Genomic DNA, 222,334 nt, shown 5'->3' with positions numbered 1-222,334 from the left:
AAGGAGGCTCCGTCTAGGACCCAGGCAGGGGCTTCACCAGCCCGGGCCCGGCAGCACCTAGTCTCTCTGACCCTCCGTCTGGGAGACAGCGGTCCCTTCTGTAGGAGGCCCCAGGCATCAGCCCGAGAGGACCCGGGCAGTACAGACGGACGCCACGCATGAACTATGTGATGAAGATAAAGATTAGCCCTGACCAGTGGGGCGCAGAGGCTGTGGTGTCGTCCTGCAGAACGAAAGGTCGCCGGTTTGATTCCCCGTCAGGGCACAGGCCTGGGTGGCGGGTTTAGTCTCCAGTCGGGGTGCCTGCGAGAGGCAATGGATCGATCTTTCTCTCTCACATCCATGATTCTCTCTCTTCTCCCCCTCCCTTCCCCTCTCTCTAAAATCAAAAGTAAAATAAAAGTTAAACTATTATGACTGTCCAGACATTAAGGGATCAGAACAGAGAGCCCACAAATAAACCCCAATATTTACAGGAATTTTCTTTGGACAAAAGCGGCATGGGAGAGGACAGGGACAGTAGTAACTCAACCGCAGTTTGGTGAGAACCCGGAAGATGGCGAGGAGAGAGTTGAGTTGAATCCGTGTCGTTCTCTGTACAGGTGAATCGAGATTTAAATACAAACGCCGACACTATAAATACGAGAAAAGTGGGGAAAATGTTTTACAGTCTTGGGGCAGAGGCCACCTTTCTGAGCATGACACCAAATGCAGGAACCAGAAAAATGCAAAAGTTGGCATTTTCAACTACACAAAAACGAAAATTCTCTGCATTAAGAAATACATTCCCAAGGCACACGAACTATATTGACAATACCCATCACAAAGGGCTACCCTCAGCACGGAGACACCCAACCTCACTTACAACGAGGACGCTGCAGGCTACACCCACCCACCGACACTATCTTCTACGTGTCAGGCGAGCGAAGCCCCCCCGAGTCTGAGACTGCGGTTTCGGCCGAGGTGTGGGAGTCGGTGGCGGGGGCGGGATGCAGGCTGGCGTGGAGCCCAGCCTGGGAGAACCTAGTCAAATGTTGAAATGCACGTCTCTCCTGTGCAGACGGTTCTGCTTGGATGCGTTCATCAGTGATTGTTTGTCTTGGGGGTTTATGTCTTCTACGTGTATTTTATTGGTCATGCTATTACAGTTGTCCCATTTCCCCCTCTGTTTTCCCCTCTGCCCTGCACCCACCACACCCGCATCTCCCCCCTTAGTTCATGTCCATGGGTCGTACATACGAGTTCTTTGGCTTCTCCATTTCCTATTCTGTTCCTAACCTCCCCATTTTCTACCTACCATCCATGCTACCTACTCTCTGTACCTTCCCCTGCCCTTTCCCTCCCCACTGATAACCCTCCATGTGATCTCCATTTCTGCGATTCTGTTCCCGTTCTAGTTGTTTGCTTAGTTTGTTTTTGTTTTGTTTTATTTTTAAGGAATGGATTTTTTTAAAGACTTTATTTATTTATCTTTAGAGGGTAAGGGGAGAGAGGGAAACATCAATGTGGTTGCCTCTAGTACTTACCCCCCCCCACCCCTGCTGAGAACTGGCCTGCATCCCAGGCATGTGCCCTGACTGGGAATTGAACCACAATCTTTTGGTTCGCAGGCCCCCACTCAATCCACTGAGCCACACCAGCCAGGGCTCTTTTGTTTTGTTTTTTAGGTTTGGTTGTTGATAGTTGTGTTTCTTGTCCTTTTACAGTTTATATTTGTGATCATCTTCTTTCTCTTAGATAAGTCCCTTCAACATTTTGTACAACAGCTTGGTGATGATGAACTCCTTTAACTTGACCTTATCTGGGAAGCACTTTATCTGCCCTTCCATTCTAAATGAAAGCTTTGCTGGATAGAGCAATCTTGGATGTAGGTCCTTGCCTTTCATGACTTGGAATTCTTCTTTCCAGCCCCTTCTTGCCTGCAAGGTTTCTTTTGAGAAATCAGCTGGCAGTCTGATGGGAAGTCCTTTGTGGGTAATTGTCTCCTCTTTTCTCGCTGCTTTTAAGAGTCTCTCCTTTTCCCTGGCTGGTGTAGCTCAGTGGATTGAGCGCAGGCCCGTGAACCACACGATCGTGGTTCGATTCCCAGTCAAGGGCATAAATATTTTTTAAAAATATTTTATTTATGTATCTTTAGAGGGGAGGGGAGAGAAATATCAATGTATGGTTGCCTATCGTGAGTCCCCCACTGGGAACTAGCCTGCAACCCAGGCATGTGCCCTGACTGGGAATCGAACTGCGATCATGTGGTTCGCAGGCCCGCGCTCAATCCACTGAGCTACACCAGCCAGGGCGAATAAATAAAATCTTTAAAAAAAAAAGAGATTCTCTCCTTCTCTTTCATCTTGGGTAATGGAATTATGATGTGCCTTGGTGTCTTCTCCTTGGGTCTAACTTCTTTGGGACTCTCTGAGCTTCCTGGACTTCCTGGAAGTCTGTTTCCTTTGCCAGGATAGGGAAGTTCTTCATTATTTTTTTCAAGTAAGTTTTCAATTTGTTGCTCTTCCTCTTCCCCTTCTGGTACCCCTGTGATTCAGATGTTGGAACATTTAAAGTTGTCCTGGAGGTTCCTAAGCCTTTTTTAAAATTCTTTTTTAAAAAAGATTTTATTGATTTATTTTTAGAGAGGGGAAGGGAGGGAGAAAGAGAGGGAGAGAAACATCAATGTGTGGCCCCCACCGGGGACCCAGCCCAGAACCCAGGCACATGCCCTGACTGGCAATTGAACTGGCAACCCTTTGGTTTACAAGCCAGCACTCAATCCACTGAGCTACACCAGCCAGGGCACTTTTTAAAAAATTTTTGTTTCCTTGTTCTGTTCTGGTTAAATGTGTATTTCTTCCTTCTGTTCCAAATTGTTGATTTGAGTCCTGGTTTTCCTCCCATCACTGTTGGTTCCCTGTACATTTTTCTTTATTTCACTTTTCATAGCCTTCACTTTTTCCTCTATTTTGTGACCACACTCAACCATTTCTGTGAGCATCCTGATTACCAGTGTTTTGAACTCTGCATCTGATAGGTTGGCTATCTGTCACTTAGTTGTATTTTTTCTGGAGCTTTGCTCTGTTCTTTCATTTGGACAAAATTTTTTGTCTTGGCGTGCCTGTTACACAGTAAGGGGAAGAGCCTTAGGTGTTCACCAGGGTGGGGCAACCCAATTCACTGCATTGTAACACTGTCCAAGGGGGGGGGGTTGGGGAGGGGTCAGAGAGGGAACAGTACTGCTTGCTGGGCTCTCTGCCGGCTTCCAGACCCCTCCCCCACTTTCCACAAGCAAACTGAGCCCTTCTGGTACTGATTCCCGAGTGGGTGGGTTTGTGTGCGTTCTAGACCCTGTGAGTCTCCCCAACAAACTCTCCTGTGAGGTTGGGAGTTTCTCCTGCTGCCTCAACCCCCACAGGTTTTTTCAGTCAGAGGTGTTGAGTCTTTATTTTCTGCTGGAACCCTGGGTTACAGGTCTGTCTCTCTCCCCAGGTGTTCCTCCCGGCTTTTCCACAGGCAAATGTGGGACCACCCTGGTCCTCCAGCTGCCACCTTGCCGAGAGTCCTCTCCACCCCAGCTGCCTGTTTCCGCCCCTCCCACTATCTGGATGAATGTTTTAACTCCTTGGTTGTTGGACTTCCACAGTTTGGTTTTCTGGCAGTTCTGGTTGTTTTTTGTTTTTAAATTTGTTGTTGTCCTTCTTTTGGCTGTGCAAGGAGGCACAGTGTGCCTCCCTACACCTCCATCTGGGCCAGAAGTATATTTATCAATGACTTGACCAAATGTTTCAGACCTCTTCACCATCCCTGTGGCTCACCACATTCTCAAAAGGCGAGTCCAGGGACACACATGCTCGGCTGTCCAAGGGCCCAGCCACTGCCCACACCCCACTCCCCACAGCCGCCCCCTCAGATTCCCACCTCCAGCGTCTCCCCAGGAAGCCTGCCCCTCCGGGTCACAACTGCCGCTGCCTCTGTTGTTCCCAATCAGCTCTCTCCCCACCGGCCGCCAGCAGCAGCAGAAGGGACGGTGGCACCTGCTTCGGCGCACCACTGAGTCCAGAGCTGTACGCGCCTCCCATGGTGTTTGCTAGACAGAAGAGAGTCAAGCGAATGTTACTTAGTAAAATCGTTCTATTGCATTGTTGAAACACTTCATACCATCCGGAACAGGGCACTGCACGATGAACCTTAACAGGACGGACATCTCCTCTTTTTATCTATGCTCTTTATTCCTCCTCTTCCTCGGAGGAGGAGGGAGCGAGTTCTCCGCCCAGACACACACTCAGACAGAGCCACCATGTCTGGCTTAACTGCAGAGGTTTCCAAGTTCTATGTCCGTGCTAAGATGCAAACCCAGCATCACCACCATCACCACGAGTGTCCAGTCCTGTGGGATGACGGAGACACACGCAGGCAGGGAGGCCCGGGAGCAGCCTGGCGGGAGAGACCTGTCCTCTCTTCCAGGTCCTGCTCTCCACCTGCCATCCCCAAGTGTGCTCACCAGGGTCTGGCCTCTCCCACTTCAAAGCATCTCTGGCAACTACAATCTCCAGAAATTTATCTTCTCACTATTCAGAAAGCCTGAAGTCCAAGATAGAGGTGTCGGCCCCCCTGAGGGTGGGTGTCAGGGAGTCTGTTCCAAGCCTCCGTCCTCGTGGTCGCCAGTGCTGTCCCTGCGTGGTGTCTGTTCTTACCCAATGTCCCCTTTCGGTAAGAACACTAGTCCCACGCATGAGGGCCCGTCCTAAAGACCTACTTGGAACTTCTGGATCTCTGCCCAGGCCCCATATCTAACTAGGACCTCCTTTCCGGTCCTGCGGGTCAGGACTCGGAAACCGATGTGCACTTAGGGGATCGCGGTTCAGCCCCTGACACTCCCACCGCAGGGAGGCTCCTCACAGCCTATCGGCCGGTGAGTCCTGCAGACAGATCCATTTCCAAGGCCCATCTCAGAAGGAAAACAGGGGTAGCGCTTAAAGGGGGCGACCCAGAGACAGTCACAAAACACGAGGATCGTCTATTGGCACCGCTACTGCACACGACAAATGTTAGGAACAACGAGGGACCACGTTCAAAGTAAAGCTTGTCTTTCAGGAGACAGCACTGTGCTGTTTGAAGACTCATTATGCGCAGTGTCTCCGGCGCGGGGTGGCGGCTGCCTGGGCCGAGGTCGCACCCCCCCCTCCAGGGGCCCGGGCGGCAATGCCCTGGCGCGGAGGGCGCCGGGGCTCGAGGACGGGCAGCCGGGCGGTGCAGCGGGCCTCTCGCGCGCCAGGCCACGTCCCCTGGTCGCGGGGCCGCGCCGGCGCCCGGGAACTTCGCGCCCTGTCCGCGCTCCCGGCCGCCAATAAAGTTGCGTTCCGAGCCCACCGGAAGACGGGCCGTCATCCGCGGCGCGCCGTCGTAAAAGCGCCGGTCTCCCGAGGCGACCGGTAACGCGGCGAAGATGGCGGCTCTGGTGGCGGCGGAGGCCGCGGCGCCCGCAGGCCCGGCCGAGCCGGCCGAGCCGGCCGAAGCGGCGGAGCTGAGCCGCGCCCTGAGCCGCCTGCTGCCCGGACTGGAGGCCGACAGCAAGCTGGGCCGGCGGCGTGCGCTCGAGGGGCTGCAGCGCGCCCTGGAGGCGCCAGCCGCCGATCCCGCCGCCTTCCAGGGCCCCTGGGCGCGCTTGCTGCTGCCGCGGCTGCTGCGCTGCCTGGCGGACCCGGCCGAGGGCTGCCGCGCGCTGGCCGCGCACCTGCTGGCCCTGGGCCTGCGGCGCGCCGCGCGGCCCCGGGACGCCCTGCCGCGCCTGCTGCCCGCGCTCGCCGCGCGCCTGGCCGGCCCCGACCCCGCGCGCCGCCCGCCGCCCGAGGCCTGCGAGGAGTTGCGACTGGCGCTAGTGCAGCTGCTAAGGCTGGCGGTGGACCTGGGCGGCGCCGCGCTCGCGCCCCACCTGGACGACGCGGTGCGCGCGCTGCGCTGCACGCTGCTGGACCCCTTCGCCGCCGTGCGCCGCGAGAGCTGCGAGTGCGCCGCGGTCCTGGCGCGCGCCACGCCAGGTGTCTGCCTTGCGCGGGGGAGAGAGGACAGGACTGCGGGCGGGGGTGGGAGGTGGATCTCGCCCACACACATCCCACCCCACACCTGTCCGGGCCGCCCCTGCTTGGTCCCCAGCTGCGGTCCCCTTTGGGCTCTTTCTTTCCTCCTGATGCTTTCACTTCCTGTGGTTCTCAAAATACGGAGCCCACTACTAAGTTCACGTGGGCCCGCTCCTCAACTGGGGACTAACCCAGATTCTGAAAGGACCACACCTAGACACACACATTGCTCTTCTGGTCGGTCCCTTCTTTTCATCCCCAGTTCTCTCTGGCGCCCACCTGCTCTCTCTGACTGCCTGTTCTCCGGCCTGGGCCGCTCTCCCGGCAAATGGAGGGAGCCTGCTTCTCTCCTGCTTCCCGCCCATCCCTTCTCCGTTATTTTAGAAACGCTAATCTGACCCCGACTTGTCCCTTTCCCAGCATCTGCTTCCCCAGTTAGTTTTGCTCACGGCATCAGGTTGGAGTGGGAAGTGGGAGGGGAGCACCTGCCCAGTCCTGCTGGGAAGGCTTCCAGGAAGAGGGAAGCCTTACGGGGAACCTGGGGGATGGGTGGTCAGGGGAGACCCAGCCTTGAGGAATAAGCTTGGCAGATAAGGAGGGAAGTGGAGGCCAGAGGGAAGAGGGCCAGGCAGTGTGGAATTAAGTGCGGCAGGGAGCCCAGGAGGGTGTGGAGGAGGGGCCTGACCTGCTAGGGTACAGGCAGTGAGAGGTTGCAGGAGCCACTGGGGCCATGACTAGGCCATGACTGCTGGGTTGGCTTGGACTTAGGGCAGTCTGCTAACAGGAAAATGGGCCCCACATTGTGAAGGTAGAGCCGGCAGGATCTCCTGTGGCATTCGGTGAGGGTCGAGGGAGAAGGAGACAAAGGAAGAATGGGGTGTTGGGTGATGTTGTGTCCCATGAGGATTGGAGTGGCTTCCTCCCTGGAGTGGGGATTCCTGGGGATTTCTGGGGAGCCAGGCAGGGACTGGGCTGCAGAAGGCCAGTGAGGGTCACAGCTGTTAACGTGCTTCCCCCCGGCCCTCCACCGCCTGTCCCTGGTTCTGCGTAGCCGGCTGGTGGTGGGGGTGCTACTGCTGGGTGTGCCCCCAGAGTGGACTGGGAGCTCCCGAAGGGAGGGCCGCCCGTGCTGTGCCCCCAGCACGTGCGTGGCACGGTGCCTGCTGGGAGGAGGGGCTCCTTGGGTGCAGAGTGGAGGATGGTTTCTTCTGCTTAAAGCACCACCCCACCCACCACCATCCCCTGGCCTGCCCGCCCCGGGGTGAGGGCCTCTCCTCTGGAGCCCATCACTCGGGGTGGTGGGAGAGCGAGAATGTGCCCAAAGAGTTGCTGAAATAGCCGTCTAGAGATGGGTCTCAGGCCAGGGCAGAGCGGCACAACCGGATGGTCAGCCTGCCAAGGACCTGCCACAGTGCTGGGCATCTGGCTCTGGGCACGGCCGGAGGCTGGGCTGTGGCCCGTGTCCTCCTGGCTGGGCGTCTTTCTTTTGGTGAGCCTCCCCCTTGAGCCCTCCCCTTCCTCACCTTCAGCTGTGGCCATTTGGGTCACGTCCTGCTCCTGTGTCGGTCCCCACACCAAGCGTGCCATAGGGACCTGGGTGGGGAGGAAGGAGGCCCCAGGGGCCATGGCCTGTCCAGGGTGCCCCGGAGTGGGCCGGGCTGAGGGGCTGGGGTGCAGCCCTGCTGACAATGGCCTTCCCTGCCCTGCAGACCACTTCCACATGCAGTCGGAGTCTCTTGTCGGCCCCCTGATGCAGAGCATCTCCCACCAGCACTGGAAGGTCCGTGTGGCCGTCATCGAGGCCACAGGCACGGTGATCCAGTTTGGCAGCGGGAAGTCAGTGGACGACGTGCTTCCTCACTTTGCTCAGCGGCTCTTCGACGACGTCCCCCAGGTACCAGGAGGCCTCCGGCTGGGCTGCGGGGTGCGGGGCTGTGACCCACTTCCCTCTTCTTTGTTAAGGTGTTCCCAGGGCATCAGATGTCCTCGCCTCAGCCCCAGGGGCCCCGGCTCGCTTCTCCGGGAAACTGAGGAGCGATGAGTTGTCGTGACCCATGTGTCATTGGAAAGAAACATCGATGTGTGGTTGCCTCTCACATGCCCCCCACTGGGGACCTGGCCCACAACCCAGGCGTGTGCCCTGACTGGAAATTGAACCCATGACCCTCGGGTTTGCCGGCTGGTGCTCAGTCCACCGAGCCACACCAGCCAGGACCGTGTGCTGTTCTTCATCCCGGCTGTGGAGGAGGACCATTTCCTCCCAGGAGAAAAGTCTCGGCCTACAGTTTGCAGCAGTGTCTTTGATGAGCCCCCGCTGGGCAGATTTAGTGGGGAAGCATCTCAGTCACCGCGGCTGGCAGTCCAGGTCGGGGAGAAGCGGGGGCACTCGTTCCACTAGGCTTGTTGGCCGGCAGACAGGAGTGCTGACTTTCTTGTCGGCAGGAGCCACATGGGAGGACATGTTGGCTTCTCACACATCACAAGAAGCAGGGGGAAGGCTGCCCCCCAGGGAAGGAAACAGGATGGGGACATGGGGGGTGTGCTCGCAGGCAGGGGTCCCCGGGAGGAGGGTGCCCTGTGGCCTCTGGGTGCCGGCGAGGCCCTGCCCGGACAGTGGGGGAACTCTCGAAGTAGCTCTGTGTTGACACACAGACGCACCAGTGACCCCGAGAAGCTCCCTGCACCTGCTGTGACTGCCCGAGCTCCCTGAGTAGCGTCCCTGCTCTGTAAGCGGCCGACTGTGGAAAGTGAGTCATAGGTGTCCCGGCGTCGGGAGGCTCTGCGGCCACCTGAGAGCCAGGGCGCCACCAGACGGCGTGTGCCCTTGAGGTCACCGTTCTGTTTTCCGTGGAGACAGACGTTTCTGCAACTCCAGTGTATGACTCTTGCTACTTACGGTTCCGGAAGGAGCGCTCTCATGGTCGAAACTGTTCTCACTGACTTACAGCTTCTCCGAACTTGGCCTCCTGGGCTGCAGGCCAGGTCGCACTGGTGGGCCTGCCAGGTCACTGGTTCCGTGTGCTCTCCCTGTGCCAGCAGGAACTGGGATGCTGCCGCTCTCACAAACGGGGAGCGTGCTCAGAGCGTGGCCATCCACTCCTGGCACCCCCCTCTGCAGCTTTGTCACCTGGTCTCCGGGACCCGTCCAAGGACGTGGAAGGGGGGGCGCCCTGCTGGCTCTCTGGCCAGAGGGCTGGTTCCCACACAGGAGGCTGCAGACACGTGTTTGCTTTGCAGTGCGAGGTTCTGAGGGTCAGGCCCGAGCCCAGAGGACTCGGGCTGGGCGTCGACTGTGGCCCCAGCCTTTCCTCTCCAGGCCTAGATGGCCTGTGAGCTGAGCGAGCGCCCGGAGTGGCTGTGGGATGGGGGTCTGGGCGGCTGTGCCTGTGCCCACAGGCGCCCCCAGCGCTGTCCTTTGCCGGCTGAGCCTGTGCTTTCTGCCCCTCGCAGGTGCGACAGGCTGTGACGCGCGTGGTAGGGGGCTGGCTGCTGGACCTGCGGGACCGGTACTCCTTCTTCCACAAGCTCTTCCCCCTGCTGCTCAGCAGCCTGGACGACGAGATGCCGCACATCGCGTGAGTGTGACGCGGCGCGTCCTGGTGCCGCTTGTCTGGGGCCTGCCTCTCCTGGGCCGTCACCAACATGGGCTGTGGCCTTTGCCCGGAGCCCCTGGCGGAGCTGCCTCATGCCCCACTTCCCCCAGTCTGCGGGCTGGGAGAGCACAGGCACAAACAGGGCTCGGGGGTTCAGACGTGGCTCCGTCTGGGTGAGTCCTGGGCCCCAAGTGCGCCCAGGCAGCTGTCGGTGAAGCTGTGAGACCCCCAGCAGGGCTCCTGGCCAGTTCTCGGGACGCTCTCAGCACCTGGCCCTCCCTGATGGTGTCTGTCCTGTTGGTCTGTCCTGCAGGCATGAGGCAGCCAGCCTCTGGGAGAAGGCGGGGCTGCAGTGGCAGAAGGAGAATGAGGAGGACCTCAAGGACAAGCTGGACTTCGCCTCTCCCCCTCCCGCCCATCACCCCTCTCCAGGTGCGTGGCCTTCCCCAGGACAGTGACACGGGGCGGGCAGCCAGGGAGAGCCTCTGTCCTCGCAGGAAGCAGTGCCTGGCCCAGGCCGTGGCAGCCGAGGGCTGGGAGGTGCTGCAGGCAGGACAAGCATCCTCAGCCTCCCCAGTGGCCTGTGGTGTTCTCTGTGCCCTGGGCCAGCTCTGTCCTGAAGGGGCCTCTGCAGCGGTGTGAGTGGCCACGACAGATGTGCCCCTGGCTCTCGCGGAGCCCTGCCCGGGTGGGTCCCTAGTGTGAGGACATGGTCAGCTGGGAAGCAGTGGCCGCTTCCCAGTGTGTGGCCAGAGTCAGCCCCTGCACACAGGTTTTGTGCCCTGTGTCTTTCTCCAGGGCAGGTACTGAGCAGTGCAGTGGTGGGCGGGGGGCTGGCCTGGCGCGCGCGCATGTGTGTGTGTGTGTGTGTGTGTGTGTGAGTGTGAGCACACGGACCCACAGGCCGTCCTAGGCAGGCGAGGTGTGTCGCCTCCTTGTGGGTGTGCGGCAGGCCGAGTGGCGGGCATGGCCTGCGACGCCCGGACCTCGCAGGGCGCTGAGTGTCTCTTCGTGGGCTTGCATCACGCGCTGCCTGCAGGCTGCCTTCGGTCCGGGTCTGTGCTCTGTCCCTGTTCCGAGTCAGGCAGCGCGTCTCCTGCCGAGGGCTGTGGAGGCTGCTGTGCACGTGCCGGGCCCAGTCTTCCGTCAGGCTCGCGCGGTGCCGCTCTCCTCTCCTGTCCTCGGCTTATCCCCACCTGGCGGCCCCAGTGGGCCCTGTGCTCCCCCTCCCCCACCTCCCTTCCCTCCAGCGCACACTGTGCTGCTCCTGANCACACGGACCCACAGGCCGTCCTAGGCAGGCGAGGTGTGTCGCCTCCTTGTGGGTGTGCGGCAGGCCGAGTGGCGGGCATGGCCTGCGACGCCCGGACCTCGCAGGGCGCTGAGTGTCTCTTCGTGGGCTTGCATCATGCGCTGCCCACAGGCTGCCTTCGGTCCGGGTCTGTGCTCTGTCCCTGTTCCGAGTCAGGCAGCGCGTCTCCTGCCGAGGGCTGTGGAGGCTGCTGTGCACGTGCCAGGCCCAGTCCTCCGTCAGGCTCGCGCGGTGCCGCTCTCCTCTCCTGTCCTCGGCTTGTCCCCACCTGGCGGCCCCAGTGGGCCCTGTGCTCCCCCTCCCCCACCTCCCTTCCCTCCAGCGCACACTGTGCTGCTGCTGAGCAGAAGCTGGACTCTCCTCGTCTCTCTCCACGAGAGCGGACTTGTCTGTGCCTGCAGCGCAGCACCTGGAGCAGGTGTGCCAGGTGCGGAGTCGGCTCAGCAAGTGCCTGTGAGCTGGATGGTCTCCTTGGGGCTGGAGCACAGACTCGAGCGGCTGAACAGACAGCTCTGACGAGGTGACGACTCACTGCTGAGAGACACTGAGCTCCAGCCTCAGGCCCGCCGAGCAGGGTGCAGCGGAGTCAGGTCCCATCAGGCGGATCTCCCCGTTCCCAAGGGAGTGAGGTGTGAGCTTCCTGTCACAACAGTGGGATGAGTCCCCAGCTCTGAAGCAAAGCCGTGTGCTGGGAAGACGGGCAAGTAGTCACCTGACCAAGTGCCCCCCCACCCCAGGACAGGCCGCACAGCTGTCTGCGGCTGTGCCCGCCCGAGATCGGGGGCGACCGCCTTCCGGGGCTCTTCTGCTTTGAAATCACCCTTCTGTTGAGACGGGTTTCCCTGGCGACGCTCAAGTGGAGGGGAAGCCCCCGTTCACAGTGGCGCGTGGTGTGCCGGACCTCGTGACACAGGGGAACAGTCTCCTCGCGTCAGGCTTTGACTCACGGTAGAAGGGAGCGGCGCCCCAGGGCCACCCATGTGCCCTCCTGTCCGAGGGGCCTGGGCTGGCCTCTCCTGGCTCGCGTGTCACCCGGGCGCCCACAGAGGAGCCATCAGAACCACTGCTCGTAAAAGACGGGGGGGCCAAGGCCAGGTGGCCGGGGAGGCAGGGTCCGAGCCCCGAGGGTGAGGAAGGTGGCGGCTGCCCACTGTGGGCAGCACCGGGCTTGGGCCTCGCCACCCTGCGGCCACCACAGCGCCCACTCCACACTGAGGGGCCCCAGGCCCCATCTTCCCCGGGGGGCAGCTGAGGCCCAGAGGGGAAGGGGCTTGTCCACCAAGGCAAGTCAGGGCCCGCTCCGGATGGGCCAGGTCTCAGGGCCAGGCAGGTGCTCTCTCTGCCATTTCTTTCACCCCCTTCTCAGGCACCCCCTCAGCCCCTGTGCACAGGGAAGGGCACTCACTGGGCCCATCTGGGGGGCCCTGCCTTTGCGCGTGGTGGAACCACCTGCTGGTGGTGCAGGCTTGCAGCTCAGTCCAGGCAGACCTGCCCTTGGACTTGGGTAAACACATTAGGAAATCGAGGGTCTGTTTTTCTGCTTGCAGTTAAATGGCGCTTAGTCTGACTGTGCAAACCATGAGCCGAGTTAATGTTCCATGTGCTTCTGACCTGCCCGTCTGGGTTTCCTGCTGACCCTTCCTTGACCCAAGAGACAGGAGAGACATGCTTAAAAAACGAATTGAGGGGGGGTGGGGCCTCAAGCTCCCCGAGACTGCTCTGCGCACACCGAGCTGGGCCTGGCGCGTGCAGTGTGGCCAGCGGTTCTCCCAGGGAGGCCTGCGCCCTCGCGCAGCAGGGACCGTGCAGAGCACGCTGGGAGCGCAGGGCTAGCCTGTGGCATGCCCACACGGATCTGCAGTGAAGCCCCAAGTCAGCTGCCCAGAAAGCAGCTCCAGAGTTAGGAGACATTACTTGGTAGTGGGAAAACGGGGTGGAAGAACCCCAGCGGCTGTGTCACCGTGAACACTCAGCAGGGTCCTCGGGCTCCTGCTCCAGGGCCGGAGGTGAAAAGCACCGGCAGCACCTCGGCTGTGCTGGGCACTGCAGTGTCGGTGCCCACGAGCGGGGCCGAGGCCGGGAGCCCCCAGTGTGGTTTCCGCACGAAGACGACGGGAAGGAAGAGAGGCCAGCGTGGGCGTGCACGCGTGGACGGCGGACGTGGGAGGAAGGGCCAGAGCCAGGGCGGTGAGCAGGGGCAGGACCCAGTCCACGCGTCAGGCTCAAATGTGACCAGGACCCACCGTGGACCCAGAGGTGAGACCAAAAGCTGTGGATCTTCGAGGACAAGCCGTCGTGGCCTCTCGTCGGGAGCTTCTGTGGGCGTGTCATCAGAAGCCTCTCCACGAGAGAATGACCTGGCGGGTCGAACTTCCTCAGTATGAAAAGTCCCGCCCTGTGAAAGACCTCATTCAGAGAATGAAAGAAGCCACAGACTGAGAACATATTTGCAAACTATGCAGATGGGGACTTGTGTCCAGAATAGAGAGAGAACACTTAAAACCCGACCATCAGAGAACAGTCCAGCCCTGGCCCGTGGGGCTCATGGGTTAGAGCCTTGTCCCGTGACCACAGGGTGTGGGTCCCGGGTCCAGGTGTGTGGGAGGGAACTGAGGGACGCCTCTTTCTGGCATCAGCGTTTCTCTCCCTCTCTCTCACAAAGCAATGAAAAAATGTCCTCTTGTGTGGGTTAGAAAAAAGAAAGTCTGATTTTTTAGTGGCCGAAAAGGGTTTGAAAACACTTTGCTGACGAAGATACGCAGCTGCCAGGTAAGCAGGTGAAAGAGACTCCGTGATTCGTTGTTAGGGAAGCAGGTGGACCACTGGCCACTGCAGGTGGCATCCACCCCAGACCCAGCACGCCACGCACGGGGAGCCTATGGGAGACTCCGAGGAGCCGGAACTGGCACCAGCGGGATGAAACTGCAGCCACTTTGGAAAAGTGTTTGGCGGTCCGTCTAACTCTAAATGCGCACCGGCCACTGGCCTGTGGGTGCCCACCCCAACACGTGAGAGCAGTGTCCACGGACCCGCCGGCGGTCATCACAGCCTCAGCCCTGCCGGCAGCTGAGGAGCCCTGTGCCCTGGAGGGCCACTCAGCCCTCCAAGGTCTCAGGTGACTGCAGAGTGAAAAAGCACATACCGTGCAGTCCATCCGTAGAACATTCTTGACCGGGCCATTTGTGGGGCCAGCAGGTCCGGGGGCTGCGTGGGGCGAGGGCGGGAGTGCAGGGCGTGACGGGCACAGGGGCTGGTCAGGTCAGAGGTGTTGCCGTCTGAATGCAGTGACCGTCCCGTCAGCAGTGCGGCAGCCCCCCCGCACCTCACTGGGAGCGTCCTGGCAGGAGTCGGGGCATCTTGTCTTTGCTGCTGTCTTGCGAGCCAGTTTCGTTTGTAAGACCTCAGAATTGAGCCCGCAGTCCTGCCGTGTGGACCGTGCATCTCTTTCCACACCAGCCACTGAGACGCTGTGAATTTCACGGTTGGTTTTTACCTTTTCCATCCAGAGCAGCGCCCGGGGCTGGGCTGTCGGGAGCTCGTCTTCAGAAACCTCTGCAAGATCCTTCCCGCCATCTGTCACGACATCTCGGACTGGGTGGTGGCCACACGGGTGAAGTCGGCCCAGCTTCTGGCTGTGCTGCTGCTGCACGCAGAGGACCACGCCACACAGCACCTGGAGGTCCTGCTCCGGACCCTGCTGCTGGCCTGCGCGGACGAGGAGCCCGCCGTGGTGCACAGCGTGAGTGGCCTTCTCCTGTTGCACCGACTTGGGCTGGGGGCAGGGTTGCACCCCAGGTGAGGCTCCTGCAGCCGTGGGCTGGCACCACAGCCGGTCCCCGGAGGGCGAGGGCCCTGTTCTCCCACCATGGAGCCGCAGGGCCTGGCTCTGGGGATGGGCCTCCGTGTGTCCTCAGAGCTGCGCTGCGGAGCCTGGGGCCCCCCGCCAGGACGGAGCCCTTCCACTCACTGCCAAGAAGCTAGAGGTGGGGGTCGCCCGCCCTTCTGGGGGCAGCCTGGGCTCTCCCAGCCCCCGCCAAGTCTCAGCAGCGTCTTGGAGTCGCCAGGGTCTCCCTGCCAGACGCCCTGGCCCCTGCCCTCAGCCCGCCCATCCCCACAGTGCACGCGGTCCGCAGAGCTGATCGGGACGTTCGTCAGCCCGGAGGCCATCCTGAAGCTCATCTGGCCGATGCTGAAGAAGTCACCCTCCGCCTCCGGCCTCCTGGTGCTCGCCTCGGTCATCCGGGGCTGCCCGAGGGAAACCCTGCGGCCGCACCTGAGGGCCATCGCCACCGAGCTGGCCGGGACGCACGTCCGGCAGGGGTCCGAGGAGGTGAGTGCGTGGGGACGGGCGCGCAGTGATTCTCGGGTCTTTCACCTCGCAGCCTGTAAACTGCTGAAACTGCGGCCCTGGCTTTATTTGTGGCCACGTATTTTTTGTCAAAAAGTGCCGTGTGACTTCCGCTCGTTCACACGGAGGGCTGTTGCATTGGTGGTTTTTTTTATTTGACGAGCTATGGGGCAGAGGGCAGTGCCCCTGAGTCAGCAGGCAGGTGTCCCCGCTTTACAAGTCACCACGGGGCATGACTGTCGACGACTGTGGGGCGTAGGCAGCGCGACCGACCAGCAGTGATGGCCGGGACGCCTGCTCCTTAAATGTGGATCGGGGGTCATTTCAAAAACTAGATAGAGTCGCCCCCCAGGCCCACCCACCCCAGGCCTAAAGGGACCTGCTGCAGGAAGAGTCAGGCGGATGTCAGCCCCAGCCCAGGGCTCACGGGGGGTCGGGCGGCTGTGGCAGGCAGAGGCCCGGCCCGCGTGGGCCACACCAGGTGGTCCAGGAGGCAGCACGGTGCCACAGAAGTGTGTTTACGTTAGGTAACACAGAGCGTCACGGAAAAGTTTGCAGTGCGTGTGAGTCGCCAGAATGCCCCCGCTCCCAGCCTCTGTGGTGGCCCCTTGGGTCCTCACCTGGCCTGATGTCCTTCAGGGACGTCCTTCCTGGGCCTGTGCAGGGGGTGCTGGGCTGTTCGGAAGCAGACCCTCGGACCGGGTCACCTCACTGGTCACATCCGTGTGACCGCGTAGGGTCATGGACACGTGAGAGCTTTTAAAAGCACTAGTGAAAACCCAGGAAGCTGTTGCCAAGAACAGTGCCGAGTTCGTTAACTCCCAGCCCAGGTTCCGTTGCCCATTGAGTAGACAAGCCCCTGAGGGTCGGTGCGCTGGACCCCAAGGCCCGGCACCGCTGCCTGACCTGAGTGGCCCAGGGCCACGGCTGACAGGTTCCCACTCTGTCTGCAGCTCCGCTACGGCCAGCACCTGCTGCTGTGTGTGCGGGCCCTGGTGTCCGTGAGCCGTGAGGACTGCCGGGGGTGCGGCTTGCCGCTCCGGCAAGTGCTGCTGACCGTGATGGCGCTCCCAGGGGCTGCGAGCCTCGGCGACCAGGTGAGCCTGTGGGACGCTCCAGCACTGCCCCGTGGGTGCTGGCACCCACCTCTGAACACCATTTACGTCTGTTTGGAGCCCTGAAGCCCCCCGGTCATGCCCAGCTCTGCTCCGCGGGAGCATGAGGACGACTTGGGGAGTGGGCTGCCTTTCTCATGGACTGAGCGCTCAGTGACTGCCTGCTGGTCTGCCTCCTGAGCAGGGGTGCAGCCAGCTCTGCCCTCACGTGAGCGGAAATCCAAGCGGAAGCCGGGTCTGCAGTCCCAGGCTGCCGGGACTCACTTCCAAGGGTTTGTGTTCTGTTCCTCCTCGTGGGGACAGGGACACGGCTCACCTGGTCACCCCGACAGGTCGTGGCGGAGTGGAGGCTCTGAGTGTGGGGAAGAGAATGTCCCAACCCATGCCTCACACTTTGCAGGTTCAGGAGACCATGGACGCGCTGGCTGCAGCGGAGGGCAGAGGTGACAGCCAGGACCTCTACTGTGAGCACGCCGGGCCCCTCCTGGAGTGGCTGGCCAGGTCCCAGCAGGGCTGGACCGCACACTCCCCAGAGCTCCTACAGTTCAGTGCACTGGTCTCCCATGCAGGTGAGCCCCCCGCGAACCAGAGTGCCCCCGGCAGGCTGTGCTGCACCAAGGCCACCGTTCCAAAGCCACTCACAGTCACTGCCACCCATGTGGAGCGAGTGTGCGGAAGGCTGAGGAGGCCACCCGGAGCTGGACCGCAGCTCGCAGGTTGGCCCAGCCCAGGCGCCCACGGCTCCTCCGTTGCCTGTGGCCCTCAGGCGGGTCTCGGGCTCGTGCAGTGCCCGGCAGCAGCGGGAGGTGGTCGCCGGCTACGGAAGCCTGGGTCCCCCCCCTTCCCACGGGTCCACTGCCAGTGCCCGGTGAGGCCTCTCCCTGGGGTGAGTGGTGCCACGTTCTGGTTCTCCGGCACAGGCGGCGTGTACGCATCGAAATTCAGGGCCGTTTTCAGCAAAGAAGTTTGAGCGAGTTTCCACATAGGAGGCGGGCAAAGCGGACTTGCAGTTGTGAGGACACAAGACAGGTCACTCTGGGGTTATTCGTGAATGATTGCATTTCTCATGCAAACAAGTGCAGGCCTACTTTCCTGCCCTGCTTGTCCTGTGCCCTTTCCGGTGAGGAAAGGCAGTTTGCCTCCAAGTAAATGTGACAGCCGTTCTGTGTCCCTTAAGCCGCCCAGTGGGGCTCTGAGCCCTCCCCGCCCCCTCCCTCACCTCTGGGTACGGCAGGTGTTGTGGCAGCTCCGGATTAGGAGGGTCCCTGCTGTCACCGTGGCCGGGCAACCTGCCTGTCAGTGGTGGTCCCTGGATGGTGCCCACGGCCTGGCAGCGGTTCCCCCCAGGGCCCGACGAAGAAAGAAACCAGAGGCCTGGGAGAAACCAGAACGGCCCCGGTCGGCCCCCTGCAGAACCTCATCTCTGCGTCTGGAGGCCCAGCGCTGGCCCTCGTGGCCAACACTCCTTCCTGCCGCACAGCCTTGCCCCCCTCTCCTCTGAGAAGCTCGGGGCGGGGGCCGCGGGGCGGAGACATTGCTGAGCGGGGAGCCCCTCCCCCCTCCACCCAGCCTCTTGCTGGGCCTGGTGTGTTCAGTTTTGAGTGTTTACTGAACGTTTCCCAGACAGTTGCACAAGTCAGGTTATTCAGTGCTCACAGCGCAGGTGGGGACGCGGGGTGCACGCACCTGGGAGAGCAGGCCAGCGTCCTTGGCAGGAGAGCTGGGGTTCGAGTTGGCGGCACCTGCGTGGCCTCCTGAAACCTGCTGTTCTGATCTGCAGTCTTAAAAGTGCTTCTCACGGAGGGAGCACGGCTGGTTGACACCTGGGAGAACAAGCCTGTCTGGGCCTGTCGCACGTCTCGTCAGGGAGGTGTTGACAGGGGACGGGAAGCGGCAGGAGCCAGTCTGGAAACCACGGTTTAGTGACGCAGGCCTGTTTCCTCTGATACCGTCCGTGTGTTATGCGTGTGGCGTGTGCTGGGTGTGCATGGCATTCACACATGTGGGGCATGTTGGCATACCTGTGCATGTGGAATCTCAGAGGAAGGTAACCGCCGTGCACTGTGCTCTGGGGGAGTGGGTGATGTCCGCGTTCCTCTCTGTTCTCCGCCTCCCCGTGTTCTTCGAGTTCCCGTGCGGAGCACATGCTACTGCAGTGAACGGGAGTCGGAGCCTTTGCGTGGTTTTCACTCAGCAGGTTCCTTTAGCTCCTTACGTGGGAAAGTTCTGTACAGAGACAGCTCTTTCGGTTTGATTGTGCAGCGTCTCCACGTGGAGAGGGGGGCTGCGCAGGAGAGGCGGAGGCCCAGCACGTCCCACGGCGTGAGGCCTGCGCTCCTGGGCGAGCCCTGTGCAGGTGGGCGCTGTGTCCGCAGCACAGGTGGGAGACACAGCCCACCCGTGATACAGAAGGTGGGTTCGAATGGGAGGCCACGGTCCCTGGGTTGGACTAGGCCCAGAGTCAACGGCACACCCTCGGTGGTGGCGGCAGGAAGCTGCAGTTGGCGTGGCCAGCGGCACCGTGCGCAGCCAGAGCTTATGCCTCCAGAATCACCGCACCTTCCGAGCCTGTTCTCCAGCGGCGTCACTTACGAGGAGGGGCCTGCGGAAATCCTGCTAATGAAGGAGGAAGCCGCGTGTCAGAGCCACTCAGCAGCGGAAGTTGGAAGTGGCCCAGATACCTGGTAGGAAGTCCCCGGCAAGACGACAGCCACCGCAGCCACAGAGGGACAGGACGCCGCGTGAGTCTCGCTGGCAGCAGGGGGCGGCTGCCAATGGCCATCCACGCGTCCTCAGTGGTGGTCACGCCCCAGAGGCACCCAGAGCGTCCAAGGAGCAAGTTCCAGTTTGGGGCGAGTGTTTGTTGAACATCCGGCGTGCCGGCCAGCCTTTCCCGTGGCCCGTCCCCTCCGCCCCACAGTGACTTCGACTTCGGGGTTCAAGCGCCTTTCTGGCAGGTCGCAGCGTGAAGAGAGGTGGACAACAAATCCAAACCGGAGGCTGCAGGGAGGCAGCCCCGGTGGCCAGAGGAGGGTCAGGCCCCAGGTGCTGGGCTGCGGGCGGGTCCCCGAGCCCGCGGGCCTGCGAGCGAGGTGCGTGGGGTGCCTGGGGGCGGTGCTGGCGTGCAGCGCCACGGTCTGCCCTGCGGTTCAGGGAGACCTGCGCGAGGGCAGGCGGGACGGCAGCCACCTGTTCCCACGCCTCCGTGCGCCCACTTCAGTGTCCACCCACACCCTCGCCCGCCCGCGGGGCCTGGCCCAATGCCATCTGTAAAAAAGGCTTCACTGGACCTACTTCATATCAAGAAACAATTCTTTTTAAAAAAGAAAGAAACAGCCAGTTTTCAGATGGGAAGGGCCAGAGTGGGCTGGTGGCAGGGAGGAGCGGCCACAGGGAGCAGCAGCTTCTGGCAAACCCGACTCTCCGACGTGTTTTCATTCGAGGTGACGCTGAGTTGTCACCGCCTCTCATGACGCGTTTGGGCCACGTGCTGCTGGCCTGCCTTCTCCAAGAGTCGTCTGCAGTGGCACCCAAGCAGCTGTCCCCTGCCAGGGATGCGCTGCATCCCCAGGTGGCCATTCGTCACCCCTTCGAGGTTCCCTCCTTCCTCTGACGGGAGTGCCAGGAAGGACGAATGTCCCCGTTTATGTGGGGCCGGCCTGTGGGGGGTCAAGGCAGTGTCCTCGGGGGGCAGTGGCCACCCACTGGGCCCACCCTGCTGCCCCGTCTGCTCTGCAGGAAGCAGGTAGACGGGGGGGTACTTCCTCCTCTGGCGGGGAGCCGCCAGCTTTTGTCTCTGCAAACCGGAGAGGAAACAAGCCCGGATGCCTGAGCGGACGCTCGGCGCTCGCTCGCCCATGCGGATGCGCCCCACTCCATGGCCGCGTTGGTCTCTGGCTCACACGGCTGCAGGTGACCCTGTTCCGAGGGCTTGTCTCCAGGTTGGAGACGTCTGAGGTTGCAGTCACTTCGCCTGCCGCCCTCGCAGTTGTCAGCGTCAGCAGAGCACTGCGCAGGGGCGTTGGGCGGCCTTCGTGGTCTAGACCAGGAGTCGGCAGTGGGCACAGGGCCCGGTGGGGGTGGGGTCCTGTGGCTCGAAGCTCATGTCTGCGCCCAGTCATGGCTCCGTGAGTTTCCTGGCGCCGAGCACCGTGGCCTGTGCTCGAAACCTTGGGTGCTGCCTGGGACTCAGCACTCCTCCATCAGCCAACACGTGACGGAGGAGGGGCCTGTCACGGTCAGGGTCAAAGAGTGAACAGCTCACAGCATTGATTTCAGCTGATACTTAACACGTTGCTGGACTTTATTTTTTGAGGACTTGGAAAACTGTAAGAGCAGGGGTGTCAAGCTCATTGTCGTGGGAGGAGGGAGGCACATCAGCCTCGCAGTTGCCTTCAAAGGGCTGGATGTAATGTTAGGACTGTGTAACTGTAACTGTTCCTTAACTAGGGGCAAGGAGCTCGGTGCTGCCACCGGGTAGAAACAAGGTGCCGGGCGGGATAAAACCAGGTGAAAGGCCGGATTCGGCCCACGGGCCTGTGTGTGCCACCTGTGGGTTAGCAAACTCAGGGTGAAATGTTCTTGGTCACCTCTGTCCGATTCTCCAGAAGGGACCCACCCTCTGCGGCCGGAAGCGCCCCCTGTCTGCGTGCAGGGGCAGAGCAGGTGCTCTGTGTTGCAGGCCCTGCCCTGGGAGAAGTGCTGCCCCAGCTGGTCCCCATCCTCCGGAGCTGCCTGCAGCCTGACAGAGACCCCCAGATGCGCCTAAAGCTCCTCTCCCTCCTGTCCCGGACACTGCTGAGAGCAAAGGAGACCGTGGACTCCCAAGGGTATGTGGCCCCCCACACGCAGCCACCCCTCACTGCCCCCACCCCACACTGTTGGGGGTGGGGTGCCGCCGCCGCCCTGCGTGGTCTCAGGCTGGAGCCTGCAGCTCGCGGCCCCAGGTAGATGGCGAGGTCAGGGCAGGGAGCCACCACACAGGGAGGCACTAAATCAAAGTCACTTTAGTGTGGTCGTTAAAATTCCATTCAGTGAAAAAGTTTCAGGGAACATTAACTATTAATGGTTAATGCATTAGCTGTCCTCAGGTTTAAAAGCCTTTTGGTAGCTTTCAACCCGAACGAAGAGTTGATGGAATCACCATGGACAGGGAAGCTTTTGGAAGAGCTTTCAGGCAGCAGCAGCGGCTGCAGCTGGGTAGCTTTGAAGCAAAGGAATGGGCCGCTCGGGTGGGTGTGGGAGGCCCTGGGGCCACACCCCTGGGGACCCACGGGTGGGGTGGGGTGGCCTGCAAGCCTGTGTCCAGGTCAGGTAGATGCCAGGAGCTGTCTAGGCATCTCTCCCCCGGAGGGAGCAGATGGGGCAGAGCCGTCCTGCTGCACTGCTGGGGTGTGTTGGGGGGCATGGCATTCCCTGCAGACACCTGGGCCGTTCACTGTTCTTCCCCGGACTCGAAGGAGCTCTCTGCTGCTGGGCCTCGAGCCAAACGTCTTATTGCAGGAACTCGACTTCCTGCCTGTCTGCAGAGACTTGGGCTCGGCAGGGACCAAAAAGGCACGCTGAGTGCAGCCCTGGCTGCCGTCCCAGCAGCAGGCAGGCCCGCGCCTGGACCACCTGCGAGGCCGTCCACTGGAGCGGTGCTCAGCCCCGTCCCCAAGGACAGTTAACCTGCCCGGTGTCTGCTGCGTCTGGACGAGGCTCCTGGAAGGAACTGCACTGAGCTTCGGCACTGAGAGAGCTGGGTGCTGGAGGGAGCGGGGAGTTCGGTGCAGTTGTGTGGGTGAGGGTGTCGGCCGTTTTCACAGTCGTTCACAAACACCACCCCCAGGTTTGGGGCTTTAGGGCTATAAAGGGGCAACTGAAAAATGCATCATCAACTCGTTGGAATGGAAACGGTGGAGAGGGGACCATGGCTCCCATTCGTCTGTCAGAGCGTCTGTCCTTCGGCCGGCCCCACGGGCTCTGCTCTGGGGGCGAGCAGGGGCTGCAGCTCACACCTGGCATTTCCACCCAGACGCGAGAGTCAGGGGCAACACCGGGACTCAGTGCTGGCGCTGCTCTCTCCATAGAGCCCTCAGCCCGGGCTCTCCATGACTGCCCTGGGCAGAGCCTGCCCGTCTGGCCCCCCCCGCCCCCGCCCAGGGAACATGTTCTGAAGGAGCCGGCAGGCAAGCTCCAACCTGCACCAGCTTCCTCGTCTTGGTGGGGGAGCACCTGTCCTGCACACAGGCGTGTGTCTTCTGTGCACAAGAGAATTGTTTGTGAGTCGGGTGCCTCACTCCCCAACATGGTATTACCTCCAAGGGCAGTGCAGACATGTGGCTTCTGGCTACGACAGGACACAGGGCCCAGTCTTTCTGAAGAGCACCCCTGTGCATCCCTTCCAGAAAGCCACCGCTCCCCGCCTAAACATTACAGCACATTGGAGACCGTGAGCCATCCGCAGCCAAACACACTTTTCAGGTTTGCAGCCTCCCCTTCGCCGGCAGCTCTGCAGCACCCCCTGCTGGCGGCCACGGCCCTGCACCTGCAGTCTGAGCCCTAGGTGTTCCCAGCAGCTGGGGCCAGAGCATTGAGCTGCCTTCGAAATGGCAAATAATGGGTTTTTTGCTCAGGAAAGTATGGCTTGATCTGTGGGCAGAGGCCCGCGGGTGCAGTGGGGCCTGTCAGCAACATGGAGGCTTGTCTCTGGGTGGTGCTGAGGACTCTGGCCCCTGAAGTTCTGAACCACCAGGTGACAGGCTGGGGCTCTTCATTTTTGTCTTGGTGGCACATCGCAGTGGTTGGTCACCACGGAGACAAAGTCCCCTGTGAATTGGAGAGACAGTTGGGTCTCCCTGTGTCATTGCACTCGGGCCTCACCAAGGTGGAGGCAGTGTGGGCAGGACCTTGGGCTTGTCTCCATAAGATTGTCACACATGGGGGTGATGGATGCCGCCCCTGGTGACGTGTCTCAGGTGTAGCTTGCTATTGTCCTCAGAGCTGGGGGCGTGGCGGCATGGCCCCTGTAGCACAGCAGGCCCCTGGGCCCCAGGTTGTCAGGAGCAGCCGGCTGTGGCGGGGGCCTCCCCAGGGAGCAGCCCTCTGACCCTGACCCTGTCCTTGTGCTCTGTGCTCCCTCCGCAGGCAGTTCCACAGCTACCTTGACACCCTGGTAAAGGACATCATGGCCCCCAACCTGCAGTGGCGAGCAGGGAGGACGGCTGCTGCCATCCGCACAGCCACTGTGTCCTGCCTCTGGACACTTGTCAGCAGCGATGTGCTGTCAGCCACACAGGTCAGGCTTGGGTGTCCTGGGCGCCTGTGGGGGCAGGGGGCTCACCCCATCTCCCTGGCCACAGCAGGGAGGCACCCAGAGCAGTGCTGTGTGTCCCTCAGGGATGTGAAGGGCACCCTGGTGGGCGAGCAATGGGGGGCGCAGTCTGGGGCACATGTTTTGTTTGCTTGGGCCATCTCAGGGTTTTCTGAGGTTGACACATTGAATGTCGCTCCTCACAAGACAGAGATTTTCATCGCAGGAACCTAAGCGAATTGGACAGGCCCTGGGCTGTCTGCATCATGTTGTCCCTCTGTTCAGCTGGCCTGGGGGGCGAGGGAAGCAATAGAAAGGGTGTAAACGTGTGCTCTGCTCTTCCGGTGAAAACACCTCACCAGGTGCTGGCCTGGTGTGGGGCTCCCCCGGTGCACGAATGGCTGGGACTTACATCATTAAACTGCCCCCAGACGATGGCGGTCCTGGCAGGCAGCCACCCTGGTGAGGAGCGGCTACGTAGGGTTCAGGTCTCGGTCAGGCTTGGTGAGTAACAGATTTTTAAGAAATCAACTCACCAAGTTAAACAAAAATTGTTCAAATTACCTAGATTTTAAAACACAGGTTCAGGTCTGCTGGTGTAGAAATTTCAAATAGTGCCCAGACTCTGTGTTACTTGTACGGAAACGCAGTCTGTCGCCACCAGCCAGGTGCGTGCCAGGCGTGTGCCCGGGGCGTGCCTCACGCCGGCGTTTGCACTGACCGCAGGCACAGGACGTGCGGGAGACGCTGGCGCCCCAGGTGCTGACCACCCTGGAGGAAGACTCGCAGACAACTCGACTGACTTCGTGCCGAATCATCGATGCGTTTGTAAGGGCCTCTGGCGATACGATCGATCCAGACAAATTCATCAAGATTTATCCTGGTGGGACATTTTTCTTTTCCTAAGCATGCATATACATTTGACAGGTGTTCCTTGTACAGGAAAATTGGGAGATGCTACTTTGACTTCCTGTCACACTGAGAGTACAGGCAGGGTGATGACATCACACCACTGCACAGCTACCCTGAGGGAGGGGACAGAGGGACCAGAGCTGGGGGCAGGGCCCAGCAGGAGCAGGGTGGGGTCCCCAGCTCCTGGGGTCCCTGAGGCCCCATAGCAGCCAGGGTTCTGCCTCCCGTGGCAGGGGCCCCTCGGCCCACGCCCTGTGCTACCCTCCCTGCAGAGCTGCTCAAGCGTCTGGATGACGTGTCCCAGGAGGTGAGGCTGGCAGCGGCCTCCGCCCTGGCCAGCTGGCTGCGGTGCGTGGGGAGTGGCGCCGGGAAGTCTTACTACCAGAGCCACGTCCAGCACCTGTACCGGGAGCTCCTTGTGTACCTAGACGATCCCGAGAGCGCCGTGCAGGACGCCATCCTGGGTAAGCCCGCCGGTGACCGGCACTGACGGGAAGCCCGTTCCATGCGGACATGAGTAACGTGTGTTTGAAAGACGTGTTTTCCTAGATAAAACGCTGAGTGAGAGGGGTGTCATTGTTTGATGTCTCCTTCGCTGTGCAGACATTGTTAGTTTGAGGTCGTCCCGCTTGGTTTTCTTTCGTTGCCATTGATGGAAGGGAGAGGCCTGAAAAGGCCCTGCCAAGAGCGGTGTCAGGAGTCCGCTGCCTGGGTTTCTTCAAGGAACCTATGACTGCAGGTCTTCCGATCAAGTCTTTAATCCCCTGAGTTTGTTCTTGGTGTAAGAGGGTGGTCTGGTTCCGTGGTTTTTGCACGTATCTGTCTAGTTTTCTAATAGACTCTCCTTTGTCATAAATTAACAGACCTTCCAGGCTGTGTCTGTTCCATTGATCTGTGTGTCTATTTTCACGCCAGGACCAGGCTGTTTTGAGTTCTGCAGCCTTGCATTGGCTTCTGGCATCTCAGGGGTGTCTGCTGTTTTACAGAGGTCCTCAAAGCTGGTGGCAGCCTGTTCCCCGACCTCCTGGTGAGAGAGGCGGAGGCCGTGGTCCACAAGCACCGCTCGCCCACCCGCTGCGAGCAGCTCCTGCGGCACGTGCAGGCCGGGCTGCCCGCCCAGTAACCGCGCTGCAGGGCCGCTGGCAGCACCTCTGCTGCAGGTGGGCTCGAACACCAGACCCTCGTCCCCACCAGGGTGGGCCTGGCGGCCTTTACAGCTCACAGCAGCCAAGGACATGAATGAGAAGACTGTGACAGCCAGGAGAATGTGTTTCCTGAGAAAACTGCCTACCGCTTTTCGAGCCGCCCAGCAGTTTCTAAACTGATACTCAGCGGGCGGCCCTGTTTCTACGGGCTGTCTGTGCAGGCCATCGGCAGGCTGCCAGAAGTCCACACTCACCCAAAATGAAAACTGGACGTCAGCTGTGCACACTGCAGCAAGACCTGGTCTCACCCTCCCTTTTTCGAAGGCGTGTATGCTTCTCTCTCACTTCAGTACCTGCTGCAGAAGTTCTTGACCATTTCAGAAAAGCCGGAGGGATGGAAAGGAGACTCCGTCCTTTGATTCTGTCTGTCTGTCTGCTGGCACCAGACCCCTCAGTGAGCAGACTGAAGGGGATGAGACCCTAAGAACTGTCATCGGTGAGAATCTCCCCACTTGAGACGCACTGGAACTTAGAGTGTGTTGTGGGTCTGTTCGGTCAGGTCCCTTGTTTAGGTCACTAATGCTGACAGTGTTGAAAAGAGGCTATTTAATCAGATTTCAGTTCTCTTATAAACTGTCAGTAAAGTAAAATTGTCTTTTATTCTCTAGCACTCTCTACACCCAAGTGCCTGAAAAATTTCACTGTAATTGGTTTTTATTTCTACAAGCCAAATACATATGTTAACACAAGTTTGGAAATGTACTTTCCAACAATCAAATATTAATGTTTATGCTTTGGTGTTTGAAACTTAATTAAAATATTTATTGTAATTATTTTGTATGCCTATCTTTATGTGTTTTGGTAATTAATAGACATTTTTTCAGAAATCACTTATTTTTTCCCTAGATGTAACCTCACTGAAAAGCCAGCCTTGAGAACTGGGGGGCCTGCAACTCAGCGTGGTGGCCACCACCCATTTACAAGCTCTCTCTGGACACCAGGGGGCAGCAGCTCCCCATGAGAACACAGGGGCTGCAGCCGGAGGCCCTGGGCTCACTTCGGCAGAGGCTGGGGTGCTGGGACTGGGGAACAGTGGCCTGGTGAAGGGGTGGGGTCTGAGTCTGCAGTGCAGACTTGGGTCCCCTGTGAGCCCAGTTCTGATGATTGATGGCTACAGGGATTTGGGAAGTCCTCAGGCCTGGTCTTGCCCAGGAATTAGTCCCCAAATTGCTTTCTGCCTTTGGCATCCTCTGCCTTTTCCTTCCTCAGCATGGCCTGGAAACTTGGTAGAAAGGCCAATTATGCCCTGGCCGGTGCAGCTGGTAGGAGTGGAGTCCCATAAACTGAAAGGTTGTGAGTTCGAGTCCCAATCCGTGAACACGCCTGGGCCAATTGATGTTTCTCTCCCTTCCTCTCTAAAAGGTAAATGAAAAACTGTCCTTGGATGAGGATAAATAAATAAATGCTAATTACCAGGCCTCAGGCCAGACCTGAACCAGATGGGTGGGGCCCAATGGTCAGCCCTCCAGGGACCTCTGATGCCCCTGAGCACAGCAACCCTCCACCCCCACCCCTACCCCCTGAGCACCACACGTCTTCATGTCCCACCAGAAGCCCCACCTTCTTTTTTTTTTAAGATTTATTTTTGTTTATTTATTTAAAGATTTTATTTATTTATCTTTAGAGGAGAAGGGAAAGAGAGAGGGAGAGAAATATCAATGTATGGTTACCACTCATGCGTCCCCTGCTGGGAACTGGCCCGCAACACAGGCATGTGCCCTGACTGGGAATCGAACCACGATCCTGTAGTTCAAAGGCCCACACTTAATCCACTGAGCTACACCAGCCAGGGCCAGAAGCCCCACCTTCTATCTTGGGTCAGCCATTGGTGTCACAGGAACCAAAAACAAGTGGCAGTGAACTTACTTTGCTGAGAGGACAACACACTTAAGTCCTCAGTACCCATTTGGTTGATGGTTTCCTTCACTGTGCAAAGAACTTTTAGTTTGATATAGTTCTGTTTCTATATTTCTTTCCTTTTGTTGCCCTTGACTAAGGAGATGTATCCAAAGAGATCCTGCTAAAAGTGATGTCAAGAGTTTACTGCCGCCCTGGCTGGTGTGGCTCAGTGGACTGAGCACGGGCCTGTGAAGCAAGGGTTCGCTGGTTTGATTCCCAGTCGGGGTGCATGCCTGGGTTGCGGGCCCGGTCCCCAGTAGGGGAAGCATGAGAGGCAGCCACACATTGATGTTTCCCTCTGTTTCTCCTTCCCTTCTCCTCCCTCTAAAAATAAATAAATAAAATATTTTTAAAAAAGTTTACTGCCCATATTTTCTTCTAGGAGTTTTACGTTTTTAACTCTAACATTGAAATATTTAATCCATTTTGAGTCTGTTCTTGTATATGGTGTAAGAAATAGTCCAAGTTTGATTTTTGCTTCCTTTGTTGTAGGTCAACTGACCATATAAGTGAAGAATTCTTTCTGGCCCTGTTCTGTTCCATTGATCTATGTGTCTGTTTTTATGCCAGTACCATGCTGTTTGATTATTGTAGCTTTGTAGTGTACTTTGGTATGAGGAAATGTGATACCTTCAACTTTATTGTTTGTGAATTCATACAAATTTTAGGGTTAGTTCTAATTCTGAGAAGAATGCCTTTGGTATTTTGATAGGGATTGCATTGAATCTGCCTATTGCCTTAGGTAGTAAGGACATTTTAACAACAGTAATCCTTCCAAACCAAGAACCAAGAGTAAGATATAATCTTCCATTTCTTTGTACCTTCAGTTTCTTTCTTCAATGTCTTGTAGTTTTCAGAGAACAGGCCTCTCACCTCTGCTTGTTTTATTACTGATTTTTTTAGAGAGAAAGGAGAGAGAGATCGGTTTTGTTGATAAGTTTGGTGATATGCATCATTGGTCGCCTCTTGCCTGTGTCCTGCCCCGGGATCCGGGATCCAGCCACTACCTTAGCAGGTCCCGGTCGGTCTAACCACCTGAGCAACCCCGCCAGGCTCGCGCTTCTTTTTAATCACCGAACCCCGCCCGCGCCCTCACGCTGCCATGGGTGTTTAGGGGCCTGGTATGCTCTTCTCTTTACTGTGTATTATGTGCACTTTGTGTCAACTTTTTTGTAATTGAAATTACTGAAAGGAAAAGCACTCATCCTCCTGAGCTTGGAAGGCGGTGCCCGCAGTGGCTCCTGCAGGCAGTAGCCTGTGCCCTGACCACTGCCAGCGGCCAGCCTAAGCAGAACTGCTTCCCTCAAATAAATCTTTCTTCCCCACTTTCCTCTTTTTCCAGGATTCGAGAACGTCCAGACAGGGAGGAATCGCCTGCGCGGCTAGGTACTGAGTCCGTGGACCACAGGGCGCGTTTTTTCGTTTGGTTTTGTTTCTTTTGTTTGTGTTTGTTTTTTGCGGCTTCTAGACTTAGATCACGTGCACTTCTAGGAGCAATTGAAGGGGCGCCAGGCCGAGCTGGCAGGGGCGCCCTAGAGCACACAGTCGCGTGGCAGAGCCTGGGCCTGGAACCTGGCACTCGGCCCACGGGTGGTGCGGCGACTGGAGACGGAAGCCTCTGCCAGTAAGTCCCGAGTCCCTCCTTGGCCTCAGTGCCGGCACTCCGACCCCCGAGGGTCCGATGCTCGTTTAATTTCCGTTCTTGGAAACGCTGAGGTTTTGGCTAAGGCAGAGGGTGAGGAGCGGCGGCGAGTAGGGAAGCGCAACCCTCGTGGAGCTGGGCCTTACTAGCATTGTTTCTTCGCCCAGTGCCAGGCCCGGGGCGAAATTTCCATCCTCGGTATCGGCTCTCTGGGTCGCCGCCATGCTGGGGACCCCAGGGGGGTGTCCGCACGCTTGGCGCGGCCGCCCCAGACGTGTGGTCCTCGCGACGGGACCCTGCCCAGCGCCGACAGCTATCACCCGCAATAGTGCCGCTGCCGTTTCCAGTGTTAGACATTAGGGTGACGTTTAATTCCGACACTAGGAACTGCTCCTTCGGGGCAGTCCTGCAGCACGGGCCGCAGTCTCACCTATCTCTGCTCCGCCAGCCCCTAAGTCTCTGGGCCCCAGAGGGTGGGGCATCCTGCCGGAGTCGCGCCCTGCGCACGCGCAGACCTGGCTGTCGTTCCCAGCCACCCTTGCGGCGAGGCGCCGCGCTGTGACGGGGTTCAGCAACCCCACCCCACCCTCCGTGGAGCCCGGGGCATGCGCAGGTGCAGGGGGCATGCGCAGATGCACGGGGTACCGCAGTTCCCTGGCGGTATCTCTTTGGGACCGCATCGCAGCGAGAGGCGTGCCCGAGCCTCTGTGGGGGATCCTTGCGCTGGTGCAGGGCGTGGCCACCCGGGGCCCCGGGGAGCGGTCCTGCCTGTTTCCGCGGGGCGCACCGACCTACCGGCAGCCCCGCACTCCAAGCACCGCTCACAGCGCCCCACGTGGGGGCCGCCCTCGCGCGGCGGGCCGGGGGGTGGGGGGGGCACCGGCCAGTGGCGGGCGTGGTGGACTGTGACGTATGGATGGTGCTCCTTCCCAAAGTAATCGAAGTACTCGGGGACAGGGGCGCTGGAACGAGGGCAGCAGCCAAGGCTTCTCGGCGCAGATCGGAGTTGCAGGCAGATCCGGACAACGCCGTATGCAGACATTGGAGAGCGGAGGTGATTGTGTCTTCTCAGGGTCTCCCCCAAGATACTCACTAGTCACAGAGGGACAGTGGCCTCTTGCAGTGGAGAACCTCAAGCCCACCCCTTGGCCCGCCGCGTCCCCCTCCTTCCCTCCCTCCCTAAGATCATCCTCGGGTGAGGATTAAAAATAAATAACATGCAGAACTAAACATCTGTGTCTTGCCCTGCTGGTGTGGGACAGGGTCCCTCGTCTCCCCACCAGGAAGGGCGGGGACCCCTCTGCTGGCCTCCCAATTCACGTCAGCCTGCGCCGTTTGTAGTTAGAACAAGTTGAAGCGCTGACTTTTCCATGCTTTTTTGTGGGTGGATTCCCAAGGCGAGACCCACCAGCAGAGCTTTCTGTTTCAGGTTGTATGAGTTTTATTTACTGAGCAGCCTGCTGGGGTAGGAGTTTCTCTCTTTGTGCCCAATATCCCTAGAGAAAATGGTTGTACTCTATGAACTGCTCAAAATAATGCCAAGTTTGGTTTGCTTTATGTTTTTTTAAATAATTTTATTTATCTTTAGAGGGGAAGGGAAGGAGGGAGGGAGAAAAACATCAGTGTATGGTTGCCTCTCACGCATCCCCCACCAGGAACTGGCCCACAACCCAGGCATGTGCCCTGACTGGGAACCGAACCGTGATCGTGTGGTTTGCAGGCCCTCGCTCAATCCACTGAGCCACACCAGCCAGGGCAGTTTGCTTTATGTTTGACCACAGCCTTCAGTTACAGCTTTTTATTTCATTTACTGGGTGTCAAATTGCCTTCCTGTTTTCTTTGGGAAAAATAGCACAGTGCCTCCACAACCTCCTCACTGAGACCCCGCCCCTCTCAAAAGCTTGCCCAGGGTGCCCGTTTCCCTGTGTCCTCTGTCCTAGAGCCACCACTCACTGCTGGCTGGACCCTGCTTCCCGAGTCTGGGTGTCCTCGGTGGTCTGCTGGCAAACGCCACACGCACGGCTGAGAAAGGGACGTCTGCACATCTCCAAAAAAGACCTTCGTTTGCCCTCCTCACTGGGCACAGGTTTCTAGAGCCCAGGTCTTCCTCCAGGACTTCAAGGCATAGTTCCGCTCTGTCAGCGTCTGGCTGTTGACAATTTGATGGTCACTCCTTTGCAGGAGTCACAGGTTTTCTCTCCAGGTGCTTTTAAATCTTATCTTTATCCCTAGTATTCTGAAATGCCACAAGAATGAGTCTAGAATGAGGGTCTTTATCACTCACCTTGCTCCGTGTTTGCGGGGCCTTTCGCCTTTTGTGATTTTTGCTTTTGAGGACTGTCTTTGTCCTCTGTCTGGAACTCCTGTGGCCCTCTGCACGTCCTAGACTGGCCCCCTCCCCACTGCTCCTGCCGTTTCTCACGGCCCTCCCCTCTGCTGGCCCTCCCATTTTTCTTTCTCGGGCGTTTTTCTCTATGTCCTGGATAGTTGTTTGGCTTCACTCTTTAGTCTTTCTATAACCCTTTTACATCCACCACTTTTTTTTAAAAAGTTAATTTACTGATTGTAGAGAGAGAAAGGAAAGGAGGAGAGTGGGAAACATGGATTTGTTGCTCCCCCTGCCCATGTTTTCACTGGTTGATTCCTGTCTACGCCCTGACTGGGGATTGAACCTGCAAATCTGGTGCATCAGGATAATGCTCTAAGCATCTGAGCCCCCCGGCTAGGCTCCACCATTCACTTTTTAAAAGTCTCTTTTTCTGTCCTGACTGGTGTGGTTTCGTGGGTTGGGCATTGTCCTGCAAACTGAAAGGTCAATAGTTCAATTCCTGGCCAGGTCCCCCCTCGAGAGGCAACCGGTCCAGTGTTTTTCTCTTGAACATCAGTGTTTCTTTCCTTATTTCACTTCCCTTTTCTCTAAAAGTAAATAAAATATTTAAACATAATAATAACAAAATAAAAGTCTCCAGTGCACTTTATTGAGATTTAATTTATGTCCAGTGAAACGGTCCCTTTCTCAGCGTCAGTTCTCATGAGTCTTGACAATTGCACACACTGGGTCATGGCTGCCACGACTGTTTGCCCCACAGGTTTCTCTGGGCCCCTCCCCGCCATGCCACTCCAGCCGGGGGCAGCTGGCACCCTGCTCCGTCATCACAGGTCACCTGCCTTTCTGGACGGCTGTGCTCAGCAGACGTCTGGGAGACTCACCCTCGTCTGGCGCCTGCTGGTGGCTGGTTCCCTTGGTGCTGCTGAGGACTGACCCACTGGTGGTGGGTACCACCACCCTTCTGCTCCCAGCCAAGGCATGCTGGCTCTCTGGGCCATTTCTGCGCGGTGCCGCATAAACATCCGTGCACGGTCTTCGTGTTTCGCTTGGGCAGGCGCCTACCAGTGGGACAGCTGGGCTGCCTGGGAGCACACGGGTAGCCATGTGACAGGCCGCTGGCCCACTTCTGACATTGTCCCCTCTGTGTCCCCGCCAGAGAAAGGGGGGTGAGAGTCTTGTGTGCCCGGAGCCTTGCCCACCACACCCTGTGTCAGAACATCCCAGATTGTTCCAGAGAACTCAGCTTCTGTGACGCCCCTGTCCTCCATGGTGAGGTCAGGGCTCGGGTGTTGGCTTGGTTTACCAGTGGCGTGAAAGGGGAGGGGTGCTGGAGACCTCCACGTGCCAGGCTGAGGAAGGGTTCACTCAGAAACCCAAGCCTCTTCCAGAAGCCCTAAGTTGGCCACCCATTCTTTGGAGAAGTCCTGTCTGGCTTGGGACAGGGACCCAGGCAGCTGCCAGCTGCTGCGGCCTGGGCGTGGGAGGCAGCGGCTGTTCCCACCTCCCTGCACAGCCCTGCCCCACCTGCAGGGCCTATTCTGGGGCTGCTTCCTCCCTGGGCCTCCTACTACTTTCCTCCTCCCCCACTCAGTTGAAATCTCATCTCCCGATGCCTCTCTTCCCACTCCCCACCTGCCTCCTGTACTTCTCTGCCAATCATTTGCACTAGGCCTGGCGGGGAGGGAAGGAACTGTGCGCCGACTCCCTGCCGACTCCCTCACTGAGGGCGGGAGACTACAAACATTGTATGCGGTGTCCGCTTTTATAAAAGTATATGTAAGTAAACTTGGCAAAGTGACAAAACAGACATAACAATGTTTACAAAGTTGATCTGAGCAAAGGGGTTAAAGCCAAGTGTGGGTTTTTAAGTTTTTAAAAAATACTTTCATGTTTTCTGTAGACTTTGGTTATGAGGGGGGGCGGCTTACACAGCAGCTGAAGCCTCCAACGCAGAAACAGGAGTTTCTTTGTGGGTGCCCCCCACCCCTTTCCCCAGGAGGACAGAGACCCCATGTGGGCAGAAGTCAGGCTGTTCCCTGAGCCTCTGGGTAACTTTCCTTCACTGGCCCCTCCACTCAGCTGGCCCTGCCTCCTGGTCTCTGCTGACATCTGATCCACAGGCACAAAGCCGGAGCTCAGGTTTCCCCCCCGCCAGTCTCTCTCCCCCAAAAGGAGTCTGCTCACAAGGGAAAGGCCCAAGCCACTGCCCAGCTGGAGGGGTGAGTGCACCCAGAGCAAAGGGTGTGGCCTCCAGGGGGCTCCCAGGACGGGTGCTGTCCTGGTCTTCTTGGGCCTGCAGCCTGTGAGCGGAGCTCTGGCCTGCGGGCCTCTGCCCCCAAGCCTCCACTCCAGGCAGGCTGTAGGCATTACTCCTGCCTTAGTTTCCCTGGCTATGAAATGACACTGCTCCAGTCTGCTCAGCAGCAGAGAGAAGAGAGAAACCAAGGGACAGACTCGGGGCACTTGCAGCCCAGCACCCACCCGGCCCAGCTGTCAGAATGCAAGCAAAAGGCCCTGTGTCCACCTTCTCACGAGACACCCAGGCAGGGGCTCTGCGGGCACAGCCGGCACAACCGTCCATCTGAGTCTTTCCAAAAACAGATCAGGAAAGAAGAAATCCGAGCCGTTCTAAGCAGACAGCCTGTTCACAGCGGCGGCCCGGCTCTGACAAAGGCCTGCATGCACTCTGGGGTCTGCTGGGATTGAGGGTGACTTCCAGGTGCTGCTTTTGCATGTTTCCAAATGAAGGACCAGCCGGGCACCCGACTTGCGGGGAACCCGGGCTGGTTCATGCCCAAGCTGTATGGACTCGGCCCAGAACCAGCCCGCCTCACCTGCCCCCAGCTGGCTAGCACCCGGCCCACCCCAGACTCCGGCAGGCTTCGGTCTGGGATGGCGGGCCCTACTCCCAGAGCTGACCCGCCGCCCTCTGACACCTCCCCAAGTTCCCTGGCACAGCTGCAGGCAGGAGTTCATACTATCATCGTTGCCCTTTCGCAATAAAGGGCATCGTCTGCGGGGTGCACCCCCAGGGCCAGGCACTGCAGAGCCGTCATCTCCCAATTCTCACGGGGCCCTTGGACGCAGACAGGTTGTTCCTGTGTAAAGGGCAGTCGTGGGGGCTCAGGGAGGCTCAGACATCAGTCAAGGTCACACAGCTCCAGCTGGCTGCCACCCCCCCTTCTCATTAACTCCTTGGGGCAAATAACACAATGTGTGCTTCTCCATCCGTAACACCCAGTATCTGACTCCACACCCATGGGCGAAGGTGTGAAAGGGAATCTCTTTGTAGAAAAAGTTTGGGTGTGTTTCTTCTCTGCCTTCTGCTGTGTTCTTCCTTAGCTCTTTGTAAATAATTGAGTTGCAGTTCTGTTCGTTCATATGATACATATATGTATATGTGAAGCCCATTTACTTATCTGTGTAGCACACACAGAGATCTATGGGATCTATGAATGTATTATTTGAATATATAATATGTACTTAGTCATGTTTTAATAAAAAGTTTTAAATATAACGATTCTTCATATAATCACATTAAAGCAAACATTTATCATAAAGGTAATCTGTTGATCTAAAATTGATCATAACCTAAGAATCGGACGCATGAGTGTGGAGGCTAAAAAGTCCGAGACAGCAGCCAGCGAGCCGGAGACCCTGGGGAGCCAGCAACGTCAGCTCCACCCCGAGTCCGAAGGCAGGAGGAGACCCATGTCCCAGGTCAGAGACAGACGGGCGGGAGAGTCCCGTCCCACTTGGCCTCCACTCCAGTGTGGCCCCCAGTGGTCTGGGTGAGGCCGACCCACGCTGGGGCCGGACCTCTCCCTGAGTCAATCTATTGAATTGAATGTTCATCTTGTCCAGAAAAACTCCCAAGAATACCCCAGAACAACATCTGAGACATAGCTGGGCAACCCATGGCTCGGCCCAGTGGAATGGTAAAACTAAACAGCCTGCCGTCTGTCTGGGTTTGCCCAGGACCGTCTGCAGTTGTCTGCACTTGGAGGACCAGCCAGGGGTCCCCACGGCCCAGCCGGGGGTGCAGCCTGTCTGTTTACTGCATCGACAGCGTCAGGATGGGCACCGTGGCAGGAAAGCCTGTCGTGTCCCCTTCCCTTGGGTTTTGGACGGGTCTGTGAGGGGCACGAGTCCCTCCATGTGCCCGCCCCATGCAGTGCCGCCTCCTTTCTGACTGCTGGATGGGGTACCGGGGTGTGGAGTGGCTCTAACTGGAGTGTCTCTGATTACTGAAGAGCTTCAGCGTCTCTTTCACTCTGGGTGTGCATCTAGGTGTCTTCTGTGGACTGCCCGTCCACCTCCTTCGCCCCGTTTTCTATTGTTCCTTTTTCTTGTTGAATTGCAGGAGCTTCTTGTTTATTCTACATGGTAGCCCCTTGTCTGTTTTAAACTTTTAAAAAAATATATTGATTTTAAAGAGAGAGGGAGAGAAACACTAATCTGCTGTTCTACATGTTGACACATCACTGGTTGATTCCTGTCTGTTCCCCGACTGGGGCTGAGCCCACGACCTCCGTGTGTCAGGATGACGCTCTCACCCACAGAGCTACCTGGCCAGGGGCCCCGTGTCTGTTTTAAATGTTGCAAAGATCTCCTGCTGGTCACCAGGCTGCTGGCTGGTTCATGGAACCTCTGACTGAACAGACACCTTTCATTGTGATAAAATCAGAGCCTCCGTGTTTTGCCGTGAGGCTGGCTTGTGCCTTTGAAGTCGTAACAAGTCCTCCCGGCCCCGCAAGAGCATCCCTTTCAGTGTCTCCTTATGCGTCATGGTGTCCCTTTTCATTTAGATTTCCATTCACCTGGAATAGAGCTTTATTTCTTTAAAAATATTAGTAGTCAATTCAGGATAGTGAAATCAAGAGACATATTACAACACTTTTCTGTACTTGAACATTTCCAAAATTTTTTAAGGGCTGTATTTACTTATTTTTAGAGAGAGGGGAAGGGAGGGAGAAAAGGAGAGAAACATCGATGTGGGAAACATTGATCAGATTGGTTGCCTCTTGTGCACCCCCAACCAAGGACTTGGCCCCCAAACAGGCATATGCCCTGACAGGTAACTGAACTGGTGACCTTTCGGTTCACTGGCAGGTGTTCAATCCACTGAGCCACACTAGCGAGGGCCATTTCCAAACTTAACGTTTTTAAAAGTATTGAGTTCATTGTGCAAAATACAGATGTTGTCAAGATAAGAAAACCAAATCACAATGTCCCTGTGTGGACAGAACCACTAGCAAGATTTTCCTGTGCCTTGCACACACATGTGCATGTGTGTGCATGCACACATGGAGTCACACGGCACACACGTTTCAGTGAACAGCTCGTCACTTCCTGAGCACGCTTCCTACCCTGGTCTCTGGGATGCTGTAAGGCGTGGTACTCTTCTTGAAGGACACACTTTGCCCTTGGAACTGCCTCTCCCCTCCTGTGTTTAACCTGTGACCTACCAGGTTCCTGGCCAAGATCCCTACAGTGACCAGTTCACGGGGACAAGTGGTCACCTGAAGATTCCTTCCCCTGCCTTGGCCTCCTCCTGAGGGGCTGGACCAGGCACTCTCCAAGTATTTGAGGCTGTGCTCAAGGGCCTAGCGAAGGTAAGGTACCAGGTGGACTCACTGAAACCAAATCACTGGCACAGACCAGTTCCAGCCAGTTCAGTCCAGTTGGTTCCATACTTACCAGTTGGATCCAGATGAAGCCAACACAAACCAATGGAAGCCAGTCAGGTGGACTTGGGACGAGCTCTGGGAGGAGGGGCTATAATAGCCAGTCGAGTGGCCTGGTCTTTGTCCAGCAGCCCAGGTGAGTGGGGGTTTTTCGTAGGACCCTCAGGATTTTGTTGAGTCCCTGTCATTACCTGGCATCTACCAGGGTTCTGGGGCCTCCACCAGAATCTTGTCTCCTCCCCCTACCTTCCATCATGTGGGTTTGCACCTTGCTCATTCATTGTCCCTGAACTTTTTTTAAATTTTTAAATTTTTAAAAATATTTTTATCTATTTTCAGAGAGAGGGGAAGGGAAGGAGAGGGAGAGAAATATCAATGTGTGGTTGCCTCTCATGTGTCCCCCACTGGGAACTGGCCTGCAACCCAGGCATGTTCCCTGACTGGGAATCGAACCGCGATCGTGTGGTTCGCAGGCCCATGCTCAATCCACTGAGCCACAGCCAGGGCAGAACTTTTTTAAAAAAAGTTTTCTTGGGTCATTTGGTAATACGGGGAGATTCATTCCGTGGTATTTCCAGTGCAGAATCCCCACCCAGAAGCTTCCAGCAACACCTGCACCTCCGTTCACTAGAAATAGCATTCCAGCCAGGAAAGAAGTGTTACATTTTCTAGTAGCCTCACTAAAAAAAAAAAAAAAAAAAAAAAAAAAAAGGCGAAATTGACCTGATAATGTATTTTACTTAACCAATATATCCCAAGTATTTTAAATCAACACAAAGTGTTAGAGCACAAGACTTTGCCTTCGTTCTTTTCCAGCCTTACACACCGTGTGGGGATTTCATCCACAGCACTCCCCGGCCGGGGCCGCGGCTCCGCCAACGCTCACCAGTTACCGGCGGCCACGAGACGCAGCCAAGGCCAGCGCTACAGTGGGTCAGGACCGCTCCCCGACCCAACCCCCTCCCCCGCAGCGCCGGAAAAGCGGCACGCCCTCTCCCCGCCTTTCCACTCCAGTTCAACACCTGCCCCGCCCCGCAGGAAAAGGCGCCCTTTTAGCACCCCCGCGAGGAAGACTTCCGTGCGCTCGCTGACAGGGCGCTGGCTACAGACCCCTGTGGGCACAACTGAGTCGCACGACCCACGCCGCTGCCGTGAATAAACGCGTCCTCATCTGAGGGCTGCGCAAACTCCGCTCAGGGGCGGGTGGACTCCGCGGGACTGATCACCTCCCCGACGCCCGGAAGCCCGTTCCCTCCTTCGAAACGTGAGCATAAGAAGTAGTGGCGTCCTGTCTACCCCGCAACACAGTCGTGAAAATCCCAGGGAGGCGTGGGTGTGGACCGGCCAGAACTGCAGGAACAGAGTCCGGAACCCGACTCGGGGCCGTGCGGCCACAGACCCGGGCCGCATCGCGGGGCCGGAGCGCCCGCACCGCTGGGGGCCCGGCTGGGGTTCTGGCAGCTAGGAGGCCAGGCCGGCGGCGAAGCGAGGGCGGCGGTGGGCACCGGACTGGACGTGAATCGGTGTGGCAAGCCGGTGCCCTCGGGAAACCTGGTGCCCTCAGACACACCGCCCTGCCCGACCGCCCTCTCCTTTCCTCACCTCCCACTCCGCACGTTTCCCCGCCCCTGCAAGTCAGCCTCCGCTCGTGATTGGCCGTACTCCTAGTAGTTGCCTCCGCATTGGCCCAGGGCTTCAGGTGGCGTGGTCAGTATTGGTGAACATCGTCATTGCTCCCGCCCCCGACTCTGGGTGCGGCGCGCGATTGGCTGGTACTGGAGCGGTGCTCCTGGGGCCGGGCCTGGGCGGTGCGGACTAGGCCTCTGGTGGCGGCGGTGGCGCGAGGCAGGTAAGGTCCCGGGCGGGGGTGGGGGTCACGGCCTGGCTCGGGTACGGCCGCGGGGATGGGGTGGGCCGGGAGCCCACACGGTCGGTGGGGGAGCTGCAGGGACGCGCCGAGCTGCGGACTCCGCCTGGGCCTCCAACGACAGGCGCCCCCGCCTCAGCGCCCGCGGTGTTCGCGGCCCGCGGCCGCTCAGCCGGGGCGCCCCGCTTCGGTCGGTCTCTCCGCCCGTCCCTCGGTCCCTCCGCTCGCCCCTCAGCCTCCGGGAGCCTGTGGGGTCGGCTGCGTCCTGGCGGCGTTAACGTCCGGCTCTCACCGCCCCCGGTCTCCGCACGGGCGGTGCTCAGGTCTGCGGAGCCGCCCCGAGTTACTGGCTGGAGCAGTTTCCTTCCCTTTATTCCGTGTCCTAAGCTTTCCTCTGCCCCGCGCTCCGCACACGCCGTTATCTCGCCCCGGGCCGGCTCTCCGCGGTCTTATCTCTGCGCCGGGCTTTCCGTCCACTCTCCGGAGGGCTCCGCAGACTGTCTTCTGATAACCTAGTTGCCTTGCCTTCAGCCTCCCAGCGCCCTATCGGTGTCCCCCCCCCAAAAAAAAGTCAGCAGCACGTTCTTGTTGCCCAGCGGCGGGAGCGTCTCGTTCCCCCAGTGCGTCGGCCCCGTTCCTGCGCGAGTGACGCGCGACCCGCGCCGCTCCGGGCTTGGGCGCCGACGCCGTGTGGCTGGGGCCCTGCCCGGTCGTGGCGTGGGTGCGGGTGCGAGGCTGTGCGGGGTTCAGGCAACCTGCCCCTGCCCCCGCCCCGGCCTCCGCCCTCCGCCCTCCGCCCTCCGCCCTGGTCCAGTCCTGGCCCCTGTCTCGGCCTCTGCAGCGGCTGGGCTGCTGCTGCTCTGGGTGCAGGGAGTTCACAACGGACGGACGCGGTGAGCGGCCCCGTTGGCGCATGCGCAGTGCTCTCGGCTGTCAGCGCCCCGCGGGACCCCACTCCCACTTTCCTCGTGTGTGAACGTGAGGGATTCAGACCAGACCACACGTGCCCTTTTGTGTCTGGCCTCTTTCCCTCAGCTAATGCTGTCGTCAAGGTGCTCCCGGGGTCTCCTTCGTCTCCCTTCCTGGCTGAGTGGCGCCAGGCTGTGGGAATGCACCTGCGACCTGCGCGTCTCTGACTTTGTTAGCAGGCGGTCACGTTGTCTCCGCCTTTGCCGGCCAGGAGCCCCTGTTCTTTGGGTTGTCGCTTCGCTCTCTTGATGGTGTCCTTTCAGGCACTGAAGCTCTTTTTGTTTTTTAATCGTTTTAGCTCTTACGATTAGGTCTTTGATCTGTTCTAATTTTGTGTGTGGGGGGTGAGGTAGGGGTCCAACTTCATTCTTTTGCACATGGACGTCCAGTTGTCCCAGCTCCATCGTTGAAGAGACTGGTTTTTTGCTCCATTGAGGGGGCTTGGCCTGCAGGTAGAAAATCAGCCGACGGTGAGTGTAGGGGCTTATTTCTGGATCCTGGTTTGCGCTGTCAGTCGGCCTGTCCGTCCTTATGCCAGCTAACACACCACACCGTTTTGTGGTAAGTTTCGAAACCGAGAATTGAGTCTTCCAGCAGTTTCTCAAGATTGTCTTTGGCTGTTTGGGACCCATTTAGGGTTGCACATGGATTTAAGGATTAGCTTCGCCGTGTCTGCGAGAAAGGCTGTGGGCGTGTGGATGGGCTTCGCTGACTGTGGAGCGCAGCGTGTTACTCTGCTGTGTTTCAGCAAGGCGTCAGTCATCCAGGCAGGGGTGTCCAGCCTCGTGGCATCTCCGGGCCACACTGGAAGGAGAGAGTTGTCTCGGGCCACACGTTCAACGGACAAACATTAACGCAAACCAGTGAGAGAGAACTAGGTCTGAAGTGAACCTGCAGCTTGTGTGGGTGGGGCCTTCGCAGCCCTCCTGGGCTGGGGGTGGGGCGCCCCTGCTGCATGGTTTTCCCAGCCGCAGGCTGGCACCTCTGTGGTTAAATTTATTCTGAGTTTGTTGGTCTTTTTGGTGCTGTTATAAGAGGAACTGTTTTCTTAATTTTATTTTCAGATTGTTCATTGTTAGTGTATAGAAATGCAACTGATTTTTGTGTGTTGACCTTTTATCATGTAGCTTTGCACAGTGTTTCTTAGCTATAATAGTTTTTTGTGAATTCTTTAGGATTTCCTAAAGGTGAGACCATGGCACGTGTGATAAGGGAGTTTTGTTTCTTTCCAGTGTCGGGGCCTTAAGTTTCCTCTTCTGGAGCCCCAGCACAGTGCTAGGGGCAGTGGCGAGCGCAGCATCCTAGGCTTGCTCCTGACCTTTCTTTCTCCTTGGGTTTGGAGGCTGGCCATGGGTTTACAATGTTTTATTTATTTATTTTTAGAGAGGGGGGAAGGGAGGGAGCAAGAGAGAAACGTTAGTGTGTGGTTGCTGCTCACACGCCCTGCGCTGGGGACCTGGCCTGCAACCCAGGCAGCACCCTGACTGGGAATCCAGCCAGTGACCCTTCGGTTCGCAGTCCAGTGCTCACTCCGCCATGGGTTTTAGTAACGGCTCTGGGAGACTGAGAGAGTTCCCCTCTAATTCTAGTTTGTGGAGTGTTTTTATCACAGAAGAAAGTGTTTTTGTCCACCTGAGAAGACCGTGAAGCTCTGCCCGGCCGCATCTCTCACAGACTCCCCTCGTCCCACCCCTCCTGCGTGCAGGTCCATCCCACCCCCTCGCTGGCACCCAGACAGAGGACCGCTCTCTGGTCTCAGGGTGACCGTGGTATCTCTCAGCACTCCTCGCTGCACAGCGGGCGGGGGTCCCAGGTTTCCCGGCCAGTCGGTTTTCAGCCGTCTGTTTGTCCTGTAGCTCCCACATTTCCTACCACTGTCTTCTCTCCCGAGGGTTTTGTTCTTTGGGGTTTGTGTGTATAGACGTGTGTGTGTGTCCTTTAAGAAGCCCCGCTGGAGAGGGTGTCTGGGAGAGAGGGGCAGCCAACAGTGCCTGTGCTCCGTGCACCGACTCCACCCCGGAGCTGCTGTGTGGTCCCTGCTGAGAGCCTCTGGTGTCGACCGGCTGTTGGCTCCTCCCTGTCAGCTCCAGCCCTGAGTTCGTCCAGGGGTCTCCAGATTCTGCAGACGGACGGCTGTTTGGGATCGGCTCGCAGGAAACGCCAGGCCACCCTTTGGGTAGGAGAGGTGGCGCAGGATGAAGCTGTCTGTCTGCCTCTCGGGTGAGGCAGAGCCCTGAGTGCAATGCAGCCCCTCGGCTGCTGCTGCTTCGCACCCAGTGGCCAGTCGCAGGGCAGAGGAGGGGCCACAGCTGGGCTCCTGGGCAGGTGGGAAGCAGGCAGTGATGAGTCTTGTGCTGGCCAGGCCTGGGCTGCGAGTGTGCCTGTGGCACGGCTGTGCTCCTGGCCACCTGCGGGGCAGTGTTGTCCAGTTGATTGGAAACTCTCATTTTCTTCTCCCCTGTTTTCTAAATTTGGGACTCATCGCTGTTTTAATTGCTCACCAGACTCGATTTTCAGACGGAGACTGGGCTAGCCCAGACCCTGTGGGTCTGTGTGTGAAACCGCTGGGCCAGCCAGACCTAGGGGAGCAGAGGAGGACACAGGTGACCAGAACTCACACAGCCATGCGCTGTCACACGCTGCTTCATCCGCGCCTGGCGTGGCTCCTCGCTGGCCTGCAGTTCGAGGTCTGTTTGTGATGAGGCATGCTGGCTGGTTGGCGGCCCTGTCTCCCGTTCAGTTGTGTGGGGACACTCGGCCAGTGGTCACCTCTGGGGACTGCGTTCAGGAGGTGAGAGCCGGGTTGCAGGTGCTTTCTGACAGTGGTGCTGGTCGCCCTGCAGGCCCCAGACTGTGTCATGGGCGAGGAGGCGCAGGTCGGTCTCACTGGGCTCCCAAGGGCTGCGGCCTGAGGACAGAGCTGCCTGCTCTGGCCCTGGACCTTCAGTCTCCTTTGTGCGGTCTCTGTTGAAGTGACTGGAGGATGCAAGCTCTGTCTAGGCAGGAAAAAGATTGATTCGTTGATTTCGTGACTCATTCCTCAGGTTGCAGACCTTTTTAGCCGGGTGCCTTGTCTTTGGGGGGACAAGCACTACAGGGGTGGTGGGGAGATGGCGTTCACTTCACCAGGGCAGACATAGTGCTGCCACTGCGGTCCCCAGTGTCGCCCCGGGAAGCTGGGCAGGGGAGCAGATGGGCTGTTCTGAGGAGACGAGGAAAGAGAAGGGCCGTGCCCACAGCACTGGGAGAAGGACCAGGACAAGGGGGCCCAGATGTGCACGGGCCCTCGCTGCTCCTGCTGTCCGGGCAGCAGTGGGCAGGGTTCTGGGAGTGGATGGGGAGCACGCCCAGCCTCTCGGCCAAGGGCACTGCAGTGGGCCAGAGTGCTCGCTGGCCCCACGGGCAGGGCTCCTGCCCGCCCTCAGGGGGGTCTGGTCCTATGCCAGCGGACAGCAGGGAAGAGGGCGATGCCCCGGAGGGAGCACGCTGCTGGGGGGCGGGCAGTGAGGGGGTGGGACAGGCTGAGTGACCGCTGGTGGAAATGCTCTCTTGAAGGTGAAGAGGTGCCGTGGCCTCATGTTTTCACAGGGATTGCAGACATGGCTACAAGGGTAGAAGTCCGACCAGTAGGGGTGATGGAGTTCGAAGTGGACTGTTTATGTGTCCTTTGGTCAGGGATGGCCTTGGCAGGCCTGATGTGAGAGTCAGGGAAAGACCGTAGCGCAGCCAGCTCAGTAGCTGGTGGGGGTGTCCCTGGCCTGGGTGCTATGTGGGTGATTTGCAGCCTGTACAGCCTCACCTACTGGTGTGGCCCCCGGAGTCGCCAGAGCCCAACACTCCACCGTCAGGAGCAGCACGGTGCCCGAGCTCCTTCCGGTGGGACAACCCTGTGGGTGTTCCCCTGGCGTGGCCAGGGCACTGGCTCCGTGCTCTGCAAGGTCCCTCACAGCCACTGGCTCTAAGTGACCCCCTGACCCTGGCCTTTGTGCAGCAGAAGAGCCCCGCTGTCAGCAAGCTGGGGTCCTGGCTGGGAGTGCTGGGAACCAGGAACACTCTGGGCTCTGGGCAGGGGGTGGGGGAGGCCGTGGGGAGGCCGGTGCTCTGGGAGACTGGGCTGCTGTTATGTAAACAGAGAGCGGGCCCCGCCCCTTCCCGCTGTTCCATCACTTCCAATAAAAGGAAAGAGACATCACATCTTGGCAAGAAGACATCTTTCTGTGTAGAGTTGCTGCCGAAAATAGCTGACTTCTATTTTTTTATTCTGTTCTACATATTTCAAAATGTGTCTTATTGCTGTGTTTGTGACAGCGGTTCTCCCTGTGTGGGCTAAGGTGTGTGAGCACACGCACCCCGGCGGCTGGTGTGGCAGGATGAGGTGCTGTGTCCTCCCAGAGGTGAGGGTGCCTGCCGGAGGGCCACAGCCGAAGGGGCCCAGCGGCCTGGCTGCCCATTCTGCCTCACATTGAACAACTATTTTTTCTTTTTTTAAGATTTTATTTATTTATCTTTAGAGGGGAAGGGAAGGAGAGAGGGAGAGAAACATCAATGTATGGTTGTCTCCCGTGTGCCCCCCGCTGGGAACTGGCCTGCAACCCAGGCATGTGCCCTGACCGGGAATCGAACCACGATCCTCTGCTTCGCAGGCCCGTGCCCAATCCACCAAGCCACACCAGCCAGGGCTATTTTTTCTCTTTTTAAAAGATTTTTAAAATTTATTTTTAGAGAGAGGGGAAGGGAGGGAGAAAGGGGAAAAACATCAGTGGGTGGTTGCCTCTCATGTGGCCCCCACTGGGGGCCTGGCCTGCAACCCATCATGTGCCCTGACTGGGAATCGAACTGGTGACCCTTTGGTTTGCAGCCCACGCTCAGTCCACTGAGCCATACTAGCCACAGCTTATTTTGTCTTTTTGAAAGTAGTATTTATTCAGTTAATTGTCACATAGCCAATACTTACTTTGAGAAAGCTCTGACAGGACCGAGGGGCGTAGGTGGCGTGGAGAAGTCTCACTCTCCACAGTTCACCACTGGGTGTAGCGCGGTGTTGTCCCGGGTGTTTAAAACCACCCTTGGGTGTACATAGCGTCCTGTGAAGCCCTTTCCGACATTTTCAGGCTGTAGCTGCTTATTTCTGATTTGCTGGTTTAGATGATCAGTTCACGTCCAAGGCTCCATCCTGAGTGTGAGTCAGGTGTGTAGGGACACCACTGCGCAGCTCTGAAATGAGCCCGAGCTGTGGGGCCTGTGGGGCCGGTTCCCGTTTGTCACATGGCAGAAGCGATGCCGCGGCGACTTTTTAAATCTACAGGCAGAGATCCTGTTCTTACCAGTCTCTACATTGTTTGGTTGTAACAGGATTAAGATTCTGAGCAGAGATGTTATAATTTAGTACTGCATCTTTTAGTACTGATTTTTAAAGAGGCATCTTGGAGTTGCTTTTAGAAGTTGGTGTCATTCACCAGTACCAGTGATGATGCGCCTGAATGGACGCATGGCCCTTGCAGAGCTGAGCGCTGGACAGTGGAGGCGTGGTGAGGCTGGAGTGGCGTCGGTGGGTGTGTCTATCTGTGCCACTCCCCCCACACCCCTCTTCCCGCTGGACGGTCCTCAGGGACCACGGTTGGCAGAGGCACCAGCTGGCCTGCGCTGTCAGCTCTGACGCCCCTCCCTGCCCCTCCCCAGGGCTCTTGGCAGGTGGCAGTGTCTGGAGCTGTGCCCAGAGCTAGGACATGTCCTGTCTGTCACTGTCCCCTTAGATAGCGCTTCTCTCTGTGCACAGCTTCTGAAGGTGGGTTCAGGGGTTGCGTGCCATTTAAACAGGGTGTGGAGGCAGTTCCTGGGGTTCCTGGTCAGACAGCTATGTTGGTCATCCTGGACAGCTGGGCTCACTCCCATCTCCGTCTCCTTTGTCAGCGATGAAATCAGCTCCTGGGCAGCCCGCCGTGTGACGCACTGACCTCTGCCAACAGCACCCGGTGCACTGCTGAAGAAGCGCCGCCTGCGGGGGCTGCTCTGGGGGGTGTGGCGGTGGAAGGGGGCGCCGCCTGGCGCTCCAGCCTTTCCTGAGAAGATGGGGTTGCGGTCTCACCGCAGACCCTTGCAGTCTCCTCATCCTTTGGCTGCGCCGTTTGCTTGAAGCTCTGTTTTGAACCCTGGGTGACTGGAGGTGTTTGCGATCTGTCAGGTGTGTTTTCTAGATTGTCACTGGTGAGTACGGACACCCTAAGTAGCGCAGAGCTGAGTCCCGTGTGGTGGGAGAGCTCAGCTCCCCGTCGACCGGGGCGTCCAAGGCCACAGTGGAGCTGCGTGTTTCCATCGGTCCCACTCCATGGCCGTGTGACCCAGTGCGCTAGGAAAGGTGGGGGTGTTAAAGGAGAAACCCAGTTTGGCACCACTCTTAAAGCCCTGCTAAGACTCGTGTGTTTGTAAAGATGTTGAATTCCTGAGGTCTGTGACCAGTTTGGTCCTGTCCACTGGCCTGCGCTGCCGGCCTGGGTGGCCTCCACCAGTGAGGACAGGGGAGGGGAACCTCGGGAGGCTGCCCTGTAGGTGCCTTCCCGTCCCTGCGAAGGTGGCTCTTGGCCCACCATCTCCTGGGGTGCGTACTTTTCCATGCTCAGGGTGGCAGCTCAGAATTGGACGTGCCTCTCCTGTAAAGGTGCTCTCATACAGGGACCCTGGTGCTTCGCTGCTGGGCTGAACAGCCAGGGCGTCCTGCCCGCTGTGAGCCCAACTGCTGTTTCTTGTGGGCACTTTAGGGGGGCAGTGACCCTCGGCCTGTCCCTCCTGCAGCCTAGGGCACTCACTGGACCAGGCCTGTGACGAGGCCACACCAGGGCAGGGGTTAGAAAAGGGAGAACAGTGACGCCTGGACAGGGCCCCTGTGTCACTGGGGATGCTCTCCAGGATTTTGCCGTGCTGCTGGAGTGTGTGAGCCTCTCCTTCACCTGAACAGGCGCAGGCTGGCCTCGGCCCTTGGGGCTGCAGTGCCAACAAGGAGGCTCCGGATGCTGCCTGGGGCCTTTGACCAGCAGGGTGTGTGCAGGGAGACCGAACGGCGGGAAAAGGCCTCGCCTGCGGTTCAGATGTGCTTCCGAGCGAGGGCTGGAGCTGGCCTCTGACCTGCGCACTCCGAGTCAGGCCAGCCCAGCGGCCTGGCGGACTGGGCCTTTCCTGAAGGGGGCGGGGGGTGACTTCCATCTCAGGAAGTACTAACTGGGAAGAAAGATCCTGTTCATTTTTCAAATTGAAAGCACAGGCTGTATCTCCTTATTTCGACAAACGAAAGCTAGTATCAGAGGGGGTGTCTGTCCTATGGGAGGCACAGCCGTCCAGGCATTATTTCATTTGCCCCCTTTCGTACTTTATTTTACCCTGTACTTTCATTTAAGAATCACTTCTTAGAGTGGGGACTGACAGCTGACTTTAAACTGTTCCGCCAGCCTTGACCTGGGGCGGGGAGGGGGGGGCAGGGCGGGGTGTGGGGCGGGCGGGGCCTGAGTGTTGAGAACCAGTGAGACAAGTCCCACCAGAAGCCAGGGCCACAGCCACGGCCATGGCATCCACCGCCCCGGAACCCTGCTCCACAGGGGCCCGTCCCCCAGCCCTTCCCTGGGCCGTGCAGCACTGGGGCCCGGCCAGCAGAGAGCCGGCCTTAGGCCTGCTCTGGGCTGGCCGCACCTCCCGGGTGGACGCGAGGTAGATAGAACTCTGTGCGGGCGGGAACAAGGGCGGCAGGCGCCTGGCCATCTGACCATGCCCCCTGGAGCTGTGGTGGCCCGTGCAGTGGCCAGTGGTTGGTGACCATGCTCTCTCCTGGCTTCTTTTCCTCCGGCCCGCTGCCTGGGTCGGACTCGGGCATGTGTCCACCGCTGTTCCATCCGTGGTGTTTCTTTGGGCATTTTATTACATTTATAGCTATTTTACCAAAAACCTACCACTATGTCTGTCACTCAGCTGAGTCTCCCTGCTGTCACCTGTAGGGTTTTTCAGTCTGTCCCTGCGGTAATCCCTCATGGCCAGTAGTGGCCCTTGGCACTTTGGTAGAATTCTGTTTCAGACGAGAAGCTAAGCCTGGCCAGAGCTGGTGTGGCCCAGCGCCGTGTCTCCCTGACCAGAAGGAAGGTGGGAAGTGTGGGTATAGCGGGTCCTGTACCCCCCATGCCTCTTGAAAACACCATTTGCTGTGCACCAGAAACTAAGCAGTATGTTTCTCTTCAGTGGATGTGAATGTGATGACATATTAACATGACTTTTAAAAACAAAAGCTGTAGGTTAATACTCTAGTGTTAACCTACACCAGTCTCCGAGTTGCGGGCAGACCATTTTACCCTGCAGGGCCCTGCTGCCCCTGGGCCGCCGGCTCTCGGGGCGCAGTGCGGCCGTCCTGGTGAGCCGGATGCTCTGATGCCTCCCTGCCACGGTCTCTCACTGAATGCCGTCACCCGTCTGTAACAGCTTTTCTGTAACCCCGTCCAGGCAGCACTCAGCCCACGGAGCACTCACTGTACCCCCAGAGGGGGCCGGGGGGCATCCGTCACCTGGGGCTCCGTGATGGGCAGCAGTGCAGGCCTGGTGATAGTGAAGTGAGGGGCCGCTGCAGGGGGCAGCTGGGAGGTTTGGGTTTCGTTCGTGTGCAGTTAATAGGGAATTTAGAACGTGCGCCACTCGTGGGTCCTTTGTCAGCCAGCCCGCACTGAGAGCAGCCGCCTTGCCTGGAAAAGTTCTTCTGAAAAGGTTTCTAAAAAAGGCTGAAGAACTTCCAGTCAAGATGGAGGCATGCGTAAACACACTTCGCCTCCTTGCACAACTACAGAAAAATTACAATTAGACTGCAAAACAAATACTACCCAGAACTATCAGACAATAGACCTGTATGGAAGTCTGACAACGAAGGATTTAAAGAAACCACATTCGTCCAGATGGGTAGGAAGGGCAGAGACACAGCGTGGCACGGAGAGGCAACGGAACGAGTGGTCCGACGTTCACATGTGGTGGGAAACCGCGAGGGACACCTCAGGAGCAGAGGATCCCAGGCCAGACCACACAGCCCAGGGCTCTGGCCTCAGGAAGATGAATCCCCATAACTCCTGGCTGTAAAAACCCGTGGGGGTTGCGGGGCTGGAGAAACGGCTGGGTTTCCAGGAGACTCCTCTTAAAGGGCCATGTGGACTTAGGACTAACCCACCCCCACCCCCTCTGGGATTCAGCATCAGGGCAACAGCTGGAAGGGCACCAGTGGCATGGGGGTGGAAGGGAGTGAGGGGAGGGACTGGAGACGGGGAGAGTGCGGGAGACAGCTTTCTCCTGGGCAGCCAGGAGAAAAGGGAGCCAGACAGCGGCACTGTCCCCTCTGAGCCCTGCTGTCACACAGAGCCACAGGGCGTGAAGTGGGCCCCGTCCTGCCAATTGCCTAACACTCTGCCCCATACAGTTTACAGGTGATGTTAAAAGAAACGTGTGGAGAGCCATTAATGTGTGATTGCCTCTCATGTAGCCCCCGCTAGGGACCTGGCCAGCAACCCAGGCATGTGCTCCGACTGGGAATCGAACCAGGGACCCTTTTGTTCACAGACCATTCATTGCTCAATTCACTGAGCCACACCAGCCAGGGCTACAGGTGCCTCTTCTCCAACAGGACACACCACTAAAACGGAGTCAAAGCAGGTCCACCCAATACAGAGAAACAAACACAGCAAGGGCGCCAAATTGAGGGGACAAGGAAAATGGCCCAAATGAAAGAACAGAACAAAATCCCAGAAAAAGAACTAAACAAAACTATCAGATGCAGAGTTCAAAACACTGGTTATCAGGATGCCCCAGGAACTGCTTGGGTACTGCAACAGCAAAAAAAAAAAAAAAAAAAAGACCCAGGCAGAAATGAAGGGTGCACTAAGTGAAATAAAGTAAAATTTGCAGGGAACCAACAGTGGAGGGGATGAAGCTGAGATTCAAATCAATGATTTGGAGCAGAAAGAAGGAAAAAGCATTCAATCAGAGCAGGAAGAAAAAAGAATTAAAAACAAGGATAATCTAAGGCACAGGTGGCAAGCACATGGCCCGCAGGCTGAATCCAGCCCTCCACCTTGTTTTATCCAACTCGGCACCTTATTTCTACCCTGCAGCAGCGCCAAGCTCTGACTTAACTGTTAAGGAGTAGCCACATTTATCCAGTCCTAAAGTTACATTTGGCCCTTTGAAGGTAACCTCGAGGCTGATAATGGCCCCCCAGTGAAAATGAGTTTGACACCCCTCGTAAGGAACCTCTGGGATATCTCCAAATGTACCAACACCTGAATCATAGGGGTGCCAGATGGAGAAGCAGAAGAGCAAGCAACTAAAAACTTATTTGAAAAAATAATGAGAGCCCTGGCTGGTGTAGCTCAGTGGATTGAGTGTGGGCCTGTGAACCACACAATCGCGGTTCGATTCCCAGTCAGGGCACATGCCTGGGTTGCAGGCCAGTTCCTAGCAGGGGACACATGAGAGGCAACCATACATTGATATTTCTCTCTCTCTCTTCTTCCCTTCCCCTCTAAAGATAAATAAATAAAATCTAAAAAAAATTAATGAAAGAAAATTTCCCTAATTTGGTGAAGGAAATAGACATACAAGTCCAGGAAGCCTGCAGAGTCCCAGACCAGTTGGATCCAATGCAGACCACACCAAGACACATCATAACTAAAGTGCCAAAGGTTAAAGGCAGATAGTCTTAAAAGCAGCAAAAGAAAAGCAGACAGTCACCTACAAAGGAGTTCCCATCAGACTGCCAGCTGATTTCTCAAAAGAAACCTTGCAGGCAAGTAGGGGCTGGAAAGAAGTATTCAAAGTCATGAAAGGCAAGGACCTACATCCAAGATTGCTCTATCTAGCAAAGCTCTCATTTAGAATGGAAGGGCAGATAAAGAGCTTCCCAGAGAAGGCCAAGTTCAAGGAGTTCATCATCACCAAGCCCTTATTATATGAAATGTTAAAGGGACTTCTTTAAGAAAAAGATGAAAACTGTGAACATTAAAAAGGTAACAAATTCACCACTATCCACAACTGAATCTAAGCAATGAAGCAAACACACAGAACAGGAACAGAATCACAGAAATGGAGATCATATGGAAGGTTATCAGTGGGGAGGGGGAGGGGGAAAGGTACAGGGAAATAAGAAGCATCAGTAGGAGAGACAAAACAGACCCGGAGGTTAGGAACAGTATAGGAAATAGAGAAGCTAAAGAACTCATGTGTACGACCCGCCTGGCTGGTGTAGCTCAGTGGATTGAGTGGGGACCTACGAACCTGAGGATCACGGTTCCATTCCCAGTCAGGGCACATGTTTGGGTTGCAGGCTAGTTCCCAGCAGGGGGCTCACGAGAGGCAACGATACATTGATGTTTCTCTCCCTCTTCCCTTCCCCTCTAAAGATAAATAAAATTAAAAAAAAAACAAAAAACCTCGTGTACTACCCATAGACATGAACAAAGGTGGGGAATGCTGAAGGGAAGGGGGTTGCCAAGAGGGGGACAAAGGGGGAAAAATTGGGACAACTGTAACTGCACGATCAATAAAATACATTTAAAAAAATAAAGAGCCACTCACACACCCCAGAGGATAAACAACGTCAGGGCAGGAGCACCACTGCCTGGGCAGCAGTGGCGGTTGCTTAGCGAGCAGCTGCTAAACACCGTGTGGGCGGGAGCCCTGGGTGTCCTGCGGCTGGGTGTGGTTCCAGCCCCGCCCCAGGGGGGGAGGAGACTGGGCTATTGTGAGGGGAGGAGGCCCAGACTGGGTTGGGGGCGGGGGACCTCCTGGGAATTGTTCAGAGGGCGTGGGGCCAGCCCTGAAGGGTGGTGTAGAGTAGACAAAGGGGAAGCGAGGCCACGGAGCAGGTCCCTGGTGAAGCCGTCAGTCAGTGGGTTCGCAGAGCGAGGGCAGGTGAGGAGGCCTGCGTGCTCTGTGGGGCTGGTGGGCTTGGCCGGGTGGGGCTGCAGACCCAGGAAACGGCTTTCACCACGCAGGAGTGATTGTCGTTCGTGAGGTTAGTAAGCGCAGGAAAGTGTCTATATATAAACTGTGTACTTAATTTTTTAAAGAATGTTTGGACCTAAAAAGAAGAGACGGGTGGCAGCAAACGGGTGGCACCAACGGGTGGCAGCATGGTGGCTATAGGGGTGGGTGGCTAGGGTGGAAGAGCACAGGGGTAATTGGTGCTGGCCCGGGGAAACTCTGGGGCCATTTCAGAGAAAGTGCTGTGGTTTGAAATGCACTTGTCGTAGCTTGTAGAATCAGTGATTAATTTCATTTAAAAATTGGGTTTATTTAAACTGAGAGGAAACAAACCCAGTTTACTCATTTCCCCCCTCCCACCTCTAGCAGCCCCCAGTCTATTCTCAAATATAAATTTTTTTTGCTTATTTATTTTAAAAAGTTTTAAATTTTTTTTATTTAAAAACTTTCTTATTTTTAGAGAGAGGGGAAGGGAGAGAGGAGAGGGAGAGAAACGTCACTGTGTGGTTGCCTCTCACACGCCTCCTACTGGGGACCTGGTGCACAACCCAGGCATGTGCCTTGACTGGGAACTGAACCCAGAAGCCTTCAGTTTTCAGGCCGAAAACCCGGTGCTCAGTCCACGGAGCCACCCCAGCTGGGGCTGAGTGTTTTGGAAACTAGTTTTCTCCGACAGACTGTGTCTGTCTGGCTCCCTTTACTCAGCACGGCACCCTCCCGGTCCACAGTGCCATCCGTGAATGGCCAGGTCTCCCTCCACAGCCAGGGGCTGCCCCCTGTGCGTGCCCCACCTGCGCCAGGCGATGGCACGTGGCTGCTACCCTGTGCTGCAGAGATGGGGGGCGGGGGAGGGGAGCACGTGTCTTTTTGAGTTAGTGTTTTCGTCGTCTTTGGATAAAGTCAGAACTGCAGCTCCAGCTTTAACTGTTGAGTGTGCGTGCTGTGCCCGCCGTGGCTACCCCAGGCATGCCCCACACTGCACACACGTGTTCCCTTGTTCCTTGTCGTTTGGGTGTCAGCTGTGCTGGCGGGTGTGAGGTGAGGCTCCTCACAGTCTGGGTTTGAGCTTCCCTGGTGAGGAGCGATGTTGGGCACCTGCTCGTGTGCCTGCCAGACACCGGTGTGTCCTCCGGGAAGATGTCTGTCCAGTCCCCTGCCTGTTTGTCAGTTGTGTTATTGTTGTTTTGCTGTTGAGTTGTGTGAGTTCTTTGTGTATTTTAGATACTAAGCCATTATCGGGTTTGTAATCTGTGTTTCCTCCTATTTGGTCGGTTGTCTTTTCATCCCATCCATTGGTTCCTTCCTTTGCTGCGTGGAAACCTTCTAGTTCGACATGGTCCCGCTTGTCTGCTGTTGCTTGTGGAGTCACAGCTGAGAAGTGAACGCCAGGACCCCGTCAGGGAGCTCCCCTCCCTGTCCGGGCCCTGGTTCGGGCCCTGCGTCCATGCCAGCGGGCTCCGTGGTCAGTGTCTGAGAGCAGTCTGGTTTCCCTCTTCTGCATGAGACTGTGCAGTCTTTCAACCGTTCAGTGAAGAGGCTGTTTTTCCCTGTTGTATGTTCTTGACCTCTTTGTTGTAAACTGACTGGTTGTGCACGGTGGGGGTCACTCCTGGGCTCTCCTGCATGTTTTGTGCCAGTGCTGTGCTGCGTCAGTGACTAGCACTCTGATCCGGTTGGGATCCTCCCACTCGGCTCCTTCTCAGGATCGCTCGGGCTCCTTGGGCTTCTGTGCTTTCATGCACATTTTAGGATTGTTCTGTTTCTGTAGAAATCAGTCACTTGTACACAAATATTTTTTTTCATGGTGGTCTTTTTTTACCTTTTATCTTTCTTTAGATTATTCAGCAACAGATTAGGGCTCACATTACTACTATGGGCTTTTTAAAAAAATCTGGAATGTGTTGTATGTATTTATGGGAGAGAGAGTTTTCAGCCAGAGGGAAGTTGGAGCCGTTGCAATGGCATCGAGAGGACGGCTGAGGAACAGTGTGCTCGACACTTTAATTTAAAGGTAGTGTTTTCTTTGGGGGAGAAATAGAAGTGTGAGCACTTCTGTTGGCTCACGTGTTGTTCACCCCGTTTTCTGACTCTGAAATGCTTCTCTGGAACAGCACGCGGGCGCCCCTGACGGGGCAACGAGAGTGCTGTTTCCGGCGGCAGCAGTGAAAACCTGTTCCGGAAGAAGGGGGACATTTGACACCTTTGGGAGCTGGAAAATAGTTTGCAGAGGGCTCTCAGTTACTCCCACCATGCTCTTGGAAGTGCGCCCATTTTCATGATCATGAGTCCGTTGATCTGGGGTCCCCCGGGTGCTTTGAGGGGCACATCGCTGCAGGGACCAAGCAGAGCAGCAGTGCCCTGTACCGCCCCCCCCCACTTTGTTTGCAGCCAGAGCTGCTCGGCTGGCTTTGCCCAGCCTCATCTGGGCGAGCACCACCCGTCCCCACCTACCCGTCCGTGTGCTGTGGCCCTAACTCCCTGCCTTGCTCTCTCCCACCCTCTGCAGCATGACCTGAGACCGCAAGCATGGACTTTTCCCGGCTGCACACGTACACGCCGCCTCAGTGTGTGCCCGAGAACACCGGCTACACGTATGCACTCAGGTGAGCGTGGCGGCATCTGGCTGCCCCTTGGGTGCTGATGTCTGAACGTTGTGAGGAGCTCCACCTTCAGGAGACCACCAGACCAACACGGGGGTGTGAGGCTGCTGGGCACACTGTGTGTGTGATGACTCCCTCACTGCAAAGGGGTCCCGTTTCAGACCCCGCCCCGAGGGCCGCGCCCGAGAAGGGTGTGCGGTGGTGGGGAGGGTACTGTGATCGATGCGAGCGGCTGGGCGTTGCGCCGTCCAGGGAGAGAAGCCCCCCACCCCCACCCCTGCCCCGCAGGACCACCTCGGCCTGGGGATCAGGAGTTGGGCTTCCGCCTCCCAGGCCCCGCGTTTGTTCTCGTTCTGCGTGTCGCTGAGGCTCGGGGCCACAGTCTTGCAGTTGCTGACTTGCCCTTTGCATCTCTGGTTCACGAGTAGAGAGGATGATTGAGAGGAAGCTTCGATACCACGAAATCCCAGTTAGTGCCGAAGGCGAGCTCATTGCCACGTTGGCCAGGACGGGGCTGGCGGCTAGAAAGCCTTTGCATCCCAGCAGACGTTGGAGGCCCACAGGACAACGCTGTGGGTTTTCCAGTGGCTTGTCTTTAACGGATAAAAAGGTGGTTGAAGTGTTAAGCATATTGGAGGGTATTTTTTTTGTTCTAAGGAGAGGGAGAGAAACATCGATGGGCTGCGTTAAGAACACTTCTGGCGGCATCAGTCCAACCTCACACTCGAGGACCGTGTGGTTTTACCCATAAGTCCAGTCCCCATCGCCCTGTGCGCAGCGACATACTCTTCGGCTGGAGCTCCCTTGGTGTTTCCGAGCAAACCCAGTGCACCGCGCCAGTGTGCGGTTCCGTGTTCCGCGCTGTGTGGCCTGTCACTCACCTGGTTTCTGAAAGGAGGAGGTGCAGGCGGGCCTGGCTGCGTGGGAGGTGCTGGGGCGTGTGCAGGCCCCGGGGCCCGCGGAGGATTAGGTGGCGTTCTCCCGTCGCTGCCACTGCTCTGGGGGACAGCTCCAAGCCCACAGCCTTCACCTGTGAGGTCTCTGCCCAGTAGCTTGGACACTGTCCACTTCATTGACACGTGTTCCTGCCAGGGAAGCTGGCGAGCAGGGCGACACTTTGGACCCTGGGAACAAGTCCCTGGGCAGCTCCCCTCTCCCCCCTTCCCACTAGGCTGCTTTGAAGCAAATCTCTAAAGACAAAGAGCCCCCAGCAGTTGAAAGTAACTCCTAGGAACTTCCTCCTGCAGCAGACCCTCAGTGTCCAGTTGCCCGGTCACTCGTTTCTTTGAACAGCCACGAAAAGGAAAACCAGCCCGAACGGGACTCCCACATGCTGTCGGGTGCACTGGTCTGACCCTTGAATCTGTACTTCCCGGAAGCTGTAGTGAGATGTGGAGATTTGGTCAGTTGCAGGTTTCCCTTTGTTTGTTGCCATGGCTACAGTGCGGCAGGCACTTCCTGTTGCTGCAGCTTGTTCCTTCTGGTGTGGAGGTTGGTCTGTGTCACCTGCTGGCTCCACACCCTTAAGTCCCACCACTTCTCAGGTGACAGGCGAGGCCACCCTGGGGAACGTGGCCCTGGTAGGGAGGCCCTGTCCCCAGTGCCCCCAAGGCCTCCCGTCGCAGGGTACGCCATGCAGGAGAGGGGGGCTTTGGCTCTCGGTCTCTGGGGAAGTGGGTTTTCAACCGCAGAGAAAGGTGGGGGAAAGGGCTGTGGGTCGCAGAAGAGGCTGGAGGACTTTGAGGAGCCAGGGCTGTGAGCTGCCAGCAGAGGCTGCGGGAGGCCACACTGGATGAGGCCCAGTCCTCGACGAGCTCCGCCCATCGCCTGGCTGTGCAGCACCTGGGCAGGTGGCACGAGGTGGACGGGGAGGGAGCACGGGCACCTCTTCCACACAGGACTGGCAGGGTGGAGAAGGGGCACGCTGCACTCAGTTTGTTCTGTTTCACCAGGGGAGGGTGCGGGTGTGTGCAACACCTGTGGTGAGGAGCCCCGGGAGGGGCTGTCTGAGACGCTGCCTCCTCTCTGCTGGGGAGACAGAAGCAGGGCCAGAAGTGAGTGGGGGTGGCACTCGGGGTGAGGAGAGGCAGACAGTGGTGGCTCTGACCACCAGGCACCAGGTGACCCCATGTTGCCACGCAGGAGTGAGGACCCGTGGGGATGGGGGCAGAAGGGAGGGACCCCGACTTCCTGGTGTCTTGCAGTGGGCTAGAACTGAGCAGAGAGCTGGGGAGCTCCAGCGGGGACCTGGCCAGGCCCAGGGACCGAAGGCCATCGGGGTGGGGCACCACAGCCGGGAGGCCCTGCGGCGGGAGGACGGGAGGCAGGTCCAGAGGGCGATAAAGGAGCAGGGCGATGAGGGAGCAGAGTGTGAGGTTGGCCCAGGGACTTCAGCACATTGCTGTTGGTCCAGACGCTCCGGGGCGCAAACCTCTGCACCTCGGCATGGGGTTGGAGCAGGAGCCGTCAGCACACAGGCCTGCTCGGCCCACCACCCACATGCCAGCTCATGTCCCAGCTCATGTCCCAGCTCATGTCCCAGCTCTGAGCTGCCCAGGGTACGTGGTTCTCTGGCTTTCACCTGCAGGAGGTGTTTCGGTCTTATAGTTGAAGTCCGTCGGAACAGACTTGTAAGAGAGCAGTGGGCTTTGGCACTTGTCATGGGCTCTGGGAGGAAGTGACGGCGGGTACCAAGGTGCCACCGTAACCCTCGGGACGGTTCTCCTGTGAAGTCTAATTATCCACACAGTTTCAGCAGGGAAACGAGGGATGTGCGCCAGTAACCAGGCATAACTGACGGCAGAACCGAACCGAGGCCTTTGGCATGAGGGTGGGGCTGTCGGTGCCTCTGGGGCTTTGTGTTCTCTGAGTTAGGATTCATGTCTGTTTCATGTCCAGTTGTGTCCCTCAGTGCCTGCTCCCCCCCAGCCCCCTCCCCCCGCCCCACAGAAAGGCAGTGAAGTCCTCTGAACACCACCCTTGGCACTTGTGCGGCCTGGTGGGGCCTGGCACCTTGCGGCCCCTTCTGCAGACACTTGGGTCACTCCCTGGGCCCTGGGTGCCTCTCTGCAGCTGCCTGTTTCACAGGGTGGTTGGGACCCCAGCGCAGGGACAGACAGCAGGTCCTGGGGGATGGACCAATTCCCCTCCCCCTCCCCTCCCCTCCCCTGCCCTGTCCCCTGCTGAGAACCCAGCCCCCTTTAGCTCTCAGGGCTGGGCATCTCTGTGACCAGTTTGAAGAGAACCTTACAGGTCTTGCTGTGTTTTCTGTGTGGACAGATGCTCCCTTTAATGTGGACCGGACACGGACCCTGGAGCACTTTTTGTCCTCCTTTGCCGAGTCTTGCAGCCTGCCTATGAGAGCAGATGTAGCCCTCCCAGGTGTCTGGCAGCCTAGGGCTGGGGAAGCCAGGGTGGGTCCTGTTTGTCCCCTCCCCAAAGGTGGGTGGTCTGCTTTGCTGCTGCTGTGATATCCCCCTAGCGACTTCTTCCTGGTGCTCTCTGCAAACTGCAGGCCTGGAGCCCCCGTCTGATGGCGGAGGCTTCAGGGCCCCCTGCCAGGGAGGCAGGGTCCGTGCGCCCAGGGCAGCGCCAGTGTGCCTGGGTGAGCTGGGGGAGGGGGGCAGAGCCCTGCGTTGCTCCTGCTCTGGGGCTTGGACAGAGTGGGGCAGGCCTGAACGTCACTGGTGTGTCCTGATGGCAGGCTCGTTAAGGACTGTCCTGTACACCCAGTGGGGGGGGGGTCCACACCTACAGGATGGACTCCAATCTGAGATAATGTGCTCTTCTTACTCTAGCAGTGTAGTCATGTGAACTGTCCCTGCAAGGAAACCGCGGGTGTTCCAGCGTACACTCGGCTCAGGCCGTCGGCACCCTGCGCTGCTCCGTGCCTGGGCTGCTCCAGCAGCCCCCGAAGGGGAGTGGGGAGGGGACGCCGATTGCGTCACTCACTGTGGCTGCGACCGCACCCGTCTAGTGTCAGATCTAATGAGGTTAGGAGGAGTCTGATTCGGAGACTGCTTGTGTGAACAGACGCGCAGGCACGTCCCTGAGCCCGTTCCCTTCCCTCANCAAGGAAACCGTGGGTGTTCCAGCGTACACTCGGCTCAGGCTGTCGGCACCCTGCGCTGCTCCGTGCCTGGGCTGCTCCAGCAGCCCCCGAAGGGGAGTGGGGAGGGGACGCCGATTGCGTCACTCACTGTGGCTGCGACCGCACCCGTCTAGTGTCAGATCTAATGAGGTTAGGAGGAGTCTGATTCGGAGACTGCTTGTGTGAACAGACGCGCAGGCACGTCCCTGAGCCCGTTCCCTTCCCTCAGGTTTCCAAGTCCGTCCCACGGATGCCTCTGAAGCTGCTTGCTGTCACCAGCAGGTGTGCCTCCCGTGCGTGCCCAACACCCCCCAGGCTCCTTGCCTGCCGGGTGGCCTCACTGTCAGGAAACCCTCCTCCGTGTCCTCTCCCCTCTCCCGGCCCCATCTCCCAGGCCCTGTGCACAAGCCCTCCTCACCGCAGGGTGGGGAGGTCACCTCCTGCAGATGTGACTCCTCGATGGTGGTGACCCTGTCGTTCAGGGATCCCACCCCTGGGGCAGTGGCCTCATGGGGAACAGTGAGGTTTGGGAACTGGCCACACGCCTGCACAGCAGGAGGGGAGCAGAGGGCTCGCTAGCCTGAGCTCCACCTCCTCTCCCTTCATCTACGCGGAAAAGTTGTCTTCCACCAAACTGGTGCCTGGTGCCAAAAAGGTTGGGGACCGCTACTGTAATGTGAGTCCTGAGTGAGCGGGTTCTCTTAGCATGCCTGGGCCACCTGGACCGGCTGGCCAGGAGAGGTGTGGCCCCACCCCAAAGGCAGCCCAGAGTGGGCGCTCAGTGAATGTCTCTTGATCTGGAAAAGCCTGCTGACCGCACAGAGGACACGCCTTTCAGTGACTCCTTTGTCATGGGTGTGTCTCTAGCTGGGGAAAGCTGGGGGCCCAGCAGCTCGGTGGTTCAGTTACTGGCCCTCCTGTCCTGCACTCACGGGCCAGTTGGGTGACTGTGTGTCTGGGGCTCCCTGCCCTGGTGTAGTCACTGTCTCTTCGCTGCATGAGCTGGCGTAGGCTGACATGCTGGCCCTCAGGTGGGGTCCTTGTGAACTTGGCACATTGTGAAGCAAGTCTCAGGGAGGCCCTGGGCTTCCACACTGGGCACCCGGGGCACCAGCCTCACAGGCACTGGTGTGGGTGCCAGCTTATCGTGCTTTGGAAAAGTCATCACACTGTAGTGGCTGTTCTTAAAAGCTCGCCACAGGTCACATGCTGTGGCCACTGTTGCTTCTGTCCATTGCAGAAATGGTGCCATGAGCCTCACTCGTTTCTGACACGTTTTTTCTTCCAGTTCAAGCTACTCTTCGGATGCTCTGGACTTTGAGACAGAGCACAGACTGGACCCCGTGTTTGACTCTCCCAGGATGTCCCGACGCAGTTTGCGTCTGGCCGCCACTGCGCGAGGCACGGAGGGCGGTCTGGCAGGGCACACAGACGCCTGCCCCAGCAGCACAACCTCCCTGAGGGACAGAGCAGCCAGGTGAGCCCCGTTCCTCTGCACTCACGCACATGTAAGCCACGCATGCTGGGCTGTGGGACCACGCACGTTCTTGAGTGGAAGGCCAAGTGCGTGCACAGAGGTCCTCACGGCATCTGGGCTTTGCTGTGGGCGAGGGCGGCACGGCCTCTGCGACGTGGGGGTGCCGGTGCCGGTGTTCTGCAGCCAAGGCTTTCCTGCTCCGAGGTCCCGGAGAGGGCGTGGGCACCCGCCCTGGACCTGTCCCTGGGACATGGCTCACTGGTGCAGAGGGCCCGGCCCTCAGCTGCGCCGCCTCAGGCTGTTCAGAGGTGGGGCTGGTGCAAAAGGCCTGCTTACTTGACTGCTGCACAGACGGTGCGCACAGGGGCAGGCGGTTTGCCTGCTTATCACCCCCAGTGTGCCTGTCGCTGCACTCTCAGGAGCCAGGTGGGGAAGGCCCGTGTGTGAGTGTGACAGCTCTGTGGGCTGCACTCGGGGGAGGGACGAGCCTGTGCCCTGGAAGGATTCTGTCGGGACCAGGGACCAGGGACAGTACACACCCCTGGAGGTCACCTTAGGGTTTATTTAAAGATGGAGGCTCTGCTCCTCCACCTTGGGGTTTACAGAGGGGCTGTGGGCAGACCCCGCGGTGTGCAGTGCGGGAACACCCAGTTGGGCCGGGACCTCCCGAAGCCTCGCCAACACAAGGCTCTGTCCGAGCCACCTGCTCTCACCCAAAAGGTCTGGCCGAGGGGGCACCTGCCCCAGGTCCCGGCAGTCTGCAGTGCCCACAGCGCCCGTTTTTCAGGCCCTGGTCTCTGTTGCCTGTGCTCGAGGGGAGGGTGGACGTGATGTAAGAGCACAGCCTTTGCCTGCTGGGCCGAGTGCAGCGCAGTCTCTGCTGCTGGGAGGTGAGGAGCAGGAACACACACGTGTGTGGGCACTGCTCACAAAGGAAAGGAGGGCTTGAGTCTAGAAATCACGTAGTTTTTATTTTTATACTTAGGCTGTTTAACGTCTTAACTACTTTGGTGTCATACAGCCCGAAATCAATGTGGAAACTGTCTTGTTGAAACAGTTGAAGGAGCTCTTGGACCCCAGCCTAGGATCTCTTTTCCAAATGAACAGAGGTCTCATCACAGTGTGAAGACACCAAAAATGCTGCCTTAAAAATGCTGTATTCTCAGCCCTGGCTGGCGTAGCTCAGTGGATTAAGCTCGGGCTTTCAAACCAAACAACTGCGGTTCGATTCCCAGTCAGGGCACATGCCTGGGTTGCAGGCCAGTTCCCAGTGGGGGACGCACAAGAGGCAACCATACATTGATATTTCTCTCCCTCTCTCCTTCCCTTCCCCTCTAAAGGTAAATAAATAAAATCTTTTTAAAAAATGCTGTATTCTCAAAGGTTTTGTGTTGGTAAATATCATCAGTTTGTATGGACGAGAAAAAGCCTGTGCGTTTGTTTCGTATTCCTTTCTCTTTAGAACAGCAAAGCAGCACAGAGGTGCAAGCAAGCTGGTGTTCAGTGGGAGCCACGCCCCCAGGCAGGCCACTGCTGGCCCAAGCAGCGGGCTACAGGGCTCAGCCAGTCTCCGGCCACCCGTGCTGGACGAGTCTCTGATCCGAGAACAGACCCAAGTGGACCACTTCTGGGGTAAGTCAGCTACCATGTGGTCATTTCCGATTGTCCTGGAAGAAGGGACAATGTGGCCAGCAGAGCCCAGCAAGACTGAGGGTTCCTCTGGGCCCCCAGCTGCAGGTGGGACCATGCTGCCGGCCTATCGTCATCCTCCTCTGGGGGCCGCAGGTGGTGCAGCGTGCCTCCTGTGGGCTGTGGCCTCGTGCTGCAGGTGGCTCTCGGCGGCAGGGCGGGCAAGCACCTCTGAGTCGTTGCACCTGGTGTGGACACAGTGACAGTGGGAATAGCAACAGCAGCGCAGCCCCGTCCTGCTAGAGCGGACACCTCAGGGCCCTGGGGCAGGCCCGGAGGCCCAGATGGGCTCCGGGGTTTGGTGTGTGCTCTCAGGCAGGTTGGGTCCGTGTTGTGTCTTGCTCGGCAGGAGCCGCCAGCAGGCCCCAAGCAGGGGTGGGGGTGCCAGGGATCCTGGGTCTGAGACGCGGGGGCCTGTCCCGTGAGTGCACCCAGCCTGCCACGCCCTTCACACCTGCAGTGTGTGCACACGTAGGTGCACGCATGCGCCTCTGTCAGAGATGCTCTTTCGCCTGAGCTGGACGGCTGTGTGTGTCTCTGGGGAAATTGCCATCCATTTTAGGTGTTTTAGGAAATAAATGTTGACCCGTGCCATAATGCTGATTTATTAACCGTTGTAATTTTTAGGTTTTTGAGCGTCTTGCTGTGTTTTGATAATTTGAGCTTAACTGCAAAAATATGTGTGTTTTAGGTCTTGATGACGATGGAGACCTTAAAGGTAATGCTTTCAGTCCTTCATCCCCCCTTGAGAGAGCGGTTCTCAGTGGGCGTCTGCAGGGTGCGATCAGCAGCCCCTTCTGCTCTCTGAACCTTCAGGTGGAACGAAAGTCTTCACTCAGGGGAACGGCGACTCGGGCGCCAGCGTGGCCCGCAGCAATGGCTACACCTGCAGGGCCTGCAGCCAGCTGTCTGCGCGCCAGGATGCACCTGTGCACGCCCCCCCCCACAGCCTCGCCTCCTGGGTGTACTCACGGGACCATGCTCAGAAACGTAAGTCCCACACGCTTCAAAGTCAGGAGGGACCTCATGTCCCCCAGTTCTTGTCTCGCAGGTGGGTGGCACAGGCCACGGCATCCGTGCCACCTCAGACACTGACTGGAACTCTGCATTACCCTGTAAAAGCTTATGAAGCTCAGCAAGATTGAGCTTTGCTGCTTCTCTCAAGTTCCATGTTGCATTGTTAGGGTTTTGTCCCAGGGGGGTCGGGAACTCTGTGACCTTGTGCTTAGGTGGAACGTGGTGCTATGGGCCTGCACAGGCACCAGAGTTGCAGCTCACGTGGGGTCCCCGCCTCCACAGCCCCCTGGGCCTTCAAGTCAGGGCTGTTTGGCACTGGCCCTGCTGGGTGGCAGCCCTCATTGTAGGCCCTGGTGTGGCCACAGCCCCGGGCGAGCAGAGGCAGATGTCCGAGTCCGGGCTATGGTAAGTGGGGCAGGGGCCCTCACAGGCGCCCTTGAGCCATGTGGCTGTCAGGACTGCAGCAGCTGCTTGGTCCCTGCAGGCCGGCCTGTGGGCTCTTTCCAGGGTTCCTAGCACCTTGGGTCACCTCCAGGTTCCATCAGATGGCTCAGATGCTCCTGCTGGCCCCGGCACTCTGCACCTGTCCCCAACTTCCTGCCCACAGTCACTGCTCCCACACAGCAGGGCCGGGCCAGGCAGCTCTGGACTGGAAACATGCTCACCTTGTCTCCAAGTCCCGGCCCCCGATGGACTCACTCCACGTGCCAGTCTGCCTGGTGCTGTAGGACAACACGGTAGGGGACCTGTTGGGGACGGGAAAGTACCAGGAGAGCAGGGCCGAGTTTGCGCATTTGCTTCGTTCCGGGGCGTGCCTGGCTCACAGGGTGGTCAGTTACCACTTCTCAGATGCTGAGGGCATGGTGTTGCGGCTGCTGGCATTTGTGGCTCTGTCTGTGGTGGCCACTGCATGGTGCCCACCTGTCAGCAGCCACGTAGTGCGGAGGCAGCAGCAAGGGGAGGGCAGGCCACACACCCTTGAGGCAGCCCCACTGTGCAGGTGCTGAATGCTGTCCCAGGGTCCCCACGGGCAGCCCCAGTCAGGGCTCAGCACTCTCAGGGCGCCCTGGAGGCGGGGTGTGTTGGGGTGTGTAGAGGCGTGCCCTCGAGGCGCTGTGCATTGCCCTGGGAGTGAAGGCACTTCCTCCCAGTGAGCTCTGTGGGGGGCGTGCTGTGACCCCACAGCCTCCTCACGAGGGCAGTGGCTATGCTATGTGTGACCGGGAGTAGCCACGTCTTGTCCGTGGGGATGGGTTTCGGGAAGCCTCTGGAGGCTCATTGCTGAAGGACCTTGACCTAAGTTGCTCCTGGCTGGTTTTTTTTTAGGGAGATGGCAAGGAAGGGAAAAAGAGAGGGAGAGAGACATCGGTCGGTTGCCTCTCGCTCGTCTCCAACTGGAGACCTGGCCTGCAACCCAGGCCTATGCCCTGACCAGGGGCCGAACTGGTGACTTTAGTTTGCAGGATAACGCCCAACCCACTGAGCCACACCGGTGTGGCACTCTTGACTGTTCTTGAAGAGAGAACACATTATATATATTTACATTTTACCTCTGTATTATTTTTTATCACAGTGTACATTCAATATTATTTTAGATTAGTTTCAGGTATAACAAGCTACGTTTTTACTTGCTTTGGGCTTCTCGTCACCTTTCGTGCTATTTGAGATTGCAGCAGTGATTTATGGAAGTAACCAGTTTATCTTAAAAAGTCTGCTGTGTTTATGAAGATCCCTGGGAAATCACAGATGTGTGTGAGGAAGAAAGTCAAAGTCACTAAGCCTACTCCGCCCACCACCCAGTGAGAGCCGTCCTCGAGGGCCGCCACCCGGGTTTCCCAGACGTGGGGTCACACACGAGGGCAGATTGGGGCCTCGTCTGCCTGATGTACACGCAGCTCCCCGCCAGCCTGACCGAGCACCCCCGTTTCCTTTCTTCCGGTTGTCACTGGACCCACGTAAAGCCTGTGAGCAACGGCACGGAGAAGTCCCCTCCCCACTCTGTCCTCTCCGGATTCCCTTGCAGGGCGTCGCCCAGCGCGGGTTCTCGTGCTTTCCGAAATGAGGTAAAATGCACACGACCAAAAAATGGGCAGGTCAGTGGCATCCAGTGCATTCACGATGTTCTGACAGCACTGGAGGAATGCGTCGTTTTGTCTGCGACGCTGTCAGTCGCACGTGTGTGACGTTTTGTGTGACAGTCGACATTAACTCTCCTTTCCCGTCCGGCTGCTGCTGCCGCGTGGCTTCATCAAAGCTCACTCCATCAGAGTCTGACGACACTCAGGTTTCCTGCTCGTGCCCCTGAAAAGCCACGTGCACGGAACACTCCGCCTGTGTTCCGGTCCCTCTGGGGCTGCGCGCGCACACGCCCCGCACAGGCAGACGGGCGGGATAGCAAACGAGTAGCTAAAGGCTGTGAACCCAACGGTTCCTTGTCCTGAACCTCGGGAGATTCAGGTTGACAAAATGCAGTGTTTTGCTTCACATCCAAAAGGCTTTAGCAGGCTCCAAAGTCTTTTCCTTGAGACCCGACACAGTCCTCCACAGAGCAGGGTGCTGGTGGGAAGCGCGCGCTCGAAGAGACAGCTCTCCCAGGACAGGGGCGTCCCCTTCAGCAGCAGGGGAGGCTGGAGACGTGGCCACACCCTGACCCCCAGCCCCCCCGGGCCCCCTGCCGCCTCTGTGTGTTACACTGTGTGTCTTGCGTCACACGGAGACCGTGGGAGTCAGAGTCTGAGAACAGGCCTTCCCATGCTTCCCTGCGTAGTAGCACTTAACGCCCCCGATAAAGGTATGAAATAGTCTAGAGGAGAGGGTCGTTTCTGTGGAAAACCGTCAGTTGTCCTGCTGGCATGGAACAGGGTTCTGCTCACTGACGCAGCCTAATTAGAGAAACGAGGACCGGAGTGTCTGTGCCTTGTGCTGGCCAGAACCGGGGAGCCTGCGGCCAGCTGGAGCGGCCGGCCTATCCCGACAGACGTGGTTCGGATGTGGTTCAGAGCCCGTTCAGCCAGCAGCCCCTACCGAGCGGCGCTGCCGACACACACAGCCAGGTTCTCCGCCAGCTTCCTACATACGCACCCCAGCTTCGCTCCCGTGCTGCGCAGGGAGGCCCGGCTCACAGACCAGCCAGTTCATATTTTCCTGCTTTACAAATCTTTCAGTTTGAAGGAAGAAAAATGGGGTGTTGGTGTTCTTTCTGTCATCAGCGAGACTGTCCAGGGCTCGCCCTTAGTGACCAGCTTCTCCCACCCCAGCCTCCGTCCGGTGAGCAGTGCAGCAGAGCAGGAAGGCGCCCGGGGTGCCGGCTCGCCGTGGCCTGCAGCCTCACTCTGCTTTTCCTTCTTTAAAGTCACTTCAACTCGGAGGCCCCACCCCCAGCTGGCTGCATGCTGCCCGCACTGAGTCCCCGAGGCTTCGTGGGGCTGGACAGGAAGCACACGAACTGGGCTCAGGGCACCTCCTGGGTGCACCCCAGGGACAAGCCTGTCCCAGGTGGTCCCGTGCGCCCGCCCGCCCGGAAGCAAGCCCGCTTGACCTACCCGTCAGGGAGGGAGCTTGCCCAGCAGCGAACGCTTCTAGCAGTTGTGACGTGGGGAATGTCGCCCCGCGTGCTTTAGGTTCACAGGAAAGACCATCTGGGATTCCCTTGTGTCTTCTGAAGCACGGGCACTAATGCAGAGTCACAGGGTGCTGACAGGTCCTCTTAGTCCAGCAGCTCCATCGCTGAGTGGGCGCCTCCCGGGGCCACACCGCTCGTGCCTGTTGTCCCATTGCCAGTGCCGCGGCAGGGGCCGGCCTGGAGAACGCCAGGCCCTGCGGGGGTCCTCCAGGCAGGGAGGTGGCACCGAGCGGGGCTCTGTGTGCTGATGCAGCGGTGAGGCGCGCTGACCTCGGTGCTGTGCAGGGTGCTGGAGAGAGGCCTGGTCGGCAACTGCCTGGTGGGACGAGGGACAAGCGTCCCGGCGTTTCCCGAGTGCTGTCTCTGGCGTCGTTGAAAGAGCCAGCTCTGCTGTGCCTGGACAGGGAGGTCGGCTGCCTGACTCGTCTGGGGAGGAAGTGCCGGCTCCGGGCAGGAATTAACTGTGTCCACGGTTTCTCACTAGGCGGCGCGTCCTATGTGGACAGGATTCTGTGGCTGGCCACGTACACTTCGTCATCTGTGTCGTCAGTCTTAGTCCAACTCTTTCGAGTGGTTTTAATGAAGCTCAATTATGAATCAGAAAATTACAAATTGAAAAGCTATGAATCAAAAGATGGTGAATCAGAAACCTATAAGTCAAAAAGCCATGAATCACAAGGTATTTAAATAATTTTTTTCTCTTTCTTCCACCAAATACTGCTTTCAAGGTGGAGAAAACACTACTCTTTCCAGCGGCGCATTCGTGTCTCTGCTCGGCAGCCCATGCGCCGCTCTGGGGCGTGGCCTTGGCTCTCTCTCTAGGGGCTCGCGGAGGGGCTCGCGGGCCCTGCATGTGGTCCAGTCCCCGGCACGTGGTCAGTGTGTGAACGTTACTTTTAAATCACTTTTTAAGTGAAGAATTAACACACTCAGTTTCTGGTTTACTTTTTTAAAGTAACGGCCGTGCATCTGAACAGCATCTGGAGTGCCTTTCCCGAGGTTCTGAGCACCCTGCCTCTGCAGGGCTTCTGCAGGGCTTCAGTGGGCGTGCGGTCTTGGCCGGGTGGGACTGGAAAGTCTCTTCCCCGGCAGAGCCCGGTCAGCTGTCCCTGCCCCCTGTGCGGACCACCGGCCGTGCCGAGGCAGGGCTGCCGGCTCCCCGGGGGTCGAGGGGCCTCACACTTGCTGAGCTTTGTAAGCCTCTCCTGCGTGTGTTGCAGCTCGGTCCGAGCACAGTGGGAAGATGACAGTGACAGAGTCTCCCAGAGAGGACAGTCGCCTCCAAGTAAACGGGGACTCGCTGTGTAAGTATGGCTTCAGCTCCCTCACCACATGGTGCCCTCGGGTCGCGCTGTCCGGCACAGTTGTGTGGGCCTTGCCAAGAGGGCGGGTAGGCCGCCGGTGCGGGTAGGGGGCCGTTGCGTCCCGGACTTCTTCCCAAGAGCGAGTGTAGTAGCAGCGAACGACCACCAGATGGCATGTGCTTTGAGTTTTATTCTCTCTCATAATCGCGCTTCCTAGTTTCTTCACATTCATTGTGCATCGTTTTCAAATGGACAAGGTTCGTGGAGTGATCTGTCACATTAACTGCTTGTCACCATCCCCCGCAGGCCACGGCCGTGAGGGGACGGAGCGCCTGGAGACCCACTTGGCCACCCGCTCGCAGTCTCCGGGGACAGGAGGGGCGGCAGGGACCGCACCGCTCGGCTCTTCCCACACAGGTTGCTCTCACGCTGTCTGCTCTGTCTCTGTCACATTCCCACAGACGCCTGTGCTTTCTCGTCCACACTTGGGGTTCGGGTGCTCGCTAAAGGTGGGCGGCGGCCCCACGGACTGCGGTCTGAAATACAGGGCTCTCTCCCGAACACTTTGTGAGTGTCTGCAGTGTAAGTCAGATGTCTGGGCGGAGAACTCCCTGCGGGGGGATCAGCAGTGCAGAAGAGGCTCTTCCCGCCTGTGCCGCCGCCGTGGGAGCGCGGTGTGCTCAGCACCCCGAGCCTCCGCCCCAGGCGACGCATGCACACCTGGGTGCCCCACCACGTGCACACCTGCACCTGCTTGGGAAGGGGGCACCTTTCCCGGCAGCCTTGTTTGTAAAGCTGAGCTTCACAGATAACTGCCCCCTGACTGTTCATTAACACACAGACTAAAGCAGTGAGTCCGCCCTCTGCACCCTGTGTCTCTGCGTGTCGCCACCAGCAGTCACTGCAGAGTTTCAGGAGTTGGCACACAGACACTGAGACAAGCTCGCCACCCTCAGACAGCAAACGGGAGGGACCCCGGGGTGGTGCTCTGCCTTGCATGGCCTGGGCTGCCTGGCAGAGGCTCCCCCAGTTGCCTCCTACCCAGCAGCACCGTGCATGGCTCCAAAATGCTTGTTCCCTGGGACACATGGGCTGCAGGGTGGTTGCTTTCTGGGCCCTGAGTGGGCCTCACTTCACCGGGAGCATATTGATCAGCACCGGGGTCTGGGCCTGTATTTGCTTCGCAGTGTCTACTTCTGTCTCCACGTAAAGCCTGCCAGCACCAGCTGCAGCCTGCGGCAGCTCGGGCCACCACACTGGGCGCTGTGGGGGCGCTGCAGGCAGGAGGGGTGGAGGCTATTTAGACAGTGTGGTTTTCGTGAGTTAATTTCAGCATCTTCCTTGGACTTGGTTTGCTTTTTGGCTTCCTTGAGGAGGGAGTCGACTTACTGATAGGACAGAATCTGGGGAAGCCCTGTGCGCCGGGGTTCTGGGGTGGTAGCTGCAGAGGGCTGGTGTCCTGGAGCCCGAGTTCGAGTGTGCCCCTCCCGCGTCTCCTCTGTCCAGGGCACGTCGCAAGGCGGACACTGCAGAGGACCGGAGCTGCCGGGCGGGCTGCCGCGCAGGCCGTGCTGTCGGGCCTATGGTCGGCCGCGGTGGCCCCAGGTGGTCACTGGGGCTCTGTGTGCGCTGTCCCTGCGAGGCTGTGGCAGGAATGATCCACCTCATGGGGGGAAACGCCACGTTGGGGCCCCGCACTCTGCTCCCTGTGCGACAGTCCTTGTGTCTTGCACTGTGGGTGCATGAACTCTGTACTCCAGCAGGAGGCTTCTAACAGGGCTGGGACCGAGGTGCATGCGCTGGGTGTCCTCTGCCAAGTCCTGCCCGTGTCCTGACGTGCGTGCTGGGTGCTTTGCGGCTCATCCGTGCTCCCGTGTGGAAGCGTGCGGGCATTCTTGCTGTGCGGGCCGGCACCTCTGAGCGTGCCCCACCTGCCGTTTCATCTCCTCTCCAGAGGCCTGTCTGTAAACCACCTGGTGCTTCCGGCTGAGCCTTGTTTGGGAGCCTGGTTGTCTCAAGGACACATCCCAAGACCACCTATGTTCTCTTCCAGGGAAGGCGGCCACTGGGATGCTTTGGTGGCTGGGTCGCGGGTGGTACCAGTTGGTCACTCTGATGTCCTGGCTGAACGTGTTTCTTCTCACCAGGTGAGGAAGCCAGCGTCCCATCGGCTGGGCGTGCTCTTAACTTGAGTTTCTCAACCAGTCCCAGGCTGCCGCCATCCCTGAGGGAAGAAGTGGCGGCCCGCAGGGGCAGGGGGTGCGTGGGAGGCCACGTGGTGAGGAGGGACCTGGACCCTGGGGCTCCCTGGGGGCCAGCGTCCATGGGGCCTCGGTGCTGTCCCATAGCCTCCAGTGTAGCCCCAGGTTTGCTGGTCGACGTGGGCCCAGGCAACGCCACTGTGCAGGCAGGGCCCCTCCCAGAGGGGCCTGTGGGAGCCTGCCCAGGAGCGTGCACTTCCCTTTTCATCATGGGGGGGGCCACTCTGGGCTGGATTGCCGGGAAGGGGAGGGAAGTGCTAGGCGCTGCCTCCATGGTCCGTGTCTGTGTTTCTACTCCCAGGTGCCTTCGCAACACTTGCAAGTTTCTAATCTTGCTCCTTCCGCTCTTACTTTTACTTGGTAAGTCAACTCTGACCTAGTGCCAGTTGGTGACGTGCATGGCCATACGTGTGTGTGTGTGTGCACGCGCGTGCATCAGTGAGAGGCCTCTGTGGGGGGCCGTGTGCGAGGCTTGCCTACTCAGCGTGGCCTCCTGTCTCTCCTCCAAGGTGCGGGCCTTTCCTCCTGGGGCCAGAGCGGCTTCCTGTCCCTCCTGCCCGCCTTCAACTGGACACGCACGCTCAGAGCACCGAGGGGCGACGAGCTCCAGGGTGTGTTCTCGACGGGGGCTGCTCCCCCGCTCCCATCTCCCGAGGTAATTGCTGGCCGGCTCTCCCGGGGGTCCGTCCTTGTGCTTCTGGGAACAGGGCTGCTCGGTGGGGTGCCCTGTGTTAGGGAACAGTCTCAAATGTCCAGCTCCTTAAATGCTGTGAACTAGTTCAAATGGTACCTTTTTAAGTAATCTCATTGTTCAGTCCACTTTACCTTGAAGAGAAGCGGCATTCATCGCTTTGGAAAATACATCGGGTGTAAAGAAGAGAAGGAAAACCGCCCCTAGCTGCATGTAGGGGAATCTCTAGTAGTGCGGCCCGGCCAGTGTGTTCCTCCTGGGCACCGTGGGCATCGGGCGGTATGTGGCTGAGACACTCGGCTGCCCGGTGCTGAAGGTGCTGGGTGCGGGCTTGACGCCTGGTGTGCACTGCTGTGAGGACTTCTTCCCTCTGTCTCAGGGTGTGGCTGAGGCTTCTCCCTGGCACTGGATGAGAGAGGTGGAGAGGCAGGTGGCCTCTCTGTCAGGACAGTGTCAGAGCCGGGACGGGAAACTGAGCGAGCTGACAGCTTCACTACAGCAGCTACAAGTGCGAGTGGACCAGCTGGACGACGGGGGTGCCGGGGTGTCGTCCCTGGTGAGGAGTATGGTGAGGCAGCACCTGAAGGACCTCGGTGCCGGCAGGCTGCTGGGCTCTCAGGTGAGGCCAGGGGTCCCCACGTGGCTCCTTTCCTTGGAGAGTTGGGACTAGCGGGCACGGCAGTGGGATGAGGCTGTGCCCTCACGGCAGGGACGGTAGGAGCTGCTGTGGGCTGGGCCCCGCCTGAGCGGGGTCCGAGTGCAGGGATGCGCTCAGATGGGGGCACGCAGCAGGGGCTATTCTGTCCGTGCGGGGCCCAGGCCTCTGCACAGACACCTGGTTCATTTGGTGCCGTCAAGGAAAGGACTGTCAGCCCCCACTCCTCAAACCAGTGTTCCCTCTGTTCAGTTCCACGAGAATTTAATTAGGATATTTTGGATTAAAATCTTCAGAATGTGCAGTGCCCCTGGTGTCTCAGTGTCTAGCCCTGTCCTCACCCGCTGTCGCCACCATAGTCTGCTCCCCATGTCCCCAGCCACAGCCCTCACCCTGCTCACCCCGCCCCCCTGGCCTGAGCTCCAGGTGCATGCCCACCAGCCCACTCCGTGCCTGGAAGGTTTATCTCACAGCCTTCCCCACCGCTCAGGGAGCGTTGGGTGGAGGAAGGCGTCTCCTCTCCAAGTGGGCCTGCCTGTGGTGGGGAGGCGGAGGCTGAGAGGGGCAGGTGCCCTTTGATGGTGTGACCGGCAGGGACTCCCCGACTCCGGGGTGTGCACCTACTAGCCTGCTAGGGTTGCTGAGGGCTGCGTGGGGGCCGCCCAGCACTCTGAGGTTCTCCAGCTGGTGCTGAGTGCTCAGTGCCGACCCCGCCCCTCCCAGTCTGGTGACAGGCGGCCACATGGCCCAAGTCCCTTTGATGGCCAAGGGCGGCTGTTCTGAAGGGTGTCACCAGTGTCCTGGGGAGACGGTGGACTGGGTTTGTCCCTGATGAAGGCCAGCACGGCCTGCGGGCACGGATGGCTGAGGAGTGAGGGTGCGAGGTGCATCCAGACCCCTGCCCTGGGGTCACCAGACACCGCGGGTGCTTGTTGGGTGTGGTGGCCAGTCTGCCGTCTCCGCAGAGCACGTTCCAGGGGTTGCGGGGCTTCCGGGCCACACTCTTCTTTGCTGTAGAAGGTTTCAGCCTCTCAGCACAGTCTTAGGTCCCTCTAAGGGCCCCGTCACCGGTAGCCGACCCCTCTGGGACACTCCACCCCATGGTGCCTGGTGCTCTCTGCACACAGTGTGTCTGGGCAGCCCTGACACACCAGGTTTGTGTCTCTGTAGCTTCCCTGTCTCAACCGTCTGTTCACTCCTGTTCCTTTTCAGACTGACCCCGCAGCCTTTTACCACGAACACGAGTCACGCATCTCAAACCTGGAAGACATCCTTGGAAAACTGACGGAAAGATCAGAGGTACTCCTCTGCACAGCAGCCCTGACAAGTGCTCTCCGGCACAGAGCGGCTGTCCAGTGCCTGTGCCACTGTCTTGACAGAACCAGAGGAGTTCCCCTGCCCCCGGGGTTCCGTCTCATGGCTTTTTTTTAAAAAGATTGTATCCATTTATTTTTAGAGAGAGGGGAAGGGAGGGAGAGAGGGAGAGAAACATCACTGTGCGGTTGCTTCTCACACACCCCCTACTGGGGACCTGGTTCACAGGCCAGCACTCAGTCCACTGAGGCACAGGAGCTGCTCACGTTCAGATGCCCACTGCTTCTGTGTGGTCAGTGCCCCTGGCTGGGTCTGCTGGCCGTCTTTTCCAAGTGTGCTTTGAAAGCAAAGCAGCACTGACCTGCCAGCTAACGGTTGGACTTTGGGTTATAGGGGCAAACCCCAGCCAAATGCCTGTGGTTTCACGTACAGTTGAGTGTGTGGTTTTGTTGAGAGTGGTCCTAGTGGTGTGAGACCGCTGTTTCTCATGCTTCCCAGGCCGTCCAGAAGGAGCTGGGACAGACCAAGCTGAGGACAGCAAGGTAGGAGAGCCCACTCAAGCCAGTCCTGGCCTCGCTGCTGCACCTCAGGGACTGGCCTGGGGGGGGATACGCGCCCGAGGGCAGAGGGTCCTAGGGGCTCACCGCCGCACGCTTCTCCCAGAGCAGCATGCCGAGGGCAGCAGCCCCCCTGCTGTCACCCGGGGTGCCCCGAGGGCTGACTTTGGGGTGCACATGAGCTGGGAATACATCTCCGTTGGCGGGATGGGAGGGTCCGTGTGGCGCGCTGGGAGCGCCAAGGGCATTGGAACTCAGCCCTGGCCACGGGGGCCAGCCTCTGAGACGGGCACCTGGTACCAAGGCTGCAGGGTCATGTCACCTTGGGAACAGGGGCTCTGGGCCACTCCTGAGCCATGCCTGTGCCTTCTCAAGGGCCTGGCCCCTGGACAGCTTCCTGGGGTTGGGACACAGCTCCTCACTGGGCCCAGCGCTTTCCTCCAGCACGCCATCCCTTCCCTCAGCCGCTCTGCACCGAGGCATTCCCTTTCCGCGTGGGAGCTGCCTGTCTCTTCGCACTTGAAGTTTACCACATGTCCCCCCAGTCTGCCTGAGTGTGGCACTTTGACCCCTTGTGGCTCAGTGATTCCTGGGGCTTGCCTGGGGGCCAGATGAGGAGCATTAGTGCTCCCCCAAGCCCCTCACCCTGTCCCCTCTTGGCTGCTGCGTGTCCTGTGGGCCTGCTGCCAGGCAGCCTTGTGTCCTCTGGAAGGACCACAGAAGTACCGCCCCCCGCGTCCCTAGAGACACGTTGGCCAGGCTGATCTGTACCCCTCCCGAGATTTCCCCGAGGGTGTGTTCTCTGGGGGGCTACGGGCGTCTGCACGATGGCACCTGTGGTGCACAAGCAGGACTGTCCACACAGCTGTGCGGTGGCTTGTGCCATGCAGTCGCTGCTGTGTATAAGGAGCTGTCAGTGGGTCTGGGGCTGGGCATTGTCATTGCGCTCCCTGCTCCGTGGGCCATGAACAGGCCCCGTTCGGCCCTGGAACGACCAGTGAGCGTGCCTCGCCCCTGCAGCTGTGTTGTCGCTGTGAGGAGAGCATGGGGCCCTGTTAGGACACGTGGGGCAGTGCGTGCTCGGGGCTCGGGAAACCTCGGGGCTCAGGTGTGGAGCGGCATGGGGCCTGTGCACATGCAGGGCCAGTGGCAGCCCCGGTGCCGCTCCCCCACCAGGCGGACTGAGCCTGTCCCCTCTCCCCTCCCCATCGACTCCCAGTACTGCCGAGCAGCAGCAGCACCTGCAGTCTGCAGTGGCGCAGCTGGAGCTCGAGCTGGGCCGCCTGCAGGCGGAGCTGGCGGCCTGGCAGCCGCTGAAGGCCAGCTGCGAGGAGGCCCACGGCATGCAGGAGAAGGTGAGCTTCCCCCGCTGCCGCCTTCCCTGTGGTCGTGGGGAGTCAGAGGCCGGCTGAGTGGGCCTCTCAGTTTTATTCATTTCCTTTAAACAACCTCACTGTATTCGAAGACTTTCAAGATTGAAAATAAAACTTCCACTCTCCCAAATTTTCCTGTCCCGTCACCCACCACATTAACACCGTGACCTTCCCACGCTGGTGTGGCGCATGGTAGGCCGCCACGTCCTCCTGTAGAAGCTGACGTTGAGAGTTGGGCACTGGGTTGGGGACAAGCACGGCCCTGTTGTGCAGGGAGGCTAAGCTGGTGGGAGCGTCTCCATGCTCGGGCGTGGTCGTGAAACCCGTGCATCTGGTCCACGGCCTGTCCTGGAACCCGCGTGGCTGCGTCGGGTGCGCGTGCGCAGAGAGAACGCAGGCGGGCATTTCTGGTACAGGTTAGAGCTAACAGGTTTCACTGCCTGGAAGACGAGAGGCTCCTCCCCTGACATTTGGGGGGGTGGGGCCGCTGGTCAGGCCGCACCTCCCTCTACAGTTCTGTGGGCCTGGGCTCCTCCAGCGCGCTGGAAGGGCCCCTTCCATGCTCTGTGGAGAGGAAGGCGCGTGACGTTTGTAGGACGGATTTGGAGGAGCTGGTGACACTGCCGTGGGGCCAAGTGGTTTATGTTCTGTTCGCTCTCGACTTCCCCAGGTCGACGCGCAGGTCAGAGAGACCGTCAGACTACTGTTCTCGGACGACCAGCAGGGCGGCGCCCTGGACCAGCTGCTGCAGAAGCTGTCCTCTCGGTTTGTCGGCTGGGACGACCTGCAGGCAGTGCTGCGGGAGCTGGAGTTGCGCATCCTGCGGAACGTCACCCACCACGTGTCCGTGACTGGGCGGGCGCCGGCCTCGGACGCCGTCTTGTCCGTCATGCATGAGCAGGGGGCCGTGGGGATCACGGAAGCGGTAGGTGGACGACGGGGAGGCGGAAGCGGGGTGCGGTGACGACCACAGTCCCCAACGGCGGGGGTTGGCGGTGACATTGATGGTGCTTAGCACAGGCAGGGGGCAGAGGTGCAGTGGTGCCAATGTCATAGCTGCTCCTTGGGAGCACTTGAAGCTTTTTATTAATCTTCTTGTCCCAAAGCCTCCCAGTCACGCAGCACCAGGGCACAATCCCTCTGTGCACCTCTAGGCTCTTGTGGCCCAGGGACTAGGGAGGCAGCGTGAGCCTGCAGACAGGCCTGTGCCCTCGCAGCCATCTGGTGGCCTCGCCATGGTGCAGACTGAAGTGTGGGTTTTCCAAAGTGTCCCTTACGCCTGCCAGTCCCAGACAAAGCTGACGGACAGTGTGCCCTCACTGAGACGTCTGGCCCCCACCCCTGGCGCTGACACGCAGCCTCATCTCTCCCCCCCTGGGTTCGGCGTCCTCCCGTCGCGTGCCTCCCCAGCAAGCGCGCGTCATCGTGAGCAACGCGCTGAGGCTGTATTCCCAGGACAAGACCGGCCTGGTGGACTTCGCTCTGGAGTCCGGCGGTAAGTCGGGGGGCTCTGACCACGGAACAGAACGCAGAGACTGGAGAGCACCTTCCCAGTCAGTGGCTCCTGTCAGTGTTGGGGTGTGGTCTGCGCCTGCCTGCAAAGGCTGGGGCTGTGCCGGGTGTGGCTATGTGCCCCCCAGCAAAATCCTGGTTGGGGGCGTCTCAGTGGCCTTCAGTCTCCGGCTGTGTGGCAGGGCCCTACCACAGGCTCCCTCGGCTCCTGCACCCAACAGCTGTCACGTGCTGTACACACTGAAGGTGGTACCGGCAGGAAGTCGATGGCTTGCTCCCCACTTTTGGTGATCCCCACTTCTGGTGGGGTCGCTGAAATGTGCCTGCCTGCCCCAGGGGTCAGCAGCGGGAGTGGCACTGGGCAACTTCTTCCCATGTCCCCCAGGCTCAGTGCTTGTGGGGTGAGCACGGTGCCACCCAGGTACATGGCAAGGGCCCTTCAGATGCCTGCCTCCCTCTGGGGCCACGCCCTCCAGTGGGGACAGGCCAGGACAGCTGTCACAGGGACGAGGCCGGCCCACTGGGCAGACAGTGGGGCTGCTAGTTCGGCTCCTCGAGGGGAGAGAGCAGGAAGCTGTGGTCACTCGAGGGCCGCATGCATCCGACCAGCTGGGGCCGAGCTCCATGAGGTGTGCAGCCCACACCTGAGCCCCGTTGCCCCACACCCGTGACCCTGGGTCCGTCGTGAGAAGCCACTTCTGCGAGGAGATTGCAAGTGCCCACGGGACGTGGAGCAGGACCCTGAAGGATCTCACGGCAGGCGGCTCAGCAAGGGCTCTTCCTCCTTGTCCCAGAAAAGCTCGGTTTTCTGGATTTTTACAATTCAGGGGTTATGGGTGGAGGCTGGCAGACTGACATTTCTTGTAGAAAAGGAGGCCCTTGCCATGGGTCATCGCGCTCGGGGCTGGGCCTGCAGGGAGTGGGGACTGGGAAGCCACATCTCTCTGGCTCGTTGCCCGCCCACAGTTGGGGAGGCGTGGGGAGTGGCGGTCCCTGGTTGGGAACCTGGTCCCCACGGGCGCAGGCTGGTCTCCGCCACACCCCTCCTCACGGGATCTCAGGGGCGTAAGCGCCGCTGTCCCTGGAGAAAACGCCCCAGCCCCCCAGCATCGGATGGAGGGGCACTCTGCTCACCGTGTAGGAGGTTTTGGTCTCAAGTTTTCAAGGTCAGCGATTTCTGAGGAAGTTCTCAGTAGCTTGGCGATGTCAAGTGACACCTCAGCTGTTCCTTGGGGACCGACAGTGACTCCGGCTCTTTACCCTGTCATCGTTCCCTAGAGGCGGCGTCAGTCCATGTGCGTTTGTGTCATGGATCAGAGACCTGGTCATCTGATGGGTGTGGACAGTCAGCATTAACTGCCGAACAGAGCGTTTTCGACTCTGCGCTGAGAAAGTGTCCGTGTGTTGGAGGAGGCTTTCTAAGAACAACACTAGGGTGTTCTGAAAGATAGTTCAGTGGCTCAGAAATGCAGGTGCAGGGTGCTGGTGCTGAGGCTGAGGCCCGCCCCACCCCGCCCGGGAGGAGGTGGCCGCAGGTGCTGGGTGGGTGCTGATGGGGACTTGTGCCTCGTGGGGAATGACTTTTCACAAGTTTTCATTTGTGTGTTTGTCTTGGCCTGCGGTGGCACCAGCCCTTGCCCTGTTTCCTGTTAAGGGACAGATGGCTTCTTCGATGCCTCCCTTCTGTTGGCATGGAGACCGGGTTCGCTGACACGGCTTCAGCATTGTGACCGGTGCAGCCACAGTGGGAGTAGTGCCACCGTGTGTGCCACAGTCACCGCCCTCCAGCCCCAGACTTGCCCATTTCCCCAATGGAAGCTGGGGCCATGCGCAGGCACGTCCTGCCCCTTTCGCCTGTTCGTCAGCCCTGACCCCGCCTGCCTGGCAGCAGCAGGGCCCCGTGGGCTTGGTGCTCTCGGCCAGAGCGGGCCGAAGGGTGTGTGGGCTGCCGTCCCACAGGTGTAGGCAGGCGTGGTGCCAGCGTAGAGGGTCTCTCCGCGTCAGCACACACAAAGTTGCATCCCAAAGCAGTCGTGCGCTCCTGATGTGGGGTTTGGAAAAAGCAAAACTAACACTGGGGCTGCTCCTAAAGTAGAAGCTTCTCTGTAGAAGTCACAAGCCTCAGAGTTTTTAACGCATTTCTAGTAAGTCCCTGGGGTGGGTAAGGGTACAGATTCCCCGAGGCCCCAAGTCAAACACTGAAGCTGGACCCATTTTCAGGCGGAAGCATCCTGAGCACTCGCTGTTCAGAAACGTACGAGACCAAGACGGCGCTGATCAGCCTGTTTGGCATCCCACTGTGGTACTTCTCCCAGTCACCCCGCGTCGTCATCCAGGTGAGTGGCTGCGTCGCGGGCCAGCCCGCTCCGCAGCCGGTGGTTCCGCTGCTTGTTAAGGCACACGGTACGGATGGGAGAGTGTACCAGTTACTGGGCACAGCTCAGTGACAGGTGGGATGAGCGCCACACTGAGACACGGCGGTGCCAGCAGCACCCGCCCCGCCCCTCACCCTGAGGTCCACCCGAAACACCGTGGGGGGAGCTGGCGTCGCCGTCCCACTGTGGGCCCATGGTGCAGCGAGGCTGTGCCTGCTCGGGCATTGGAGCGGACAGGACGGGCCCCCTACGCTCGTGCCCATGCCTGTGCCCTCAGGGCCTCTGGGTCGTGCTGGTCGCGCAGCCTTGAAGGGCTGCAGGGTGGAGAGCACAGACCGTCACATTCAGCTGCTGCCTCGTGGTAGTGCTGTTTTTGAAATAAAATTCAGGGTTTTTATGTGAAACACCACACGATTGCCACCTTTCACTTAAAAACCACAAGTCCTAAGAAGGTTTGCGAATAAGCTGAGTATTAGGTTAGTGTCTGAGAACTTCAGAGTTGGGCTCCTGGGCCCGTCAGAGCTCCTGCCTTGTCCTTGTGCCCAGCTGGTGTCTGACAAGTGACTGCTGGCTTCCCTCAGTCCCCAGCACGGTCAGTCGCTGTGGCCCACAGGCTGCTCTCGCCCCGCACTCACACGTGGGCCCCTCACGGCCTGTTGTCGGCCTGGGTCTGCAGTGTGGCTACCCGGTGGTCAGAAGGCAGCTGTCCTCTGCAAGTGAGGTGTGTGTGGGCAAGACAGAGCCCAGCCACTGACCAAGGAGGAGGAGCATGAGGGGCTGCTGGCTGTGGGCGAGCAGCCAGTGGGGATGCCCAGGAGGGGCCGCTGTGTCAGGGATGAGCTGCTCCCCTGACTGGGCTCGGCCCAGACCACCCAGGAGAGGAGCAGCATACCGAGGGACTGCCAGGAGTCCACGTGCCTCCTGCTGCTTCTGCGGCGTTGACGCAGCGCCGCCCTTGGGGTGGCAACGGGAAGCATCGAAGGCCCAGGTCCCTTCTCCGAGTGTGGGCAGAGCTTCGGGGCCGAGGGACAGGAAGGANCAGTGGGGCTGCCCAGGAGGGGCCGCTGTGTCGGGGATGAGCTGCTCCCCTGACTGGGCTCGGCCCAGACCACCCAGGAGAGGAGCAGCATACCGAGGGACTGCCAGGAGTCCACGTGCCTCCTGCTGCTTCTGCGGCGTTGACGCAGCGCCACCCTTGGGGTGGCAACGGGAAGCATCGAAGGCCCAGGTCCCTTCTCCGAGTGTGGGCAGAGCTTCGGGGCCGAGGGACAGGAAGGATGAATCGTCCGTCCTGTCCTGTCACTCCTGCCAGCCTCGCAGAAGGCTGTTGCTCAGCAGACGGCACTGGGCTCCTGGCTCTGCGGGCCGCGTGCTGCCGCCAGCACCTAGGCGGGGGGATGCGGGTCAAGGGGGCAGGCATGTGGCACTGTACCGGGGCACGCGGACCCACACATGTGAGAGCGCACCTCCCACAGTGCCGGCCTGGGGACAGCTGCCACATACACGGTTTCTCCATTCCCAGGTGAGGCAGCCTCCTCATGTGGCTGGGGGCCACGTGTGCCCACCACGTTTCTTTGGTACATGCCTGTTGCGCGTCTCACCCGCTTTTCTCCGGGGTCCTGGTTATGGCAACCATATAAAACTCGCTCCCACCATGGAGACTGTCGCTCTTCCGAGTTGAAGTTCAAACCCATCTCCTCAGTCTGTCCTTCGATTTTGCTTATGAGGGGTTTTTTGGCCACGCCAAAACTCTTTTATTTCAGTATTGTCAGCCTTTTCCCTTCCTGCTTCTGTGTCCTAAGTGGCTAAGAACTTACTCAGCTCCTGAGTCTCAGGGCTTTGCCTCCTCCGCAGCCTGACATGTACCCAGGCAACTGCTGGGCGTTCAGAGGGTCCCAAGGCTACCTGGTGGTGCGACTGTCCATGGAGATCCGCCCGACCAGCTTTGCACTGGAGCACATCCCCAAGACGCTGTCGCCCACGGGCAACATCAGCAGCGCCCCCAGGGACTTCTCCGTCCACGTGAGTGTGCCCTGCTCTCCCTCCCCAGGCGGGGAGTTTCCTAGGGCTGCACCTGCAAAGAGGGAGACACGCCCGTCCTCGACGTGCGTGCCCGTCCTCATCGCTCGGCCTGAACCTGCTCCGAGCAGGCGGCTCAGGTGTGAGGGACCCCTTCCCCTCATTCCCTGGGAGGGCGCTTCCCCGGGGCGGGGCCCGGAGAGGTTGATGCCCCCTCCGCCTGTCCAGACGCCTTCCTGAGGGGCCCTCGTCGCCGCTGTGGCGGGCCTGGCTCCCAGCTTGTGCTGAGGAGCAGCCGCTCAGTCAGCGTCACCTCCTGGGTCACAGAAGGTCTGGTTTCGGTTTCAGGGGCTAGAAAACGAGTATCAAGAAGAAGGACAGCTGCTGGGACAGTTCGTGTTCGACCAAGATGGAGAGTCACTCCAGACGTTCCCTGTCCCGGTGAGCTCTGGCGCCATCCAGAGGGTCCCCGTCTCCTCATGTCAGCAGGGCCGTTGACTCTAACAGAACTGTCAGAAGGGTGTTGGGGGCTTCTGGGGAGGGGGGCTGAACTCCTAGCCCTGTTCCCGAAGGAGCCTCTTTGGGACGCCCCGTGTCCCTGCATGGCCAGGCCTCTGACGAGCTGTGGGTCTCGCCGAGCTTTGCGTCCTGCTGCTGACTCGGCACAGGGCACTTCCAGCCTGGCCCCTTCCTCTCGGACACCCCTGTCAGGAAAGCGACTGGCCTCGGGGGTGTCTGTACCGAGTAAACGTGCGTCTCTCTCTCTCCCCTTCGGTTTCAGAGAAGACCGGAGAGAGCTTTCCAAGTCGTGGAGCTCCGGGTCTCTTCTAACTGGGGCCACCCAGAGTACACATGCCTCTACCGGTTCCGAGTCCACGGAGAGCCTGTGTAGCAGAGACGCTGCTGGCCGCCGCTGTACATTTTGTATATACTGGGACAGCCCAAGACAGACACAGGGCCCCTCACGACGAGGGTGTGGGGATGGCAGGGGGACGGTGCCAACTGCCAGCGGCAGGCGCAGGAACGGGGGTGGCTGACGCCGTGATGCTGCTTGCGGTCCTGCCTGCGGGACACTGTGTCGAGTGCTTGGGCACAGAGACCTGTTGGTAACAGGCGGTCTGAGATACTCCTTTGAACGTATGGTTCACAGACACACACACTTTGGGGGTTTGTTTTTAAACACAAAGCTGTTAATACTCGTATTTTCCTGGCATCAGGAACGAAGCAAATGAGGTTAAAAGGTTTGACGTGTTCTTGAAGCTTCTACACTTAGCCGTTCACTGGCCCTTTGAAAGGACTTTGGGAGCAGATGGACTTCAGCTTTCCAGTCCAGCACACATTTCTTTCAGGGAAATCAGTGTCAACAAATTTCAGTTCTCAACTCCTCTGCTTTGGGGTGGGGTTTATCCCTCACTCAGCGCGGAGTCCCTTTACGTCACCAGTTGGGGAAGTGACAGAAACGTGCTTTTCTGCTTAGTTGGCTCTGAGTGAGAGCTTCCCAGGCAGAACCCCTGCGCTGACCCTCAGTAATTGAGGGCATCTCCCTTTGCTGAGACCGGGGGAGCTGCAGTCTGAGCAGACACAGAAGTGTAGCCCTCTGCTCTCCCCTGTTGGGTCCTGTTGGGGTCCCTGGGGGGGGTTTACTTCACTGTATGAATAGGAACCAAGAAATCTAGTCTTAGGGGTCTTTCCGGGTTATCTTTTGAATGTTGCTGAAAAACACTAACATTCTCCAAATCAGAGGACTGTTTTTATTCAGATGGTGTCAAGGGAGAAGGTCCAGTGTGGCAAAGACCTCCCACTGCTCTGTCGGGTGGCGTTGCCCAGTGGCATCCTCCACGGGCTCCGGCTGGGATTCGCCTTTTCTTCAGACTGTTGGCCTGAAGAAAAGGCCTCGATTCCTGTGACACTCGTTTTGGTTATAATTAATATTTAATATTGAGAAATTTAACTGAGCAGGCTTTATAAGTGAGATACCCACAAGGCACTTGAGGTGTTACAGACGTTTTACTGGCTTAAGTAGTTTCATGGTGTAACGTACATGCATTTTCAGAAAAAGATGAAATGATGGTGCTGACTGGTTTTCTGGAGTTTTATGTATATTGCACAACAGTCCTGAAATACACATAGGCTACATGGCTCTTTTTGTCACTCAGAATTCGAACCCATGCCTATTCACCTGAGTTGAACAAAATGTATACAGATATTTCATGTATTACAGGATAAGTATATAAATCAGAATTTCCTATATAAAACTAATTTGGGAGTTGGGGTGCAAATATTTTGAATATTAATTTATTTTTAAAGATGCAAGATAGGACTTTGTGCAGTGTATTTTTGTAAATGCTTTTCCAAATATCTGTCTCTGGTAGTGCTCTTGTTGCTGCCACCAAACTAAGATGCTATTGAAATGTTTAAATAAAGAGTTTTAATTTTTAAAAGTGCATGGGATACTTCCAATGAAAAATAAAACAGCCTATTTCTAGTCGGCGTGCGTTGTTTGTGCGGGAGGGTCGGCTCCATGCCTGCGCCGTGTCCCGGCTTGTCGGCACCTGCCCTGCGCTCCCAGCAGCGCTTGCTGCCAGGTCCCTCACCCTCTGCGTTCCCCTTCAGTGCCGACAGACGGCCTACTGTGCGCCAGGCGCCCAGCGACCGAGGCCGAGCCCCGTTCAGCAGGACCGCACGAGGTCCCCCGAAACACAGCTGGCTTCCTCCCGGCAGCAGGTGTGCCCATGGGTGTACGGGGACGCGCCGTCCCTCCGCTCTGTCCTCGCTGTACCCAGGAGGTCGGTACTGTGTGGGGCTCCCGGGTCCCAGCGCGCAGAGCTCCCCGGGATGACGCACACGCGAGCCGCTCGACCTAGGCCGGCCGCCGTCTGCGCAGCCCACTCTCCGGGGCCGGCAGATGCGGGATCTGGTGCTGTTACAGCCCGGCGGCCACCCAACGCACCCTGGAGATTCGGCCACGCGCCGCGGGAACGACTGAAGCACTTCCTGTTACACCCTCTCCACCCGCCCACGACAGCCCAATGGCAGAGGCCCGCGGGACCCGACTCCAGATCCCACGGCGTGGCCAACCACGTCACTGCGCCGCCGCGGTCACGTGGCCGCCCGGGGTCGCGGTCACGTGACCAAGCGCGGCTCCTCGCGGGCCACCGTAGAGAACGTCGGGCGGCCGCCGGGACGGGAGCCGAGAGGCGCTGTCCACCGCGCCTGCGACAGCGTCAGCCCTTCGCGGAGCGCCGGCCCATGGCGGCGGCGGCGGCGATGGCCGACCAGGAGGGCGCCCGCAACGGGGCCCGCAACCGCGGCGGCGTCCAGCGCGTGGAGGGCAAGCTGCGCGCTAGCGTCGAGAAGGGCGACTACTACGAGGCGCACCAGATGTACCGGACCCTGTTCTTCAGGTAGCCGCTGCCGCCTGGGGGGACCCCGTCCGCCCCGCCCGCAGGCGGGCTCCGCTGCGGGGCGCGGAGCGGGTGAGAACGGGCTGCCACGCGGCGGCTGGCGGAGCTCTCCGGCCTCGCCCCCGCCCGCCCGCCCGCCCGTCCTGCGCACCCCCGGGCAGGTTCCTCGGGCGCCGAGGCGTCTGAAGCCCGCGCGCGGAGTCTCACGGTTTTTTCTCCTTTCGGCATCCGGTCCCATTTTTTTACGTTCCGGTGTCCTCCCTCGCCCCTTCGGCGTCGCGACCGGAGCAGCTGTGTTTACCGTCCGGCACGGCGGAGACACCTGCGCTGGCCGTGGGCCACGTGCGTGGGGCTGGGTCGCGGAGCCGTGCCGCAGCGCCCGGGCGTCCGTGGGGTCCGGGTCCCTATAGAGGAGCGGCCCCGGGGCCTGAGTGACCAGCTCCGTCGCTGCACGGCCACCACCCGGGCTCCCTTGGGCACGGTGTCTCGGGGTTCCCACGTCCCGCCACAACTCCTGTCCAGGCATACTATTCGTGTGCTTGTGAGCAGACACCACCTCGTGCGACCCTTTGCGGTTTGCGGCCGCTCATCAGATCTGGACCAGTCCCGAAGGCGACTTGCAGGATTCATTCTGTCCGTGCAGAGCCATGGGGACAGACCATGGGGTCAGCCCTTAGCACCAGGAGCCAGGTTGTGAAGCTACTGCCCCGGGGCAGTTAAATCAGTGTTCCTGGCTCTTGGAGGTGGTGTTTGCTCAGGCCTTAGTTGACCAGTTTCTATTGGGGTTGAAAGCGTTGCCCCCGACTGAGCTCGGGCTGCGTAGCTGGAGGGCTGAGTGGATAGTTCTTCAAGGGACCGACCGCCAGCCAAGACAAGGCCATTGCCACTGCCGCCCTTGCCCCGCCTTCGTCACTGCCGTGGGAGCTACTGTAACCTCAAGGTCGCCTGGTGCTGGCTGGTCCCGGGACTCACGTCACTATCCGCCCCAGTGATTAATCCGCCAAACTGGATCTTCTCAAAACAAATGCTGCCTGCCTCGTTTCCAGTCTGTCCCTCGGAGACGCTGCAGAGGAACGGGATGAGCCCCACAGCGGCGAGTCCCTGGGCCCAGGGGAAGGCATGAATAGGCAGCTGACCCACCAGCCCGGCCTCCCACCCCTGCTCTGCAGCCCGGGACCCCGACACCTTGGTAACCCTCCGAGCCCCGGCTTCGTCGTGGGCCACTGATGGGACCCCTCTGCTCATTTAGGAGTTGAGAAGTAGCGGTCTGCCGAGGGCCTTGTTGGGAACGTGTCAGCGGTGGCTGTAGCGGCATCCATAGGCGCCCCCTGAAACAGGCGGGAGGGTCCCTGTCCCTCCCAGGGCGCACTGTGCAGGCTCTGCGGTATGAGGGTGCCACAGTGTGCAGTCGGGAGCCCTCACATACGCACACCCCAGAAACGGGCGCCGACAGGATACAGAAGTGCTCGCCAGATCTAAGGTCTCGGCCACAGCCTGCGCCCGGTGCCCACAGAACTGGTGCGGTCGGCGGATGTGTCTTGTCTGCAGTTTCACACAAGCGGCATCTGTCCCACGGCCGTGCTGCGTTTGCTTAGCGAGATTGTTTCCAGATGCACGCGCGCATGTGTGTCAGTGCTTTGGTTGTGCGAGTGATGGGCCATTGTGCGAGTGGATCCTGATATGCCCCATCACCCCTGGGCCAGATACTCACATCGGGACGCTCTGATGCACTCACGTCAGTCCTGACGCAGTTTGAGGAGGAGTTGGGCCACTTGGCCAGCTGGGTAGCGTCTCCTGGGGTGTGTCCAAAGGACTGGCTGTGGCCACCGGTGCCCAGGCTGAGCGCAGACATCAGTGTTTGGCTTGGCCCCACCAAGCCCACGGGCTCCTTGTCTCCTTGGACCTTTCTCGCATAAATGTTGCTTTGTGGTTTTTTTTAAGATTTATTTATTTATTTTTTAGAAAGAGGGGACGGGAGGGAGAAAGGGAGAGAAACATCAGCGTGTGGTCACCTCTTGCACACCCCCTACTGGGGACCTGGCCCACAACCCAGGCACCTGCCCTGACTGGGAATTGAACCAGTGACCCTTGGTTCCCAGGCTGCTGCTCAATCCACTGAGCCACACCAGCCAGGTCACTGTTACTTTGCTTTGATGGACTGTCCCTTTCTTCCTGTGAAATGCCCATCTTTGTGTGCTGTTGCCTTTCTTGTCCCGAAACTTGTTTCGTCTGAGGTGGTGGCTGCACCCACGTTCTTCTGGAGACCATGGTCCTGGACTCCGGGTTCCCCCTCCGGGCAGAGGGGTCCCCCACAGGCCAGCACAGTTAGGCCTCAAGTCGTGACCCACTGGCTCTCCGGGGGCTCTGGCAGGCAGTGGATCCGGTGGCGCTGGCCTAGGAGGGGTGGCAGCCGCGGCCATGCAGCCTTTGTGTTCCGGCTGTGCGCCGGCCACTGGTTCTCTCTCCGCGTGCGGCTGGCGGCGGTTGCAGGCCAGCAGTTTCCTCCAACGTTTCCCTCTGTTTTCTCTCCCCACGTTTCCCGTTGGCCTCAGGGTGTCCCCACTGTGGGCGAGTGAGGCCTGTGGAGTGCACCGCCCCCCCACACACACACACCAGAGGAAGCCAGTCTGGGTCTCTGGCTACTGTCTTCACTCCGGTCCGAGGGCCGCTGGCCCCTCCTCACTGTTCCTGTTTGTCCCTGGGAGCTTCTCTCTGAGAGCGTCACTGGTCACCTCTGGGCATGGAGGCAGCGGCAGTTACCTTAATCATCCTTTTCTCTGTGGCTTTGATGCTGCAGCGAAGTGCTTTTCCGCCCTGTTCTGGATTCAAGTTGCAGGGTTTCCCTTCGTCCGTCTGTGCCCCAGCCCCGAGGTCCCGACGGCTGGATGGGACCTTGGCCGGGGGCTTCTCTGTGTGGTGTTCTCTCCAATGTCGCTCTGGCTGCTGCGGGGTTCTGGCTGGGGAGTCTGATGGGGTCTCTGCGGGTCGCCATCTCCTTCCCGGAGGCCTTAGGAGTGCTTTTTTATCTCTTAATGTTTTCTTTTTTAAAAAAATCCTTTTTAAAAGAATTTTATTTACTGATTTTTAGAGGAAGAGAAGGAGAGAAATATCAATGTATGGTTGCCTCTCGTGAGTCCCTTGCTGGGAACTGGCCTGCAACCCAGGCATGTGCCCTGACTGGGAATCAAACTGCGATCGTGTGGTTCGCAGGCCCGAGCTCAATCCACTGAGCTACACCAGCCAGGGCTGTCACTTAACATTTTCAACAGTGCGAGTAGCCTGTGTCCTGGGGAAGGTCTTCTGTGTAGCGGTGATGGCGTCCTGCCAGCACCTGAGAGGCCAGCACCCACCCTGCGTCTGGGGAGTCCTCGGCCCTTCCTCCCAACCTGCCCCCTGCTGTCTGCCCCCCCTTGCTCACCCCGGACTGGGACCCACGGGCAGTGCCCTCCCACTCTCCCGTCTCTCCTGTGGGCCTGGCTTCAAGCTGCTCCTCTTTGGGGCTTGCTGTCCCCCAACATGTCCCCTGCCCCCTGCACCCCCTGCATCCTCTGCCCCCCACATGGAGCTCTGCAGCTCGGTTTGGTTCTCTTTGTGTCCCTTTGGTGACATGCCCCTTCGTTTTACTCCCGAGTGCACGCAGCTGCCACCAGAGAGCCTGCAGCCTGTTGGGTGGCCTCCTGGTGGCTTTTGGGAGTTCTGTGTCCTCAGGTCTCTGCCTCCCGTGGCATTGAGTTTAGTGTCTGGGCATGGGTCATGTTCTTTCCGGATGGCCCTGCTGTCCACCCTCCTGGGGTTGGTTTCCAGGGCGAAGTGTGGTTCCTGGCTCAAGTACCCACGCATTCCTTGTGAATAGTTCCGGCTGGTGGTTAGCGGTCATTCTTCTTTCCAGTAGGTGGTGCTACACTCAAGTTTTTTTGTCCCCTAGACTGCCCCCATCCCGGGGACCAGGGTAGCGGTGTCCCCACAGCATTCATGTCTCCTCAGAGTCACCACTGTGGTAGGGGTGTGGCAGGTGTGGCAGGAGTGGGCTCTCGAGCTGCTGCCGGCTCCTGTGCCCTCTGGCCACTGCCACCAGGCTCTCTGGGAACGGAGCTGGCTTTCAGGTGCTAGCTCTGCTGCTGGTCCCTGTGGGGGCCATCCCTGCCATCCATGTGCCCGTGTGCTACAGTGGGGGGTCTCTCGGGCATCCTGTTGCTTGGGGGGGCAGGGAGCCTTTGTTGGGACACAGCAGGTGGCAAGCTGTCGGTTTTAGGGGAGACATACAGCATCCCTCTCACCACACAGCGCTGCTTTTGACAGCAAGTCAGAAAGTGCCCGTGAGTGATGCCCTCCACCAGCAGCTGGTTGTGGCTGGCACCCCGCACCCCAGTATGGGGACAGTGACCCGGCCACTCTGGGCCCTGCTCAGTCGCCAGGGCCCTCCTGACCCAGTGCTCCGCCCGCACTCACCGGCCTGCTGCCTCTCACCCTCACCTCTTTCTCCGGCTTCTGTGGGTCCCTCTCCGGCGCTGCGGCCTGTGCGCCCTGTGCCGCCGTCTGTCCTCTGCCCCTCGTCCTGGAAAACTGGCTCCACTGTCCCAGCAGCTCTGTGTGCCTGCCTCTCAGGCCTGTCTTTCCCCCGTCTGGTGTCTCAGACATCCGCTCTAGCTGCCTGAGACAGAGGAGCTCAGTGCGTGTCCTCAGCGAGCGGAGAGCGGCTGCAGGCCTGAGGGTCCCTGCAGATGGAGCCCTGTGTGGGTGCTCATCGGGCTCCTGGGGCAGAGCCGGGACTAGGTCACGTGTGTGTGTGTGCGTGCGCGTACGCTTATGTGGGGGTGTGGCAGGAGTGGTGTCGGCTGACCACGGGAGACCACACCTGGTTCTCGTCGTCCTGGCAGGAGGTGCCCATGTCACTGCCAGTGTGTGAGCGTCCCCGTGACTCCCAGGCATCGCCCTCTGGGTGGCTGGGCGTGACTGGCACCCCGCCCCTGGCTCTCTGTCACAGGTACATGTCGCAGAACAAGCACGCGGAGGCCCGGGAGCTCATGTGCTCGGGAGCCCTGCTCTTCTTCAGCCACGGCCAGGTGAGCAGTGGGCGTCGCCGGCGTGTCCCCTGCTTGGGGCACAGGGTGGGAGCAGGGATGGTCTGGGGCCGGGACGCAGGCCTGGCACCATCTGTGGGGCCCTGTGTATGGGGCTGGGAGTCTGGGTGGCCTCACAGTGTCTTCTGGACGCGGGCCCCTCGTTCTGACCAAGGGGGTCTCGTCTGTTTTTCTGTCTTGCAGCAAAACAGCGCTGCAGACTTGTCCATGCTGGTCTTGGAGTCACTGGAGAAGGCCGAGGTGGAGGTAGCTGAGGAGCTGCTGGGTGAGCTTTCTCGTCGGGCGATCCTCTTTCCCACACGCACCGGGGCACCAAACTACCGGCCACCAAGACCTGCCCGGGGCTGCCGGGAGACCCCCGCCACAGCCTGGCTTCTCTGGGCGTGGTCGGGCGCAGCCTGGGCAGCACGGGGCCCCACCCACACGCCTCCAGGGTCTGTGAGCTCTCCCCCTGGGCGAGGTTGCCCTGTCGGCCCCTCAGCCTCACTTTGCGGAGGGCCGGGGCCCTGCCTCCTGCTCCCATGAGGGTCCGTGTGTTGTTTCTAGAAAGCCTGGCGAGACTGTTCAGTCTGATGGACCCCAACTCCCCGGAGCGAGTGGCCTTCGTGTCCAGAGCCCTGAAGTGGTCCGGCGGAGGGTCCGGGAGGCTGGGCCACCCCCGGCTGCACCAGCTGCTGGCCCTCACCCTGTGGCGAGGTGGGTCTGCTCTGGGCGCCGGGCTCCCGCGGCTCCCCTCACTCCTCTGCCAACTGTGGGGCTTCTCAGCCACAGCGGACGAGGGCGCCTGGGCCTCTGCCTCCTCTCGGTCGTGTTGTCCAGCCGGGGATGCCACCCAGCCTGGGGTGGGGCCGTGACCGTGTGACGGGGCCTAGACCTGGGCTAAGTCCTGCCCTCTATGCCGCTCTCAGGCCCCCCTGCTGCCCAGCACTGGTCTTCTCTCAGGGATGTTGCCCCCAGGCCAGCTCCCAGCGGAGCTGCCTGCTTTCCTGTGCTTGTCCTGCTTCTCACTCAGTGCCCTGGGATTCCTGTGTAGGTGCCAAGCTCTAACCTGTGGCTTAGGCCCATTTGTGTGTTCACCTGTGTGCCGGGCACAGCTTCACAAGCACAAGGCCACTGAGCAGAGTGGCCAGCAGCGGGCAGCTTGGGGTCCCAGCACCTGTGGGCAGGGCCAGGGTGCAGCCTCCCAGGCTTCAGAGGGGCAGGCAAGCTCTTGGGGGGTGCCCCTGGCGCCCCCAGGAGACACATGGTCTCACTCCATCAGGCCGGCATGGAATAGGCTCGGCATAGGTCTGGGGCTCCTGACGGACTGTGGCTTACAGTGCAGCCAGTGCACACTGGATGCGGGAAGCCGCCCCGTCGGGTCCGTGCCGTGGGCACACTGCCCTCACAGCAGTTTGCTTGGGGGCGGCGAGGGGCAGCCCAAACCTCTGTGTGGGGGCGGGGGTAGGGAGGGGTACGGCCCGACGGCAGATGAGCTGGGAGTGTGAGAGAGGGCACGTCTTCCATTTTTTTAAGTATTGCGTTTATTTCTCAGAAGGGGAGGGGGACGGGGACAGAAGCGCCAGTCGGCCCCCTCTTGCACACCCCTATCCAGGGGCCAAACCCACAGCCAGGGCTGTGCCCTGACCAGGGAATGCACTAGCAACCTTTCGCTTTGCCAGACGACATCCATCCCACGGGGCCGTGCCAGTCAGGGCTAGGAGGCTGTCCCTGAAGGCTTCTGGGAGCCTTGGACTCGACAGGGCCTTTCTCCCCCCGCAGAGCAGAACTACTGTGAGTCTCGGTACCACTTCCTGCACTCCGCCGACGGCGAGGGCTGCGCCAACATGCTGGTGGAGTACTCCACCGCCCGCGGCTTCCGCAGCGAGGTGGACATGTTCGTGGCCCAGGCCGTCCTGCAGTGAGTAGGGGCGGCTCACGCCTGTCCTCCGCCGGAGACCTCGAGGCTCTTGGCTCCCACAAGCACCCTCCTGTCCCCTGTCCCCTCCCCTGTCCCCTCACGCTGTCTCGAAGGCTGTGTTCATCCCTCCCAGAGGCCCTGCAGGCAGCGGCACATTGCCCCTGTGGGCACTGGCGCCCATGGCCCTTTCTTGGCTGTCTTTGCGACAGCTTTTGTTGTTGTTGTTTTTTGAGTGTCGATGCATGCACAGCAGAGGGGGGAGCTGTGCAGGGGTCCCTGCCCCAGTCACGAGGCCACTGGTGCTGGGGCCCCACCCCTTCCAGCAAGAGTGCTGCTCGTGGGCTGCACTGCCTTCCTGCACAGACTCGCTCAGGTCTGGAGGCCAGGTGTGGGGGCAGGGCGTGCCATGGCGTGAGGGGTGCCTACCGCACCACAGGGCTTCCGAGTGTGGCTGTGACGCTGTGTTTTATGGGCCCCAGCCCGCCAGCCCGGTACACGGCATTCGGCAGAGGCGCTCTCTCAGGGCCGAACCTGGCTCTTCGAAAAGGGTCACCAGCCCCCTTCACCCAGGTCCCTCTCTGGGCCATAACAAGAGGGGTCTCATCATGGGCGCCCACGCCTGTGCCTGCCCCACAGTGGAGACCTCCTCTCCGGGGCCTCAGATACCCGGTCCCCGAGCTGTGCACATGCGGGCCAGGGCCCAGCCTGTGCTGACAGGTGTGTGCAGGTGGCTCTTCCCACCTCTGTCTGCCTGGGACAGGTTGCCCACCTGTCTTCGCACTCTCCAGCTGTGCCTTGTGGAGACCCTGCCCGCCCGGCTCCCCGGTCGGGGCCACAGCACTGCTGGAGGCGAGGGCCTTCCGGCCACACTCAGGAGGACCGTGCCCTTGCCACAGGTTCCTGTGTCTGAAGAACAAGAGCAGCGCGTCAGTGGTGTTTGCGACGTACACCCAGAAGCACCCCTCCATCGAGGACGGCCCTCCCTTCGTGCAGCCGCTGCTCAACTTCATCTGGTTCCTGCTGCTGGCCGTGGACGGGTGAGCGTGTGCGGGAGCGTGCGGGAGTGTGTGGGTGCGGCCCCCCTGTGCGGCCCCTGCGTCCAGGCAGCCACAGAGCGAACCCTGCTGTCTGTTCCAGGGGCAAACTGACGGTGTTCACGGTGCTGTGTGAGCAGTACCAGCCGTCCCTGCGGCGGGACCCCATGTACAATGAGGTGAGGGCGCAGGGCTGGGCCACCGGGGGCCTCCGGGGGCGGCGGGGTCTCTGCACCCCCTCACGGCGTGCCTCCGCCTCCCTCAGTACCTCGACAGGATAGGACAGCTCTTCTTCGGGGTGCCGCCCAAGCAGACGTCTTCCTACGGAGGCTTGCTAGGTAAGGCCTGGCCAGGGGCCCTGCCGGCCGCACCTTCACCCTCCCCGAGGCCTTCTCCCCATTCCAGAGCGGTTGCCTGGGCTGCCCTGGGCTCCCTGTCCACAGCACCAGAGCAGAGGCCGGGTTTCCCTTTTGGCTTTTTTATTGTGGTGAGATGCACGGAACGCAGAACAGGTCGTTTTCACCACTTCTGAGCGTGCAGCTCAGGGGTACTGAGCACACACACAGCTGTACGGCCAGCACCCCGTGCTCCCCAGGACTTCTTCACCTCCTCCCCACACCCGCTCCTCCCCGCACAGCCCCTCCCGGACACCAACCCTCCTTCCTGGGCCCCAGCGCCCCCTCCCATGCGGGCCACCCAGGCCCTCAGGACTTTGCTCTTCCAGGGTGCTTGGGGAGCAGGCCCCTTGCCTGGGGTGCTGCCGCCTGCAGGCTGCCGTGGGTCTGAGTCAGGGGGCGCCCCCTGCTTCCGTCTCAGCCTTTCCCATCTAAGCTCCTCCGTTCTGGCCTCGGGTGCATTTTCAGTCCATTCTCGTGTGCGCGCCGCCTCAGGGTCCAACTTCCTTCTCCCCCTGGGGGTGCCTTGTGTGCTCAGCTGGTTTCCTGCAGGCGGCCTGCCCGTCGCCAGCCTCTGGGCCCCAGCCCTGTGCTGCATGAGCTCGTGGTTTGTTCCTGGGCTGCCTGTCCAGCGTGGGTACCGAGTGTCCATCTCCTGAGGCCGGGACTCTGCCTGACCTTGGGAGATGGCAGCCTCCGGCTTCATTCTTTCTCTTCCAGGCTGTTCTGGGTGCTTGGCCCCCTTGAAATTCCGTAGGGATTTCAGGGCGAGTTTCCCTGTGTCTGCGGAAAGTGTCCCGGGGGGTGGGGGGGTTGAGAGGGAGGGTGGCTGGAGGTGACGCTGACGTGTCCACCATCCGGAGTCTTCTGTTCAGCCCCAGGACATGGGCCTGGTGTCCCTGCATCTCGTCCTCCGCTGCTCCCTGCAGCATCCGTGTGGTTTCCCTGACAATTCTGCTTTTGAGGCTGTCGTAGGTGGGACTGTCCTTGTGATTCCTGGTCCAGGTTATCCGTGCTGCTGTACAAAGCACAGGGAATTTCTGCACGTCGATTTTGTATCCTGCAACTTTGCTGAATTCCTGCGTTAGTTGTAACAGTTTAGAAGTAAAACTGTTAGGATTTTCTGCATGTAAGGTCATGTCCCCTGCAAACAGGTAGTTTTACCTTCTCCCTTCCAGTTTGGATGCGTTTTCTTCCTTCCCTGGCCCGCCTACCCCGGCTGGGACTCCAGGCCGGCGCCCTGGTCTGCACCTGCGCTTAGCGAGGAGCCTCGGCGTCGCCCCTGCACGCGCCCTCCACTGCGGCCGTCGTGCCTGCGCGGCGTGTGGTGGTGGTTCCCACCTGTTCCTCTCATTGAGTGTTTTCACGTATGAGCACTGAGTTTTGTCAAATGCACATCACTGAAGATCACGGTGGGGTTTTCTGCCTTCGCTCTGTGCGTGGGGCGTGTGACCCTGGTGGCCACCATGCTGGCCTGCCCTCGAGTCCCAGGGCAAACCCCATTGGCCGTGGGGCACGAGCCTAAACAGGCAGCAAGTTTCGTTCGCTCATGTTGGAGGGAGGGCTTTGCGTCGCTGTTCACCGGGGACGCTGGTCTGTGGTCTTCTCCTGGGGGCTGCTGGTCGGGCTTCGGTGTCCGGGCCGCGCTGGTCCTGCAAGTGAGCCTGGACGCATTCCCGGGCAGGTGTGACGGGGCTGCTGGCTCCTACTGGAGTGTCCATCCTGGGCCTTGGCTGGGCGGGTTTGCTGACTGGCTCCGCCCCTCAACCCCTCCTCAGGTCTCTCAGAGACGTGTCTCGGCAGGTGTGGGGGCGTGTTGGGGGGGCCTCTTCCTCCACATCTCACCGCACCTCACCTGCTTGGGTCCAGGTGCCCACTGCGCCCTCAGGGCTGGGCTACCAGCATGAGGAGGGTGCTCTGCTCACGGTGGCTGTGTCTTTGGGGCTCGGTCCCAACTGCACACCTCAGTGTCCTCACCTGCCCTAGCCTCCCCACTGGTGTGCAGGTCGGGGAGGGGCCTCCTGCCAGACCTGGGGGCTCGCTCTCCCCACATCCTCGTTCCCTGGTGATTGGTTCACGGGGACGTTCCAGACTCTGCATTTGTGTTGGTCTGACAACTGCTCTTCAGGTGACAGTGACGACTCCCTGGGCCGGCAGCAGGTGGCCCTTTTCTGGGAAGCCCCTGAGACTGGGCGTGTCCGGCCTGCCTCCTGGGGGCTGGGCTGTGCCCCCGAGGGCACGTGGTGCAGCGCACACCCGCGAGTTTCTGCCCCGATGCGTCTCGTGGGGGGGGAGGCTGCTGTGGGTCTGTGGCCCCAGGGAGGGGCCGCAGGCCCTGACCGTGCATCTGCTTCCAGGCAACCTCCTGAGCAGCCTCATGGGCCCCTCGGAGCAGGAGGGCGAGGACGGCCAGGACGACAGCAGCCCCATCGAACTGGACTGACGCCGCCTGCGCGCGCACGAGGCCCTCGGCTGGCAGCTCGGGCCTGCGCAGGAGCTCGCCCCCCCTCTGAGGCCGTGGCAGCTGCGCGGCGGCGCCTGTGGGCGGGCCCTGGCCGAGGGCGGGGCGGCCTCGGCCTGGGTTGCCCCGCAATAAAGCACAGGCCTGCGTGGCAGCCTCTCCCAGTCCTTTGTTTCTGGTTTGCTTCGGGTGCCCGGGGGCTGCGGTCAGCCAACCCCACGTGCACGTCCCCTGGTGGCCTGGGACCACTCCCCGCCGTGTCCCCGGGGGCCATAGCTGCCGCCGGGCACTGGACGTACGTTCGGAGGCTGTGGGGCTCGCGCTTCGTGGAGCCGTGTGTCCCCCAGCGGCGCTGACTGGCGAGCAGCCTGCAGCGAGGGGCCCTGGCCCACAGACGCCCACAGGTGCTCCGGGGCAGCTGGAACAGGACACGCTCGCTCTCTCCTGGGGGCTGTGGATGGACACGCGGCGACCGAGCGCGGAGGGGCGGAGCGCGCGGCTCTGTGCTGTGAAAGCGGGACTCAGAGGAAGGTTGTGTTACCTGTGGAGTCAAATAAACCCTTTCTACCGGCTTCGCACCACTGGCTCTTTCTGAGGGGCTCCTGGGGAAGGACGCCGCCCAGCAGAGGCCTGCAGCCCCAGCCAGCGCACGCAGGGCCGGGGTGGGGGGCGCAGACGGCAGCGCAGGAGAGTCCCCCTGGGTTTTCGTTTGGAGGAACCCAGTCCACAGGTCGGGCAGGGTGCACGGCTGCTGCAGGTGGGCCCCAGGGTGCGCCCTGCGGCGGGGGACCCCAGCCACCTGCTGGGTTCTCTGGGGAGGTCGGGGTGGGGAAGGTGGGGGGTGGGGTCTGAAACCATGAGTCGCACGGGACAGAGTGGCCACACTCAGGGACCGTTGGAGCGGATGCAGGTTTTTATGTGTGATTGTGCCCAGCACGCATTCCAGACAGACTCAGGGCCCGCCGGGCCGCAGCCTCCCCCAGGTCAGGGAAGGCGCAGTCTTTTGCTGGGAGTGCGGCGTCCCTGCATTGCCTCGCCCTTGGAGCACAGCTGGAGGGACTAGGTCAGCGAGCCCTGAACACTCCCTGCGGGGGCCTGCCGGCCCACAGACCAGGGCGGGGGTGGCCCTGTCCACGCAGGGGCCCGTGGCCAGCAGGGTGGCCAGCCCTGTGGGCCAGCCTCACTGTGGTTCTGAGGAGTTCTTCTGGCCAGTCCTGACGCCCTCCCTGCGTTTCTTGTTGACACGCTGAGGGGGTTGGTTTCCCGGCCGGACACAGGCACACACCCGGCAGAGCTCTCAACATCTGCCCCTCGGGTGCGGGGAAGGGGCAAGGCCACCAACCCAGGAGGGCCAGGGGGCTGCTGGCCTGCACATGGGGCCCCTCGGGGTTGCCCCCTGACCCAAGTCTCCCCTTGGTCAGTGAGGGTGGGTGGCAGTGGGGGTGGGGCACCAGCAGACCTAGATTCAGAGGAAGGGGGCAAACCAGCCGCCCCCACTGGGCCGGTCTGGGGGAGGCGCCCCATCTCCTCAACCAAGCACCATGGCCTGGAGAAAGGGCCCCGAGCCACCCCCTTCTCCCAAACACTGTCCCGGGTGGTAGAGTCAGTCAGTGGCTGTAACTGCTGAGGGCACGGCAGCATGCTGGGCCCCTGGGGGGAGCCGGCCTTGGGCCTCCATCGTCTGAGGGTTGGAAGACAGCAAGGTCTGGCCTGGGAAGGGGTGGTGGCGCCTGGACGGCAGTGAGGGGCCCGGAGTAGGCAGCCGGGAGGCCTCTGACCCTCAGGACCCACGTGTCCTCCGAGTCAGCTTGAGATTGAGGGCTGTGCCCTTCCCTCCAGCCCCCAGGACCGAGAGACTGATACCCAGCAGACGCTCAATAAATACTTATTTGGCCGGGGAGGGGGGGGCTCGGGGGTGGGCATGCAGGCCGCCTGTAGGCCCCAGTCCAGCCCCCTGGGTCCGGGGGGCGCCACAAAGGGGCAGGGTGAGTCAGCAAGGGGCTGTGGGGTCCCCGGGGGGTGCTGGGGGTTGGGGCAGTGGGAGTCACCCATGGCCAGGAGGCTCACAGCACGGCTCCAGGGGTGGGTCCTGGTGGCTCAGGTCCCCGCCATGTCCAGGCTGCCTGGGCGCTGGTGGCTGGCTTCCTTGGTCGGCAGGCCCCACCGCCCGGCCCCGTTGCCAAGTCCACATTCCTCAGGCCTCCAGGACCATCCTTGCTAGGGCTTATGCTTGAAGTGGGCTTCCACTGGAAGAGAGACAGGCTGTCAGGCTGTGCCCCAGCCGCACGGGGCCTGCTCGGCTCGGCCCCCCAGCCCCAGCCCTCACCTGCGTACTCCTGGGGTAGCATGGGCCTGTCCACCACCTTCTGGAAGGCCTCCACCCATGCCCGCTGCTCAGCCTCCGTCTCACAGGCCAGCAGGAACCTGCGCTCCGGTGTGACAATGGTGATGCCGTGAGGCCAGTGGTGGCCCTGGGTGGATGGGGGGAGCCTGTCCAGCACCGTGTAGCCACTCTCCCTGCTGCCGATGAAGACCTCTCCCCGGGCGAAGGCATCCTGCAGTGGGCGGGGGGTGGCAAAGGCTGAGTGGCACAGGGACCCTGCCCTCTGTCCTCCCCACCCCAGGGGAACAGGGGCCACCAGGGCTGTTCTCTGAGCAGCTTCCCAGCCTTGCACAGAGCTGGGTAAGGCCAAAGGGGCCAGGGCCCCAGGGCCACCCCTCCTCCCTCCCAGTGGACCTGGCCACCCAGGGTGCACTCGGTCTTGAGCGGCAGGAACAGGCGGCATGCCTGCCTGGCACAGCCACTGAGCTGGACCCTGGCCCCGGCTTACCAACGGGTCCTTGAAGTACATGAGCCTGCGGTCGTCCATGGTGAACCAGCGCCTCCGGAAGCCTTCTGTCTGCTGTGGGTCGGAGAGCCAGGGCCCCGCTGTGGCCTGAGGCCTACCCTCCCCCTCAGCTGACCACAGGGAGGGCAGGACCTTCACCCCGGCCGCCCCCGCCCCCTGCAGGCCCAGGCAGGGTCTGGGCTGTGGGGCCACCTGAGTGCTGGGAGGGAGACCAGCAGGGGCCCAGGTACAGGGTAGAGGGGGCGGGGCCTGACCTGAGTGGGGGGCCCATCAGTGGGGCCCCTGCTCTTACAGAATATTTTGGGGCCATGGCCATCCACCCCAAGATGACCCTGCAAGGGACATGCCATCAAGCTGAGGCCTCACCTTTCCGCCCCCAGGCAACCCCCCCAGGTGACCGGCGCTGACCCCTGCATGAGGCCCGGGGGGCCCAAGGCAGTGGCAGACGCACCTTGGGCCCCGTTTTCTCCATGTAGCCTTCCTTCAGGTAGTTGCGGGTCAGCTTCGGCACCAGCTGGGAAGGAAAGAGGCTTGGCTGCCCCCGCACCCCAGCCACTCCCCCCTCCCCCACGGCTCAGCGCAGTTGCCCCAGAACCCAGGAGGACTGCTGTGGCCCCTTGGGGGGCCACTGGCCTCAGGGGCAGGGTCCACAGGGGCCGAGGTTAGCCCCCAGCCACCCCCCCCGCCGAGGCAGCCACGGCTGCAGCCACTCACGTCGGCGTCACTGGCCCCAGGGAAGGCCACCTGCAGGTAGTGGAAGCGGGCAGCTCGCAGAGCGTTGAACCAGTCCACCGTCTCCTGGGGGCAGAAGCTGCGTGTGGGTGAGGCCTCGAGCTGGCACCGCTCCGTGGGCCCCAGGGGCAGCCGGGGGACAAGCCACACCACCCACTCTGACCACCCCCCAGGGTGCACCTGCAGGGCCTGGGAGGACCCAGTGGAGACCCCAGCTTGGGCAGCACCCATGCCAGCTGCCCAGACCCTGACGCTTTTGGGGCCTTGGGGGCCTTTTCTCCTCCCAGGTGGGGCTGTTCCTGGGGCCTGCTGGGAGGTCCTCAGCTTGACACTCTCCCACAGCTCCACCCTGGGGCCCATCCCGGGTCCCTCCACCCTCTGCCCCCCACTCTCCCTGGGCATAGTGCCCCACGGGGGCTCCTGGCGAAGGTGCCGAGAACACGCTCACAGGCCTGGGGCTGGTGCCGCGGGGGGCAGTCACTCCTGCTCACACTGAGCACGGGAGGTTTTCTAAAGGCCTAAGGGGGAGGAGGGGGCAGGAAGAATGGCCCCAGAGCGCTGGGCGTGGCAGCCAGGGGGCACAGAGAGCCCTGGGGTGGAGGAGAGCCAGGCAGCCCCCAAGAAGCAGGACCCCCAGCCCCCACAGCCGTGGGCGGGGCTCTGAGGAAGGAGACCTGGAGGAAGACTGCCCCGCCCCCCCGCAGGTGCCTGAGGGTCAGGTGTTGGGGGCCACAGGGGCAGCTGCCCAGGAACCGAAGTTACAGTCCCTCCCAGCGGGCCCGTGTGGGCCAAGGGTGCCCGCCCTGGGCAGGAGGGGTTCCCTCCGGGGCCTGTGGAAGATGGAGAAAAGCCCCGGGACCGGACCGGCGCTCGCCAGGGAGAAGGTGCTGAACTGTGGACCCAGGACGCCCTCTGTGGGAAGGGGCCTGGCAAGACCGGGGCTCTGCAACTGGGAACCAGGAGCAGCAGCAAGGGGTCCGAAGACCGACGTGAGGAAGTTTCCCAGGAAGCAGAGGAAAGAGGAAGTGGGACCAGAAGAGGGAGGGGCCAGGTCAGGACAGCAGGGGCTCCGGCAAAGGGGACCGGCACAGGGCACGGGGACGCCGCCTGGTGCTGTGGGCGCGAGGGGCCACCGGGGCCGGAGTGGGTGCCGCAGCGCCTCCCGGCCACGAGGGCGCACCGAGTCCAGCACAGGGGCTCCGGAGACGCCTCCCGGCGTGGGGCTTCAGGAAGCGACGGGGGGGGGGGGGGGGGGGGNCAGGAAGCGAGGGGGGGGGGGGGGGTGTGTGCCCCCAACCCCCTCAGGAGGGAGTAAACCCAGGAGGGAGGCGCCGGGAAAGGAGGCAGGCAGCAGTGCGACGCAGCTCCCAGCGGCTGGGGCTGGGACGTCCCCACTGGGCACCCGGGGCTCAGCCTGTCCGCGGGGGGTCTGGGGAGTCCTGAGCGCGCGGGGAACCAGGTTGTGGGGGGAACGGCTCTCAGCTCCAGGAAAAGGAACCGTTGGCGCTGGAAGGAAAAGTGCCTCCCACTCAGGCCTGACAGCAGAACACAGACGTGGGCAGACCCGCAGCTGGGGTGGCGGCGTGGGGGCGGGTGGAGGGGGCCGTGGAAACGCCTGGGAAGAGGGTTCTGGGGAGCGGGGGAGCAGGAACTGGTCTCCTCAGCGGGACGTCAGCTGCGGGCTGCCCTGCGGCCCCTCTGTGAGAGTACGGGCAGGTTTCCCATCAGACACTTGGGGGCCGGAAGGCACGGCCCGGTTGTTTGAGGGGAACGACCTGTCCCCCGAGAGTCCTGTGTCTTGGAAAACCAGCCTTCCAATGTGAGGAGGGTCCAGACACTCTCAGGGAAATGAAAGCCGGGAGTTTGTGACGGGCAGACCGGCCCCCCAAGAGAAGCTCGAGGGGGTTCTGGGGCTGAGACACAAGGGCCCTCACTGGGCAGCATCGCAGCCACTGAGAGGGACGTGCAGAGCCGAGGACAAAAGCGGCTACTGTGGTGACAATGGCTGTGAGTGCACCTTCTCCCTCTGTGATTTGGGAGACAAAACATTAAAACAGTTGCTGGTGTGAGAGCCAGTACCACGTCCATGCACCTAATGACAGACCATCAAAACACGTGAAGCAGCCCCAGCTGGTGCGGCTCAGCGGATTGAGCGCCAGCCTACAAACCAAAGGGTCGCCGGTTCGATCCCCAGTCGGCACACCCCTGGGTTGCAGGCCAGGTCCCCAGTAGGGGGCGAGTGAGAGGCAACCACACAGTGCTGTTTCTCTCCCTTTTTTTCTCCCTTCCCCTCTCTCTAAAAATAAGTGAATACAAATCTTTGTACAAAGAGTACAAAGTACAAAGTACAAATAGGTAGTTACAGAATAGCCACAAGGATGTAAAGCACATCAGAGAATGGAGCAGCCAAAGAACTTGCAGGCATGACCCGTGCAAATGAGCAACGGTGGGGGGACTGCCTCAGGGAGCGGGGGGTGCTGGGAGGGGGGCAAAGGGCGAGAAATTGGGACAACTATAATGGCATATCAATAAAATGTAATTTTTAAACAAATGGATACTATACAGAGTATGTTCTGTGACCGCAATGCAAAAAAACCGGTAAACGCACACAGTCGTGGAAATTAACCAGCAGCTCAAAGAGGCAAGCACAAGGGAAATGAGATGACACTCAGGGGCGAACGAAAACGAAAGCACCACATCCCAGGATCTGCGGGGTCCGACAGCAGGGCACCGACAGGTGTTTCGCCACCCCTGCCCACGCTGAGCAGTGGGAGGGACTCAGACCAGCAGCCTGGCCCCAACTCCCGGAGCTGGAACAAGACCCAGCTAGACCAGGAGTTGCAGAAGAAAGGAGACCACAGAGAAGAGAGCAGAGAGCAAGGAAAGAGGAGAAGAACAGAGATGTGCCTAGAGCCAGTCCTTCAGAATGGCCCCCGGGATGGACACGCCCTCAGCGGGGAGGACAGAGAGAGGGGACGACAGAAATCCGAAGGGAGAGCCGGATCTCGCCACAGTCCACAAGGGCGCTGAGTGAGCGGCCGGACAAAACTCCGCTTCCCAGACACACAGCCGGCCAGCCGACCTGAGCAGCCCTGTGACTGTCACGAAGACCGAACTGGCCATGGGAAATCTGCCCACAGAGGACGCAGCCCCCAGGCAGGCCCCACAGGCAGAGGCAACCGACCAGCGCTGAGAAGCAGCCCATCACACCTTCCTGGGAGCGCATCCCGGCTCACCTGCGGGACCAGCTCCACCCGCACACGGAAGCCCAACCAGAAGCCCCGGGAGACAAACACAGACCAGCAGCCCCTCGTGAACAGCGACGCAAAGCCCTCCCTCCAACAACACAAGTGAATGGAACTCGCTGCCTGTTTAGGTTCATGCCCCACGGCCACTGGGGTTCGCTCCTGGGACACGAGGGTGGGTCAGCACAGTGGCCACCAGGGTCACATGCCCCACCTTCCCATCCTCGTGGTAGATGAAGATGTTGCGGGTGCTGTTGTCCTTCAGGTAGGTGACCTGCAGGCCGTGCGGGTGGCCGATCTTGGCGGGCTGGAAGGTGGCGTTCAGGTGCTCCACCTTCATGACGGCCTTGGGCTCCTTGGCCTGAGAAGCAAGGCTGGGACTCAGCGTGGGGCCTGGGTTGCTTGGCCAGGGCATCTGTGGTAGCAGCAGTCCCCGCGTTGGGGGACCTAGGGGACTATGGTGGGACTCAACACCAGGGCAGACGCCCTACCCCGCCACAGAGGCTCCTGCTAGGTCGCCCCGCCCGCCCCACCCCGCCCCTCGGGCAGGCTCAGCTTCCTCCTGGTCTGAGCCGGGGGCTGCTGGGGGTGGATGAGGCTGCAGCCATGAGACCACTGGTTCGCCTCATCACAGGCGACGGGCTGACCCCAGCAGGTCTGGGGCAGCTGCACACCTTTTGGACCCTCCCTCCCCTGCCCCCCACGTTTGCCTGGGGGACCCAGGGGTGCCCCAATGTCTGCTTGTTCATTCCACTGATGCCCAGGGGTGCCCTCCCAGGGGCAAGCTCGCTCCTTCTGTGTCCCAGCCAGTGAGTGGGACCCCGGGTGGAGGGGGTTGTCCCAGGGGATGCGTCCCTAAGAGGGAGGTGTGGCTCCCAAGAACTGCAGCTGAGGACAAGGTGCTGCCCGAAAGGGCCAAGGTGCTGCTGCCACAGGCCCCTCAGTGGAGGCAGGATGCTGCCCCGGGATGCCCCCTGCCCCCACCCCGGCCCCGGCTGGCTCACGTCATTTCTGTTGAAATACTTCAGGGCTCCCTCTCGTTCGGTCAGCACAAACTTCCGGCTCAGAAACTGCCCGTTGTCCCGGCCACGCTTCCAGAGAAAACCCTCTCGGTATCCTGGGGACAGAGGGGGCGGGGCAGACACTCACAGGGACAGGGCTGGGGGGCCGCCGCGCGCCAGCGGCGTTCCCACCTGCACGCGCCTGCGGGGCCGGAGAGCGGAGCCCAGGTGTGTCCACTGCCCAGTCCCCAGCACCTGGGGTGGGCAAGGGTCCTGGATGTCCCTGTGTCCTGGGCCAAGGTCACCACAGGGGCCTCGCACGGGGAAGCAGAGGGAGACGCGACCGCAGGAACTGGAGGTGCGGCCGGCCCTGCCCACACCGGGACGTCCCGTCAGCTCAGGCTGCCGGGAGCCGAGGGTCAGGGCAGAACATAGCGCCCTCCGGTGGGCACCCCGCAGAGGTCTCTGCCGGCCCTCCCCAGCTCCCGTCAGGGACGGTGTCAGGGGGAGGGGACCCTTCCTCTGTAATGACGGGCCCTGTGGACACTGGCGTTGACCAGGCCCAGGGGCCCCGGGAGCAGCTCTCATGCCCGGTGTGGCCACGTCGCCTGTGGGCACATCCAGGAGGGATCACAGGGACTGCCAGGCGCCCCCCTCTGCCCCCCACTCCGCCCCTGACCGCTGCCCGGCAGGCTCCCAATACCCAGAGGAGGGGCCACTTAATTTTCTCTGCTCTGGAGACAGTAGCCGTGGGAAAGCAGCAGCCTGGGGGCAGCAGGGGGCCGCCGGCGCCCCTTCCCCAGGACGCGGAGGGGTCTCATCTCTCAGAGCCTGGCGCCGCGGCGCGTCCCGACACCGCACACAGCGCGGCAGGCAGCTCTGCTCCGTCCGCTGCGGGACGGGACCGCCACCGCGTCCCCAAGCCCAGACAGGGCCCCACCCGGGCGTTTGCTGGCCCACCGAGCGAGCTCTGGGCCGGGGCACAGCCCGCCGCGTGGGCGCAGGGAGGCGCCGCCCCGCGCAGTCCTGGGCTGAGGCCCCGCCCAGCACCTGACACCCACGAACCCGTCTAACCCCCAGAACACACCGCGTCCGCGTCCCCACCACGTGGAGGAGGAAACAAGCTCAGAGACCAAGTCCCTGATCCCGCGGCTACCCCGGCTGCGGGAGCCCGGGCTGCCTGCCCTGCCTGTGAGGCCCAGCAGGTGGCAGCAGAGCCCGGGACACGCCGGGTTGCTGCGGGATCAGGGACCAGGCCCAGCGCGACCCCACTCCCGGGCCAATACCGCCCTGGTCCTGAGATGGGCGTGGCGGGGGACGGGCTCGCAGGGCCTTTCTGACTGACCAGCCCTGTGCTTGCCGACAGCCGGCCGCCAGGGCGCCCAATTTCAGGCCCCTCGACAGCAGCACAGCAGCACCTTCGCTTGGGCGCTGGCCAGGGTCACCAACAACCTCTGGGGGGGGGGGGCACCACTCCCAGGCACCCTGTAGACACTGCCCAGCCTGCAGCATCTTGGGCTCGGCCCCCACAGCGGAGGCCTGAGGGGCCTGCCTGGGTCTTGAGGGCAGCGTCGCCCTCCACTCCCCCTCCCAGCTGACCATCATGAACTTGTCCCTCAACTAGAGTCCTTCCGGCGACCCCAGGACGCCACAGGCCCACCCTGTGCCCGTGCTGATGTCATGGAACATTCCCACCACAACCCAAGGCCGGGCACCGTGGCCCCACGACACAGGTGGGGAAACCGAGGCACAGGGCGGGCCTGTCACTCCCCTCAGGAAGCCCCTGGCTCCACCCACCCCATGACGCTGGACAGAGCTGGGGTGGAACGGGGTGGGGTGGGGGCCTGGACCTCCTGCGGGTGTGGGGGAGCTGCCAGGAGGCAGGGAGATGGGGGTGCACTGCCATGGCAGGAAGGGCTGTGTCTGTCGGTGACTGGGGGCGGCCTGGGCGCCTGTCCCCAGGACAACGGGGCACATTGTCCGCCCGTGAAAGCAGCCTTTGAGCCTCCAGCTCCAGGCGGGGGCCATGTCGGGAGGGAGCCAGGAGCAGCTGTTCCTGGGGTCACCCCAGACGGCAGGGGCCGGGGGCCGACACATGCCCATGACCTGGGCCGAGGCTGGCACTTACCCGCCCGAGTCCACCGGAGCCTGTGCCACACCACACTCCCGCTCCCTGAAACTGGGTCCTGCCGGGCCGCCATCTATGCCCAGCCGACAGCTCCTGCCCCACTCACAGAGGGGCCCCAGGTCCCCCGTCTGGCCCGCATCTCATGACCCGATGCCCTCAAAGGCCGCTGTCCCTCGTAATGGCCTCCCCCCGAGGCCACGCATGTCTGGTGCGTGAAGTCGTGTCTCTGGCCGTGACACAGAGCCGGTCACCTGGGGACCTGGGTCTGGTAGGAAGCCTCCCTCTGTGTCCCCGGTGTCTTGGGACCAGGCCCTCGTTGCCAGCGCCCATGGGGGTCTGCCCGGTCCCGAGGACATGCATGTGCTTCTCCCATGCTCACTGGTGGGTTTCTTCTGTCGGACCCCCACACCTCCTGCCGGTTGCTCATCAGTGTTGGCATGGACCACCGAAGCCCACCTCACCCTGGGCTCCAGGCGCAGCCACACCAATACTCGCCTTGCTGGTCGGACTGGCCAGCTCTGCGAGGTCACCCTGGGGACACCACCAGAGCCAAGTGTGCGGGCTCCTCACCCCAGGACTCGGAGGCCTGTGAGCAGGCGGCAAGCCAGGCCTGGACCTCACCTCAACTACGGGCTGGCCTGGCCCAAGCGCTGCATTTCCCCTTTCTCCTCCATGGGGACTTCTGCATTCCACAGTGAGAAAGTGTCCTTGCGGCAAACCCAGGACAAGGCAGGAAGTGCCCACGGGAATCCCCTCGCCCTCCTGGGCGGGAGGAGCCCTCGGAGAAGACCCGTGGGCTGGGGTGCGGTCAGGGCCACCAGCCACCCGTGAAAGCCTCCCCTGTCCCTCTGCCTGCCCAGACTCACCGCAGAGCCACCTCTCACCCTCAGGCACCCACCAGGGACCAACGTGAGGGTCTGCCACCCACGGGCATGCCTGCTTCTGAAGCCCAGCCCTGCTCTCTCACCAGGACCATGAGGACTGCCCCGGTATGGAGTCAGGCAGCACGCATCGGGCAGGCCACGCCCTCCCTGACAGTGGGCGCCACTGCTCGGTCCCGAAGGCCCTCTCCTCCCAGAGCCTGCGTGCGGCAGCACTGGCGCCCAGGCAGGCCCAATGGGAGGTGGAAAGGCTGGTGCGCAGCCTGACACCACGCCTGGATCAAGCCGTGCCTGACAGCAGTGGTTGTATCAGCCAAGCCACATCCTCCACCCCTTACGCCCAAGCTGGACTTGAGTCCTACTGTGAACATGGACGCAGACCCAGTGCCACCACGGTTATGTCGGCCCAGCTGGCCCCGCCCATGAGATGAGGTCACACACTGTCCTCATCAACCTCTGAGATGCTCTGGAGCCTCAGGGAGCCCACCAGGGGTTCCAGATCTCGAACCTGGGGTTCAGGCCTGGACAGAGCCTGCGGGGGATCACTCCGAGGGGCAAGGGCACCTCGCACCTGTGACCCCCTGGGGCCTTCCTGCCGCCGCAGCAGCAGCCTTGGGTCGCCGGCTCAGAGCCCAGGGGCCTCGAGGATGCTGCTCAGACCCGTAAGCCCCGGACAGTTTCTGCAGCCCGGGGAGTGGGGGAGGGGCGGGCACGAAGTCCGGCTGCCGCCTTACCTGCAGAGTAGGGCTCCTGCCGCTCCGGGTCGGTGAACTCCTGGCGCTCGTACTTGGCCCGGATCCACTGCTCCCGCAGGAGGCTGGGGACAGAGGGGAGAGCCAGCCTGAGCCCGGGCTGGGCAAGGGCGGTGGGTTGTGGAGGGTCCCGGGAGGACCGCCGGACAGAGCGGCCCTGGACGTGCGGGGCCATGGGCTGGCAGAAGCCACCTGCTGCTCGGTTTCACCACGAAGCTCTCCCTTCCTCCAGGGTGAGACATATGTCACCTGCCATCCCTGTCACCCTCCTGCCATGCCCCCTTGTGCACAGCCAAGTCCCGAGGTGTGCAGCCACCACCATGACCCTCCTCCAGAACATTCCGCTGCGTCCAAAAGAAACCAGCGCCCATGAGCAGTCCCTGCCAGGCCCCAGCCCATCTGGGCTAGCGGGTTCTGACCCTGACGTCAGTGACGGTGCAGTGTGGTGGCCCCGAGGACCGGCGTCCTCACTGGGTGCCTACGTGCAGACTCCCCCGAGGCCCAGGGCTCTCCCGCTGCCAGTGCCCACGACGCCCATCTCCCTTCAATGTGAGCATCTGGTTGTGAGGGGCTGCACTCGTGCTCCAGGAGAAAGGCCAGGACCCAGCGCCCCAGAGCGAGGCCAGGTGTGTCCCTGCGTGTCCTGGGGCCGCCCACCCCCGGGGCATCTCAGACTGAGTTCAGCTGCCTGGTTGGCCACCGCGCCCGCCACCTCCTCACCTACCTCCTCCCTGCTCGTCCACCTGAGGGACCCATCCCTGCGCCCCATGGGGATGCCTGGCATGGGACTCCAGGCCCCCCCCCCCGCAGGGCCTCCTTGCAGAGCCCTCCCCCCTGCAAGGCCCTGTTTCCCAGAGAGGCCCCTTGGCAGCCAGTGAGGACGCGCCCAGTCCCCACAGGTGTCAGCTCCTCTCTTGTGCCCAGCTTCTCACCTCTTAACATGAGGGGCTCCCCTGGCCTGGCTGGAAGCTTCCAGAAGCAGCTGCAGGAGGAAGGCCCAGAAGCAGGCATGGGGCGGGGGCAGCCCCCCAGGCTCGAAGAGCTGTCCTGAACCTCTGGGTTGTGGTGGGTCTGTGGGGCCCTGCCTTCTGGGGGCCCCCTGGGCCAGTGCTGACGGCACTGTGACACCTCGCGCCGAGTGAGAGGGTTGCCCGAGCCCCCCACGGTGACCCCGACACCTGCCCATGTTCCGGAGCACCAGCCTCACAGCCCCCGGGGCCACCCCAGCAGGCGGGACCCTTGGGGTCAGGGTAGGTCCCCTCCAAGTGTAGTGGGGCGCCTGCAGACAGCCCCCGTGGACCACGCTGGCTCTGGCGTCTGGCCGCCATCACCAAATGCCCCTCCCCACCTGCCCCCACCCCGTCAGGCCCGCTCCAGGCCCTGGGCTTCAGGACCCCTGCCTGCAGGTGGGGGCCCGCCTTTGTCTCCCGCACAGGTGACCCTGGGCATGTGGCTGCATCACAGAGCCTTCTGCACGTGGCCGGGAAGGGCTGAATTGCATCCATGCACCCCCCAATCTCCCGCAGCACCCAGGGCCCTCACATCGGCACCCCCCCTGGAAACAGGGCAGCTGCTGATTAATAAATTAGAGGAGGACCCTGGACACACACATGGAGGGTTGGCCACACGAGGACCCAGGCGTCAGGAGGAAGCCTGACCCCAGCTTTCGGCCAGCTGGCCTCCAGGACTGAAAGACGGAAACCCCGGCCACCAAAGCCACTGGTCCGAGAGCTGGGGGGTCATGGAGCCTGGTCACCGACGCCCCAGGAAGTAGGCACATAGCCGTCTTCAGGGAGCCCAGGGGGAGACTTTGGCTCTAGGACTTCCCAGCCCCAGGAGGGGCACCCCAGGCCCATGGCTGCCAGGAAGTGGGGGCGCTGGTGCGGCCTCCGCCAGCGGCTGCCCACGCCAGCACACAGGAAGCGGCGGGGCCGGCTCTCGCCATCAGAGTGAGACCGAGAGGCGCGGTATGACTGGCGGTGTCGAAACTCGAGGCACAGGCGGTGACACAGGAAGGGAGCTGGGTCCTGGCCGCACTGAGTCACCGGCCTGTCGCTAAAAACAGCCACATCACCGGACCCTCTGGACCCCATTCTTCCTGACTCCAGCTCAGGGGGCTCTGAGCCTCGGACAGGGTGGCGAGACCACTGTGCCCAGAGAGATCCCTCTGGGCCACACTCCGCCACACGCCTCATTTCCCCCGGCTTGTTCCACAACAGCCTGGTGGCAGGCGGCACCAGCCCCCTGCACAGCTGGGGAGGCGGCGGCCGCGGGCCTGTCCTGCCAGGGGGCCTGTGCGGAGCCAGGGTGTGCCCTCACGTAGGAAAGAACTCGGACCACGCCCCGGCCGGCCGCAGTCCCCACAGTGTGCACAGCGTTGGCCCCCTCCCCCACCGCAGCACGGCCCCCCATGGTCAGCGTGGCGGATCGCCCCCCCACCTCCCTGCTGGTGCCAGCCCGGCGAGGGGCTTCTCTGAGACGCAGCCCTCGGAGCGGGGCCTACTATGTGCGCAGACAGTGTCGGGCGTGGCTCCCAAGAACCTTCGCCTAGTGGAGCCTTGCTGACGGCAGGGCCTGCCTGGGCCTCAGGGCTCCCTCCCCGGGACGCCCAGTCCCCTGAGCACACACTTCTGCAAGCGGCCAGGGCGCCCGCAGCGACATCAGCCTGTGGACCAGTCCGTCCCCGGTCACAAGCTCAGACAGGCAGGAGACCAGGGCACAAAGGCAAGTGACCCACCCACAGAGCCGCCCAAGGCTGGGCATCAGCACCACACCCCAGGGGCCGCTGCCCCACCATGCTGTTCACACCAAGACCTGAAGGCCTGGGGCCCAGGCTCCCAGGGGCCCAGCGGTGCTCACGGGGACACGCGGCCCGGCGCCGCTCCAGGCCGCTCGTGCAAAGAGCCAGGAACACACGTGAAGGGAGTGAGCCCAAATGGCCCCAGACACGCCTTCCGGGCCTGCACTGGGGCTGGTTCAATTCAGGGCGCCCGGCCCACGCTCCCCATGGGCAGAGACGGAAAGAGCAACCCCCCGCCAAGGGCCCGCAGGCGCCTGACTTGCAGAGTGAGCCAGGAGCAAACCAGGGACACGGGAGAGGAGGTGCCACCAGGGTTACAGGGAGCCCTGTGCTGTCGGAGGCGGGGCACTGCCCGGCCGACTCCCGCACGGGATCCCAGTCACTCTGGAGGGCTCCCCACCCCGCTGGACCTTGGGACTCCCTGATCAAGTCAGGGGTTTGGGGGTGGTTTTAAGAGCCATTCCAGAACCTACGGGGGCGGGGGTGCCTGTGCTGGGGACTGGGAAGAGAGAGTCTGAGGGCCACCCTCCCCCTGAGGAGCCCCCCACCCACGGAACTTGAGGGGAAAGGGCTCCATGCCCCCCAGCTCCAAGAGGACAGAGGGTCCTCAGGAAAGAGGAGAGCAAAGGGAGCCAGGCCCAAGGGTGCCAGGCATGTGGTTGGAGACAGGTGAGGCCACCAGGTGGGGGCAGCCAGGCAAATGCAGGGGGGACGATCAGACAGCTGGCCAGGGACCCAGGCTGAGCACAGGCGGAGCCCCACGGGGAGGGGTGGGTGATGCAGGCCCTGCACCTCTATACCTCACCCCTACCCCCGCTGCCCGGCCGGGAGCATCGCACACCCAGCAGCCCCTCAGGCCCCGGCCCCCAGGCGCCGAGCTGCCAGCGTCCAACAGCCCTGGGCCCCCAGGCACCCGCCATCCGCCCGGAGCCTCCCAGAGCCCTGGCTGTTTGCCCCGCACCTGACGGGCCCTTGTTACTCACTGACAGTCGGAGGGCGTGGGCCGGTAGTAGAAGGATGGCACCTGGGACTCGTACATGGCCCTGGCAGCGTCGTTCCCGCGGGCGGCCATGAACTGAGAGAGAGAGAGGACAGGGCCCGGTCAGGGCGGCCAGAGGGCCTGGCCGTCGCTGGCCGGGACCCTGGAGCCCTCCCGACCCAGGGACACCACCTGGGATGAGGGGACAGGACCAAACAGACCAGGAAGGGAGTCGTTTAAAGCTGGAAGTGATTCTAAAGTTCATCTGAAAAGTTAGGAGTAAAAATACTCTGGAAGATTCTGACTGTGACGACTCTTTCTAGCAGATGTTGAAACCTGTGGCATCTCGGCACAAACAGCACAGGGTGGAGAAGGGCGTGGAGCTCGTGGGACAAACCCCACGTCTGTCCGGGGGCAGGTCCGGGGGGGCGGGGGGCTGAGGTCCAGCAGGGGCCTGACCGCAGTGGCTGTACGGCGATGGGGACGTGGCCGACGGGGACACCCTTCACTGGTGACAGTGTCAGGACAGGTCGAGCCGCCCTGTGTGGGGTGGGCAAGCCACAGAGCCGGGCAGGGCCCTTGTGGGGCATAGGTGGGGGCCGCTGGCGCCACGGGGGCCCCTCTGAGGGGACAGAGGTGCTTTCAGATCTAGACAGAGGTGGCGGCTGCCCAACATGGAGAATGTGCCGGAGTTGTTCACTTCATTTTTTTCTTTTAAATATATTTATTGGTCATGCTATTACTGTTGTCCCATCCCCCCCCATTTCCTTCCCTCCCTGCACAGCCCGCTCACCCGCATTGCCCCGCCCCCCCACCTTAGTTCGTGTCCACAGGTTGCACACATGAGTTCTTTGGTTCTCCATTTCCTATACTAGCCTCGCCTTCCCCCCTGTCTATTTTCTACCTACCATTTATGCTGCTTGTTCTCTCCACCTTCTCCCTCCCCCTCCCTGCTGACAACCCTCCTTGTGATCTTTATTTCTGTGATTCTGTTCCCATTCTAGTCGTTTGTTTAGTTTGTTTTTGCATTTTTTTAGGTGTGGTTGTTAATAACTGTGAGTTTGCTGTCCTTTCACTGTTCATATTTTTCATCTTCTTTTTCTTATATAAGTCCCTTTAGCATTTCATATAATAAGGGCTTGGTGATGATGAACTCCTTGAACTTGACCTTATCTGAGAAGCACTTTATCTGTCCTTCCATTCTAAATGAAAGTTTTGCTGGATAAAGCAATCTTGGCTGTAGGTCTTTGGATTTCATGACTTGGAATACTTCTTTCCAGCCCCTTCTTGCCTGTAAGGTCTCTTTTGAGAAATCCGCTGACAGTCTGATGGGCACTCCTTTGTAGGTGACTGTCCCCTTATCTCTTGCTACTTCTAGAATTTTCTTCCTCATTTTAATCTTGGCTAATTATGATGTGCCTTGGTGTGTTCCTCTTTGGGCCCACCTTCTCTGAGCTTCCTGGACTTCCTGGAAGTCTATTTCCTTTGCCAGACTGGGGAAGTTCTCCTTTATTGTTTGTTTAAATAAGTTTTCAATTTGTTACTCTTCCTCTTCCCCTTCTGGTATCCCTATAATCCGGATGTTGGAATGTTTAAAGATGTCCTGGAGGTCCCTAAGCCTCTCCTCATTTTCTTGAATTCTTGTTTCTTCATTCTGTTCTGGTTGGATGTTTCTTTCTTCCTTCTGGTCCACACTATTCATCTGAGTCCCGGTTTCCTTCCTGTCACTGTTAGTTCCCTGTACATTTTCCTTTATATCACTTAGCATAACCTTCACTTTTTCCTCTATTTTACAACCACACTCAACCATTTCTGTGAGCATCCTGATGACCAGTGTTTTGAACTCTGCATCTGAGAGGCTGGCTATCTCTTCATCACTTAGTTGTATTTTTTCTGGAGCTTTGCTCTGTTCTTTCATCTGGGCCATTTTTTTTTATGTAGTAAGTGAGGGTCGGAGCCTTAGGTGTTCACCAGGGCGGGGCAACGCACCCACTGCACGTGGTGTGGTCTGAACGAATGTGTCTTCTTTAGCTCCTTGGTCGTCGGACTTCCATTCGGTTCGATTTTCTGGCAGCTCTTCTTGTTTTTTTGGTTTTAAATTGTTGCTGTCCTTCTTTTGGTTGTGCAAGGTGGCCCAGTGTCTGCCTACGCCTCTGTCTTGACCGGAAGTCTCTCTTTTCCAAGTTGTTCGCTTTAAAACGGCGAGTCCTGCACTGGGTCAATTCCACCTCAATTACCTAAAAATTACATGGACAGCTCCTAAAAGAATACAAACTGCATTTTTTGCATCAGAAAAAATTACTGAAAAAGGAAGTTAAGAGTCAACCCACAATAAGAAAAAGTGTTTACAAATTCCACAAGTGACATGGGACTTGAATCTAGAATATAAAAAGAACTGTCCGTAATATAATGAAAACTCCTAACGCCACAATAAAAGGACAAACAGCCCGCTTTTAAAATGGGTAGTGGATTTGAACGAACAAGTCTCCAAAGGCCAAGCAGCAGGTGGAGAGACACTGGGCACCCTCAGGCAGCAGGAGCGCAGGGTCCCGGCTCACGCCCATGGGGACAGCTGGTGTCTCGAGGCAGCTGGGACACTGTGCCCTGCGGCGGGGAGTGGGCGCTGGTCCAGACCGGTGGCCCAGCAGGTCCTCGGTGTCCGACGCAGGGTCACCAGGAGACCCAGCAATGCCCCTCCAGGACGAGGAGAGCAAAGGTGCCGCAAGGACACCACACGGGCGCTGGCGGCAGCAGAGAGAAACCCCCAAGTGGCCGTCAGCTGGGCACAGACACCACGTCCATCACGCCATGGGTGGAGCCACGGACATCTCAACCCTGCGCCAGGCAGTGTGGCCCCAGGGCCCTGACCGGCCCAGCAGGCACCACACCCTGGAGTTAAGGGGCTGCCTGCTCTGGGTAGGGACTCCGAGGCAGGGCTGGGGAGGGGCTGCTGATCGCGCCCGGCCCCTCAGGACAGGAAAACACTGGGGGACGAGATGCCGGTGGGGGCACAGCCCTGAGGACTGTGAGCTCTGGAAGGGTGGGCTGCTCCTCAGTGCAGGTGCAGCGAGTAAGAAGGACCTTGGGGCCGAGTGGGCCCGAGACTGCAATAAACCCTGTAGCCACAGGAGACAAGGCCGGTGGATCTGACTACATCGAAGTGGAAGTTTCGCTGCAAAAGCTTCATGAGCAAAGTCGGAGACAAACCACCTAGAAAAACACCAGCTCCTGCCTGGAAGGGTTGGACTCCCTAAAGTGTAAGACCCAGAGGAACTGGAGCAGGGGCCGTGGCAGGGAGACCCTGACCCACCACGGAAGCAGATGCCTGATCTCGCTCAGAAAAAAGGGAGGCCCCGCGGGGCCCCAGCTTCTCCTCCTCGGCCAAGGACCAGCGCCGGGCAGGGGCTGGGCCCCATGGCCAGGAGACAGGGCCCACCCGTGCTGTGTCCTCCCAGGGGAGCAGACAGGACAGGGCACCGTGCTGCCCCGCCCCTCCCTGCAGACCTGCGGGGCCCGGGAGCGGGTGCCGACAGAGGTCAGAGGTCACAGGTGCCCGGAGCAGCACCCCCTCCGGACGTGGCCTCAGGTCACATTGGGGCGGTTGCCACGGGACCCAGCCCAGGGCGGCCTCCGGACCCGCCTTCCGGAGCCACGTGTGCGTGAGCTCCCAGGGAAGGCCAATGCCCCCAAGTCACAGTGACAGGGGGAACTACTTTCTCCCGGGGAGGAGCACAGGAGCCACGGGCCCCGGACCCGGTCCCCACGGCTGCCCCGGCTGAGCCACCACTGCGCCTCCCAGGGTGAGACGTCCAGCAGTTCCTCCACTCAACCGGTCTCCCCATGGCCGCCACGGCGTCGACCCCCGGCAGCACCCCCACCTTCCTCTGGCCCCTCCTCCCCACCCAGTGGTCTCCCCAGCCAGAGTCTGCTCCCTCTCCTATGTGGGCTGTGGGGGGGACCCTCCTGCTACCACAGCCCAAGTCGCCACCCTGTGCACTGCCTGTGTGTCCCCGCCTGTCCCCTCCTTAAGGCCTCCCCAGGGCCAGCAATCCCCCCGCCCCAGCCCCGCCAGCCCTCCTGCAGCAGGAGCTCACCGGATGTGGATCAGGGAGGGGTCAGGTGGGCCTGTCCCTCTGCACAGGTGAGCCCCAGGGGCTGGGATCGGAGGGTCCTGTGCCCTCTCTCTGCAGCTGCCCCACGGGGGGTGGGAGAGTCGGCCCAGACAGCAGATTCTGCGTGGGCGCAGCTGCACAGCAGGGACCCCGGCCGTGTCGGTCCCTGCCAGGCCAAGCCCCAGGGGGGCCCTGAGGGTCCCCCGCCGCCCAGGCGTACCTCCACTTGGGCCTCCTCCCAGGTGTCCAGGCGGACAGACTTGACCTTGCTGACCTGGGGGATGTTGCGGTGGATGCCAGAGCAGCTGAGGCAGATGAACACGCCCAGGGTGTAGGAGGCCCAATCGGGACCTGGAAGGCAAAGGCCAGAGTCTGGGTCAGAGGGCACTGTGGCACTGGGCTAGGGGTCAGAGCCCAAAGCCCAGCCCTGCAGGGGCCACCTTCCGGCCTTGGTTTCCCCGTCTGTGCCAATGGGCAGCAGGCAAGGAGATGCCCGGGGTCACCAGCCCCGTGGGCTGCAAGCAGGGCGCTGTACCCCGCAGAGGGGCAGCAGCCCTGGGTCAGGAGCAGCCCAGACCCCCGAGTGGACGCCACGTCACATGGGGGACACTGACAACGGCAACCCCAAGGACGGACCACATGCTCAATGCCAACATGTGATTAGCACAGGTGTGTCTGGCATAACGAGGACTGTGGTGTGACCGTACCCACTGACACACCAGGGTGAGGGGACTCTTCGTGCGTGCAGTTTACTTGAGCAGGTGCACATGGGTGACGTGGAGGGGTCCACGGGGCACTGACCGATGACAAAGGAACCATGGAGGGTGACGCTCTGTGTTCGGCACATCACCGAGTGAGGCTGGCTGCCGCCAGGAACCCACAGAACCTTCTGGACGAGGCAGGTTGAGACCAAGACGCCTGCTGAGGCCACAGGCTGCAGCAGGGTTCGTGGGGGGCCCCTGGAAGCCCGGCTGCACCCACCAACCCCCTGGTCCTTCTCAGAGTGCAGCACTGTCCCGCCCCTTGGGGACTTCGCTGGAGGGCCCAGAGAACATGAGAGGTGCTGTGTGGACGTGCCCTGCTCAGAGCACAGGGCTAGGTGGCTGCACCCACAGGCCAGTCACCTCAGGCCACCCCTCACCCTGCCGGACTGGGGATCTGGCCACACCCCACTGCAGGGACCTTCAGAGGACGAAGTTCGCCCGCCCGGTGCCAGGAGGTCAGAGCTACTCCTCAGACAGCACACGGCTGGGCCCCGGGTCTGCGAGGCTCTGCATGGTATGAGCACCTGAGAGTGTGTGAGCATGAGTGTGCATACCTGTGAGTGTGTGGGGCGTGCAAAGGGGGAGCAGAACCTCCGGTGAAGGGCTGTGTCACATACCCATCATGCTGGGCTGGGTCACCTCCCAAAAGGTCGGTGGCCAGTCTTGGGGGGCAGGTGGTGCTCCCTGTGCACCCAGCCCTGCCCACAGAGCCCTGGCCCCCATCCTGAGGGCTGAGCTGGGTCTGAGGGAGCAAGTGGAGACAGGTAGCTGGCCCAAGACACACGGCTCCTGAGTGACACTTGGAACAGACAAGCTTCTGCTGTGTCACCTGCAGACCTCAGTCCCATCGGCCCATCCCAGGGCTGTGGGCTGGGAGCTGCCTCCCTGGGTGGGTGAGTAGGAGGGTAGGCTAGCCAGTGTCTGCAGGGTGGGGACCTAGGTGGCCCGGGGCGGGGGGGGGGGGGGGGAACGGCAAGGGCAGGGACCACCAGAGACCCTGAGGCCTCAGAGCCCTGGTTCCAGGGCCCCTCCCACCAGCACAGCTTCCCCGGCCCTGGTCCCCCCCCCCTACCCAGTGCCTCTGTGTCCCCTTCTGGCTTCCTGTCCCCTCTGGCTTCCTGCCCCAACCCTGCTTGCTCAGCCCGCCGTCCGCTGGCCCCAGAAGCCACAGCTACGCTCTCAGGCTTACAGCACACCCACAGCTGTTTGGGACAGCACGCGAAACTGCCCCCCAGCCCCTCCCCCACCCCCACCTCTGGAGACTGCGTCCCCAGCACTGGAGGTCTTCTCCACCCTGCACACCGAAGCTCAGATGTCACTGCACACAGAAGCCCCCTGACACCAATTAGGGCCCCTCCTTGTGTCCTCAGACACGCCTCTCATTTCTTCACAGCATCTGCCTATTTGGGTGTTTACAGAACACTATCTACATCCCCAGAATGTAAAGAGGGTCAGAGGTCATGGGTCAGAGGTCAGGTTTCCTGCAGTCCCTCCCAGCAGGCCGGACAGAGGCTGCACAGCCCCCGAATGCCCGGTCCCTGACCTCCCTTCTCCCACCGCAGAGTGACGGCCTGGGGATGCCAAGGGCTGGGAAGGCGGGGACCTGCGGAGACACGGTGGGGCCCGCGCTGCGGGGCGACCCTGAGGGGACAGCGGACCTGGGGTGGGGAGAAGTCCATGTCCCCCAGTTCTGAGCCTCCGCCCCAGGCTCTCTGGCTGCTGCTGACAGGGGAGCGAAGGCTTCCCCGCCCCTCGGCCGCGGGGGCTCGGAGTCTCCCCTGGGTCTGCTGTCACTCAGACGGCTTGACCGCTGCAGAGGACCCGCCGACCCCAGCGCGGGGGCCAGGCCCCGCCCCTCAGCCCCCCCCCCCCGACGCCGCCGCCCCGCAGCGGCTCCAGGACACGGCAGGGGGCGCCGGGCGCGGCCGTCCTCCGGGCCCCAGGAGCCAGCTGCCTGTTTGCGAAAACGCTGCCCCGGCAGGAAATGAAGAAATCTAGACCGAAAGGCCGCGGGTCGGGGCGATGGGGAGCAGGGAAGGTGGGCCCACGGGCCACGGACACAGCGACCAGCGGGGCGGGGGGCGGCTCAGGCCTCAGGGGACACCCGGCGGGACACCCAGGGGCGCGCGTGACGCCCGCGCGCAGGCCACTGGGCTGCGGCCACCGCAAGTGGGGGCGGGGCCTCTAGGGGGCGGGGCCGCGGGGCGGGGCCTCTCGGGGCGGGGCCGCCCGGGCAGAGGTGGTGGGGATGGTTTGGGGCGGAAAATCACACGGGGCGGGGCCGTGGGGTTTCTCCCAGAGCTAGAGGAGGAGCTGTGGCTTCTTCACACCTCTCGCGCCCAGGGGCCGACTCTGCGGGACGCAGCAGGGTCCAGCAGTTGTGAGAGACCCCGGGGCCCACGAAGCCTAAAAATATCCCCCGTCCAACCCTGTAAGGGAGCGTTAAGCCAAGCCCAGCATTAGCGGGACACAGGGTGTGGTGGCGCCCAGACTCTCGGTTGTGCTCTCCCCTCCGACAACCACGCGGAGGTCAAAGCCAGGCCACACACCTGCCTGACACCCTGCCGCTGGCTCCAGAACCCGTGAGTGTGCAGCTCAGGGCTGCGGGGCCCACGCCGGCCGCCCATCTGGTGCGCGTGTGTGAGGCTGGGCACACTCGTGTGCAGGCCCACCACCCAACCTGAACAGCTGCTTCTAAAAAGGGTTCAAGTTAAGAAATGGAGACACTAGTCCTTTTATATAATGAAAAGCCTACAAGGCCCCCCCCCAGCAGGTCTGCCCCCCTCTGCTTAAGCCTCTCCCACCATCCGAGCCAGGAGACGGGCAGGGGTGTCCTCGTGTATAGAAAACACAGCCTCCTGAGCTCTGAGGCCCTCCTGGTGGAAGGAGGGCCTGCGGTGGGCATTCCTGGCAGGGCCACCCCAGCACCAGGGCCCCTTTGACTGACCCAGAGCCCCACCCTGTAGTCCCAGGCTCCACTCCCCAGCGCTCCTCCCCCCAGGCCAAACAGAGGCCGCTGTTTCCAGCCTGCTCCTCCTCACTGGTCCCCTGAGGGCACCTCTGACTCAGGAACTCCCTGCCCAGCCCACAGGAGTCAGCCTGCAGGGCCCGGGTGCCCCCAGGGTGGACCACCAAGCCAGGGGTCTTGAGGGCCTGGTTGCAGCAGCTGACCCCCAGCAGTAACAGGAGGGGTGGGACTGGAGGTAGGCTGAGGCTCCAAGCTCACGCCCACCCCAGCCTCAAAAACCAGGTGGGGCCCCCAGGGGTCTCCCACCACTGCCTTTCTCCCAGTCCCGGAGTCATCGCCCGGGGCAGACTGTCTTGGGCCACCGGCTCCCTCCTGGTGGCTGCCTTGCCAGTGGCCCCGGCTGTCAGCACCTGCATCTGCCCCTGCTCCACCGGCCTCTCCAGGGCAACTCTGAGATGACTCAGCTCCCTTCCCTTTCTTGGGAAGTGGCCTAAGACACCTGGACAGGTGAGGCAGGTGGGGCTGAGCCAGGCAGAACAGGTGTGTCCCGACAGCCAAGGCCTAGGGTGGGGGCAGGTAATGAAGACTGTCCATGGGACTATGGGTTGGCCGGGTGAGTCCTGCAGCCAAGTTCCAGGGATCTTTGTCCAGCCCGAGGACAGCCCCAGAAGAGAAGATGGCTAGGGTTCTGGGGTTCGGTGGTGACGGCAGGTCGGCAGGGTGGGGGCCAGCTGAGGCGGGGTGGGGACAGGGTGGTGCCCACCACGTCCCAGTTTCTCACTTAAGTGCCCGCCCTCTGTGGCAGCCCGGGCCCCTCACCCTGCTGCTTTGTCACCTCCGCACAAGAGGCAGCCGGGTATTCACCCTCTTATCCAGTTTCCCTGCTGGCGTCTAAGCCCAGGGGGAGGGCAGAGAGGGGTGACCTCAGAGGGTTCCCAGCAGTGCTGTTTGCGTGAGCAGCAGCGCCGTCCCCAGCAGCTGCACTGCGGGAGCAGCGCGAGTGCCCATCAGTGGGTGAGTGGGTACATGACGTGTGATTTTCCACGCAGTGGAATACTACTCAGCCTTAAAAAGGAAGGAAATGAAAACCAAACTGAAGCTGGGGCAGCCCCACACAGATCAGAGAGAACAGGCTTCAACACAGAACTGCCAAAGAAACAGGAGGTTCCTTAGGTGGTGATGAAGTCAGTCAGATGAGAGGACATAACTTCTGTGACTATGGCTGCACTCAGCACAGGAGCAGCTGAACACATCGTGCAAATATTAACAGACCCCCTGGGAGAAACAGCAATGGAGCCCTGGCTGCTGTGGCTCAGTGGATTGAGTGCCGGCCTGCGACCCAAAGGGTCGAGGGGTCAATCCCCAGTCAGGGCACATGCCTGGGTTGCACAAGGCAACCACACATCAGTGTTTCTCTCCCCCTATTTCTCTCTCCTTTCTTCTTTGTCTAAAAATAAATAAATAAAATCTTTAAAAAAATAGCAATCGATGGAATTATAGTAAGGGTCAGTGGGTCCATCATCCAGGACGAAATCAGTAAGAAACCACCGGCACCAGAGGACACGTCAGGCCAGTGGGCGTGACCGGCGTTCACAGGACACTTCCCACAAAGCAACAAGGACGTGAGTTTTCTCTGGTGCTCATGGAGTAGTTTCCAGGACGGTCCGGGCACATCGGGCCGGGAAACGGGTCTCAGCACACTCGATAAGACGGAAACTGCAGCAGGCATTTTCCCCAATTACAATGGGACGAAACTAAAAATCATTCATAAGATGAAAACTGGGAAATTCACCATTTGTAGATTAAACAGCATGCCACTGAACAACCAATGGACAAAGGAAAAAGAATTTAAACACCCTGAGACAAATGAAAATGTCAGTAAACAAACAAAAATTTAAAACCGCATCTGAAGCAAGTTCCCCGGAGGGTCAGGGTGGAGGATGCAAAGAGAAAGATCTCAAGCAAACTCCCGACTCCGCCCCTCGGCAGCGAGAGAGAGAAGGACAAAAGGAGCCCAAGGTCAGCACAAGAAAGGGAATGGGGAATAGAGTGAAATAAATAAAACAGACACTGATAACACAATGGAAAGATTAATAAAACTCAGCTGTGTTTTGAAAAGACAAAAAAATGAAAACCTTTAGCTAGATCACCAAGAAAGAGATTCAAATAAATGAAAAATAAAAGATGTTACAACTGACAACCACAGAAATACAAAGAATCATAAGAGTCGTCTATGAACAATCATGTGCCAAACTATGCGACCAAAAATAAATGGATAAATTCCTGGAAATGCAAAACCTCTGAAGACCGAACCCTGAAGAAACAGAAAACCCAAACAGCTTGATTACTAACTAGTGAGGAGCCCGAAACTGCGATCAGAACCCCCCAACACACGCAAGTCCAGACGCCTTCACCAGTGAGTTCTATCAAACACGTAAGGAAGAATTAGTTCCAATTCTTCTTCAAATTCTTCCCCAAAATAGAAGAGGCAGGAACACTTCCGATCTCGTTTAACGTGGCCAATGTTGCCCTGGCACCAAAAGCAGACGAGGGACCACGGGAGACTCCGGGTCCACGGCCCTGATGGGCACAGATGCAGAAATCCTCACCAAAATACTGGCAAACTGAATTCAATGACGCGTCAAAGGGATCACACACCGCAGTCAAGTGCAACTTGTGCCAGGGATGCGAGGATGGCTCAACACCCACAAAGCAGAGTGACCGGGCACGTCCACATGCACAGGACGAACACCACGTGATCATCCCAGCAGACGCCGAAAAGGCGTCTCGCGAAACCCAGTGTCCTTGTAGGACCTGTACTCTGGACAAACGGAGCAGGAACCTTTCTCAGCGTCCTGCGACCACACACGACACAGCCCACGGCGGCCACCACACTCACCAGTGAGGCTCCGGAGACCCTCCCTCTGACACCAGGAGCGGGATGGCGATGCCCACGCTCCCTGTGTCCACTCGGCGAGGCCTGCGAGTCCCGGCCAGCATAATTGGGCGTAAAAATAAAGAAAAGGCATCCAAATCATAAAGAATTTACAGTTTCACCACTTGCAGATACTAGATGTAGAAAATCTAAAGACTCTACCAAAAATCTTTTAGAACTAATAAACAAGGTCAGTAAATTGCAGGAAACAAATACATACATATGTAACTCTGTTGTGTTTCTGTTCACTAATAACAAACTCTTAGAAAGCCCAATTGGGAAAATAATCCCATTTACAATAGCATCGAAAAGAATCAAATGCCTAGGAACAAACCTAACCAAGGAGGTGAAAGACCAGTGCACTGAAAATGATGACTTGTTAATGAAATACATTATTTTTTAAATGTTATTTATCTATTTTGAGAGAGAGGGGAAGGGAGGGAGAAAGAGAGGGAGAGAAACATCAATATGTGGTTGCCTCTCACACGCCCCCTACTGGAGACATGGCCTGCAACCCAGGCATGTGCCCTGACTGGGAATTGAACCAGCGACCCTTTGGTTTGCAGGCCGTCACCCAATCCACTGAGCCACACCAGCCAGGGCTGATGAAGGAAATTAAAAACAAGGAAGTGGATAGATACTCTATGGCCAGAATTGAAAGAATTAACATTGTTAAAATGTCCGTGTTACCCAGAGCAATCTACAGACCCAATGCAATCCACATCCAAATTCCAGTGGCATCTCTCACAATAGGCAAAGTATTCTAGAATTGTCTGGAGCCACAACACAGCCCGAGTAGCCACGTCAATCCTGAGGGGACAGGAGAGCAAAGCCAGAGGCATCGCACTGCCTGGTTTCAAACTACACGACAAAGCTACAGTGATCAGAATGGTGTGGTCCTGGCATAGAAACAGACACACAGAGCAGGAGAACAGAATGCAGAGCACAGGTCAGGGTCTCTGCCGGGGCCCCAGTGGGGGGCGTGCGAGAGGCAGCCACGCACTGAGGTTTCCCTCCTCTCTCCCTCCCTTCCCCTCTCTAACAACGAATAAATAAAATCTTTACAAATAATAAGAATAAAAGTAAATAAAGTCTTTAAAAAAGTAAAACAAGAAAACAGGTGGTAAGCTAGTTGGCATTAGTCCTGGCGATGATTTTGCTTGGATTTGATGCCAAAAGCAAAACCAAAAATAAAGTGGAACCTCGTCACATTAAAAAATTCTCCCCAACCAAGGAAACCACCAAAGCAATGCAAAAGCAAGCAATGGAATGAGAGAAAATATGTGCAAATCACATCTGACAAAGGGTTAATATTCAAAATACGTAAGGCCTCAGTTAAGTCAACAGCAAAAAACAAAAACAAAAAAAAAAAAACTGGGCAGAGACTCTGGAGAAGGGATTTTCCCAAACACACCCAAACGGCCCACGGACACCTGAACAGGCCAGGCCACCACACCGTTGTCACCAACCGCAGCAGCAGCGCTGGCGAGGACAGTGTGGAGAAAGGGCCCCACGCGCCTGGCTGGGGTGCCCGTGGATGCAGCGCTTTGGAAAACTGGGTCATGGGAGAACTGCAGGAAGGCCTGGCCATCCCGCTCCGGGGACCCATCCAGAGGAAACGAAGACACCAGCGAGAAGATGCACCGCTGCACTCGCTGCATCACCTGGCACAGCGGCCAAGCGCTCGAGGGCCGAGGGGCAGGTCGGACGTGTGGCGCCCGCACAGAGCGCAGAAGGACTCAGCCACAAGGAGAAGGAAGCCTCCCGTGCAAGGTCGGACAAACCCCAGGGGCGTCATGCTGAGCAAGTGGGAGAAAGACCAACACCGTGCGTGGAATCTAAGAAACACAAAGGAACAGAAACCCCCAACTCACGGAGAGAACAGGTGGGGGTGTCGGAGGGGGGTGCAAAGGCAAACCCTCCGGGAACAAGAGGAGCCGGTCCCAGGCACGTCAGGAACAGCAGCGTGGTGACTAGTAAGGAGCTGAGGGGAAGGGTGTTAACTCCATGCGCCATGTATTCAAACACTGAAACCTTGTACCACGCCCCTCGGACTAATTCAAGGTACCTGTTGTTTATGTGTCAAGGTTTTGTGGGGGGCGGTCAAGGTTTCATTTATTTATTTTTAGAGAGAAGGGAAGGGAGGAAGAAAGAGAGGGAAAGAAACATCTGTGTGTGGTTGCCTCTGGACCTGGCCCGCAGCCCAGGCATGTGCCCTAGGTTGGGAATCGAACGGACGACACTCTGGTTCCCAAGCTGGCGCTCAACCTCTGAGCCACACCAGCCAGGACTCAAGGTTTGTTTTTTAAAAAAGGAAATTCTACAACACGCCACCGCATGGATGAACCTCGAGGACACCGCAGGCTCGGAGGGACACACAGTGCGTGACGCTCCATGCAGGAGGCCCTTGCTGGCAGGCCAGGGGGCTGAGAGGCTGGTGGTTGGGTGGGGAACGGACTTCCAGATTCAGCGGAGGAAGAGTGCAGCCGGGGTGCACTGGATGCCAGGGCGCTGCGCACTGCCAAGCGGCGAAGATGGGACATTGCACATCATGAGCACGCCACACAATAGAAAGGACAAAGCCCCTGACCCGCCCGCTGCGGGCGACACAGAGCAGCAGGCGGGGCAGCTGAGGAGATGCCCAGGCCCCTCCGCTGCCACCCATGGGGCCCGGCACGGCCCCTGCCAGGACTCTCCTTAGGGAGACGGTGTGTGTGGCCGACCCACAGTGTCGGGGTGCGCATGGCGATCCACCTGCCGGCAGGCACCTGGGCAGGGCGGGGCTGCACATGGGTGAGCTTAGGAAGGCCGCGTTCACCAAGGGCACGTTCCTCTCGCTGCCTCTAGACCTCGCTCACAGCGGCGGTTTCCTAGAGTCGTTTCCCGTGTGAAGTGAGACTGCACCACCGCTACCCGACAAACGAGAGTTTGTTCCCTGCAGCAACACCCGGCATCTGAGCCGGGACCCAAAACGCTGCTGCCCTCACACTGCAAGACGACCGTGAGCTTTACAGAGACGCACACTGTTTCCAACCCCCCAGTCCCAGGTCAGGGGCTCAGGCTGGGGCCACCCTGGCCAGGCCAGCCCTCCACGCGGGGCCATCACTCACCCACTCACCCACACTGGGCCAGCTTCAACCCCCCTACCTCCCGACACATGCACAGCCCCCGGACCCCCAAGGAAACCCACCCGGACGGTGGCCTCACCAGGGACAGACCCTTTTCCTCATCAGTGTGATGACAAAGAGACGTTATTCGAGGGCCTGATGTGTGTTTTACCACAATATGAGGAAATGTGATGTTAATCCCCAAATCAGGGGTTCAGGAGGACTGCCCATCCGGCCCACTCCTCGGCAGCCCTGAGAGCCCCCGGCCAGGGCCCTGCCCCCGCCCCCCAGCAGCTGCTAGGACGTCACCTCTGGGGTCAGACACAGGGTCCCCACTCTCAGCTCACGCTCGGGGCCCGGCAGGCTCATGCTCCAGGCCCGGCAGCGCATGGATGGCTCCCAGGGGCACCCCCTGCACCCCGGGGCTTGGCGCAAACACTGCCAGGGCAGCAGGGACTCCACGCAGCACCCCAAACTATCCATCTTACTGGAGACAAAGAGCTCCTGGCAGAGCCCAGGCCCCTCAGACAGGACGGCCCCTCCGGTGCCTGGGCACCACCCACAGCCCGACCCCATGAATGAGCTGAGGCTCCACATCCTTCCAGCGCAAGACCTGACTCCCGCAGCGCGTGGTAACCGCCTCCCCAACCCCAGGCCTCTCGAGCAGTCTGTGAGGCAGGGCCCATGCTCCAGGGCTTGGGGGGGGCCTACCCTGTGTCCTGCTAGAGGGCTGCCCGTCTCCTCCCAGATGCCCCAGGCCCACCCTGCATCCTGCGGTCCAGAACTCAGGCTGATGGACCCTGCCCTTAAAGTGCCTGGCTGTGGTCGGGAAGGGCAAACCCATCTGAAATGCTCTGCCAACGACATGTCCATGCCAGAGGGACCCCCGGTTGCCAGTCTGGGCCCCAGAAGGCTTCCCACCTGGGAGCAGAGAGCTCAGTGGGCATCCCGAGGGGTCACGGGGGAGGCGGCACAGCAGGCCTCAGGCCTGGACACCCTGGAGGTGCGGGGGGAGGTGGGGGGAGGGCACTCGTCAGGAGTCCTGGTGTGCTCTTTGAGGCACCGAGTCCCCTAAGAGTACTCCAGGTTTCAGGACCTCAGTTTCCCCAGCTGTAAAATGGGGTGAGTGCTCACATCTTGCCTGGTTCCAGGCCTTTGGGATGTCGTGGGTGTCTTGGGCCAGCTCTGAACCCTGGAGGCTTGGCCGGACACCTAACAGAGCCAGTCCAATGGATGAGGGCGGGCAGGGTGTGGCAGCGCCAGGCCCACTGACGGAGTAAGACCCGTCCTGCCAGGCGGGGGCCCAGGGGCGGCCACTGCAGAGGGACCGGCCGGCCTCCTCCCGTGCTCCCCACGTAGGCCCAGCCCAAGCACAGCCCAGGATGACTGCGCTTCCTCCCTGACCCCTCCCCACATGCCCAGCTTTCCTGAACCAGCGGAAACGCAGGTCTGGGCTGAGGGCTCCGAGCGAAGGAGCCGGGCCCAGGGCGATGGCGATGCCATCCCCGCCTCACCACCAGGCTGGCCCTGCTCAGCAGGCTGGGCAAAGGCCTCCTTGGCCCGCCCAGCCTCCACAAAGCCCATTGCTGGCACCCCATGGGACCCTCGGCTCCCAGTGTGACCTCACCTGGCCACACTGAGCCGACTAGCCGCTTCCCAGAACCTGGAGCTGCCGGATACCCCTCCCAGCCCACCAGTGGGCAGCAGGGAGAGCTGGGGTCCCGGTCCTACTTGGGTGTGTCTGGAGGCTGCCCAGGGGTCAGGGACAAAGGCAGGGTCTTACCCCCCCTCCACTCCCCAGGGGCTTTGGCTGCTCCCAGTGTGTCAGGTTGCTCTGAGGGGTCCTGGCTGTAGCCCCAGTGGGCTGTCCAGTGTCCCCCTGGACTGCAGGGCCCCAACCGTCCCCCTGCGGCAGGAGCAGAGGGGGCTGTGCCTGCCCCCACCCCCACCCATGGGACAAAGCCAGGGGGCTTGAGGGTAGAGGTAGGGCCCTGCCAATCCCCAGACGCATTCCCCGGGCTCCCAGGAGCAAAGTCCTGTGGGAGGATGGGGAGGATGTGGGTCGCCTGCCCCTCCCCATGCCCCGGCGCTGGAGCCCCAGCTGAATCCGCCACCTGCTCCAGAGCAGCAGGGCACCAGGTCAGGGGGAACGGGCGCCCTTTCCCACTGGGTCCACGTGGCAGCGGCGGGGCGCCCTCCACCTGCTGGGCGCAGTGCAAAGGGCGACTCCCCAGGGGTGCCCATGACGTCAGCTCCAGGTGGCCAGGAGCCAGGTGGACTTACATCCTCACCAGGAGGGCCGCCAGGCTCTCCCAACCTCTCCCTGCGCCGCCCGCGGGCCTCTGTTTCCTCTTTCTCCCGGGAGACCGAGGTTTCGCAACGCGGCGACGGTCCGAGGGTGACAGCGAGACCCGGAGCCCAGGATGGGGGGAGGGGAGGAGGCCATATCGCCGCAGGCCCGGTGCCGCCGGCCCGCAACCTCCGGTCCCTGCAGGTGCACCCGGGGCGGCGCCCCACCCGAGCGCGGACCGGGCTGCGCGCCCGCGCCCCCCGCCACGCCGGCGCCACAGCGCCCTTCCCAGTCCCGGTCCAGCATCCAGGCCGGCGCCCACCCGGGCAGCGCCCACCCGGCCCGCTCCCACCCGGCCGCACCTACCCGGGGCGCCGCAGTCCGCGCAGTGCGCGTTCCCGGGCCGCTGCAGCAGCTCCAGGACGGCCCTCTGCCGCTCCGTGGCCATTGCCGCGCGGCCGCCGCCGCCGCCGCGGGGCCGGGCCGGGTGTGCGCTCCGCCGCGCTAGGGCCCCACGCGGGCCGCCTGCCGCCGCCGCCCCTGCGCCATCCCGGGCCGCCTCAGCCAGCGCACGGGTTCCGCATTCCTGGCGCCCGCCCGTCCTCGCCGCCGCTCCTGTCGCCACCGCGGCCGCCAGGCGTGTGCCGGCGCGGAGCCCGGGGCGCACGGCGCGCGCTGGCCGGCACGGCCCGCGGGCGGCCCCCAGCGGCGCGGGCAGGAGGCCTCCTTCGGCGCCCGCCCGGGGCCCAGCCCTCGAGCCCCAGGGACTCGACCTGGGAGGCCGCCCGATGCCCACCCCCACCCGAGCCCAAAGTCCCACTTGCTGTACACAGAGCCGCCAGCCACACTGCTGGCCTGAGCGGGGTCACCCGCGCAGTCCGCCAGGCAGGGAACAGCAGCTGGACATCTACTGCACGCCTTCCCGGCAGTGCACCTGGTCCAGGCCGCACAGTGGGTGCTTGTGGAAGGGGTGTGTGCCCCCCGCACTGGGAACACAGGGCTCACGCCATTCGTGCCCTGGGAGGGGATAGCCCCTGGATGACAAGGCCTGGAGTTGGTGGGTGCTCAGGGTGACTAAGGCCCCACACCCACCTCGCACAGCAGGGACAGGGTGGGAGGTGGGGCACTGTGCCCTAGACAGAGCCCTCCTGCTCCAGGCACCAGAGCCTGGAGGTGGCAGGGACACAGAAGGCAGTGACAGGTAACAAAGAGGGTGTCCCGTCCCGACCCCCCCCCCATGCCCATGAATTTTTCATTCTCCCTGTTCTTCACGGGGGGAGTGTAGTGCTGCAAACGAAACATCCAGACTGAAAACTCAGCCCGCCACCCGCGGAGGATGTTCTCTCCGCACCCTGCTGTGGGGGCCTCGCCTGCGGGAATAGCCAGGGAGGGAGGCCCTGTTCCCTCCAGTCTCACCTGCTGCCCAGGCAGATCCTTCAGGTCAGGAAAGGGAGACCCCTCCTCAGCGTCAGGGTCTCACCCAGGGACCCGGCAGCTCCCAGCTCCCAGCCCACAGTGTCCTGGTCCCGACACCCCCTCCCCAGAGGAGAAGACAAGAAAAACTGCCCTCCACAGTGGCCTTCCTTTTTACTGACAAGGTGACATCCTACCACCTAGCTTTCCAAGACTTCCACACAAGAGCTGATATGACCACCAAGAAACCTTCCTGGTCCCCAGGCCTCTGCGCGTGCAAGTGGCTTCTTGGCATGAGAACGCTCTTCACTTTGCTTCAGAGACGCTGGGTTAGACGGCCATGGCTGGGGGGGATGGCAGGGTGCTCCAGGTCTGAAACTCAGGTCTCATCACCCGAGTCCCTTAATGGGCCCTGAGGGCACCCTGCTGAGAGCACCCCCTGGCCCTGGTGGAGGCGCACAGGTCCCTCCCCGAAGCACACCCCACCCTCCCCTAACACACATTGCCGAGAGTGGCACCCGGCGAGGCGGGCCTGGCCAGAAGCCTCCAGGGCCTCCCTCCTCCCGTGCCAGCTCCCTGCCAGGCCCAGCAACCACCCCAGAAGTCTCCCAGGAATGGGAGCTGGGGACTGGTGGGTGCCAAACCCTGGAGGCGGCCCTTCCCTGAGCCTCAGGAAGAAGGGGGGAGATGGAGGCTCCAGAAGGCCACTCAGGGGTGGGGGAGCTGTGCGAGTCCCTGGTAAGGGGGGGTGCCCTCAAAGACGGCACGTGGGGGCGAGGTCTCTCTGCAGCAGTGGGGGTGCTCATGTCCCTTTGTTTGGTGAGTTTTACAACATTTAAAAATACGTTTTGCTTGGTTTCCCGAAGTAAAAGGGTTTGTAGCTAGGGAGGGGGGTGGGTCTGCTCTCCTGGGCAGGGGAAGTGGGCGCTGCTGCCCCCGGGGGCACCAGTCGGCCACCTCCCAGGTGGGGACCCGCAGGGAAGGCCGCACACACCCACTCTCAGCCCTTCCTGCACGAGGCTTGGGGAGAAGGGAGTGACCCAGGCCGGGGTACTTGGGGCTGCCCTCTCTCCCTGGGACCCCGGCCCCGGCCTGGCCCCTTCAGCGCGGACCACGGCCGCGCACAGCACACACGCCCACGACACTCCACGAGCCTGGAAGACAGGTGCTCGGGGGCACGGCCTGCCACAGAGGACACACTGGGTCCCCTTCACACCAGTCCTCAGGTCAGCAGTGCCTTCCACCTACCTCACCAGGGACGTAGTGGCTTCCCAGGTTCTCGTGAGCTCTGAACCCGACGTGAGTCCACAGGGCCACCCACTCAGTGAGGCTGGTGTCGGGCCATCTAGTGGACGGGGAGACTGAGGCTGGGGGTTGTGTCCAGGGTCAGACGTCCTGCCTCAGGCCAGAGACCAGCAGAGGGACTGCACGCACCCTGGAGGGACGGGCCAAGAAGCCCTGCAGCCTTCCAGAGCACAGGGAGAGGGTGTGGAAGCTCCCACAGGTCACCGGGCCCCGCACGCAGTGACCGCAGGGCTGCCAGAGCTGGGTCCCCTGTGACCATGTCCGCAAACCGACACAGAGCAACGGGCCCACAGAGGGCCCCCTGACCAGCCCTGCCCCTGTCCCTGTTTGTCCATCCTACCCCCATGCCTTCCCTCCACCGGACCTCCTGTAACAGACAGATGGAGGGGCCTGCGTTCTCGCCTTGAGCCTGGGGGTGGGGGACTCTGGTGGCTCCAGCCAGTGCAGGGTGGGCGGGAGATGCTGCGTGGCTGCCCAGGCTGGGGCCTGCTCTGCCTGCTGTGCAAGCTCTCTGGTCTCCCCCCGTGTCTGTCTGTCTCTGTGTGTACATACATGTGCACCTGTGTCTCCATGTGTGCATGTTTGCATCTCTCTCAGGAACCTGGGCCTGGGCGGCGGGCACAGAGCCCAGGAGCCACGCCCCGAGGCCCCCGTGGAGGGCACCCGAGCCCAGGGTGCCCAGACCGCCCTGTCAGCCCCAGCTGCTGGTGCCCTCCCAGCTGAAGCGGGAGGCCTCAGGTGATGCCACCTCAGCCACCACCACCGCCCCTCCCCCCTTCCCCCCCCCCCCCCCCCCCCCCANCCGCCCCCCCCCCCCCCCCCCCCCCCGGTGAAGACCCCCTGAGTGCGGCAGTCCCACAGCCAGAGACCGGGCGCCAGAAAGCACAGGTGTTGAAGCTGCGTCTGGGGTGGCCCGCAGCCCCGGGAGGGCGTGTAGGGCAGTCACCAGGCGCCTCAGGACAGAGCGCCAGCTTTCCGGGACTGGGAGGCGCCGGCTCTGCAGTGCGGCCTGCTGGGAACCCCACCGTCCTCCGCAGCATGTGCTCTGCAGGTGTGGACGGTGAGCCCCGGACCACCAGGCGCACAGGGCACAGCTCCACGCTGATGTGAAGATGGTGTTGGCCCTCGTTGGGGGAGCAAGGGCAGCCCCACTCAGCTGGGGACCCCCCAGTGTGTCAGTCAGATCTGGGGCCCTAGGGATCACAGTCGGCCCTGGCCCCACCTTCGGTCTTCGAGAGTGGGCCGCCTCACTCCCTTCCAGGTGACCCTCCTCGGGGCTGCGGCACTGCAGCCGTCCAGCAGGGGTCGCTATGCCACCACGTTCTGTCCCCTGAGGGGCCGCTGGCCGCGGGGAGCAGGGGAAGGGATGAGCATCTCCAGGTTAAACTGTCCGCCCCCTCCCTCATGACTGGGCGGCCCAGCCATACCCCAAACGGTGGTCCCCAGCCCAGCGTCTTCCCAAGAATGTGGCCCGGACACATCCCAGGGAATGGGGCCCAAGGATGGAGCTGTCCCTCGTGGGGTCTGGGCACCATCCAGAGACAGTGACCTCCCAGCGCCCACCGGGGACAAGAGCTGCTCCTCCACGCCCTGGGGGCCTGAGGTCCGCGGGTACTTGGGCTCTCTCATCCTTGGTGCCCACAGCCCCGTCTCCAGGGCGTCAGCCCGGCGGAGGGGACAGGGCCAGGACGGGCAAATGCAGGCACGAGAGGGGACACAGCACCCTCGGGCCCGAGAACTGTGCGTGGGACGAGTGTGTGAGCCTGGCTCCTCAGCCTGAGGCTCTTCCTGCTGAGCTCACACCTGCGGCCGGCCAGCCAACTGTGGGGGGCCAGGCCTTGCTGCACACTGACCTGTCCGAGTGCTGGCCCCGTGGCACCAGCTGCTCTGGGCCACACATTCTCGACTCACGCACTCTGGACCAGCCCATGAAGAGGCGCAGGCGCCCCACAATCCCTACACCTCAACACCCAGCACAGCGTGTGTGCCCCCTACGGAAAGGAAGGGGTGGGCGGCACCCTGCCCGGCCTTCGCAGGGTGGCCGACCTCCGGGGGCCCAGGCCCTGGGATCGGCCATCTGTCTGTTCGGGAGGTGCCCCTGATGGCACAGGGCCCTGGGGCGCATTGCAGGCTGCAGGCTCCGGACTCTAGTAGTACAGGCAACGCCTGTGCCTTGGGAGCACCTGGTGGGCTCCTGAAGGCTGGAACAGGGCCAGCAGCGTGGCAGGAACTCACAGAGCTGAGGGACTGCAGGGGACTAGGCCCTGTGCCCCGACGTGACTTGTGCAGGTGAGGCCGTGGGCAGGGGCTGACGACAGCCAGGCCGAGGAGGGCCCAGGCCTGACCATGGCCACCTGACCTCTAGGCTTCTCTCCTGCCACAGGAGACTTGGAAAACGCCCTGGAAGTTTGGGTGCCTCTTACCACCACTGCTGGCTTATCGTGACAGGTATCTGAGAAAGAACATGCACTCGCACGACAAGGGACAGACTGCCACCAGCATCTGGCAGCGGCTTCGACAGGGGTGGGCAGGACGTCTGGCTCTCAAGTGTCACAGTTTTAGCCGCGGAAATTCACTGAACACACTTCGGAACGAGAACTTAACGTCTGTAGAAAGTTCAACAGAGTCTAATATAAATTTTTTTTATTTTGAAATAATTTGACAGTTCCAAAAAGTTGCAGAATTGCCAGTCCACATGCCCAGCCTCTGCAAAGAGCACCTTTCCAGAGCCACTGAAAGAGGATGGGGTTGCCTTGGCAACTGACCTTCGGTCCAGCTCTGGCCCAGCTCTGGCCCAGCTCTGGCCCAGGTCTGGGAGAACCTCTCGTCGGGTGGCCTCTGCGTCTGTCCCTGAGGGAGGACCTGACGCTTCTGAGGACGTAGGTCTTCATTCACTCTGTAGAAGCTCCTTGCCAAGCTGAGGTTGTGTACTTTGGGCAAAGAGGCCACCCTGGTGCTGCCGAGCCCTAGCTGGGCCAGCCTCACTCTGCAGTGACCACGCTGTTGTCTCCACCGAGTGCCTGAGGGCAGGTCGTCCAGACTAGGTTGGTGTCCCAACCACAGAGCACTCCGCCAGGTGACTATTCCTACTGCTGTTGGGCCCCTCCCTCGCTGACGTGCTCACCTCAGTCCTATCAGTGGGGACTCCCAATTTTTTTAAATTAAGATTTTATTTATTTATAGAGAGAGGGGAAGGGAGGGAGGGAGGAAGAGAGGGAGAGAGACATCAATGTGTGGTTGCCTCTCTTGTGTCCTGCACTGGGGACCTGGCCTGCAACCCAGGCATGTGCCCCGACTGGAAATCGAACCAGTGACCCTTTGGTTCACAGGCCAATACTCAATCCACTGAGCCACACCAGCCAGGGCATTGGTTGAATTCTTGTTTCCTCATTCTGTTCTGGTTGAATGTTTATTTCCTCTTCTGCTCCAAACCATAGATTTGAGGCCCAGTTTCCTTCCCGTCACTGTTGGTTCCCTATGCATTTTCCTTTATTACACTTTTCATAGCCTTCACTTTTCCTCTATTTCACAACCACACTCAACCATTTCTGTGAACATCCTGATTACCAGTGTTTTGAACTCAGCATCTGATAGGCTGGCTATCTCTTCATCACTTAGTTGTATTTTTTCTGGAGCTCTGATCTGTTCTTTCATTTGGGCCACTTTTTTTTTTGTCTTGATGGGCCTGTTACGTAGTGAGGGGAGGCGCATTAGGCGTTCACCAGGGCAGGGCAACCCAGGTCGCTGTGTTGTGGCGCTCTCTGTGGGGAGGGGTCCGAGAGGGAACAACACCACTTGCTCAGCTCTTTGCTGGATTTCAGTCACTTTCCCCGCTACCCACAAGCATGTCGGCCCTTCTGGTGCTCATTCCCAGGTGGGTGGGTTTGTGTACGTTCTAGGACCCTGTGGGTCTCTCTGCAACAAACTTTCCTGTGTGGCTGGGAGTTTCTCCCACTGCCTCATTGTGGCAGACCCTATCCAGCAGAGTCCGCCTGTTGTGGCTGCCGAGAACCAGTGCACAGGCGACAACAATCCTGTGTGGAAAAAGGGAACAGGCATGACCACTCTCTCAAGGGGAGAGTGCCTATGGGTGCCTTGGCCACTCCCTCAAGAGGGAAGTGCCCCAACCCTTGCCTAGACAGGCTTTTATTATTTTCTTGGGGTCTTACATCAAAGAAAGATTTATTATCTATCACAGAGAATATTATTGTCTACATTCTAGGTACAATCAAGGAAATAAAAATAACATGCAGAGGGGGGCGGCATGAGCTGATTAGCTCTATCCTTGGGAGAGCTCACACAGGCTTTGGAAATTACTTTGAAGATAGATAATACACATTTGTTGCTTTAGACCAGGGTGAGGAAGTTTTAGCAAGAGCAAGCCATAACAATCTGTAAGCATTTTCTAGGCCTGACTCCCATGGGAAAACTCGGTTTGCAAATCTGGGTTCTGCCCACCACTTCCCGTCTGTAGGTTTTCCGTTCAGAGCTGAGTCACATTTGCCAGGCCAAGACAAACCGGTCCCCTACACCTCAACCCCCACCAGTGTTTTCAGTCAGAGGTTTGAGCCTTTATTTCCCCTCACTGGAACCCTGGGTTGTGGGTCTGTCTCGGCCCCACTGTTCCTCCGGGTTTATCCGCACCCAAATGTGGGACTGCCCGCCCTGGTCCTCCAGCTGCTGCCTTGCCATGAGTCCTCTCTGTCCTGGCTGCCCATCTCTGCCCCTCCTACCAGTCTGGTTGATGTTTCTTCTTTAACTGCTTGGTTGTCAGACTTCCATACAGTTCGATTTTCTGGCAGTTCTGGTTATTTTTTGTTTTTTAATTTGTTGTTGTCCTTCTTTTGGTTGTGCTAGGAAGCATAGTATATCTACCTACGCCTCCATCTTGGCTGGAATCCTGCTTTCTAAATACCATCCTCCACTAGAAAGAAACTGCTGTTGGAGAAATGCTGATTCCAGGGCTGGGGCAGGGAGAGTACAAATTGAGCCTGGGACATCTTGTGCCAGAAGGTAAGGAGGGTCACAAACATAAAGAATGACGGGGACATCCAGCTGAATGGGGCTCTCATGGGCCAAATTGGGAGTTTTAACATCAAAATAATGAGAGCAACAGAATACTACCCATTCAATAAAAGACAAACGCATGAACCTACACTGAAACACACAGATGAGTAAAAAGTAAACAGAGAAGGAACATTTTTTCCTTATACTAGAATGCCAACTAGTAAATGTTGAAGGGATGATGAAAACTTTTTTTAAAATATTTTATTTATTTATTTATTTTTAGAGAGAGGGGAAGGGAAAGAGAAAGAGTGGAAGAGAAACATCAATGTGTGGGTGCCTCTCATGTGTCCCCTACTGGGGACCTGGCCTGCAACCCAGGCATGTGCCCTGGCTGGAAATTGAACCGGCGACGCTTTGCTTCGCAGGCCTGCGCTCAATCCACTGAGCTACACCAGCCAGGGTGAAAACTTTTAAAAGTAGTATTTGGCAATGACCTCGGTGATTCAGGCAGAAGTCAATGGTAAAGGTTAAGAAAGTCAGGCAGAGGTTTAGGAATAATGGTGGGATCTTCAAAGAGGTCCCTACAAAATGCTAATCCACAAACGGGAAGATGGAGAAACCTAGCAGATGTCGGTGTGACTGGCTATCGCCTTGCGATGGTGACCAGCACACGGCTCGTTCGGCGGGCGCAGGCACAACGCACGCGGGCCGCGACCCTGACAGCTCCGGACGTCGCAGAGGCCCGCACACCTGCGCCGGCGAGGCCTACGGCGCACGCCGCCGCCCGGCCGTGACTCAGCGTTCCGGCGCCGCGCACGGGCTCAGCGCGCCAGCGCAAAGCTGTGTCACGGTGACTGCGCCCCTAGAAGCTGCTGGACTGTTGGAGAAGGGAGGCGAACGGACGAGAAGGGGGAGGGCCGACGCGGCGCAGCGGGACGGGATTGGTGGGCCTGCTAGTGACGTTCCGAGGCGCGACGGGAACGCCGGGCCGCGGCGAGACGGGATTGGCCTGTCCGGGAGTGTCGTCACCGGGCGCGCGGGAATAGGGGAGCGTAGGCACCTCTCACCCATGTCGGCTGCGAATAAATGCAAGGGACCCCGGAGCGGCGAGATGCTGCGCTCTTCCGTCGGCTCGGACTGGACGGGGTTGCCGCTCGGGTCCAGTTTTCTTCTTTTCGACCTTGTACCTCAGGGCTGACCACGGAGGGGGTGGCCCAGCTTCCAGTCTGCGCCACCTTCGGCTTGCCTCCGCGTCTGTCCGGGCTTCCCGCGAAAGCCAGGTACGAGGCCGGGCCGGGACGCAGGGGCAGCACCGGGCATCTTGGAGCGTGGCGCCGGGGTCACACGCGGTCGTAAACGTCGCCAGTCGCCTGAGCCCCCGCTGGTGCGGAGAGATGCCGTACCAATGCCCGAGCAGAGGGAACCCCGGTCGGGGCCTCTCACGCCACTGCCATGGTATCCAGGACTGAAGGGTGTCGTCAGTTCCTTCCACAAGGGGCTGGGGCACTTACTCAGCGTCGCGCGCTGTGGCACAGCGACGGGTGAACCCGTTGTGGCCCTTTGCTCCGCAAGGCTGATAGTAAAGGACGGACCTGTCGTGGGGAACCAACGATGCCCAGAAGAATGACCGGATCCTTAAAGGGTAGCAGGGCTCTATGGCTGAGCTCCCAGTCCCCAAGACTTGACTCCTGGGAGGGGCGAGAGTCTTAAGAAGTTGGGTGGAGGGGACCTCGGGAGGCCGCGCTGGGCCTGTTTCCTTCCAAAAGCAGCAGCTCCCCTAGTTGTCTGCCTGTTCTCCACGTGGTCAGCCCCAGGCTGTCATTACGGAATAACTTCTGAGTGAGACCCCACGTGCCAGGGAGTTAGAGCGAGGAGGGATAGAGCTGCGTGTCTTGGGGATAGTGTAGTCCACAGGCTTGATTTCGCCCTTGGTAACGTGGTTTTGTTTGTGTCCAGGAGTGCGTGGAGTAGGAGGGACTGTGACTCAGTTTGCTCGGGCTGGCAGTGGTGCAAACTGAACTTGCGAGCCCCTGTCAGCACGAGTCCAACCCCGGACTCAGGAAAACCGGAATTCGGGGCGAGCTTCCTAAACTGGGAGTTCTAGGGGTTTGGTTCCAAAGGAGCGGGACTTGTGCTGCCCCTCCCCCATCTTTCTCTTTTCTGAGGGACAAGAGTTTGTGAGGCTTTAGGTTCCGTGGGGGGCCTGGGATGATGGGGACGCCTAGTGTTTACTTCCTTCTGCTGTGAGTCAGACCCTAGGGGCGGAGACACTGCCCGTCCACTCCTGCTAACCAACCGCCTGGGCTCCTGCAGGTGACCCCGCTCCTGTGGCTGTGCTTCCTGCTGGGCCTCACCATGGAGTTCCCGGACTTGGGGAAGCACTGCTCAGAGGAAACGTGCAAGCAGCTAGGTAAGCACTTTTCAGAGAATATTAATAAAAGGTGGGCGTTTGGTTGGCTGTTTTGTGGGGGGAGCTGGCCGTCAGAGTAGTTTCCAGGACCCAGTGGACAGGAGATGTTGCCCAGCACCTCAGGATGCCACATGTTCTCCCTTGAGACAGAGCGCCTCACATGTGTTAACTCAAGGGTGTCCTTGATAGCCATAAAGAGCTCGGGGTAGGGGAATGCCGGCCCAGCACAATCTGCAGTTCTTTTAATCTTCCAAACACTTCACTGTTTTTGCGTTTGTTTTTCCAGATTTTCTTCCACTAAAATGTGACACATGTGAACAGGAGTTCTGTAAGGATCATTTTGCTTATGCTGCACATAAGTGCCCCTTTGCCTTCAAAAAGGTAATTACTGTCTGTTCGAAAGATTCTCTCACTCTCCAAAGCTGTGGGCTCTGAAGCAGACACTGGCCTCGTTAGCTCATCAACTGAAACTGAGCAAAACTTCGTACCAGCGTCTCAGTCACCCTGGCCACGCCTCCGGCGTTCAGGGACCGTGCCTGTAAGGAGCAGATCCGCTGTCGCAGGACGTTCCAGACAGCAGAGCTCTGTGTAGAGAAAACTCTATTTCCAGGGATTCCTGGAATCAGATTGTGTGCCCATTCAAAGCTTACTTTACATGTTACGATACTTAGTTACTTTGACTTAAGGAAAAACAAAGCCGTGTTTTCATGGGGCACAAGAAACGGTTTAACGTTTGCTGCGGACTGTAACCCGAAAGGTATTGAAATGCCTCCTTCTCTGGGTGGCTGTGCACACTGGTGTCACCTTTAAGTAACTCAGGTAGCACATGACAGAAACTGGGAGATGACTAAGGACGCCAGCTCGCTGAGTCCAAAAGTCCAAGGCCTTAGTTACAGACCTTGCAGGTGGCTCCCAGCCTGGGCGAGCCTTGTTTCAGGGTGCTGTGGAGACGGTTTAGGTGAGCTCCTTGCCAGCATTCTGCTGCCCCGCCATCTCTGTGGTTGGCAGTGGGATTGCCTTGCAGTCCCTGCTCTGATCAGTGCCGACCAGGGTCTGACCCTCCAGCAGGTCCCAGGTCTTGGGGTGGGGCAGGGCGACTCACACACGTTACTCATGGTTACCGGGCCCTGACGACAACGCCAGACTACCTGGCTTATTTGTGGCCTTGACCTCCCCATGCCCCTGCGCAGGGAGAGTCTGCCTGGTGGTCTGCGAGTCACGCTTTATTTCTGGCTTGGGCAGACCAGCTGACAGAAGGGGCGACTTTCCAGCTCAGCCGCAAACAACAGGCCCCACGAGTCTGTGATTACTTGTCACCTCTCTGGATGTCCGTTGTCACCTCAGTGTTCTCAGTGAGCTAAGTTCCTTAGCTCCTGCCCCAGCTCAGAGATGGTTTCAGCCGTGCTGGGTATTCAGCAGCTGGGCGCTGCGTTGGTGCCTGCGGAGCGCCCCCACCTGCCCCCAGTCTTGGGCTTGCCTGGGTACTGTGCCTGAGTGCCTGCCTCGGCTAGCTGTGTGCCCACTTATCGGCCGTCGAGCGAGTCTCCCTGTGTGAGGAAGTGAGAACAGGTCAGAACGGCTGTTGGCAGGGGGAAGGAGCCAGATGGCTTCCGGTGGGGTTTTCTTCTGCCATCTCCAGTCGGGGGTCTTTGGGCAGGTTCACCTCTCACCCGGACAGTGCAGGACAAGCAGCCCTCGTCCTGAGACCGCTGGACTGAGCTCGCCAGCTCCCTTCCTCGGCTCCCTTTACTCACCGACTCAGGGTCACTCTGTAGGCGGTTAGTGGTTCCTCGTGTTTAAATCCCAAATTCCACTGAATTTCGCGCAAGGCAACTTCAAGTCCTAGGGCCGCACTGCTCACCCCGACACTAACAGTGCCCTCTTCTCATGAGCGCTCGGCTTGGGCTCAGTCTGCTTTTAAACGCACTGCACCTCTGTGCCTTTCATCATGCGGGTTCTGCTGGTCTCAACCGGAATTTCTCCTTGTGCTCATTATTCGCAGGATGTTCAGGTCCCAGTGTGCCCGCTCTGTGCCCGCCCAATCCCGGTAAAAAAGGGAGAGATACCAGATGCCGTGGTTGGCGAACACATCGATAGAGATTGTAAGCTCCGTCCTAGGAAGGAGGAGAAGGTGAGGACAGTCCTGTGTCAGCTTTGTGCATGTCAGCGTCCTTGCGGGGCAGGCCGGTTCCCAACTGAGAGCAAGCCCTGGTGCTTTGCAGATGGGACAAAACTCTGGCCCGACGTTGGTGTGGTCCCGTGTTGGGAGTGGCAGGCTTTCCACAGTTGTATGCACATGTTCTCCAAGTAGTGAGGTCTGCGCTAGGGTTTACTGTCTTCACAGGAACGTCACGCTTTTCTCCCAAGATGGAGAGTTAGCGTGGTTTTCGAGAACCGTTCTGTTCACATGCACTTTTATCCCAGTGCCCCCCAGGGAAGTGTAAGAGGAAGTGAAACAGCCAGCCTGGGTGCCTGCTCGGCAGCCTTGGGGTTTCGTCCAAGCTGTGCACCTGTGCGTGGGGGAGTGGGGTGCTCCTTTGGCTCGCCACAGGTGTGGTTGGCCGGGTGCACGTGCTGTTAGATCTCAGGTGTGGCCTGTGTACGCTGGCCTGGGGCGTCACCTGTTCACCACAGTGTGAGCTGAGTGCCAGGCTCCTGTCCCTAGTCTGGCTCTCATCCGTGCTCTTCTCCTCATGCCCCACCTCCCAGCAGGTATAGGATGGGCTGTGCTCGAAGACATAGCGGAGAGGTTCTCTGTGCGCTTCTCTGTCACGGGGCGGAGGGTCCCAGTTTCCCGCATCTCCCTTGCTGTGGGTCCCTGGTCTCCTGTGTCCTTGGTTTATGCCCCTGTTTTGGTGGTGGGACGTCTCCCACTTTCTCCCTGTGAAGAGGGTGCCAAATGTCCCCGTGTTTCCAGGGTCTTGATCCTCTGCTTCTGCTCGGCTGGTTGCCTGGGGTAGCGTCCTTGCTCTGTGTCCCTCCCTCGGGCACCTGCAGGCACAGCTTTGGGTCCTTGCATCTGCTGTTAGAGAATTCCCAGGCTGCCTTCTGTGCTCCTTGGTGGAACCAGTTTTCCTCTGGGTGGCCTGGAGGGACTCCTCTCTGTCCTGGAGCCTGGAAGCGACATGGAGTGCTCCTGGTGTGGGGCCGCCTTCACCTGGTGGGCAGGGCGCACAGAGACCCTTCCAGACTGGAAGCTCCAGTGTTTTCCCCTGCAGTGTCGTCTTGGAGTCTTTCACTTTTTCCAGACCCCTGCTGGGCGCTGATCTCTGGACAGGTCTCCTGTCTTTCCTGATGAGTTTTTCCCTCTGTATAACTTGTGTCCAGGTTGTGCTTCCTGTGTCAGAATAAAGGTCCCCCTTGCCTGCCTGGGTGGCTGACCACTCCTTTGCTCAGTGGGGGTGGCGGGGGCTCTGCCTTTGCTGTGGTCACCTGCTCTGTCCACTCCTCAGGAAAGCGTGAAGGTCTGTGTCATCCAGGCGCTCTCTCGGGCCAGTCCGATGCCCTGCCTGGGGAGCACATCCCTGGCTCCGGAATTCCGGAGCCAAGCGGAGAAAGCAGTCAGCTCTCGCTGTGGAGCGTGCGCTCTGTGCTGTCCTCCGAGTCCCTGTCCTGCCCTCACGTGGTCTCCTGCCCCCTGCTGTACTCGCCCAGGCCAGCAGCCGCTCCCTGAGCCTCTCCAGGACACAGGTCTCCTGCTGGCGTGGGCGGGGCCTGCTGCCGGCAGCAGACCCTTGGTGCCAAGTCCCTGCACTGTGCGCACACGCTCATCTCCCTGGAGGCAGCCCCCAGCCGCCAGTCCTTGCCGGCAGGCTGCCCCGCAGGCTGCTGGGTGCGCCTCTGCACTGGCATTCCTACCTTCACGGCTGGGAAGTGCCTGCAAATTAATGTCACCCCCAAAAAACCCGCAAGAACTAATAGCTGTGGGGGCTAGAGAGGGCTGCTGCAGCCCCCGCACCGTGGTGGGGACGCTCCCTCATCTGCAGAGCCCCTGGGGCCAGCTGCTCTGGGGACCCCGCCTGGTGTCACGTGCTCGGCCCCTTCCCTCTGTGCCCCTGGTCCCACCCCTGCCTGGCACACCTTTAATCCCCTACATGAGTCCCCAGCTAAATCGCTGCTTTGGTAGTTGTCACTTGTGAAAATTCCTGTCCCCTTACTTTGTCTTCACTGTTTGACAAAAACCTCGACCTCTTGGTTCCACGCAGCCAAGCACTGTTTCTCCTTAAGTCCAACCAGGGGCTGTCGGGGAACTGCCTACTGAAGCAATGGAGATGCTGACGTGACTTTGGCCTTCACAGATTTTCACGTACCGGTGCTCAAAAGGCGGGTGTAAGAAGAAGGAGATGTTGCCGGTGGCTTGTGTCCAGTGCGGCGGCAACTTCTGTCTTCAGCACAGACACCCCCTGGATCACAGCTGCGCACGTGGGCGCAGCCCCATCAGCGTTGCTGGGTGAGGAGCCCCTGGCTGTGATGGGCTGGCCACACACCTCCCGTGACAGGGGCCAGACCCACACCTGCACCGTGGAGAGGGGAGAGCAGCCTGCGCGGTGCTCTCTGCTGGGTGGTGGTGGACGTTAGGCATTTGCCGTAGGGGTTTGCATGAATACTCTCTCCATTAAAGCTGCACTTTAGCTTGACGTGGAGTCCAGCTGTCCCCAGCCTGCCGGACGAAGAACCACTGCCGGGGTGGCCTCAGTGACAGGAGTTCCTCACCCCTCAGTGTAAAGGCTGAAGCTAAGGTCGGGTCTCAGGCCGGCTCCCCTGGAAGGATCTCAGGAAGGGTCTGTCCCAGGCCCCTCCCTTTGCTGCTGGGGGTGCCGCCAGGCCTTGGGATTGCTTGGCTTGTGGACACATCCCCCAATCTCTCTGTGTTCACATGGCGTTCTCCCTGCGTTCGGATGCCCACTCTCCACAAGGCCAGCCGTGTTGAACTGTGGTCCCACCCCACCCCGCTGTGAACTCATCCTGACTGAGTACACCTGCGGCGGCCCTACTTCCACATGAGGTCAGTCTCAGGTTCCGGAGGTTAGGACCTCAACCCACCATTTTGTGGACACAGTGGAACCCACTCACGACTGCTGGTAACCAGAAGTACCTTCCTCAAGTCAGTAGAAAATCTGCCTGTGTTTGCTGTTGAATAAAAATGGAAGTGAGTTACTTTGTCCACTATGTCGTGCTGTCCCCCCAGGTCTGTGCCACCCCCACCCTCAGCTTTCCCGCAGTACCAGTGGCTGAGTGTGGGTCAGCCTTTCCGTGTGGGGTTCAGCTGCGAGCGCCAGGCGCTCTGAATCCAAACCGTTAGGCGCTTTGAACGCACTGGCTTTGTGTTGGCTGGTGTAGCGACTCCGGGCTGAGTCGAGACGACACAGGTGGTCAGTCGTGCTTGTGTCGGGGGTGGCAGTCCCTCGTCCCCGCAGTGAATGTTGAAAGGCCATTGCAGTGCGGCTGCTAGCTGGCCGTCGGAACGGTCCCCCTGTGGCTGAGCACAGGGAGCGTCTGGAACTCAGCCCTCTCCAGCCCCGGGGCCCACGTGCAGTGTGTTCTGGCCCAGGCGTCCCTGTGCAGTGACACGGTGGAGTGGTCTCTGAAGTGCCCTGTCTGGCCCGCTCATTTGCGATGCACCCTTCTGGGGAACTGGGTCGAATCTGAAGGTCTTTTGTTCTCTTTCAGGCCAGAAATAAAGAGGTGGCGTGCCTGTATCTGTTCACGCCGGCACACCAGCTGGTTTTTGTATGCTCTCTCAATTTCGTGGGTACCTCTGGTGCTTCCATACTTCTCACAGCAAAGGTCTGAAACTCTTCTAGTTTTCCAGCAAAATGCATAAATCCTTTTTGCAAACTCAGCCACAAGAAGGGCATTCTAACACCCTCCTTCCAAAGACTGTAAAATAAAGCAGCTTAAAGAGCAAAAGGGCTGGATGTCAGACCAGAGGGTGGCTCTGCCCGGGGCTGCGATTTTCTGAATCCTCATCACTGAAAGAGCAGACGGTTGGTCGAGCTCTGGTTTCATTGTGAAGCTTCTGTCATGGTGTGGCCATCACCTCAGGAAAGGGGGAGGACTTCCACCCACCTCGTTAAGTAAGGGTCCTGGTCCAGAGGCAGCCCCTAGCCCACTGCCCCCACTCCCCTGAGAGAACTGTCCCAGGACCACACTGACTCCAAGCGTTAGACCTAAACCAGCAACCTCTCAGTATGTGGCATAAGAACTCTCGCTTCCTGGGCCCTCGGGTGTTAGGAAGTGGGGGAAACAAAATGCCATCTGAGCTGGGGTCTGATGCTGATCCACTGGGCATCCAGGCCTGTGTCCCACACACACTGCCGTGGGTGGACAGACCCTAGTAGTTACTCTCCTGGTTTCATAGCCTCAAAATACTATGAGGGAGGGGCCTGTATTCAGCGTCCGCTCTACAGATAGTTGGTCAGAGCTCTTTCCACAGTCGTCTTGGTGTGATTTGTTCTGGACCAGTGGTTCTCCAGCTTTCAAATGCTTTATTATTTTTTTTTAATTTTATTTATTTATTTATCTTTAGAGGGGAAGAAGAGAGGGAGAGAAACATCAATGTATGGTTGCCTTTTGTGCGTCCCCTGCTGGTAGTTAGCCTGCAAGGAACTGGCCTGCAACCCAGGCATGTGCCCTGACTGGGAATTGAACCCCGATCGTCTGGTTCGCAGGCCCGAGCTCAATCCACTGAGCTATGCCAGCCAGGGCCAAATGCTTTAGAATTGCCTAGAGGCCCTGGGGGGACTGTGGGCTCCACCCCTAGTGTGAGCCCAGGGGCTGCCGTGGTCCCTTCCAACACGTGCCCAGGTGAGGCTGCTGCTGCTGCTTCAGGGACCACTTCTGCACTGGGGTCCACTGTGGTCACAGCAGGTGCTTCATCAAACACGCCAAAGGTGGCCAGCATATCTGCTGCACTTGAACTTAGTCAAGGTTGAAACTTGATTCAGTTACTAGAAAACTTCAGAGCACGTTAGGAACTTGGGTATGTGGATCTTTCTGAACTCTACATTCTATGAAACTTGAATACAGACCAGGTCTCTCTCATAGAAATTACTGTCCAAACAGAGTGAAACACTGGGCTTTGAAGACAGTATCAAATATTTAAAAAGTAAAGCATCTCACTGTTGAAAAGTTACATGTTGAAACAATATTTTGGAGGTGATCGATGAAATAAAGTGAGGTTTTTTTTTTTACCGTTTTGGATTTTAACTGGCTACTAACTAGAACTTTTAAAAATAAGTAGGTGGCTTGCATCCTATCTTTGTTGCATTGTTTTTGATCCTCAAAAGTAAAAGAGAAAAGCCATCCACATTTTATCAGGAAGAATGACCAGCTTCTGAGTCTGCTCATGTTTCCGCCTTTGGATGGGATTGGACCGTGTACCTGCCACATGGAACTTTCTGGGGAGCTTCAGGCCCCCGCGGCTCCCCGGTGTACCGTGTCAACAACAGGCGTCCGGGTGGCTCACAGTGGGTGGAAGGTTAGGGGAGCATGAGGCCCTGCCCCTGGTCACTCCGAGCGGCACTGAGTGCTGTTTGTGTTCAGAGGTTTCAGTTATTTACAAATTGCTAAATGGAGTGGGGAAGTCACAGGGGGGTTGAGTTCTCATACAAATCGCCCATATTAGTATTAGGGAGTTTGGAGAACTGTCCTTAGTGTCAAAAGTTTGCAGGCGCCTTCCCGTCATTTACGTCCAAGGGACGCTGCACTCGGAGGCACCCAGCCCTACAAGGGCCGTCATCCAGGCGAGGCACCGAGGTGTACGGGCCCCTGCCCACACCGCCGCACGTGTGGGGAGGTTGCCTGGCAACCCACGGCTCTCAGCGACTGGTGGCGTCCAGAGATGACGCCACCGCCCGCGCCGGCTCTGCCCCTCACGGCTGCCGCTTGCCATTGGCCCTCTGGGAGACGGAGGCGGGCTCCGGCCAATGGGCTGTACCTCACGGAGGCGGGACCTCGTTAACTGGGCGCGGCGCCTGCCGGAAGCCGGAGTCGGCGGCCACGCGCAGGTAGGCGAGCGGGGCCAGGTCCCGGGGTCGCTGGGTGGCTGCTGTGTGAGGGCGCGGCGGGAGGGACACGCGGAGGGCCTCGGCGTCTTTCGCCCCGGGCAGCCCCGCGGCACGCGGGGACCTAGCCACGGGCCGCCTCAGACTTTCTGTCCCGGCGCTTCGCGCGGCTCTGGCCGCTCGTTACCCGAGCGACGGCCACGGACAGGTCTGGCGCACTTGCGTGGATCAGGGGAGGGAGGAGAGGAGTCAGAAGGCGGTGATGACCACCGGGGAGAAACATCCCGCCTTAGTCGTTGTCATAGCGCCCGCTGAGGGCGCACGGGTGCGGGGACCTGCTCGGAGCGCTGTGCGGCCGAGGTGAGAGCGCGCGGGCCGCGGGTGGGGAGCGGGGACAGGGAGAGCGCAGCGGGCGGGAAGGCAGCCCCCGAAGCCTGCAGGCCTTGGCGAGGACACCCCCTTTCTCCAAGTGAAGTGGGAAGCCCTGGGCCGGGGGGTTTCCGGCGGAGGCCAGACGTCATCTGGTGCCGCGTTGTAAGTGGACTGGTGGGCTGGGAGACGGGCCCTACCTTTCGGGGTTGGCTGGATGGTTTTGGCATCCTGGAGTTTTCTCAGGCTGGCGGTTTTTTAGGGGGATTAGGGTCATCCTATGGATGCGGCCTTTAGCCGTTAGAGGCTGTGTCTGTTTTGTTCAGGTCCTTACAGGCCAGGGCGGAGGTCTAGTGGAGAGGGGGTTCAGAGGAGCCTGGTGGCGGCCGGCCGGCCGGGAGAAGACCCTTCTTGTTAGCACACGGGTGCCATGCATCATCTGCCGGGAGCACTCCGGGGTGTGAAAGCCCTGTGGGAGAGGGGAGGAGGGAGAGTGGCGGGCGGGGAGTGAGTGCGAGTGGACCGCTGTTGAGGATTTTTCCAGAGAAGGAAGCAGGCTCGGGGTGAAGAGTGCCTGGAACGGAGAGTTTGTAAGACGAGGGACCTTGTGGTTGATTCACTGGAGGGGAAAGGGGCGCTGGCTTGGAGTGCTGCCTGGAGGAGGCGGGGATAGGCCTCTGCCCACAGGACGAGCGCTGGGCCTTGGTGGGAGCCTGGACTGTCTGTCTCCACCGTGACCAGAGAGGAGGAGACATGGGAGCTTGATGAAGTCCAGTGACCTCGAGTTGAGTTCTTTGCTGAGATGGGAGAAGGGGAGGTGATGTTGGGGCTGGAGGGATTAGGAGAGGTGAACGAGTGGATGAATGTCCGGGTGTGTGGCTGCTGTTGGGGAGAGTGGTGGACTTACTGGGCAGCCAGGAGAGTCCTGTGGCCCAGTGATCCCAGTGGGTCCAGTCTCAGGGGTCCAGCTGGCAGGATCGGGCGCTGGAGTTGGGCCTTTGCCAGAGGAGGAGCCGAGAGTGTGTGTGAGGGAGAGACTGTGATGATGGACCACGGACCCATGTTGTGGATGTGGAATGAAGAGGGGTGGGGGGCACTGGACCATGGAGGGTCTGTGGGTTGCAAGTCTTGGTGAAGTTGAAGGGTTATTGGACTCCACAGTGCCAAGAGGTGGTGAGCTGGAAAGATGAGAGGTGGTGACACTTGTCGAAACGGGGTTTCGAGCCCGGCTGTGGGGGTGGAAGGGGTAGCAGAGGGTCACGGAGCAGAAGGACAGAAGCTGGAGGCCATAGAACTTGGAAGGGTCCTGCATCCAAATGGATGGGAGCAAACCCACAGCCCTGGGTGCCAAAAGTGGGCCTCTGCTCCCAAGTGCCTGGGCCTGATCTGGAGGGCTGTGGATTGTGGGGACCCAGGCCTCCCTCCAGGCCTGCTGCCCCGTGAGTTGGCAGGTGCCCTCCCCTGTTACCTGTCAGGACACTAGAAGTAATTTAGATGCGCTGGGTAAGAATGGACATGTGCACCAGGAGGGATTATTTTCAGATTTAAAGAGGCTGATTGAGTTTCCAAGGCCACATGCAGCTGTGGCTGTCTGGCAGCCGGGGCCAGTTGGCCCTGACAGATCCCATCAGTGGCAGCCTCCGGGACTGTGCAAAGTGCCTTTCTGTTTTCTGCTCCTTTTTAGACTCTGCCCAAAGGGGCTGGAGGCAGGTGGGGTGTGTGGGGCCGGGGGGCTTCCTGATGCTCCCACCAGGGCCCAGCAGTAGCTGGAGTTGGTTCAGGTCCTGCTTCTCCCTCCAAGAACCAGCTGGGCACCCCCTCAGGTGTCCCACTGTAAGGACGAGGGCTCTCTGCCCTGACCCCTGTGACATGCTTCTAGGCTCCTGACCTCCACCATTTCCCTGGGCCCCCACCACACAGCCCAGGGAGGTGATTGGTGTTCGAATTCTTGATCCTGCTGCGCTTGACAAAGCAGACACACCAGGTTCCATCTGGTTCCTTAGGTCCCTTTATGTGGCCCCAGTCTCTGCTTATTTCTCGCTCCCAGGAGGCCGCTGCACCTGGGCTCCACCTGTGGGCCCCCAGCACCCAGGTGACAGTGCACTGGGCCCCCAGCAGCCTTTCTCTCGGGGAAGCCTGGGGAAGCCCGAGTCAGCCGAGGGAGTTTTTTCTTGCACCCCCGTCTGCTGATTATTGTGTGTTTCCCGTACGTACCAGCGGTCAGCCTACTGTTGCCCGCCCTGCATGTTAAAATACTCTCCCAGAGAAAGGGAATTCCCCAGGCTGTTTCTTTGGTCATTTCAGGTGATGAAACAAGGGGATGGACTGTCTTTTCACGTTTATATACTCTCCATATTTTCTGAAATAGGCATTTGTTTCATAATAGGGAACTATAAAAACATTACATTACAACTACATTAAATGGCCCAAGACCGTTTACTTCCGATTTATTTTCTCTGCTGCAGGATGGCAGCACAGAAGAGGAGGGTCTCTGGAGTGCCGGAGAAAAGGGGGAAAAAGCTGAAGGCGGCGGCGGCAGCGGCAGAGGCACCGGTGGCACGTGAGGGCGCCCAGGCCTCCGAGCAGGCACCCGAGGTAGGTTTGGTGCGCATATGGGCCCCCCTGGCGACCTGGCTGGGAAGGACAGTAGAGGTCCTGGTGCTGGTGTTTCTCCGGGTGGCACAGAGGACGGGTTACACGCGTACATGCTCAGGGACCTCTAAGAGCAGCGAGCAGACAGGGACTTCAGTCACCCCTGGGCTGGAGCTCCGCCACTGTCCTCTCTCAGCCACCAGCCTGTGTTCCCAGGGGCCCCGGTGGCTCCGTGGAGGTGCGAGGGCTGGAGCTGGGCCTCTGGGCTACGCCCGGGAAGCCAGGTGTAGGGGGGCCTAGAGACACGGAGCGCGGCCCTGGGACCCGAGTTCGGGAACTCCCATGTGAAATGTCCCTCTGGCATGACTTCAGTTCACCACAGAAGTTTGTGTGTGTGTGTAAATTGGGTGTCAGTCCCCGAGTTCCGAGCAGTAACGTGTTTCCTCAGCATCAGGCTGTCTCTGGAACTCAGGGCATACAGTGACCAAACGGCCAAGACCGTATGAACCGCTCAACACCAAGTGGAGCCTGTCTGGGCCCTCCTCCCGAGGTGGGTGGGCACCTGGTGCTACCGCTGCAGCGAGGCCGGGTCAGCGAGGTCGTGTTGCCGTTCCTCGTGTGCAGGGATGAGAGGCTCTGCTGTGCCCGTGGCCTGGTCCCTGCTCTCGAGACACTCTGCAGGGTTTGGCATGTGTCCTCAGGGCTGACGTTTAGAGGCCTGCCATTCAGCAGCCTGACCGGGCCTTCTTCCAGCTCTTCTCACGAGGAAGAGCAGCACCCAGCCTGGCTGAGGGCCTGCTGTGGGCCGGTGTGCGCATTCACTCTCCCACCAGGGTTTCAGGCCCTGACATGGCTTGAGCCCCGGTGGTGTTTGGCCCTGGGTGCTGTGCCCTGGTACAGCGGGGCAACAGGACACCTTTGTCCCAAGTGTGAGGAAGGGCTGCTGTGCAGGGGGTGTGTGGCAGGTGAGCAGGCCCTCCTGAGCCTCTCTCAGAAGGGATGTTAGCCCCAGTGCATGTGACAGCAGGGCCCTGGAGTGGGGTCCCCCAGGCCGCCGTGCTGGGGCTCCTTGAAGTGCCAGGGAGCCACAGGGTCTCATGGCTGCTGGGCTCCACCAGGCGGGCAGCTTTGCCCCTGGAAGGCCACGAGAGCGGGCCCAGCTGTCTGTGTGCAGAAGGGGGCTTGCTGTGTCTGGGCACCGTCTCTCAGCTGCCACCATCCAGGCTGCAGGGGAAGGACAGGCCGGGACCCATGGCCCCCACTTGTCCTGGGTACCCCCAGGGCCTGCCAGGTCTGCAGGTACATGAGAGCCAGGACACCTCCCCCCGTTGCCACTGCCCCCAGCTCAGCATGCCCTTTGCTGCATGCACAGAATCACACAGACCCTGTGCCCTGTCTGACCGTCACTCCCTCCCCTTCAGCACCACCTGTCCCCAGTCACAGCTGTTCCATGGGCTCCTAGAGTGGACGCTCCTGGGGCCCCACCCATCCTGCCTCCTACAAATGCAGAGCCTTAGTCACACGGGGTTTTCTTGGACCCTTGCAGTTGCTGCTTTCCTGCCTTCCGACACCCACAGTTTCTTTAAAGTAGAGGCCGTACAGTCAGCTTGGTGACTTTCTGTCTTGTCGTGGAATTTGCAGCTTCTCTTCCTCATGACCTCTGTGTGCTGCCGCTGGTCACTGCAGGGCCCAAGGGCGTGTGGCTTTGTGGGAAGCACTGTGCAGGACAGTTTCTTCTGGTGATGTGCTTTTTGTCAAAGTGATTGTTCTTCATTATTAAAGTGAATGTGCATTTAAAGAGATTTGGGAAATACAGGAGGAAAGCACCAGCCTCGTGGCGCCCAGGTGCGTGCTGGGTCTCTGGCGCAGTGGCCGGGGCGGGGGGCCTGGTCGAAGTACCCACTTCTGCTCCATGCCCCGCCCAGCTGCTGAGGGTCCCACTGCAGGAGACCCTCCCGCCTCGCCCCGACTGGCTGGCAGGGGGCACCCAGGGAGTTCTGGTTTCCCCGTGGGTCCTGGGCTTGGGAGGTTTTGGGGTGGGGGCGTCTGAAAGCCGGGTGCTGGGCTGGGGCTTGTGGCCCAAGGCCCTCCTTGTCTGGTGGGGGCCAGTCTGCCAAGAACACGCCGGTGGCTCTTCCCTGGCCCTCAGCCGACAGTGGTGCTTCTCCGCTCACTGAGGTTCTCACGGGAACTACGGCAATGGAGCGCTGGTCACCGCACCTAAGTGTGCAGAGACTGGGCCAACAGGCCCCGCGAGCTGGTCCGTCAGTGGGGGCTTGTGGAAAAGTGCTGTGCTGTGCCCACCATCCTGGTCCGGGGAGAACCTCCGGCATCCCGTGGAGAGTGGAGATGCTGCCGTCCCCACGGGGGCCACTGTGTTGTCCTCTGGAAACATCTGTCGGGTGAGGCCTGCGGGTCCCAGTGCGGTCACTTCCCACGGCACAAGTTCCCTGAGTCAGCACCAGGATAGCCAAAATGCCCCTGTGACACTTCACCCCGGGGGTGCCTGGGGGTGTCTGGGGCAGTCAGAGTCCCCACACACCCTGGGCTCCGTCTGCTCCTCTCCCTGGTCCGGCCTCCACTAGGTTCCGTCCTGGTGCTGTTGGTGCCACACTGGGGCCAGCAGGACCTCCGGCTCACTTCTCACTCCTTGGTGCACTCAGCCCACTAGCCACTAGCCTGCACTGGCCCTGTGGGCCTGAGCAAGTGGACGAGAGGGTGCTCTGTGAGGTCCCACATCGTCATGGTGACCATTCTTGGATAGGGACCCCTGTGAGGTAGAGAGGGCCCCTGGGGGGGCTCCAGGTCTTTCCTCTGGGAGGGGGTCTCAGAGTGCACCCTGCCCAGAGCTTCCTAACCTTCCTTGTGAGCACACACTCAGGGGCTGGATGGAACCGGGTCCTGCCCTGGCTCCAAGTTCATTCCAGAACCAGTTGATGAATTGAATGGGTTGGGGGTTGTGAGGAGGAAACTCAGCAAGAGCATGGGGCAGCTGGCCTGGTGCATCAGCTGTTTGGGAGGGCGGGCAGTGGGGTGGGGCAGAGCCCACCCAGCACGGCCGTCGCAGTGGGAGCCGCCCGGTGTGCGCGCGCCGTGGGGGGGCTGTGGGGAGCTGAGCTGGCCTCTCCGCTGCCGTTGTGCCTTCAGCTGCCTGGAGACGGGAAGGGCCATGGGGTGGGGCTCTGCCGGGGGGTTCAGCGGTCTGGGGCACAGGAACCCCGTGTGTTTGCAGGGCACTTCACTTCTTGAAAGCACCTCAGTGTGGGTCGTCAGCAGCCCCAAGAGGCAGAGGGCCACAGGGCAAGGCTGGGCCGCCTGTACAGTCACCTGGAAGAGAGAAGTCCCATGCTTGGTCTTTTGGTTCTGGTCACTCTGTGGAGCACACAGGGAGAGACAGGGTCCTGCAGTGTCCGTTGCCCTGGTCCCCAGTGTGCTGGGGAGAGTTGGCATAGGTGGGCAGCTCAGGCCGATGGTGCCAGCCCTGCTGAGTACTGCGCAGGGCGATGCAGGGTGGCCGGGGTGACGTGGGTGACTTCTGAGGCTGCCCCCGCCCCCAGCACTCCAAATCCTCTTCCATCCACTTTGGTCCCCTCTGCATGCATCTGCTCCTGCTCCTGCTCTCTGACGTTAGGCTAAGTGCTGGTCTGCGCGTGGGGGAGGCACTCCTGCCTGCAGCCCCGGGCAGCTGGATGGGGGGGGGCTCAGAGTGCTCGGTGGCCGAGCCCCTGTGACAGCAAGTGCATGTGCAGGGCCGGGAAGGGTGGTGCCGTTGGGTGCTCGCTTCGTGTTGGCTCAAAGAAAAGTGACTTTTGAAACTTACAGATACGTCGTCGCAGAGTGATTACAGGGACTGCGCCCTTTGCCCAGGTCCCCCATTCAGAACGAACTGTGGTGTCATAGCCAGGAAGTGGGCATGTGGGCCACCCCCAGGACCCATCTGGAGGCCACTAGGTTTGCACTGGTGTCCCAGGTGCAGGTCTCTGTGAGCACTGTCACCATCATGACATAGAGGCGCCCTTGCCCCTCGGCTTCCTTGTGCCACCCCTCTCTATCCGTTCCACCAGCGAATGAAGGACCTTCAGGGGGCTCCCAGAGCGGTGCCTTGCTGAGCAAGCCACTGCAGACAACTGTGAGCATGCTTCCCTCTGTGGGGAGAATGCCCAGGACTCCCAGGTGCTGGTGACTTGGTGAGTGGCGGTCCCATTCACCTGCCCAGACCCTGCGAGTGAGCCACAGTTGGCGCCTGGCTGTCCTGTAGGTCGGCCCTCCAACACAGCGTTGCACCTGGCGGAGGACAGCCCCACTTTCCTCCGCCCAGCACAGGCAGTGTCAGAGCCCTGCCCTCCCAGGCTGGGGCGGGCTGCGGTTATCTGTGCCCAGAAACTGCAGTAGGCTGTGTGCGGAGTTTCCTGGCCTTGCAGCGTGTGTGCGTGCCACGACCTTTGCCCTGCCTGCATGTGACATGGTGTCCTCCTCCAGGAGCTTTTGGCGTCATTCAGAAGCAAAGGTGAAGGCTGGGGCCACAGGCACGTGGTCTGCCCACAGGCCAGCCATGAGCATGTGTGCCTCAGGCGCTAAAACAGATCTCAGGTCGTTGACAAGACCTGAGGGGCTGCCGAGGGGCTGGGAGCCACGTGGCTGTCCTGCCGCCGTGGGGGTTCAGCGGTCCTCCTTTGGGGCCAGAGAAAACAGCCCCACCGCCCCTTCCCAGCTGCCCTCTTGCTGCACCTAAGGCCGTAGTTGCTGCTGCGGTCAGCCAGGGAGGTATTTGTGAGCTTCTGTGCGGCCAGCGGAAAATCACTCAGCAGAATGTGGTTTTGAAAAAGGCGTGTTTATTGTTTTTCCTGAGTTACACACGACTGACATTCAGGGAGGGAGAGTGAGGACGGTGGTGCGTGCGGGAGGGACCCGAGAGCCTGGCACCACCCTGGACGGCGCTGCAGCAGTGTCTGGGCTTGTCCTCCCGGTGTCGTCCCAGCAGCTGGGCTCCCTCGTCCCCCGGGGGGACCCACGCAGCCCCGGGCACGCCACAGGCCCCAGTTCTCCAGTGTGACGGGGGGACGCAACATGTCACATCCGTGTCCACTGGCCGCTTCTCCTTTGTGAGTGCCCGCGTGTGTTCACGGGTGCCAGCCGGCGCAGATTGCCTCCTCCGTGCTGATTGCAGACTCGCTCTTTGTACTGACAGCTCTTTGTCTTTCCTTATGAATCAGGGATTTTCCCAGTTGGGTCGGTTTTGTTTATGGCTCTTGCCCTAAACAAATAGCGCCCCCCACCACCACTCTCAGGCTGTGGGCCCTCTGCTCCTTTCTGGCTTTGCCTCAAATGCCAAGAGCCACGTATCTTTAAATGTGAGTTGGAAAATGCTGCCCACTGGACAGAGAGGTGGCAGGAAGCTGGGGCTGGGGGTGTAACAGAGTCACCCAGGAACTCACGCCAACAGTTGTGGCAGCATCTGGACAGTGACCACCGTGGGAGCCCCAGTCCGGAAGTGGACACACAGGCCAGCGTGGACCAGCAGCGTCGTGGGCTCTGCCACAGAGAGAGGCGTGGCACTACCGGCAGGCCCCCCAAGGGGGATGGGCGGAGGCAGAAAAGCAGCGTCCCAAGGACCCGAGGGTGAGGCGGGGCAGTGTGCAGGCTGCGAGGGAGGCCCCCCAGAGGCTTTTGCTGTTACGGACCTTGGTAGTGACGAAGCTCCCCTGCCTGCGCTGTCCAGCGGGAGCGCCGACGGAAAAGGAGGACCGTGGGAGTCGGGAACTGGACAGGCAGGTTCGGCGCAGCCCAAGAGGGCGCTGGAAGCCAGCAGGCGGGTGCAGAGCGGCCCCTGCCGTGCACAGGGAGGTGCCAGGATGAAACCACCAGTGAAGCTGAGAGGCGGCGGCTCCAGCTCCCAGTTAGGGGGGTGGGGAGAGGCCAGAGGAGACACAGGGAGCCGGCGCCTGTGGGGAAACAGGCTGTGGCGGGGTGGCCCTGTTGGAGGAGCCCGCTCAGCCTGTCACCAGCAGGGGCGCTCTGCTGCCCCCCCCAACTGCCGCCCCGTGCCACAGCCACACCCTAGGAGAGGCAGCCGGTCGGCACCCTGCCAGTGTCTCTGCAGACTGGCCCATGGGGGCGAGGCCATGCCCTGCCACATGGGGAAGGGACCGTGGTCCAGGGAGAAGCAGCTTGGGACGACGGGAACGTCACTGAATGTTTGGAGCTGGACGGTGCTCGTTCAGCATCCTTTTTAGCAGAAACTGAGCTGGGAGAAGGTAGAAAACAAAACAAAGTCTGTGTGCCTTTGCCGGCGCGCCCTCTGCAGGGCGCACCTGGCAGTGCGTCCACACGGCTGGAGGAGCACCGACCTGGACGGCGTGGGGGCAGGGTCCTGTCACTGCTGGGATGCAGGGGAAATGCCAATCAAGTGTCGCCTTCCTGCAGTTTGGGGAGAGCGTTTCATCTGAGTTTGCCGTGTGTCTGCAGCTGTGGCTGCCTACATGGTGTTCCGTGCCCAGCCAGGTGGCTCAGTACCGACCCAGCATCTGCCTCTCAGGGTCTGGGGATGCGGCCCTCTTTGTAACCCTGAGCATGGAGCCCTGTGGTCCCATCCCTGTTCTGTGTGCTAGGCTGGGCAGGCCTCTGGGCGGTGCGTCCCAGGCCCCGCCCCAGCTCCTCTTCCTTTGGCTCCCTCGTTGCCCCCCTTTGATGATTGGGGGGGGCACTGAGTCACTTGCCCTGCACGGCTCGTCAGCGACACGGCAGAGGGGAGGGGCCCCTCTCGTCAGAGGGGCAGCACGGCTGTGGTGTGCTGGTGCCTTGTTGCTTCTGGGGCTGGGATGCCTGCCTCGGCTGTCTTGTCTAGTGGGCCACCTCTCTCCTTGTCGCCTGTCACCGAGTCCAGATGCCCCGGAGCAGGGTCAGAACAGGGTCACCGCAGCAGCGGGTCTCGGGTGTGTGAGTGCTGTGGCCTCCCACCCTGTGTGCACATCCTCTCCGGATCCCCTCATGGTCCCCTGGGCCCGTGAGCCCTGTCTTCCCCACCAAGTCCAGCCTGTCACCTCAGCTGACATGGGCCACGCTGTCTGCATGGACCAGCCAGAGTGCTCCCTGCATAGAAGGGATCCTTGCCACCCACAGGAGAGTCCAGCCTACAATGGCCTTGAGGACAGACGGCGCTGCCCTGCCGGCCTAGGCCTGGCTGCAGGGGCCCTCAGAGGTGGTGGCTTGCTTCTGGGGCTCTGTCCTGGCTGTGCTCCAGGAGGCTCCTCGGGGTCTGTGGGAAGCCCCCTTGCTGCTTTGTTTAGGAAGTCCCAGTGGCGTCCCCAAGGCCAGGACTGCTGGGTCTCAGGGCTGCAGGTGTGAGGGTGGCCGTGGAGCCACCGTCTAAGAATGCACCCACGCGGTGAAATGGCAGCCCGTCTGGACGTGCGTGTGTGCATCCTGGAGCGGCTGTGCCTGTTTGCTGAGCCAAAGCCTCAAAAAGGCTTGCCCGGTCTGCCTTTTCCACAGCCGCCCTCCCTTCCCAGTCCCTCCCGGCGCTTCATGAGGTCGAGCCTTCCTGACGACACAGGTGGACTCGTGTTGAGACTGATGGACGACCGCATTTTTAACACCAGGCGCGATATAACTTCACAGAACGGAGCCCCCACCTTCTGGGGGTGACACGGGCCACACGGGAAGGTCGGCGAGGAACGTGTGTGTGAACGGGCGTGTGGCTCTTCACACGAGTGTCTAAGCGTGTGTGTGGCTCTCAGCTCTCGTGTGTGGCTTTATTACATAATTTCAAAGCAACAGATGATGGAACTGTGACTGTTTTTTCAGCCCTTTTGTCTTTGAGACTGAGCTGGGTTTGGCTGGCCAGTCCCGCGGCGGCGTTCCCAGGGGCCCCGCGTTGTCACTTCCTGTCCCATGACAGTCCCAGGAGGTGAGGGGCTGGGACTGTCCCTTTCTGCCCTGAGGTGAGTCCCTCCTGTGCTGAGAGCAGAGCCGGCCAGGAGCCTGGCCCCCTGGCAGAAGCTGCTGTTTCTCCTCGTGGCTTTAGAAACGGTGGGGTCCTCTGTGTCGGATTGCTGGCCACGGCGTATTCTGGATGTTGCAGAGCTCATGGGGATTTTTCCCCACGAGGGATGAGAGCTGATGTGGGATGTGCCCCTCCCAGGTAGCTTCGCTCCTTGCTGGGCAGCCGCGCTTTCCCGGGACTGGCGAGCACGTGCCTGCCACTGTCAGGACGCTCAGCAGACAACACGCACGACATGCTCTCTGTGAGGCTGTCGCCCCTTCCCAGCTGCTCAGGGGAAGCCCTGGGACCGCTCGCCCTGCGACGGGGCCAACCCCAGGTGTGTTAGGGAAGTGTGTGTCACCGTGGCCCTCCCTGAAGGTGGTGAGGGTCACTGGTCCCTGCCTGCTCACACAGGCCCACTGGCAGGCTCTGCGGTACCAAAGTGGGCAGGGCAGGCGGAATGTTTGTTCGGCCCTTTCAGAATTATTTTTGTAATGGTATGAAAAGATTTCCCAGGATGGAGCCTTCGCAGCTGAGAAAACAGTTGCTGCTTTGAAGCAGTTTTCCCAGGCACAGAGCTTGTCTCCTGCTGTTCTCAGCGTAAACAGTGTCTGGTCTAAGTCACCCTTCTTGCGGTCAGTTTCAGCATCGTAAGGCGCCCTTGCCTCTCGGTCCCGTCTGGGGGTGGCACTGCTGTTGGCCCCGCCCACCTGAGCGGGTGTGTTGTGGCTGGCAGGATGTCCTGCAGGGAGGTTGCCAGCTCTTGCCTCTTCTCCTACGTAATATCCTAAAGGCTGAACACCACAGGGAGGCCAGGTCCCAACCCCCGCCGACCCTCCGGTGTGGCCTGAGTGGCACTGCCATCCTCACTGGGCACAGCTGTCATGCCAGCCCACCGTCAGTCACGCAGTGCGAGGTCACGGGACATTGTATGGAACACTGCGCTTTGTGGCTGTGGGATGTCAGCCGTGAGCAGGAGTGTGGCAGGTGCCAGCGCAGGGGCTCCGTGTGCCGGAGCTCGGGGCTCCGTGTGCGAGAGGTACTCAGCAACTGTGGGAACAAACCAGGACGTGGGCCTGAGGCGGAGCTTTGCAGCCACATGCCAGTCAGGGCAGAGGCCTGCCACTGTGACCTGGGGACAGGTCCCGAAGTCCAGTGCCTGACATGGGGTGGGCATTACTTCACAGTCCACAGGGGTGGGGCTGGGCTGGGGCAGCCATTCACGGGTTGTCTGGGGTCCCAGCTGCATGGTCAGAGGGACCCCCCCACGCCCCACCCCACATGTCTTCATTCTGGGGCTGGGGCAGACTGAGCGAGGGCTGACAGCTGCGTCGCGAAGTAGGTGGCCTGGAAGCTGCAGGCCTGCCCTGCACTTGCCTGCTGACCTCACCATGGCGTTGCGTCTGGCGGCAAGCGGGGCCTGAGTGGCTCCCCGGGGGCAAGAGGGGAGCGGGCCCTGGGGTGGGCTTTGTCACGTGGCCCTGTCCTCGTGTTCACTTTTCTCAACTTGTGGCAGACACCGTGTTCCAAGGCCCCCACCCCAGCCCAGTTGGCCGCTTCTCCAGGGCGAGGGGTTGGAGACCGGGGGCTCACTGCCCTTGGAGCAGACAGAGCTGCGGGCACATGCACTTGTGTGGTTGTGTCTCTGCACGCTCACTGTGTGTGTACAGGCATGCACTCTCATACCTGGGGCACACTCCTGTGCACACACCGTGCTCCGACACGTGCTCTGGTTGTAGAAATCTCCGAGTCAGAATGGTCCCTCAGCGCCATCCGGCCCCCTGCTCCTTCTGGCTACCCTGTCCGTCCGGCCTGCATCCCCAGTGCCTGCGCAGGTCCAGAACTCGAAAGGGCCCATGGACAGCCGCCCTCCCTCTAGGTAGAGGTCTGCCCGCAGGCTCAGGGTGGGGAGCCTTCAGTGCAGAGAAGGCCAGGCCGCAGGTGGTGGTGCTTGTGGCTCGGACCCTGTGTGCGCGGCCAGGGGGCTGGGCCACCAGAAGCAGCAAAGCAGGCAGAGCCTTGGTTTTACCCTGCGCTGCTCCTGCCGAAAGTGTGGGGATCGGCCTCGGCCCTCAGCGCTCTTCAGAAGGTCTGCACGTGGCTGAGCGGGCCGGCTGCACACCGGGCCCCCACTGTCTGTCTCAGACAGGTGCTCCAGGGTCTTGCCAGAGCGAGGCTCGGAGGCCACCCCTTGGGCCAGCCTCTGGCTTGTCTGGAACCCCTTGCCTGCACTGGCCCTTCCCTTGACCCTGCACACTGTCCATCTGTCCTGCAGGCCCTTGGGGCGGCTCTGCCCCGCTCTGCAGGTCAGGGCGTGGCTGTGCCAGGGCAGAGACAGGAGCCAGGCCCAGCCCCTGTGATCTGTGCCTTGGGCAGGTGCCTGCTGGGCAGGCAGCTCAGAAACACGAGGGGACTCACAAGGGCAAGGACACACGTCCTGGGGGGTCCAAGGTGGACCCAGGATCCCAGCGGGAAGCTCCCTCAGCTGTAGCTTGGGGGAGGGCATAGACGTCCCAGCTGGACACAAGGAGGGCCCCCAGGAGCCCTGGGAGGCACCTGCTGTGCACCACCCGCTGTGGGTCTGGTGCGCCCTAGGGAGGGGCCGGCCCGTGCCCACAGTGCCTGGCTTCTCTGCAGTTCGCTCTCCTCTGTTGGTGCCAGGGGTCACGGGGGCTGTGGGGAGAGCACTCAGGCTCCGAAGCTAGAGACGGGGCAGCTCCAGGCGGCGTCCTCCTTGTCTCAGGGTTCCAGCAGCCACAGACGTGGCCTCACCCTCCAGCACGCCATCCTCGCCCCGGCCTTCCCCATCACAGCTAGCAGTGACAGTGTCTCTCTCACCGCTGTTCGAGCTGCGTCGGCGTGGGGGGTGCACGCGGCGAGCCCCTTGTGTAGCTGGGCGTGGGATGCCAAAGCCCCAGTCTGTGCCCATGCTCAGTGGGGGGCTGGGGCCCAGCGTGCACCCTGTGCGATGGCCCCCACCTGCTCTGACAGGCTTGTGCTGGCCGCAGAGCTGCAGAGGGGGTGCAGGGGGAGCATCTTTCAGAGAGCGAGGGGGCCCCATGCCCTCCAGGAGGGCCTGAGAGGCCAGAGGGGGTGTGGGCACTCTTCCCGGGAAGTCCCCCGCCACCGGCTGGAGCAGGGCTGTTGAGGAGGGGCTCCCCATGCTCATGCAGCAGGCGGGGCTGTGGGAGGGCGTGAGCCAGGGAGACGGCACCGCTGTGGGCTGGTGAGCACACACACACACACACACACACGGGGCAGGCGCCTGCTGTCTGAGACCTGCACTCACACAGAGCTGCTGAAACAGAAAATGGCTTGTTCTAGGACGGGCAGCCCTGCCTGTGTGGAGACCCTCGCGCCTGGGGAAGCTGGGGCATTCTGGGGCCACTGCTGGGAGGTGGCCCGCAGCGGCGTGGACGGGCAGGAGCCCCCCCACGTTCAGGTGGGAAAGGGAGTCCTAGCCTGCTGCTCCGCGAGTGCTCTGAGCCAGTGCAGACAGCACGGCGGATGCTGACAGGTGGAGCCTTCTGGAGAAGCAAGGGCACCTGGAGTGCTCGTGTGCGAAGCTGGTGCAGCGGGTGTCAGACCCAGGGACGCCGCTTTGTCCAGGGGCTGCGTTTGGTGCCGAGCCTTGAGCGTGCTCGTGGCAGGGGGCCTGGAGGGCCCGGGGGTCTTTGTGCTTGAGAGGAGGGAGTGGTTCTGCTGTCCAGGCTAGGGAGCCCCCCGCCCCGGCCAGCTCGGAACCACTTGTAGGGTCGAGAAGAACGAGCACGCGTGGAACTGACAAAAGCTGACACTGCTGGCAACTGTTAGCTGTTACATGTTTACATGTTAATGCGAACTGCTGACGTGTTGGTCGTCGTCCGCACTGTCCCCGTGCGTGCAGGAGCGTCTCGCCATAGCACCCAAGCTGCCCATTGGTGCCACTCCACGCACATGCGGAGCAGAGACGCTGTTGGCACACAGGTGTTGTCTCGCTGGGCACCGCGTGGGGCGGGTGGGCCTGCCCCAGGAGAGGCGCCTTCCTGGCCCAGGCGGCTGCCTGCAGACTGGGGGTGCTCGCGGGTGGCCAGTTCGGGACTGTGGGTGTGGAGGCAGTTGCAGTGTCTAGTCCAGACCGGTCCCCAGCCCTCGTTTTCCCCAGGGTGGCAGACCCATGGCACATGTGCCTTGAAACTGGGACCCTGCACCCGAAACACCCCTCCATGTTTGCTCTCGGTAGCCCCATCAGCAGGGAGGACGTGCGGGCCACTCTGGTCCCCGGCCCCTCCGTCACCCTGTGACTTGCAGTCGAGAGCGGGGTGGGTGGGCACATCTCTGTGCAGGAGCAGCATTTGTGGCCAGTGGGGGGCCGAGAGCCTGAACAGGACGCTCGAAGGCGAGTCTATGCTGGTGCCCCGCCGCGTGCTGGCCCCGGGCTGTGCCATGAGCCGGCTGGAACCGCCGGAGCTACGCCACACTGCTGAACCTCACTTCTGGCTGCTCGGGGCTGTCTGGAACGAAGGCCTTCAGGGCTGCGTGACAGAAGCGGTTCAGAGCCGACATGTTTGTTTTCTGCTCGATGTACAACCTCAGCTTGTCCCTAAAGGTCTCTCCCAGGAAGCTGTAGATGAGGGGGTTCAGGCAGCTGTTGGAAAATGCCGCAAGGTTGACAATGTGGCCGGTGAGAGGGTAGGCGTGCCGGAAGGACTGCTGGCAGGGCGAGGCCCCTGGCGGCGTCCGCTGCAGGAGGTGCACGCTGATGAAGACGTTCTCAGGCAGCCAGCAGACGAAGAAGACAAGGACCACGGCCACGATCATCCGCAGGGCCTTCTGCCTCCGGGGGCGCAGGCCCCGGTGCCGGTGAGCCTGGACGAGTGCCCGGGCGATGAGGGAGTAGCAGAGGCCGATGATGGCGAAGGGGACGATGAAGCCCAAGGTGACCTCCAGCCACTGCACCTCCTTGACATCCGCGAAGCAGAAGCAGCCGTCGCCGGTGTGCTGCAGGTGCACGGCAGTGAAGGGCAGCAGGGTGGCCGAGGCCGAGGCCAGCCAGATGAGGCCACAGCTCAGCCTGGCGTGGTGCTTGGTGCGGAACGGGCCGCAGCGCACGGCCCGGGCCAGCGCAAGGTAGCGGTCGAAGCTCATCCAGGTGAGGAAGAAGATGCTGCTGTACATGTTGACCTGCAGGAAGAGGGACATGAAGGTGCACAGCGCTGCGATGTCGTAGTACTGCTCGTCCAGGTTGAACACCTCGATCAGGGAGTCGGCCACCAGGATGAGGTCCGCCGCCGCCAGGTTGATGAAGTACAGGTCGGGGACGGTCATCTTGTCTCGGAATCGGATGTTCACCACCAGGATCAGGATGTTGCCCACGAAGCCGATGGGGAAGAGGAAGATGGTGTAGAGGCAGGACAGGAAGAGCCCCACGGCGTACTGCTGCTGCCCCGCGAGCTCGCCCGTCCAGTTCGCCAGCGCCCGGGCGGCCATCGTGTGGGGCGGGTTGAACTCGATGGGGGTGTCGTTGTGGGGCCTGGGGCTCGTCTCCATGCCAAAGATGGGCGCTCAGGAAGTCACACCTGTGTCCGCACCGGACGCAGCCTCCCAGACCTGCCTTGGGGCCCGGAGAGGCCTGCCTCAGCCTGCAGGCCCGTCTTCCAGAAGGGCGGTCCCACTCTCTGCACGGGGCAGCCCCGGCGCACGCCACCGCCAGGTGCCACCCCCGCGGACACCTGGGGAAGCAGAGGGGAGCGTGAGCCTTTCCTGACTTCGTTCCTTGGGGTCAGAGCACCACAGAGCCGTGGGTGGCACTGCCTGTGTTGGGGCAGGCCACGCAGGGCCATCGTCGTCTTGGAGGGACATCATCAGCCCTCATTTCTGCGCTGAGGCCGAGAGAGCAAATGCAGAAACTGCCCGTTCCCTCTGCTGCGAGGGCTCCCGGAGCCGCGGGTCTGAGCTACGGGCGGCAGTGAATCATCCTCACCCTGGACGCTGCGTTTTAGCAGTCGAATAGCAGGCATGTGAGGTCATGCAGATGTTGGGTTTAGAAATCTTAGGAAAACTACCGTCTGTCAGGGAGGAAGTGACATTTATCTCAGCAGCTGCTGGAGAGAGGAGCGAATGGGAAGGGAAAAACCCAGCTTCCTGAGAGGTGGTGGGCCCAGGGCGCCTCGGGACTGGAGCAGGGCCTTTTCTCCAACAAGATGGTCAGAGAGACCTGGCTTTTTGCCAATCCTAGCACTAAGTGTAGATGCCAAAAATGCGGCTTTTTTTCATATTATGGCATGAAGGTCAGAGAGTGAGGAATGGAAATGGTAATTATTTTAGAAAATAACAGTTGAAATGCTACTTAATGTCTCGACAAATTATTGTCAAACCATGTGTACTTCTGTGATGCTATTTGTCACCTGGACACTTGGTCGCCTGGACAGCCAGCGAGAAGAGCATCCCTCCAGCTCGCCGCTGCTGGCCGGCTGCGGCCGTGCCGCCCTGTCGAAACTGGGTTTCTGGTCTCGGGCTGTGTCTCCCCGAGGGACGTCCCCGCCCCCAAAGTGCTCTGTGGTGTCAGCCAGAGACACCGGCAGTGTCGGGTTTGGGTTGTCGTGGTGGGGAGGGGCGCCCTGCAGCCCACAGGACACCCCGCCCCGCCCCCGGGCGGCCCCAGCCCAGAGACCCGCAGTGGCTGAGTGGTGACGGGAAAACGGGTTGGGATTGTTTTTCCATTTGAGATTTTTCATTTCATTCTGTGAGGCAGTTAGTGCCATTTTTTGAACTGTTGCCAAACCAAGCTAGACATTTATCGACTGTTGCTCGGAAATGCGACTCCGGAAAAGAAGACTACCGGCCACGCCTGTGGCATCAGTAATCAGTTTAGCGTGTTCAGTGCCCTCCGCTCGCCGGGGTTGGTGGGCTCGGTGTTAGAAGCCCCTGCATTTCACCTCTTTGTAAAAGCTGCTCTTTGCTTTTTGCTCTCCGAGTGGGGAGGTCCTGGCACGTCTCAACGCTACGGTGAGAGGGAAGCTCACAGCTGAGGGCCACAGCCGCCACCTGCCTCTCGCCCGAGCCCTCTGCTTCCCCCACGTGAATGGAGTCCCCCCTCCCTGACAGACCCTGTTCGTGGTGTGGTCTAAGGCAAAGGTACGGGGACTTAGGGTTAGCCTCCTGCCGACGCAGTGTCCTCGGCAACACTGACTGTGGGCTGTAAAGACTCAGGTCAGCATCAGACGGTCTGCGGTCGCCTTGTTTCCAATTTCCACTGCTAGTCCAGATCTAGAGATGCTCAGCTGGGCGTTGTCCCCGAAACTGAAAGGTTGCAGGGCATGTGCCTGGTTGCAGGTAAGGTTCTTCATTGAGGCAACCGATCGACATTTCTCTCCCTCCCTCCCCCTCCCTTCCCCCCTCTCTGAAATCCGTGAGCAGGTCCTCAGGTGAGGAGTGAAAAGAGAGAAGACCACGTTTTTCTGAGACCCTCTAGGCATGTGTCTGTGTTCAGGTTCTGGGCAGGCGAGGACCAAGGGCGGTGCTGCAGGCAGAGCCGGGGCTGCCTGCCTGTCCCACAGGGCTCTGGGTCCCCGCCGGAGCCCCGTGGGGACCGCGTCCTCAGTGCGCACTACAGGGGAGCCCAAGCACCAGTCCTGCCCACCACCCCTCCCCGGCACGGGCACTGAGTTGGGGCTTTCTGGCAGGAGCGAGGGTCTGCCTGGAGGCCGGAGCCTTAGTGCCCTGTCCCAGCTGTGCCTGGTCTGCACATATCTGTGTCCAGCTGTTACCCTCAGCAGGCTGCTCTCTGTCCAACCTGAAGGTAGAACCAGGACCCCAGGACGGACTTACCTGTGCCGCAGCCGGTATCTGGCCTGGTCTTTTCTCTGGGCAGAGCCTCGTGGCCTTCGGGGTCTTCTGGGGCAGCCTCAGAAAGCGCTCACAGGGCGCTGGCCCCATGTGGAGGCGGAGGCCTGCCCGTCACTCTCTCTGACAGCAGACAAGTGGCCCGGCAGCAGTGGCGGCGGCAGCAGCACTGGCACCGAGCAGCTTTATAGGCCTCCCAGGGCCGCCCACCCTGGGGCAGGGCGGGGGGGCCTCCCCAGAGGCCGCGTTAACCCTCTCCCCGCCGGCCTTCTTCCTCCCACACAGCGCAGTGGGCTCAGTGCTGCTGAGTGTCTTCACGGAGGTTTCCAGTTCAACGGCCTCCTTTACCCACTGAGACCGTTCTCAAGTTTGAAGGGATGGTAGATAGATCGTGTTCATCCTTTAGACGATAACCTATCATCATTTGTTGAAACCTTAAATATTCTCGCTCGTTTTAGCAACTGACTGGCCGTAAAACTAAACACCAGCCCTGGCTGGAGCAGCTCAGCGGGTTGGGCGTCATTCTGCAAAGCGAGCCGTCCGGAGGGTTTGCCTCCCAGCCCGGGCACAAGCGCGGCTGCAGGCCAGTCCCCGGCCAGGGCGTGTACGAGAGGCAGCCAATCAGTGTTTCTCCCTCACACGGATGCTTCTCTCCCTCTCTCGCTCCCCCTCTTCCCTCTCTCTAGAAATAAAATCTTTTTAAAAATCCCCTAAACACTCAATTCTCTCAGTTTAGAGAGTAGCCTGTGAATTATGCAGACTTGAACCTAGGAATTTCACAGATGTTTGCAGAATGAAATTTAAACCCAAGAAATAGCAGGTAGTTCAGCAAGGAACTCAGGTGTTAGAGTCATTTTCTGCCCTCACTCTCAACGGCGTCAGCCATGCCTCCGCTCCCCGTTCCCGAACGCCCTCCTGAAGCCGCCGGCGTGTGCCTGTCTTGCAGGTGTTGGTGGCAGACCAGAGAAGCCCCCTCCTGCTGTGGCTCCCACCCTGCCCCTGGGTGCCCAGCGCCTGCCTGTGTGTCGGGGGGAACTTAGTCTCCGGTTCCCAGAACCCACCTGCTGGTGGTTGGCATTGTACCACCGGCCAGGAGAGGGGCTGGCCAACCTGGCCGGGAGGGGCTGATGTCCCCAGACACCCCCTCACGGGTGGGGTTCAGGGCTGCAGGGGCTCCACACACACCACGTGTCAGTGAACCTCGCACTCCTCGAGGTGTCTTCTTCCCACCGCCTTTAATTTGCCGGGACTGCGAGGCTGAGTTCTGGGTGATGTTTTTGTTGCCGTGGCACCAGCTCCCAGAGCCGGCGTGTGCGCTGCCCAGGGACACAGGCCGCTCCTGTCCGGAGCCCCAGTTGCTGGGGGCCCAGGGCTGCCAGTGTCCTGTTCTCTGCGAAGCGACTGCAGACGAGCTGGGTGGCGTGTTGAACGGCGACGTGGCGACTTTCAGAGGAGTGTCTGGGAGGTACACATTTTCAACAGGGTTCTGCCTGCGTTCTCCATGTTCAGGGTCCCTTCCAGCTTTAGCAGCGTGAGGCCCGGGTGGCAGCTTCCTGACCAGTGGCTGGGCACGTGTCGGGTGGCCCGAGTCCAGATGCAGTCTGGGCAGCAGCAGACGCCAGTGGCGTCAGCACTGGCAGCGCCTGAACCGCGTTTTGAAAGAAATGAGCCGTGAGAAAGTGCAGCTTCCTCTTCAGTTAAATAAACAAATGCAGTGCAACCCAAACCTGGAAATAGCCACCACACCACTGACAAACAGCTGCTCGCCACCAGCCACCCTGCCTGCCCCACTGCTGCCCCTTTGCGCTCGCCCCTGGGACCCCCCGTTTTATGCTCAAGGCTTAGAATCAGCGAACCAGGGCTGCCAGGTCTGGGGGCCCCCACCTCCGGCACTGGGTGGCTGTGCGACGGGCTGGCCTTCACAGCACTGCCAGGCAGGGGCGAGACCGGGTTCTCGGTGCTCAGTCCACTGAGCCCTGGTGAGGTCGGGCAAGAGACCCTGGTGGCGCACACCAGACCCTGCCCTGGGAGGGACCATCCGGTCCCAGGGCGTGTCTATGGGCAGAATGTTCCAGAATGTCAGGCTGGAGGCCAGGGTTTTTGTCCTGGCCCCATCTACTGTTGCTGTGACCCCCAAGCCGCGTCATCAGGGAGCCACAGGGGAAGCTGCACAGCCCCCTGGAGGCCCCGTGGGGCCAGTGCGTGGGGCCGGGACCGCTGTAGGGCGGCCAGGGCGTTCGCGAAGCCTGCCCAGCCAGCACCAGCTCACAAGCCGCTTGTCCCTCTGGGACCAGAAGTCGCCCCGTGCGCACAGGAGCCGCGTTGTAGTGGCCTCCGCACTGCCGGGTGGGCAGGGCTGCCGTGCAGCCAGCAGGGTGAAGCGTGCCGGCCCGAGGCCCAGACTGACCTTCCCGGGCTGACCTTCCCAGCCTCGCACTTGGGCCGGGCAGCCCCATGCAGCTGCCTGACGGGGCCAGTGGCTCTGCTGCTCTGAGACACCACGCGCTGATGTTTCCCATCTGCCGGTGCTGGTGGCACTGAATGACGGCCCCGGATGCTGAGTGGCAGCGAAATGAAGATGAGTGGCCGGGGCCAGAGAAGGGGTTTGCAGCATGGTTGTGATTACGGCCAATCAGAAAGCAGCTCCCGTGAACATTGACAGCCAGTCAGGAAACGGCGTCGGCCCTCCCATGGCCCGTCTCTGTGGCCAGCCACACTACTGGCACTCCCAGGGCCTTTGTCCGCAGGGGCCACCTGGCTTGCAGCCATCAGCTCTGCCATTTGATTTGTCCAGGCACCAGGTCAGCAGCCTGTGGACAGAGGCACATGAGTCCCAGCCCAGCCTCCAGCCAATGGACAGGCTCGTGGGTGGTCTCTCGCCTAGTCCTGTGCTTTCTCCAGAGGTGAGGGGCCTTCCTGAGGGGGCGAGTGTCCAGGGACACCATGTCTTCTCCCCTGTACCCCTGTGCTGACAGGCCACACTTTGTAGGTCCACAGCCAGGGCATTCCGTGGGTGCCCGCTGGCTGGGCATGGGCCACCTAAACCCTGGGCTCTCAGTCCCCCTGCTGTGGGCACCTGTGAGAGCTTGGGGGAGGGGGCAATGGACATGGCTGCTGGCAGGGTGTGGCGCTCCCTGCCCCATGCCCGGCCCTGCTCCGGAGACTCTCAGCTCCGCCCACCTCCAGGTGGAAACAGGCCGGGTGGCTCACTGGCCACGCTGGACCGTCTGCTGCTGCGCTCACCACCACATCAGCGTTTACAGTCATACCTCTGGCTGTGACGGTCTCCCATCCCGAACAACTCAGTCCTCCACACGGCAGCCCTTTCGCACGGGCACCTGTGTGATCTCTCACGCGTCATTCAGGTGGGATGCAGTTTTTGAAGAAGTAGCTTCTGGAACAGCCTCTGGAAAGAGTTAAGTTTGAGAACCGAGGTTCCACTGTGTTTGGGAAGATTAGTTCTTCAAGAAATTGTCCCCAGTCCCAGCTCTTCACCTCCCCCCCTCTTGTCTCCGAGGCATCCTGGGCCTCTCTTTGGCCCTGATGCCCCGCCCCCCCGAGAGAAGCCGGGTGGGCCTCAGAGCCTGGGGCCAAACTGTCTCTGCTTACTCAGTGCTCAGCATGTGCCATGCACTGCTGGAAGTACTTCATATGTGAGAGTTCAGTCCAACATGCTTCCCACTCGAGGCAGGCGCTGGTGGGCCCTATTTCCAGTTGAGGCAGCGCTGTCATACAGAACACAAGCAGCGCCTCCCGGTCTGACCTTAGACGTCCCGCCCAGGAGCTTGCGCACTGTGGGAGTGTACGTGCAGTTGGGGAGCAGGTCTGTGGGGGCCACGCAGGGGGCCTAGTCGTGTAAGCACCCCTGCCTGCCAGCTGGTCCTGGGTGGTCAGCCCCACCCTGCACCCTACGCTCAGCACCACTGTTTCCTGTCCCTGAGCTTGACTTTTCCAGAACGTCTGTCCCTGTGGCCCTGGTGTCTGGTGCTACCTCTGCATTGCACACGGAGACTCACCCGTGGCGTGCGGGGGTCAGAGCCTCGCTGCTGAGCAGAACCGGACTGTGCAGATGCGCGGCAGTGGTTCCACCGCTTGCCTTTGAGTGACATGTGGGCTGTTTCCAGGTCTGGGCCCTCGTGGGCAAAGCTGATTAAATATTTGCACATAGGTTCTCACGTGACATGAGTTTTCTTTCTTGGGTGAATGCCTAAGAGTGTGGTTGCTGGTTCTCACGAGTGTGAACTCCCCTTACACGTGGCCGTAGGCTTTTGCATCCACGCCAGCCCGGGCCCTTCAAGGTTCCTCAGAGGCAGAGGCTCTCACCTGGGGCTCGGGGTCTCCGGGATCCCTGGGAGGATGGGAGGAGCCTCCAGGGCCGACCCGTGGCTCCTCTGGTGCCAATCTCCAGCCAAGAACCAGGGCTCCTGGGGCCTGTCCTGAGCCACCCTGAGGGCTGCCGCCGTCTGGCCCCAGGGTCCCTGGGTGCTCGCCAAGCTTGGCCCTGGGAAGGCTCTCAGGTCGTTAGTGTGTGGAGTGAGTGAAGCTGCGGGTTCTCCCCGGCACACGGAGTGCCAGGTGGGCGCAGACCCTGCTCAGATGCCCTCCAGCACACGCTCACCTTGATGCCCGTGGTCTCGTCTCGGGCTCAAGTCTTCCTGGGCTGTCGTTCTCAACTCTGTCCCCTGACGGCCCACAGCCCATGCCAGGGCGGCCTCTCCACCACCCTCCTACACCGAAGGCAATGGCAGCGTGGTGACTCTGTGGGACACTCACGCTCAGCTGGAGCCTTGGGGCACAACCCTGTCCCTCCGGCCGGCTCCTCCCTCCCTCCCGTGTCCCTCTGGCAGGACTGGCCCTCTCAGTGCCGGCTGGTCTCGCCGCGTCAGTGTTTCCAGTTGAGCCTGGGCCAGCTGAACGGCACTGCTGTGTGGGGTGAGGCCTGGACTGAGGGTGTGGTGGCGACTGTCATGACTTCCTCTCCACGTCGCTCACGGAGACTCACCTGGGGTGTGCGAGGGTGGAGCCTCACTGCTGAGCAGGACTGACCTGCCATTTGCCGTTTCTGTGACGCTGCAGCTGCTTCCAGGTCGGGGGCCCCGTCCCTATGGAAGACCCAGGCGGCCCCACGGCCCGAGGGAGCCGTGCCCTGTTGCCAAGTTTCGCCCCTGAAAATGGGCGCTGCAGGGAGCCTTGCCTGAGGAGGAAGCCCAGCGGCAGTGGCTCACCTGCAGCAGGTGACAGACCCGTTCTGGCTGTTTGCTCGGGAGACAGAGCTGGGGCTCCCGCCACCCTTTCCGAACGACCAGGCCACCAGTGCTGGGGAAATGTGCTGTTTTCCCTGGAGCAGCCTTAGTGTACGCAGACTGCCTCTTTCAGGAGCAACTTCGGCCAGCAGCAAGCTGCTGAGTCTCCGTGTAAACGCCACATACCACAGAGCAGGGGGCTGGCAACGCGCACCTGTGCCCGGCACCCACTCCTGCCCCGTCCTGTCGCCTCTGCTTGCAGCCTCACCTGCCCTTCGGCTCTGTGCTCTCAGAGAGCAGGCAGGCCTGAGACCTGCGGTCCGGTAAGGACAACAGGACTTTGGCCTTGACTCAAACCACACGTTGCATTGTAAGCAGAGTATGGTCTGGTCACGTGACCAGAGAGATTCAGATAGACCTGGGAGGGGGAGCCTGGTGCAGACAGAGAGGGCTGTGTGTGCCAGCAGGGCTGGCCCCTCCCAGGAGGCAGCCTGTCTGCACTCAAAATAGGACCTGCAGCCCCACCCGAGCCCAAGGGGAGTGCCCACAATCTGTCTGGCCAGAGTCTGTGGGTGCTCCCAGGCTCTGCCCTCTGCCCCACCAGAGAGGGGGTCCGGCCACTGGCATCCTGAACGTGGAGCCGTGTCCTCACCCCTGCCTGCAGGCCTGCATCCAGCACCTTGCTCAGCTGGGCAGGGCGAGGGCGCGGCACCCAGAGAGCCTTCGAGAAGAGTTCCCGTTGCATCTGGTCCGCAGCACGCCCTTGCTGCGCCTGTTTTGAGGCTGGGCACCAGGCAGGTAGGAGTCTTGGAAGGCATGGCCGAGGACTGGCACGGGGTCAGGGAGGTCCCGAGCCCAGCTGGGTGCCCCAGGTCCTGAAGGAGGGAGGCTGTGAGTGGAGAGCATCCTCTCTACTGTCCCCTGGCTGGCCTTGGGGACGGCGATTCCTCTTTAACCCCTCTCCCGCTGCGTGGCTGCATCCCTTCCAAAGTGGAGCTCGCCCTGCATGGGTGTACGTTCGAGGTAGGACTTTCTAAGCAGTGCCCACCCGTCCCGGGTCCCTGACAGCACCCACAGCCACGGGAGGTCTGTGGAGTGAACCTGGGTCTGAGGGGCCCTTTGGAGCTTGCTCAGGGGCGGGGAGGCCTCATGGGGGAGTAAGAACTCCTGGGGCTCCTCTGCCCTGGGGGTGGGGAGCCGGAGGCTGGAGAGTCAGCAGGGGTCCTGTTCGTCTCTCCGGCTGGGGCCTCCCAGCTCCCAGGAGATTAGCACCCCGTCACTGGGCCCTGTGGCCGCCAACCTCACCCATGCTGAGCGCCCCAGGAATCCAGGCTTCATCCGTCCCGTCCTGTTGCTGCGAGGGGCTGCTGTGAGGACCTGCGACACAGTGGAGCGGGCAGGCGAGGGAGACCCAGGCACTGCTGGGGGCCAGGGGGGAGGTAGGAGTCGCGTGTGTGGAGCTGGCCCTGCTGACCTGTGCTCGGGGTCGCGGGGCTTCTGCAGGAGGGACTCGTGCTTGGGAGGCAGTGGCCTCCTCTCGTGCTCTGCGGCTGTGCTGCCCCCGCTCAGGCCCAGAGCCTTCTTGCCTGAGCCCTGGTCCCTATAAGGCCTCCAGCTCTCCCTGTGGCCCGGCTGGCCACCCTTTCCCGCCCGCCCCGCTCCCCCCACCCCCAAGGCTTTTGGCTTCTCTGGTCCACAAGGGTGAGATGTGCCCTCCCTTGGCCCGAGGCAGCAGCGGCACTGTGCACCATTTCCTGTTGCCCCTTCCTAGGGACCCTCTGCTGTGACTCCGCCCTACAGACGTGAACCACACCGAGTTTGGGCTGTGCCCCACACGCCGTGTCATTGCCTGTTCCGACACCACAACTCAGCCATGGTTAGCACAGCTGCAGGCTCCTGCCACGCGTGTTGGCGGCTGTGCTGTACGTTCGGCCTTCCTGTCCTGCTGCTCTCTGGTCGGCAGAGGGGGGAGGGTGGGGCTGGCCTCTGGGTGGCGCTGGCCGTGGTGCTGACGGCCGCCCTGTGGACACCTTCCTCAGCCCCTGGACCCCTTAGTGGCCTCAGGTGACCTGTGGAATCTCCGACAGCAGGGGGGCGGGGAGGGCATCTTTGGATGGACTGGACCTTAGTGGGGAGCTGCTAAGGGGATTCTGGGCTCTTGGACGGAAGCTCCCCTGAGGAGAACGTGCGGGCTTGTCCGCTGCCCCCACTCCACTCTGGGCACCCCGCCCACCCAAGGGCTCTTCTGGCAGCCGGCTGGCGTGCACCGCGGCCCTGTCACCTCCCAGAGCGCCCTCTGCCTTTGACAGGCGGCACCTGCGTCAGGTGTCAGGCCGGGGGACCAGAAACCCTGTGTGGAGCTGCCGTGTGCACGCCCCTCCGTGCCTGACACCCAAGGTGGGCCGGGCCTCTCGTGGCCAGCTGTGCGTATGTGTATGTGAGCATGTGCAGATGTGTGGGTTTGGATCTCAGTGTCTACAGGGGACAGTTTCTGAGTGACACGCACTTTCTCATCCCAGGTCCTGTCTGTCAGGTGGGGGGTGAGATGTGACCGCTGGTGGTCACATCTTCCCTCCCTGGGAAGCCCATCTGCTGCCTCCCCTCCTGCGGCCCCTCCCTGGGCCCCCAGGGAGCACCCCACCTTCACCTGCTGGGGCTGGAAGCAGGTCTGAGTCCCACCTTCTCCTGCTTGTCCCTTCAGGGAAGGGCTCTGGGGTGGCCTGTGGTGCCATCTGACTTTGCAGGCTCACTTCCCCCCCAGGGCTACCGGCTCTTCCCTCCCCCACGGGAGGGGCCGTGGCTCTGCAGAGTCCCCGAAGGGCACTCGCCCTGGGGCGGCATGGGCCTTTCTCACTCCCCACAGCTACAGCTTCCCCCAGAGCTGGGCTGGGAGGGTCCCAGTGAATCAGGGAAGGGGCAGAGCCCTGAGCCTGCTCCCCAAGCGCGGCGGAGTCGGACACAGCAGCGCTGCCCGTGACCCAGTCTGCCTGCAGAGCACGTGCTCAAGAGGGGGCCTAGGTCGGGAGGGGAGATGCCGAGTACGGCCCTTGGGGCAAAGGTCATAGGTCACAGATGAGAAAGCCCCGAACCCCAACTGATTTAGAATTCAAGACCTGGACGTGTAATCTAACTTTCTCAGTACTGAAGTGTGGCAAAGGAGGTGAGTTTTTGTAAAAACGTAACTTAAAGATTACAGTAGGGAAGAAGGTTGTCCGCAGAACTTAGGGCCTTGGGACGTGAAGTGGGAGTTTGCGTCCCGGCACCTGCACACTCGGGTACAGGCCTGGTCAGGGAAGGACGGGGTGATTCACACTCTGCTTCGGCTTTATCCAAAGAGCTCCCCACGCCCCTCCGAGGAGCACAGAATGCCCCCGTCCCCGAGCGGTTATGGCGACAGCTCTGGGCCCTGGGCCTTTGGGTGCAGGAGCGGAGCAGGTCCGTCCCAGAGGACAGGCGTCGGTGCAGAGTGGGTCCTGTCCTGGGGGGCGTGGGGCAGGCAGGGCAGAGGTTAGCTTCTGGCACCCAGGCTGCCCAGACCAACAAGGACAGGTCCCTGGGGGGGAGAGGTCAGGCTCTGTGGGGGCCAGGCTGCCCCGGGTTGGTGCCTGCAGGAGGAGCTGCCCACGTGCACAGCCATCTGTCACCTGTGGGGGTGGGCGCCAGGACAGGGCCAGGGGCCACCCAGACCCCCAGGTGGCCCCGAAACTAGCCAGTTTGTGGCCAAAGCCCAGAGAAGTGGAAAAGAAAGAGCGACTGTAGACCCCTCCTGTGGGGGAGGCAGGTCCGGGGCTGTGGGCAGAGACTGCGAGACCCGGACTCCCCTGCACCCGGGGCTTCCGCTTTAAGCCCCACTCCAGCTCCCTGACAAGAGCTGGGCCGGGTCTGGGAGTCTGGGGGTCTGGGCCTGGACACTGCAGGGGAGCAGCGTCAGTGTGCAGAGCGGAACCGTCGCTGTGCCCTGGGGTCGTGCGCTTGGGGGGCGGGGTCAGGCTGGAGCCTTTCAGGTTGGGAGGTGCGGGCCCCCTGCACACCTGGGGTGGCAGACAGGGCTGTGCCCTTGAAGAGAAGCAGTGCGTTCAGCGAGGAGGCAGGCTGGGGCAGTGCACTCCGAGCAGCAGGAAGCAGCGGGGACCCACAGCATTTCCATGCCCGAGGGTCCCGGCTGCTGCTCAGGGGCCCAGAGCCCAGCGGCCCTGCCCTCCAGCTGCCCTGCCCCCCAGCTGCCCTGCCAGGCTTGCTACCCGTGATTTGCTGCAAACCTGGAATAGGTCTTTCTGTCTGTAGGGCTTTTTAGGTTTCGAAATTGGGGTCAGAGGGTTGGGGGCCTGTATTTCGGTCGTAAGGCCTGTGGTGGAGGCGAGGGGGCAGGGACGAAGGGGCTCCCTCATCTGCAGGGAAGGAAGGTGGTGCGGCGCTGGTGGAGGCAGGGGGTGTAGCGCGCCTGTGCTGGTCCTCCAGCCAGCACCGGGGGCAGCCACTGCCCTTAAGGAGCCAGTCGCAGGCCCCCACCTCCCTGGGATGGGACTGTGGGTCCTGCTTAAGCGGGCCCAGCCTCCAAACCGACGAACCAGTCTCGGTTTGTCTCTGTTTTCTGTGGTTGGGCCCTTCCAGCTGCTGTGCTGGGTCCTAAATCCTCACAGTGCTTTCTTGCCTCAGTTTCCAGCCCAGTGTGGGCTCTGCTCTGGGTGGACCAGTGGTGAACAGCGTTGCCTGTGAGGCGGTGGGGTGTCGGCACACCTGGTAGGCACCTGCCTAAGCCAGCCCTACCAAGTCTCCCTTCTCGGTGAGGCATGCCGTCACCCCAGGGCGACAGGCACGTCCTCCAGATCCAGCCGCGGTGCCTCTAGGCCTGTGCCCACACAGCTCCGGCCTTGTCCCCCACAGGACCCTCACATAGCACCAGCTCCCCACCCCCTTCAACATGCATTCTCTGTCCTGTTTCCTTCATTTTAATACTTTGTGACTTTTCTTTCACACATCTCTCTTTCTATAGACAGATGTAAGGGGCGATCAAGTACTTTAATGACACACAAAGTATAAATACTGGCTTTGACTTCCATCACTTCATCTGGAAAGCCCCTGTTGGGAGGCTGAGAGAGCAGGCTGAGGGCGGGGGCTGGCAGCGCAGGAGGCCGCACAGCCTCCTGGGGCCAGGGAGCCCCGGGAAAACACAGGAAAGGTCAAGAGCACACGCTCTGTGCTATTGCGTGTGCTTGCCTCAGTGTGTCCGCCGGGGTGAGAGCAGCAGAGTGTGCGGGTGACAAAGTGCTGTGCGTGGGAGGGAGGCGTCATTCGCCTGGTCCCCCAGGATGCGAGACGCAGGTGGCAGGAGGGAGCGACAGCTTGGCCTGGCCACTGGGCACTGCCTCCGTGGGCCGGCCCGTGCCGCCGGCCCTCTACGCCAGCACCTGCTGGACCCCCGCCGGGTCCGCAGCGCAGCTCTGGCGCCCACAGGGCATTTTCTTCACCAGCCGCCGCAGCTTGCTGGGGAAGCTCCTGTTGATGTAGCGGTAAAGCAGCGGCATCACCGCGCTGCTGGAGAGGGCGAGGCATCTGGACAGGTCCTTCGCCAAGAGCAGCATCCCCAGGTGCTGCCCGTCCACAGGCCAGCCCTGCAAGGCCAGGGACGTGTGCCCCAGGAGCGTCAGGTAGTGCGGCGTCCAGAGCCCGAACTGTGTGCACACGGTGGCCACCAGGAGCCGGTGCACTGAGGGGTCCAGCCTCCCCAACTCCTGGTCCAGGGGTGTGTCCTGCTTGCGGACCCGAGAGACGAGCACGAGGGCATAGAGCACGGCCAGGCCAGGCACCAGGTACCCGATGAGCACCATGATGGTGTGGGCAGCCTCCGTGTGCCGCATCTGGGCGCACTCGACCAGCCGGGCGGCCACGTGGCTGCAGATGGAGAAGAGCAGGGAGGAGAAGCTGGTGAGCAGGGCGCCACCCCAGACGAAGCCGCACACGTGCCGGCTGTTGTGGACGCTGGACATGTAGGTGCGTGGCAGCGCCCTCTCAATGTAGTAGTCCAGGCTGAGCAGGGCCGTGCAGTACATGGTCACCAGTGCACAGACGTCGAACAGCACCAGGAGCGTGACGTGGGCCTCGCCGCTGGAGCCCCACAAGGCCCACCCGGAGGTGCCGGGGCCCAGCAGGAGCGCAGGCGCCAGGGCACTGAGCAGCAGGCCCGCGACAGCCATGTTCACGAAGTAGACGTCAGGCATGGCCATGCTGCCCGGCTCCTGCAGGTTCACCAGGATCAGCAGGCTGTTGTAGCCGAGGCCGATGGGGACGCCAATGACCAGGTAGAGCAGGGAGACGGCCGACAGGGCCAGCTGGGCGTGCTGGCAGAGGGGCTGGTCCTCGCCCCCGCCGGTGCTGTTGAGCGGGCTGCAGCTCCACATGGCGCCGCGGGCTGTGGGGAGAGGGGGGTTAGCTGTTGCCTGGAGTCCAGCCCTGGGCCTGCAGGCTGCTTGGAGGAGCCCGAGAACACCAGAAAGTGTCCCCGGGGTTTCCAAGGGCGAAAGCCGTTGCAGGCTGCCCATCTCAGGTCCCTAGTGGGGCCAGTGCCTGGAGGGTCATCATGTGCTACAGGACCTTCCCGGCCTCCTAACCCTGTTTCTGCAAGAAAAGGCAAGGGTCCCAGCTCCTCGGGGGGCCGCTGGGTCCTGGCCGTGGCAGATGCCCCACCTGCTCACCCTCGGAGCACCGGGCAGAGGTGGGCTTCTCTCCACCAGGAGGGGACCTCTGCAGGACCCCTGCTGGCCTGGGCCCAGGAGCCCTGGAGAGGTGGGTACTGGGCCAGGACTCAGACCCAGGCTCGGTGCTGCCCGCTGGGCCCAGCTGCGTGACAGGGCACTAGCCTGCCCTCCCCCAGCGTTGTCCCTGGAGAGCAGGACGGGTGGTCAGAGTGCCCCCAGGCCACAAGCAGACCAGCCAGGACAGACCTGCAGGGCACCTAGGAGCAAGCCCCAGGTGCCGTTCGTCCCAGGCCTTGCTGTGACAGGTGGGACTCAGCCGAGGTCAGGAAGGCCTGCAGTGCAGGGAGGGCTGGGCTGCCACTCTGCCCGCCAGCCGCACACGGCCCTGCCCTCTGGCACCAGCCTGGGCACGTGGGGAATCCACAGCCCCTCTGCTCACCCCCAACCCCCTCGCCTGGGCCTGGAAGAGGCGACTGGGCCTGGGGTGCACAGGCCCTGGTACCTGAGCTGCACTGGGCAAGCTGGAAGCACTTCTGAGGAGGGCTGGCTGTGTGGTGGGAGACCCGAGAGGGAGCCGCAAGTGTGTGTGAGGCCTGGTCCCATGGGGCTCAGGAGGCCGTCTGCAGGGGATCCCGTCCCTGTGCCTCCGCCTCACAGGCCCTATGTGGGCAAGTGGCCCAGGGTGGCCTGTCCACCTGCTGTGTGAGGCCTGGGTGAGAACTGGCAGGAAGGACAGATGTCACCAACCTCTGGAGGGGAACCTCAAATTCAGAGACTTTTGGGCCCCAGCACACCTCTGCCTGCAGAGCACAGAGCAGCCCTCCCCCTGCCCAGACCTGGCTCTGTGGCCAAGGCCCGGGCCACAGCCAGCCCACCAAGCAGGCACTGGCTGCACCCAAGTGACACGGACGGACAAAGGGCTCTGCAGCCTGTCCCACAGGCCTTCGCCACTGCCTGCTGTGTCCCGCTACCTCAGGCCAGGGCGACGAGGGCACAAGGTGCAGTGCTTGGCAGCGTCCTCCTGGCCCCCAGCAGGAGTGCATCTGCGTGCAACCCCAACCCCGCCCAAGCGCCCCCGGGCCAGCCGGGAGGGACGTCGAGTCCGAGGCAACGTTGGCAACCCTGGTGAGCACCGCCAGCAGCCCGAGACAGCAGGTGTCGGACCGTGATGCGAGTGCTGATGGCCGGGCCCAGCTCCACCCACCCACACTGCCATTCTGCCACCACGAGGGACAGTGAGGGGACAGGTCCTCCCATCTGGATGGTGCTCCGTGCCCTGCGGGGCTGGCTGCCTGGGCAGAAGAACCACTGAGCAGGGAGGCACCCCCACCACAGCCCAGGCCCCACTCAGCCCCTCCCTGCACAGCTCCTGCAGGAGCAGCCGCCTGCCGAGCGGCTGCGGGAGCGCACAGCCATGGGCTCCGTCCTGTGGACCTGCTGGGTTCGGTTCTGAGGAAGCGCTGCACCCTTGTGGCTGCTGTGGGCGTTTTCTACCCCAGAGTGTCCAAGCCTTGCCTGGCTCGCATGGCCTTCAAGGGCCCCTGGAGTCCACCCAGGACATCCCCACCCGCTCCTGCTGTCAGCCTTCCCCACCACAGGGATGGAAGGTGGGGGCCACAGCCCCCTGTCGGGAGGGCTCACTAGCAAGAGGCCCAGCTCTGCGTCCACTGCCAGGGGCCATGGCCCTGGAAGGTGTGCTCCTGGTCCCTAAACCAGGCCTTCCAAGCCCCAGCCTCCATCAGCTGAGCTTCCGCACACCAGTGGACAAGCCCGCCCAGCCCCCCCCACCCCCGTTACTCCAGTCCCACAGGTCCCACCCCAGGACCGAGAGGCTCCCCCATGCAGCTCACGGCGGCGCCATGAGGATGCGCGTCCCTGTTTCTGCCTCGATTGGCAGGCACCCCGGCCCCTCCCTGTCTGTGTTTACAGCCAGTCTCAAGCAAGGGGCCGTGCCTGGACAGGCCAGTGCCGCAGGCTGCTCCCGCCTGCTCCCTCAGGGGCCCTGGCCTCAGCCCCGTGCACCCCAAGCCCATGTGTGGGACACTGCAGTTAGGAGCTCCTTTCCCCTGAGGAGATAAACTGGCAGACACTTGTGAGTGGGGACTAAGGACACAGAGTGGACCCTCTGAGCCGTAGCGGGACCTCAGGAAGGAGTCCAGGGCTTCCCCCGGCCAGGGGGGGCACACCGAGAGTTCTGAAGTAGCTCAGCGCGGCCGGGGGCAGGTGTCCAGATGGTGTTGCCGATGAGGGGAGGGACGAGCTCCTCCTGCAGGCCGCCGCAGGTTCCTCTGCCCCACAGCCCCCCCCACTGCGGCTGCGGGGGTGGGTGGGGAGGGGTGGCAGGGACCGCGCTCCCCCAGGGCATGAGCCTGCCTGGAAGTGCAGCAGGAAGAGCAGCCAGCAAACATCCGGTGCCGGGCTCAGGCTCCGTTCCTGGGAAGTTGTCGCGTGGCACAAGACCTGCTGAGAATTTCCCTGAAGTACTCCTGTGCCTGGCAGCCCCCGCCTGCACAGGCAGACCGGCATGGGGTGGGGACTGTGCCCCTGGGCGCAAGATCAGAACCACATTGCGCATCTCACTGGCAGCTCTTAGACAGGGCTGTCAACCTGCCCCGGTAGAGGCAGCGTCGGAATGCAGTTCCCTGCCGTGGCAGCTACGAGGGTGACTCTGATGTCAGGTGCAGGTTACAGGCTGAAGGTGCTGGTGCTCATGCACTTTCAGTTGGAAACGGGCCCGCTGGGCCGCCTGTCCAGTGTGCTTCCTGGGGGCAGCAGGGCACCTTGTCTGTCCTGGTCTCACTCAGAAACCTGGGGAGCAAACAGCAGCTGTCAGAGCTGCCTTGTTTTACAAGTGCAGGTGTGTGGCTTTTCCAGAATGGGACCACTCACTCTCAGCCCTGTGAGGTCAAGGGGCGAGAGGGCAGAAGGTTGTTAGCTCCCAGCTGCTGGGCACAGGCAGAGGCAGGGCTGCTGGGCTCAGCCCCGCCTCCTCCCCGGTCCCATTTCCCCAAAGTCAAACCCCCCCACCCCCAAAGCACTCAGGCATGTGAGCTGGGAAAGGGAGTAGTTGGGGAAGAGGGAGCGCAGGCGGGCGGCAGCCTCTAGGTATCATCAAGCCTGTTCCTTCCTGAGAAAGAGGAACTTGGAAGGAACTCAGTTGAGCAACTCAGGGTTCCAGGAAGGGTCCAGAGACGGGGGGGGGGGGGGGTTCCAGTGTCCCTGTCACCTGCTGCATCCCCTCAGCTGAAGGGGCCTGGCTGGGTGAGGGTCCTGTGCACCTCTCCTCCCACTACCACCCCCCATCCCCGCCCATCAGCCCCACAGGACTCTCGGCTGGGTTGGCACCTTCTCATTCTCACCACTGCCTCTCCCTCCCCCCGAAGCACCCGTCCCCGACTCCTTAAGACTTGCACCCACGTGTGGTGTGAGGGCACCACTGCACCCCACTGGGCCCCAGCATGTGCAGCAAGCTGCCCAGTCGGGTCAGGGGCTCCTCTCTGAGATGAGGGGACGTGCCCAGGCCCCTTGCCCAGGCACTGCCAGGGCCCAGGGCCCATGGGAACCTCTAAGGCAGGGGTGTCCAACCTTGGGGCGCCTCTGGGACACACTCAAAAGAGAAGAGTTGTCTTGGGCCACACAGTAAATACATTGTGACACATAATCACAAAAAAACTCAATGCTTTAAGTAAATTTACAGTTTTGTGTTGGGCGTGGGTCAGACTCCGCTGCTCAGGGAGCAGAGCCGTGGTCCTGGCCTCTGCAGGCGGGAGGGATGCCTTTGGGCTCCAGCAAACCTACCAGTTAGAGGAAGGCTGGGAGGAGGTTCAAGAGGCCAGGGTTCCAGGGTCAGAAAGCTGGGGCCCCACCTGTGTCGGCAGTGCTGCTGCAGGCCCTCAGACAGGGTGGCCAGGCCTACTGACCGAGGGAGAGGCCGCGCGGCTCGCGGGGCCTGTGTGTCCGTTGTTGCCCTGCCCCCACCCCCCCACCCCCCGGCAGCCGTCTACTGTCTGCAGGGCCCTCCCCTCCTGGACCCGCAGCCGGGCCCATGTGTCGCCGGCAGGAGGAGCCGCTCTTGCCACACACTCCTGTGCACCAGCTCCCAGGACCTCCGGGGCTGCAGCAACTAGTTCCCAAGAGGGTGCTGTCCCAATGTCCTGCAGGCAGTCTCCAACCCTGGGCCACATGGCCTCTTCCTGGGCAGGGCGAGGGCTGTCTGGCCAGGTTTTTGGTGCTCCAGGCAGAGGCTGGAGGTGCCTGACTCTAGGCCGGGGTCCCGGTGGTGAGCACAGGGCGGCCCCAGCTCTGGCCTGTGCCCCTCTGACAGCTCCCTACTCCGCCTGGAGGTCTCACAGCCCCGGTGCTGCCTCTGGTTTCCCCTCAGGGGTGCCCACAGGCCGCCTCTTTGGGAGCCAGCTGTCAAATGGCATGGAGGGCCGAGGACAGCTTATGCCTGGGCACTGGGCCCCCTACAGCCCCAGGGTGACTGGTGAGCCCGAGTGCTGGCAGAAGGGCCCTGGGGGCCCTGGGTTTGGAGTGGAGGCCTGCTGGGGGGCAGCCAGGCCAAGGAAGTGGGAGCTGGCAGGGAAGCTGGAGACCGACAGGCCGCCCAGGGCTCTGCCCACTGCCCAAGACCCGAAAGTGCGTGTGGAGTGGGCACACAGACAACAACAGACCCTCCCCTGGAGGTGAGTGCTGGGGTGGCAGCGGCCTCAGGCCTGGGAGATGGAGGGGGACAGACAGGCAGATGCCCAGTGGCCGTGCCCCAGTGGGGCCCAGCAAGGCACAGGGGTGAGTGTCCCAGGACCGCACCGCCATGGGGCCATGTGGAGCGAGAGCCCAGCGCCGGGAGCCTCTTCCCTACAGGAAGGAAGCTGTGAGCCTGGCAGGCCGTGACCCTGGGCCTAACCCCCAGCCCCACGTGAGCCCGGCCTGTGCGCACAGGAGCTGATGCAGCACCTCCACACCACTGGGTGGACATCTAGACTCCCAGCTCAGTCACTTCTTGCCTCGGTCTCCCCAGTTTAGGAAGCTCCATGTGAGGCTGTTGGAAGGACTCAACCAACGCAGTGCATGTAGCACAGAGGGGGCCTGGCTATCCCTGGTGCTGGGATGGCCAGGGGCGGCCCTCCCCCTCCCACGCATACCCCGTTCCACACAGGAAGCTGCAGAGTGAATGTCCTCTCAGGATCCTGGCAGCTCCACGCATACCCCGTTCCACACAGGAAGCTGCAGAGTGAATGTCCTCTCAGGATCCTGGCAGCTGGTGCACAGGAGGGGAAACCGGGGCGGGGGGGTGGGGGTGGGGCGAACGCATAAGCCCTGTCACAGTCAAGCGAGCGTGCCCACGGAAAGGACCCCGGGAGGGCGCACACCCGGCCGTGGGACTGTGCGTCCGGCCCATGTGTGAATCGGGGCGCAGGTCACGGCACAGCAGCGACGCCCCCGCACTGGTCCTGAGCTCCTGGCCACATGCAGAGCCGTCCCAGGAACGGGGCCAGGAGAGGAGCTGCACTCAGGGGCGCCCACCAACAGAAATCACGGTTTCCGGGGAGGCGGGATGCAGGCATGGGCAGAGCAGCAGCTTGTGGGCCACGCGCACAGGAGTGTGAGTTCACACAAGGCTGGCAGAAGTGAGAAACCAGCACCCTGCCCCCATGGAGCCAAACCCACGTCACCGGCCTCTGAGTCAGTCGCTCGGTCCTGCAGCTGGGCCCTCTGAGCTGGGCCTGCTGCTGCACTGGGCCACCGGAGCCTTGCTCTCGCTCTTGCTCTCGTTCTCGCCGCCCTCTGTACACAGGGTCGCTGGCCCCGGATACCGTTCCTCACTCCACCCTGGCCACTCAGCCAGCACCAACTCTCCCTTAAACTTCGCAGGCATCAGCTCCTCGGCCTCCCTGCCCACTGTCCCCTCACGGCCACTCATGCCCAAAGCGTGCCTGGCAGAGCCTCTGGCCCGACAGCGGTGCATCCCTTGATGTGCAGGGGGCCTGGGAGTGGGCACAGGAGGCCAGGCCAGGCAGTGCGTCCTCGGGACAGGCAGCTCGGCTAGGCTGCCGGTCCTGTCGACCTGTTGAGCACCCTGAGACTCAGTCTCACGTGAATGTTCTGGAACAATCAGAATGCTTTGAAAATGACTCTGAGCTTATTTCCTTAGTAGTAATAGGCAGAGAGGCATTAGCTGCAATTTACATCCAGCAGGTAGGAGCCAGGTGCTTTAAGACTGACGTGTCCACAAGTCCCCCACTGGAGAGCCACACACCCCGATGCTATCTCAGAGGCGGGCCTCCTCGGGGCGATGAGAAATGGCTCGTTATGTAGGCAGGGGTGTCTGCCTTCCGCAGCCATGTGCGTTCCGCCGTCCCAAGAGGCTGTGTGGCAACAGCAACCCCGGCAGCCTGACTCGGTCCCCTCATTCTCCATGGACGGCCGGCCTCTTGGCCAGCTCGAGTGGTTGCGGGGACCGAGACCAGTTGGCTGGGTCCTGGCCAGCGGAGAGACCAGCCTCGGCTTCCTCTCCTCAGAGCACATGGGACACACGGGCTCTTGTCTGTGCAGCCCGGTTACTTGGTGTTTTTGTCACCGGAGTAACTCAGTTGAAGCTCAGTCTGTCTCCAGGAACTCCAGACCAAGGAAAAGCAGAGACAGGAAGAGGGCTGGCTCAGAAGTTCAAGGGCCAGCTGCGTGCGGCTCCAGTCTCCATTTCAGACTTCGGGCGCCCTGTCTGCCCGGCTTTTCACTAGGTGTGCTCTTACCTGGGGACGTGCTCGGAGCCACAGATGCTATCGCCACCTGCAGTTCTTTCCGAGGGCGGGGCCAGCCAGTCAGTCTTAGTTATCACAGTTGCTCCCTCAGTTTCCTGGGCTCTAATTGAGCCAGAAGCTCCGGGGCACACTCTGCTGACAGGTGTGGGAGGCAGGGGACCCAGGGTGGACCTTCTGGGGATGCACGAGACTACAGGTCCATTTCACCCTGCCCTCTGCCACCAAGGGTGTCCCTGTTACTTGTAGAGACACCCAGCAGCAGTGCACTCTGTCAGCTCAGGTGAGGGAGAAGACACACTTTTCTACTCTCCAGACTGAGTTCTCTCTGCTCTTTGGTGCCTGGGTGGTGTTTTGAGTCCTGGGCCTGTGGGACCCCGTGAATAGTTGCAGCCCAAGGCTGCCCCTTCAGGAGGTAGCTGAGCCTTAGGTGTTTAGGAGGCAGCAGCCCACAGGAGAAAGTCTTGGAAAGCACTGTTGAAGGCAGCAGCCGGGGTCTCTGACACGTGGCCCCACCCTCAGCCCAAGGCTGGGCCCAGGGGCAGGATCCCCTGTAGGGCCCGGCCGGAGGTGGGAACAGCAGATCGCTCCTCCTACCTGTGAACCACACAGGCACCTCTCCTGACAGTTCTGGGCAGCTCTGTCCTCCTTTCATCCTGTAACAGGTACGGTTGGTGTGCGCCTTGTAACCTGAAACCCACATGCACGTCAGGTGGCTGTTTGAGCACAGGGGACAGCAGGTCTGTATCGATGGCTGCATCCTCCCCAGAGCTGTGCACCTCAGTCCTCTGGGCACTTCTGTCCTCCCTGGAGAGGCAGGGCGGCAGCAGGGACTGCAGCCAAAGGTCTCAACTCTGTGTGGCCTGGGGTGATGGGCTGGACTGCTCAGCCTCCTGCCTGTGCCTGTGGGCACTCCGTCCGGAGGACGATCCTGACGTTCCGGCTCAGAGAGCATGTTAGTGGTTAAGAGTGCTGCTCCTCACTGTCAGCAGTGCCTGGCGGGGACCCAGGGAGGATGACAGAGGACTTGCTCTCTATGAAGCCCCAGCAGCCTGGGGACAGCTTCAGAGCCATCTCATACACACTCTTGCATTTGCAGAGGCCGTAGGGCCAGCTTCTGGCCACCTGGTGAGTGCTAGTGTGCGCCCAGCCAGTCGCAGAGATAGGAGAGGAGGCCGCGGCTGCCCAGCTGAGATAAGGCACTCCTTGTCTGAAGCTGGAGGGAGCGGCGCGCCCATCCGCACCTGCGGGAAAGCGGCTGTGGTGCGCACGCAGCCAGGTGTCACTCCACAGTAAACAAGAATGAAGTCTTGCCACTCTCGACCACAGGGGTGGCCCCAGGGGTATTATGCTAAGTGACATAAGGCAGGGATCTCGCTTCCAACAAACAAAATTGAAACAAAAAGGTGGTGCAGGGACCTGAACTGAATCGTCTCCAGTGGTGAGAGGACGTGAGACACCAGGTCTCCCTCAGACTGGCAAGAGTGACCCTGCGACCCGGACAAGCGCTGGGGGCTGTGATGGTGACTGCCCTAGGGTTCTGGCTAGAGGCAGAGGCGCTAGGTGTCTGTGGAGCCAGTGTGTGCCAGGAGAGGACCGTCAAGGAACCAAGGCAGTCCCCGCAGAGTGGGTCTCTGCTCGCGCGTCCTTCAGAGTTTGCTACGACGCTGTCATCATGAAAGGGACAAAGCTCCAACACTGGGGACATGAGCCAGCTGGGCTGCTGGCCACGGGCAGGCACGGCTCCAGTGCTTGACAGGTTAACGACCGCGGGGCAGCCGCCCTCCTGGCTCCCCTCCCAGCGCCGCGGGGCTACAGCGCCTCTGCACCTAGAGGACCACCCAGGGCCGGGCCCAGGGACCTGCGGGTGCGAGTGGAGTGCCCGACCGAAGGGGCCACCATAGCCCGGGGCTTGCTCCCCGTGGAGGCCGCGACCCCGCGGGCGCCTAGCCAACCCGACACCCAGACCCCACATTCGGCGCCCACTCACCGGCTTGCTGGGCCGCGCAGTCCCCGCGGGCGGGCAGCTAAGGGCTCCAGAGGCAGCAGCTCAGGGCGCACGCCGCGCGCTGGGGGCCTGTGTACACACGTGACCGCGCGCCCCGCCCCCGCGTGGCCCCGCCCCCATCGCGGCGCCGGTGCCGGCCGGCTGGCCAGGGTGGTGGAGCCCTTCCGGGACAAGCGGGCGGCCTGTGCAGGGGCTGGCCTGGTGGCAAGGAGCCGTGGTGCTGAGTCAGCGCGCTCTGAGCTAGGGGGCCGGGCCTCGGCGCCTTCGGGAGCACCTGCTGCCGCACTCCCTGGAGCCCCGGTTTCTTTGTGCACTGACCTGGCCCCAGGAAGCCACTTAAAGAGCCAGGGCATGGTGTGCAGCCCCTCTGACTTTGTAGCTGCTGTTAGAACGAAATGTTGGTGACGTTTGAAGACAAGATCCGTCGTTTTGCTAACCCCTGTGGTGCGACAGGACGAGGCAGCACCCGGCAGCACACTCAGGCACGGGCTCCAAGAGCGTCTCTTTCTGAAAGTCCCAGTGTGCAGGTTGCAGGGTTTGATCGGGGGGGGGGGGGGGGGGGGGGGGGGGGGGGGGGGGGGGGGGGGGGGGGGGCCTGGGACAGAGTGGGGCAGGCATCATCACAGCGGCCGGGACTGGGCTTGGCAGGGGACCAGGCCTGTGGTTGAGGGGCAGGGCCGCATCTCACTCTAGGCACAGGCCATTTGTAGACCCCTTGCCCCCCACCCCACCCCGCGATCCTGTTGGCAATACCTCAACGGACTCCTCAGCCAGCACTTCTGTCCTAGGCCCTCAGAGCCGCCTCTCAAGGCATAGACTCCCAGGGCTCAGCAGCTCTGCACCAGCACCCCCCTACTGAGCCTCGCTGTTGCTGGACCGATGAAAAGAACACCATCTGCTGGTCAAGCTCTGATGCTGCTGATTAAGTAGCGCCCCAACCTGAGAGACGCTCCCACGAGAGACAAGATGTGGCGTCAATGTGGAATACGGTCTCCTCATTTTCAGTGGTCCTGGGCCTCAGGAACTTTTAGCAATGTGCCCAAGGCCACAGAGCAGATAGCGGGGGTTTGAACCCAGGTGGTCTTGGGCTTCCTAGATCAGGCCGGGGGACGTTGGGCTGTCCTGGCAATTGCCTGAGTAGTAGTGTGGCCTTCTTTGTGTGAACGGCCTCAGGCCTGGAATCTCTGGGGAAGAGCCCTTGGAACACTCGAGGGGCATCCTGTGGCAAGAGCCTGGCCTGTGGGTTCTCTTGAGCCAATCAAGCCTCCAGGCGGACGGGGTCAGGAGCAGGGCAGGGCTGTGTGTGTGTCCGCAGTGAGAGTCAGCTCACCTCCCGCCAAGCCAAGGTAGCCTTTGCCGCCAGGAATGCAGACCCACTCCCGGGGTGTGGCTGACTTCCTCCCCCGCCCTGTGCGGCTCACTCCCGCGTGAGGCTAGGTGACACTGGGGGCAGCTGCCTGGCACATGGCACATGCGGACCCAGCTGCAGGAGGCTTGTGCGGGCGAGCCTGGGGCTGGGGCTTGTGGCAGCACCCTAGCCTGCTGGCATCTCTGCCTTGCTGGGCTCTGCCAGGCTCTGCAGTGAGCGGGGAGGCTCCAGCCCAGCCCCCAGCTGCGGCAACGGCAGTGCCGCTCCGTGGACTGTGGAAGCATCCCAGTTGGTCACCGTGCTCACCGGGCTTGAGACTCCGCGCCCTTCCTGTTTGACTTGGGTGGCAGTCCATACAAGGGGCTGCTGCTTCCACACCGCGGGGACTCTGGACTGCAGGTTGGGGACTTGAGAGCAGCCTGCTCACTGGGGTCTGTTTGCATTGGCCTTTCTCTTGGGGGCTGGGAAGGTGACGCAGGGATTGCAGCGCCCCGCAGAAAAGGTAGGCTGGCTTTCCTTCTGAAGGTGCAGCTCTTCGCCACAGCGCGCTTCCTAGGCAGACGTGCTCTGTGTGCCATGGGGGTTGGGGGCCAGGAGTGTTCCCGGTGGATTTGCTGGTTCTCCTGAGTGGTTCACGACAAAGCGTGGCCCTGTGTGGCCCCAGGAAGGTGTGAACTTTGGAGAAAGTGCGGAGGGAGGTCTGGGTGAGAGCACCCAGTCCTGAGCTGGGCCGTGGCCCCTCCATGGTCAGGACGCATCAGTGCTCTGTCGGTGCGGCCACCTCCCTGCCGTCACTCCACACAGCCCCCACTGTTTCCTGAGCACCATCTTGCCTGTTCCGCCAGTACCCCTGTCCTCCGGCGTGGCGGGGTGTCCTCTTAGTGATAGGGAAGGGCCCTGGGTGGGCTTTGGGCTGTCCTGAGGGTTCTGACCAACAATGAGACCAAATGGCGATGTTTAGCTGGCAGCTGTGAGCCGCCTTCAGCATACAGTGTGCCCAGCGGCACCGGGTATCTGCCTGCCAACTGTCCCCTGCTCGGTCCTGCTGGGGCTGCCCCCCAGGGGGGCAGGCACGCGGACAGTGTCAGAGACTGGGGCTGTGTCTGAGCATCCGCTCTGACCCGGCCCGGCCTCCAGGAGTGCCCTGCCGGGGCAGACCTGCCGATGCCCCGGCGGCTCCTCTGGGAGGTGGTACACATGGGAAGTCGATGTGTGTGCCGAGAACACATCTGTCCTTTCTGCGGTGACCCCAGAGGCCCTTCGGGACCTTGGGTGCCTGGCACCCGACGTGGAAAGCTCATCCTCGTGCCTCTGGAGGAGTCTCGGCAGCAACTCGGCTTCTACAAGGCCAGCGAGGCAGGTCTGCTCCACACACCACCCTCATGCCCCCAGCCCCCCTGGCTTCTCCTCCACCCCGAGGGGGCCTCTGTACCCCTCTGCCTGGACAGCCTCTCCCCTAGCCAGCCAGGCTGCATCCTTGCCTCCAGGTCTGGACTCAGCTGTCACCTGTCTTCCTGGCACCATTTTCTTTGCCCTCCATCCTCCCACACCCTCTCTAAGTCACGATGGGCGAACACACCGGCCTCCGTCTGCCCTCCACCCTGTGGCCTTCCCGCACACCCCTGCCTCGGGCCAGGCGGGCATCTGTCCGCACAGGCGGCTGTGACAGGCACCACGGCATTTACTCCTCTCGGTCAGGGAGGCTGGGGTCCAGCCCCTAGCAGCCCCGCAGCCCCGTGTCTGCGGGGGCCACACCCTGGTTCAGACAGCATCTCCCCGTTGTGTGCTCCTGGGGCGGACGGGGCCTCTTCTCAGAAGGCTCTAGTGCCACTCCTTGGGGCCCCACCCCGTGAACAAGTCACCCCGTAGCCCTCCCTCCTGCCACCATCACGTTGGGGGTCAGGGTTCAGCGTGCCCACAGCACTTGTGTTTGTCCCCCATGGTCTGCCAGCTCCCAGCCAGTCCAGCAGGAAGAAGTGGCGTAACAGATGTTTGTGCAGTGCGTGCCTGCCTGTCACATACCCAGTCTTGTGACCAGGAGCCGCTGAGCTGACTTGGCGTGTAAGGGTTCAAGGGTCTCTCAGTCCCCGCGGGGCAGACCCAGCCGCCGCCTCTAGCTGCTCACTGTAGGTAGGCCTCTTGGTCACACCGTCCCACTCCACAAGCTGAACCTTGTCCCCAAAGGCCCTGGGGGCCATATGAGGTGTCATTCTTCTTGGAGGCCCCTGTGCTGCAAACCCCAGGGGTGAAGTGAGCGGCCCAGTGCCTCAGTGTATGGCTTCAGTGTATGGACAGGGCACATCCTGGAGGCTGGTCCCAGGTCAGAGGACCAAGGAGGGAGCACTGGGTGGGGCGTAGGCAGGCCTGGTGCGCTGTGCACCCTCTCTGAGCCTCGGTTTCCCCTCCACTGAGTGTAGGTGGAGGAGAGGCTGGGAGCGTGAGAGCCTGGGCCACATGTCCCTGCATGTGGTGTCCTCAGCCAGCACTCACCCTGCCGCCAGGCTGGCCCCTCCGTCCTGTCCCCCAGGGCAGCCCGTTGAGTCACAGGACTGAACCGTGGGTTGAGAAGGTGGGCAGCAAGCCCTTGGGTCTGAGTCCTGACCCGGAAAGGCACCAGGAGGTCAGCACACAGGCACCCTGGCATCCCAAAGACCCAGCAGTGAGTTCACCCCACGGAATCAGCAACCTCAGAAACTCGAAAACACTCCTGAGTCTCACCCTCATCTGTGCAGTAGGGACCAGGTGCCAGCGTCCCAGGGTTAAACAAGAAAGCCCTTGTGGGGAAAGGCAGAAAACTGTACTGGAAGAACCATAGAAGAAGGAAAAAAGAAAGCCCTGCCTTCCCACCCAGCTCCCTTCATGCCCCCCCCACTCCCCCCCCCGGGGGGGTGGAGCAAGCCTGGGCAGGGGGTCTCTGGGGACAGTGGGAAATGGCCAGGAAGAAAAACAGGGAAAGAGTGTCTTGGCTCTGGACCATGGAGATCCTTATCAGGCTGGGAAGCAGGGATGTCACACCCAGAGCAGGAAGCCCACACCCAGTAGCGTGCCCAGGGGCTAAGGGAAGAAAGGGCTTCCTGAGAACCCTGCAACAGCCCGAGTACAGGGCGTCCCGCCACCCCTGGGGTCCGACCTTCACCAGAGCTGATGAGTGAGGCAGGCTGGGCCCCCCCAGAACCTACTGAGGGCCCTTGGGTGGAGCCCGCAGGCTCCTGGCTGCTGGAGTGTGGTTTTTCTTGGATCATAAAATTGACCTGCAGTCTTGCCTTAGGTGAAGGAACAAAGTTGTAGAAGGGGTTGACGGTGTGCACCAGGCAGGAAAGAGGGTGTGTGACTCAAGCATCGGTTCCGTGAGCCTTTGTAGAATCCCACTTTTTGCTGGACACCAGTGCAGTGGCACTAGCTCCTGTCCTTGTGGAGCTGAGGCGTGGGAGCTGGTCGCTCGTCAGAACTCCAGGAGGGAGGGCAGGGGGCTGCCCAGTCACTGCCCAGTCAGTGAAGCGGACGCGGTGTCCCTGAGGTTGCGGGTGACCTGCGATCTGATGTGAACTCTGGAGGCAAAGGGAAGAGCCTGTGCAAAGGCCCTGGGGTTCTGGCAGCCCAGGTTCTAAGGGCCTAGGGTCACGTGGGAAAGGGGACAGCGCACGGGGCCCAAACCTGACAACGACTTGGGCCCACGTTCCGGGCAGAGAAATGCGGAGCATCTGGGGGGGGGGGGCGGTGCTAAACTGCACCCGTTGGATTTCCTGCCTCCTATGTTGGTGAGCTGTCATGGAGGGTTGGAAGCAAGGCCTGGCAACAGGCCGGGCTGTGGCCCAAGACCCGGCCGGAGCTCCCCCGCCCCGTTCGCTCTCCTGCACAACCCCGTGAATGAGGGATCCGGGGCCCACCACATTACGGGCAGTGCTGGGGTCCGAGGGTCCCGGCGCACGACCTGGGGGCGCACGACCTGGGGACCTGCGGCGACCTGGCCACACCCCCTCACAGCCGGGCATTGAGGGCGCCGGATGGGGAGCCCCGCCCATGCGCTAAGCGCTGGCGCGCTTACGTCACCATCCAGCCGGCTGGATCTGGTTCCAGCCGAGCCCGGCGAGCCGGACATGCGCAGTGCGCGAGGGTGAGGGTGAGGGTGGGGGCGCGGGCTTGGGCAGACCCGGCAGCTGGGGACTTGGAGGTCAGTGCGCCGAGCCCAGGAGTGGAGCCGCGGGGCGGGCGCGGGGTGGGGGGGCGGTGTCTGTTCTGCCCGAGCACTCTGCGAGGGCGGGGCTGTTCCCGGAGGGGTTGCAGAGGTGTCGCGGCAGGGTGGACGCCCCCAGACCCACTGCGTCCCCGTGAGGGCGTGGTGCCCTTCCCCCACTGGGTTGGACCGGGGTCGGGGGCGCTTCGCCGTCGTCCTAGGTCACGGCCCGGCGCCCCGCCTTATCCCCCTGCTTCCCTGACCCCGGTTACAGACGAGGGAGGGGCGCTGCGCCCGGGGGACCTCGGGTGCCCGCGGAGCCTTCTCGGGCTGCCGGAGTCCTGGGTGCGGAGCCCTGGGTGCTCCGTCTCAGCTCCAGGCCCTGTGACCCTAGGCAAGCCCCTTGGGCCCCCCACACCCTGTCCCATTTTCTTATCCGCAGAAGCGGGGAGCGGTCTGAGCCACGTCCCTGCCCCGCAACGCGGACCAGCCTGTCATCGCTCCTCCCCTTCCCAGGAAGAGTGTTGATCATTCTGACCGGTGTCGAGGACCTACGCAGCCCCGGCCTCCGTGCGTTTGCAAGCCCCCCACCCCCCCCCAACCCCGCTCTTGAGCGCCAGTGTTCTAGAGCAGAATCTTTCCCCAGGGTGTTTGCCATTTCGCTTGTGAAACTGCTTAGCTGTAACTTATTACTTAAGAGTGTGACCTTTTCTTTTTTTATTGTTGTGTACACGTAGGAATTCTTGGAAAGTTGGAAAAACCTAGCCTATGGTTTGCTACTGTGTTGAAATCATTTTGAAAATTACCTTCAACAATTAATGAAGTTGACATAACGATACACTTTATAGAAATTTAATGCAATGTTTGCTTTGATTTTGCTGTTTCTTTACCTTGGAGCCAGTAACGTGTTTTGTTTTGTTGTTTTTTTAGCCGTAGCTCAAACCTTTTGCAGACCCTGGACGCCCTCGAGGGCTCTGGGCTGGGGCAGGAGAGGAAGGGGCCGGAGGTGAGGTAGTTTCCCTGAGTGCTTGCTCTGCCCCGGAGTCACAGTCATGGCATTTTTCTCTTCCTGCACTGGGCACTGAGGCCACCAGGGAGGAGCCCTATTGGAAAGCCTTGTGCAGACTTTCTTTTTCCTGAGGGGGCAGCAGCTGTCTGAGAGCTTGCCTCCCACGCCTGCTCCTGGAGTCCAAGCCCCCTCCATTGAAGGGGGTAAACAGGTGTCTGTTAGGTTTGGGGGTGCGGCTTGCACACGTTAAGAACGAGATTGTCTAAAATGGCAAGGCTAAGTCAGCAGTAACCGTCATCTGCTCTCAGAAGGCTGGGAAGTGCGTTTTCTGTCTATTGACCGGGATTTCTACGCTGGGTTAGGACCAGTTAGCTCGGCCCATGATAGCTGGCTGTCCACCTGCCAGAACACCTTGCCCGGTGAAAGTACAGGCCGTGATGGGGTCCTAGTCAGTCCCACGTTTCCAGGCAGAAGGGCGGTACCTGCAGAGTGCCAGGGCCTCAGCAACATGGAAGCATGACGTAACACGACCTTTGCCTTCTGAAATGGGGCCAGCGCTGGGGTGTTCCATGCGGACTGTGGCAGGCTCCCAGCCTGCCTGGCTCCGTGTGAAGCCCAAACAGGGAGCCTGGCAAACCCGCAGGCAGCGTCCGAGTGCCGAGGTCAGGGGAGCCTGCCAGGGGCCTGCTTGCTGCCCCAGAGGCTTAGCTGAGGTTCCAGGGGACAGTGGAATCGGCAGCCTGGGGGATCTGGAAGTCCAGGAGGACTGGTCTTGGATCCAGGACCCAGGGCTTGGCCCCTGCCTCTGCAGCATGGTTGGCTGTTTCCTTTGGGAAGTGGCGTCCCCGGGAGCTGTGTCCAGTGTCTGGGCTGCCTCTGGGCCATGGGAAGGGACTTTTCCAGGGATCCTTCTTGTTTAAGGCCCAAAGGGCTGGATCCTGCTCAGGCTCAGCAGAGGAAAGCCATTCTCTCATCCCTCAGGGGGATGGAGCTGCCACCAGGCCACCATATCAGTCCCCCCCACCCCTGATGTCCCCACTGAGTGCTGTGATCTCCCCCAGGATGCAGCAAGGCCCTGAAGGCCACGTCCTTGGCTGCCCAGCAGCACAGGAGCAGGGAGCCTGCCTGCCAGTGTGGCTCCCAGCCTGCGGACACCACTGCTCACATCTGAGCAAGCGAATCCCGTGAGTCCTGCCACAGCCAGGTGCTGTTCACCCCCCACGAACACAGCTGGGCCACGGGCCGGGGGGCAGTGCCCTGCAGAGGCGCTGGGGCGGCCCAGGTTCCTCACTGGGTCCATACTGTTCCCAGACCCTTTGGTGACAGTGCTAAGGCGTCCTCCCTGGGGAGGCCAGTGCATCACCTTGGGAGGGGGGAGGCTGTTGATTGGCATTTCTGCTGGTTGGGACCAGCTGTGACAGAGAAGAGGCCAGCTGTGACTGGTTTTCTCTGGCTTACAAGGTGAAGGGAGAGAGGGATATGTTTTGCATTGTCACAGACACCTGCCGTTTGTCTCTTCCGGTCAGCCCCAGGTCCTAGTAGGCACACTGGTGCCCTTCCTGTCAGGAAGTCATCAGCTCAGGGCCCAGAGGAGACCCTGGGGGGGACCTTTGGCCCAGCTCTGTCCCCTCTTCCCAGCCACGGTCCCTGTGTCAGCCTGCACTGGGGAGCCAGCCTCCTGGGGGGCTGCTGTGATGTCCACCAAGGATAGTCCTTCCTCGGGGCAGTGACACAGACCTTGGCGTTGCCGAAACCCAGTCATCTCAGAAAATCACCTTCTCAAAACCGAGTAGGTCTGTCTCCTGCCAGTGGTGCTCCTGGGGGGTGCCTTTCCCACTGCGGAGTGGGGGAGGGGAGAGGCTGGCCAGGCAGCAGACCTCGGGGCTCCTGGGCAGCTCAGAGGTCACACCTCTCCGGGGGAACTGAGAAGTTGGTCACATGTAGCTTTGGGAGACCGGTAGGGCCTGGCTGGTGTTCCAGGCTGAACTTTGGAGCTTTGGGGAGGTTGAAACGGTCTTACCGGGCCGGTTCTTCCCACGTGGCTTTGGTGCCTGCAGCTGTACATTGTGTGCCATGCATATTGACATTTAACATTTAGTTCTTGAGTTAAAAGGCAAGAATAAAGTTAAATTTTCAGTGTTTCTTCTGAAATTGAGCCCTGCTGCCAGAGGGCTCCTATGGCCGCCCCGTCTCCAACGGTCTGGACTCTCCAGTTCGCAGGTGTCTTGTTGCACACAGCCTACTGAGTCCCGCGGGCGGCCTCTGCTACAGCGGTCTGTGGCGAGGGCAGCGTGCCCACACTTGCTGGAGCTGGGACTCGGTGTTGGCTCCCAGCCCCCCTGCAGCTGGGAGGCAGACCCCCGTGAGCCAAAGCCAGTCAGTGTGGAAGGCCCTCCCGGAGCACTGGCCTGTCCTCCCCTTGGGCTATGACCGTGGAGAAGACTTTACTCCTCAGTCCGTGTCACTAAACTGGGGAACGCTCCATCACATTCTGGTGTCTGAGCCTTGGGACAGGGTGCCTGTGCCTTGGGACAGGGGGCCTGTGGGCATTGCTGGGAGCGGAGGGGAAGGGAGAGGCGTCCCAGGGAGAGCCTGGCCTGGTTCGGGCAGGCGTCAGATGGTGGCAGCGCTGAGGGCTTGGGGATCAGGGTTCAGCTCTTGGCCCCATCCTCTCAAATTTGGGGAGTTTGAACCTGCATGAGAAAGTCCATCTCCAGCTGCAGCTCCGCATTCCCTTCCGCTGCCGCTGTTGGCAGCAGACCACGGTGGCACGGGCACCGTCCAGGCAGAACTCGGCCCGCGCTGCCTGCACCTGGCTCTTCCTGCAGTCACTGGCTCTCCGTGACGATGAAGGACGGGTGACCTTTCTTACAGTGCTGAGTTTCCACGCGTGTCCTTCAACACCTCAGACGGGGTCTGCAGGAGCCCAGGACCCCCAGGAGGCCTCCGCCCGCCCAGCCCTGCGGGGCGGCCGCGCTCCCTGTCCTCCAGGAGCTCGCTCACGTCGGCTGCGCGCTCCTCGAGGCCAGAGCCCGCGTCCGCCTCAGCGCCAGCGCCAGCTGTGGCCCGCCACACTCACGAGTCCCCCAGTTCCAGGGGACATGGCTGTGCTGTCATCGGAGCTTACGTGGTCCGCCCTGCAGCAGCCTCCCGAGTTGCTGGTGTGCGGATTCCCAAGCCACTTTGTGTGAGGACACTGCAACCAGTGCGGGGGAGTTGGCCGTTGTGCCTCAGGGCGGCGGCCCAGGCTGGCGCGCCTGTCCACCTAGCTTGGCATTTCGGCTGAGGGAAGAAGGTTGGGATTAGCCTTCGGCGACGACCGTGACTGTGGGCACCTGTGTTCCCGTCGACGGGGGTGTGTTGGAGTGTGCGTTGTGCAGCTCTGGTCTTGAAAAAGGCCCCTGACCCTAGTGGTGGCCTGGGCCCTGCAGGTCTAGAGTGAGGGCCTGGGTGGCACGTGTGCCACTGCAAAGTAAAGGGTTTTGAAGCAGAGGGTCGCCCATTCAATTCCCAGTCAGGGGACAGGCCTGGGTTGTGGGGCAGGTCCCCAGTAGGGGGCACTACGTGTCAGTGTTTCTCTTCTCTTCCACTTTCCTCTAAAAGTAAATAAAATCTTAAAAAGTAATTGTGGGAAACAGTCTGCCTTTTTTGTTGTTTTTGGAAAAAAGTAATTTGCTACCATGCGTTACCATTTTCAATATTTGTAACTGGGGTCTTAAGTCTGTTGAGCGTTTGCCCTCTGGCATGTGCAGGAGAAGACCTCGGCTTCGGGACGGGAGGAGGGAGGCTTCTCCGCTGGAGAGGGGTGGGGCTGGCTTTGGGGCACTCGACTTGAAGGGTCAGCAGACAGCAGCCTTTGGCACAGTGACTTATGAGGGACCTCTGGCCAGTGGCTGCCCTTGGGACTGTCCACCTCTGCGAACAGAGCAGAGCCCACACGTGTGCCACCCCCACCAGCAGCCCCGAGCCCACTCATATCCCTTCCCCCAACCCAGTGCACACTCCAAGTGCGGCTGCTTTGCAGGGTGTGTGTCATTTGCCAGTTTTCAACATGCATTTCCCAGCCCACTAACTGGGGGTGGTTGGTGTTTGGGTTTTGCTTGAGCTTAGGGAGGTGGTGGGTGGAGGGCCTCCACCTGAAAACCCAGGTACTGCAGCCAGCCGGCCCCCAGCCCACCTCTGCTGGGGTCCTGCTGTCCAACCAGTGGCATCTGGCAGGGACCAGGCAGGTCAGCGACACCACCACAGGCCTCTCCCGGGCTCAGTCTGAGCACGGCTGCCTGCCTGCCTGCCTTGCTGCCTGTGGCTGCCACGGCCAGCCCTGTGTCCGAGTGGCCACCGCCTCCAGTGTGCTTGCAAGGTGTCCAGCCCACATCCCAGCATCACACAATGGGGAGTTTACTCAAAACGTGGGTGTTTTTTGTGATTGCATTGCGTATCACAGTGTATTCAGTGTGGCCTGAGACAGCTGTCCTTCCAGTGTGGCCCGGAGACACCCAGTGGTTGGACTCCCCTGTAAGTGGAAGGAGTGGGCGTGGCCCCAGACAGGCTCCTGACCCTAGTGTGGCGCCTTCCCGGGAGAGCTGAGTCCTGCCACCTGCCCTCTTGCCCTGTGGTGAGAAGGCTTCCTGTGCCAAGTGGCAGACCCCCCCCCTCCGGCCTTGACCCGTTGGCAGTGGCTCCACTTCTCCTTGGAGCTTCCGAGCCCTTTGACCCTCCACCAGGGCCCAGGCCACGGTCCTGGTGGGCAGGCCCGGGGCCGTGGAGTGGCCTGAGAAAGCAGCCCAGCACTCGTGTGTGCACCTGGGGCCTTGGGGACAGCCTTCAGTCGGAGTTTGGGTCACTGTGGGGTCAGGGTCAGTTCTCGGTCTTCTGTCCCCTGCTGGAGGTTTTTTCATGCCACGCTTTGGAAAGAGAGTGCCCGGCCACTCCGAGGGGGTGTCGCAGACAGGCGGAGAGGCTCCTGTGAGGGCCCAGAGCTGCCTTCGGGGCCAGCCCCACCCCCACCCCACTGTGGACTTCTCCGCAGACCCCACTGGGGAAGCCACCCCCCTTGCCTTAGAAACTCGTCTGAGTATCAGGGTCAAGTGGCTCCTTGTTTTTCGAGTGGGAGGTTCGGGGGGGTTGGTGGTTTGCCTTCACTCTCCAAAGCCAGTGCTAGGCCAGTTCGGTCCCCGGTCCTGGGGGGTGTCCCCACCCTCCGCCATCACAGGGCTGCTCCAGGGAGCCTTCTGGGGTCAGCGGGTGGCTGTGTATGGTGGGGGCAGCCGCCCCCACTCTGTGTCCTCAGCAGGCAGTTCCTCTGCCTGGGTTTCGGGGCATCCAGGGCCGCAGCCTCCTTCCCCCAGCTCCCCTTCCCCCAGCCCGTGTAAAGGACAGCGCCCTGTCACTGCTCCGGGAGACACAAGGGACCCTTTCTCTGTAATACAGAGCCGCTGTTGACCCTTGCTGGGCCTGTGGCGGTGGCTGGACTGCCTGTGTCTGGGTGGGGCTGACCCTCCAGCCCCAAGGCTCAGGGCAGCTGGACGGACTGTTCAGCCGGGCGCCCCACACGCTCTGTGAACTTGTCAACAGCACCCTCCGGTGGGAAGGCGCGGACTGCGAGCGTGGGTGTGGGTCAGACTGCAGGGGTCAGCGGCTTGGGAGGAGTAGTGGCCCCGCCGCACCGGGTGAACGAATGTGCCTGCTGTCTCATTGGGCAGAAAGCCCACCTGGCCTGTCTAGAGCCCCCAGGCCAACTTCCCAGGGCTACACTTGGAGATGAGAGGGGGCAGAGGCTCTCTCCTGGCACCGTGGGTGGCCCTGTCCCATCCCTGCTCCGCCTGAGTGAGCTCTGGCCTCCCACGGGCAGGGCCCCAGGCACAGGGCACAGGCTGGCCAGTGCACAGAGCTGGCACGGCATGTGCCAGGCTCACTCCTCACTGTGCCCCTCGGTCAGGCTACACTGTGCCTGCGGCTGCCAGCCAGCATGGGTGCCGGCAGGAGCCCCCGTATGCTGCGGCCCCCAGGCCTCCCAGTGAGAGTGCATCGCAAACTGGGTGTCCCGACACCCAGGCCTCTCCCAGAGGCAAGGAGAGAGAGCTCGGGGCGAGAGACTGCCCTCTTGTTCTGCACCTGCCTCCTTCCCACCGCACACCTGTAGGCTCCCCTGGAGAATGGGCCCATCCATGGGGGTCTGTGGGGTGGACATAGCAGCGTGTCCTGAGCCAGCAAGGTCCACCCATCCCAGCCCAGTATGGCGTTCTTAAGAACTCCTCCGCCCTTCCACCCAGGCCCACGCCGGCAGCGTCGTTTCTGCCCCTCCTGCTGCCCTGCCTGTGCCTGCCCCACAGGCCCCTGGGCCTGCTGGGTGTGTAGGGAGCCCTTGGGGAGTAGGCACCGCTCTCCTCCAGAACAAGACCTGACCAGGCTCCTCCGGGTCACGGCCGGTGGCAGAGACCTGTTCTGGGACGGCTGGGGGCCTGGAGGTGCCTCCTCATGGGGCTGGTGTCCCCCACACCCCAGACCTCCAAACCTGCCTCCTCCCTTGGAGCTGGTGTTGCCAGGAGGGCCCGGCTGCCCCTGCCCAGCCCTGACCCTTCATCAGGACCTTGGCCAAGCAGCAGGGCGTCACCTGCCGGCTGCAGGGGGGGTTGCCTGCACCTCCACAGCCAGCTGATGGCCGTGGGCACTTGGGCTCCGTCCACGACTGCAGCCCACCCCTGTTCAGCACAAGCGTCACGCAAGCCCCTGCTCTCTCTCCTTCCGGTGCCTCTGGCAGCAGCCAAGGTTTCTGTGGGCACAGCAGGTGTGGTGCCCCGGCCACTGTGTGTCCCAGGCCCATCTGGAAGCTCCCCCAGCCTGGCGGTCTGTGAGCCCCTCACCCCGTCCCCCTGCCCTTGGCCCTGATGCCAGTCTAGTCCAGCTGGTTTTTAAGGGGGTGGGGGCTGGGCAGATTTGGAGGTTCTTGGTTATAGAAGATTCCAGAAGGAGGGGGTGTTGAGAAGGAACACAGAGGTCAAGGTCTTGGCATTTTATGCATGGCCCATGGGAGAAGGGGGCACGAGCCCTTCCTGGGAGCCTGGGGCCTGAACCAGAGTGTGAACCAACGGGGGTGCCATCTTCCCCAATGACCAGTGTGGGGTCCCCCCACAGTCCCCCCTCCCAGTGTGGCTCTTGTGTGGTTGGTTAGCTGAGGGGGTAGGAGGTCTGTGCTTTCCTGGTGAGGTGGCTGGGGGAAGGTCTCCTGGGGAGGCCGCAGCCCTGTGAGTCAGAGTGCACAGCCCTCCCGCTGCATTTCCATCCGAGGAGCCTGTGTCAGGAGGGCTCGGGAGATGCCCCCTGAGGTCTGCTCTCAGCCCGGCCTGGCACCCTGCAGTGGCAGGAAGGCAGCCACTCTGATGGGCACAGGGGTGGCTCAGAGGGACCGCAGTGCTGGGCCCCCGGGGCCCGGGGGCAGGGGGCCCTGAGCAACCCCTCCCTCCCTCAACACAGACCTCATTCAGGGGCCTGGGGTGAGGGCAGAGCTTCCAGAAACCCTGACAGGCAGGCCCCCTTGCCTTTCAGAGAGATGGCGTGCACTCAGACCCAGAGCCGACCCAGGAGCTGACCCCGGAGGAGAAGAGGGTGCTGGAGAGGAAGCTGAAGAAGGAGCGGAGGAGGGAGGCCAGGAAGCGGCTGCGGGAGGCGGGTGCAGCCCCGGCCCAGCCCCCAAGGGCCCAGCGCTCCCGCGCCCAGCTGGCCCTGGACTACCTCTGCGGGTGAGAGGCTGCAGCCAGTGTCGGGCCTGGCCAGGCCTGGTCCCAGGTCTCTGGACACCCGGGAGGGTCACAGGCCCTGGAGACCTGGTTGGAATCCGGCTCTCTTGAGACTGCCGGTTGTGGGTCACTTCCCAGCGTCCTCTCAGGGTGTTGGGGGGGCTGCAGACCCTCCGGAGCATGGCAACATCCATCAAGGCGGGAGGGCGGCTGCCATGGGCACTGCTGGGCTCTGCCCCTGGCCTGCTGTCCCCGTGAGGGCTGGGACTCGGGGCGTCCGTGGGGCACGAGGTCAGGGTTTTCCGTTAAAGCTGACGATTTCTCTGTGGGGACCATGCCTCCAGGCAAGTTGCCCGCTTTCCTCTGAAGGACACTTCAGAGAGCTGGCCTGCTGTCCTGGCCAGAAAGCCACCTACTCTGATGTGTCCTCTGCACAGACGTCGTCCGGGTGTCTGCTCCCTCCTCTTCCCGGGTGCCTCCCTCCGCTGTGGGCTCCACCTCAGGCCAAACAGCGAGGCCAGGGCCATCCTGGACTCAGGGCTGGTGCGACCAAGGCTGCGTTCTGCGACACTGACATCTGAACAGCTCAGGCCACGTGGCCCTTGGGGCCCGGGCTCCTGGCTCCTCCCTGTGTTCTCTGTCCCCCTCTGTGCTTGGCTCAGGCCCCTCATTACGGGACAGTCATGGAAAACCAGGGAGTTGTCGAGTGGGCAGGAAATGGCCCTGGGGCCTCTGGCACTTTGGTCCTGGCTTGGTCGAGGACCCCAGCCGTGTGTGGGCGCATCCTCCCCCCCGAGCCCCTGACCCCTCTGCTCCATTTTGGCACTCTTGGGGAGGGAAGGTCCCCCTAGGGCCCCTGCGGACGCCCTCCGCCACCCCCAGCCGAGAAGAGCCGCCCAGGCCCGTCGGCGTGCGCAGACCCCCGCCCCGTCTGGTGCCTGACGGCCCGTCCTCGCCTCCCCAGCTGGGCCCGGAAGCAGGAGGACTGGAGGTTTCAGAAGACGCGGCAGACCTGGCTGCTGTTGCACATGTACGACGGCGACCAGGTGTGTGTGCCCCCGGTGCAGCCCCCGCCCTCCGTCCCCGCCCTGGGCCCCGGGAAAGCAGAGCTGGGTGGAGGCAGAGCCGCCACACCCCTGCCCTGGCTGCACCCGACACCTCCCAGGGCGTCGGCCTCCCGAACGGGGCTGCGGCCCGAGCTGGAGTCCGGCCCCACCAGCCCTCGGGACAGTGGAGCAGGCGCGGCATGGGCTCCTTGCAGGTACTGTCTGGCCACCCAGGCCCCTTAGTCCCTGGTGCCAGGACACTGTGGGCTGGACAGTCCCCTTGTGGGCACAGGCCAGGACCTGGGGCCCGCTCCACAAGCATCTATTCCTCCAGGCTCGGCGTCCACCCCCGGGGTCCCCGCTGGCCTTCTGAGCAGCCTTTGCCGCCTCCTGTCCAGGTCCCGGAGGAACACTTCCCCGCCCTGCTGGCCTACCTGGAGGGGCTGAAGGGCAGGGCTCGAGAGCTGACCCTGCAGAAGGCAGAATCCCTGATGCGGGAGCTGGACCAGGCGGGTGCCGACCACCCCGACCCACCCCTGCGGGCGAAGACTAGGCGTGTCCGGCAGGTGCTGCAGCTGCTCTCCTAGGGGCTGTGGCTGCCAGCCTGGGGGCCCCACCGCGGACCACCTCCTGCCGGCGGGGACAGCAAGGTCACCAGTAGGCCTGGGGCTCCTTCCTCTTGGCACCGGACCTCTGGAAGGACCTCCCGTGGCGGCCCCTCCTCACCAGAGCTGCTGACAGGCGGCCACAGGCTCTGACCCCTCACGGCGCACACGCCCTGTGCAGTACCTGGGGCCCCAGGAAGGAGTTTGTGGGGGAACGCCTGCTTCTTCCCGGGGGTCTCTCAGAGCAGCCGGAGGCTGCTTCCCGCCAGCTGTGGTCTTTCCGTGTGGGGCTGGGGGCAGCCCAGGTCAGGGGCCCCTCCCACACAGGCCATGCATCTGCTGGCTGCTGGCCTGCCCCCACCAAGCATGCTGGGCCGTGGCTGCCCACTGCCCACTCCTCCTCAGGCAGAGCCCGGCCTTGCCACCTGCTACAGGGAGGCCTGGCTGTGTTTTCAATGAAAGCTGCCCCCCCAACCGTGGCTCCTCCTGTGTGGTCTGTCCTCACTTGCTTACAGGTGGGAAGAGGGCTTCCCAGGAGGGGAGTGTGCCGGCCACAAGGCCACCTGTAGCCACGGCCTCCCCGGGACGCACCCACGAAGCTGCCAGTCGACCCTTCCTCTGCGGGTGACCGTTTACAGGTGGCAACAGGGACACAGCTCGGCCGCCCACAGCTGCCCCAGCTGGAAACACACCTGCCGTCTGTGTGCGTGAAGACGGGGCCTGCTCCTTGTCCCCAGAGGCATGCACGCATCGAGCCCCCAGGCGTCCCAGCACCGAGTGCTGGGGGCTGCGTTCAGGGCAAGCGGGGCAGCTGTGGGCGGCAGGGCTGGGCACGTCCACGCCGCAGCCCGCCGGCACCCTGGACGCCCCCAGACGAGGTCCGGGAGGGGCAGAGGAGGAGGCAGAGGCTGCAGCAGCCACCTGGGTCCTGGTCCCGTGGGGTGGTCATGTGTGGAGGTCGGGTGGGCACTCGGGCACCAATGAGGGAAGCAGAGGTGAACCGCCTCCCCGAGCGTGGCTCCCATATCGGTCCCCATACTGTATCGTGGGGCCGCAGTGGGCACAGGGCACGGAACTGCATGGAGCAACCCAGTGACATTGTGAAGGGCAGTGCAGCCCTGGCTGGGTGACTCCGTCAGTCCGAGTGTCATCCTGACACGCCAGGGTTGCAGGTTCAACCCCCAGTCAGGGCACCAACCAGTGAATGAGCAGATGAGCAGAACGCCAAATCAGCATTTCCTCCTTTCCTCTCCCTAAAATTAATAAAAGCAATTTTTTAAATGACAGTGCTTCTTTGGCTGCTGTGTGTCTCAGTGGGTTGAGTGCCAGCCTGCAGGCCAGCTCAGGGCACAGGCCTGGGCTGTGGGCAAGGTCCCCAGTAGTGGGCGCTCAAGAGGCAACCACACACTGAGGTTGCTCTCCCTCTTCCTCTCCCCTCCCATCTCTCTAAACGTGACAGTGCTAATGAGAGTGGGTTGGGCACCGGTTCTGCCTGTAGACCCTTCACTCCAGGTCAGGCCGGGCCTTCCTGTGGACCTCTGAGGCTGGCTGGCCCCCCTAGGTGATTTCTGGGGGTGTCGTGGCCTCAGGCAGCTTCCAGACCTCGGCTGGCACCCTGCAGGCATCTGAGCCTCAGTCCCGGTTGCCCTGAAATACCAGGTCAGGAAGGGCTTTCGAGTCGCAAGGGTAGGACCCCAAGGGGGGTGACCCTGCCGAGGAGAGGCCCGCTTGTCCCAAGGGGCCAGGGCAGGTCCCTTGCTGACCACTTGGGGCCGTGGCTCCCACTCAGCTGCAGCCCAGAGCCCTTGTCTCGGTCATGGCGCCCTGCTCCACCCAACACCCAGGCCTGCTGGTGCAGCCAAATCCTGATCTCGTGCTCAGGCTGACGCGCATGCCTGTGTGCATGCACATGCGTGCACACCCTCACAGTCGCATGCATACATGGGCACACATGCCAGGTGTAGAGCCACAGGCCCTTCAAGGCGTGGGCAGCACTCCCGCCCCTCCTGTGTGGCCCCGTGGGTGCCGATGGGCCCAGCAATGTCTCCCTGGAAGTCCTGGGAGCAGGGGCCACAGCCTGAGTGTGTCCTGGAGAGTTTGCTCACAACTTGCTGGCCAAGTCGCTCTGGTGCTCGTGCACTGGGAGTCTCCTGCAGTGTGGCTGGGGGCCAGCTTCCCGTGGCCCTGAAGGCCCTCCCCTCGAGACCCGGAGGCAGGGGCACTGAGCACAGGCGCTCGGAGGGCCCACCCACTCACCACGATGGTCCTGCAGGCATCCCCTGTGCCCCCACCCAACCTGAAGGGCGCCGGCCCTGTCTGTGCAGCTGGTGGGGGCCAGGCCCCGTGCAGTCCCTAGGACGGGGGCGTCGCATCCCATCTGTGTGGCCTGTGGCTGGCAGACACCCCCCATCTCAGGCCCCATGGTGGTGAGTGAGATGAAGTGCTCACTCTCGATTTTATTAGATTGTTCTCCCACTTGAGATGGTTCGTGGGTGCTGCCTAGTGTGGGGGCCTTCCATGTGGGACCCCCAGCATCTCATGGGCCTGCTTCTCCATGGGGGAGATGAGGGGAGAGGCCACAGAATGGGGCCCAGTGGGGCCTGGGGCGGTGGAGGCGAGGGTTTCACCGGCCAGACAGACTTGGAGGAGAGAGGGCACCAATGGGCTGTGGGGGGCCCAGCAGAGGCTGTGGTGGGGGTGCGGTCCTGCTGCAGACAGGGCCCTGGGGGAGAAGGGACAGGTGAACAGAGGTCGGGGCCTGGCTGTCCTAGGAGAGGGGAGGAAGGGGATTGAGGACTGGGATGCAGGGTCCTGGAAGGTGGGCTGCCCCCATGAGCCCTGGGACAGGCTCAGCCAGAGCCGCAGCTTCGAGGGCCCTTGGGCACAGCGCTGCACGGGGTCTGTGGTGACAGGAGGGGCCGGGGGGTGGGGGGACCGCGACCCACACCCTCCCCAGGCCCTGGGAGTCTGTCCAAAGCACAGGGCAGACCCCTCGGTTAGTGCCCCTGGAGCCTGGGCACTGCGCACAGGGCCTGGGCCGGCGGCCGCATGGTGAAGGCTGGGGTGGGCACGGTGTCCAGGTCCTCAGGGCGGAGGCCAGGTGGGGGCAGCAGGCGGAAGCCCCTCAGGAGGCCGGCAAAGAGCAGGAACAGCCCGGTCCGGGCCAGGCCCTCCCCCACGCAGACACGGCGGCCTGTGGGGAAGTCGAGGCCCAGGGTGGGGGCTGCCCAGGGAGGCGGGGGAGGGCAACTTGGGGACCAGGCCTGCAGTGACGGGGACCCAGGTCAGCTCTGGGCAGGAGGGTGGGGATGGCAGCAGGGGACGAGCCCGAGGGGCCCAGTGACCAGGCCACCCGGGGGTGGGGCTGAGGCCCAGGCTGCGGGTCTGGAGGGCGCCGCACCTGCAGAGAAAGGCAGGAAGGCCTCGCGCTTCACGAAGTGCCCGTGGGCGTCCAGGAAGTGTCCCGGGTTGAACTGGCGGGGAGTCTCCCACTGTGTCTTGTCCAGGAGCACGGAGTTCAGCAGGGGGACCACGGGGGTGCCCTGCAGGTGGGGTGGCAGGCGGCCAGGCTGAGTGCCCTGTCCACTGGGGCAGGCCCCAGGCCGGAGACTGAGAGGGAAGGTCCCAGGGGCCCCCTAGCCAGCTGGGGCGAGGCCACTCCCCTGGTGCAGCCCCGGTGGGGGCCAGGCCCAGCGGCCCCACCTTGGGGAGAAGGTAGCCGCGCAGCCGGGTGTTGGCCGCTGTGCACCGGGGCACGTGGGGCAGGAGGGTGATGAACCGCTGCACCTCGTGCAGCGCAGCATTGGTGTAGGGCAGCGAGCGCTGGTCCTCCGGCCGGGGCGGCCGCCCGGGCCCCAGGACACGGTCCAGTTCCTCCTGCACACGGCCTGCGGGTGAGCGGGTGGGCACCAGTGTGGACCCCTGCCCACTGGGTGCTGGACAGGCAAGCAGCACAGCCAGCACACCCACCCTGCACACCCACCCTGCACACTCGGGTGCTTGCCCATCAGGAGGGCAGCCCACTGCAGCGTGGCGGAGGTGGTCTCCGTGCCAGCCATGACCATGTCCAGGACACAGGCCACCACGTTGTCCTCAGCAAACAAGCCGTTGGGGTCTCTCTCCTGCAAGGTGGGGGTGGGCAGAGCTGAGCAGGAGGGTGCACCCATGGGCCCCCCCCCACCAGCCCGAAGCTCAAGAAAAAGGGTAAAAGACAAGCTTGGCAGGAAGGACTGAGCCAGGCTCCACAGAGCACCCGCTGGGCCCCGGCTTGCCGCATTCCCCCAGCCACCCCCACCAACGCAGACTCCGAGGAACCCCGTTTCACAGGTGGGGAGACTGAGGCTCAGAGAAGCCCTCAGGGAGGAGGTGGAGGATCGGGTGGGGACTGACGGATCTATCCTGCAGTGGGCACCCCGGGATGGCCCCAGGCCTCTTAGGGGGTGGGTCGGTCTCATCCACACCTGGCCTTGCTGGATCAGGGCATCCACGTAGCTGCGCACAGGGCCTCCCCGGGGTGAGGCCCCCCGGCGCACGGCCAGAAGGGCCCTCAGGATGGCACGCACCTCCTCAATCTTCCTCAGGACTGGCCGGTGAAGCTGGAGGAGGGCCCCAAGCCAGGGGTACATGTTGAATAGCTGGGGGCAGAGGACAGACAGCTGGGTGGGAGCGCAGGCTCATCAGCCCCACCTGCTGAGGGGCGATGCATCTCTCAGTCCTCCAGCCCCTGGGTTCAGGACGGACTCATGGGGCTGATACCACTCGAGGCCACAAGAGGGCGCTGGGCACGGGGCCTCAAGGCCCCGCCTTGTGGGATCAGCGGCCTGGACCCCACTCGGGGCAGCAAGAAGGGGTCTGGTGACAGACAGCACCCGAGGGGCTCCCACAGGTCGCAGCAGGCCCCGCGGGCACACCTGCTCCGCACCTCAAGCTGGTGGGAGGGGAGAGCGATGCCGCTGTGGGGAGCAGAGTCTGCGGCCAGCTGCCAGAAGACGTGAGAGATGCCCCCTTCAGGCTGCGGCCCCCCACCCCCGGGGACCCTGAGTGGGCCAGCCCGCCAGCAGGGGGCGTCTGGCTGCCCCTGCAGGCGTGGGGCTGAGCCTCCGGGAGAGGAGGCTGAGGGACCTGCTGCTGCCCGGGAGCTCCGGCCTCGGTGCTCGAGGCTCAGCTCAGCCTTCCGAGGGGCTCGGGTCCGCCTGCCTAGAATGGCGCTGCCGTCCCAGCCCCTGGTGGCTCCGTGAGTTACGTGGGAAATGGTGCTGACTGCTGGACGAGGGTGTTCTGGGTTTGGGGAGAGAATGAAGCGCACGGGCCCGGGTGCTAGGAGGAGCCTAAGCCATGGCTTCTCCCCGCCCAACACACACCCCCACCCCACCCCCACCAGGGCTGGTGTCTGGGACCCCTGCGATCCTGGCCCCGCCCCCACCTCTGGGCAGGTGTGCGGAGCAGAGGGGAGGACCCCAGCCCAAGACCCGTCCCTTCCCAGACTGCGCAGGGCCAGACAGCAGCACAGTCAGCGGGGAACAGGACCTGTCTGTGGCCCACGGAGGTGAGTGGGGGCACCCAGCTCTCGGCCCCCGTCCCAAGGCCGGGGAGCCCCGACCCCTCACCTGCAGCCTGGGGGTCCCCAGGAGGACCATGAGCTCGTCGATGAGGCCCAGCAGGGACACAAACACGGGGTCCTGGTAGTCAAACCGCTGGCCGAAGAGCAGCGTGAAGGTGATGTTGGCGGGAGCCCAGCCGAGCAGGGCCAGGGGGAAGGGCCGGCCTGCAGGCACGGGGCACAGGCTTCAGTGGGGAGGGTTCCTGGGAAGGGGGCACCCCCAGCCCCCACTCACCTCCGTACTGGTCCAGCTGCCCCAGGAGGCAGTTCAGCTCCTGCAGGATCTTGCTGGCCATGGGCCCCCTCCTCACACCCAGGCTGTGCAGGGTGCGCACAGTGAGCTGGCGGGCCACCTTCCAGGGCTCCCCGGAGGAGAAGAAGACGCCTGCAAGCCAACATGGGGGGCAACCCCCCAAGATGCAGGCTCGGGCCTCAACCCCTCCAGGGGTGCTGTGGTCCCCCGTGCACCACGCCCCCCCCATCCCTCCCCAGAGGCAGAGCTGGTGACTGCCCCTCCCCACTGGCCAGGACCCACCCCTCCAATGCACACCTACCCCTGCCACCTTGGATGAGCTGGAAGATGGCGATGGGGGGCCGGTCGGCCAGCTCCTGCCCTGTGCCCACCAGGGCTTCCCTCACCGCCTCATAGCCGCTCAGCACCACTGTCTTCTGGCTTCCCAAGTGGACAGTGAACACGGGCCCGTACTGTTCTGAGAGCTGTTGGGACATGTGGGGGTCGCCCGGGGCCCCCAGCCCCTCAGGCCGTGCTGTGCAGGTGGGGGTCCGGGTAGGAAGGGGGATCCCATGAGCAGAGGCCCTGGAGCCACAGACGGGGAGCAGGTTCTGGGGCAGTGTACAGCTGCTCCCCCCACGCCCCAGAGGCACCAGGGAGAAGGGGATGTGGCCTGCGGGGGTTCCTTGAGGAAACTCCAAGGGGCTTCTTGAGCCCCAGGCCGGCCACAGGGCCAGTGGACTGTGCTGGGAGAGCCAGGCCCCAGCACGGGCGGGAGCGTGGTTCCCGCAAGCACCGAGGGGGTGTTGGGGGGAGGGCGTGTGTGTCCGTCCACATCCCCTTCTGTCCCCATAGCGTCCCTGCTGTCACCGCCCACACACAGCCTGAGCTCGGCCGTTAGCTCTCTGCTGGCTGCCCCGTCGCTGTCCACTCTGCCCCCAGCTTCTGGACCGAGACCCCGGTGCCTGCAGCTGGGGGAACGCCTGCTCCAGTCCAGGCTTCTTCATGGGTGGCCCACAGTCCCCCCCCCTCCAGGCCAGAGGAGCCACAGCCAGCCTGCAGGCCCCAGCTGCCCCTCTGGTGGGCATGGGTGCACCAGAACACCTGCCCCCTCCCCTCTGCTGCCCCAAACCTGGCCCTTCCTCAAGGTCTCTTCAAACACTGCCTCTTCTAAGAAGCCCTCCTGGCTCTCTGCTCCTTCAGCAGCCCATCTTCTTCAGCGTGGGGTGGGGTGTCTTCCCCCTCCCCGAGGCAGGGCAGGCACTTGCGCCCTGGGTCCCTCGCAGGCCTGCGCCCAGCTGGACTGCAGACCTCCTGACCCACAGGAGCCCCAGGAAGTGGGGGCTCTGCCTCCCCAGACGCGGAAGGCTGCCCCAACAGCCGCGGTGGCGCCCTCACCTCCATCAGCGCCTGCTCCTGCCGGGCCGCCCGCAGCAGGTGCAGGTTCCCGATGAGGGGCAGCGGGCGCGGCCCTGGGGGCCAGCGCGGGGCTGGGGTGCGGGCGCGGGCACGGAGCAGAACCCAGATTCCCAGGAGCACCAGGAGCCCCAGGAGCAGCGGGGCCATGAGGACGGCGGCGGCGGCGGGGCCCCAGCTCCCTGCCTGGGCCCACGGTCCCGCCCTGTGCCTTGTAGGCCTCTGGGAGGGCGTGCCAGCACCCCACCCACCCCACCACCCCGAGAATGTGGAACAAGCAGTTTGCAGGGGACAGCCTGGCGGCTTAAAGCGACAGGCGTGCGTGGAATGTGGGGTCGAGTCTGTGCAGGGAGCAGCCGGGTGCCGCCTGGGGGCAGGTGTCCCCACCCTGTGTTGGGGTCCCCGAACGCTGCCTGGGAGGACCCATCGAGGCAGCTGGTCTCTGCCCTCTGCCTCGGGCTCCCCATCAGAACCGGGACTCCCAGGGCTTGGGGACCCTGCCCCAGCTCCAACGGGAGGGGCCTGCCCTCCCCATGCTCCGAGCCGCCCTCCTCGGGGCCCCACGGGTTCGAGGCCTGTGGGCCTTTCCCAAACCCACCACCCGGTGTCCACCCAGCTCCTGTCTGAGGGGCCAGTGGGGGTACCAGGTGTGCAGCCCCCGGGGCTGGCCCTCGAGGGGCTGCACAGCAGACGCCTCAAATCCCAGGGCCTTCCCCAGGCGCCAGCAGCGTCCCCTGTCAGGCTGCCTAGGCCCTGACGTGAGCTCTCCCTGAGGCTCCGAGAGCCGTCACCTGGGGCAGGAGGCACCAGGCTGCACCGGGACAGGGTGGGGCCGACAGCAGAGGGGCCCACCCTGCAGCCAGGGCCACTGGGGACAGGTGGCTGGGTTTATGAGCCGTCGTCTGTCTGGGTCTGGGCCACACTCTTGTCCCTTCAACCCTGGGAGCCCAGCTGGGAGGAGAAGAGGCACCACTTGGGCAAAGAGCTGGGAGGGACGGGGAGGCTGCTGGTCCCCAGAAGCAGCTGGGCTTGTGCCGACAGGAGGCAGCTGGACCCACACAGGCAGGGCGCCCACCGCAGGGCCTGCACCTGGGGCGCCGCCCATGCCCCCTGCAGAAAGCCCAGGGACTGAGGGGCCTCACCCACACCCAGCCTCGCCTTTTCCAGCTCCAGGAGTGAGGCACCCCACTTACCTCGCCAGCAGCCTGCGCCATTGCGCAGTCGTGGGGGTAGAGGGTGCTGGCTGGCTGTTGGGGTTTCAGGTCCTTCTGGCCAAGCGCCCCTACCAGGGCTGCTGCGGCACTGCCGGCTGGGGGGCCTGGCTGCCCAGGGGGCCTGCTCTACTCGGCATTGCCCACTGAGCGCCTGTGGGTGCCAGGCTCGGCCAGGAGACAGGGCGGAGGAAACAGGTGGTGGGGCGGTCCTGAAGGGGCCCCACAGTCCCGTGGGGGCAGCGGGAGCTGAGAGGGCTGAGGGTCTGTGGAGGGTCGGGCCTGGAGCGGGTCCCAGGTTCTCCCAGAGGGGCGGCCTGCGAGAAGCCTGGAGGTGTGAGGAGCAGGGCCGGGGTTGCTGGGCAGGGGCAGCCTGGTGGGCACCGCAAGGACAGTTGAGGGGGGGCGCTGTGGGCAGGGAACTCCACGTCCTGGGCAGGGGCTCGGCCCCCCACAGCCTCCTCCTTCAGGAAGGTGCTGGGCCGTGCTAAGTTCGGGGTCCAGGCCTTGGTGCGGGCACAGGGCCCCTCGGAGGCGCCCATGCAGGAACCATCCTGCCCAGCCGGTTTCCGGTGTCACCTGGCCCGATGGAGCCCCACTCGGTGGGCATCACACCTGCAGGCCCGTAGCTCCTGCCACAGCCAAGCTGGTGGCCCCTGCTTGTGGGGGAGGAAGCAGGGTCTCCGCAGAGAGATGTCGGGGGACTGGCAGGTTAGGGGGTCCAGGGCGGGTCCCCGAGGCACCCACCGCGGGCCTCGCCTCAGTAGGGACCGCTTTGATGGGCGTGGCCCTGCGAGCGAGGACTCGGGAGGGGACGGGAACCTGTGACCTGTGGGCCTCGGAGTCACGCAGCCTTGTCACCTCAGGGGCCCCTGTGCCAGCCCAGACCCCAGGCTGGGGAAGTGGGTGGGACCAGGGAGCTGGAAGCACCTGCTCCAATGGGCTGACGCCAGACCACAGACACCCAGGGGTGACTTGGGACCTCCTGGTCCAGCCCAGGCAGAGGACAATGACGGAGAAGCCGGTGCGTGAAATGCGGGGATGGGGGCTCGACTGGGTCAGGGCAGGTGGCATCTGGAGTCGAGGGAAAATGTTTTTCTAATCTCCATGGTTTAGGGTGTTTTCTATAAAGAAAGTCCACTTCCAATGAAATTGAAACAGTCCAAACGTAAAATAGCAACTCGGAGCTGCAGCAGTAACTAGGACTCCACGCCCCCCTCCCCCGCTCACCCCAAATCACTGGGCTTCTTGGTGCCTGGGGGTCCCCCAGTGCTCTCACCCCACTCCCCACCACCCAGCACAGGCCCGCAGAGCAGCGGCTGGGACCGAACCCACGCCCACTGTCTGTGGGAAACGCGTGCTAGGAGGGGGCGGGGGGATGCGCCTGTAGCTCTTCATCTGGAACCTGGAGGGGGTGAGGACATGTGTGTGTGCCCTGGGCCGGTCGGTGACGACGGTGTCGTCAGCTTGAGGTCAAGCTGCAGAGAGGGATGTGAATGCCTGAATGCTGGGTCAGGGGGACGTGAATTCTGAGTCGTGCTCACAAGAATACCAGCTCTGAGGGCACAGTGCCCAGTCACGGCATCATGAACACTGAGTCGTGGGGACGCAGATGCTGGGGTCAGAGGGATACGGGTGCCTGGGCTGTTGTACGGGCTTCCTCGTGGGTTCTGAACGGCATCGATGATAAACTGTCTTCACGTCTTCCCCCAGCTCCCCGCAACCGATTTCACCTCCCTGTGCAAAGTGGCTTTGTCCGCACGGCGCCTGGAGCAGTCCTCCTCCGATGAGGACTGCCTGCCCACTGAGGACCATGCCTGGCCCGTCGTGGGCCTTTCATGGCTGTTCCCACAGGCCTGAGTCGTGGTGGCCCAGCAGTGGGGGTGACAGGGTCAGGCCCGGGGGCCAGTCTCATCTGCCACCAATCCGTCCTCACGAGCAGTCGCGTGTGCTTCTGGTGGTCAGGCTCCCCCTGGGTGAACGGAACCGATTGGGCTGGACGCGGGCTGCATGCTGGCGGCCCTTGGCGCAGCCCGGGTGGCGTCGAGAACTGCGGGGGCAGTTTCTCTGAGACACCTGGACGTCTGGTTTCTAACGCGCTTGCAGATGCTCTCCCTGGGCAGCAGACTGTTCCAGATGGCACCCCCCACCCCCCGTCACTGACAGTCCCCACCGCGCCCTGTGGCCTCAGGTTGACTCCCATGGGTCACCTGCCCCCCCCGCCCCCACCTAGCGGCCCATGCGTCCGTCCAGCGCTCAACTTTGGCATCACCTGGGGAGGGTGTAACAGTGGCGGCCACCTCCCTTTCCCAAGGCAGTTGAACCCCAGTGCCTGTCCCCAGGACTCAGCGCCCAGACGCTGAGAGAAGTCCCCAGGGGCCTGACGTCACAGCCAGGTGAGGAAGAGCCCGACAAAGGTTCTCGGAGGTTCTGGGACAGCGTCCTCACTCCCGGCCGCTCACTCTCACACCAGCCCAGCCCAGACGTGGAGACAGAAGGTGTGACACAGAAGGTGTGGGCTCAGACGCAGCTCCTTGTAAAAACGGGGACACCCGGCGAACGGGCCCCTGGCCTGGTCCTCCTGCCACACCGTGGGGAACCGCAGGCGAGTCTCACCCGCTCGTCCCACAAACCGCGATGGTCGAAGGAAAACACGCACGGCCTCGGTCACGTTCATGCCTGCTGTCCACGTCTTTTTTTTTTTTAAGATTTTTAAAATTTGTTTTTAGAGAGAGGGGAAGGGAGGGAGAGAGGGAGAGAAGCATCAGTGTGTGGCTGTCCCTTGAGCGCCCCCTACTGGGGACCCACAAGCCAGGCAGGTGTCCTGACTGGGAATCGAACCCTTTGGTTGGCAGGCTGGTTCTCCATCCACCGAGCCACACCAGCCGAGGCCCAAGCTTTGTATTTCCATCCACTGTGCTGTCTAGAGAGGCTGAGGTGAAAAGTGGGGAAGCAAAATGAACACTGACCTAAAGTAGTGATTTTCAAGCAGGGAGACCCTTGACCCTGGGGTCATGTGGTGATGATGGAGAAGTTTATGGTTGTCCCCTCGGGGATGTGGGTGCTGCTGCGTCCACTGGGCAGCCAATGTCCCCCTCTGCACAGGGCGGTCCCCACACAGAGCCACCTGAGGCACAGAAACCTGATGTGAACGTCTCCGTTTCTCCACTGGGCTCCAGCTGCGTAATGAACTGTGGGTTTTCAGTCCCGACCACAGGAAACTCGTTGAGACGCTGCTTTCAACTTTACAATGTGGACGATAATTTTTCCCCTCGTCTCCAAAGGGCTTTGTGCCCTGAAACAAAGGGTCACACGCAGCGGGCAGCCCATTGGTCTGTGGCAGGACGAGGCCAAGGTGTGGCAAGGATACAGGAGAGGAGACGGCCCAGAGCTGATTTCGTTCATTCTGACTGTGCCGGCTTCCCTACGCCTCACGCTCTCGTGGGAACGCCAGCCCTGCCCCGGGGAAGAAGAGCTGGCCGGTGTCCACCCCGGGGTCACGTTTCCCAGGGAGTCTGCATTTACCGTCAAACGGCGCATCTTGGACAAAGGGGAGAGTGTGAACAGACCGAGCCTGACTCAGGGACTCGGCCCTGCAAGGCACGGATGCAAAGGCAGAGGGTGTTGTGAAACGAATCCCTAGAGACGGAATCCCTGAGTCCAGGGGTTGCAGCGTGTTAGATTCCGACAGCTGATCCACCGTGACAAGCAAGGTCCCGGTCCCCACTGACCCACCCGGAGGGCGTCAGGAGGCGACCCCACCTCCCGACCCAACCCCCGACTCTCAGTGCCCCACCTGCCTGCTGCTCCTGCATTTCTTCTGGGGGCGGAAAGGGGCGGGAAGGGGTGGCCTGAGGCTGAGGCCAAGCAGCCCCTGCTGGTGCTGGGTGGGCCGTCTCCCCAAGGCCGGCCTGCACTGTGATGTCAGGAGTGAGGCCACCCACTGGGTGTGGGAGGTAAGGCACACCGCACCCTGACACTGACTCCTCTGCAGGGACTTGCCCTCTCTGCGTCTGTGCGTGTGACTGAGGAGAATGGCAGACACCGAGGGGCCCATCCTTCCAGGAGCAGCAGCTGGACCCCTCCCACGTGCCAGGCCCTGTTCTCAACCCCAGGATCCCTGGGAAGCAGCCTTGCTAGCACGCAAGAGGGCTCCCCAGAACGTTAGTTCCTCCCCCACTTTTCCTCTCTGTGCAGCTAAAACCCCCACCCCACCTCCACCCCAGCGGAACGAGCAGTAATCATTCTCCAGGAATGGCAGACTCCATTAAAAGCTGGCTGCCAGCTTGAGGGCAGCGACCACCCAGGGCCACAAGGCCAGCGGCTGTGCCCAGCCCGGAGGGAGGGGCGGTCCCGTTCGCGGTGGGAAGTGCCCCTGGCTGTTGGTAAAGCCGCCAGACTCCGCAGCCCTGCAGTCTGTCAATGAGTAACCTGTGTGGCCCTGGCTCCGGCACGTAACGCGGTGGTTTATGTGACAAGAACAAGGTGCAGTTTCCCTTCCGTAGTTGTCGGGGGGCCCAGAGCAGCTGACGGGGTGGGTCTCCAGCAGCCCAGCAGTGGGGGGGGGGCTGTCCCTGTGGACCGCCTGCCAGTGCCCAGCAACACTGGGTGCCCGCTCTGTGCTGTCCCAGACACAGAGTGGGCACAGCCTTGGGCACCCACCCAGCAGTCGTCACTGCGGACAGGACCCAGCAAGGTGTGGGGAGCCCCCTGGAGTGCAGGGCACCCCAAGCCAGGCCTTGAAGAGGGGACAGGCCCTGGGCTGGGGCAGTTTTGGCCTGTTGGCCAGCACCTCCCTGGAAGCCCCTCCGTATCTGAAGTAGGCTTCTCCTGACCTTAGAAGGAGTGGAAGTTCTAGGTCACAGTCAGGACCTAGGGGGCCGGCCAGAGATCTCTGTGCCCCCGAGGACCCTGCCTGCCTATCTGAGGGCCTGGCACTGGCTGGTGCCCAGTGACTGGTCATCAGGTGGACGGAGCACAGCAGAGCTCCCGGCAGAACTGCAGGGGGCAGACAGGCTGTGCGGGGAGACGGTGACCCATCTCCCCGTCGTCTGGATAAAGAGGGGTGGCACAGAGTGGGGGTGCACAGAGCTCAGGGCCTGGGGAGAGCTGGGGTCAAACTGTTGTAACCGCTGCCACCAAAAAAAAAAGGAGTGACCAGCAGGAGCTGGCATCTTGGTGATGCTCTTGTCCCTACAAACTTCCCAGTGTCTCAGAAACAGGGGTCATTAACGGTAGGAGTAGTTACCTACAGTGAGGTGATTAGGGTGGGCCCTAAGCTAATGATTGGCGGGGAAATCTGGAAACAGACATGCGCACAAGGGAGGCCGGGTAAGGGTGGAGGCAGAGCCGAGGGGATGGGTCTACAACCCAAAAAATGCCAAGGGATGCCTGCAAGCCCCAGAGAAGAGGGGAGGCCTGGGGCAGGAGGATCCAGGCCTGCTGGCACCTTGATCTTGGACTTCGGCCTCCTGTCATCCTGAGCCGCCCCAGGAAGCTCATCCATGCTCCCTCCTTTACCATATTTCTCAATAGGCTGGCGCCATGATCAGGCTCTGGGGCCCACCACAGAACCCTGCAGAGGTGGCCAAGGACCCACCGGTCGCTGCCCTGCGGCTTGGTGTGCACTGAAGCTGTGTGTCCCCAGGCAAGTTGCTGAACCTCTCTGAGCTTCCATTTCCTTGGCGGCGGGGTTGCTGTGAGGGTCCGCAGGGCTGGAACTGGAGAGGGCAGAGGGAGCGCGAGCCCACGCGGGTTCAGGTCCTTTCCGAGCCGCTGTGGAAGGGGGCGGAGCCACACTTAGGGGCGTGGCCTTTGCGGGAGGGCGTGGCCTCGCGGCGAGGGCCGCTCGACGTGCTCGGCGCTCGCTCCGGCCTGCTCGGTGCTCGGCCGCCCGGCCTGCGTAGAGCGCCTATCGCTCTCGGAGGCTCGGGCTCGGTCACCATCATGTCCACCGCCATGAACTTCGGGACCAAGAGCTTCCAGCCGCGACCCCCGGACAAGGGCAGCTTCCCGCTGGACCACTTCGGTGAGCGGCGGGATGTCCGGGAACGCGAGGGCTGCCCTGTCGGCGAGTCTCGCGAGACGTCCAGGACGTAAATCCCTCCTCCGGGGTTGAGTGTGCGGTTTGCTCCGCTGGAGCCGGACTGCCCTCGGCGGCAGCGCTCTATGGAGGACCTCCCAACGGCCCGGTAGGGCCGACAGTTCCGGTGCAGTGCGCGTGTCCAGGGGGCGGCGGTGCCCCGGGGGGGCCGCTGGGAGCGCGTCGGGCGCCGGCTTTGGGGACAAGTGCTGTGTTCTCTTCCGCCCTAGGTGAATGCACGCGCTTCAAGGAGAAGTTCCTGAAGTGTCTCCGTGAAAACAATTTCGAAAACGGCTTGTGCAGATATGAATCAAAAGAATACTTGGAATGCAGAATGGAGAGGCAAGTGTCGTTGATGCGCCCCCCCCCCCGCCCCGGGTCTCCCCGTCGCCGGTCCCCGCCCGGACGCTTCTTTCCCGCGGCCGGACTCGGGCTCCCTGGGACTGCCTTCTTCCCAGCTTTGTCCCCTCTAGCCTTAGGCGCCGTCATCAGGGTGCAGAATCCCAAACGTGCGGACCGAGCGACAGATGAGCGGGTGGCAGCAGAGACCACGCAGCCGTGCGCTGCGCGTTCGGTCACTTGGCATGTGCTGGGAGCACAAGAGGCTCCTTAGCAAATGGCAAAAGGTGGACGACGCTCTGTACCCCATTTCTGACAGCGCAGAGTCACAGTGCTGACCTTTCCCGGGGAGCTGTGGCTGTCCTTACAGAGCAGCAGGGGTGGGACTGTTACCATCCAGGGGCCGGGCTGACGGGCAGCCTTGTCCTCCGGTTGGACGCCAGCCAGTCGGTTCGGAGCCCCATGTCCGTATCCCCAGGACATGCTCATTGAGAGCCTTTCCCCAAGGCACAATGTTGTTTGCTCTGCTGGCTGTTGGTGTACTAGGGCTCCTGGGGACGTTGGGGTTTTGAGGGTGCCTTCCCCAGTCCTCCCTCTAAATTGCTCAGGCTGGGACCCCAGTTCTGTGGCACTGCTCGGGACAGGCTGGTGGCCAGCTAGCAGCCTGGACGGCACTCCTCCCTCTCCTCACTAGCCCCTTGACACCTATCTGTCTGTCTGTCTGTCTTCTAGGCAACTGATGGTACAAGAGCCCCTGGAAAAACTGGGGTTTGGAGACCTGATGGATGGAAAAGCAGAAAAGTAATAAATTTCAGTGGGAGGACCGCCGGCTGGTCATCTGGGACAGAGCGGCAGCCCTCGCCTGTCACCCTGATGTCGATTCCGAGGTGGCGTGGCCGAGAAAGCGGTGTCCGGGGCACCCTTGAAGCACTGTGATGGCCTCAGCCCATGGCAGAGAAGGGGCTCAACCTCAGAGCCTGCCAGGTTCCTTGGGAATTTTTCTTCCTGTTAGACTCTCCTCTCCCCCAAGAGTGTCCAGTTCTGTCTTTAAAGGCCTGCGTGATGGAGATCCTGGGAAGCCAGTGTGGGCTGAGGGGTCTCAGCAGTGCGCCCCCCCCGCCCCGGGCTCCCCGTGTGGAGACTCCATCTCGGGGCACCGACGTGTGAATGTGGCCTTGCTGCGTGTGGGTGAATTTCAGAAAACCGTCCCTAGCAAAGTGGTTTCTTTTCTTTTCTTTTTAGACAAAAATGAAAAGGCAGAATCCAGGAGCAATGATTATTGCTCGTGTCAGTAGTATGTTAGAGATGTAAAGAACTAGGTATACCTGTGTACATGAACAAAAAAGAAATTCAGGAAAGACAGGCTAGAAACTAATAAGAATGGTCACCACCCTGTAGTTTAGTTCTGACTGAACCCCATTCATCTTCCATGCACTCAGAAATGGGCCAGGCTGTGGCGGGCTGCAAGCAAGTGCCAACCCAGGGCACCGGCGTGCGCTGTGACCACTGGGCAGGGCCGGAGGCAGAGGGAATGGTGGTGTCACTAAGGCAACAGCCAGAGAAGCAGGGTTCCATCCTCCGGGAGTCAGTTTGGTGTTCGCGTGGAGAGTTCCAGAACTGTGATCCCAGGGCAAAAGGACTAGTAATGCATTGGGTGAGAGCCAGGCGTGTCAGAGTCCTGATTTGCTGGTGCTCACACTCGCTAGATACAGAAACAGGCATGTGTGCATGTGTGTGCACATGTATGTGTATACGTGTGCTGTGTGTGCCTGTGTCCCAGCATTACAGCTCTGAGCACAGAGAGGCCTGGAAGCAGCCAAGCCCGGCGGCGAGGCTCACACCCACCACCGAGACCCTGGGTTCCAGTGCCCTGGACAGGGCTCCTTGAAGCGGGGCTGGCTGCAGGCCCAGAAAGTGCTGAGGAGTGCGGACTGTCTTGTGTCAGAAGGGAGGAGCTGCTGAAGAAATGATGGGGGTCGTCTAAGGACCCAGGAGGCCACATGGAGGGAGAGCGGCTGTGGAGGGCGGGGCTGGTTTGAGCAACAACATTGATACTGTAGTGGGTTGTGGTCCTGGCTGGTGTAGTGTAGTGGATTAAGCACCGGCCTATGAACCAAAGAGTTGCTGGTTCGATTCCCAGTCAGGGCACAGGCCTGGGTTGCTGGCCAGGTTCCTACTAGGGATTGTGTGAGAAGCAACCACACACTGATGTTTCTGTCCCTCTCTTCCTTCCCCTCTTTGTAAAAATAAATGAATAAAATTTTTAAAAAAGAAAGGATGGCTAAAAACTCAGATGTGATGGAACACAACACAAACACCCAAGTTGCCCAGTGCACTCCAGGTCAGATGAACTGGGGGAGACTCCTGCCGGACACCTCACCCTCCAACTCTTCCAAGGCCTGAAGCTAGGAGCCCAGGAAGCAGTTCGAGGAGTGACTCACCCCACCCGAGGGCCCTCACGAAGTTAGAAGGCAGATTTCCCACCAGGGACTTGGGGCTGGAGGGCACCAGGCTGACATGTTTGAGGTGTCAGCCCCCACACTGCACATGGTAGCTGAGATGAGGTGGCCCAGCGGTTCCCACCCAGAGCAGCAGACAGTGGGTGGGGGCGTACTGGACACAGCCTTGGTCCCACTAGAAGGCAAGCTCGGGAAAAAGGTGGGGTTGTGGCCACACAACACCACTGTGTCAGATGTCTGACCGGCCACTGAGAAAGGGCGGGAAGGGTTATGTCCCATGCACTTCACCATACCTGTGTCACCTGTCTTCCAGAGGCCGACCTGCCTTGCCTCCCACCCCGTGCAGAACCGCCACTCCCCCGGCCCCCCACCCTGCACCCCTGTCCACCTCCAGCCCCTCACCCTGTCACACGCTGCTGCTTTCACCTGTCTGCCTGGTGCCCTGGACGTGGGGTCCTGTCCCAGTGACCTCCCTGGCCCCTTCGACACCCTGGCACACACGGAAGTGCTCCGACAGGGTTTGCCGATGGCGAGCGCGGTGTGGAGTGGTGAGCGGGCTGTGCAGTCTGTTTAGAATGTGACATCGGACGGCGTTAGGGATACTCACAGGGCCGCACCACCCTCTGCCCGTCCGACTCCTGGACATTCTCATCTGCCCAGGAAGAAAGCCACTAGCAGTCACGCCCCTCTGTCCTCAGGCCCCTGCCCTTCTGTCTCCCTGGTTCCCGTAAATGCAATCACCCAGGTGCCGCCTTTGCCACTGGCCCCTTTCCCTCGGCGTGGCCTCTTCAGACGTCACCCGTGGAATGTCCGCCCGCACTTCACCGCTCCTCACTCTCTTCCCACCTGACCATTTGGGGGCCACACAGCACCCCTTACCCGAGTCGGCTCAGATCCACCTGCTTCCTCGGTGTTCCCGACTTGGAGCATCCGTCTGCGCTGGACCATGTGGTGGTCTTGGAAAGAGGCACCTTGCCCTGCCGGCGGACTCTCTCAGCGGCCCGTGGGGACCAAAGCCCTCACTCACCCTCTGAGGCTCCCACCCGTGGGTTCCTTGCGCGAGGTGAGCAGGTCCAAACCTCCTGTCCCACAGTCCTGGAGGCCGTGCGGCCCAGCTCACTCCTGCCGCCAAGTGGCGAGAGGCGGGCATGACACCCGCCCCCTCCCGGAGTGTGGCCCCCGGGCCGCGGCCTGCTTCCTGTCGCGTGTGGGGAACCCGCTTTCACTGTTCCGAAGCCCAGAGCCCGGCTCCCTAGGGACCTGGTACTGGGACATGCCCCTGGGTGTTTGAAAATGCTCCTGCCAAGGCCGCATTGCCATCAGCCCAGTGGGAATCCCAGGCTTTGGGTTTTCCCCACCGCACCCAGCTGCCAGCCCCTGGAGTGGGGCCGCGAGTCCTCGTGGTCCTTGTCCCCTGGGGCCCGGGCCCCCGGCGCACGCTCCACAACTCGGAAAGCGCACACGCATCCATGGGAGGAGTGAAGGGACGAGTACTGTAAAGATCTCTGTGAAACAGGTGTCTAGTTGGAGGGGAAACTCCGTGACATAAAATTCGCTGTTTTAAAGCGAACAGTTCGGTGGCATGACCCCAAAGCACCCCGGAGAGGAGACCCCATGCTCAGGAAGTGGTCACTGGCAACCAGCTGCCGGCCTCTTCCCGCCTCCCGTCTCCCGGGATGGACCTGCCCTCGGGGCTTTTCCCGTGGACCCAACCACCTGCGTGCATCCTTCTCTCGCCGAGACTGAAGCTTCCCAGGCTCCTCCGCGCAGTCGCACACCAGCGCCTCGGTCCCTTCGGTGGGTGGTCGCGCTTGTCCCTGCATCTGTGACGGGCCCAGGCATCTGGGAGGTCAGCTCACAGCATTTGCACGCAGGGCCGGGGGTTCCTTTCTCATGGATCCAAGGTGGCACGCCTTGCTCATCCCTGGGTCCCCGATTTTGCCCGAGGTGGCTTCTGTGACAGGAAGGAGTGTGGCGGGCCGTCTGTGATGCGTGGGGAAATCCGGAGTTGGCCTCAAATGTGCAGCTCCAAAGTGAGGCCTCAGCCCCTCTTTCCGAACAGCTCTGGTGGCTCAGAGCTTCTCCAGTTGCCTCCACTTTAGCCCCCAAGCCCCTGCTCTGGCCCAGGATGTCCCTCGGGAGGGCTGAGCACCCACTTGTCCCATGGGCGTTGTCTCCTCCTGTCGATGCAACCGCTGCACCCTGGCCCAGCCTCGAGCTGCGGATGGAGTCTTCTGGGTGAGCCCGTGGACACCCCGACATCACCACCATCCCCACCCCCGGCCTGTGAGGAAGGGGCCCGTAGGCTGCCGCCTACAGGGAGGTCACAGGGAGGCTGAGGGACATTTTCTGGGACCCTGACCCTTTTGCAGGATAAAGAAAGTATGTACCCCCATTTTCTCCCACCTAGGAGCCTGTGGGTACCGGCCCCCAGAACACGAGCGGTGAAAGCTGAACTGCACCATCGTAAACACACAGCTCAGAGCACCTGGTGATCCCACCGCCCTCACAGCAAGCCCCTGAAGCCCCCAAAGTCTCCCCTGGGGCCCTGTCCAATCACCGACAGCCCAGTGGGAGCCATGGCTCTGTGTCCAGTGGCGTCCGTGGGTGTGGCCAGCTTGCACAGACGCGAAGAGCACAGGGCCTTGGATCAGTCCTGCCCCTCCCCACGGGGCCCCACAAACAGCAGCCTTCCTCAGGGGCTTCCGAGACCCCATCCCCGTTCCTCAGTGGAAGCAATGTCTTCAGGAGCCTGTGGCTCTCTCAGACAGAGCTGGGCCGCACGGTCCCGCGGGTCGCGTTGGTGTCCTCGAGGCCCCTTCCCCTCTCAGGGTGTGATTCCTTCCTCTCGAATCAACCTCCCCAAACCAAGCACCTAAATGCCCAAGGAAGCCGAAAAGCTGCTTTTCTTGCCGACCTTTTATGAATGTAATTTAACGCCAGGACAAACTCACAGACTAAAGACCATGTATTCTAGCAGTCCCTCAAAGAACAGAGACCAGCAGAAGAGACAGGTGAATGGCACTTTAACTAAGGGAAAAGGAAAATAGAGTAGGAGATGTAAGCTACATTCTGTGCGTACGTAATTTTAAAGAGACGTAGTAAGGATAATAACTTCCGTAACTTTTAATATATTCGGGGAGAGATGATCTAATTGCAGCTAAAAATCAGGTGATAAGTTTAGCCAAAGTTTTGCATGATGAAGATTAAGTTGGTTTCTTTTTTTAAAAACATTTTATTTGTTTATCTTTAGAGGGGAAGGGAAGGAGAGAGGAAGAAAACATCAATGTATGGTTGCTTCTCGTGCATCCCCTGCAGGGGACTGGCCCCTGCCGGGCACTGGCCTGCAACCCAAGCATGTACCCTGACTGGGAATCGAACCACTATCCTCTGGTTCACAGGCCCGCCCGCGCTCAATCCACTGAGCTACACCAGCCAGGGCTAGGTTGGTTTCTTAACAAAGGTGAACAGCCCTGACCGGTGAGACTCGGTCTGCTGGGCGTCATCCTGCAGCGCGGAAGGTCACGGGTTTGATTCCCCGGCAGGGCACACATCTGGGTTGTGGGTTCAGACCCCAGTGTCGAGGCCCATGTGAGAGGCAACTGATTGACCTCTCGATATCCCTTCCCCTCGCTCTAAAAATAAATAAATAAAACATTACAAAACAGAAATACACAGTTTCACTTTATATGATTTTTAAGACTCGGGACAGGTACTAAGTCATCTCTCCGGGTCACTGCCACAGACGTCAGCTGGGCAAACGTCCCTTCATCTGAAAACTGCACCGCGCGGCCTCCATGTCAGAGCACAGCCTTCTGGGCCCCCACGCGCTTTGGTCGGGCCCCTACCCGGGCCCGGTCGGCTTCGGTTTTCCTGGCGCTGGGGGGCTGCTTCACATGGCAGGCGAGAGGGCTCCCCGAGGCTCCCCCGGGGCCCTGTCGGGGCCGCTGCTGGGCCCGGGAGCAGCCGTCTCCGCCGAGCACGGCTGCGGGCTGGGCGAGGCTGAGTCTCTGGGCACCTGGCCCCGCAGAGCCCCGTGCGCGCGCGCGGGGCTGGCGCCGGGGGGTGGCGCTGTTCGCCAGCCATTGGCCTCCGCGCCCGCTGCCTGCCGGCCGTCCTCCCCTGGCGCGGGTCAGCACGGATTTTTGCATCTAAAAATCACACCGTTATGAATGCGCGTACCATTCAGAAATTTCTTCCAGGACTGGACGGGACGTGGGGAGCTCATTTGGAAATCCTAGCTCCTCGGGGGGTTTCCTTGATCGGTAGGTAGGTTGGAAATGCACAGACCGAGCCAGGAGAGCAGATACCCGGGACACGTCCTCAGAGGTGCGGGCTCCCGGGGGAAGCGCGGCGGCTGCTGCTCCGGCCCGGAGGTCAGCGGAGTGGGTAGGGAGGGGCGCACGCCTCTCGCTGCACACCAGAGCCTCGGGTACCCGGACCCGCGCGTGGAGTGGGGTGCTCAGCCTACAGCAGTGGCTTCGCTTTAAATGAATTTTGGGGAAGAAATTTGACATTCAGTCACTGCCTAGACTCGCAGGCCCTACTGCCCGGCTTCACAAGACTTGCCCACCAGGGGGACTGGACCGTCACAGAGCCCAGAGACTTGCCCTAGGGGTCAGTCCAGGAAGGGGTGGAGCCAGAATGGCACCTGGGCTGTGGGGCCCGGCACCTGTCTCGTGGGTATGCGCCGACCAAGCAGGGGGTCACGTCCACTGCATGGCACACACCTTTCCCCAGCTCAGTCTCGAGACTGGGCCACACGTGTTCCGAGGGGTCTGGGCTGGGCTTGACCTTTCCCGAGGCCTCCACTCCTGGGCTGTGGGTGGGGAAGGAGGCTGCGGGAG

The 222,334-nt window shown here is 61.2% G+C and overlaps 10 protein-coding genes across 20 annotated transcripts; 6 read left to right on the top strand and 4 right to left on the bottom strand.

Moving 5' to 3' along the window:
* Positions 1 to 5,411: 5,411 nt before the first annotated feature.
* DNAAF5 (dynein axonemal assembly factor 5) lies at positions 5,412 to 26,621 on the top strand. Its single transcript, XM_037057980.1, has 13 exons — positions 5,412 to 6,023; positions 7,772 to 7,956; positions 9,513 to 9,637; positions 9,969 to 10,087; positions 14,474 to 14,706; positions 15,085 to 15,297; positions 16,269 to 16,412; positions 16,831 to 16,999; positions 21,112 to 21,259; positions 23,559 to 23,709; positions 24,451 to 24,607; positions 24,909 to 25,100; positions 25,623 to 26,621. The coding sequence occupies exons 1-13, from the start codon at positions 5,432 to 5,434 to the stop codon at positions 25,757 to 25,759; spliced, it is 2,565 nt and encodes an 854-aa protein (XP_036913875.1). The 5' UTR covers positions 5,412 to 5,431; the 3' UTR covers positions 25,760 to 26,621.
* Positions 26,622 to 39,130: 12,509 nt separating this feature from the next.
* SUN1 (Sad1 and UNC84 domain containing 1) lies at positions 39,131 to 83,222 on the top strand. 8 transcript variants are annotated; one of them, XR_005068188.1, is made up of 24 exons: positions 39,132 to 39,247; positions 54,732 to 54,828; positions 60,204 to 60,392; positions 61,855 to 62,024; positions 62,773 to 62,799; positions 62,898 to 63,071; positions 67,205 to 67,399; positions 67,941 to 68,024; positions 68,331 to 68,441; positions 69,531 to 69,629; positions 70,078 to 70,171; positions 70,587 to 70,645; positions 70,795 to 70,940; positions 71,356 to 71,595; positions 72,844 to 72,930; positions 73,444 to 73,487; positions 74,722 to 74,857; positions 75,546 to 75,800; positions 76,286 to 76,370; positions 78,608 to 78,723; positions 80,617 to 80,784; positions 81,130 to 81,222; positions 81,563 to 81,743; positions 81,818 to 83,222. XR_005068188.1 is itself a non-coding variant. In XM_037057972.1 (23 exons), the coding sequence occupies exons 2-23, from the start codon at positions 54,752 to 54,754 to the stop codon at positions 81,671 to 81,673; spliced, it is 2,757 nt and encodes a 918-aa protein (XP_036913867.1). In that variant the 5' UTR covers positions 39,131 to 39,247; positions 54,732 to 54,751; the 3' UTR covers positions 81,674 to 83,222. The 8 variants fall into 8 exon arrangements, 7 of the variants coding, with proteins under 7 accessions (XP_036913867.1, XP_036913871.1, XP_036913865.1 ...); XM_037057972.1 differs by having other exon boundaries at positions 39,131 to 39,247; positions 81,566 to 83,222; XM_037057970.1 differs by having other exon boundaries at positions 81,563 to 83,222.
* Positions 83,223 to 83,928: 706 nt separating this feature from the next.
* Positions 83,929 to 95,223, top strand: GET4 (guided entry of tail-anchored proteins factor 4). The gene is made up of 9 exons (XM_037057979.1): positions 83,929 to 84,185; positions 89,170 to 89,248; positions 89,450 to 89,531; positions 89,813 to 89,962; positions 91,028 to 91,166; positions 92,063 to 92,203; positions 92,304 to 92,379; positions 92,466 to 92,538; positions 94,953 to 95,223. Exons 1-9 carry the CDS (start codon positions 84,031 to 84,033, stop codon positions 95,036 to 95,038), a joined length of 981 nt encoding a protein of 326 aa, XP_036913874.1. The 5' UTR covers positions 83,929 to 84,030; the 3' UTR covers positions 95,039 to 95,223.
* A 485-nt stretch (positions 95,224 to 95,708) lies between these two features.
* Positions 95,709 to 127,282, bottom strand: ADAP1 (ArfGAP with dual PH domains 1). 2 transcript variants are annotated; one of them, XM_037057977.1, is made up of 11 exons: positions 126,966 to 127,281; positions 114,756 to 114,886; positions 110,428 to 110,519; positions 106,627 to 106,709; positions 102,887 to 102,999; positions 102,097 to 102,243; positions 98,620 to 98,703; positions 98,357 to 98,419; positions 97,888 to 97,959; positions 97,383 to 97,611; positions 95,709 to 97,302 (listed from the first exon to the last, which is right to left on the bottom strand). In XM_037057977.1, exons 1-11 carry the CDS (start codon positions 127,045 to 127,047, stop codon positions 97,274 to 97,276), a joined length of 1,125 nt encoding a protein of 374 aa, XP_036913872.1. In that variant the 5' UTR covers positions 127,048 to 127,281; the 3' UTR covers positions 95,709 to 97,273. The 2 variants fall into 2 exon arrangements, with proteins under 2 accessions (XP_036913872.1, XP_036913873.1); XM_037057978.1 differs by lacking the exon at positions 98,357 to 98,419 and having other exon boundaries at positions 126,966 to 127,282.
* An 8,055-nt stretch (positions 127,283 to 135,337) lies between these two features.
* Positions 135,338 to 142,591, top strand: ZFAND2A (zinc finger AN1-type containing 2A). The gene is made up of 5 exons (XM_037057968.1): positions 135,338 to 135,604; positions 136,638 to 136,734; positions 137,021 to 137,115; positions 138,737 to 138,865; positions 141,033 to 142,591. Exons 2-5 carry the CDS (start codon positions 136,680 to 136,682, stop codon positions 141,186 to 141,188), a joined length of 435 nt encoding a protein of 144 aa, XP_036913863.1. The 5' UTR covers positions 135,338 to 135,604; positions 136,638 to 136,679; the 3' UTR covers positions 141,189 to 142,591.
* Positions 142,592 to 144,970: 2,379 nt separating this feature from the next.
* Positions 144,971 to 201,415, top strand: CHLSN (cholesin). 2 transcript variants are annotated; one of them, XM_037057966.1, is made up of 6 exons: positions 144,971 to 145,100; positions 147,575 to 147,704; positions 198,308 to 198,501; positions 199,463 to 199,544; positions 199,943 to 200,110; positions 200,665 to 201,415. In XM_037057966.1, the coding sequence occupies exons 1-6, from the start codon at positions 145,003 to 145,005 to the stop codon at positions 200,716 to 200,718; spliced, it is 726 nt and encodes a 241-aa protein (XP_036913861.1). In that variant the 5' UTR covers positions 144,971 to 145,002; the 3' UTR covers positions 200,719 to 201,415. The 2 variants fall into 2 exon arrangements, with proteins under 2 accessions (XP_036913861.1, XP_036913862.1); XM_037057967.1 differs by lacking the exon at positions 200,665 to 201,415 and having other exon boundaries at positions 144,975 to 145,100; positions 199,943 to 200,630.
* Positions 159,634 to 164,739, bottom strand: GPER1 (G protein-coupled estrogen receptor 1). 2 transcript variants are annotated; one of them, XM_037057964.1, is made up of 2 exons: positions 164,568 to 164,739; positions 159,634 to 161,393 (listed from the first exon to the last, which is right to left on the bottom strand). In XM_037057964.1, the coding sequence occupies exon 2, from the start codon at positions 161,209 to 161,211 to the stop codon at positions 160,132 to 160,134; it is 1,080 nt and encodes a 359-aa protein (XP_036913859.1). In that variant the 5' UTR covers positions 161,212 to 161,393; positions 164,568 to 164,739; the 3' UTR covers positions 159,634 to 160,131. The 2 variants fall into 2 exon arrangements, with proteins under 2 accessions (XP_036913859.1, XP_036913858.1); XM_037057963.1 differs by lacking the exon at positions 164,568 to 164,739 and adding an exon at positions 163,492 to 164,119.
* Positions 173,683 to 184,522, bottom strand: GPR146 (G protein-coupled receptor 146). The gene is made up of 2 exons (XM_037057965.1): positions 184,193 to 184,522; positions 173,683 to 175,158 (listed from the first exon to the last, which is right to left on the bottom strand). The coding sequence occupies exon 2, from the start codon at positions 175,145 to 175,147 to the stop codon at positions 174,146 to 174,148; it is 1,002 nt and encodes a 333-aa protein (XP_036913860.1). The 5' UTR covers positions 175,148 to 175,158; positions 184,193 to 184,522; the 3' UTR covers positions 173,683 to 174,145.
* Positions 201,416 to 202,670: 1,255 nt separating the features above from the next.
* Positions 202,671 to 207,546, bottom strand: CYP2W1 (cytochrome P450 family 2 subfamily W member 1). Its single transcript, XM_037057962.1, has 9 exons — positions 207,379 to 207,546; positions 206,303 to 206,465; positions 205,984 to 206,133; positions 205,756 to 205,913; positions 204,610 to 204,783; positions 204,132 to 204,270; positions 203,852 to 204,036; positions 203,550 to 203,691; positions 202,671 to 203,342 (listed from the first exon to the last, which is right to left on the bottom strand). Exons 1-9 carry the CDS (start codon positions 207,544 to 207,546, stop codon positions 203,146 to 203,148), a joined length of 1,476 nt encoding a protein of 491 aa, XP_036913857.1. The 3' UTR covers positions 202,671 to 203,145.
* A 6,944-nt stretch (positions 207,547 to 214,490) lies between these two features.
* On the top strand, positions 214,491 to 216,265 carry COX19 (cytochrome c oxidase assembly factor COX19). Its single transcript, XM_037057969.1, has 3 exons — positions 214,491 to 214,635; positions 214,920 to 215,031; positions 215,761 to 216,265. Exons 1-3 carry the CDS (start codon positions 214,554 to 214,556, stop codon positions 215,831 to 215,833), a joined length of 267 nt encoding a protein of 88 aa, XP_036913864.1. The 5' UTR covers positions 214,491 to 214,553; the 3' UTR covers positions 215,834 to 216,265.
* Positions 216,266 to 222,334: the final 6,069 nt, after the last annotated feature.

This window comes from Sturnira hondurensis, unplaced genomic scaffold (genome assembly GCF_014824575.4).
Source record: "Sturnira hondurensis isolate 20B ecotype Veracruz unplaced genomic scaffold, ASM1482457v3 Scaffold0009733, whole genome shotgun sequence".
Classification (NCBI taxonomy): Eukaryota; Metazoa; Chordata; class Mammalia; order Chiroptera; family Phyllostomidae; genus Sturnira; species Sturnira hondurensis.
The sequence above is the reverse complement of the archived record's forward strand: the minus strand, read 5'-3'. Positions and strand labels throughout refer to the sequence as shown.

What these genes read in the sequence shown, in the direction of transcription:
- ADAP1 (XM_037057977.1), bottom strand. Translation starts at nt 127,047, where the DNA reads ATGGCCACGGAGCGGCAGAGGGCCGTCCTGGAGCTGCTGCAGCGGCCC. An exon ending in TGTACTTCAAGGACCCGTTG is followed by an intron (nt 97,612 to 97,887) that starts GTAAGCCGGGGC and finishes CGCCCACTGCAG; the next exon opens with GATGCCTTCGCCCGGGGAGA. An exon ending in GCTACCCCAGGAGTACGCAG is followed by an intron (nt 97,303 to 97,382) that starts GTGAGGGCTGGG and finishes TCTCTCTTCCAG; the next exon opens with TGGAAGCCCACTTCAAGCAT.
- CYP2W1 (XM_037057962.1), bottom strand. Translation starts at nt 207,546, where the DNA reads ATGGCCCCGCTGCTCCTGGGGCTCCTGGTGCTCCTGGGAATCTGGGTT. An exon ending in CCCTGATCCAGCAAGGCCAG is followed by an intron (nt 204,271 to 204,609) that starts GTGTGGATGAGA and finishes CCCACCTTGCAG; the next exon opens with GAGAGAGACCCCAACGGCTT. An exon ending in CTTCCTGCCTTTCTCTGCAG is followed by an intron (nt 203,343 to 203,549) that starts GTGCGGCGCCCT and finishes ACTTCCCCACAG; the next exon opens with GCCGCCGTGTCTGCGTGGGG.
- COX19 (XM_037057969.1), top strand. Translation starts at nt 214,554, where the DNA reads ATGTCCACCGCCATGAACTTCGGGACCAAGAGCTTCCAGCCGCGACCC. An exon ending in CTTCCCGCTGGACCACTTCG is followed by an intron (nt 214,636 to 214,919) that starts GTGAGCGGCGGG and finishes CTTCCGCCCTAG; the next exon opens with GTGAATGCACGCGCTTCAAG. An exon ending in TTGGAATGCAGAATGGAGAG is followed by an intron (nt 215,032 to 215,760) that starts GCAAGTGTCGTT and finishes TCTGTCTTCTAG; the next exon opens with GCAACTGATGGTACAAGAGC.
- SUN1 (XM_037057970.1), top strand. Translation starts at nt 54,752, where the DNA reads ATGGACTTTTCCCGGCTGCACACGTACACGCCGCCTCAGTGTGTGCCC. An exon ending in ACGGGACCATGCTCAGAAAC is followed by an intron (nt 63,072 to 67,204) that starts GTAAGTCCCACA and finishes GTTTCTCACTAG; the next exon opens with GCGGCGCGTCCTATGTGGAC. An exon ending in CACCCCGCGTCGTCATCCAG is followed by an intron (nt 78,724 to 80,616) that starts GTGAGTGGCTGC and finishes CCTCCTCCGCAG; the next exon opens with CCTGACATGTACCCAGGCAA.
- ZFAND2A (XM_037057968.1), top strand. Translation starts at nt 136,680, where the DNA reads ATGGAGTTCCCGGACTTGGGGAAGCACTGCTCAGAGGAAACGTGCAAG. An exon ending in GCCCCTTTGCCTTCAAAAAG is followed by an intron (nt 137,116 to 138,736) that starts GTAATTACTGTC and finishes CATTATTCGCAG; the next exon opens with GATGTTCAGGTCCCAGTGTG. An exon ending in GTCCTAGGAAGGAGGAGAAG is followed by an intron (nt 138,866 to 141,032) that starts GTGAGGACAGTC and finishes TGGCCTTCACAG; the next exon opens with ATTTTCACGTACCGGTGCTC.
- GPER1 (XM_037057964.1), bottom strand. Translation starts at nt 161,211, where the DNA reads ATGGAGACGAGCCCCAGGCCCCACAACGACACCCCCATCGAGTTCAAC.
- DNAAF5 (XM_037057980.1), top strand. Translation starts at nt 5,432, where the DNA reads ATGGCGGCTCTGGTGGCGGCGGAGGCCGCGGCGCCCGCAGGCCCGGCC. An exon ending in TGCACTGGTCTCCCATGCAG is followed by an intron (nt 17,000 to 21,111) that starts GTGAGCCCCCCG and finishes TCTGTGTTGCAG; the next exon opens with GCCCTGCCCTGGGAGAAGTG. An exon ending in ATTCATCAAGATTTATCCTG is followed by an intron (nt 24,608 to 24,908) that starts GTGGGACATTTT and finishes CCCTCCCTGCAG; the next exon opens with AGCTGCTCAAGCGTCTGGAT.
- GET4 (XM_037057979.1), top strand. Translation starts at nt 84,031, where the DNA reads ATGGCGGCGGCGGCGGCGATGGCCGACCAGGAGGGCGCCCGCAACGGG. An exon ending in TCTTCTTCAGCCACGGCCAG is followed by an intron (nt 89,249 to 89,449) that starts GTGAGCAGTGGG and finishes TCTGTCTTGCAG; the next exon opens with CAAAACAGCGCTGCAGACTT. An exon ending in TTCCTACGGAGGCTTGCTAG is followed by an intron (nt 92,539 to 94,952) that starts GTAAGGCCTGGC and finishes ATCTGCTTCCAG; the next exon opens with GCAACCTCCTGAGCAGCCTC.
- GPR146 (XM_037057965.1), bottom strand. Translation starts at nt 175,147, where the DNA reads ATGTGGAGCTGCAGCCCGCTCAACAGCACCGGCGGGGGCGAGGACCAG.
- CHLSN (XM_037057966.1), top strand. Translation starts at nt 145,003, where the DNA reads ATGACCACCGGGGAGAAACATCCCGCCTTAGTCGTTGTCATAGCGCCC. An exon ending in ACATGTACGACGGCGACCAG is followed by an intron (nt 199,545 to 199,942) that starts GTGTGTGTGCCC and finishes CCTCCTGTCCAG; the next exon opens with GTCCCGGAGGAACACTTCCC. An exon ending in AGACTAGGCGTGTCCGGCAG is followed by an intron (nt 200,111 to 200,664) that starts GTGCTGCAGCTG and finishes ACTTGCTTACAG; the next exon opens with GTGGGAAGAGGGCTTCCCAG.